At 36.8% G+C, this 215,175-nt stretch overlaps 8 protein-coding genes and 2 long non-coding RNA genes across 18 annotated transcripts in view; 4 read left to right on the top strand and 6 right to left on the bottom strand.

Annotated features, from left to right (window-relative positions):
* Window positions 1-11,696, top strand: part of cdk16 (cyclin-dependent kinase 16) — a 29,833-nt gene extending 18,137 nt beyond the window's left edge. For both annotated transcript variants that reach the window (XM_052563657.1, XM_052563658.1), the window contains 8 exons: window positions 51-174; window positions 465-585; window positions 1,709-1,806; window positions 1,921-2,026; window positions 2,128-2,170; window positions 3,309-3,399; window positions 3,720-3,797; window positions 7,135-11,696. In XM_052563657.1, the coding sequence (XP_052419617.1) occupies window positions 51-174; window positions 465-585; window positions 1,709-1,806; window positions 1,921-2,026; window positions 2,128-2,170; window positions 3,309-3,399; window positions 3,720-3,797; window positions 7,135-7,172 (699 nt within the window). In that variant the 3' untranslated portion in view covers window positions 7,173-11,696. The remainder of the gene's footprint in view (window positions 1-50; window positions 175-464; window positions 586-1,708; window positions 1,807-1,920; window positions 2,027-2,127; window positions 2,171-3,308; window positions 3,400-3,719; window positions 3,798-7,134) is intronic.
* A 453-nt stretch (window positions 11,697-12,149) lies between these two features.
* On the top strand, window positions 12,150-15,858 carry LOC127963848 (pre-rRNA-processing protein TSR2 homolog). Its single transcript, XM_052563928.1, has 5 exons — window positions 12,150-12,295; window positions 12,570-12,660; window positions 12,745-12,836; window positions 13,194-13,370; window positions 14,874-15,858. Exons 1-5 carry the CDS (start codon window positions 12,215-12,217, stop codon window positions 15,006-15,008), a joined length of 576 nt encoding a protein of 191 aa, XP_052419888.1. The 5' UTR covers window positions 12,150-12,214; the 3' UTR covers window positions 15,009-15,858.
* On the bottom strand, window positions 15,564-34,280 carry LOC127963846 (SRSF protein kinase 3-like). The gene is made up of 16 exons (XM_052563927.1): window positions 34,189-34,280; window positions 33,675-33,792; window positions 32,329-32,720; window positions 31,279-31,387; window positions 31,009-31,096; window positions 30,842-30,929; window positions 29,951-30,057; window positions 27,991-28,156; window positions 25,424-25,449; window positions 22,277-22,475; window positions 20,362-20,574; window positions 18,911-19,008; window positions 18,694-18,801; window positions 18,509-18,578; window positions 17,491-17,583; window positions 15,564-16,195 (listed from the first exon to the last, which is right to left on the bottom strand). The coding sequence occupies exons 1-16, from the start codon at window positions 34,202-34,204 to the stop codon at window positions 16,011-16,013; spliced, it is 2,076 nt and encodes a 691-aa protein (XP_052419887.1). The 5' UTR covers window positions 34,205-34,280; the 3' UTR covers window positions 15,564-16,010.
* Window positions 34,281-35,344: 1,064 nt separating this feature from the next.
* On the top strand, window positions 35,345-39,233 carry LOC127964206 (uncharacterized). Its single transcript, XR_008154999.1, has 4 exons — window positions 35,345-35,640; window positions 37,505-37,626; window positions 38,768-38,860; window positions 38,973-39,233. It is a non-coding gene; the product is annotated as an uncharacterized LOC127964206 (long non-coding RNA).
* A 2,097-nt stretch (window positions 39,234-41,330) lies between these two features.
* Window positions 41,331-108,827, bottom strand: LOC127963421 (plexin-B3). Of its 5 annotated transcripts, none has more exons than XM_052563328.1 (35): window positions 108,568-108,827; window positions 70,563-71,682; window positions 67,378-67,557; window positions 65,372-65,500; window positions 64,954-65,054; window positions 64,153-64,285; window positions 62,980-63,139; window positions 62,311-62,419; window positions 61,810-61,918; window positions 61,086-61,211; window positions 60,741-60,857; window positions 60,424-60,514; window positions 59,788-59,954; window positions 58,115-58,266; window positions 57,750-58,016; window positions 56,814-56,987; window positions 56,369-56,513; window positions 55,887-56,123; window positions 54,929-55,087; window positions 53,790-53,938; window positions 53,534-53,634; window positions 50,515-50,732; window positions 49,827-50,005; window positions 49,224-49,290; window positions 48,827-48,973; window positions 48,573-48,732; window positions 48,377-48,480; window positions 47,408-47,489; window positions 47,114-47,280; window positions 46,841-47,001; window positions 45,782-45,929; window positions 45,544-45,608; window positions 45,347-45,422; window positions 44,246-44,320; window positions 41,331-44,162 (listed from the first exon to the last, which is right to left on the bottom strand). In XM_052563328.1, the coding sequence occupies exons 2-35, from the start codon at window positions 71,664-71,666 to the stop codon at window positions 44,058-44,060; spliced, it is 5,664 nt and encodes a 1,887-aa protein (XP_052419288.1). In that variant the 5' UTR covers window positions 71,667-71,682; window positions 108,568-108,827; the 3' UTR covers window positions 41,331-44,057. The 5 variants fall into 5 exon arrangements, with proteins under 5 accessions (XP_052419288.1, XP_052419290.1, XP_052419289.1 ...); XM_052563330.1 differs by having other exon boundaries at window positions 70,563-71,679; XM_052563329.1 differs by lacking the exon at window positions 108,568-108,827 and adding an exon at window positions 81,618-81,778.
* Window positions 108,828-110,088: 1,261 nt separating this feature from the next.
* abcd1 (ATP-binding cassette, sub-family D (ALD), member 1) lies at window positions 110,089-129,995 on the bottom strand. Its single transcript, XM_052564342.1, has 10 exons — window positions 128,081-129,995; window positions 123,529-123,709; window positions 122,555-122,697; window positions 122,029-122,200; window positions 121,285-121,379; window positions 118,620-118,765; window positions 117,441-117,586; window positions 116,562-116,646; window positions 115,863-115,988; window positions 110,089-114,637 (listed from the first exon to the last, which is right to left on the bottom strand). Exons 1-10 carry the CDS (start codon window positions 129,002-129,004, stop codon window positions 114,328-114,330), a joined length of 2,328 nt encoding a protein of 775 aa, XP_052420302.1. The 5' UTR covers window positions 129,005-129,995; the 3' UTR covers window positions 110,089-114,327.
* Window positions 129,996-132,474: 2,479 nt separating this feature from the next.
* ccdc120a (coiled-coil domain containing 120a) lies at window positions 132,475-180,277 on the bottom strand. 2 transcript variants are annotated; one of them, XM_052564344.1, is made up of 11 exons: window positions 180,070-180,277; window positions 146,302-146,433; window positions 146,109-146,190; window positions 145,138-145,268; window positions 144,311-144,427; window positions 144,091-144,214; window positions 141,457-141,513; window positions 140,081-140,222; window positions 139,107-139,208; window positions 136,844-137,899; window positions 132,475-135,175 (listed from the first exon to the last, which is right to left on the bottom strand). In XM_052564344.1, exons 3-11 carry the CDS (start codon window positions 146,158-146,160, stop codon window positions 135,070-135,072), a joined length of 1,887 nt encoding a protein of 628 aa, XP_052420304.1. In that variant the 5' UTR covers window positions 146,161-146,190; window positions 146,302-146,433; window positions 180,070-180,277; the 3' UTR covers window positions 132,475-135,069. The 2 variants fall into 2 exon arrangements, with proteins under 2 accessions (XP_052420304.1, XP_052420303.1); XM_052564343.1 differs by lacking the exon at window positions 180,070-180,277 and adding an exon at window positions 159,872-160,212.
* Window positions 144,323-147,863, top strand: LOC127964205 (uncharacterized). The gene is made up of 2 exons (XR_008154998.1): window positions 144,323-144,460; window positions 147,026-147,863. It is a non-coding gene; the product is annotated as an uncharacterized LOC127964205 (long non-coding RNA).
* Window positions 180,278-185,454: 5,177 nt separating the features above from the next.
* On the bottom strand, window positions 185,455-202,397 carry LOC127964200 (uncharacterized). Of its 3 annotated transcripts, none has more exons than XM_052564339.1 (14): window positions 202,298-202,397; window positions 198,977-199,467; window positions 198,029-198,137; window positions 197,370-197,842; window positions 194,841-194,920; window positions 194,693-194,733; window positions 192,663-192,719; window positions 192,490-192,525; window positions 192,263-192,301; window positions 190,686-190,868; window positions 190,287-190,571; window positions 189,681-189,761; window positions 188,275-188,523; window positions 185,455-187,371 (listed from the first exon to the last, which is right to left on the bottom strand). In XM_052564339.1, the coding sequence occupies exons 2-14, from the start codon at window positions 199,213-199,215 to the stop codon at window positions 186,904-186,906; spliced, it is 2,340 nt and encodes a 779-aa protein (XP_052420299.1). In that variant the 5' UTR covers window positions 199,216-199,467; window positions 202,298-202,397; the 3' UTR covers window positions 185,455-186,903. The 3 variants fall into 3 exon arrangements, with proteins under 3 accessions (XP_052420299.1, XP_052420300.1, XP_052420301.1); XM_052564341.1 differs by having other exon boundaries at window positions 187,169-187,448; XM_052564340.1 differs by lacking the exon at window positions 192,663-192,719.
* Window positions 202,398-203,339: 942 nt separating this feature from the next.
* On the bottom strand, window positions 203,340-210,199 carry cxxc1a (CXXC finger protein 1a). Its single transcript, XM_052564346.1, has 15 exons — window positions 209,985-210,199; window positions 209,471-209,583; window positions 209,244-209,344; window positions 208,307-208,440; window positions 208,028-208,183; window positions 207,320-207,463; window positions 206,862-206,972; window positions 206,432-206,619; window positions 206,139-206,346; window positions 205,789-205,896; window positions 205,630-205,679; window positions 204,248-204,344; window positions 204,009-204,161; window positions 203,679-203,826; window positions 203,340-203,581 (listed from the first exon to the last, which is right to left on the bottom strand). The coding sequence occupies exons 1-14, from the start codon at window positions 209,985-209,987 to the stop codon at window positions 203,680-203,682; spliced, it is 1,713 nt and encodes a 570-aa protein (XP_052420306.1). The 5' UTR covers window positions 209,988-210,199; the 3' UTR covers window positions 203,340-203,581; window position 203,679.
* Window positions 210,200-215,175: the final 4,976 nt, after the last annotated feature.

Raw genomic sequence — 215,175 nt, 5'->3', positions numbered from 1 at the left:
ATCATAGACGGTGCTCTTCTTATTCACCTGTGTGTTTTTTTCCATCTCAGCTGTTCCTGTTTCAGCTGTTGCGAGGTCTGAACTACTGTCACAGACGTAAAGTCCTTCACCGAGATCTCAAACCTCAAAATCTCCTGATCAACGACCGCGGGGAGCTAAAGCTGGCTGACTTTGGTCTGTTACAAACAAAGCTGCTGTAACTAACTCATCCGTGCTCTTACTGTGTTCCCATGGTGTAGGTGGTGTAACACTAGTGGTAAATGAAAACCAGCTGCCCACTTACCTACTTATGAAACTGAACCTCGGGTTGCTCCACTTGCATTGTCTCTGTAATCATTGTAGTGCTGCTTTAGCTGAAAGCACCTAGTGTACTAAACGTCTGGTAGGGCTTAAGTGGATATGTAATATCTTGAAAAGTTCGGTCAAATGCCTCTTAAATAATTAGATATTTGTTTGGTCTTCAGGTCTTGCACGAGCAAAATCGATTCCCACCAAGACCTACTCCAATGAGGTGGTGACGCTTTGGTACCGCCCCCCTGACATCCTATTGGGCAGCACCGACTATTCCACTCAGATTGACATGTGGTGAGCATCCACCTGATGATTTATCTTACTTGGTTTATTTGTGGTATCAGTGTTATTTTAGTATTTTTATATACCACAATAGTATTTATAAATAATTTGTTTTGTAATTTTAAGTGCTTTTATTATTATTATTATTATTTGTTGTATTTCTATTTAGCTTTAATTGTATTTTTACTTTATTTGTATTTAACTTTATTTCAATTAGTTGCCAAGGAAACATTTTTTGTTTCCATTTAAGTATTTAGAAATTTTCATCAAATATTTATAGTGTTTTTTTTATTGAAACTTTATTTCAGTTATCGAAAAATATTTTTTAGCATTTGTTATTTTAGTTAAAAACACTGCTGATTATCACTTTGGAAAAAAATTTATTGACTTTTATTTTTATTTTTATTTTATGATTTATTTATTTTTTATTGAACATTCAGGTTTTTTTTTATATATATATATATATATATTGTTCTTGCTGCTATGTACACCATGTTACAGCATGCGTTCTTGCTTTCAAAAACAACTAGATGTAGTGCAGCGGATGTCAAAGACACAGTTTTGAACTTCTTTTAACTTGACACAGCCTCTGAAGAACGCAACACATGACATGATGCAATGGCCAAAGGCATCCATCCAACACATGACATACAAAGCGGCTATCGCAAAATTAATTTTCCATAAAAACAATGAACTAACTGCCAAGTAACTGAAATAAGTTTTAGCTGAAGTTCTAAAATTACTGAAATAAATATTAATTAAGGCTTAATAAAATTGTAAAAAGAATAAAATGACAAGCGTATAACAAAATAATCAAAACTACATTGTAATAAAAATTCTAAGTATTAATAAGTAGTAATAGTAAGAATAGTATACAAACAATACTAAAGTTAAATGTTGTGATTTAAAAAGTTGTTGTTTTTTTTCTCTGTACCAATCAATCCTACCTTATTAATTCAGTTCAGACGGTAAGCTCACATCTCTGTAAAATTATTTCTTGTCCTCTGGTGATCAATTCAAATAGTGAGCTAAGAATTGGACTTGTTTGTACTGAGGTAAATCAGAGCACACTCTTCTTGTGTCATAGCTTCTGTGGGGGTGAACTTGAATGGAGTTTTAATGACTCTCATTGCAGGGGTGTTGGCTGTATCTTCTACGAGATGTCTACAGGTCGACCCCTGTTCCCGGGCTCCACGGTGGAGGAGGAGCTGCACTTTATCTTCAAACTGCTCGGTACCATTCTCTCACCCACTCTCTCTCCTCCTGATTTTTCTGGCTCTAGATCTGACCGTTTGTCTCCGTGTGTGTCACTGTGATATTTATAAACCCTCCTGTGTCTTTTCATAGGTACGCCCACAGAGGAGACCTGGCCTGGAATAACCTCCAACGAGGAGTTCATCTCCTATAACTACCCCAGATACCGTGCAGACTGTCTCCACAACCACACTCCAAGGTAATGACAGCTGTCCTCTGGGCCCGATGCCTGAAACAATCATCAAAAACACACGCTGTTGGAGGTCGTTTACTGAAGTTGCATTATTTTTTTGCTTGCAGATTGGACAATGATGGAGTTGAACTTCTGTCGAAACTGCTGCAGGTGATTTGTGTACTATTTAGTCAACTAAAGTCACGTTTACTTGTAGCACTTAATACAGACTGCACATATAATACAGACAGTTCCAAAGCAGTTTCACAGGTAAAAATAACAGAAGCAATGTTTTAAACTTCAAACAAGAGAAATTCTACTCTAAAGCAGCTGTAAAAAAAGACAATAGTGCCATTATTCAGCTCAAGTTAGTTCATTTAAGCAGCTCTATAGAAAGCAACGGTGTCATTATTCAGCTTAAGTCAGTTTGGTTTAAATAGAAATGTTGGGTTGGGAACTTGGGATGCTTGTGTTTGAGCCAAAGGGTTTGCATTTTCAGGAAATCGCGCCTGTGAATGCCTTGCTTACAGTATGATATCTTCATTAGGCAGGGATGGGGGGAAGAATTTAAATCATGACATTGAAAAAAATGACACTTTTAATATAATGTTGTTCTCTTTCCAGAGTTCAGTCGTCTGAATATTTATTTGTCTGTATACATTCTTTGTAGTAGTTATTTGAAACAACATATCATATTCAGTTTTTTGTCATCTCATGTTGAATTCTAAAAATATGTGAGTGTTTTGCTAACGTGCCTTATATTCCATACAGTTCAAAGGTTTTGGGTTTAAAAGCGCTCAGTTTTTTTTTTAAAGAGAAATCTGTTAATTTGATCAAAATACAGTAAAAACACTACTATTACAAAAACAAATTTTTTACTATTTAAAATAGCTGTTTTCCTGTTGTATATATGTTAAAATGTCATTTATTACTGTGGTTCAAATCTGAATTTTCAGCATCAATTCCTCCAGTCTTCAGTGTCACATGACCTTTCAGAAATCATCCTAATATGCTGATTTGAAACATTTCTATTAATTATCACTGTTGTGCTGCTTAATATCTTTGTGGAAAGTATTTTTTAAAGAATCTTTGATGAATGTAAAGTTCAAAAGAACGGATGTAGTTGAAATGAGAATCGTTTGTGACAATGTCTTATAAACATCTTCGTCTTTGACTTTTGATGCATTAATCATGTCCATGCCGAAAAACCCTAAACCTTTGAACAATAGTGTATAATAATGTGTATATTAGTCAGTTATTTAGTGAGTGTTTTGCGTATGTGCTTGACTAACACTGAACTTTGTCTTAGTTTGAGGGGAAGAAACGGATTGCAGCAGAGGAAGCCATGAGACACTCATACTTCCACTGTCTGGGAGAGAGAATTCTCACACTGCCAGACAGTGAGTTCACACACACACACACATCTCTTTCCACTCGGGAGATTTATGATGGTGCCAGATAACATATTCATGTGCACACACACACCTTACACTGACAGATAGAATTATTAAAGTGCCAGACAGAAGTCTCACACATACACACTTTACTTTGAAAGACATTTAATTCCACCGAGCCGCTATGAGCTATTCTGTATTTGCACTGAATCAGGTCGGTGTTTGCTGAAATAAGCTTGCACAGATTTTCTGAACCCTTAACGTTATATATCAGCCCTAGTTTTAGTTCAGCGTGTTAACATAACTGTTCCATTTCTCCCCGCCAGCTGCATCAATATTTGCACTTCAGGAAGTTCAGCTGGAGAAGGAGCCCGGAATGAGGACGAATTCCCTGTCTGAATCAGGTAAAACCATAAAACACAAATGTCGGATGATAAATCATGATGATAGTTTTGAGCTTCATCCATCAGTGTACCGTGTGTTTCTGACCTCTCTGTATATGGCAGCACGTCAGCTGGCGTTACTCTCAAACAGTCAGAGTTTTGATAAACTGGCCGATATTTATCTCAGTCTGGCCAACACCCCTCCACAGAAGGACTATAAATATATATATATATATATTTTTTTTGTGAGACATTTGAGTGGAGGATAAATCCGAATTAGACAAAAAAATATTTGCTAAAGAATATTTACATTTTGTTTAAAACAAAACGGCATAGCACTGATTTTAGCTGCTGTATATTTGTTTTCTGGCAGACTGATACTACTAATTAAATGTTTTTTTTACTGTCAATATTTTACAATATTGTGGAACAATAACTTAATTACAAAAGAAATAACACCAACTGAAGAATAGCGTCATATATATATATATATATATATATATATATATATATATATATATATATATATATATATATATATATATATATATATATATATATATATATATATATATATATATATATATATATATATATATATATATATATGTAAGGGGTGTAACAGTACGTGTATTCGTACCGGACCGTTTCGGTACAGTGCACGTGTGTACCGAATAACAGAATGCAATATTTTGTTTGCGGAACCTTTGCTGTTAATTCTGATCGGTCCAACGCATTAACGAAATTATATAGAATTTATATATTATGGTAAAAAGGAGCATTCAGTCTAGTCTGTCTAAATCTCATACAGTATAAACCTGTGTACCCAGACTCCCAGAAATTGCATAAAGCCAGCCAGTCAGATAGAGACAGATGCTTTTATCCAGTTTCTTCTATATTTTTGTATGCAGTATACATTAGATGATTCGACTGAGGCAGAGTCTATCATTTATATAACTTTGCTGAGCACACTGATCCCATAACATCATCTCAGTCATATTCTTCCTGAATATTATTCATGTTCATCAGATGATATATGAACTCTATTGCTCATCATGACACAGCTCATTTTCTGTGCTCTCTCATCTTCTCTCTTAATAGTGTTCTTCCCACTGTGCTGTAGTCAGAGATGCTGGTTTACCCATCTTTCTCTCTCTATCTTCATATCCCTCTTTTTTTCTTTTTTTGCTTAATATATCCTTCATCTCTGACTGCCTCACATTGGTTTGGTTTACACCTGGTATTAAGATCCCCAAAATGTATGTCAGTGACATATTTAAACAGGATCTCTTTCTCCTTCTTCTTAACATGCATCCTTTTTCTCTTTATTCTCTATCTGCAATGCTAGGTTTGTTTCTCATCTAGGCTTGTTAAGGCACAGTTGCGTTAGAAATTCTCATGAGGAAGTTCTTGTTAAGCTCCATGTATTATGCAGCTCATTCACTGCTAACTTTGTTTTCTGCTCTTGTCTTTCCCACGGTCTCTGTTTTTTTCCCTCCCTGCTTATTATTGTAATAATTTTTTTTTTTTTGTATTTACACCACTGCTTCACTGTGCTTCAGAGCTTTTGCAAAGATGTCTAAGGTTCCGGCATACCTTAGGTACATATTTGTCGCCCTCCGCTCAATGCAGGAGGTCACAAACAACAAAACCATCTTTCTTCCCTTGAGTTTCCTGTTCATCCTTACTGTCCAGTTGTACCCTACAGGAAGTGATCACATATGAATCACTCCTCAGATTTTCAAAAATGCATTTTCTCTCTTAATTCAGTGCCTAGGACTTTAAGGTGTAATGGACCCATGCATTTATTGAAATTAGAAATACATTAGCTTCCATCACTTAAGTAAATAACAGACAATACAGTGACACTTTCATCTGTCCCATTTTTCCTTTTCTGAGTATGGTATAAAAATGTGCACAGACTTTCTCTGTCCGTTTTGGCAATCCGCATGATGTGCATGTCAATCCAGGGTTGCCATGTTGGTTTTTAGCAAACTATTAAAACATTTGCAAAATGAGGGATATTCCTGCTTATTATTGCTTGTATAATGTTTTGGTGATCTGAAACTATTGGTAATACATGGGCTGAGGTTACATAATTCATCTGAGAAACGTTTAATGAGACATTCATCCTCATCAAGCATCTATATTCAGACAGGTTCTCCTGTGAAAAACTCATCATCTTCCATTCAGACCTCATCTGTATTCAGTTCACGAATTGATGAAGCTGTCAGGCCAGAGCTTCTAATTATTCAGCATTTGTACAGAGCACTAAAGTCAGTGCTAAATATGAATATTAATCCATGCTGTCAAAGTCTCAGTGTTGAAATCACTGATGAAATGCCAAAGGCTGGTGCCGTCTTATTGTTCCACCTGTATGTAAAAACACATTAGAGTTAAAAAGATTATTTTTGTTGTAAGGAAATTAAAATTTTAATTGAGCAAAGATGCATTAAATTGATTAAAAGTCACAGTAAAGACATTTATAATGTTACGAATGATTTCTATTTCCATTGCACTTGCACTTTCTATTCATCCAAAAATCTCAAACAAAATGTATCTCTGTTTCCACAAAACTATTAAGCTATTTTCAACATTGAGAATAATAAGAAATGTTACTTAAGCACCAAATCAGTTCAGAATGATTCTGACGGATCACGTGACACTGAAGACTGGAGTGACGGTGCTGGAAATTCAGCTTTGCAACACAAGAATAAATGACATTTTAAAATACATTTAAATAGAGAACATTTCTTTTAAATGGTAATAATATTATACAATATACTGTTAAATGAATAAGAGACTGATTTCATTAGACAGACTGAAAACAGACTATTTACTAGCAGTAAAAGTGTAGAGAGACGTAAATCAGAGCCAAAGAGGGATATAAAGTAATATAGGTCATTTCTCTGCAATGTTTTTAGCACTGAATTTTTTCTGTTATTTTCTCGAGCTTGGCATTGAACAAGTCTGACTGTATATCAGTCTTGCAGAGAAGCTGTAATATGCAGAAACAGAGGAGAAGAGCTTGCTGTGCGAATACCCCTCTTCCCTCGCTAAATAAGAAAACAGCCCAGGCTTCTCTAGAGCTATGAACTGAGCATGTGTGGGTGGCTGTGTGTTTGGGTGCACGTTGACGTGTGTTTGGGTTTGGTAATCTCTCCAACCCTCATGCCCAGTTCTCTAAATGAAGCGAGCGCTGATTTTCTCTCTCTCTTTTCCTCTTGTAATCCTTCATACCCTCTGACGGTCCTTACGAGTGATTGTGCATTTAGCTTTATCGTGCACAATGTTGCATGCACCATTTGAACACTGTCTGTGTATGTAGCCTAAACTTCCTCTTTTTCTTTTTCTCCAGTCAACAGCATATCTCAACGGCAGAGTTTGCTCTTTTGAGGGCAAGTGGGGCGACTCGGGACGGGGGAAGATGGACGGGACACGTCGAGACGTTTCCTGTCATGAAGATGAAGGGATATCTGTTTTTCATTTCTCCGTCCGAGTCATTGGCTAGTCCTGTGGCATTATGTCTTTAGAAGGGGTCACTGTAGTTGTTTACATGGAGAGGCTGAGGATCTTGATTTGTTTTGAATAATGCACTTCCCCTTCCCTGTTCACATTACAAACATGTTCTTCCTGTTTTGCTGTACCTTCTCAATCCAGCCGCTGTACTCAACCAATCAGACGCAGAATGTTATTGGATGGCCTGACTCTCCATCCTCTGACTGAAACAAATCAGCCTGGTTTCTTTGCAATACTTCTCAATTGTAATGTAAAAGGAAGGCCAGTTTATGAAGGAACATGTCTTGAATGCTGTTAATATCCAGAAGCCAAGTCACTCTAGTCTTCCAGAAAATGCTCCCCTTCATTAGAGTCATCAGCCCTCCCATCCAAAGACGAACATTTAGTACTATGCCAACACAATGGTTCATCGTAATCAACCATAATCTGTTATTTGTATTCATCAGAACATTGATGACTTCAACTTTTGTTTTTGTTTGCAAAAGCATTTCACATTTAAGTTGTTGTTTACATGTTTTTTTGGCCATGCAATACAGTTTGATAGTCTAGAAAACGGTTTCACCAAAGACCCCCCCCATGCCATCTCTCTATCCCTTTAGGTTTGATTTATGAGCTTCCATTTCCATCATCATGTTCAAGTGAACCCTCGATCAGCTACACTGTGTCAAGGACTAATTATTTGTGCAAAGCAACTTAGAAAGTTTGAGTTGCGTTTTGAAAGCCTCTGATAATCTTGACGCAGCCTTGTTCATAATTCTTCCATTACTGCTGCATGCAGCTCTTACGGCTGTCACTCTGGTTGAAAACAGAGCTGATTTCTATGTCAGTTCAGTCAGGGCGATGAGAACTAATAATGGGATGCCCAGGCGTATGCGGAGAACTGGTCGGATTGTGTATAGGGCTCAGGTTTCTGTCACTCTGCAGAACAGCTGAGTGCGGTGGATAATGTTCTGCATCTCGGCTCGGTTGTTCATACTCCTTAGATTTTGGAGCGCGTTGGTGTCGCGTAACACAGCGCAGATACAAAACACTATCATCCCCTGGCGTGTGCTATTCAGGGCCTCTCTGCACAATGTCTGCGATTAATACAGTCTCACAAATGTGATTATTGGGTGAATCTTTGGAAGAAGAAAAAAAAAAGAGTCAAGGTGATATTTCACCCTGAAATTACGAGAACAATAATACATTTGGTTTATTATAAAGTAGGCAATTTTTTTTTAGGGCCATTAATCTTTTTTTTTTTTTTTTTTTTTTTTTTGCATTGTGACAATTAATCTCAAAATTCTTATTCCCTTAATAATGAAAAAACATAAATTGTATAAAAAGTTTGTAAATTACAAAAATACAATGTATTTAATATATTGTATTTTTAAAGCATGTATGCATGGTAATATTTGTTATACTCTCTTTGCCGGTGCAAATAATTTGATAGTAACTTTTTACTGTAATGCAGCATAATTTTTCTGTATTATGAGAAATAGTGAAAAGTAAAACTTCCAAGTGCATTACAGTAGTAAGGAGGGAAGTTTGCTTAGAATGTAAATAATGTTAAAAAATTGTCACAATGCAAAAAAAAAAAACTTTTATTTAAATTTTTATTTTAAAGTATTTAAAAATCTATTATTTCTAGGTGAAATGTGACTAGATATTTTTTGCAAGATTCACCCCATTAGAGCTGAAATGAAGAGGCGATTAAAACTTGTTCTCCGTGTCCGTCGGTGTTACTAGATGGATGATATTTTAGTAAATATCAAATTTTTTTAATTAATTCAAACAATCCCAAAATGTTTGGTCTGGTGATAGATTGTGACTTCCCTTCCTCCTTGTTAGAGATGACCTGTGAATACCTGTGCTGCATATTCGACGAGGAGAATGCAGACTTGCATGGCAGTGTTGTATAGCTGAAGACTGGTACTTTGTAAATAGCGTTAGAATGTGTTTTGCAGATCAGAAGCGTGGAGAGTGCAATGAGAAGATCCTCCTAACAATGTATCATTTTTAAAGCAAAGAGGAATATCATTTTTGTTATACATATCATTGATGACATTGTTCATTGTTCTATCTTTTGTTTTTTGTTTTTTGTTTTTTAATATGATGTAGTAACCAGACGTTACTACCATAGGAGACCCATGGGGTGTAGATATTTGGTTTTGATGTTTGTTAGGATGAAAACGGCTCATCTGATTTAAAGCTTTCATCTGGAATGCGGACGGACTGCAGTGAAAGGGCTTCGATGGATAAGCCTGGCCAACTGTTCATTACTGCGCAATAATTGATCATTTTTTACGCAATAACTTTGATTTGAACTCTTGATTTGAAATGAATTTGGTTCTGATTTTGGCATGCATTGCATGTCATTAAATATAAAAGAAGCAAATAATCCCGGAAATTGTCATGCAAAAACTTGAGGCTGTTTTATTGCCCATTTAATAAGTGAGGTTTTGATATAATTGCAGGTGAAATGCTTTTATACACGGATACACTTTGAGCAATTCATACGGTTTTGAGTATGTTTCTTTTGTACAACTCAATCTTTTAAAATGTTTATTTTATGCAAAACAAAATTTAATCATTGATCAGTGCAGTATTATTTTCTTTAGCTTTTTAATTTTGCAGTTGTATACACTTAAATAGCCCAAAGTTTCAGGATTCTCAGCCATTTTACTGCTCTTCTCCAGTTGGCGGTTGTCCAAACGTGAATGCAAGAAGCAAGCAATGCGGTCTGCTGTTCTATAAATGTTAAGAGCGGTTTAAACACATTAAGCAATACTCACTGTTAATGTACATTTCACATCTCATGGATATCTAATGCAGGAAATCCTCTCAGATGGCCATAGTATATTTTCAGTAAATAATTATGCATAAATGAGTGGTCAGTTGTTCTGTTCGAGTCTAGGGACGTTAACCATAAATAACAGTTGTAAAATTTTTGATGCAATGTTAAAAATCCCCTTTGTTTATAATCTTTGAGTTCTTGCAATTGCAATAGTCAATATATACAACCAAGAATATGTGGATCAGAAGTGTATTGACATGGAAAATCTTATGTCTGACTGTTACTTCCTGTTGCTTGTATGAATGCTGAACTCCTTTCCAATCAACTTGATCCATCTCTGTTTATCATGAAGCAGGGAGTGGACTCATTTGAATACTGGCACAAAAAAGCTGTAAAACATTCAGAACAAATGTGAATCATTTTTGCTGGCAATATAATCAATGTCCCAAACTTGAATTTTGTTCTATTTTTTGTTTACATGTGTCTTTTCAAGTTTAAGAACATTTGGGTGACTCGTATTTAAAGCTAATAATATATTTATATTGCATGTTCGTTACATATTAAAAATAGTTCCCAATATATACTTAAACCCAAATCCACATATATTCGGATCAGTTACCATAACAACCTGAACATTTTTTTCATCATTTTGACCATAGTACATTAATGACACTCGTTATAACAAGTGCTTTCAGCTTGTGGTTTTATTTTAGAAATCTAGAAAACTTATGTCACCCATAGTTAGACTCATTCAGATTCCATTAATATTGCTTAGGTTTATGCATGAGTTTTATTGAGTCAGTAAACTCTACAAGATTAAAATGCGAATCCAAGAGGTTTAAACAAACATCGTTTTGGAGCAACATCTAAATGTGCCTTTTAGAATCAATAAAAAAATAAATTATATTAGTTTTGGTATCACAAATTTGTTTGTGCTGTCAACACATTTGGCACAAATGATACCCAACTGACTCTTATCTGAAATCTGAAACATTTAAATATAAAACACAAATTTGAGGAAGGTTTATGTTTTTAATAGTGAAGGAAATCGTATCTCTGATGACACACACACGGCTCACAGTGACCACAGCTGGACACCAGAAATGAAGCAGAAGTGATAAGAACGGCTTTTATTTGACATTATTATTTCAAATCCATAATGCCCATCCATCACGCATTGACTATTTTTGTGACATTTTTAGCAGCTATATATATTTAAAATGAGGATTTCAAACTTGATGTGTTTTCCTTGATATGAATCAATTCAGTTCTCTTTCATTTCAAGATTCCTGAGCAGTAAATATGCGCCTCAACATGTATAATACAGCAGCTTGGTTTGGCGACTGCTTTTCCGCTTTTGCTATTGGTCAATGCCAAAATTATCCGAAGTCTTGCATGGGTTGGTGTTTCATTTTTCCAAGGAATGTTATGATGCTGACACCCTGCTTCGTGTTTCTTACTGAGCCAGTTTTACTGCAGCAGAGAATTACTGTTATGATAAAAAAACCACATACTTATAACCCCAGTGTTCCCACACACATCTTTACAAATGTGATATAATTCTGTTCATTTATTGTATCAAAGATATACAATTCAATAAAGGTATGTACATTTCTGAATAACAAGTTGAATCTGTCTTCTATGAGTCCATGCAAGCTTATTTAACAAATTAAAATGTATTTATAAATTAAATTCTAGTCACTTTATATTGTGTTTACAATGTAGTCACTTTCGATCAATTTAATGCATCATTGCTGAATATATATATATATATATATATATATATATATATATATATATATATATATATATATATACTTAATATGCATATGTATAGCTTATGTATATATACTTCATACTATATACGTTTTAAATCAAATATATAAATTATTAATATTATTATCAAAAAGTGAACATTTCCTAACAATAATTTGTACCAGGTCCTCATTCTTGGGTGAGCAATCTCATCCAAAAGATTAAATAACATCCATAACATTTAATATATATTTGCATGGAAATGCAACTTTCTCTAATAATCAAGTAAATAAGCGAGTAAAGTTAGTTAGCAATTTCTGTGATTGATTATTTTTTCCTGGCGCTTGTGCAATCTGTGATCGACTCTTCAGGTCTGTTGGTTTTCAAGATGGCGCCGCTCGCATCTTCCACATGTGAATTGTTCAGTGAGGCAGTTCGGGCTGTTTTGGAAACGTGGCCGGTGCTACAAGTTAGTAAATTTACAACATTATATTTTGTAAATTATATATATCGTAGAATAGTGTCATATTTATTGTGTAAGCTTATGTTTATTCCGTATTTTACAAATTCAGAAACCAGACTGCTAACGTTAAGTGGTTAGCAAGTTAGAGCTGCCAAGTGTAAACACGACGCTGATATACAATAAACATACTGTCTTATCACGATATGTGTCTAGCTGCACGGGATTTGATCTTGAGCAGGTGCTGATCTTGTGATTTGTAGCTTTGAGTGTTTTCTCGCAGATCGCGGTGGATAATGGTTTCGGGGGCGCGCACAGTCAGCAGAAAGCGGAGTGGATGGTGCACGCGCTGCAGCAGTACTTCATCGATAACGGTCAGAACCGGTCAATCAATAAATCAATCACTAACATAACCCTGTGTAGATCTGATGTCACAGCAAACCTGTGCCTCCTCACAGATGAGCTGCAGCAGGACGAGGTGGAGGAGTTCATCTCTGACCTGATGAACAACGAGTTCGACACGCTCGTGGACGACGGCAGCTTGCCGCAGGTTTGATTTGTTGTTGAAGAGATATTAGTCTGTCTGTGTGTGTGTGTGTGTGTGTACTTGTTTATGCTACATTTGTGAGGACCAAACATCCCCACAAGGATAGTAAAACCTCACATTTTTGACTGTGGGAGAAGGGAAAAAAATATTAAAAAATAATAAATGATGTTTATCTGAAGGTGTAACAATGCAAATTGTAAGCGGTAGGTTTAGGGTTGGGTCAAGGGATAGAAAACATTGTTTGGTTAGTATAAAAGTAATAAGTCTATGGAAAGTCAACACAATTCACAGAAACAAATGTGTGTGTGTGTGTGTGTGTGTGTGTGTGTTTGTGTGTGTGTGTGTGAAACGGTCGCTCAGGTGGCGCAGAAGGTGTGTGAGATGTTCCGGCAGTGTCAGCAGGACAGACTGACCGAGGTCAGAGAGCAGATCAAGCAGCTGATTCAGAAGAAGAGCGCTGGGAGAGCAAAGGCCACACCTGCTAAAACACCTGCTGCTGCTGCTGATGATGATGATGATGAGAGTGAAGAAGATGAGGTATAGTATATTAGTGTGTGTATGTATGTGTGTGTATGTTTATATATATATATATATATATATATATATATATATATATATATATATATATATATATATATATATATATTAGGGGTGTAACGGTTCACAAAATTCACGGTTCGGTTCGATACGATACACTGATGTCACGGTTCGGTTCGGTTCGATACGTTTTAGATACAGCAAAATGTAAAAACATCTCAACTTTTCAGAATGCCGCAAGCGCACCGCGGGTCATGTGACAAGAACCAACCAATCAGCTTCATCCTTTCCCGTAACAAGGTTGAGAGCTCAGCCAAGATGAAGGAACAGCTGATCATAGTTGTATATGGATTGCAATTTTGAAATAAATTTAGTAGCAGAGCTACTGCAAGCGATTTTTAGAGCAGGAAATCTATTTATCCTTCGCTGAAATTTCCGCGTCTCATGGAGAGAGCACGTCATTGTTGCTTAGCAAAGACAGACGCCTCATGAGCGAGCCCGAGCGCTTCTGCCCGAGCGCTCTCTTGCCATCACCATTATAGCTTAAAGGGAATCCAAAGTGCACCCAAACACCAGACCTGTTGGTTATTGGAGGATCTTCTAATTTCTAGTCTGTTAAACGCATTGGCTATTTTGCAACGAGCCTTCAGCGCGTACTGAGTGAGCGAGCGCCTGCTGAGTAGCCTAACATAAACATATAAGATGGTGTTTTTTTCTTCTTCGGGAGTGTCAGGGGCGTTGCCTGTTACGTTGTTTGGGTTATTGGGCTACCTTGTTGAACGCATATCATTATATTTCTATCTCTCTCTTTTTTTTTTTTTTTTTCCAAATATAATTAATTACTCCAACGAACCGTTCGGTATACATAATGCGTACCGCGTACCGAACCGAAAGCGTCGTACCGAACGGTTCAATACGAATACGCGTATCGTTACACCCCTAATATATATATATATATATATATATATATACACACACACACATACACACATACAGGTGCTGGTCATATAATTAGAATATCATAAAAAAGTTGATTTCACCTAATTCCATTCAAAAAGTGAAACTTGTATATTATATTCATTCATTACACACAGACTGATATATTTAAATGTTTATTTCTTTTAATTTTGATGATTATAACTGACAACTAAGGAAAATCCCAAATTCAGTAGCTCAGAAAATTAGAATATAACTTAAGACCAATACAAAGAAAAAAGCTTTTTTGAAATCTTGGCCAAATAAAAAGTATAAAAATGAAAAGTATGAGCATGTACAGCACTCCATACCTAGCTGGGGCTCCTTTTGCCTGAATTACTGCAGCAATGCGGCGTGGCATGGAGTCTAACAGTAGAGTTAGGGTCAAATTCTCTAACCACTAGGTCATTAATTACCCTATTAATTAATGGTACAACATTTTTGGAACGGGTTGATGTTATTTTTTTAACATGCAGTATTAGAAGCAGATGTCCTCTTCATGAGTTCTCTCTGGTTGTTTTTCCTCAGGCTATGGAGTGTGATGGAGGTGCAGATGGAGCTCCAATCAACGGTGCAGCAGCGAAGGAGCAACATCCTCCTCCTCGGGCCGCGAGTCATGAGGAAGAGGATGATGGCTGGACAGTTGTGCGCAGGAAGAAGTGACTGCACTTTATGTATTAGGACTGATACATTTCTTTATTTAAGACATTTTTAGGGCTTCTCTGTTTCTCCAGCCCTGAATACTTCTGTATTCACAACTATGATAAACTCCTGAAACCCACAGAATGGTGCATCTGACTAATGTTCAAACAGATGGATTTCCTCACTGGACCTCTTCCATGGGTTTCCTTTAGAAATGCTTCGTTTGGAGCACACAGTCTAATCAAATCAATTTGTGTATGCTTTGTAACTGGTCTGGTCTGGACATTTTCATGGTCCAGTTGTGGCCAAGTCAGGACTTGGTGAATGCCTGCACTGCTCCTTTATCGCCCTCTAGTGTCATTATAGTGTCACTCACAGCAACAGTAAAATGCAGTGCTGGATTTTACAATGGAGAGTATTTGAGTTTTCAAACATAGTGTACAGGTTTTTGCTGAGCTTCATTGCTTCATAGTTTTTCTCACTATTATTGACGATGTTAAAACATGCTCCAATGTTACATTAAGGGGAACCACATGAAGATTATTTTACAAAAAAATACTCCCATTATGACATCTGTGTTTTGTAAGTGATCCTTTATTCTTCGGAGCTCAAGTCTTTATTGAATTCAGTCAAGTATTCATACAGTCTTGTGTATGTTCACAAACAAGCATTCCTCACATATTTGCAGACAAATATAAAAAGGTGAGGGTGTTTTTTTTTGTTTTTTTTTTTGCAGATGGCATGTCAAGGCACTATTTTAACATAAATATGTGACCCTTCAACACAAATGATCGTACAATGAAAACTCAGACTATTCTCTCCATCATGTTCAGAGATCAAAGCTTCTTTAAATAAATATATAAAAAAACAACACAGGTTTGAGGTTCTAGCTAGGTGTGTGCTCAGATACTGTATCTCCTGTAGGTTTACCTTAGCAGTGAGTTTATGCTCTGAAAGGTGGATGTGTGCACCAAGTGATCAGACGAACCTAAATGACACAGTGAACACAAGGAAAACAGCGCGTTAGGAGTTGATCCAGGGGTGCTGCAGACACTCGGCGGCTGTAGCGCGGTTCTCTGGGATGAACTCAAACATGGTGAGCAGGAAGTCACTGAACTGTGCTGCTTGATCCAGCGGCCACTCGTACTTCTCTAGTAACACCTCGAACAGCCCCCACGGCTTCAGGTTGGAGATGTGCCTCAGTTCACCTACACAAACACAAACTCAGTCAAAACATTCTCATGCAAACTTAAGAACAAAACGGCATGCAAATGTCAAGGTGGCCTTAAACACTTAAAGATTCTCTGTAGATTTACAATCCAAATTTTCACATTTTAGATTTTATTAAAAGATCATTTGTAACCTATATATATATATTTAAAATTGATAAAGTAATTCTAAAATATATTAATAGTCATAAAATACATTGGAAATTTTGTAATGTATTTTTTTAAATAAAAATATCTAAAATGTGGTTAAAAATATATAATACATAGTTATAAAATGGATAATATATAGTTATTTTATAAGAATGAACACACATACATGTTAGCATGGATGGATAGATAGATCCTACTGAGGGAAGTTGTGGCCTAATGGTTAGAGGGTTGGACTCCCAATCGAAGGGTTGTGAGTTCTAGTCTCGGGCCGGACGGAATTGTGGGTGGGGGTAGTGCATGAACAGCTCTCTCTCCACCTTCAATACCACGACTTAGGTGCCCTTGAGCAAGGCATCGAACCCCCAACTGCTCCCCGGGCGCCGCAGCATAAATGGCTGCCCACTGCTCTGTGTGTGCGTGCGTGCGTGTGTGTGTGTGTGCGCATTTCGGATGGGTTAAATGCAGAGCACAAATTCTGAGTATGGGTCACCATACTTGGCTGAATGTCACTTCACTTTTTTTTTTCACTTACTAAAGTGGCATTTCAAGTGGCATTTCAAACATCTTGTTTCTGGAGTCAGGTCCACAGGCATTTCAAGGGATTTTTATCTTCGGTCTAATGACAGATTTCACTGGTTCTTGTGACTAGTGACAATAAAGGACTACTACTAGATGGAGGTATTTGTCGTTCTATAGCAGTGGACACAAGGAATGTATTCATTCAATTATACATTCAGCACAATAGGAGCAGTCATGCTCTGTTACTGGAGTTAGGAAACATGAGAAGCTCTTTCTCAGGGGCAAGGATGTTCTGAGCTAATAATATCCTGACTATTCATCACACGTCTGCGAAAAACCTTTTGAGAAGAAGCACTAAACAACTGAAGCTGCACACTACAATGTTCTGCCGTTTGTGTATGACCTAATGATGACTGAATCTCATCTTAATGGACCATCAACTCAAGCTCTTCATGCTAACCCTTTTTTTCTCAGGCATGTTCTTCATCAGATTCACCCCCGACATTCAGGCAAATCTAGATGTTTGAATCGCAGGAGAATTCAAACTTCCAGATTAGCATTTTGTAGAGGGAAATGTTTAAGAATAGTGTTTGCTGATCTCTCACCTCTTCTGTTGAAGTATTCTCTGGAGTATCTGCCTGACAGGGCGAAGTGTGGAGGAATAGGACCCAGCAGCTCAATGATGTGAGCTATGTGATCTAGAAAATAATACAAAATAATTTTTTTATGTTTTTTTTTTTTTTTACACTGCATTTATGTGATAAAACATACAGTAAAAACAAAAATATTGTGAAATACTATTAGAATTGAAAATAACTAGCACTTTCAAATGATTAATCGCAGCCAAATGAAAAGTCTTTGTTTACATAATATATGTGTGTGTACTGTGTATATTTATTATGCATATAAATACACACATACAGCATATATTTAGAAAATATTTACATGTATATATTCATATAAATTATATCAAAATTAAATATATTTAATATATAAAAGTCACATATTTTCATATATACATGCATGTGTATGTATTGACATATGCATAATAAATATATACAGTACACACATATATAAACAAAAACTTTTCATTTTGGGTTGCGATTAATCGTCATTATTCGTTTGACAGACCTAAAAATAACTGATTTCTATTTCAATATTTGAAATATAATTTATTCCTGTGATGCAAAGCTGAATATTCATCATCATTACTCGCATCTTCAGCATCACATGATCCTTCAGAAATCATTTGGATTTGCAGCTCAAGAAAAATTTCTTATTATAATCGATGTTAAAAAACAGTTGTGCTGCTTCATATTTTTGTAGAAACATTGTTACATATTTTTCATGGAGTCGTCAATAACTAAAAAGCTCAGAACAACTATTTATTTGAAATGGAAATCTTTGTTAACATTATAAATGCTTTAACTGGGACTTTTGATCAATTTAATGCATCCTAGCTGAATAAAATATAAATTTATAAAAAAAATAATAATAATAATACTGATCCCAAACCTTTTGATTCATGAACCAAGCCTAAAGTTCTGGGACTGATGCAAAGCAAAGCAGCGACCTATAGTCAGTGAACAGAAGTAACCCTGGAGGACGTCTGAGAGCACTGACCTTCATCTCGAGTGTAGTCCTCTCCTGAGTGAGGCTCAAACAGATAGTCTCCGGTCGCCAACTCAAACGCCTGTGAAGACACGTCACATTACTGCTCTCTCACAAGCTCAAATCTACATCCTGACCATTCTCTAAGTGTCTTTATGGACAAGCAGATGTTAGATCCACACTGAATGAGTTCGTACCATACACGCAGTGCTCCATATATCAGCGGGGGGTCCGTACTCGGCTCCGATCAGCACCTCCAGAGCTCGGTACTGACGCGTCTGGATGTCCTCGGTAAAGTGCTTGTGCTGATGTGGAGGAGAGGACATCAGTAAACATCACACATCACCAGCTCTTTGTGTTCGAACACCTGATGTGATCCATAATTCACTTTCTGAAGGCCTGGACTTTACTCACCACCCAGCATGCATTGCCTAGATCTGCAATCTTGATGCGTATTTTATCTGCGTTCTGAGGTTCTAGAGGATTCACTAAGAAATCAGCAGCAGAGTATGCTGTGGGGAAAAAACAGACCATTTTAAGATTGATGTGAAATTTTCAGCAACATAATTACAGCCAACAGAAGATATTGGACACTTCATTTAAGATATCAAGCCCATAGAGAGCAGCAGTTGGGTTCCAGAAGCAAGAATCCACTTTATTTTCTCCTCAGGGGAATTGATTTTGAACGATAACTTACAAACCTTTAAAAACAGATCTACTATGAGCTTGTTAATCAATGCTATATGCTTTGGTTAAAGCCATCAGTCACATTATTTCAACTTTACTTTTAAAACTGTTTTCAATCCAAGTGAAAAAAATATACTAGCCGTAATTTTGCAACATCTCTACTAATTATAGAATGCAATATATATATATATATATATATATATATATGCACACACATTTATGATGCCTAAACAGTTTCTTGAGAAACTTTGTAAATTTAGATCGCAAATGCATTTCAAACTTTGCAAATTTTAGATACTAAATTAGTCAAACCAGACCAAAAAAACCTCTTTAGCGCCCCCCACCCAATCCTATGAAGCACTGCAATGACATAATCAAGACAAACTCTCTCTGCTCTCAAACTACTTAAATATTTTTATGCATAATATACGTTTTGCAATAAAAGTAAAATATATATATTATTTCATCACACATTTGTACCTAGATTTGCTTTATATTTATCAATTGTTTTAAATTTGACTGAGCCATTTCACAGACTCTGATGACATGTCTGCAGTTACTAACATCCTAAAGTCTTAATATTTCCATTTTTTTTAAAAACATTAATGCTCATTTTTTAACACTACATTTTCTAATACATTAAATGACAGAAGATTAGTCACAGCTGCAGTGTGTTTCTAATATAACAGCTGATGGATTGACAGCTAATTTGACATCTTTCTCTCTTCTGATCACCATCATCAGCCTCTCAGTATTTTCTTCTCTCTTAGAAACCCGTTTTCTTGTTACTGTGGCAAATGGGAATGGAAAAATGATGTGTTGTGGTTTCCGTTCACCATTACAGAAGTTTACCGAACTGAGAGGAATTCTCAGAACCTCACAAATGTGGAAAAGGACCTTTATGTTGTTTAAAATGCTTTATTTCTTTCTCTTATTAAACCTGTTGAGTACAGTCTTACACCTGTGTCTTTTTGTCAGATTTCCAAACATTACTAATGCTGATTAACCTGTAGCTGGTTGGTTTGGTTCATGGTTTGTTATTTAAAGACTGTAATACAAAGACTCTTTATTATGGGAATAACAAATTGGGGAAAATACTTCCAGGACAAAGGCTGCTGATAAAGTGGCCAGACACACGCTGTTGGTTGATTTCCATCAGCTCAAAGCACAGTACGTACTGTTGGGAGAGAGCAGTGAGCGCTCTGTGGAGTATCCGGACAGAGCCGACTCCGAGGTAGCTGACAGGATGGAGCCAGACATGCCGGACAGACCCGATCCAGGGCTGGAGAAGCGCAGGGGTCCGAAGCCGTTACAGCCCTCCTCCAACCACGACAAGCCTGATTCTGGACTGTGTTTATTCAGAGCTCCTATAAAGTGTCCGTTACCGTTCACTGTGACACACACAAAGAGAAAAACATGCTGAATACTTCAGAGAAAGTCAAGTTTGATTTATCTATACAGCGTTTCCATAAAATATGATTTCAATGCAACTTTACAGAAAGTTAGTGTCATGTCTAAAATGACTTGATGCTTTAACAGAACAATTCTTGTGCTGGGTGACATGAATATAAATCATATAAATTATCCTCTGGATTTACATGGTTTGATTTGTTAATCTGTGTCCAAACGTGATTTTCTTTCTTAGGATTCAGATGAATATTAAAGAAACTTGGAGGGGCTAAAACCATCACAGTTCATCAAAATCTGCTTCAGAGGTTTTGGAGTCTAGATGAAAACATGATTGGTTGTCATAAGTGAATATCTCATTTGTTGAAAAAAGTCTGATATGAGTTTAGAATTTTTCACATTTAATCATCAGCAGTTAAGCAATGATGTTGAATTCAATTACCAACATCTTGTTAAAAGATGGGTTTCCATCCTAAAGTGAAGAGAGTCTTTAAAAAGTTTGCAAAAGCCATGTAGCACACAGACCAATGCACAAGTAAAAACTGTAGATCATTCACCTCTTAGGTCCACAAAATGTCTCTAAGGATGATTATATTTTACCTCACCTCAAATCACACTTTCTGACCAATGAAATTCCAAGACTTTTCTAGTCATTGGTGATTAATTACTAGATAAGACTTTGTTGAGATCTAGAGATCACACTACCAAAAAAATAAAATAAAATTATATAAAAAAAAATAATAAAAAGATCAAATAAACAAATAAATGAAAATAATTAAAAATTATGAAAGTGATCAAAAATCCACAAAATTTTCAGAAAGCCTATTTTTCACTAATATAGCTAAAGATAACTAAAATTAGGGCTGCACAATTAATCTAATTTCTGATCATGATTACAAATATGGATGCCACAATAATCGTTCAAAGTTCAAATTGTCGTTCAAATCGTTAAAAAATGTTATTCTGCGTGCTTAAGAAGCATTTTTTTCTTTCTACATGTTATCTCAAGGGTTTTTCCCATTATCTTAATTTTAGTTTTAGTATAGCATTGTAATACCATCCATATTTTTACTTTTTTATCATTTTAAGAAGAAACCATTACAATTTCAAGGAAATAATCTACAATTATGATTTTTTCATAATTGTGCAGCCCTAACTAAAAACAAAAGACTGATGCATCTTCTACTTTTTTGCATAAATCACTCAAATGTACAAAGTTTCATTCTTTTTAAAATTCATCTTAATGTTCTACATGTCATTTTGCATGTGCAAATGGTTCATAACATCAGTTCATTAATTAGATTTCCATTTGATGGCCATTAATGCTGGATAATACTGTTTACAGAAATGAAAACACTTTGGCACTTGAGTAAAAGATTTGTTTGCTCTGGGACATTGGAGTGATGTTTTCTTTACTCAGGAGCAAGAGGAGGCGTGCATAATGGATGTCTCATTATTCTCTGGCTTGAAATATAGATGAAAATAAATGGAACTGATTTGACACATTAATCATGTTTATGTTTTTTCCTCAATGTTGTACATAATCTTTCAAATGCTCACAGAATTCCCCACAAGGTATTTTACTTCATTTTTGAAGTAATAATGTTTTAAAAACAACTATTTCAGTAACTCTCAGTAATTCTCCTCTTGTGCATGCTGAAAACAGTTTATATAAATGTATCTCACTTTGTGCGTGTTTGTCGTCACCCTCTCCATCCTCGCTGAGCCTCCTGAGAGCTCGTGCGTTTCCGGAAGCATCCAGCGGCAAAACTCCATCCAACTCCTCCATCCTCTGCAGATCCAACAGCCTCTCGTCCAACAGACGCTGCTGCCGTTTGGCTTTCCTCTTCAACTTCTTCTTCTTATTCTTAGATAATTTACCCATCTAGACGCAAACACACATGGGCAAAAAGTTTAACATTTTTTTTAAGGTTATTTTTATTACAAACCCAATCTAATTTCAAAAACACCTTCTAAAACAAACATTAGGTCTAATGTTAGCTGATCAACCTGTGCAATAACGATTATGTTTGCAAGAGCAAACTAATCTCACACACTTATAATGGTTAATATGTTTCTCGTACAAACAGAATGCATCAAATCAGTTAATGGAGAAGTTCACCACAAAATGAAAACTGGCTGAACGTTTACTCACTCTCAGTCCATTTAATATGTAGATGAGTTTGTTTCTTCATTAAAATTTTTGCTTTAGATGACTTTGGACGCTCTGCAGTAAATGGGTGCCATCAGAATGACAGTCTAAAAAGCTGATAACAACATCACAATAATCTGTTATTAAGATGTTTTTAACTTCAAAACGTTGCTTCTGTCTATAATCCATAACATTGATTGTTTTTCAGTGAAATCTGAATCATGAGAGAAATATGCACAGATCAAACATCATTTACAAGTGAAAACAGTAAAAACGGTTCAAAACAAATGTGTCAGATATATGGTATTTTGGCCAGAAGTGATTAAATGAAGGGTTTGTTTCTTACAAACATCCAGCTTTTCGCTTCACATGAGATAAATTGATGGATTGGAGTTGTGTGGATTACTTGTGGATCATTTTAATGTTTTTAATAAGCTGTTGGACTCTCATTCTGACAGCACCCATTCAATGCAGAGGATCCATTGGCCAGAAAGTGATGTAATGCTAATCCTTTTCCGATGCAGAAACAAACTCATCTACATCTTCGATGGCCAGAGTTTGAGATTAATTTTGGCAAATTTTCACTTTTGGGTAAACTATTCTTTTAACAAGGTTGCTGGTTAAAACAAAAAAATAAAAAAATTATCCACTGTGTCCTTGATCTAAACACTTCACCTTTACCAAGTTACTCCAAGAGATCTGTCATTGGTTCGTCAACCTTAGGCACAGTTGTCAGCAGTGGCATGCAAAGACATTATTTTATTTAGTTACAGAAGACAAACGGTGTGCATTAATTGTGATTTTCGTGACATGTTGTCCAGGCATCCTATCGAAACGATTCACTCATTTTTGATGCTCTAAGCTTACACTGACGCAGCATAAAGTGAATTCTGCCACGGGGGATATCTGACACCCCTGCACCATTTCCAGCTCAGGGACTATTTTGGGCCGTCAGCTCTGTTGCCGTGTCTGTTGTTTGGTCGAGCCGTGACACGTCTGCTCTTCTGAGCCCAGTCTTACAGGACTGACCTGATGAACCTCTGCGTCTGGAGCTGTCTGTAAAACTACTGCAGCTACTTATAAATGAGACTTCCTGCTGTAAGTGCAGATATACATTTATTAGAAGTACTCAAGTGTATTCCAGGACTTATGCTCTGGTTACTGCATATCAAATAAACTGGGTCACTGTATTCTAAAGGGGTCAGAAAGGTGCATGCAATACCGTCTGTTATGGACACTGCTCACAGTCTGAAGAAAAGAGGAGTAAAGCTTTCTAGAATACAAATGCACTCAGAAGATACGAACCTCGTTCAGTAAAAATACTGGAGATAATTTGGATAATTACTCTTTTTAAAGAGTCATTTCTTTAGGGAGTTGCCATTTATTCAAGAAATCAAGATGAACAAGATGAAAAGGCACACTAATATTTTCTTTTTATTTTGTTTATCATAATCCTTATCAATAGATTTTGTTGTAATAATTAATTAATGATAAGGAGAATAATATTGAGATGAGACATGCAGAAAAAATATTATGGATAATTACTTTTTCTGAATGTAAAAGCCATTCATCAAGAATGAAACCAGTAGCCTAATATTTAAAATAGAGCAAAACAAATATAAAAATGCACTAGTTATTTTATTTATTATTTTTGTATTATTTTATCACAGCATTGAATATTACAGTATTATTATTACAATATTTATACGTATGATACAACAAGAAAGAAAACAATTAAAAGCCAGTTTGGCATATTGGTTATCGGGCAGTTTAAATGTAAAATTCAATATCTGTTTTGTCTTAAAAATGCAATACCTTCCAATAATGTAACACCGTCCCAAGCTAATACTTTTGAGATATCTTATCTTTCAACATCTCTTTTCTCATCTCAGTGCCGGAGACAGCCTTGCTTTTCGACATTCATCTCATTTATATTCAGAAGAGAGGAAAATGTGACAGTAATTCGTGAAATCACTCTCAACCATGCAGAGGTGGTGACTGAAATAAGAAAAGCAGAATAGAGGCAGCGGGAACGCAGCGGATCTCTGTCTGGCTGTCATGACGTGAGAAAAGATAATGCTCCTGTCTGAGAACAGCTTACTGCACTGCTCTTTTCTCACTTCTAAAATAGTTACTTTGAACTTTTCTTCTAAAAAATAAAAGAGGAAAATGAATCGAAATGCAGAATGATCAGATGAAGAACGATAGCTAGCTGGTTTAATGCTCCAGCATGCAAACACCTCTGAAAGGTCTAATATTGTTAGTGAACAGTTAACGGTATAAAATTAACACATCTGTGAGACAGCAAAGAGCATCAAGAACAAATCCACTGACTGGAGCAAACCAAGAGAAATGGTTTCTCCATGCACAGAGCATTTAAACATATACTCCGTGTGTTTACACTTATATAAAACTGGCATATGATAAGTTATCAGCCAAAACGGTGCATTCTTACGAAAATCAGAGCATATTTTGAGCATAAGTCGAATTGTCTTTTCCCAGATCAGTGGATCTGACCCTGGCCATGGAGATTCGCCCGTTTCCCAGAGGTTCATGCCGTATATCTACATAGGCAAGGGTGGGTTAGGGTACAGCAGGCAGATTAAAACAGTCATGTGTCATTTTCACCACCAAAAAACTACATCCTCTTTGTATTTCAGCAGGCACAACTCTGAACGTACCTGTTTTTCCCTTGGGGCCGTGCTAACTGCCATCAGAACGGGAGAGGAAAGAGGGAAGGGACAGAAAACCACAATGATAATAATTATAATAATTTAAAATAAAAACAAAACAGAGAAAGAAAAGATAGGACACCAGTTAGAAAGCAAACAGATGACAGAGAAGAAATGAGAAATGATTGGCATATTCTTTACAGAAGCAGAGGTGAAATGACGACCAGCATGCAGATCAATTAAATGGCACATCTGTAGTCGATTCAAAGTTAAAAGCACACGCAAAATACTTCCTTATTGGCCTTCTTACCTTTGAAACCTAAAAAAAATCACTTGAAAGGTAACCCCTAATTCTATGTCCTGGACTCAATTACTGAGGAGAAACAACTGTGCTTCTGCTCAAATCCACACGAAGGCAAATCTGTTTGAAAAAATACTGACCATCACTGCTACTGTAAATCTGCATGTAGGGCTGCAACTACTAACCATTATAATTAATAATGAAATTCAGTTATGGTTTGTTTTGAACCTGAAAAAGCAAAGCACAGCTGATCATTAGATGTCAACTAATTGTTAGGTCAAAATCACTGCCAGACAGCAGATTGTGTTGTTATCATTTATCTCAAATCATATCACTCTTTTAGAAACTTCAGGGTGCACAGAAGTCTGTGAATAAATAACCAGCCAATCCTTGATATTCATTTGGTCCAAGTATTGACAAAAGTATAGACCAAACCAGCCTCAATTATTTAATCAAAACTGTCATTAAAGGGTTAGTTCACCCAAAAATGAAATTACCCCATGATTTACTCACCCTCAAATCACCCTAGTTGTATATGACTTTCTTCTTTCAGACAAATAAAATCACAGTTAAATTAAAAAACGTCCCAGCTCTTCCTAGATTTATAATGGAAGTGAATGGGGTCCAAGTTTTCGAAGCACTCCACACGACTCCAGGGGGTTAAAAAGTCCTTCTGAAGTGAACTGATGCATTTGTGTAAGAAAACATCCATATTTAAAATGGTGAGAATATGCTAGCCTTTCGAGAATCAACAGCATGTCTCCTCTTGGATTATAATCCTTCAACATTTTTCTTTATAAATCCTCTTTTTGTTATTAATATTAGTTTGTTTTAATATATATGAATCGCTTTACAGCACCAATATATATATATATATATATATATATATATATATATATATATATATATATTAGGGATACACCGATGTATCGGCACCAATATTTATCGGACGATTTTTGATTATTTTAAAAGCGATGAGCATATCTGAATATTTGTTCTGCTTTCTTTGTATGTATGGATTACATGGATTGTTACCGATGTCTGGTGAAAATTTCATGTCAGCAGTACCTTTAAAAATAAATTTACTGAGAAAAATGGCTTCAATAATTACTTTACCCGATGTATATACACATGTATACCTAAAATGGCTTAAGGGTAAATCATGGGATCATTTCCATTTTTGGGTGAACTATCCCTTTTTTTTAGGTTGTCATTAAAAGACATTTCTTAGCACAATGTAAAATATCAGTGAATAATTTTTTTTTACATCTTATTTATACATGAATTATCTAAATTATCTAAAAAAGAAAAAGAAACTGGAGCAGAGACTTGGTTTTATCCATCAGTTGTTGATTGGACACGGATTTTATACAGATCTGTAGGTATTGATTGTAATTGATTGTAAAAAAGGGTCTGGTTTTAAAAGGACTACATTATGGACAAGTTTGACATACATCGCTGGACAGAAGCCTGCGCAAAATTACAAGGACAAAGTATTTAAAAATGAAACATGCAAAAAATTCACAGCAAGACCAAAAACTTGAATTTAGATTAACTCTAAATTCTAAATGAACTCTCATTTAATGCCGACTTAAAATTAATAAAAGAACCTTCAAATATTTAATTCACATGTAGAAATCTTCATATCGAAGAAAACTAATTAATTATAGATCATGTGTAAAGTCAAGAACGATGCTTATATTAGATTCAGAGGTTTACAAATAAAATGAGACATGGGTATGGATACAAATTCAGTCCGGTTTCACATTAAAGAAAACAAAAACAAATAATTAAAACAAATTAATTGTAATCTAAATGTATGTTTCACACCATCTAAACTGCAAGCAACAAAATGAACTGCATTACAGTGATGAAGATTGGAAGTGAGCAGTAGTGAGATAAAAGTAGAAAGCTCCCATTCAAAGCACTCAGACAGCTTGATTATAGAGGGAGAGATGTAGTTTTGTCTTCACAGACATGCAACTGACTTTCTAAATAACTCTGGATTGCAGTGGTGGACTACTCGTAGTCTCACTAATGTGCAGTAGACCAGACTTTGAGTATCCTTGATTAATGTCATTGTATGCTGCTCATCACTTTATATTTTATATATTTTATAATGTATTTTGTCCATTTAATACTGAATGTATTTATTATGCAAGCATTAAATGAGTCATACATGAATCTGAAGGAAGTGTAAAGTCTCAGGTGACACTAAATTGAGTTTCAGGTGAGCCTGATGTGAGTCACACACTTTAAAGAATAAGAACTGTACCGGAGGAGCCAGAAGGGGGCGGAGCTCCGGTCTTCTGCCATAACGTGGCCTCTGCCGCCAGTCGTCTCACATACACCTCATTCACATCCAGCAGGATATTCTCTGGCTTTATGTCTGTGTGGATGATCTTGCATTTTGTGTGCAAGTAATCCAAGCCCTCCAGAACCTGGAGAAGAGAAATAAGACACGTATGAATCAGTCCAACGCTTTTGATGGAGTTGCAATGTATATACCGCATACTAGGGATGGGCAATATGGCCTTAAAATTTTATCACGATAATTTCTGATATTTACTGCAATAATGAAATCAATAATTCAAGGAAGCCTGTTTCTTAAAAGAAAAGTATTATCTTTCCTATTTTTACCCAAAATAGGGTGTTGTGAGCATTATGCTGTGTTCCCACCAAATGCGGATAGAGCGTCACATTCGTGTCTAACGCGTCTAGTTTGCCGCTTGAACATTTTGAATGTATTCGCTCGTCTAGAGCGAAATAGACGCGCATAGAAAGCAAAAGTTTGAAGTGAAATTGATGCACGTCCGAGGCGAAATCTGCTTCTTGTGGGAGGGCCAAGGCAGTTGTCTGTTTGCAAGATGGCTTACGTTGATCGAACATACGGGGCTTTTCCACTTTTTCCTGCACACGTCCTCTGAATAAACACATTATCTTGTTAGCGAAAAGTATCTGTAGGCTATATTAGGGGGCAAATAGTTATAAAAAACAGCGGGAAGGTCGATAAACTTCTACGTGACTCAAACATTAAATGTGTATTTACAACACACTCTTCCAAGCGAGGTCCTTTTTATTCCTGAAATATTACCTTGTGTGTGATACTTGTGTCATATAGCTCCGGTTGACTGCTGACTGACAACATCAGTCGTTCCTCCATGTTGAATGAGTGACTCCTGAGCAGGCTCCTAATTGGTTAATGCGGCGCGAATTGACGCCAAAGTTCAAATTTTTCAACTTGGGCGGCAGACGCGAATTTGCGTCAAACGCTAAATGCACAAAAAGCTCCATTCACAAGAATCGTGCCAGACGCTCAATTCGCGTTAATGAGGTCAATTCGCGTCTACCGCACCACGCTAAACACCTCATTTGCGCCGCAAGACCTCCAGACACGCTTAAACGTGTCTTTACATTGACTTAACATTGAAATCATTCACACCAGATGCTCTATTCGCGTTTGGTGTGAACACAACATTACACACATAATGTAATGACCGTTTAATTAATACTGGAAGCCAGAGGGCGCCGTTGTGCAGAAACTCCACATATTCATAGAAGTAACGGATAAAGGAGAAAGGTATCAAGTGATCGCTGTAGCTGAATAAAACACAGATAGTTAGATTTTAACTGAGGAAACCTGAAGACAATAAATATGCGACTGCACAAAATATATGGAATCTTCGTTGTTCAAGCAATCTTGAGTATTTTTATAAGGATAAAGAATATTTATAATGCATCATTGTATATAATGCTACAAAATAGTACGATTTCTGCCTTATTCTGTGATATGAGAACACATCTGGTCACAAAAATAAGTTATTTCAAACACTTGACTATGTTATGAAGTTTAAGCATGACAAAAAGCATGACAATAATTAATATCTTTGTTGGACAACAGTTTTGTAAACAGACTCATACACATGTAAAACTGTATCGCACACGTGCTACTGTAGTACAATTTTTTTCTCACTGTACAGCCCTATCCAAACCTGTTCCAGATTGTAGAAGGAGCTGCTCAATTTCACTACAGCCTTCCTTCACGTCAAGAACTAGACTTTATCGTTCATATCGCAGGAATAATAATTCTCATCGTGGGGAGAATTTTTACCGGTATATAGCAAACAATTAGATATTGCCCATCCCTATAGTATACTGGTAAAACAAGTCTGAGAAATAGATTTTACTTTTTGACTAGACATTTTTAAATGTCAATATGGATGTAAAAGACCCACCTGTCGTAGAATGCTCTTCACACAGACCATAGGCAAACCCATGTAGTTTGATTTGATGATCCATTTCAACAGCTGGTGACCGAGCACCTCTAGTACCATACACACATCTGAGAGGTCAAAGAGTCAAGGACAGAGTCTGTGATTGTTAAACCACACCGAGACAGCTATTGAAATAAATACAATGACATCATGTTCTACAAATGTCCCAAAGCAAGTAAGCGACGCAATTTCATTATAGACGCAATCGGTGGTAATACTCATGGTGTTTTCAAGTGGTGTTTTTCACCATCATTTGATTCAAATAACAAAATATTAACAGACATTCACAAAAAACAAAACAAAAACACCAAAATAAATATTGCTTAACCTGGAGTAATTATGACAGAATTATATTCATATTTATAATAAAAAATAATTAAAAAAATGCAATTTGTGCAGTACTTCATTTGACAATATATATATATATATATATATATATATATAAAAATTCTGTGTAAAGATGTTGATATATTCGCATTTTACTGAATTTTAAAAGATTGTTTAAATTGTTAAAGTTTTATTAATTACATCGATTAGACATGCTTATTTATGATTATAATTTTATGAACCCATTCAAATGGAATAAAAAATTAAGAAAAAAAGAAAAATTAATTTGTCAAAATATAAAATACAACTTTTGGGGAGGACAATGGGATTCATTCAAGTTTGAAAGTAGAGGTGAAGAGACTTGTTATATTCTGATGAAATATGTTTTTTTTTTTAGCTTTTTTTTAAATGACTAATTGTGCACAATAAGAACAAGAACATGTTTTAAAATGTAAATGAAGGTTAATATTGACTTATAACAGAAGTGCAAAAACTTGATCATGTGACGGCAGCAGTAAAGGATACGAACACCATTGACACCAGAGATTTTAAAGTCATCAATGAGCTGAACTATCCTCTCTCGTTTGGGGTCTGTGGGGTCGCTGTCTCGCACCTGAGGAAAAATTCTGTCAGGATATATATTTGTTTTAAAATAAATCCAAAATTCTTATGTATTCAGTCCTCAGACTTACACATCTCAGTAGTTTAATCTCATCCAGTGCAGTCTCAGTGTAGTGCTGGGCACTTTTAACCACTTTCAGTGCCACAAACCGTTTCCGCCTACAGACAAATGTCAAATAATGTTGAATTCATGCAGACCAATCCATTCATGTCTATCTGGCTGACTATTCATAATCTGACATCGGCTTACATCTACAACATTTAGAGACTGTACATCTAGTTCCAGCAGTTTAATCTCAGGGATTAGGATTCATGTACATCCCAGCATGTTAAGTACTCACTGTAGATCCCAGCACAGCCATACAGTGGAGAAATGACCCCATCCTAGTTTTCTGACCACATGATATCTGCCATTAAACAGGTCTCCAATCTTCACTGGATAATACCCTCCTGAACAAATAAAATATTGTTACATAACATACAAAATAAACGTCATTATCAGTCACTGCATTAATGAAGCTATTTTACAGCAGCTTTAAATGTAGGTTATCAGATCAGAACTCAAGAGACAGAACTATTTGTTCTATTTATTTGCAATATTAGTTTTTTTATTATTATTAATTTTTAATATACTGCTCTAAATACTTTGTTTCATAAAGCGAAGCTGTTTTGCATGGTTATTATCGTAAATTAGAACTGAAAGTTTTAAAAATATTTATTTTTAAATAATAATATTAGATAAAAAAATCTAAACTTAACAAATATATTTAAATACTGCCTTGCACTAAAATTACTACTTTGGAAATAATACTCTAAAAATTTAAATTGAAATAAAAATAAATTCAACCTAAATAGTAATACTTAAATATTATAAAATCACATAACAAAAATACTAAAAACTATACTGAAATTAATAAAATAACTGAAAATACAAAAATTAAAGCTAATTCAAAATATTAATAAAAACTATAATAGTTTATAAATAACACTAGAATAACATTGTTTTGCTGTTATACCAGATTCATTTTTTGTTATGAATAATCTAATTTTTTTGTGTCAATGTTCCAAATAAAAATAGAAAATTGTGAAATGAAATGAAGGACTTTTCATTTGAAAAGTATTTAATTCACTGGATTCTATATATATATATAAAACAGGCATTATAGAACGGTAGGGAAATATATATTTTTTATATTTTATTAATTCTTTAGCAAAATGAACTGTGATGAGGTACACATCAATTACTGTGACCTATATCACAGTGTATGTATTTGTCCACAGTAAGTATTGTTGATACCGCCTCTTTAAGTTGAACATTAAGGATAAATCAATATCATCTATAAAGCAAATATTAATCTAAAACCAATTTCTTATGATCATAATTATCCTACCTTTACAGTAATCTGACGGATTTTCTTGTTCTTCATCATCTGACCCGAGTAATTCTGCTGGGGGCGGGGAAAAGTCTGGAGGGGGAGGGCTCAGAGCTAGTGGTGGGGTCGTCTGATTGGCCGGGGCCTGTGGAGTGGGAGGAGTCGTGGAGAGAACGGCAGGTAGACCCAGTGAAGGTACTGTGGGAGTGGAATATGTGTCTGGAGATGAGAAGACGGTGGGTGAGGAAACAACTGTGATGGGAACGGAGTGAGGGATGGGGGCAGGAGGCTGCAGGTCTGGAGGGCTCTGGGAGAGATTTAACGGGGGCGTCGGGGGCGACTCTGGAGGCGTGCCAGATCTGTGGATGGTGAGGATGTGACACAGTTCATCTGAAGAGGGGATCTGGGGTCTGTAGAGCACAGAAAAAGAAAATCAAAGAAAAAGAGATGTTTAATAGATACAACATCTGCTGGTTGACATCCTGTGGGAAAGAAAATTCTTCTACAAAACGTAGATGCAGCCATGTTTAACGGAGCAGAATGTTACTATTTTTAATCAAGATTCGCTGATGACAACTCCATAAATAATAAATCAACAGCTACTACTTTTCATAAGCAATCTCCAGCTGTGACTTTCATATCTAGGGCTTATGTTTTCACTCAAAGAACATAGTCTTTAACCATCTGTGCGATTCAAAACATCAATGCAGCATTTTAATAAAAAGCCCCTCTGTGTCTCAGTCTACCGAGCTTTTATTAAACGGCCAATAAGTACATCTAAAAGGGGTTTGCAACAGATTTTTCTTGATGCTGATATCTAGAGAGCAGGGTTGCCAAAAGAATGGCTAAGATAAACATATAATATGTTATGGATTGCACACATTGTAATGCACAAGAACATTCAGACTGAATCTGTGAAGACAGAATACAGTTCATACCAATTGTGATTATATATATATATAATAATAATAATAATATTTTTCAATATTTACTGACTTGGCATGTAGCACATCTATTATTAGTCACATACAAAAATTGTAACAATTTTATTTTATTATCATATAAAAATATACAATCTACATCAAATATAAACATATAATATACAATACACCTGTGCACAATCTGTGGTTCCTATCCATAATGCACGTATGTGCAATATGTACCTAATGTGTATTGTTACGATTTTTCCAGGGATGTGTTAAAATAGGTCCCACATGCATGGACTGGGAGGGAGGGAGGGAGGGCCATGAGTCAATATACTTATCTGGAGAAGTGACTCCCATGGCCACCCTCCTATATATTTTTAGCAGCATCTCAGAGAGCAGAAACCCAGATCTGGATCCTGCCCAGTTATACACACTCACCCCAGCTCCAAACTAGAGATCTCCACTGCTGCTGCCTCTGCTTTACGGTGCTTCTTGTTTTTCTTTTTCTGTTTTTTGCAGTGGCTGTTCTGGGGAAGGCTGTTGTCGCTGCTGGATACTGCCATGCATCAGAGAAAATATCAAATAACATAATACATATTAGACATGCTGTTATAGGCACCCCCACCCCCAATTCACTACACATGAGCAACTAATGGAGGACAGTCCACCAACAATTTGAGGATATCTCATCGCCAACAGCTTATATGACTCTATTAATCCCATGCATTTAACAATAACCAACCGAATAATTCAATAAATCAGTGTGAATCCAAATATTAGATCATCTAAACGTGCTCGCGCTTAGCTTCACCGCTAACATTAGTCATCAAAACAAGCGTCATTTTAACCCTCCGACAAGCGACATTGTTGTATTTATCCTCAAGACACATAACACATCCCCAAACAATAACATATTTGGGCCTGTCTGGCTGTTTTTAATGAAAACACTCACCGTTCATCGATATCATCGGGACAGCTGTCACCTCACGCACATTCGCTTCAGACGGTTCTGCGCATGCGCACTCAGACAGCACTGTAGTTACAGCAGCTCGTGCGATTGAAATGGGACTGCACGAGGACATTATTTTTTCTGAATATTAGGCCTACTAAACATCAAGCAAAATATATTTTTCCAGCCAAGTCATTAAAGCGTTATCTTATTTCAAATTAGTGAAACAGAACATGGAAATGACGTATTTTTTTCTAATATGAAGCCAGAAATTTTCGTAAAAATTGTTCGGAATTAAAAAAATAAATAAATAAATACTCTTTTACCTTTTGTTCTTTAATATTTTGAACTGGTTTAGCTTTATATTTAGTTTTTAATTTAAATGTTAAGTTTTTTTATTTTGTTGTATGCATTTGTCATAATACATTATTTTTAATTTGTTAAATGTGTATAGTATTTATAGACTTTTAGCTTTTAGTTTTGGATCTGATAGTAGTTGTTTTAATACTTCAGTTGATTGCTTCTGTTGTGCACATTTGTAAGTCGCAATATATATATATATATATATATATATATATATATATATATATATATATATATATATATATATATATATATATATATATATATATATATATGCAGTAATTTCTGCTAAAATGTAATTTTTAATATTTTGGGGTGAACTGCGGACAGAAAAAAGATATATGTGGATGAGTTTGTTTCTTCAACAGAACATATTATCACTTACTCACCAATTAAGGCCATATAGTCTAATTTAGTAGGGACATAGGTACATGTGCCTTCCAATATCCAGCGACTACTAAATTATCTCTAGTAATAATTTTGATCAAATAATTAACTATTTGTGTATGTAACCACTGTTGTTGTAATTAAGGCCCAAAGAAAAAAAACTGTAGGTTACATTTATGGGTTGAGTAAGAACTACTAGACAGGGTTAGCTATGGCTAAGAAATAATAATAATAATAGTAGTAATAAACACTCATTACATTTTGAGAAAAAATATCTCCACTTTCGAGGAAAAAGTAGGATAAAAATTTAAATATTACGTTTTTTCTCATAATTTAATGAGCTTATTCTCAACCATTTACGTTTTTTCTCAAAATGTAACTTTAACATTAATTTAACTTTAATTTCTACACTGTAAAAAATTACTGATGCAAAAAGTTGTACAAATGAGGAAATACATGTTGGCTCAACATAATGGTTGTGTCAAATAAGAAAAATATGTTTGGTCAATGATTGCATGATTTCCATGATTGTACTACAAAATGTTCATCAAGAGAAAATAAATAATTATGTTGAGATAACTTTTAACGTTGCACAAAAAATATTATGTTGGCCGAGCAAGAGAGAACAGCGTCAATCGTCTGAGCATGCGCAAAGGAGTTCTACCAGGCAGCGCTGCAGCAGGCTGGAGTCACGACATTGCATTGGTGAGTACTTTGTGCTGCGAGTTAATGAGCAAATTTAGGTTAATAATATATCGATTGTCTATCAACAAAGTTTGAAATAGCTTTATTGTGAGTACCTACAGTGATTAGCAGTGCTGGAAAATAACGTTTAACTCATAAAGCTTAGCGTTCCTTTCCAACTGGCATGTGATTTAAAGTCGACCCTAATGCTGTGTTCACACCAAACGCGAATAGAGCGTCAAATTCGCGTCTACCGCGCCTAGTTTGCCGCTTGACCATTTTGAGATCATTCGCTTCATTCGCGCGAGTAATTCGCTTCATTCGCGCGTGGAATTAACTTCACAACAGACGCGAATTCGCGTCATGGGGGGGCTTCTGCCAGCTGAGTTCACGCAGCATTTTCAACCGCCATTTTTATTCGGATAATTTTCAAAATATTACTGTTACTGTGTCATGAAATGTAGTTTTAAAAGTATTTCAGGCGAGAATGTAGTTGTTTTAAACTCAGATATGTGGTTTATTTATAATGACAGCGTCTATTTAAAAAAAATGTGTTTCGCCGATCTCGGAGATGAGCTCCGTCATCATGTATCCGCCGAGAGCAGCCTCGGCTCGGCTAGACCTTCTGACATTTGCCGCTGGCTCTGATGTCTCTTTAGTGGTTCAAGATAAAATATAATTTGTTTGGGGTAAAATGAAACGTTTCTTATCTATTGGCCTTTATTCAATTTATTTATTAATATGTTTTTTATATACATATATGTCCTTTTTATTCCTGTCTCTATAGAAATATGTACTTTTGTCATATAGCTCCGGTTGACTGCTCACTGACAACATCTGTCGTTCCTCCTTGTTGAATGAGTGGAGAAGGGTATTCCTGCACAACCGGAGGCTGCAGGAACATACTGTTGAATGAGTGACTCCTAGCAGGCTCCTGATTGGTTAACGCGACGCGAATTGACGCCAAAGTTGAAATTTTTCAACTCGGGCGGCAGACGCGAATTCGCGTCAAACGCTAAATGCACAAAAAGCACCTTCGCGCTTAACGCGCGTTTCACGCGAAACGCCCTATTCGCGCGTCAATTCGCGTCATTCGCGCGAACTAGACGCGCGAATGAGGCGAATTCGCGTCTTCCGCGCCGCGCTTAACGCCCCATTCGCGCCGCGAGACCTCCAGACGCGCATAAACGCGCCTTTGCATTGACTTAACATTGAAATCATTCGCGCCAGACGCTCTATTCGCGTTTGGTGTGAACACAGCATAACGGTTATTAAGCATGACATGTTCCCGTTTAATATATTTAATGGTCAATATTTTCAAATTCCATTTACATTTTGGCTTATGATATATATGATAATTGACTGTAACAGACAGCTAGTCTTGACAACTTGTGCTATTGCTATCACGGAGTGACTGATAATTTAGGCTAACGTTAGTTCTAACTGTTAGTGGCATTCAAAGCACATGTGCCTTCGTGTTAGCAGCTAGTACTTTGCACAAAGCCTCAATTTGCAAGAGTGAAATAACATTTCAGTCTGATAAAATTAAATAAAGAGTTGTGCTAACACGAAAATTAATAGCTGCTAATGTTATCAGATTTGTAAGCTGTTTAACGTTATCAGTTTTCCCAACGGTTACATGTTTCCGTTTAATATTTTTAATGGTCAATATTTTCAAATTCCATTTGCATTTTGGCTTATGATATATATGATAATTGACTGTAACAGACAGCTAGTCTTGACAACTTGTGCTTTTGCTATCACAGAGTGACTGATAATTTAGGCTAAGAAATAATTTGCTTTGCTTTTAATTGTTTGCTTCTGAATCTTTCATTACCCACGGGTTTGTGCTGAATTCTTCCGCATCTACCCTATTGACCTGAAGTCAGCCATTCCTGACATCGCTGGACAATCACACCCAGGGGTTGCTAAAGATGTACAGAGCCAAAAGCAAGACTGGGAAGGTGGAACAACTTGGATGAAATTCTGGAACAACTGGATGCCCAGGTATATTAATCATTTCTTTGTATAAAATATAACAGTGTTAAACAGTGTAACATAATTTACTGATACCTGTTCAAGAGAACAAACTGCCAACAGCTCACTGCTCCACAAAAACTTAACTGCAAAACTCAACATTTTAATTTCAATGTCTCTGGCAGTTGAGTTGATAATTGTCTTGTGACATTTATCCATTGCTCATTATGTAAAAAATAGAATTATATTATATGATCAGAATTTGTCAAAAAGGTTCAATGTATACATCTACAATACATGTACAAATCCCACAAATACATAATATAATGTATGCCATAAATGGCGTTCAGAGATGATGGCTTATTTTTTTGCTTGTGGGATGTCACACGTATTGTTTACGTTATCTTATTTACATGGAGTGTACATGGAACCTTGGTTGAGATTTTGATTATGGTGCTATTTTATTGTTTCAATTGGTATGGATAACAAAATGGGCAAAGCAGTCAACTTCCCTGATTAAGACCTTGAGATCAACATGTATGCATTAGAGAGAAATATTTTGGTGTCGTATTAAGCTGTTTTTCTCCTATCATATAGCTCCGTTTGACCAGCACCTACATACTGGGCAGAATTGACTCATTTCACCATTGGTTAATCTTGATCAGCCTCATGAAAGTCACCTGACATGCTATTGGTCAATATGACTGAACAAAAAACAGCCATCGTGCGCACAGCATGTTTGAGATCTATTTTAGGACTGTTAGAAAACCACTCTCAGTATCTAACCTAAGTAGACTCTGGTAATGTTATTCAAACAGTCTTAAAGGGATACCCCACTGACATTCTTCTAAATATCTTCCTTTCTGTTCAGCAGAAGAAAGAAATTCATACAGGTTTGAAACAACATGAGGATGAGTATATGATGACAGAACTTACATTTTTCGGTGGAGTATCTCTTTAAGGGATCTGTAGACTTGCTGCACTTGTTAGCTGATTATCCCCCTCAGATTGTAATCTTGATTGTATTTCAGGAAACTATTTCATGAAGTTGGTTGAAATGACGCCCAATGGTGAAAAGAGTAGGTGATCCTAAACTGTTGGGAGAGTATATGTGTAACCCCTTTGTTAATTAAGCGACTTAATAATGTCTTATTGATGGTCTTTTTGGCAGACCACAGATCTAACTACTCATTGAAGGTCTGCTGTTCTTAGTGGTCTTCCCCTGTACTTGAGAGAGCCAGCTTCAATTTCAAAGACTATTAAGGTAATTAATTTGAATATCTTTATTATGGTATTACTGTTTGTGATGCGGTAGTGATTGCATAAGACATTATGCTTTCAGTCTGACACTAAAAGACATTTATTGTGTTTCACAGGATACTGAGGCACTGGGGCCACACACAAAGGCCATGCAAATGGGGATCCTGAAAGTGACTGACAGTTCTACCAACTCAGGACCATATCCCACAGTGGTCAATGTGGCTGTAGTACTGGAGGAGGAAGTTATCATGGACAATCTGGGAGACTTCACAAATTCCCTCATGATGGTTGTTTCGGCACTGGTTGAATACTTGTGTAATATTTTACTTGAGCCTAACAGGCAAATTCATATGTATTTAAATAAATAAATAAAATGTTTTTTTTATCAAAGCCTAGTGTGTAGTTTATTTGAAATAATGAAAAATAGACTATTTTGACCAAGATTAAATATTTAATACAACAATTTATTTCAATTTTAGTCTGCTTGTTGGCCCAACAAGCTATGTTTAGTCAACAGAAAATATTTAATTGACACAACATTCTATTTCAAGTTCAGTCTACATGCAGGGGTAGTCAGCACAACACAAAAAAGTTGGTTTCCGCAACTTAAATTGGGCCAACTAAAAATTTTAGGTGCAACGGGTCACTAGAAATTTTTATGTTGGAGAGGCATATTTTTTTTTACAGTGTATTTGGTATTTTTGCTCGGCCCTAATCCTCTTTCGTACTCTTCCAAAAAGAACATACATACTATAAATTTAATATTTACTTCAATGGTATGAGATTACAGGATGCTTTTAACATATTTCCTATTAAACTGTCACCAACTGAACAGCAGTGGTCAAACTATTTAAAATACTGTATAGTGAAATAAGCTAAGCCATTCATTTTCGAATTTCAACATCACTTGTAATGATTTTAAAAAGCATTTAATGTGCTTAATGGTTGAAACAGAGCTTTTCAAAACTCTTAATCATTGTTTCGAAAGCGCAGCTGAATCAATGTCAATGTCAATGTCATTGTTTCAAAAGCGCAGTTGAATCAGTTTGATTAAAATCAGAATCATTTGATTCAGATGTCCTTCGGGTATCGTGAATAATTTTATTTAGATCATAGTCTCAGCCTCAGTCGTCACACCCACGGACCACTGGCTAAACGTCTGATACATATGGGACACAAAGTGGAACACTTCAGGATTGTTAAAGTCGTCATCGGATTGGTTGAATTTTACAGGATTTCCGTGAGACGAGTCACGTTTTTTAACATTCCGCCTGGAAACAAAGATGCCGTGAAACCAAACCTCTCACAAAAGAAGATAGCTGTTGTGTTTACAACTGTGACAACGAGTGCTTATCAGGATCAACTAAACACTGGAGTTTCAAAAGTATGTGAAATATTTAAAGTTCACGGCATAGAATCTTAGAGTTTTACACACCGGTCTATTATTGTGGCAACATTTCCACGCTTCGTACGTGACGATGAAAGAAACTGTGATTGGTTGTTTGAAATGTCAGTCAAATGGCCTCATGGGTGGGCCTTGGCCAATCAAAGCTGCCATCAATTGCGAGACTATTAAGATTGTAATTTCAGAGCAGATTTTTGAACAAATTTCATTGCATGTTCCTGTTGCTCAAGTGGTAGAGCATTGTGTTAGCAGCGCAAGGTTGTGGGTTCAATTCCAAGGAAACACATATTAGATAAAAAATGTTAGCTTGAATGCACTGTAAGTCATTTAGGATAAAAGCGTCTGCTAAATGTAAATCATATTGTTAACGTTAGTGTTCCTGTAGCTCAAGTGGTAGAGCATTGCATTATCAAGCGCAAGGTTGGGGGTGCGATTCCCCGGGAACACATGATAGGTAAAAATTGATAACTGAATAAAAGCGTCTGCTAAATGCTTACATTTTATTTTAATCTAATTTAAATGTTAATTGACTGATTATGGAGTGCAGATCGAGAATCTTTTGATTCAGATCTGGTCTTCGGTGTGCATATCAAGAAATCTTTATTTCAGATTTCTTTTTTTATTAAACCGTACATCAAAAAAATATGTATAATATAAAGTAAAAAAATTACTGTGGTTTTACAATAGTAAAATTATAACCATTATTATTATTATTTTTATTTTTTTTACAATTTTATACAAAATACCATGGTTAAACTATGGTTGGTGTAGCCTTGGTTTAACTATAACCATGTTTTATTTATTTTTTTCAGCTTAAAGAGAACATAGGTTAAATATTAATTTTAAATCATACCTATGCCGTAGGTTCTGAAGCAAGAAACTGTGATTTAATTTCGTAAAATGGTTCAGAATTTAAAAATCATCCTTTTTTTGGTACTGATTCCAACACATTAGTTAAAGTAATTCAGCCCACAGGAGATGTAGCCATCTATCTATATTAATACTGTCCTGGACACCTTTGTTCTGCTGTCTATAAATAAACAAAATCTAAAACAGTACACACAACATCTTCATTGTTAAAATTATAGCTTTATTTTTTCCAGATACAAATTTTCCATTTCACTTATTTCAACATTTTGGCTCCCAATTTCTCCTGAATGGAGAGAGTAAGTCTGTTGAAAAACAAAATCAAAAAAACAAAAAGAACAAGTTCTCTTCACAATATGTACAGGCACATATACACAATTGTTAGCAAACTATACACAATACAAGTACAAAAGAGTCTTTAGACTGGATTTAAGCTCTCTTTTAACCCCAACTTCATTAGAAAATTACCATATATTATTTTTTTTTACCCTTGTATAAAAGTTGTGTAAAACTCGGTGCCGGGAAAGGGCTCCATAAACACCAACAATTCTCTAAACAATGGTTTATCTGCAAAGATACAAAGCCATATTCCACACAACTGGTAAAACAGAAAATCGCAAGACTGTACAAAAAGAAGGTTTCGCAGGATTCTCTTAGAGAAAACTGTACATAACGGGAGATTCTCCAAAAAACCTCACCGTCATGTACGAAGCGCTACAATTACTTACTTACAAATCTCATGCATACACACACGCTTTCTTCTGTGTTCTTATGAGAGTCATGCACTCATAACGCAGTCCATCGAGTGAACCTCTCATAAAGCACCCCAATCAGAAAATCCAATCAAATCTCAAGCATGCATCAGCCTATAATAATAAAAAAATACACCAAGAGGCCAAACACATTCAACAACAGGCTAATAAACATACACAGGATGAGCAAACTAATGTTTCCCATTTTTAAAACACAGCTCTGTGCATACATTAGTATGATGATGCGTAATAGCTCAAAATCACATAAATAAATGCAGGGACAGGAAAGCCTTCAAAAATACATTTGAGATGTCCAGATAGCATTGAATTCATTATTTTCAGCTCTGTTAAAGCATATGACGTCAGCTTCATGATCAAACTACAAAACAATTAGACAAGTGCTTCAGGCGAAAAACAAATCATGACCGTTTTAAGAAGCTAAAAAGAACAGATGCACAAAAAAAAAAAATACAATTTAATTTACACCAGCTTCACCTGTGACAACAAGATTGCTCTGGAAAATGAGCCGAAACTGCAAACTAGAAATGATCGAGCTACACATAGATTTATACTGAATCAACGGCTGTAATCACGAGTACAGAATCTAAAAGCCCCGTATGATCTTCACAACAGGCAACAATCGTGCCACAGTTCATCTTTTCCTCCATTTGGCAAGTAATGTCAAGCATGTTTTTTTAAATCGGTAGACGTTATAAAAAGTAACAAAGAAGGCACCATGGCGGTCATGTATAAATAAGCATTATTTACAATATAATAAGTTAGTTTCTATTCAGTGTCTGATGTAAACAACTTTCAGTCAGACTGCTGCTTTTCTAATCATTGGGACCAAGTGAATAAAGATGCTATTCTCCATTTGCCAAGTCGAAATCCAATGACCCAAATGTCCCAGTTTTGTGTCAATACCTCCCAAGGGACTGGAAAACCCAGCTGCATTGCGATTTCATTTGAGACTCAAAACGCTTGAGATTGAATCTTTAATTGTTTTCGCTTTTGCTATTAAATACAAAGCAGGCATTAAGAAATCAATGCCATTTACTGTAAGTGTGTGTGAATCTCACAAAACCTGCAGAAAGATCTGGGATTTATCTCACGCCTAAATCAAAAAAATTTATTTGAATTGAAAGTTGTTGTGCATTACAACATCTTTATAAGATTTAAGAATCAATGCAAAAACCTATTACAATGAAAAGTGAAAAACAATGATATATTAGTTGAAGTTTAAGAATAAGGTATATTGTGCAAAATATAATTTCTTAATTCTTTATCTCTTGTTTTTTGAGAAAAATGTGACCCATACATATATTTTATTAGGGTTCAATCAGAAATCTGCCTAATGAAGTAAAGTTAATCAGCTTATGATAATACAAACCAAATTAAGATGATCACATTTAACAACTTCCAGATATTTGAGATACTAACAACAGTGGAAAACCTTTTTTTCTTTTTTGTTGCATGCACACCTAAAGCTACACAATAACGTGCACACAAATATTGTGCTCTTATAACTTGTTATGGCACTTGTGTGCATAGACTTACTCTACAGTCCCTGTAAAAGCTTAATACTTGTTTTGATCTGCAATACTAATGTAGACATTTTAGTATAAAAGGTTAACACCACACGGCCAAAGTCAGTCTTTGAGTTTGGGCTTTGATTGTGGAGGAGTAGAACATTTTGTACGAAATACTCCATGTACAGTAGAAGTTAATGTGGGATTTGTCCGCTGTTTCGTTGAATCAGTTCATAAAACTCCATACAGTGGATGTGATCACTTGAATGGAAATAGAAATGGTATAAAAAGTGTCTCAGCATGTCACAATATGTGAGAGCTGCTTCAGTAGTGTCATTAAAATCTGAATTAGGTAAACTTCATATATACAGCAGAGCCTTTCAGACAAACACATCACAATTAACCATGCACACACACACTTCCTGTCAGCCAATACTCCTGTGAATTGCAATCCTTCTCCAATAAATTTCCCATTAGGGTTTCATCGGAAGAAAGTGATCATTACTTCATTTCCTGTTCCCTTTTGTTAAGAATATGCAGGTAGTTTATGTGAACGGTTGTGGAAGCACACATGTGTTTGGCGTAGTGGTTGCATTTCATCAGCTGATCACATGAGATAAGACGTGATTATAGGTAAAAGGTCAAAGCCTAAAGGTCAGTGACTTTATTCTCCACCAGGGCGGCGACCTGCTGAAGACGATACGCCAACTGCATCTTCTGACCCGCAGCGTCTTCTTCCAGAGACATGATAATCTGCATACAGCACAATATAAAGGAGTATTTTAATTTGCTCTAGCACAAACATCATAAGAAGCTTATATTAATCCCATACTGACCTGATCATAGTATTTGTTGATATACTTGTACAGCTCATGCAACGCCACCAAACTGTTCATCTCAGATGCAAAGCTCTAAAAACAGACAGTCATCAGAATCTTAAAATAGAAGGTTTAAGTGTCCATGACAAAGAAAAAGAAAAATCTTTGAAAAAGTATAAATAAAAACATATTTTTCCTCATAGCTAAAATCCATTTAAGTAGTACTATATATATATATATATATATATATATATATATATCTATATCTATATATCTATAGATATATATATATATATATATATATATATATATATATATAAATATATATATATATATATATATATATATATATATATATATATATATATATATATATATATATATATATATATATGCGCTTAATTTTTGACAATTATACTTTTTAATTGTCACATTACTTTGACATGGTGTTTTTTACACTAATATCATGAATTATTAATTGCAAAAATGTTTAATAATTTACATTTATTAATTCAATAAGTTATCATACCTGATGATTTTAAATAAATCATTTCAAAATAAACAAAAAATATATATTTTACAATTATTACCTTAAAAATGACCTGGAAACCACATGGCAATTACATTTTAACAAATATTCTTAATTAAAAATATATACTTTAAATGTTTTAAAATGCTAAAACAAAATTTAAACACGCCACATGACCTTTAAATATCATGTACTAGTTATTCAAAACAAAAAAATATATTTTACAATTAATAATGTACTTTTTTTTTTTTTTTTATTACAAAAATCATGTACTACTAATTAAATAATTTTAATAATTTACAATTTCGAATTCAAAAAGGTACACACCATATATTATAACCCGATCAATTAATATTTCAGAAGTTAAAAACACTCATCACAAAAAAGGACTAATGAAGTCGCTGCATGTGTGAATTGCAAATGTTTGTTGGAATAAATTAATAAGACAATGAATGAGTGTCAAGTCGTTGACCCTTAAACTAAACATTCCATTCCAGGATCTCAATGTGGTTTAATACTTTTAGACCCTGCTATGAGTTAAAACGTTACAGTTAGAATTTCATTTCTATTAGAATAAAATTCAGTCTCACCCCTGACAGCTCTGTGAGGGTTGAATTCATTTCCTGGTAACAGCCAGACACGGCGTTATGAATATCACTGTAGTACCTGCAGGAGAGGAAGAAGCTTTATAGCACTGCATATCATGAACCTCCTCTATCCAAATTTCAGTGCTAATAGATATGTTTGCAAAAGGCTACACTGCTATATAAGGTTCAGATTTTCTCACCTCTCCACCAGCTGCTTATATCGTGGGATTTCTCGGGCGTACAACAGCTTATTCACTGGAGAATCCTGAAGGACAAGACACATGACAATGAGCTCTTTCACTGCTACAGCGTCTTTCGGTTTTTACTTGTTTCCTTTTCTCCCTTTCCTGCCCTTGTTCATCTTCTCGCTCTACATGCACACTCTCACCATAATGAGGTCACAGCTAGAGAGGTCAAGAGGTTAATTACTGTACTGACCCGGCCCACTTTGTGCTCGGATGTAGTGCAGGAATCAATGAAGGTCTGTGCGATAACAGAAAGGACAGCATCCACGCTATCCGTCACCTGCACGTCAAAGACGAACTGAGGATTCTTCAAGATGTTGACCCAGAAACGCAAAGGTAAACTGCGGGTGGAGGGAAGACAAAAGTGCATTTAAATGAACATGCAATTTAATGAACAGAGAAACATCAGGGTTGCACACTTTCTGTCCGATGAATTTCCATGACCTTTTTAATCATTTGCAATTACTTAGTAAGGATTTCAAAAAATCCATTTAAATTCAGATTCACTAATTACATTTTCTGAACCTGTTTGACCAATTGATTGGGGGAATAAATAATTTAGTTTTTTTTACAAAAAAGCAAATTGAAATTGCTTCAATGTATTTATATAAAATTAAAATATGTATAAAAGTGTATATTCACTATAGACATTTGCACATTTCAAAAATTTCAGTATCTTATTATTGTTTCCAAATATTTAATCCAATGAAATTCAGATTAAGTAATTAATTGTTCAAACCAATTAGTGAGCAAGTTCAATCAGATGATTAGAGAAAAATAACTCTAGCTTGTGAATTTATACAATAAATAACTATAGAATTAAATATTTTCATGACTGTTTCATGATGTTTGCAAATATTTGTAATTACACGATATGGATGTTTAAAAATCATTCAAATGCAAATCAGTTTGAATGATTCAGACCAATTTTCAGACCACTGAAAAGAAATTGTTCAAAATAAATAACTCACTCACAAATCAGACATCAAAGTTTTTTGCAAGAATGGCTTATTCTACAAAAGCAATATTTAGCTAATTTAATATTTTAGAGAGGTGCAACAAATTTTGCACTGTATGAAATGTTTCAAAAATGTATTTAATTACCAATGAAGCAGGCACACACAATAAAATATACACACACAATAAAAAAAGCAATCAACTTCAAATGTTCTAATAACCTCGTAAAACCTTATGAAAATGCTTTATTAAAAAGTTTTACAGAACTAAGCTATATGAGGGAAATAGCACTGACCTGTTTGTTTTCCATATGTGAACGGTCTCTGGGTCGTCAATCCCGTGTTTCTCTGCCATGTCGTCCAGGAAGTCAAAGAAGAATCTGACAGCGATGGGTGGAGGCCGTGTCCTACTCAGTATGGCTACAAAGACATCATCTACAAACTTCTGCAGAGTGCCCTGAAGATACACATTTGTAAACACAGAGCAGTCAGCGGCAGAAGACGGATCTCAAACGAACAGGATTTGTTTGACGTGGCGTGTGCTGTATTAAAGATCAGATCTCCCGTACCTTCATAGAAAGCAGTCGTGTAAGGTAGATCTCAGGAATGGCTTTTGCCCGCTCCCGCTCTCTCATGCTGCTCTTCCTGTGTTTGGGGATCTCAGAGTCCTCGCTCGGCTTCACCAGATGCCACAGACGAAGACCTTCCTCCTCCTCTCCCTCCAGCATGGGAGTTTCTACAGCAACACCAGATATCGAGGAGACACGTATCATTTTTTGCTTTCTGGTGGTCAGTAATGAAGTGAATAGATTGAAAAAGAGATGGCCATTTACGTTCGATTGAGCAAAAAGTATTAAGCTTACTCTCTCCAGTCTGATAGAACTGATTTACTCCAAGTGAACTCTGGGAACGAGGGATGAGAGCCACAGTGGCCCCATCAGGCACCTGATCAGAGAAAAGAGAGAGACTTAGAGCTAAATCAATCAACCAAACAGTCAACGAATCAGCTAACCAACCAACTCACAAAATCAACCAAAATAAATTCAGAAAATGAAACAAACAATAAATTCAAAAAAATCAACCCAACCAAGAAAAACACAAAAAGCAACCAAAAAATACATTAATAAAATCAACCAAACAATTGATAAAGTGAACCAAACAATAAATGAATAAAATCAACCAACTCACAAAATCAACCAAAAATGTATTCAGAAAATGAAACAAACAATAAATTTAAAAAAATCAACCAAGAAACACACACAAAAAACTAAAACAATCAACTGGCTGACAAAACAAAAAACTAATAAAATCAACAAAACAATCAGCTCAAAATGAACAAAATAATAAAATCATAAAATAAACCAAACAAAAAATTCGTAAAAATCAACCAAACAATCAACTCAAAAAAGCAACAAAAAATAAATTCATAAAATCAACCAAACAATCATCTCAAAATCAACCAAACAATTGATAAAATGAACCAAACAATAAATGAATAAAATGAACCAACTCACAAAATCAACCAAACAATAAATTCATAAAAATCAACAAAATCAACTCACAAAGTCAACCAAAAAATAAATTCATAAAATCAACCAAACAATCAGCTCAAAATCAACCAAACAATTCATAAAATGAACAATCAACTCGCAAAAAAACTACAAAAAAATTAACCATCCAACTCACAAAATCAGCTAACCAACTAACCAGTCAATCAACCAACCAACCAACCCATCAACCAGTCAATCTTATAGTCAAGCAACCCTCAAATCAACCAACCAACCCATTTGTCTTGAATGCAAAAATTCTTGAAAGTAAATGTCCAGCTGTACCTTGTAGTGCTGTAAGGTGTTGATCCGTTTCCAGCGACCCTGAACGATGGCTGTGACATCATCATCTGAAAGAGTCAGGTGACCCGCCTGGCCCGATCGCCACTCTAACAGAAAACAATATGCAAAACAAAGCTTTAAGAAAAAAAACAGTTTTTCTTAGTCGTGACTAGTCTGGATATATCTCACAAAACCGTACCAAGGTCCAGTGAGTCTGCGGCTGGTCTTTGGGAGTATGGTGCTCCTTTATAAATCTGGTCCAGGATTTTATCTTTAACCTGAGTGATGGTGTCAGAGTCCAGAACTTTAACAGGACAGGGCTGGACCTCGACACCGCTCTTCACCAGCACAGTCAGAGTCTGAGAGGGAAACAAAAACTCGGTCTTGATAAGAGTTCTTCATGTAGGAGTTGTGTTTTAATAGCAATGAGATGGAAGCGTTACAGAGACGCACCACTGAGCAGTATTCAATGTCCTCTCGGAGCAGGTGGCTGTCGTTCAGAGTGCGCTTGGCTTTGCCCGTCACTACATCCACTGGTCCTTTATCCACCTGGTATTTAATAGCCCTGTACAACTTGTAGAGAGGCTCTCCAGCAACCTCCTGGTGAAAATACACCCAAGATAAATACATATTGAATCATTTTTATATTATTAACTAAACTATATATTAAAATATATCTCGTAAATGATACAATACATGATTGTTTTTCTACAAGTAATATAAATTCATTATATATTTATTTACATAAAATGTGTTTATTGTGAAAAAATATTATTATAATAATTTAAAACTCTAAATACAGATATTGATTTATTCTGCATAGAACTGAAGCAATCACATGCTCTGATACCTTAAGAAATGAGTAAAGACAGATGGACATCCAGTTGGTCAGCATCTTCTCCACAACGGTCTCTGTCCTATAGATGACGACATGTGTGGAATATCACTTCAGATTAGATTTACTATAATCAGATCAGGACAGCTTGTTGTTGTTTTTACACAAACACATGATGCACTCATTGGAAATGTATTTACTTCAGTTGAGCTATAACCTTGTTACATTATTTCTGTCTGGAGTCTCCGAGACCACAGGTAAAACATCAACAGAAGCAATTCATTTTCATAAGATAGAGGTCTCTTATTAGTCTGCTTCTTATGACTTAATGAATATTATTGAAAAAATGTGCTCTTGAAAACCCCACAATGTTACAAAACAGCAGAATTAAAACATATTTCTGAACTACCACCTGCTTTGTGGTGAACTAGAAAGTTAAAGCTTCAAAATTAGGTCTACTGGGTTTTTAAGAGAACAAACTCTCAATATTGTATATAATAAAATAGATATAATACGAAAAGCATAAATAAAAATATGTTTGCATGCACTGTAGGTTGTTTTAGGTCAAATAAGACAAATATATGTTTGCCAAATAAGTAGAAAGTGCATGTAAAATACCTGCGCAGCATGAGTTTGGGGTTTTTGGCCACGTATTGCTGCATTAGATCCCCCAGCAGGGTCTTCATCACATCTGTGAAGTATTCCAGCTTATCATGAAGGGCCATCGTGAGAAGAGATGCGACGTAACCTCTGTCCCTCTGTGAGAAACTCTGCTGTGCTTCCAGAGTATGAATGAACTAGAGAAACCAAGACGAGAGTTCGCCAGCTTTAGTGCCATCAGATGCTGCCTAAAATGCACTGCAAGAGCACACTAGTTTGACCAATTTCAATCAAACAGCTTGAGCTTTCAAAACACTGCAGGTGTAAAACATCTACAAAGCCTCAGCATGTGACGATGGATAAATATTTAAAATGCTGAAGTTGGACGCTGAAGTTTCTGCGCCGCTGCTTGACAGTTTGGCAGATTAAACGCAGACAAAGCATCAAGAAAGAAGATAGCGACTGAGATTCCCTCCCCAAAAAAAGAAAATAAAAAACCCTCTCACCACTAAACAGGCATCCAGCTGCATTCAGTGCAAAATGAATATTACATTTGCTTTCTTTTTCATCTTTTGTTTACTCTTTGAGGTGAAATAACAGCTCCAGAAACAGCAACTGACGTGCTGAATACGCCAGCAGCATAAACACTGTAATTACACTTTTCCTGGACAGGAAGCTAGTGCCGAAAACAAAGCACTTCACTGACCCGTATAAGGAAGAGTCTGTTGTTGAGCAGGTTGTTGAGCTGACCCAGGCCCTGCTCCACCGTCTGCCTGCGAGAATCAGGCAAATCCAGATTCTGACTCAGCGGCGCACCCTTCTGGCCGGGGAAGAAAACACGCTCTGCATATGTGCGGTAATCCAGAAAGGGGATGCCAGGACCACCAACATCACTGCTCAAATCCATCATCTCCGTCATCAGATCTGGAGGGCAGGAAGAAGTCAGTTTAATGGTGCATGTGATGGATATTGTTAATCGAAAAGTGTCTCTCAATTTGCATGAATAAGAAGTGCATGCCATTAGTGCATATCTGCCTATCTGCTGTGGTTTCATCCTCTCTTCCACCATTCTCTCAGTTTTCTGCTCTGGACACGAACAGTGCTACGGACACTCTTTGCTCCACTTTAACATCTTGCTTGGACAACTTTTGCCCACTGTTGTCTAGACCAGCACGCACTGCCCCATCTGCCCCCTGGCTGTCCGAGGTTCTCCGTGAACATCGCTCTAAACTCAGGGCTGCAGAGAGGAAATGGCAGAAATCAAAAAACTCTACGGATCTCAGTGTGTATCAATCACTCCTCTCTTCCTTCTCTGCAAAGGTCTTAACAGCTAAAACATCCTACTACCACAACAAAATTAACAGCTGCTGTGACGCTCGGACACTATTCAAGACTTTCTCTTCTCTTCTTAATCCGCCGCCTCCACCTCCTCCATCGACTCTTACAGCGGACGACTTTGCAACTTTCTTCACAAATAAGACGAGATCCATCAGTGAACAATTCTCCACACCACAGACTGTGGAAAACTTCACAATGACTGATGCACACTCTTTATCCTCCTTCTCCCCACTCTCAGAGATGGACGTCTCCAAAATTCTCCTGTCCAATCATCCTACTACTTGTCCACTTGATCCTATCCCCACTCACCTCCTTCAAGCGATCTCTTCTTCAGTCATACCTTCACTTACTCACATTATCAACTCCTCTCTTCAATCTGGAACATTTCCCTTAGCATTCAAGCAGGCTCGGGTAAGCCCACTGCTCAAGAAACCATCTCTAAATCCAGCGCTTCTTGAAAACTACAGACCGGTATCCCTTCTTCCATTCATTGCAAAGACACTTGAGCGGGCTGTGTTCAACCAGCTTTCTATGTTCCTTGGACAGAACAACCTCCTGGACAGCAACCAGTCTGGCTTCAAAAGTGGCCACTCAACTGAGACTGCTCTGCTCTCGGTTACTGAAGCCCTGCGACGAGCAAGAGCAGCTTCAAAATCCTCGGTACTCATCTTACTGGACCTGTCTGCTGCTTTTGACACTGTTAATCACCAGATTCTCCTGTCCACCCTCAGAAAGATGGGGATCTCTGGAACTGCTCTCCTGTGGGTTAAGTCCTACCTCTCTGACAGATCCTTCAGTGTGTCTTGGAGGGGTGAGGTTTCTAAGTCACACCACCTTGCTACTGGGGTTCCTCAGGGATCAGTACTTGGACCACTTCTCTTCTCCATCTACATGACATCTTTAGGATCTGTCATTCAGATGCATGGCTTTTCTTATCACTGCTATGCCGATGACACCCAACTCTACTTCTCATTCCAGCCTGATGACCCGACGGTAGCTGCTCGCATTTCAGCCTGTCTGAGTGACATTTCTAGCTGGATGAATGACCATCACCTTCAGCTTAACCTTACAAAGACTGAACTACTGGTGATTCCAGCTAACCCATTGATTCATCACAACTTCTCTATACAGCTGGGCTCGTCAACCATAACTCCTTCGAGGACAGCCAGAAACCTAGGAGTTGTGATGGATCATCAATTAAGCTTCACTGACCACATTGCTACAACGACCCGGTCCTGCAGGTTTATATATATATGATAAAATAAACATTATATATAATAATAAGCAATATATACTATTAGTTATACTTTTTTATAATTATCATATCATATCATATATCATATATATATATATTTAATACTATAAAATATTGTAATATAGAATTTTATTTATTTATTATTAGTTATACTTTTTATAATTATCATATATTTATATCTGTGTGTGCATACATATAACTAGTGAAGGGTACCGAGACCCGGTATTAAAATGGCCCCGGTGCTAAATTATGAAAGACCGTAGAAAGATCTGACGGTATCGGTTCTGCTTTCGGTACTGGAGGAGAAAAAAATGTATGTACTTTGTATCTTTGCTTAATAATGTTATCGTGCACATTTTATCTCACCAAATATTTCTGATGTGCGATCATATTAAGACGTTTGTCTGTGAGATCTGCGAGATCTCTCATGCCGCTGCAGAGGCTGTCTGTCAGTCAGTCACACACACACACAACAAGAACGAGCGTGGTACACGCATAACAGTACGAAAACTCACGCTTAATACAAAGTGTGACGATGGCGTTCCAAAGTGTGGTTATACTTCACTAGAGTTGATGCAGGCAACGCTCGTTGTCATAAATGCAACAAAATTTTAGCATGTAAGGGCGGAAACACAAGCAATCTGTCAAAGCATATTTCAAAAGTGCATTATGTGCAGACAGAGAAATGCAAAGTTTTTGACTGCCTAGCTAGATCATCTCTGGTTGTTGCCCAATCTACGTCAGGTACGTTATGTATGCTAAAATCATGTTGAACCATGTTGAATCATGTAAAATCTCCCTAGTTTGCTAACCTTACGTAGAAGTTCTGTTTATAAAAATATAGTTTATTTCATATGTTTTACATTCATTTGTTTTTTTTGTATAATAGCTATTTGTTCAAACATGGCTGTTTCTTGCGCTACAAATAATTGTTTTATTAATTTTACATAAAAAGAAATGTTAATTCTGTTCTCAACCTGATCTAAAAAAAAACAAAACAAAAAAACACACACAACACAAAGTACCGATAAGAATACCGTTAAGCAGTATCGGTAAGAGTAGTAAAACTCATGTTTATCATGGTATATTATAGTTAAGACAAACTATATGGATGAACAAAGTGTTGCCATACCAGTGAACTCTTTCCTGCACTGGTCTCCAACATTTATCTCCAGAGTCTCCAGCTGCACCAGAACCTTTTTATAGTCTCTCAGAGCCTGTTTGCTCTTCCGCCTTTACAAACAGAGAGCGAGAGCAAACACAGGGTTAGAGCGCTACCCTCCACAAATGGATACCATTAAAATTCTCTCTGAGTGCTGGATGTGAGGCTCATTGTCATGACGACAAGCCCAGAAGGGCGAGGAATCTGCCATCTGAATCGACTTTACCTGTACATGAGAATGATAACCAGCACGATGAGAACGACCACCGCGGCCCCCGCTGCCAGACCGATCTGAGCTGGCAGAGGCACCGAGGAGTGTGAATCACTGTCATACTCCACTGGACCCAAGTCAAACGCCAGGCTTCCCATTAACACCTGAGCGAGACACACACACACACACACACACACACACACACACACGCGGAGGTTAGGATGTGATCGCAAAATGAAGACACTCACAATTCTAAGCAGGTGTGATACAACACAGCACGAAGCAATAAATTACATCTTTTTAAAGAGACTGGTTCCAGGCTGCAGTCGGTAGTAAAAACATCATTTTCACCGCAGAGAAAATTATTTTAATAATAACCCATAAACCATTGAAGACAGACCTACTATGAGCTCTGAGGCTCTTTAGAGATGATATATGCTCTGAAGAAGACTCAAGCCAGTGCATTTCTTATTTATTTAAAAGTCATGATTTTCACGTTATTTGCATTGCTTCATGTAAAGGGATGCACAATATTAAAACTCTTTAATTATTTTACGTTACAGCCAATAAATGTTATACTAATTTATACTATTTTGGTGAAATAATATTTTTTAATGTATTTTTTACAAAACATTTTTATAATATTTGTAATTTGTATTTGTTCATATATATATATATATATATATATAAAAAAACCTAAACTAATTTTAAAAGTTAATCTCATTTAAATTCAAATGCATTTAAAATAAATTTCATTATAATGCAGAGTATTAAATGTAAATTTTACTGTGTGCTAAAAGTTACATTTAACCGTGTTATTAGTATTTTTCAAGATAAACTTTTAAGTTAGTAACTTAAAATGGTTTAATTCTGAAGAATTTCTTTGAAATCCTCGTGGAAAAACATTTTGAAAAACAAAGTCTGATAAGTCTGTGCTCTATTAAACATCAAAAACATTCTGATTGGCTGCGATTTTGTCACTTCATGGAGTATGCACTTGGAAAAACTGTGATGCTCAAAACATGTCAAGTTACACTCAGCCAGACTGTATTTGACAACTGAATCAGAATAAAAAGAACTTTTGGTTATATTTAAAACTTAAAGAAAAAAACATGCCATGTAACAACTAAAGATGAGACTGGATACAGACTGACCTTTAGTGTGGGTAAGTCACTGCCTTCCAGGGCGAGAGGCTGTTTCTCAGGTGGTTCGCAGTACAGGTGTGTGTTATCCAGAGTCTTGACAACACACTCTTTGTCCCCGAGCCGGGCCACAACTTCCTCTTTACTCATAGCCAGTGTCAGTCCATTACCCTTCAGACACACAACACACATCCTCAGCAACCAAACTACTGTTTACAAGTGGACTTAAAGTAGAACTAAAGTATTTACTTAAATGAAATACAGCTGAAATCAAATAAAATTGTATTTTTGAAATAAAATATAATCAAATAAAATATTAGATGAAAATCTACATTTACAAACGTTGCCTTGGCAGCTTAACTGAAATACGTTTATTGCCTAAATAAGCACTGAAATTAATAAATCAATATCTAAAAAAATATATTTAAAAAGAACAAAACCTAAGAAAAAAATTACAGAAACGTCATGCAAACACTAAAAAAATGTAAGCAGTTAGTTGCAATTATATGTATTTTGTTGAACTAAGGCATCTAACAAATACACACACAAACACTGTACATCTCTGACACTCAACTCTCATTTGTTCAACTATTAATATAGGAACTGTTCTTATTAAATAATGTTTGTGTATACAAGCTGTAATTTCCTTTTCTTTATTTTGGAGTGCTAAAAATGTACAATCATCCCAATAAACGGTCCCAATCATCAAAATAAACAATCATCCCAACTGTTGAGAGTATAAAAGATGTTCGTTCATAGCACTAGAGAATCGATAAGCTAGTGAATAAATATTTGTGGGAATTTCTATTTCTATACTAAAATATTGATACTTGCCACCCACGATCTGATACATTGTCATCAAGCAAAATTTTGTGATGCTTTGCTGTGGCATGTATATATGTCTTAAAATGATGCTAAAATTCCACTGGTGGACCATCAACAAAACAGAATCACACAGAAATGCAAGCACCTCTACTGCCAGGACTCCTCCAGGCTTGAATCGGATGGACGTTCCTGGTGACTCACTGTTGAGCTGTAATAATTCTGGGTTTGGGTGGTACGTGAATGGCTTGTTCTTGATGGTGGGAAAGTCGATGTGCACATTGTCCATCTCGAACCACACTCGCACGATCCTGGATTTTGGCTGCACCGCAGGGCTCTTGCAAATCATCCTCTCCGAGGTCACATTGGTGCACAACTCCTGAATCTGAAGACAAACAGAAACATATGCACTACTGCACCTCAGAGAACATTTCCTTTCATGCGCTTGGAGTGTGAACAAGTTGAAATTTGGTCAAGTAAATGGTTAAACTGTCTCTGAATAAATATTTGAATCTGTGAGAATGAATCAAATGTATAAGTCCTGTTTGTATTCATTCTGAAAACCAATTCTGTTTGATATGAAAAATTGGTTTAACAAAATCTGTGAAATGAGTTTTCTGACTGTTTTACCATAACCAAGGGATCCTTGACAGAAACATGTGTGCGTCGACGACTTCTGACTCCGGACCGCTCTCCAGGCTCAAAAGATACCGACATCTTCGGCTGCTGAGCGACATTCAGGTTTCGGCCGGTCACGTTTATACGACGCCCACCCCTAAATGTCAATGAAAATATTAGAGGAACACGATCTCATGATGTAGATGTAGAAGAGATAACTAGAACAATTAATGTCTGTATAGGTTTCTTCTGTTGAACACAAAAAATAAAATATTTTTAAGAATGTAGGTAACCAAACAGTTGATGGTAGCCATTGACTTGCATAGTATTTTTTTATATTATGTATTATAGAAGTCAATGGCTACTTCTATCGTGCTCAGTAAAAGAAACTCATACAGAGATAGAACAACATTAGGGTGAGTAAATGATGACAGAATTGTCATTTGAGCACACATACCCGTAGAAACTCTCCATAGGTGTTGCATCAGTAATCACTGGGTCTTCCGTGTAGCTGAAAAGAACACTTTCCAAAATCCTCTCGGCTTTTCCAAACACCACTTTGAGTGGCACTCTTCCAGTTTGGTTGGAGTGACTGGTGCGACAAATCAGCTGTGTGTCACTCACTACATTGCTTATAGAAAAAGAGAAAAAGAAAACTTAGACAAATGCGACTTGCAGCATCTTTTCAGTGAATTGCATTCACATTTTGTGTCAATAAACGGATGATATAAAGTGCTGCAGGAATGACATTTTCGTTGAGAAAAACGCATAAACGAGTTAACATTTTAGCACTTCCGGTTCCATCGTCCCAAAGTCAACGGATTTTGATAAAGGCTTTTAGTTAAATGCCTGAAAAAAGGTCTGTGGTGAACAAGCTCAAGATATTTTTATGTTTTATCCTACAACATAAAATACATCAATTATACCACACTTGTGATTTTTTTAAAGTCTTAACTTTCTTGAAAAAGGTAGTTGCTAACAAGAGGATAAATGTAATGGCAAAAGTTGTTGAGGACATTAAAAGGGAAACTCATCTACTCACCAGTCCAATTTTACTGCCTTCTTATGTTTATAATTGCGCTCTTGCAAAATACTCGAACTCAAATATTCAAGAAAAATGTTTGAAAAATAAAAGAAGCTTAATTGGTAGTGACACTGAAGTCAAGCAGCAATGGTGTGGTTTGTCCGTATCCTTTTTACTTCTGCTGATTGTATTTAGGCTTCACAATTCAAAAGTTGTGTTCATCACAGAGCTCAATTTCTACAATAATTCAAAAACCAATGGAAAAATGCTATTGGGTTTTTGTCAAGGGAACCATGGTTATTATAGCTTCTGTGTTAGCCTATTAAATTACATGCATACATTACACAGCAGTTCTCTATTGGTGCTTACATGCGACAGGGCTCTGAGCCCAAAAAGGCCTGCAGGCCAGTGATTTGGTCGCTCCTTTGTTCTACTCGCTGTCCCGTCAGGAGCTGTGACCCATGGACCGTTAGCATCGTGCCCCCAGCTAAAGGCCCTTTTTCCGGTACAATCCTGCTCAGCTGTGGATTCTGATATGAGAACGTCTGCTGGGACTCTCCTCTCTCTGAACCTCTGACGGTGATGACGACCGGTCCGGCTGTGACATTTGCGCTGGCCTGGAGCTCACACACAATGCTGACAACAAAACCAGAATTGTGCACACATGAAATCTGACGCTAACTTGTCATTTTATTTGGTGTACCAAAACAGTCAATTTAATAGAGAAGCTGTACCTGGTAGAAATGCGATAGGCTTCTGGCAGAGGTATGCAGGTCACCCCTGCCACCGTAACTCCTGCCTGGACGTCCTGGAAGCTCTGGCCCAGATTCGATCCTTGGATAGTCAGCAGGATGCCGCCCTCCAGTGGCCCAGTCAGCGGCTCGACCTACCCACAGACAAAAGTTTGAGAAAATGACTATTTAACATTTAATTGACTGTTTTCTAATACAATCTGGCACATTGAGCTTAACACAAATTGTAACATGTACAAAACACACAGAGTGTCTTTTATAAATATATGTTTGAAGACCAAAATTAGCACCCACCGAGCATTGTGTGTGACTAATGGATGGCTTGCAAAGTAACTGAAATGACCATTTTTCAGTAACAATAGTAGGTTTAAACGGCAATGCCATAACAATAGTTTAAGCCTGACAGCTTTTAATCTTTCAAAAGCTACGCGAGCGAATCGAATCAAAGAGACACTATGCCTAAATTTGTTTTGCAACGCCACGCCAGGAATATTAGACCCGGTCTCTCCAGAAAATATTTGTTTGGTCTGATACCCAAAAGCAGTTGACATTGCATTTTGTCCGATACCCAAAACTGTATTAAATTAAGTCTTACATCAGCCAAAAAGGTTGACAGAGCAAGGCAGGGAACAGTAGAAAGCAGGAAACAATATGATGATAAAATAAACTGGGTTTAATTAATGATTTCTTTTTTTGGTAGCACTTTATTTTACAGTCCTGTTCCTCATGTACATACTATGTACTTATTATAATAGTTACAATAACTATGTAATAACTAGGTACTAACCCTGAACCTACCCCTAAACCTAACCCTACCCCATGAAGATACCTTGTATTACCAGAACTTTCTTAGATAAATACACTGTAAGTACACTATAAGTACATGTTAGTACACGTACTGTAAAATAAAGTGCAACCCTTTTTTTTGAATGACTTGGCACAAATCCAACCAAGTTTCACAAAAATAAAAAATAAATTCTTCTGGTTATACAACAAGCACTGCAACTGAAAATTACATACGTAAAAAAAAATAAAAGTCCTATTAATGTTGTTATATACATATATGTGTATATAAAAAAATATCTTTAAAATATTAATAGATTATTATTTGAATAATTAAATGATTAAATATAAATTATTAAAGAAATGGTTAATTATGAATGTGAATTAAAGAACGCAAATAAAAAATAAAACCATACAAATGTATGTACACACACACACACACACACACAGCTACTGAACACCCAAACTAGCTCCTTCAGATCCTTCAACACAATCTGTACACTTATGAAAAGATCAGTGACTGTTCTGACAGCTTTTGCCTTCACACTGACATTTATACAATCGGGAGAAGCTTTTATCCAAAAGTATATTCTTTAACAATTCATGCATTTCCTTGGAATCAAACCCATGACTTTGATGTTTTGAGACAGCTGATACCCTGACAGATTTATGATTGTGCAAAAAGACTAAATAAGCCGTACGGTTTGCTACAAATACTCAAGAAAAAGAACTAAAGCTAAATTAATTCCATTGACTTGCCAAAAAAAAAAAAAAAATCTTTAAAGGAAAAAACACAAAATAAGTTTCATGATTGGTGATACATTTTCTCAATTCGCCCACACAGTTTAATTTTGGACAGTGGATATGTGTACCTCAGTAATTATAGGAGCAGGACAGGTGTCCGCAGGTCGGCTGGTACAGGATTGGTTATACACACAGCCGGGGGTTTCACCGACACACCACACACATCCGTAATTGGCAGCAACCGCTCGACACTGGCTGCAGTCGGACTGTCCCACTGAGCAGTCATACAGCTGCACTGTTACACAGACACACGGATCACAGTGAGCTCACAACCAACAGACACAAAACTGTTACTAGCTGCTTCAATGAGTCACTTGTTGCTGTGGGTGATTCAATGGATGTTACACATGGTGGAAGTTTATTTGTCTGTCTGTCTGTCAGGTTTTTATAAACGACTGGTATACATATATACACAACATGTATATTTAATAATACTTCATTAAATTTAAAATAATTTAATATCAGCTTTATGTTGAGACCCTGATCATCCTCTGGGCTTTATTCTGTGATGACAACAGGATGGATGTACAAGTATTTTTGTTAAATATATTTATTAACTTTTTTTTAATTATATATTTTACATGCATTTAACGCAAGCAAAATAGAAAGTGCATTGATAACAATTCGAGTTAATTTTATGATTTTTGAAGATGCTCACAGGACTGCCACTGAATGAAAGATGCAGAAATGGTCGCGGTACTCACAGCGGAGATGTGGTGCTGTGTCTATACGCTGCGTCCCCCATTGCAGATAAACAGGAGCTGAATATTCAAACTGCTTTTCTGAGTATTGGAACTAAACACACACACACAAAATCAATGTATAATCATCCAGGTGCATGCAGACAAATTATGTGTGGCACCATCAACAAATCCATGTTTGAATTGCATGTGTTTTTCTGACTGGTGTCATAAATTACAGCTATTATCAGTGCAGACGTCACATGCACAAGTCTATATTAACTGCAGCGGCTGTGGGTAATTTGATGCTGCAATAAATAAATTTACGCTATTAATATCACCTGATGAGTGGCACACTTGAACACATGCGTCCCCGTCTCTGTGCTGCGGTTCAAAGTGGCTGGCAAGAGCAGCTCCTGGCCTTCGATGACCAGCACGCAAGCATAATCTTCCTCATCCTGTTTAAAATATCACACGGCATGTCACACAATCAAACGCTAATCATGAGCCGTCTCAAACCCCCTTCCCCCATTCCACATGCATTATCATAAATGAGTTCACCCAGACCCTCCTGAACACCGGGGAGTAATGGCCTTTTAAAATGCACAGCCATGAAACGTCAAGGCCAACATATTGACTCAGGCACAATGGATAGGGTGGGATGATAAGTGGCAGATGAGCATCACCTCAAATATGTCCAGGTTTTTGCCCTGCAGTAAGAGCTGGGTGTCAAAGCCAACAGGAACTAGAGGGAAGCTCTGCAGGGCCCAGACACAGGGACAAGAGTCAGGCCCACGGGGCGATGACTGCTCCTGTTCACAAGCACACACAGTGAGGGCAAGGGTTGGTCAGATAAGAAGATAATTTTTAGTTTAATGCAAATTATCTGTGGAAGTTGCAAGGTGATTGAACGGACCAAATTTAGACATGAATGCATGTTTTAAGCCACAGTGTTTTAGACAAACACTATAATTTTTCCAAGAATCATGACAAAAAAATTATTGTATGTTAATATATACATAGTGTTCCTGTAGCTCATTTGGTAGAGCATTGCACTATCAAGTGCAAGGTTGGGGGTTCAATTCCCCGGGAACACATGATAGGTAAAAAGTTATAGCCTGAATGCACTGTAAGTCGCTTTGGATAAAAGTGTCTGCTAAATGCATAAATTAAATTTAAATGTATTTTTAAATTTAATTAAAAAATGTAATATACATACACACGCACACATATACTGTATATCCTCACACACACACACACACATATATAAGAGAGAGAGAGAGAGAAGATACATACTATAATGCTCTACATATTATGACAGGTCGTGACCTCGTTGACTGTCTGTAATGGTTGCATTTAACGGTCAGGAGAGGGTAAAGCCCTGGGGGAGATAAGAGGGCCAACACTTACCCTGCTGTTATAGATGACGTGCTGACTAGGGCAGCTCTTATCATGAGTGCAGAGCTCATCCTTCACACACCAATGACACGGCCACATACTGCTAACACACGCCATGCACCTGCAGCAGATCACATATGATACCATTAATGTGAAAATGTATTTTATTAGTGGACGGTCAATACATGGGGCCATATATAAATCTACTCAAATTATAATGTTAGTCACGGCTGCACCGAGCATAATCTGATTGCAGCTTTTGCCAAATTTTTCACCCTAATCGCTGAGACTGAATTATGATTTATGGAGTTATAAAGAGAGATATCCAAAATCCCTTTGATTTTAATAGATCAACAAAATGAAACAATAATTTTGAACCTGGCTTAATCCAATGTTCAGATTTCGGTTCTGGAAATAAATGCAAATTAGTGCTTACTCCTGTAAAGGTGAACTGTTGTATAGAAGCAAGGTTGCATAGTTCAACTACTTAAACTTGTGTGCATATATGCTTACGGTGAGGTTGCATTGAGCCGTCCGAGTGCTTTACAATCATAAAAGGTGATATTTGTATGCGAGATGGTCACGTCTCCAAACTTCAGAGCCATTCGTACAGATATGTGATCTACAGAAAAACAAATTGTCAGCAAATGACATCATAAACAATATTTCAAACTTCCTGTTTTGACCTAGATTTTCCACCTTGAAATGTGAGTACTCATATTTAATATTTAACATGGATTTAACCATCCCTGCACAGTAAATACTATACTGTATACGCTAGAGAGATACTCAACTCATTGTCAGGATCTGTATAAGCTTAAGTACATATTCCCGAGAGACTGACATTTTCTAGTTGCACAGGAGATAAACTAATACCCTATGTCTAAGTAATCCCTGTAACCCAGATTCAATGTCAGTAAAATCAACAGAAGTGTCTTTAAATATCTGCAAATCCATGGCATCGCACATTCACAATATGCATGCAAACATATTCTAAGAAACTAGTTATCGCTGCATGTGCTTGTGCAGTTAGATAAAACCACGATAGAAAAAAGTATTGTGAGTGTAACAGAAGCATGTTCTCTTGAAAAGAGATGGTTTGTGTTTCATTCCCTTCAGCTCAACAAGTTGTCTGCTGGGATAAAACTGTCTTGGCAATGTGATGGTGTCAGTGTGGCTCACCGTTGCCTGGTGGGCTCGGGGGGAGCTGCTCTGGAGCCGGTGATTGACATGTGATTCTGTTCTCCAGGACAACCGCAGGCTGAGCAGCCAAACTCCCAAAAGCGCAAGATAGAGACTCATCCTTTGACAAGACCGGCAACTGTAGAACTGTGAAAGAGACCTTGAAAGCAGAGCAGAAAAAAACTGATCAGACATTTAATGGCCATTTTAAGAATGTGCAAGGCCATGGTTAGTCTTGTGAATACTAATAAGAGATATTGTCCATACTTTTGTTTGGATGCTGGTGAGGATTTTGTGCTTTACTTGTTAAGAGCAAGGTTTTCACTGTATGTAACCGTCTGTTAGTATTGCATAAGCGCAGATCTGCTGCTAACTGCTCAGTGCTGTAGCAAATCTACAATTCCTGACACATTACAAGAATGTTACTGTGCAGTTGAAGACCTTGAGCGAAGTGTATTGATGCATTTACAAATGAAGCAAGAACTCGAGATGGGGCATATCAAAATTCTCTTAAAATTGTTTTAAACATAGCCAAGAGCCTATTAGTTTGCAGTGCAACCTTAAATATCCATATTATTATCTATTTACTATTCGTAGTCAGATGCAAATGCACTCTATAAAGTCTTTGATTCGAGAAACATTTGGATACGTTGGTGCAAGATGAGGCATCAATATTTTGGTCAATTCTCACAGAAACAAAACAATCTATATTTTCCCCCTCAAAATGATAAGCTCTTATCTTAATGGCTGGGTTTATGCATTTTCCAGGAGTCAGGATGCAACAAATATTCCTTAAGAAGTAGTTTGTCTTTCCACACCAAAAGCGAAAATGCTCTGAAGAGGCACAATATGAGCTGAGCTTATCCGATGTTTAAAATAGAGTTGAGGAGCAGGACTTGGTTTAATGAGATTTCACCATGAAACCCTAAAACGGACAAAATGTTGCTTATTGCAGACTTTTTAAGAATAAAACTCTGATAAAAATGGAAGAGATAGCTTTGACTGCTTTCTGCTTAGTCGCATCATTCCCGGTTAGGCACTGTGTTACATGTCGATCAAGGAGTCTCTTCCTGTCTAAGTGGGCGGCTCTTGGCTAAAATAGGCTGCAGTGAAGACCTCAGACTATAATTTGACAGCAGAGTGAGGGAGGTGATCTGGGATGTAGGTTTGTACCCGTGTCTGCTCTTCTCTGCTCAGGATGGAGGGTTGTAGACTCTCTGTGGACACACACTGGCGCTCACGGCTATAGCTCCAGATCCAGTGGTGAGGCTGAGCGTGCCTTGCACAGTCCATCTTCCGTGTGCATCTGATACACAAACAAACCATGAGATAAGGGTCTGCTGCTTAAAGTGCATGATTTCAGCATTAAAGACGTGATTATCAAAACCAAACAGATGTTTTATTAGCAGTTACGAGCTGTAAAGGCACAGCCCTATTCTGGAAAAGAGGGCGGGGAGCAGCTCATTTGCATTTAAAAAGACATGCTCTAATACAGCGCGTTTCTGCTTCCACTCAAAATAGGCATTTTCAATATGATAATAAATGATCTGTCTGTGGGGTATTTTGAGTTAAAACTTCACAGACACATTATTGGGACAATTACATATTGTAAAAAGGGGCATGAAAGGTGCCCTTTAATGCAACCTTGCTGAATAAAAGTATTAATTTCTTACAGTCCCCAAACCTTTGAATGGTAGTGTAGTATTAAATTATAGGCTCATAATAATCCATAGAACAATCTCAAAACAAAAGGCGTTAATAAAACCCCAAATAGTTGAACCAGTAACACAACTGCCTTTCTGTGGAAGCAGAAGTCGTTGAAGAAATTATAAATATATCTAAAATGATCTATGCAAATGATCTCCATAGGATTAAATGCAATGTTTATGTAAGGCGAAGGGTGCGGCCTGATGGGAAGGGAGTGTTGAAAGAGCAGGCAGTGATGTGTAACAGCAGTCAGGTGAGCTCAAGTACCTGCCCTCCAGCAAACACCAGCCGCAGTAGGGATCTCTATTAGACAGACAGGAGTGGCAGTCTAAATGCTTCTCACACTGAGCAACATGGAGCTTTGTAACCTGAAACACACACAAATCAGAGGCCCTGAGCACCGTTCTCGCATGGAAGACTGAGAAAATGCAAGAGGATGCAACTTTTGCATGAGCGAACAGTGTGAAAACAATCTCCGATTCTGATTGGCTGCCAAGACGAATCCACCGGCAATTACTTGACAATGCAAAAAACAAAACCAGACTTTCATCTCGAGAAAAAAATCTGTCATTCAAATGTTGTTTGTCAAAGTAAACATGTAATCTCTCCTTTGAGAGTGCGCATGTAACAGATGTCCTTTGTTTCAGTTGCTAGCAGTTGAAAGGAAGTTGTTTGTCTCTCATACCTTTCTTTCAGTTAACACGTAGACGTTCTGTTTAGTGGAGTCCAACAGCAGGTCAGCGTTAATGGGACTCTCTGCCTCCACCTCCACTGTGTCATATTTGGTACCGGTACCATTTGCATGCAAGAACACCTGCAATAAAAGTAAAGTGACATGAAGCACAACGTGCCGAAACAAAGCACATGATTTAAGGTATCACTCATGTCTGTAGAACAAATGCTGCAATGCACATTATGCTCTCAAGTTGAATACTTATAATTAGTAGTTTATTCAAAAGCATGAACAAAAGCAAGCATCGCTAATCAATGCTTTCACATACATATGCACATACAAAAGAAACACAAGCTGGCCACAAAGCTCCAGCGAGTTGCAATCTCAGCAGGCCGGTGGGTTTTCCAGCATCTTGCAGGCAGGGGAAGTGATACCGTGGGCTGTCTGTGATAAGTTCTGCCTGAGGAGAATTTTGGGCAGTAAACAAGCTGCTGTTTCAGAGTTTCGCCGTTAATATTTCACACAGCACCAGAGGGGATTGAAGGATGAAAAACTCCAAGTGCGGCTCCCACCACCCCTATCAGCCGACCCAGAGCGCACCGCATGTGACCGGCTCCCTCGGGATCGGTTCTCCCCAAGGCACTTTCAATAAGCATTCAGAACATGTCCTCTCATGCTAATGAGGCAGTCGCTCGCACACAAACACAGACACACACTCCTTCCTGCATGCACACACACAATCACACCACCTCCGGGCCAGACTGGGCCAGCCACGAGCTGTAAATACCCCACATTCCCAGATTGAAAGTAGGCAAAATTGGCAGATCAAAATATATTCCCCCCTAAAAATGGCAAAAATATACAGTGATAGAGCGAACTGAATGTGTTTACCAAGTCTGAATGAATGTTGCACAAGGATCTTTTGCCTGAAGGATCTTAAATGAATAGTCCATCCAAAAAATAAAAACACAAACATTTAGTTGTCCTTTTGTGGTTTATTCCAAGTCTTCTGAAGCCTATAGTTGTTATTTACTAAAAAGTTGAACTGTATAAATTGGCATCAATTACTATTTCTAAACCTGAACTTCAATGCCATTTCAGAGCTGTCAAAAGTAAAGATTTTCTGTAAAATACGACTTAAATGTAGCTTATTTTTCTCATATGGACCACTTTTATTGCACTTGACAGATTTGTAGTCATATAAAAAACATCTACGTCAAGGATATTCAATCTTTCATTCTTTTCCACAGAAGGAAGAAATTAATACAGGCTTTGGAATAATGGGTGGACTATTACTGTAACTGAAACCAAACCCTAGCTTGTCAAGTATAAGGGTTGCTTATTATGCATTTCTTTTCACCTTCCATGACTCATAAAGTGAATTCTACACTGTTCCACCTCTAAGATCACAGTAGCTAAAGACATACATGCACTCTCTTGTCTATCTGCCTTTAAATAGCAGCTTAAATGCAAGTTCAGGCTAACTGTGACATCTTATGTTTTTCTGCTTTGAAAGGTGAGCTTCAAATACACTGTCTCAATTCCAGTGGCCTTGAACTGTAGGCCTCAAACAAAGGATACAAAAGTCTCCAAACTGCAATCCAATTTTGGCAGCAAAAACTCACTATAATACCTCCCCAAAACTTTATCCTGATAAATAATATAACACACTATCTGAACTCTGACTTAACCAACCGATTTTAATAACATAATATTACCATGCTGCTGTAGGGTGGTTTGCTCATTACTGGAGTGTTAGTGCTTAATGACAGATTATGATTACTCCATGTGTTTGCTTTTCAATAAAGGAGTCTTTAATGATGGTAAACAGCCTTTAAAATTCAGTTGTTCATGCTGATTTTTTCCATTATGCTTCAGTGATGGATGGTGGGCCTTTAATGGTTAAGGATTTGTGCTGCTAACACAACAATTTCAGGTTTAGTGCCATTAATGCATGATGCAAGATGAAAAAAACAGCATGTTTTGCATGGCCAATAACAGGTAACAGTAAGCCATACCTTGTGCAGCCTTCCACTTTTGTCTCCTAGCAGTACTATGGTGTGGCCAACTTCAGTCGCTGTTGTGACAGCAGTGATGGAAGGAGTCCAGATGAAAGCTGGTGTGGCATCGAGAGCAATGGCGCTGGCAATGGGACTGGGTGTGTGTTCACCTCCACATGGATACTCTTTCAGCGAGTCCTGCACAACCCCAAAAACATCACATTACCTATATCCATCATCAAATATATTTATCATACACAGTTCATGATTATTACAAAGGGAAAATAATTAGGCATGGGAACGGTATGGAATTCTTCATATTAAATTCAAGCTGCAACCTCACAGCTTGGCTAAAGTGTGATATTTTGGCACTTTAGAATCAATAGTGGTGCAGCAATGGTGCATGAAAACACTGTCAGTACGGTTTAAGAACGGTGCTCTGTCTGCATTAGTGGAAGAATGCAGACTGTAAACGGAGCCAAATGTCATGAAAACCACTCAGTTCCAGAATATTTATACATACCGGTTCTGAATAAGAACCCATTCTCGATACCCAACACATAAACCGATTAAATGCCACGGCAGACAACTTTATTTACTGCACAGAGGACTCAATTTCTGCCTACTTTTACTGACAGTGACAGTAGTGAGGAAATTATTGGGAGAGAGTTGCACTACATTAACCCACACTACCAGTCAAAAGTCTGGACCCTTCAATCTGCAAAACCATCAGATTTAAACGCTTATGTTTGAATTCATGAAATAGCCTAGGTTTGAATATAAAACTGAACATTTATAAGACAAGTCTGACTGTAAAGTGAAAGAAAAGCTGCCAGTAAATGCCCAGCACACAATACTCCTTCAATAATTTTAAAAAGCATCCAAGGATGCGCCTCATTAAGTTGGCTGAAAGAATTTCTGGAGTCTGCAGAGCTGGAATATAGACAGCAAGATGCTCAAATACAAGAGCTGATTTTTTTCATATATATATATATAGTTTTAATGACTTGATATGGAATAAGATATGGAACCTTTATAATAAATAAAAAGGCGTGTCAGTACTTTTGACTGGTAGTTTACGTGCAATGGCATGCACATTTCTAATATAAGCTGTACTTGGAATTCAGTCAAACGATAGATATAAACAATTTAGGAATTAATTAATGTTAAATGTTTTGGAAATAATGAGGTTCAAGCTAATTACATAGACAGACAGCTTTGTGCCCACATGCTTACAATACCGAGACAAAAACCCTGAGAGACAACACATTATGAACAATTAATATCCAAAAATGCGAGTAGAATATTAAATCAGAGCTCTAAAAACTGGATGAGCACAAAGGTTTCCAAAGTCAACTATGAACATTTGGATAATGGCAGAAACATCCTGTCCTTGCTGTGTGCATAAAAAAAATCAATACTAAAAAATCTAAGCTGCTTTTATTATGGTGTCTGTCAAACCCAACCCATCATCTACACATGGCTGGGAATGATTTTTAGATGCACTCTCAGTGGAGCCAGCCGCCGGTCTGTGTTTTGACCTAATGCTATTCTGGAAATGCAGCTGCCAGTGGACGGACAGACACAATACCTCAGCTAACAGACCAAGGGGAGTGGCCACACAGGACAGAGAACAGTAGCACACTATTGAAGTCAAAGGAGGTCAAATACACAAACATCATGCACACCTACTGCTTTGGGAACAAGATAACAGCCATCCATTCTGCAGTACTTCCTATAAATTATTGAGATGGCTATAACTGTTAAATTTGCAACATGAACATCATGTCTGATAAGTCAAAATGAAGAACTTCCTTAATACCTCTTCCAGGATATTGTGCATATAAGCAGAAATTTAGCTTTTTTCCATGCAATTAAATTAACTGAGATTGAAGCATTTAAACTTAAAAATGAACATAAAAGTCTAATAAAAGTAATCAATATGAGTCTCGTGTTATAATACAAGTCTTCTAAATATGATAATGTTGTGTGAGGATCAAAATTTAAGTAATTCCTGTCTGTTGTCCCCATGAATTTCAATGCTTGGGGAAAAAATAACCAATACGAGCTTTATAAATGCTAAGACAAGACACATCTTTGGAACAGTATAAAGTAAATGTTTAAATTATTATAAACATGGTCTAAAACTGATTTGCATAATATCAGCAATATCTGTATTTTTATTTTTTTACTTTCATGACTAGCTCATTAACAGACAGAAGTCATATGAAACGCACACATTAAAAGATGACGTTATTGAGGTCAGAGGTTCAGTGGGCTTCTGTGTGTGTTGGTCACTGGGTTGGTGAGACCAGAGAGGATTTGGGTCAAAAGAACTCAAACCAGCTGCGGCGTTAAGCTGGATTTAACCACCTCCCAGAGGCTACACACACAGACACCACTCCTTTTCATTCCCACGCTCGTACTAATACACAATACCCACTTCCACACCGCAACAGACACATTAATAGAACATTATCCATTAGTCCCCGTACCTCCTTCCCTCCCATTCCTTCACTCTTAGACAAAAACTCTTTAGATTATGCTCTTAGAAATTCTCCAGTACTCATTTGACATACTTAAAACAAACCATAAATTACACAAACCACACTTTACACAAAATTACGGAATAAATGTGTTTGTTAATTTGCACTGCGTCGGTTATGCCATGCGGATTAGCACTGGCGCAGGCAGCTGGACACTAATCTGTGTCAGCACTGAGGCAGCTGCCACTAGGCCAGACTTACACCCCTGTCGCAAAATCTGTCACCAAGAAACCACACACCATGCTGTCTTACATGAAATGGCTAATGGGCTGGTATCTTGTTGCTTCCCTGAGCTATATTCCTACTTATTGCTCTTTAGCCAAGGATTTAACCCTCATTAAAAAGCTGCTACATTCATGGAGCCACTCCCTCCGTCTGCTAAAGGAAAGTCTTTTGAACCCATGTTGAGGTAGGTGGGTACGACTGCCTGAGACTGCCAATGTAAGCAGATACCAAAAAACCTTATTGCCTAATGTTGGAATTATGCTGTTATTTTGGGGGGAGGGGTCTAAAGTGGAACTGATTATGAATGGTGGAAGGGGTTTAGAGAACTACAGCCTGAAAAAAAAAATCAGTTGGATCAGTTGGCACATCAAAGGCCCTTTGAGAACAACATCCTCTTTGAGGAATGACTGCAAAAACAGGCCAACAACTTACCTGCGGGAGCTTCAGACACTTGGAGGACACTTCGTACTCTATATACGCCTTCTCCTGGTTGCTGGCATCTTTGCCCTCCTGTGAATAACACAGTAGCTGGGCACCATGCAGGGCTTTATCCAGCTCCTCCACCTTGTACACACAAAGAGCCGACCGGTCTGTGGGTGTGGGAGTCGATGCCTGCCCCATGGCCATAGCCACAAACAGTGTGGGTTGTTCCCGGTGATAGCCAAGTACAGCGGCCTGTGCCAGATTGTATCCTCCACCGCAGGAAAGCGGCACCTCCACATAAGAGTAGAAATTGGGGTCTCCTTCACAGAGTCTTGAAACGTATGTCCGATACTCTCGTTTGCCCCACACATCGCGCCGAGAGAACACAAAATAGACATAGTTGTTGTGAGGAAAAGCCTTCACAAAGTGGTTGTTGTATTCAGAATAGCTCCCGACAACCAGCTTTCCAAGTTCTTCATGGGAAAATGCTGGTGCAGAGTTTTGGGAAACTGGGGTTAAGCGTCGCATCGTGATTGGCGGGATCCCACCAGGTCCTTTACTGGTGTAGCCCCGCCCAACAAGCATAAGCAGAACATTTTTCTGCTCCACCACCACACCAACCGTGGACACTCGAGGGTCGTTTGCTGCCACGTACTGCGTGTCCACGGGGTTGTCGGTCTTGTACAGCACCTTAGAGACGTTCTCCAAGCTTCGCTTCTCGCAGATGCCCTGCAGGACCGTCCCACACACGATCAGGCTGAGTGGTTTACTTTCATTGACTTTTTCCAGCAACAGAAGCTTGTTGGTGTTATCTGTGGTTTCTGCCTGGGTGCATTCGGTGGAGACAATGGGGGGTAGGCAGTCCGGGCTGTCCAGTTTAGGCCCTGTTTTGCCCCAGGAGAGCAGCTGCAAGTCTGGGGAGAGGTGATAGAGCAAATTGACCGCCCCCACATAGATGTGGCCTGAATGGTTGTCGAGCAGGAGATGATTGAGGCGGGAGTCATTAAGGGTGATGAATGTAGGGGGGCTCTGAAGATGACCGGGGGCCAGAGGCAGTACCAGAGGCCACCACAAGATGGCGAGGAGCAGCAACAGGGGAGCAACAGCTGGCATGGCACCCCCTCACCTGCTGAAAGAGATAGAGATCAAGAAGAGAGTAAGAGAGAGAGGGCAGGTTGAGAAGAAGCATGCATGAAGAAAGAGAATTCAAAATGGAGGGGCAGGGTGAGAACGTAAACAACAGGGAAAGAAGTTAGTCAGCAAAGTCAAAAAAAGTGGAGGCAACGTGCATGAAGGAAGTTATGGGGAGGAAGCAAACATCCAGGAGAGGACAGTAAGGAAGAGAGAGAAGGGCATGGAAAGTTGAGTAACGCATGAAAAAGGAAGGAAGAGAGTCAGAAGGCAAAGCAAGATAGTCAGTGTTAGCGGAAACCAGTGAGTAGAGGTGATTCAGATGGGTGATAGAGAGAGAGAAAGAGAAAGATTTAGAAAAAGAAAGAGTAAGAGAGAGGGGAAAAGAGAGAGAGAAGACAAATGTTAAGTTAACAGAAAAACACCACAGAGAATACCTACTGCTGAACATCACCATGCAGCACAAAGACTATAGTCTTCAAACACATTCTTTTGTTCTTCAAAGTCCTGCCACCTTCACACAGTCAGGCAGTGAAGGATGCTTGAGTGAGACTGCCAGGCTTTGGTCAAGTGCAATAAAAGACACGCGTCTGAGACCAAGAAACATGCAATAACACTGGAGTTTACTTCAGAAAAGTCAGAACGCCAGCTGACGAGCAGTATATATGCAAGACTGATATGCGGCTGATAAAATGTACCAAAGTGCGCCAGACGCAGGTTCCTGTTATCATTAAAATCCTTTGCTGGTGTTTGTGTCAGCCTCGGGGTGTCTGACTCACTGTTTACTGGCCGATCCTGACTGTCATAAGATGACATGAGAACACATGGTGTGTTCCTCAGAATTATCGAGACTTGAGATAGAGAGACAGGAAAGAGAGGAAGAGGGTAAGTTGTGAAACAGAAAGAGAGAGAGAAAGTGTGTGGAAAAATTTGAGCGCACTGATAAAAAGTAATAGAGATGTGAAGAAGTTAGGTGCTAAATTATGCATGATGCCTGTAGCAGTTGCCTTTCTTGTTTTACTGATGAAACTGAGAAAACAGACACCGCTTTAATCAACCACTCGAAAGTCACAAGCGTCAGCTGTTAGATTCAGTTATCAACCTCTGAACAAAACTGAGAGAAAATAAAGAATCATCTGATGCAATAACACCTAGATTGCCATTGTCTTCAGAAAACGTGTGGTGCATCCCATGCAGAACACAATGCTATAATTCGTTGCTATTGCTACATATTCAGTTCAGTTTCTTTTTGTTTTGTTTTTTACTTGTTGGGATGTAGTTGCTAGGATATTCTGGGTGGTTGCCAGGGAGTTAATATGCAATTGCAAAGCTTTCACAGTTTTTAGCTTGATGTTATATGGCTGCTAGGTGGCCCAAGACAAAAACCTACATACTTTCTAAAGAAAACGAAAAAACCTTGAACAAGGAAATAATAGTTTTGTGGTTTGACCTGAGCTGGTCTTAGCTGGTTTATCTGGAGTTAAATGGCAAGTGTGCTTCCCAGTCTGACCAGCAAAAATAAATGCCCCAAAAAAACTCATCTAAAACTAGACAACAGCCTGACCAGAAAATTTACATTGGTCCAATTCTGCAACGACTTGCTCTATAACTTTCACTAGGGCTGCACGATATATAAAAATTATCGAAATATCGCAAATGTAAATATCGCAATATGGATATTGCAAAGGTGTGCGATATCTGAATAATTGTAATAATAGGCTAATTGAATCAAACCGTTGTAAAAGGTCAACGTTTTAGTTTGACGCATATAGCAGAGAATTGCTTGATGTTAAAAAGAGTTAAGTGCTATAAGTTGCAGAAAACTACACCTTGCCATCTCGCCTTGTGGTCTGTCTCACATCTGAAGCACACGCACGCACACACACACACACACGCACACATTTCAGATGGTGTGCGAACACAGAGTTGATTTATCTTTCGCATCTCCTCATGTTTGAACAGACCCATACCCACAGAACTACAGTTTCGACGATTATCCCCTCAAACACAGTGGGTTATGTTTTAAATGAATATAAACAGCTGTAAGAAATCAGATGCGTTTCATTATAATGGATCCGTGTAGTCGGATTTAAAGTGACAGCAGCCTATAAATACGTGCTGCTGAATATGTCACTAATGTTAATCAAACAACAAAACAGCTATAACGAAGACTAATCTAAATTTAATTCATACAGCGAACACTTAATTATAACATTTCTGTACCTGAATAATACTGTTTATCTATGGTTGTGTATAACTTTTTTTCTTTTTCTTTCTTTTTCCTGACTGTTCACTTGCCTTTAATCATGTTTGAACTTTCCAAGACTAGTTGTTGCTGTGGTATATGAAGAAGTGCTTAAAGTGTATGGAAAGCAAAGTTACAATGATATAAAATTAGTGTCATACATCTTTTTGTTTGTATGTTCACACTGATGTTAAAATTTCATTTTCTGATTTGTGACATTACTTTTTATGTAATGCTAAAGCACTGCTGGTCACTTTCAGAAACTATAGTGATTCTTTCTTTTCCAAGAAAGAATATGAAACAATTTGCTTATATATCATTTTAAAACTTTCAATATTTTCAAATATAATTGAAATTGATTTTACACACTATCACATATCGAATATCGCATTTTTAACAAGGTATCTCATATCGTATTTATCTTAAATATCGCACAGCCCTAATTTACACATATTAATTTGCTCTCTTTTCAGAACTAAATTGAACTCCACACAGCACAACTCTTCTCATTAAGACACACAATTTGAGCCATCATTCACATCCATAGCACAAGTAGTGCGAGATGAGTTACACACCAAGGTATAATATTTAAGGTTAGGAGTTCATTCAAATCCCTAAGCCCAAGTATGAGCAATAGTAATAGTTACACTTGCCTTCAAGTCAAGTCTAGATAGAGGCTTGACTAATTTCTGCCAGTACGCCAAACACGATTCCATTTTTGAAGGAGAAAAAGTATCAGAGGACACCGAGTCTCTGAGCAAGAAAGTTATAGAGGGAAAAGAAAGATTCATCTTTAATTCATATCACAGCAGCCAAGAAGTCTTGAGGGCCTAGTATATGAGAGATGAAGAGAAGGAGCAAAGGAGAGGAGGGGAAAAAAAATTCCAGAGAAGCTAGAGTCTATCAGTATGCATAACATTTTACCTCGTCTCCACCTTCAAAGGGTTGGTGGGTGAGAAAAGGACAGTTTGACATGCTGCTGAGATTAGCCACTTCTTTTCAATTAGGCTTTGGATTGGAGAGTTCATGCGCCACCTTGTTTATGAAAGCTGAAAGCTGAACATCGCTTTGTACGGTGTCTCTTGTCTACCTTGCTTAAGGACTCATGCTATCCACGTTTAATGAACATGATCAAAAGGAACGAGCTCAGAGAGCCTACAGACTGCCAGATGATTTGTTTTATCCTTTGTCATGACCAGTTTGGCCAAGTTCTTGCACAACAGGATCTGGAATATCTAAATGATGCTGACTTGCATTCAGAGTGGAAAAAACACTTTTGATAACAAGCTGACATGCTTAGATATTCCCCAGTCAGCACAAAAAAAAGCATTTTAGAGCACTTTTTCAAGTGGTCATATTATAAAAAAAAATTACATTTCCCTTGATCTTTTATTAAAAATTAAGTTCAATATAGGCTATGACACATTTTGATGTTAGGCAAACCAAAGTAGTTTCGAAATGTCATGTTAGTGTTTTTTACTCATTTTTTTATTATTTTTCTCATTAAATTTTCTAAAACTGCACACAACCACCAAATTTAAAACTCATTTTAGTTCAAAGGTTAATTGACAGTTTTTTATAGTTTTCCACATTTGTTTCTGACTACCTCTAAATGTAGTTTGGCATGTGCAGAATTCATCATGGCTACGATGTCAGTCTATATAAATATCAACACCTCTACAGTTTTGAATGACCATGTGAACAAAGCCAGTAAACAAAGTCAGCAAATCTCTATATTTACATTTACAGCTGATGCTTTCTTCCAAACTGATGTACATTGAATTCAAGTCATACTTTTTTTGGCTGATGCATTGCCTGGGAATCGAATTCCTGCTGTTGTCTTTGCTAACAATCATGCTCCATTGTTTGACCTACAGGAACACCTATGAATCACAACAGAGGTCATTTATATTTAGCAGTCTTAAGGGTACAGTAACAAAAGCAGTCTAATGAACTCTACAGTCAGAAAGAGATCGGGAAATGCTTATGACATTCCAAATTCTGACTATTTTTGCATACCTGGTTTAAAATTAAGATAAAAAGTAGGATATCACAGTGGTATCAAAAAGACAATGTATAAAGGCTACATGTATCAGTCTTACATGAATAAATCAGTGAGGCGTTTACAGCCCTAGAGCCTTTTAATAGTTAGAGGGTGTGTCACCACCACCGTATCCTCACTGAAAATCTAACCGAGAGTGGCAAACAGAAGCAAAACGGAGAGCTTGCGATTGAATCCCACCCAGGGTGCAACCATTCCTACACAGATCCACCTAACAGCAGCAGACAGGGTGAGAATGGCACAGAACAAAAGTGTGCTAAAATGGAGCATGCAGGAGGTCTCTTATACTGTCAAAACAGGCAATTTCACAGCTTGAATTAGGTTGAGCTTTTGCAGCATCAGCATTCATCTCCATTTTTCGACTTAAATGGTAATAACTGTTTCGGGGCATCATGGGAGCGAGTGAGAATACACTCCCTATTCACTAGGAAAGAGGAATAGCTACTGCCTTTGTGAAAAAGCTTGGGATATATATTGGAGACGAGCTCTGCCTTACACACGCACACACAAAGAACTGGGACTTGACAAAGGGAGGAAATAAATAGAAGTTGGTTTTGCAGCAAACTATTGCAAAACCATACAAATAGCTATTATACTTAATGCATATTGCTAATAACAGCTTTTGCAATATGTAAACGTTTTAAATAGGGGATAGCATAGTTTATCACCCTGAAAGGTGCAAACCAATTTATGGATAGCCATTTTGATTGCAGGCTGACCATTGTCCCTTGCTGGAACAGTTTGTGCCGCCCCTTTCTTTAGTTTGTGTATGTGTGTACATTCACAATCTATGTAAACTTCCACTGCTGCACAGCAGCATATTAAAACAAAGCACATACTTACTAGGTTGCTACGCTCACTCAACACTCATTACCTCTAGAAAGAGACACGCTAGTAATTATAGTGTGCATGTGTGTCTAATTTCTTTGCTGAATGCATAACACACAAAACACAATATCAGACACAAAGCTTATTAGTACACACAATTCTTCCAGACAGACACACTTTCCACACAGACAAACCCAACAAAAAATGAAGGACATCACACAAAGCATGCAACTGGCACATCCCAAAAAAAAGAGTGAGCCTCTGTGTGTGTGTTAAAAAAAAATGGGATGAGCTTCAGAGGCCAAGATTCCTCAATGGGGGTGAGCCAACAGACAGACATACGAACCCCACCCATGCTGTGTGCTTGCGCTATCAGAGGAAGAAATCGCTTCGGCAGGCTTGACATCTGACAAAACGTCTCCGTTAATTTAAAGCAGTCTGAACTGCTGTCTGAACTGACGGAGACAATATAGTCTGGCTGCAATACTTAGGTTTTGGTGGGCACAAATACCATTGACCTTAAAGATGCATCCCTAAAGTATTTAGAGATGTCGACTGATCAATATTGATTTTTAAATGACTTCACAATTCCCCCCCAAAACTGAACACTTGGTTACATCCTTCAATCTAATGGAGTGTTCATGCAAAGTTCTGCATGTACAAGCAGATGCATTCAAATTCATGATTGCTTATCACGCCCTTCTAGAAAAGCTCGATAAAAATAAGCAAGTCATGACATTTGTGACTAATTGGATCATTTCCTTGTGGTGTGAACTTCTCAGATGAGAAGTTGGCTTCACATTCGAGTCTGTATGTTCCACACAAAGAGGGCGTAGGTCGGGTGAGTGGTCACAGCAGGTGGGGGCAGCAAGATTTTGAGTGGAAATTAACCTGGAAATCTGATGTGACACAAAGCATCTTGCGACATGCACCACTGCATCAAAACATCAAACATCATTTAAATGAATTCATAAAGCATCTAAAAAGTGTCTGATTTCATAAGACAATGCAAGTAGCATGTAGTAAATTAATTGGATAGTCCAGCCAAAATATACATTCTTTCAGCACTTACTCACTTTTATGTCGCACTAAACATGCATGACTTATTTTACACTGCAGAACACAAAAGATGACAAGGTAACACTTTACAAAAAGGTCTCATTGGTTAATGCAAAACTAACATACATTTGGTACAGTATTTAACTACAGTTCGTGTCAGCTCAGGTCCATTAATTAATATTAACAGATACAACTTCTGATTTGAATAATGTATTGGTAAATGTTGAAATCAACAGTGACTAAGATAAATAAATGCTTTAGAAGTATTAATCATTGTTAGTTCATGTTAACTAATGTAGGAACGTTATAGTAAGTGTTACTAAAGATATTTTGAAAAACAATTAAATTGGAGTCTACTGACTTACATTGTACACTCTCAGGAAAAAAAAAAGGTACAAAAGCTGTCACTGGGGTGGTGCCCTTTCAAAAGTTACTAATATGTACCGTTTAGTTACAAATATGTAAACCTTAGTTACTGATATGTTCTACTAATATGCACCATTAAGGGGTAAATATGGTACAAAGGTAGACCTTTTGAAAGGTTACCGCTCCATTCACAGCTTTTGTACCTTTTGTCTGTGCATATATTAATCAAAAAAGACTTGATTTCAAAAGACTTCAAAATATCTTCTATGTTCTACAGATGAAGGAAAGTCATCAAAGTCATTAAATGCAGATATAATTATCATATATGCCTTTAATTACCACACCATTTAAAAGCTTGATTAAAAAAGCAAGCCATTTTTGACTTAAGTTCTCAAAAGGTAAGATCACATTTGCATCGCATCACACAAAGCAGATCGGGCACAGATTGGTGGGGTTGTCGCAGCAGGTGAGACTGTGGCATGCTTACGCAGGTGTCAGGGTGGAAATAAACCTGGAAATTCAGTGCGAGACAAAGACAAAGCATCTCACAACACGCATCATGTCTGGTGGAGATGGGCACATCGCAGAGCTGCCGCTGATTATTACAGTGTTGGCTCTTTGAATGCGTACCGAGAGTGAGAGTGACTGGGATTTACAAGTCTCTTTGATGCCAGGCATGAAAGTGTCAGCACACCAAGTGTGTGTGTGTGTGTGAGCGTGCAAGAGAGTTTGTGAGTGTGTGTGCCTGGGGTGTGCAGTGGTTAATCACCACCTCTGTGTGGAGGGAGGGTGGGCAAGTTCTCATTTCCATACTCTACTCCCAAGCAGGAGGGGATGATACTTTGGGAAATATGGAACTAGAGAGAGAGAAGGTGGGGAAAATTGAAAAAAAGAAGAGAACGGCAAAAAACCAACAGAGAACGCATCTGGCTGTTTGAAGAACACAGAGCGGGAGTGTGATAAAATATGCCGATTAGTAAAGTAACCTCGTGCATATTTCATCTCTGACAGTTGTATGCTACTCGGGCCCCTAATATTTTATAGAAAAGACTCGCCGCTTCGTATTTACTCAATCTATTCTCTCTCCCGCCGCGCTAACTCAACTATCTTTATATCTCTGTTGCAATCTGTCCTCTGTTTCCAGCAAAGCCTCCTCTCCTCATCGCTGCTTTATACTCTCCAACCGAGCTCATGAATATTTTGTGCATATTTCACGCATGCTGCTAGATATCTGATATCATCAGGGCGTTTTGGCGAGGAGAGCAAGAGGTTAGCAGTGCCGTTTAGGTCCTGCAGGAGTTTTTACTGGAGAAAACACGGCCGCGGTCGAACCGAGTGAGTCAGGCAACCAATCATCTAAGGCTCCCTGTAATTATCACCTCTCTGAACAAACAAATATGATGACATCTTATTTTGATGGTAATGAGCAGTAATGGCCACAATGGGAGATATGATGATGCTCAAGCAAGCTTCTATCAAAGGCGAACTCTGTGAAACTGCAGGAAAATGTGGCTCTTTTGAATGCAACCTACAGGTAATCACAGTAAACCTTTTTTTTTTAAAGTGCCATTTCAATTTGACGCTGATTGAATTCAACAGTTCTGGCAGGTTAGAAAGGTGCACATCTATATTCATAAGCTGGATGAGTGTGAGAAGTGCATCTACTCTCTGTGAATTTTAAAAACAGTTCTGGAACCATCAACCGTATGATGATGATTATTAGGTTTCACCCTCGGCTCTCATTTTCACACCGGCAGACTCTCTCACTTCGCAAGCGGCCCACACTGCTTTCATCACCAGCTTGACAAGCATCTGTGTGCATAAAAATGCAACACTAATTATTTGATGGGGGCAGATAAACACGCTCACTCCAGTGAAACTGACAGGAAGGAAGCTGCCACTAAATTCACGGGCTACTTTGTACATTACACACCCTATTTAATAGCTGTTTTAAAGGCTGAAAACAACAACAACAAAACAAAAAAAACACAGCTGTATGTTTTGTCTGCCCAGCTCAGGGAGCATAATAATGACTTTGAATGAAGGTTCCCTAAAGCGTTTACAAGCCAAACATTTTACAAGATAAGGACTGCCTTTGAAGAGGGAAAGAAAATGCAAATTCGCAGGAGTGCAATTTCAAATTAGAGACCAAAGGGAGGAAAAACTTGTTTGTGGATACCGGGAACACGAAACAATAAAAGAATGTCAACACGAGCAGCAAATTACACCCCCCATATGCTGAACGCAAGGTGAAACCCACCACTCCTCAGGGACTAAAAGGGAGGAGGCGTTTAGAAAGGAGACAATGGAGTCATAACAACGGGGGGAGTGCGTGAAAAAAGAAAGAAAGCGTGAAAAGAGATGCTCGGGTTTCATGAAACTTGGTATGGCTCGCTGAAAAGACACAATCCCGAGCGCGACTCCTAGAGTGGCACGCCACACCTCCCGGAGGAATAGTACAATAACCGCAAGCTGCTGATACAGAGGCTGGAAACCACTGAGTAAATATGTGATTAAACATCTAGTTATCTTCTAATTAAGCCTGAATACATTAGATCCACTCCACAACAGGTTAGCGTGGCATTTGAGGTCTTTGACTAGTCTCCATGAATTAATTGGAGATTAGGATGTCAATGCAGCTGTCTGATAATATTATTTCAGATGCAATGACATTGATGTGATATCATTTATCTACATTGACAGACTAAATCAGTCCCATTAAAGTTTTATAAACAGAGTTGAATGGAAACAATTAAAGAAAAATGAAAGGCATTAAATAACAAATGTAATTAAGACAGCAATTCCCATTTAGTTTAAAAATGTTTGCAAACTACACTTAGACACTTAAAAAAAGATTGTGCTTTTCATGTTTCTTTTTTTTCTATCAAAGTGAAGCTTGTTAGAGCTTGAAACAGAATGCAAGAGCAAAAATCAATGAATACTCTCAGAGGTCTGTCAACCTTCTGAAAGGTTATTAAATATAAACAGAACATACTGAACATCGAGCTGAACACAAAGATGCATTAAGTTCAGTGCTCTGATGGTAAGTTATGAAATACTAAATGAGATTCCTGTCAGGTAAATGAAAACAATACATTATTCCTTATCACATTAGCCTAGTTAATCTAATGAACTCAAGATCATAAGAACTTCTCCATTGACATCCACAATACCTTAATGTAACATTACCCTATACATTTCCCTCAGAAACAAAGTATTTTTTTTTACCTAAAATGTACTTATTTCAATCTTTAAACAGCAAAAGATGATCACCGCGTGTTTTTCAAAGCATCTACATATTAACAGATTCAGCGCTCAGTATCCAAAAACGCAAAAAAAAAAAAAAAGTTTCTCAGCGAACTGTGCTACTCACTTCATTCAGCGACACTGCGTTTCATCCCCTTTGAAGTCAAAGCGAAAGTCTTGTTAATTTTTAAAACAACAACAAACCAAACGTTTGAAAGTGAACCCGGTAAATCCCATTATGCGTCTGCTACATTGTTGTGAAGCGGCTCAGACTCCAGCGAGCAGCGCGAGCGGCTCTGGGGGAGTGGGCGGGACTTTCCGAACGTCATGAAGCAAAGCGCTTGTGGAGTGGGCGGGGCTTGTCCTTACGTGAGGGAGATACTACAGGTGAACACAGACAAAACATTTTGCTTTTATATCTGCATTTTAGGTTTCATACATTACTTTTTTTTGTTGTTGTTGATGAGGCAATACAAAGCATTTCATTTTATTATCTTATTTATGATTATTACATTTAAATATTATTTGTATCATCATCAGCATTACTGACTTTCCCCTCACAGTATTTATTGTGCTTATTGATACTCTGTGTTAATGCGTTTTCCTTTTCATTAAAGGTGCTCTAATCGTTTTTAAGGAGTATCAAACATAATGACACAGTATTATCTGACGGATATCACTAAAATGATTATACTATTGAGTGATATTTTGCCAATTAGAAAATGTAATCAATCAAAAACACTCTGTGCCTGTCAATCAATTCGAGGGCGAAGGGAGAGTGCTTTGGTCTGAAGTTAGAAAAATGGCTGAAATTAAATCATTAACAGCTCCTTTAATGAAAACTTTTTTTTTTTGCATTCTGACTTAATCTTAAAATATGCAAATTAAGAATAATAATAATACAAATCTGCATTTATCAAAAGTGATTTAGATCCCACAGAAACCATCACAACATTTTTCAAAAGATTTATTATACAACATATTTAGGGACACATTTGGATATGAACATGCATTTTTTCAAAAACCCATTTAAGAATTATGAGAATTATCCTTTAAGAAGCAATATTTAAAATTAGTGGTCTGTGCATGTGAAAATATATGGAACATCTGTATATTAACGGTTTCTTAAATATAGGCTGCTAACCAGTTCTAATGTAATACATTTTTGTAACATTTTAGCTCAAGTAACATGTCAGAGAATCAAAATTAAATCCAACCAAAATTTTTAATCCACCCAAAATCACCACTTAAGTCTGCAGTACCTCCCCTTAATATTTAATGCTGGCATTCGGGCATGAACTGAAGCACGCTGCATTTAAAGGCACATGTCGGGTGGATTTGGGGTGTTGCGGGGGGAGGCAGGGACACGCCTCTCCGCGCCGCAGCTGGAGAGAGCAGATGGGGTTTGACACCCGTTTGTTTCAGTTGCACCGAGTTTTGACACGGATACTGTCGGGTTCACACAATACCAATTGAAACGAATGCAGATTTCTCAAACGCACCGTCTTTAATAGATCCTTTGCCATCCGCTGGCCTTTATTTGTTAAATGTCACCCAACTGTGACATTTCCCACGGTGTCAACCTACAAGTGTTTTAAAAAAGGGATGCATTTTAAGATACTAAAGGGAAAATCATAAGTGCAACATACACACATACACCTTTTTTTTTCCATCAAGAAGAAATCAACTAGAATCAGATGTGAATCTAAACCGGGCCTTGTATAATTTCGTATTACTTAACTGTAGTGCAGTACTGTATGAATGTGTGTGTGTGTGTGTGTGTGTGTGTTTTATACAGTACTTACAAATTTTTTTGTCCATATTTACCATGGTCTTTTTAGTTTTTGTGACTGTCTACAACATGTCACTGTAATTTCCTGAAAGAACTGGGTTTTGTCTTTATCCATTGCTATGAAATCTGCTAAAAATACAATAAAGTTTACTTGGTGTTATTTTGTATGACTGATTTACACTCTTTAATATTTTTTATTTGATTTAATTCATAGTCGTTTTAGTAATTTTTATATTTTTGTTCATTTTTAAATGTCTACATATTTAATAAATTTAATCTAATACTGTATTTACTTTTAGTATGTCAAGTTAAACTAAATGAAAATGAGAATAAAAAAATATTTATGCATTTACTTTTTTTGCTTTCATTACAATTTGAATGTTTTTCTAATTTTATTGTGTGTCGTCATATATTATAATTTTTTTTTAAAACATATATCTGTTTTTTTTCTTCGTTTTAGTTATTTTAGTACATTTATTTAAACTAAACAACTGGCACCTTGGCAAAGCAGAAATTAATGTTTTTTTCTTCATTATGTATGTCTATATAGTTAGTTTTTATTAATTAGTTTGAGTTTTTTTGTTAAAATAAATGAATATAAGAAATGTTTCCATGGTAACTGGCTCAAATAAAACAAGTTATTTCTATTTTATTTAATTTTATACAGTTTATGGGTTTTGTTTTTGTTTTTTTTGTTTTTTATGGTTTTAGTTTTTGTTAACTATAACAACCCTGCCTCACACAAAAGCACAAAATCTCCTTGACACAGCAAAGAAATGATAACGGCTCATTGTATTTAGTCAGAGCTGGAGAAGAAAGCGATAGAAAAAGCAAGAGAGTCAGTGAAGGGGAGAGAGTTGAGAGAGAAGGGCTCCCCAGCGGGTTTACTGATGAGCAGGCATGCGGGGAGACTGGGGGGGCTCAGCTGGGGCTGTTTGCCCAGCAGTGAACACCCGTCATCAAGGAGCTCATAAAATATTAATCCAGCACACAAAGAGGGGAAGACGACGGACAGAGTGACCAGAGAAAGACTGAGTGAGAGGGAGAGAGACCGATGCAGGCTGAGCGTAATGAATGGACCGAGAGGGAGGGAAGGAGGGGGCCGTGGGGTGAAAGGGTGACATGCAGTAATTGGGGGGAAATCTGCGCGGCGGTGGGTGGAAACCATTATTGGCAGGTGGAACAAAAATGGACGCATCCCTGAAATAATAAAGCGAGGGGGAGGAGAGCGAAGAAGAGATGCGGTAAGCAATAAGATGAAAATTGGCATGCATTTAATTACAATTGCTTTAAAATAAAACCGAAGGGAATTCGAAATAGCAGCGTGCTTCCGACTGCGGAGGACCGAGTTTGGAGGAATGGGCTCGGAGCGTATGTTCACATAAGAAGTTTTGGCAGGAAGTGCAGCACCCAACAGTTGTCTGTTTACACTCCTGGAGCCAAGGACTGGGCCCACAACAGAACAATGCTGATTTGTTAGGAGGACTCGAAGCGGCTCTTCATGTCCAAATACACCCTGGCACACAAGGACAGACGCTGAATAGAGAGCACGCACACATCCAGACACGCACACATGCACATCCACACCGGATCAGACATCAATACATATCCAGAGTGTTAATATTCCGGAACAGAGGGAAAAGCTCTTAGGGATGCCTGAAAGCAATAATCCATTTTATTCAGATAGATGCCTGTGGGATGCGTGTCACACTAGGGACATTGTTTAAAGTTAAAAGAGAAGCCTATGGCTAGAGCAAATAAACAAGGTTTATCTAAAAACAGGTGATTTAATGTGCTGGCTATGCTCTGATTAAAGGATTAGGTTACCTAAAAATAAAACTTCTGTCATCGTTTACTCACCCCCATGTCGGCCCGATCCCGTATGTTGATATTTTTAACACAGCAGATGCGACTGTCAAAGTCATGCACTGGGTTTGTGTGAGGTACAGGCAAAAATTTCAGAATTATTTGTAAAAGAAAATAATGTAATACTACATAAATACTTAGAAAAGGTGAGTTAACCAGTTGCAATATTCTGAGGGGCGATGACGTTAGACAGCTGCAGTCCAGGGCAAATTTACGTACATTTATGCATTTGACAGATGCTTTTATCAGAAGTGTAAATTTTAAGTTCATGTTTATGAACTGAACCCATGACTTTGGTGTTACTAGCATCATGCTACACTATTTGAGATACAGTATTGCAATTATAAATACATAATTAAGGATTTCCCCCCTAAGTTATATGGACAACTTTTTTTTTTTTTTTCAGTAATGGAACGGTTTATGTGTGGAATGAAAAACTTTCAAAGAAAAAATATCAGAAAAATTGACTTTCATGTGGATGAATTACACCTTTAACTCCACCAGTGTTTCGGAAAAGTTAGAAAGAGGAAATCCTCAGCAGATTAATAGGACAGGATGAGAACATGGACTTAGTCTCTAAATAAAGACCTCATCAGCAAGTTTGTGAACCTTGTGGTTTGCCTGGTGATGCCAAATGACTCAAAAAAGCAGTTCAGATCACACCTCATGCACTTTGCAGAACCTGTGGCTGAATCAAAAACAAAACACTGACATTTACTTGCAAAGCAAAACCACACAGAACGAGCATCAGAGAGACACCGCGTAGGAGTACGCAAATGAGTGATTTAAAGACACTCTTAAATGTAAACATTTTACTTTAGTATCATTGATATACTATAGCTTTAGATTCATTAAAAAAAATTACACACACATATATACATTATATATATACACATATATTTATATTCTGATTCACTTTCATTTTAAAGTTTTACAACAGAGTTTTCACATAAAATTGTTTTTATTATTTTTTATTATATTTGCTACTACAAACATTTTTGTATTACAAGTTTTCTCAAATGCCATGTTTGAATATGCAAATGAGCCACTGTATCATTAAATATGCTCTAACATGCATTCATTGACACCACAAAAGCCAGAAAAAAATACATTGTCAACGCGTATTTAGGAATACAATGTTCTATACAGTTAGGAAAACAAAAATAAAAAAAACCTTCTGTAAAAACCTTTAGAATTAATAATATAGGAATAAGGAATAAATATAGGAATAAAACTGGTCTATGGCCTTTAAGGATATGCATTGTCATAGAAATCTACAGATGCAATAAATTAAATACCTAAAAGTCTATTTTGCACGTTTTCTACTTTTTTTTTTTACTGCTTTAGTTACTGATAATAACCCTGCTGAACAACTGAATAAATGAGTGAAAGCAAGAAAGCGTGCATGCATGTGCCCATCTCTATTGCTGGCAGAAAACAGTCTCTCACAATCAAGGGCACACAAACTTCAGTCCACATTCCTCCCTCATTCCCAAAAGTCACTCCTCAAAAAACGTCACAGAAAGCCGCTTTGCCCACTTAAGTGCGCAAATTGCATGCCTATTACAGTATCAAAGCAAGACTTGATAAAGATGACAGTATGTGTGTTAACGGAAGCGCCGTGACCTCCCTGCATGTTGGACGCCTCTCGTCAAGGCCTGAATGGCGCTTCTATGGCTGGACATGACCGCTGACCTCTTTCTGCTGCAGAGTTTCCTTTTTACATGACGAGCCAAATATCCAGCTCTCTCTGCGCTCTGAGTGGAATAATAAGTCATTGCTGGATTCCCGAGCACTTTTTGTTTGCGTTTCAGTGCCAGAAGCCCCCGAGGCTACAGAAGACAAGAAATAAGTTTTCCTGCACCTCACGCGCGATATTAAAGTGTCCTCTTCGGAACGCTTCGTCACAGCAGTTGGGATACATTAATTGACTATGAATTGAATATATGAATAATTGATGTGTTGTAGCAAATTTGAGCGGTAGGAGAAAAAGCAGAAAATGGGACTAAAAAAAGAATAAATTAAGCGACTTTGTGAAGTATGAAACACAAACGCTTTGAAAAAGCCAGATTAAAACAAGGGGAATACGTGCAACTACACTTTAACATCGTCTGATGAAAATGTGTGCTTTGCATGTGCAAAAGGTATTCTGGGTGGTTGCTAGGGTGGTTACTAGGCAAGTCCACCCTCAGGTTTCTATGATATTCTGCTCTCTAGATATGATTTGGGTGAACTTATGGGATTTTTTTTTTCCACAGTTTTATTGTTCACCAGGGAAAAAATCTAAGTTTTATTGCTTAGGAAAGTACTGGCACACCTTTCCTCAACAGAGTGCATGATTTGAGGTATCAATCACGTCTGCAGCACAAACTGTGGGATAAACTGCACCATTAAAGAACACTAATTTGTGATTTGGGTGTAATTTTTATGCATTTTAAAGTTAAAAAACACATTATGTTCTACATACTGTATGTTATTGTTTCTCCCCTATGCCTCGTCTTTCTGAAACGCGTAGATTTTTAGGTCTGAAAAGGCAGGTACGCTGATTGGGCAGCCATCCAGTCCATTGTGATTCTATGAACACCTCAAGCGTGTGACAGAAATCTTATGTCCCTTAATATACTGTGATGCAGTTTCCCGGAGTGCCGAGACAAAAACATTTAAACCCAAACAAGGTATTTGTTGCATCAAGTGGGGACATAATTATGGATTATAATGACTTAAATGGTCTTTTTTACGTTGCGTATCACGCGGCGTAAACATAAAAATGTCTGCATTTGTGATCGGAAAACGACAAACAAGCGCTACTCTACACTCACGTTCAAATCGTCAGTCGCAAATCCTTTACACATGTGAACGTACTTACAGACGGCATTGTAGGCTACTCTCCCAGGATCAGGAATATTTGGGTTGAACTGTTCTGGAACAGTGTTGTAAGTAGAAATTAACCACTGATTTCTAGTCGTGTCCTCTCTTGGAAGGCCAAACAAAGAAAGTATTTCCGCTTTTGCAAAAAAAACACACAGTGTCTTCACAACATGGTGGCGGCGGTGGCAGCAACAATAAAGTTATGCCTTCTTTCTTTGTGTGAACATTTAGGTGGCGTTATGCAAATATTCCCACACTGTGACATAGACCTGTGGGGGCGTGTTTAAACAAACCATTTTAGGAGGGCTTAGAGGAGTTTTAAGTTTTATAAAGATTATCTCTTTGTAGGTCTGGGCGATAAGGGCAAAACAAAACATTTCAGTATTTTTGGGCTGATTTGAGATATCTGATTGTTATTGTATTTGGATTTTAGAAATCTGTATTTAATATCTATTTATTTTACTTACCACCCAATGTTGTCCAACAAAACAATACATATTAAAGTCTATTTACAAAATTAATGTATCCATGTAAGCTATGTGCAACAAAGGGTTAAAATCACATTTCATTATAGGTTTGTAAAATTACAATCAAAAAAAAAAAAAGGCTTTTAAAGCAGAAGTTAAATTCACTTAACTAAAAATGAAAAACGAGAACAAAAGCACAGTTGTGTTAGGCTATTTTGATTATTCCATTGCAGTCTCTTTACAGTCAGTGCTATCATAAAAATAGACTTACATGAGTGATTATAATTATGGCGCTTCTATTTAATTGAGCTCAGTCTGTTTGGTGTGCATGCGTGCAGCTGAAGTCTAGCGGAGAATCCCAAAACGGAAGGCAAATGCACTTCTGACAGAAAAATTGAAATATTTTACATGGCTTTCTAACATTTACAGATGAAGGATAACCTGTGAAATGTAAGTTATGCATTCAAGACGACAGCACATCTCAAACACATTAAACATCGCGAGTAGCCTGTGTGTCAGTCAGAGGTACACGCAGCCTTTCTGTTTGAGTATATGACAGGCCCAGACGCTTAAACTACTGCGAAACAAAACTATAAACTTTTTAAAGGCCTTAATATGAAGCTTGCACACATGTTAAGAACAAATTGGATAAAGCATGTTTCCCACAGAAGCTCAGTCTGTGTCCTTGTATATTTTCAGATGTGCTCGTATTAAACTACTGTATATTGATAAACAGTACTGCCTCATATCAAATTGCTAATAAATAAAATATTGATATATTTTACAAACTCTATATACTGCCCAGCCCCATCTCTTTGGGTTTGAGTCTTTAGTCTTTGCAACATTGGGGATTGAAAGGAAAACTTGAAATTGCATCAAATGACCCCAAATGATGCCATTACATAGTATATCCAATAATAAAAACTTGGTTTAACCTGTTTCAACTGACTACAGTTTCACATTATATAAATGGGTTTTCTTCAAATAAAATTAGCACAGTATGTAGAGACCAAACTCCGATACCTTGTGCGTTGTGTGAATTGAGAACTGAACCAAATTGTTAAAGGAGGAATTCTGTGTTCATGTTTTACATTAGCATTCAATTTCTTTACATGCAACCCATTTAAATTTGTAAAATGGAGGTTGAATTAATCTGAAAATAACAGCTTTTTCATTAACTAAAGCTAGACAGTGGATTTCTGGAACTGAATTGTGAAAGAAAATGTGTTATTTCATGCATTTTTGAGTAGGAATACCTGTTAGTGTTTACTATTGAGATGTTAAGACGTTTAAGAGTTTCAGTTGACCTTCTGTGGTTGTCAGAGATCTGCAGAGAGCTTGAGGTTAGTTTGTGGGATGGATACAAAGATGCATGATACATTATGCTATCAACAACAGCTAGAAGCTTCTTACTTTTTTTTATCACATTTGCATGCAAAAAGTGCTCTGCTAACTATTAGTTTAAACTGGGTAAGATAAATTACTGCCAGGGACACCACTTCCAATACATAGAATGGTTTGCAAATTGTATATGGTCATCAGCTCGTCCTCTTTGTCAGACAATCAAAAAAAAAAACCTTGCATGCAACATCCTCCCCACAACCTGAGCACAAGCTCCACTCTTCACCACAATGAGAACTCTGGAAACTGTTTACAATATACTCTAACTTAACATTGAACACGGAAAAAGTTTTTACATTTACTCAAAAACACTTGCATATACTGGATTCTACTCAATATAATTGAACATCAACTAAGTTAAAAAATGTTAGGTTTGTCTGTTCCTGCGGCTCAGTGGTAAAGCATTGTGTTAGCAGCACAAAACGTTCGGGTTCGATTCCCAGGGAGCACATGTTAGTTAAAAAAAATGTATAGCCTGAATGCACTGTAAGTCACTTTGGATAAAGCGACTGCTAAATGTACATGTAATGGTTTTAACAAAAGTAATATGCTGATTTGGTGGCCAGAAAACATTTTTTTAGTATCAGTATTTTTGTGGAAACTGTGAACGATGAAGAGAAAGTAAATAAAAAAATAAAAATAAAAATAATGGTAGCATGTGTCTAAGGTGTAATATTAAAAAATAAAAATAAAAAGTATCACCATAACAGCAAAAAAAAAAAAAAAGATTTAGAAAGTCATCTAAAATACATCTCAAAATACTACATTAAAACAATTTTTCCTTTTCTCCATCCTTCTCAAAAACACATAAAACAACACTTACATTTACACTCCTAATCCAGTCCCTTGCAAAGCATGCTGGGACTGGAAATCCACTGCCCAGTTTCAGTGAATGCAACAAAAATTATTAATGAAGCAGAACATGAATGAATCTCAGTTCAATGAGATCTAGACAAAAAAAATTGTTTAGCTCATTTATTTCTGAACAAGCAGCAAAAAAAAAAATAAAAAAAATAATAATAATAATAATTTTGAGTGCACCACTAAAGAGTTCGCCTCTGTCTTTTTCCAATCCGGTTATCAGTGTCTCTCTCTTTACCCAAAACAATGACATTGCCATGCTAGTACTTACTTGAGCTCAACTTCTGCAGATGCAGCCCTGAAAGGCAGACCCTTCACAATCTAAAGCTGTTATCTTGCTGTAGTAGTTGTGGCCCGTCCCCAATCCCCTCTCAATCCAAAAAGGAATCTGAAACCCTTTAATGTTTCCTGCGACCCTCAGTACAGTATCCAAACGCCCGAGGCAACATACACAGTTAAAGAATGACGGGGGGGCGGGTGAGTTACGGCTCCGCGGCTGACAGCTCACCTCAGCCTCATCAATGTGGCAAAACAGGTTTGACAACGAAGGCAAACAACATGGCAGTGGAACAAGAGAACATATTTGATCCTTGAAAACTCTCAATTACTTGGAAACGGCTGTTATTGCAGCACAATCCCCATCTCTAAACAAAAAAAATATTTTATTACCACAACCTACAGTGCGCCACGAGACCCTGGCAGCATCATCATAAATCAAAAGAGATTCAATTATAGGGAAACACATTGGAACGCAATCGTATCAGAACTGCAAAATGGGAGCAGAAGACAATTTTTGGGTTTTATAGCGGGGAAGAATAAGCAATCACTCATCTCAACGTGAGGTGATCAAGACAGAAGAAAAGAGACATTCGTTTATGCACAACTACTTCCAGCAGATGTCTGGTCACATTTGCATTCGGCAGCGAGACGTTTTGATTTCAAAGGATGTGTGTGCACACAAGATGATGTTTTTGTAGAATATCCAGATTACCAACTTATCTATCATTCACTGTCTTTGAGCAATATTTGAGGATAAACAGTATTTAAACTCTACCAGCAGCATCTGTGGCTTCTTCTGTCAACTGCTGAAAATAATTTTGTCTTGTTTCTCAGTGTGTATAAAGCAGAACTGTGAAGATGTTCGGAAAACACATTAATTCTTTAGTTAACAAAACAAATGAATGATCTGCAAAATGTCCAAAGCTGTATAATTTTCTTTCTTCGTTGATACTGCTGTTTTCCGTACAATGACAGAATGCATGAGCTATCAATTCCCAAAAAGGCCAAAAAAGCAATACAAATGTTGTAAAAACAACTTATTTTAAGTTCTCTTAAGTCATATGATAGCTTTTATGAGGAACTGTCAAAAATATTAGTCAATAATTGCTGAAATTCCCCTTTGTGGCTTACAAATCCATGCACACATTTAAAAGTTAAAATGCATAGCAGCACATTTGACATCAACACAACCATTGGTTCTCATGTGTCTTGTGACATACCTGCCTGTGTTAATATGTGGAAGTGTGAAGAAGATTTGAGAGTCATTATTTAAAAAAAAAAAAAAAATTCACCCTTTTGACTGATTTAACAGCAGTTTAGCAGATGGTGGGTGGGGGTCAACATATTTTGGGTTGTAACCTAAAACAACGAAAATTGGCCTTTATCTTTTCAGCACAAGGTCTAATCCTTACACAACTTGGCACGCAAGGAAAACAGGACATTCCGAGTAAACATGCCAAATTTCATGAAATTTTGATGCTCGATGGACTAACTGATTTTTATAACACCAAAGATATCAGGCATTTATCTTGAATGACAGATGAAGGATTGTCCACATAAGAAATCTTTTTTTAATTAGTTTGAATGTGCACAAGTGATATGGTTCACAAGTCATACACACTTTATGATGGTCTTTCTTTGTTATATATGGAGCTTGGCAGCATCTTCCCCATTCAAGAAGCATCTGAGACAAGCTGCTAAAGAAAAAAAATTATGAATTTAGAATTATATATAACTCTAAATAGTTATAATTGCATATTTTAAATATTATCTGTGCTGCTTCATGCATGCCTGCTATGCATTAGAAGTGCATTACTGTAAATAAGTTTCTTTTTTTTCTTCTTTTTTTTTTTCAAAAGGAAGCTAAAATTGTTGACTGCGGTAGTTAATGGCATGCAACAGATGCTGTCCATCCATAAGACTTCAGTGACACACATAGCTGACATTCTTCCACTTAAGGAAAATCAATAACCAGAAGCACGCAATAGATGCTCTGGTGGGTTTACCCGCTTGACGAGACGCATGTATGTCCGTGATCAGTGAAACAGATGCTGCTGGGCTCAGACAGCTGTGGAGTAAAGGCACCAATTACAGTGGCAGCCCTGCCTCTGACACACACTATTACACACTCTATAATCTACCCTGCAAATCTCACTCCCACACAGTGTCAAAGGGGAACGAGAGAGAGCGCGAAGCGAAGAGAAAAACGGGCATACAGAGCGAGAGGGGGGGAAGCTTAGAGACATGTAGAGAGTAAATGAGAGAAACGATGAACGGAAGAGGGCTAAAGGACAGAAGAATGAGAGTGTGTGTGTGTGTGTGTGTGAGGATGGGGAGAGCTGAGCATGATGGTGTCATATCTGAACATATATTGATAGGGAACTCAGATTACTGGGCTGGGAAAACACTGGCCATAATTGCTGCACTAGGATCAACTTCCTCTTCTCAAACCCAGCCCATAGTTCCTTACTGGTCAGAAAGGAAAAGCTGACTCTAGAACAGAGGACTAAAAGTTTTTTTTTTTAATAAATCAAATGAACACATTTAATTGTGCAGGCTCAAAACTATATATAGATAGTTTATTTATTTGTATATCAATCATTTATACATTTGTTTTCTTTGATTTTTGTTTTTTACGTTTTAAGTAACTTTTAAGTTTAAGATTATGCTTTATTATTATTATTATTATTATTGTGTGTCTGTGTGAATTATATGATATGATATATATTATATAAAACACACACACACACACACATATATATGCACACACACACACACACACATTGATTTGAATTAGATTGTATAATTTCAAGATTTAAAGCAAAAACAGAATGTGACTTGTGAAATTATGCTACATAACACACCTGTACAAAACAAACACAGCAAACGGACTGAATGAAAAAGCAGATTTATTCTCTGACAGCAGGTGGCGCTTCTGGTACAGCAGGATACAACGTTTCCTCGAATGCGGCTGTAAACAAAGCATCTGAATAAACACTACTTTAATAAAATGCATTATCTGGCGGCAAAATGAAATTAAAATGCCATTGAAACATTTCTGAAGACGGTCAGCTCCTCTCAGAGGTACATTCACATAAACCCCCACATATTTTGAGCATCGTGAACAGTGAGCTTGATCTGCCTGATACAGTATTTTCTCCTCTTTGCAGACCTCATAAAAATTCCACACAAATTACATTTTGGGAAATGACTGCAATGCATTTTGTGCGCAATTCTGAAATAGAGATCAGCCAAAATAAATCGAAAAACCAGTTCTGCTTTATATGCAATCTGAAAACACCGTTCTTGTTTTGGGTTGGTGCGTAGATCATCTCTTCTTCTGCTTTTTCTTGTCACTAAGAATACTGGTACAAAGGATTAGGATTGATCTCCTGTGACTACCGTACCGTACATGTACTGTTACACTCATTATACTGTATATATAAAATTTACTTTTTTTTATTACACTTACAAATATATGTCATTTTATATATCATATACATAATTAGTTTTTTATGTGGGTAGACTATAAAGTAATAAAAATACACCTACACATAAGCCTAAATATACTTTTATACAATACAAACTATTCAATTAGTTTAATTTCTAAATAAATAAATTATATATATATATATATATATATATATATATATATATATATATATATATATATATATATATATATATATATATACAGTATATACACACACACACTTAACTGTCAGAGACTTCTGCTTTACCCTTCAGATTTCTCACCCTCTGTCGATGAAAGCACAAAAATAAATATATGACCTAAGACAAACAGGAAGTGGACAACAGAGAGCAGAACAGAATTAAAGGAAGTACAGGGGAAGAGTAGAAAGTAAGGATAACTGTGGAGAGAGAAAGGAAGAGGGTGTTCACAGAGATAGCAGCATGTGGAGAAGCAGATTTTGGCTTGAATGAGCGAGCCTGTTTTAGTGTCCCTCTCGGCAGAGATCACTGTCATTAAAGCGCTACATGAGAAGACGTCAGGATGTGTGCGCAGAGGCCCGGAGAGAGAGAGAGTGGGCTACATCCTCCCAAAACTGGCCAGGGAAGACCCTCTGCTGTAAACAGAACCCAACACAGATGCACACACACACAGCTCTAGTGAACACTCCCTCGCCAACCAGCCGCAGGAAGAGTAAAGAGCTCTGTCACGGCTGCTAATCTTACAATCTAAATGACTCTTGTCTACACACCATGGTAGTTCTGTTCCAAAACCTAGTGACCCAGCAAGTACAAAACGCTTTTACACTGCTTGCACTGCACTGCATTTTGGTTGCTGTTAGAATAATAACAAGAACTAGAAATTGAATATAATATATAAAATGATATAAAAATAAATGTATATATTTCAAGAGACTTTCAACAAGCATAACAAAAATGTTTTTGAACCAAATCAACTACACTGCCTTTAAAGTGTAATTCAATTGCGCTTCCCAAAAAAGGAAGTTGGCAACTCAGCCTTTCCGAGCCAAAGCAGTCACTTATGACATTCCATTCGTGTTAGGATGCTCCCACGTGGGCGGCAGACAGCAGGGCAGCTCACTAGGCTTTACAATAGAACGGTTGAGTGAGTTGTTAAAGGGGTTCACTTGAACTTAATAGACAGAATGCAAAAGGCAAATTGGTTTTGCAACCATGTGCCCTCTTGACCCTCGTTTTGAAGCTAACAAGCCAAATTGCATTTCGCACCTCAAAGACAAACAGCCCTAACCACATGCTCGAAAGCAGGATGGAGAGAGAGAGAATGAGTGAGTGAGTGAGACACAGACAGAACGAAGGGAAAACAAGAACAGACAATTGCAGGAAAACTAGTCAGAGACCCAGAGAGAAAGAGACCGGGATACAAACAAAAGACAGACATACAGAGAGAGAGGGAGAGAGAGAGAGAGACAGCAGGATGAAGGACAGAGTTCTGGATGGCGCACACACACACACACACACACACACACACACAGCCGCTGACCTTTCCCGTTTTACACAGTGGTTTCATTGTGACCGCTGTAACCCAAACAAATAAAAACTCTTCAAAACAGCTGCAAAATCTATCCGCCAGAGTCAGTGTCCATAAATGGCGGCTAAACCAGTGTGGGAGAGACAGAGATTATGGGCGTGTGGATTCAAGTGCATTTCTGTGTGATAAAAACAGATCTGGGATTAGACTGCCGTGCCGTCATGGAAGACGGAGCTTTGTTAAACATTCAGAGTGGGAAAATCCTGCCTTACCATCAGATAATAACATGGGGTGGGAAGAAAGAGAAACAGACAGAACACAGAATGCTGTGTGTTCATACAACTATGAAATCTCAAGTGTCCCGATCAGATTGGATCACCACCCAAAGGGCTTTTTAATTGCACCGAGACGACCTTTTGAAACTGAAGAGACTTCAGGTGACTTCTTAATTAAAGTCAATATGAAACAGAATTTCATAAAAGGGACATTTTTATGATTCTGTCCATCAGGAATTGATTGGATATTGAAAAGTGGGCATTATATAATAGAATGGAGCCAGATGGGTCACCTAAACGTGCTGTCCCATCCTGGAACACCTTGTGTACCTACTTTTGAGGAGACCGACAGTAGCTTAAACCATTTATAAACCTCTATATGGCTATTTATTAACATTAACCTGTAAGCCACTCAGCCTAGCTGATATCAGTGGAAAATGGGGTCTGTTGACTTCGAATATGAATTTGATCTCAGATGTTTCTCATTACATCACTTTGGGGAGTTAAATATAGTCATGTTGTATGACATATATAAGACTATAGAGCTATAAAAAGAATGTGAATGGCAGCTATTTGGTGTGAAATGTTTGCGTCTATATTGAGATCATTTTTTCATCTTGGAAAGTCTGCGCACAGGTTGAGATACTGCTGAAATCTCATCTGAAACCGAAAGAGGAGATGTGTGAGGTTTATGAAGACTGCTTATAGGATGACATTAAACCATGGTTGAATCATCTGGAGAAATTTAGTAAAACATCTCCTGCTCACCAATGGATCCTCTGCAGTGAATGGGTGCCGTCAGAATGAGAGTCCAAACAGTGGATTAAAAACATCACAATAATCCAAACACTCCATTCCATTTACTTTAAATAGCTGCTTATGGCCAAAATACCAGTCCATAATAATGCCGCCAATAAAAAAGCCCATCCCCTGTTGCGCTCTCACATCAACATCCACCAAAATATTTGCTTAGAACTGCTGCTGTTTGTAAATGATGATTGATGTTCTGACTCAAACAAGTTGTGTTCTTAAACGGAGAAAGCAATATTGTGGAAAGAGGACTCCGATTTTAGCCAGAAGCAACAGTCTGAAGTTAAAAATGTCTCAATGGATATGTTTCTCACAAACATGCAGCTTTTGGCAGCATTTTCACATCTTGTTTCTTGGGGAAGTTGTGGCCAAATGGCTAGAGTTTGACTCCAAACCCTAAGGTTGTGGGTTCAAGTCTCGGAGCTGCAATACCCCAACTGAATTTTTCAGCAAATTGACATTTTTAGGTAACCTAGTGCTTTAACTGATTGTTTATGTATGTATTCGCTTATTTACTGTTTGTTTCTGCTGTTGTTTTTATCCATGTAAATCTCTAATGGGAATATACTATTACAGGCTGTTGTTTTAACCAGTTTATGACATGTGCGACCAAACTACTTCTCCCATGATTCTTTGGGGCATCATAAAAAATATATAAAACCTAATTTTAACTCCTAAAACACCTGTGCTCTTCGATTTATGCCAAAAAAGCATCCTGCCTTTGGATGAAATATGAACTCCCCCAACACATTCATCTTGTTCCAACTAAAACCACTCGAACACCCATCATGTCATAATTACTCCCATGTAGAAACTCCTCAGGAGGACCTGAAGGGAGCAAAAGCCCCCCATCGCAAAACCAAGAAACTCAGTTAGCGCACTTCCCAAATGGAGAAAAATGTGTCTGTGTGCCTCTGGTGAGTCAATGAGAGTAAATAAAGAGCCGCAGTCGGTAACGTGATGTTACAGCAGGACTGAAGAGCTTTTAAAGCGGTTTAAGTTTGAAGAGCTCTTTTCATGTGAAGAGCGCTGCCATATTTCAAAAGCACACAGAGAGACGGAGAGAAAGAGAAGCAGCAGCCGAACGCCTCCACCGACTTCTACTGTAACCACATCGCAGCTATTTTGGCGACAGTCGGGAAACAGCGACGAACCAGAAGCCCATCAGGGGGGATAAGTACCTCGTTTTCGCTTAAATGCGTGCTAGATTATTTCTGACTAAATCCTCAAATGGTGTGGTATCTGCCATCCTCAGATGCATGAGGGATTTAGGACAAAGCAGCCATGGGTCAATGCCACTTTTTCTTATGCATTAAGCATAAAAACAAAAACACAAAGCTGTTTGTTATGAATAGAACCCTAATAAAACTAGTGCCCTACTCAAATAAAGACAAACTGGTATTCATCATATATGAATGTTGTCTAAAATATAGTTTTCGTATGATTAATGGTGATCAGCAAGTCATTTTCCTACAAAATGTAAAAAATTTGTTTACAAATGTTTTACTCCTTTTTGTTAAAAAATATGTTTTTTCCTTTCCTTTCACTGACATTGAATCCCTAATTAGAAATTAGAAATAAATCATAAATAATTTTTTAAAGAATGTATTAATTGATCATTCATTTATATTTATCTATGTATTTGTTTAATCATTACTGTACCTCCCTTTTGTTCAAAATTTTTATATAAATTTACAATGTATATATTTACTTATCTATTTTTATTTTTGTTATTTTTAAATTGTTCTTCAATTAAACAAATCATATAAATATAAATAAATCCTAAATTATAAGCTTAATTTCAGTATATAATTATTGATTATTTATTTATTGATTATTCATTGTCAATTAAAATTATTTTAATTATTTGATCATTATCTCCTGTTGTTCACAATTTATTTATTCATTTTATTATTTTTTTGTTTCCTCCATGCTGTAAACCTTATAAAAATTAAAAAATTATTCATAAAAAAATTATTAAAAAGAATCTGTATTCTTTTTACATAATAATAAAAAAAGAAGAATAGCATAGCTGCTGGGCTTCAAAGAAATCATGATTCCTGATTCTAGAACAAAAAAATTAATTACAGCTTATATGGAGATTTTACTATTGTTTGGAAAGGAAGAGGTGCCCTCCCGGAAACCCTGTTGGGAAAATGCACGGGATATCAAAAAAAGTCATGCATTTTTAATGGCACCATCAGCACATCCTCGACAGAAGTTCTGTGATTGTGCTGGGTGCGTGATGACAGGCCATTGGGAAAGTAACACAGCGGTTGGCATGATCAAGAGCCCTTCACGCAAACACACACACACACACACACACACACACACACACACAAGTACACACTCTGTCACCACACTTGATGCGACCCGTGTCTGAGCCGGGAGCTTCCTAATCTGTCTGCACCCAGCGAGGAGGCCTGGCCTCTGCCTTAATCTCTCAGGGAGAAAATCCGGGTGTCCCTTTGACACTCCCACCACACTGCCACACCTCAAACACACCGACACACACACAGCACAATTTGATCTGCACTAATACACGCCACAGTTGATCCGTGAAAACACCAAATGACCCATTATGACATCACAAAACAAGGAGCCACCACAATGACCCGACGCAGTGTTATCAGAGAGGGGTCTGTAAATATGTTTCAGAGGATCTTCATCTGAAATTCATGAGCCGTCGAGTACCGACTTGTTCAGAGGGGTATTGTTTGTTGTCGAATTCCCATCAGATGAATGTGTTTTGTAAAGAAACAGATTTAAGGGGATAGACAGGGTGTTATCGTCTGTTCACCCTCATGTAACCTGAAACGCAAAAAAATTACTTACACTACCATTTTGAAAGAAAGGAATAAATTTATTCAGCAAGGATGCATTAAATTGATCAAAAGTGACGGTCAAGAAAATATTACAAAAAGATTTCCATTTCAAATAAATGCTGTTCTTATGAATGTTATATTCATCAAAGAATCCTGAAAATAAAAGTTTTTAAGTTTCTACCAAAATACTGGCATAATGTATGTTTTTAACATTGATAATTATAATAAGAAATGTTTCTTGAGCAGCAAATCAGCATTATTAGAATGATTTTTGAAGGATCATGCGACTCTGAAGGTTGGAGTAATGGTGCTGAAAATTCAGCTTTGTTCACAGGAATAAGTAGCATTTTACTAAAAATTTAAATAGAAAACACTTCTTTTAAATGGTAATAACACTTAACAGTATTCAACCCAGACAGCAAGCGGTTTTCGGCCCACATCTGGCTCGTGTGAAATCCATGCGGGCCAGATGTGGGCCGAAACTGCTTGCTGTCTGGGAAGTTTTTGCTGTATTTATTTATTTTTTTATTTTTTTATCAAATAAATGCAGCCTTGATGTGCATAAAAGACTTCTTATTAAAAAAAAAAAACATGTCACTCTACATTGGAGAAAGCCCAGGCTGCTCCATATGTGACCCTGGAGCACAAAACCAGTCTCAAGTCACATGGTGATATTTGTAGCAATAGCCAACAATACATTTTCTTTTATGCCAAAAATCATTAGGATATAATGTAAAGGTCATGTTCCATGAAGATATTTAGTAAATTTCCTACTGTTAATATATAAAAACGTAATATGTGTTGCTAAGAACTTCATTTGGACAATTTCAAAGGCGATTTTCTCAACAAAAAAAAATGTTGCACCCTCAGATTCCAGATGCAATGATGAATGTTTTATTTAGATATGAGCCCACATGAAAAATGTGCAAATTGCATACCTTCCCCAACCCTTGTATATTTGTTTATTAAACATTTTGGCTAATCTGATAATGTATTCAGCTAGCAACAAAAGTGCAGTAATCTCTTCTCAATTTAACACACTTTACCATGCACCATTGCACATTTCCCACCAAAATTACTACTACTTTCTTTTGGGCCTAATTACCAGCAGCATTGGAAGTTAACCGCTACAAAAGCAGGGCGTAGTCTGTTTACCCTTGTGTAAACCATGACCAATTATCTACAAAACTCTCTGGACATCACAGAGAAGATTATTTTTGAGTTAAAGAGTTTTGACTGTGCAGCGTGGATCGGTGTGCACTTTCAGCGGGTCATGCTGTGCGGTTGCACTCATGCTCAATGCAATGATGCAGTTTGGGCCGCTCTTATGGTGCTTTTTGCTCTCAGAGCAATACTTTGAGAAAATGAGGGGATATTAGACAAACAATGATTTGAAAAGGGAATTGTGCATATAATAATTGTTTTAAGGGGTTTGATTTGGCATAGTGAAAAATGACAAAGGCGCTTTGTGTCGACCTCTGCCATAGACAGAATGAGGGGGGAAAAATGTATTTACTGGTTCTCACTCATATTTGTAAACTTGCAAAGTTTGAATATGATCATCAGTGACACTTCAGAGCTTTAAAAGCATCTATACCTACAATTCAAACATATCTACACATTTTTATATTTAATATATGTATAGTTTTATTATAAAATATATGATACATTTGTATATATTGTTATACATTTTAATATATATTTTTTATATAAGTTAAATATTTTTTATTATTCACCATATTTTAACTATTAAATATTAAACTATTAAAACTATATAATTTAATTATTCAATTAAATTTTAAAAGCCTGCCTCTCTCTCTCTTTCTCTCTCTCTCTCTATATATATATATAATATAAACGCACACAAATTTTCATAAAAAAACTAAATTTCATATTTATAAAGCATAAATATATATGTTTTCAATAAATATATAAAAGCACAGTACATGGGCCTATATTATGCAAAACTACTTTTTTGCTTCATGCGATGGAAAAGAAAATATCTTTTGAGCAACACGGGTGTGAGCAGACGATGCCAGAATTTGCATCTTTCAGCAAATCAATTCTCAAAGCTGCAGCAGATGATAACATCAAAAGCAGCTCCTTCAACGCTTAACCTGCTAGATTCAAAAAGGATTTTAGACTCCTGTCTTGCGGCTGCGAGAAGCGTTTTGTTTTTGCGAGGGTGTCCTGGAAAGTTTCAAACACGTGACATTGGTGCACACACACACACAGTTTCCAGTAGCACTAATCCCTAAACGGACAGAGACAAAACAAACAAAACGGCTCACACATTTAGACATATGCTAGCGTGTTTCTAGGGATAAGACACTCAATAGTGAGGGTGAGTTAATCTTGTTCTGGAGCAGGTGTAACAACACAAGCATGCCAAAATCTGCCCTCTCCTCCCTCCTCCTGGCCTTTGGCCGCTTGCTGAGTCTCGGCCGTGCGTTTTCTCTTGTGTTTGATGCATGCGACCCCATCCCCCTTCCCCGCCTGTCATTCCCGTCCTGTCTTAGCACACACACATACACATTTCCAACATAAACACTGACAAACACACACCATTCGACTGGTCAGACCTGTATTCCTGCTTTCTTTCCTAATTTACATCCTTAATCATTACGATGGGATTTTGCATACCTGTATGAATGCGTAGTCGAGTACTCGCCAAACAGACACAGTAACCTAATGATAAAAGCAACACAAAACCACAACAATGGCAGTTAAAGACTCATTTAGCTCATCGGAAATTCAAGTAATAGTCGATAAACACCCCTTATCATATGGGTCTTCCTTAATTTAATTTCACAAAGTCAATTTCTGCGCCTGTGATCCTCGGGATAACCCTGAGTTGGTAAATGACTGATTAACAATGCACTAACAGATGTCTTCTTTGTGTCGATACGATGTGTGTGTATGTATGCGTTCGAGCGGGGGGTTGGTAGGTACACTGGTGTGAGTGAGCGTGTGAATATGTTCGTCTCATCCTTCTGAAAGGAAATCCCATTATAATCCAAATTGAATGCTGAGGGCAGTCAATGTCAAACTTGTAACCTCTTCAGAATCTCCAGGTTCGGGCATTTTGAAGGAAAGCAAAGCCAAATCTGAAAGCAAAACCGAGGCTAAGGACACAATAGCGGCTTAATTGCATGTAGTTCAAATACATCACTCCAAATGGGTGTAATTCACTTAGCACTTCATAATCACCGATTTTGTATGTAAATCATTGCAGTGATTAGCGCAATTATATTCGCGTGCAGTGTTTTCTTACTCGAGTATCTTTCTGTGTAGATCAATAAATTTGGTTAGGGCCATACCAGAGCTAGTTTTGTGTTGAATAACAATGTTTTGGGAATTGTTTTGGAATCTTTCCCTGTAAATTCCTTGGATTGATTAAAGGGACGAACAATGGCAAGAGCTACCAGTCTAATCCATCAGCACAGACACATGGGGGTTTCTCCATGCAGGATGGGGCAAACAAAAGGATTTCAGTACTTACGTAACACCCATATGGGCCTGAACTATGATAGAATCTGCATGGAGCACAAAAGAAAATAGATTGTATCTTATCAAAAACTCCACAGAGTAACATTTCCCATGTGTTTATCAAACAGCTTATGGATAAAAATGATTTTTTGTTGTTGTTGTTTTTTTTTTTTTTAAACAGAGCACAGAGTTACTAAACCACACATGTCAGACTTGAAATGCTCTCAGGAAGCCTTTTAATAGCAGCAAAAGACTGATCAATAGAATACATGTGCTATAAAACCAGCTGATACTTAGTCAATAACTCAGTCCACATTTTTGTGTTCTTCCTAGAAGCAAGTGGGTTTTTGACTGATGTCTGAGATAATGTTTTAACAGAAGCTCAAGATATTTCCCATTTTATTCTATGGCTTAAAATGCATCAGTAATTCCTGCTAGTGATTTTATATGTCTTGAAAGATGCAGTTGTTTTCTGAGTTTCTTGGGGATATTAAATGTGGTCCCATCTTAGACTTTCTAATTACATTTTAGAATGATTTTAAAGGTCCCATTTTTCGCGTTTTTTTGAAGCTTTGATTGTGTTTACAGTGTGGAATATAACATGTTAATGTTTCGCGTGTAAAAAAACAGTATTTTTCACACAATTCACCTATCTGTATACCGCTGTTTTCACTGTCATAAAAACGGGCTGATGACTTCCTTGTTCTATGAAGTCCCTCCTTCAGAAATACGTAACGAGTTCTGATTGGGCCAGTGGTTCTACAGCAGACTGACCTCCTGGTAACGCGATTGGACTAGTTTTGAGAAGCAAGTGGCAAGGAGCATGTGCTGGAGGTGTACTTATAATCACAGGAGCATTTTTTACTAACGAGATGCGCATGAAACGTATTCATTTTTGCACAGCCCTAACATCTAGTTAACAAAGCTAAACAGCGTTGCCATTTGTGTAGTAAGTTACAGAAACTGTTAAACGCACCAACTTGAATAATAAAATACACTTACTTGTGGTCCATAAACAATGCCTTCTCCAGACAAAGAGGGAACTGCTCCATCTTTCAAGAATCCGGCATTAAACTGATTGAGATTGAGGAAGCTGTCCTCAGCAAAATGTGGATTATAATTTTCGGGAACAGAGTTAAACATAAATTGTAACTATTAATCTCAACTAAGTACAGCATCCCTGGGAAGCCCAAACAAAGATGATTGGACTCCGAGATGAAAATAACAGCGTTTGGACGTCATATCGTCAAAAACAAACCCAGGTCTTCCTTCTTCTCCGTTGGAGCACAACAAGACCACACCCCCCTGTTTGTGTATTGATAGGGGCGGAGGTTAGTCAAAAAACTGTTTTAGTGACGTCATTACTGCTGGAACTAGAGGGATGTAGTCCAAACGGGTCGTTTTTTGTAGGTGAATTCTGTTAAATAAAATATCTCGCTTGGCATTGAACTTTGAGCTTTGGAATTTAACAGATATTATTTATACTCTAACAACAACATTACACACTAACTAAAGTTTAAAACATGGGATCAAGAAGAAGGGGACCTTTAAGAGTTTTTGGAAGCTTAATGGTGGCGATGTTGAAGTCATGTGACCGTGGTGTCTTATAGCTTAACATTACATGTGTACTTAGGGCAACTGTATTTAGGCTTCCAAAATTCATAAAGGTTAAGATTTTCAGATTGAACAAAACATGTGCGAATCATAAACTTTCTTTGGTCATAGATCTTATTTTCAGCAATAATCCAAAAGCCAACTGAAAAAATCCACTGGGTTTTTGTCAAAGACACCGGGGTGATTTCTAATTAAATTAATTTTACACATTCATTTAGACAAATTAATAAAAAAATAATAAATGTAATCATGCCTCCTGACTGAAAGTTTTCAACAACAGCACAACAGAATGAAACACAATAGAGGGGTCAAAGTTTAAAAAGTTTTGTAAGCCGCTTTGGATAAAAGCATCTGCTAAATGCATTAATGTGAAATTAAAACCTTTAACTGAAATGAACATCTGAGATGGGCTGGATCTGAGAAAAGGGAAATGATTACATTATACAGTGGTTGTGTACACACACTGCCAACACACATTTCATTCAGCTTGTAAAAGTGCATGTCGCATCCCATGACTCCTTTAACAATTAAAAAATTACTACAGATACTATGTACACGGTGAATAATGGTTGGATGAATATGCATTGATTTCATTTGCCATTACTAAACTGTCTTATGTAGAGATCAGCATTATGGCCACGGCTGACCCTGCCCTGTAGATATCGGCTTCAGTGCCGGCCATTAAAAAACCTATATTGGTTGACCACTAGTATATAGTCCACATGAGACCCACCGGCCTCATTACTCAGTATTGCAGCAGTAAGCACATAAGAGAGGTGCAGAGGGGCGTAGATTAGAGATTATTAACACGAATCACAGACTAATCAGTTTAACAGAAAATCCCCTGAACCACAAGAAGAAGCACGGAAATGAGAAGATGAAAGAGAAACAACAGAAGGAGAGAGATTATCTGAAGTATAAGCAGAATGTTTGCAAAGAGAAAAGAAAGAAAGAAAGAAAGAAAGAAAGAAAGAAAGAAAGAAAGAAAGAAAGAAAAAGATAGGCAGCTATTAAGACAAAAAGAGAATCATTTCAGTGGAACAAAATAGCAATTATTCTGTTGTTATGCTGTTGACAGTTTTCATAGGCAGTCATGTGTGGATGCATAATGTGCTGAAGAAGGCAATGCAAAAGAGAGTGAGAGCGAGTGTTTCTGGCATTGATGAACTCTACTCGTGTTCATGCACGCTTGTGGAGTGTGAAGGACCGACCACGGTGTTGATTTTGGTGAAAATGAGCCAAAATGCTTCAAGACATCCCTGCTTGATACAGCAGCACATCTGCTCAGCCATCACGAAGCCTGCTGAAATCATCTTAGCCTGCTGAACCAAAACACTATCATTAATATCTTTTGTTTGAGATGAAGACTATTAAAACCTCACAGATTACAGGCTACTTCTAACTAACCAAGTCATTCGGCAGACGCTTTTATTTAAAGTGACAGTGCACTTATTACAGTTTCAATCCCACTCACAATGTATGCATTAACCTTTAGACCTGCTTCTTTTATATGAAGTACTCAAGCGGTAATGTTATAGCACTTTAATAAGTACCATACTGAATGATTACAATGGTATTTACATCAGTCAACTACTTCAAAGAAAACTATGGTAGCGTTAGAAAAAGTCAGTCCTTTTTTTAAGTCATTTAAATTGTTGCGTTGACACACATTTTGGTTATTTATGGCAGTGTCATTTGTGTCTAGCACCTTGCAGGTTTACATGTGGTTTTGGAATTTAACAGATCGCAGATGTGAGCTAAGTGTAATCTGTAATCAGTCATTGGTCAGTTTTGTGGTCTACGTGCGATTTAAATGGTCTGCTTCTTACTCCGGTATAAATAAAAGATGAAATCATGCCTCAATTGAACTTTTGTCATGTCAAATGTGACAAGACAAAAACAGAAAACGGGCTTGACTTCAGTTGCACGATCGTACAGAGAGTATTAAAGCCTCTTCTTTTTGTAAACTGCAGTGTGACAAGGACAGTTCGAGACATTTCTGAATAAACGTAGCAGTTAATCCCAAACACTGACAATCTGAATGAACTGTACAGTGAAGCACTGACATTTTGGAAATGGTTTTGGAAGGCTGAAATCATTGATGGAAATGGTAAACTGTTGATTTGTCAACAAAACGTATTTTTTAGTTTCTTTAACATGTTAGTTATTGTACTGGTACTTAATTAAAACCAGGGTACATCAGTTTTAGTACAACAATATGAATCTGGTGAAGAAACAAGAAATTGCTGGTAAACTTAGAAACTGCTAGTACATTTCACAAAGAATTACATTTTTTTTGTTGCAATATTGAAATATTTATTTATTTATTTATTTTGAAGTTTACCAACCTGGCAACCCTCCAGCATCATTAGCATCACTGGTACATTTTCCCATTAATATAGAAAACTGTGTTTTATTCCGTACGGTAGCTAACAGACCACATCAGTGTGACAAATGCACACATCTCCTACTCAGACAGATCCATTTTTGCATTCTCTCTCAACTAAATGACTCTTTCCTTATAAGGTACTCAACTTTTTTAACTACAGCAATGCACATCTGCTGCACACGCACCAACAGGTGGAGAGAGTCAAACGCTGACACGCCAAAGCTCACGTCTGGCTCAACTTGATTCAGAGGTTTGAAATAACAAGATCTCTTTGGCTTTGATGCTGCTTAATTACTTCCACGAGAAATGCCATTTTATCATGAACGAATGAGCCAGAGCTTGAAAAAACACTTGGAGCCACCGGCCATGAAAGAATGCGAACTATTCCTAATGCAGGAGCCTTACAGGGCAGCCGATCAAGCATGCAACATGTGCAATAATAGGGCCTTACATGTAACATAGACATGAACTAACATGCACATTAAATGCACGAATAGAAGTCCATATTGCAAATCACTTTTCATTGCATTTTAAACATGTAATGCGGTTCATAGCCAGTCCTGTGGTCATTTTAAACCATCTAATGTGGTTTCCAGTACAGCAGGCAGCAAATTTAACCATTCAGGGTGTGTTATAACATCTAAACCACCACATGTGATGACCTTTGACCCTCTATCATAATTCCATTTGACAGTCATCTTTGAGTTTTTTATACTCAAAAATGGATGAAAATGTTAAATCACTCTGTACTTGAGGAATATTTACTCTTAGGTGAGTATTTTAATAATCTATTTCACATAAGCAACTCAAAATACATTTGAATATCTATCTATCTATCTTTGTGTGTGTGTGTGTGTGTGGGTGTGTGTAAATCTCCTTAAACTACCTACATTAGTTTAAAGTAGTTTCTCGTTTCCAAGTTTTAATAGAAAAGTAACAAAAGTCACCTCTGCGCAAAGGTAGGTAAGATGTTTGATGAAATAACTGCTCTCATCCGAAATGACCTGCAGTGTTTTGTGCTGTGTTCTCTTTAGTATCGGTGTTAAACTGGTTCGTTGTGAGCGCTCAACTGTGCACAAACGCAACAAACATAAAACAACTAATGTCACATCAAACGCTGAATGTATCGCTGTGACGTCACAACCGTAAATACATCTTACCTTCTGCAGTTTACAGCGTTCAGTCACTCTACCTGCCTCAGAAACACTTCAGCACAATCTGCGGTTGGTTAGCGTGTGTCAAACATGGAGAAGTCCGGCCGCTCGCGGCTCCTGTCAGGGCTCTGGTTTGTGCTGTTATTCCCGGAGCACCGAAACTTCCCGGTGAATCAGCCGCCAGGACACGAGACGCGCAGCGCAACACGTGGATGACAGACAGACAGACACTGGAGCTGAAAGTCATTTCTCACGGGAATGAAACTGAGGCAGGGAGCGGTGCGGTAACACTTCACACAGAACCACAGCGACACCCTTCGGTCAGAGATGGACACATGTCTGCTAGTTCACTCATGGGATTAAACATATCAATCCATCATCTCTTTACTGAACATCTCTTAAATCATATGCCTATCTATCTATCTATCTATCTATCTATCTATCTATCTATCTATCTATCTATCTATCTATCTATCTATCTATCTATCTATCTATCTATCTAGTTGTCTGTCTATCCATCCGTCTATCTATCTATCTATCTATCTATCTATCTATCTATCTATCTATCTATCTATCTATCTATCTATCTAGTTGTCTATCTATCTATCTATCTATCTATCTATCTATCTATCTATCTATCTATCTATCTATCCATCTATCTAGTTGTCTGTCTATCCATCCGTCTATCTATCTATCTATCTATCTATCTATCTAGTTGTCTATCTATCTATCTATCTATCCATCTATCTAGTTGTCTGTCTATCCATCCGTCTATCTATCTATCTATCTATCTATCTATCTGTCTGCCCATCCATCTATCATCAATCTATTTGTCTATCTATCAATCTATTATCCATCCGTCCATCCATCCATCTATCTATCTATCTAGTTGTCTATCTATCCAGTTGTCTGTCTATCCGTCCATCTATCTATCTATCTATCTATCTATCTGTCGGCCCATCCATCTATCAATCTATTTGTCTATCTACCAATATATTATCCATCCGTCCATCTATCTATCTATCTATCTATCTGTCTGTGTCGGTATATCTATCCAGTTGTCTATTTATCCATCCATCCATCCATCTGTCTGTCCAGCCATCTATCATCAATCTATTTGTCTATCTATCAATCCATCTATCTATCTGTCGGTCTATTATCCATCCTTCCATCCATCTATCTGTCCATCTATCTATCTATCCAGTTGTCTATCTGTCCGTCCATCCATCCATTTATCTGTCCATCTAATTGGCTGTCTATCTATCTACACATGGATAGAAACCCATACAAGTCACCAATCTGTCGCACTATCTATCCATTTATCTGTCTCTGTGTATCTGTCTGAATAATAGAAAAAGAAGCTTCCTAAGCCCAAATATAAATATTATGCAATGAGGATTTGAGACTCACTCTAAAATGTATTAAGAGTGCAGTGAACAGTTTTTGTTCAGAGAAAGCACAAAAGTCATCTGAACCAACTTGGCAATTTCCTTCTGAATGCATATGTAATAAAAGAACGGAGAGATGTTTTCAAGAGGAAATGTTTTATTAGACTGTAAAGATACATTTTTAATAATTCAGGTAAATGTGCAAAGGGTCCAATATTGAATCAATTACATTGCAATCTCTTTTATCATAGTCATACCTAAAGAAAACAATACAAAATTGTTTGCGTTAGCAAAGGTAAAAGATTAGTTTGAAAAATTATTGCAATGAAAATATAACCAATTTGTGGTTCAAGATACAAAATCATCTGTGCATTAGGTGTGCAAAATCTCACATTATAAAATATTTCAGTAAAAAATACAGACATTATTAAATTCAATGTCATAGAAATATTGTGGACAGCTTTTTCTTCTAAATGGAAATTTCTTTGTGATTAAATCTTACAATCCTTTAACATCTTTCAAGTGACTGACCTTGTGAAATCAACACACAACGAGAACAAAAGCAGTTTGAAACGTTACATAAAAGACTGAAATTCTAAGGACACTTTAAAGAAATGTCTCAGCTGGAAGAGATCTGGTTAATGTTCAGATTAACTCTAGTGGTCATCACCCTACAACTAACACAACACCAATATCAGACGCCATCACCTCGGGCTGAATCAGAACTGATTTAATCATCATGTGTCTATGGGCGTTCCTTCAGGCTCTGCGCTCAGACCAACAGAATACAGCCCTTGGTTTGTTTTTTTTTTTCTAAAAAGTCATATGCAATCTAACCTCAGGCTTTTTTTTTTTTTTTTTTAACACAATTAGAGCAAGAAAGTTTCATTATTAGAAGAACATTATCTCCTCTAATGGACATGATTAGAGATGAAGGTTTAACTGATGTCTATCTAATGAAGAAAAAAAGAGACATTTCATTTGAATGGAAAACTTTCCTTCAAAGGTGCTTCTCATGGAAGCTTGTTTCCACCACAGAATAAAAAATAAAAAATAAAAAGTATGACTGTTGTATCACATATCAGGCATTTTTCTTAGAATTATGGATTTATCTCATAATTGTCTCATAATAATCTTGCAATTCTGAGTTTATATCCTGCATGTCTGACTTTTTTCTCAGAACTGCAAGAAAACAAATCGGAATTGTACAATTAAAAATGTGCAATAACAATTATTTATTTATTGTATTCTGTGGTGCGAACAAGCTTCCATAGCTTCTTGTTGATTGTTTAAAGAATAAAAAAAACATAAATTTTTTTGCCATTTCTTATTGACCACAATTACTTGCACATTATCACACAAAAGATGTTTATAACATCATATAAGGATATTCCCGCATACATGTACACAGCATTTATGTGCATGTGAATGTGGTCATTGTTCAAATATCTATTAGTATTAGAGAAAAACAAAGAACTTATCATCTACACTGTGGACAAGTTTCCCCTTTTTGATTTTGCATTAAAACATGGCAGGATTTGAGCTACAGCATTCATGTCAACTCCTTAGAAGTTTGAAAATATCACCCCTGAAATGATACAAAACAGCAGAGCCCAAACTCGACTGTCACCCTTTCCCTAAAGACAAACGCACAGACGCACGCGCCGCCTGGGTCCTGCAGATTTCCAGAGAATTCTTCAGAGAACAGCGATAACGAGCAAGAGGAACAGCTTTCATAGGTGCTTTCATCATCGACCGCACCTGGTGGAGTTGGCAGCTGTCTCCCACCCCCTCCAAAACACACCCACCTTGAGTACTACCCTCACACAAACACACACACATATATACATAAACAAACAAACACACACACACACTAACCGCAGTGTCTTTGTACAGCTAACAAAAGCTTTTGAGGTTCTCACTGTGCGTTTTCTGTCTAGAGACTACAGATGGGAATCTGATTCTGATTCTGTTATATCAATGGTCCTGTTAATGGTTCTTTTGAAGCGGGATGGATTATGATTGGAAAATAATTGTCCTAAATTCACTACCCTTGGAAGCCTGTTGTCAAATTATGAAATGAGATTTCAACAGTGAAGAATCAAAAATATTTATTTTTTTAGGCATTGGATAAAAAACAACGGGTTCTCCTGTTCTTATCTTGGTCTGAGCTTATGCACCTCAGTTTTTAAATGAATATTGCTCAAATGATCCACAAATAATGCTTTTAACTGAGCTCAGATCAGTGAGGCCTTTGATCAATCAGTTTCAAAAACATAAACAAAATCTCTGCTGATTGAAAGAAAATATCAAATCCTAGATTTGGTGAAAAATATAGCATAATGAGAATTGTATAAGCAATTTTTTAAAAGGCATAATTTTTAACCAGGAAATGCAAATTAGTTAAGGTGTTTTACAGCACAAGGGTTAACATCCTGAATTCAGTTTTGAATGACTCACAACCACCGGCGGCGCCAGGGGGGGTCTTGGGGGGTCTCAAGACCCTGCCAAAAAATGCCTTGACCCCCCATTTGACCCCCCAGCCTCTTCCTGATTAAAAAATATATATATTCGGGATAAAGATCCAAAAATGTTTCTCTTCAAACTACGCAGAACAATAATAAATAATAATTATTTCGACATTTATTCATACACTGAACCGAGAACCGTTTCTGTCGGACGCGTCCGATACGAGAACCGATGAGCTGATGATAACTGCGCATGCGTGATTCAGCGTGAAGCAGACTGACACAGAGCGCATCTGAACCGAACTGATTCTTTTGGTGTTTGATTCTGAACTGATTCTTTGCTAATGTTATAAGCGCGGGCAAACAAAAGGCTTGAATGAAGGGCAATCATCGCCAATGACGGCATTACATCGAGCGCAAAAGAACCGGTGAACCATTTTTTTTTCAGCTGGTTTATTTGATCGAATTGTCCGAAAGAACCGGTTCACTTGAGCACCTGCTCCTTTGCCCCTTAAGTGCCCTTTTGTCAAAGCAAAATTTCCTCAATTTTTTTTGTAATAACATAAACTTTTGTGAATGCCTGCCCACGCCCAATCATAATATTAGTACAATTTATTAATAATAATTTAGCCGTAAATAAAATGACCAACATGATGACCGTTCACCTGACTACGACCTCATCCAAACGGGAAGATTCCTCATGCTGCACGCGCATTTTTTAATTGCTAGAGCATATTTTCAACATCGTGGCAGCTGGTAAGCGGTGTTTCATTCTCAGCGAAGTGATTTTGGTGTTTATTTACTTATTATTATTTTACAAGAACGATGTGATGTGAGAACATGCAGATATGTGGTTTATATTGCTGTGTGTAGCCTGTAGTGTAGAAGTAACACTAGCGTGCTGTTTGAGGGAGAAAAGTTTCACAGGCATCGAGGGGTCTGGTCTTTTTTTATGTTATTTGAATAAACTTTTATTATATTACAGTACTTATTTATTTTTAACACGTAAAAATAATTATCACAACACTGGTAAGGCTTATTCAGAATTTCTCATTCTCTGAATTATCATTATAAAAATAAAAACAATTCAGAAATGAATTAAAATATAATTATATTTTAAATGTGATGCAAATATTTTTTCTACAAAAGCAACAGTGTTTACAACAGCAAGACCACTTTAGCCTGTAAACTCAATAATATCTATCTGGAAATAAATGTAAAAATATCAATGTCAATAAAAATGCATAATATACCTGACATGAAAGTGCAGTGTGAAGGATATGAATAACAAATGTAGCCTGTCATTTGTTTACATTGCAAAGGTGTTTTTGTTGTTTAGTAGCAGAAATATGCAGTTATTAGCCATGTGCACTGTATTTTTTGTTGGTTTTCATGAGACCCCCCTTGAAAAGACCAGGACCCCCCCATTGCCCCCCCAATCAAAATTGTCTGGAGCCGCCACTGCTCACAACCCTAAATGTAATCAAAGTCTGTGAAAAAGAAAAGGTTCCAGCAGTCTTTTGAAATCATGAAAATTTACAATTACACACTCAACTGTTGATTGCTGACAAAAATAATGCTAAAAAAATAAGATGCACATTGATCATCATAACAACGGCAAAGTTGTTTCAAGGTGTTTTGCATATTTTCTTGCAGTGTTTTTTCAGAATCCTTTGTGGAATACAAACGTTCTAGAACCATTAACGGAACCAAACATCCTTAAAACGATTTTCTTAAAAAAAAAAACTGGAACTGGTTTTGATTAAGTTTTTGCTTCCTAACCCTATTAGAAACAGATTTAATCAATGCATGCATCTAAAACATATGTGGGCTGATATATGCACACACACACACACACACACACACACGCTCACACCTGGCCTTGAATGCATCTATCATCTCTCTGCAAATCACTCCATAAGGTCTTTCCCTTTTCCACCAGATACCACATCTCTCTCCTTCTCCTCCCCCTCCTTCTGTTGCTCCCTCTCTCCCTCCATCCCATCATCCTCCTCCACTTCCCCTGGGTTCGGCAGACTGCTGTCCTCCCCCAGAATGCGGCACAGCTCTACCAGCCGCTGCTGCATCTTGGGAATTCCCGAGAGCTGGGTCTCAAGCCGGAGCTTCTCGTCCTGCAGGGAGATCCGTGTGGAGGCGTCCAGCTTTTCAAAGCGCCAGCCGCCCTCGCCATCAAACTGCAGCAGGTGGGAGTGGTACTTCCTGTCAACGGAGGAAATACAGGACAAGGTGTGTCATTTTGACTGATTTGAAAGTAACAAAGAGACACTACTAGAGAAACCTCTGGATAAAACCATGTTTAAAGCTGTGCTGTGTCCTCACATGGGCTTTCCCCCTAACATTTCTGGAACGTTTTGCACTTCTAAAGTCTATTGTTATTTATTTCTATTTGATTAAGTATACTTATAAGGATAATCCAGGTTTCTTGTAACCATAAATTATCGTAATTTAGTTTTTTTGCACCCTCCTTTATACCCTTGAAATTTAACATGCTGTTTATATGAATATGTTTCTAAGAAGTCCATCTTTATTTATCAGGGTAAAGCTAACTTGATATAGATATACATTACTGTTCAAAAGTTCAGTGTCATTGAGATTTTCCAAATGGTTTTGACTCTTCTGCTCACCAGGGCTGCATTTATTTGATCAAAAATACAGTAAAAACTGTAAAATTGTGAAATATTATTACAAATTAAAGTAACTGATTTGTATTTGAATATATTTTAAAGTGTCATTTATTCCTGTTATGCAAAGCTGAATTTTCGGTAGCAATTGCTCCAGTATTCAGTGTCACATGATCCTACAGAAAGTATTTTTCTGGAAACCGAGATACATTTCTTTCAGGGCTCTTTGTTGAACAGAAAGTTAAAAAGAAACGACATTTATTTCAAAACAGAAAGCTTTTGTAACATTATAAAAGTCTTGTATTGTAACCATATTGCTGAACAGAAGTATTATTTTCTTTAAATAAATATGTTAATCTGTTCATGGATGGCATGAAACGATTCACTTGCTAACTTCCACACACCCGTTCTCCATAACCCAAAGGCATAACATGATTCATCGTGGCTAGTTTTCTGACTGATGAAAAAAGCGTGGGCTGTTCCCTTGATTCTTTATTTTGCCTGTTGCGATCAGAAACACAGGTGTTTTCTCTCAGGGCACCCATTAGTGATTTCATGCTACAGTATTCAGCACCTTCAACAAGCCATTACTGCAGCTTTCTTGGATAACTTGTCTGGGTGGTCTGGGTGTTTTGAATATTACAGTATTTCTACAAAGTACATCAAACTTCTACATCAAAAAAGCATGAAAAATCCTGTTTTGCATCATATGAACCCTTTAATCTTACGAACATAAATACACTTTTTTTTCCTGACTAGCAATAAAGGAACTGCTCTTCATTTTCATACGACTGAAAACCCACCAGAGAGAAGGACGGTGTGTAATAGAGAGAAGCGCAATCCCAGCATCCTTTGCAGCTTCAAAGATTTTGCCCTCCACATCAATACTCACAGCACTCGTGCACTCATCCAGGAGGGCGTATTGAGGCCTGTTAGAGAGAAACCAGAGATTTATCAGCTTTAAACACACAAGTTGTTAGGGACTTATAAAGCAGACTTAAAAGCAATAGTTGGCAGTTGAATAGTTTAATTTTTTATATTCTGACTTGGGGGTTTTTTTTCTTCCCCATTAATAAATATCTCAGTGGTTCTACAATAATCTCCCCTAAAGCAGCTGCTGGCTTCAAATGTCCAAGTCCTCTGTATAGATTCAAAAAAAAACTCACTGAATCCTGTTAAATGCGTTCAGTAATTGAATATTTATCACTTTAGTGGCTTTAAGGAAACCATGAGCAGCTTTTTTTTGCATGTATCATAACTTAGCAAATTCAAAGTGTTATTTTCTTTATTTTAGACAGACGAAGTCATTCTACCAATTATCTCAAGCAACTGAAAGATATCCCAGTAACATCCCTGATTCTTAACTAACATTAAATTGGATTCAAACAGATGTTAGTACAGCATTAAGCATAGTGTAAAAATATGATATATGCCTCTGCCTCAAATTACCTGAAAGTGTATAATATTTAATAAAATGTCAGTCAAAAAGACAGCAGACGTACTTATGGTAAAACATCCTGGCCATGCCCATCCGCTGCTTCTCTCCTCCAGACAACACATCCTTCCAGTCGCTCACTGCATCCCAACCTGACAGGATTTAAAAATGTTTAAATACTAACAATAACGTATGTTTGCTACTAATGCAGTTTCGCTTCTTCCATATTACTGATTAATGTAAACATGCATTATTAATTATATGCTATTAATATTTTAACCAAAAAAATTGTTTACATCCAGTACAGCAAATGTGCTGTGCTGTGCTTGCTTTTATCCTGCAACACTGGTGAAAATAAACATTCATTTATCAGATTGTGTTCAAAAGTTCAAAAGTTTGAGGTCGATAAGAGTTTTGATGTTTTTGAAATAAGTCTCATAACGTTTTCAATTTGAATAGATTTTGAACTGTCATTTGTTTCTGTGATGCAAAGCTGAACTTTCAGCATCATTTCTCCAGTCTTCAGCATCACACGATCCTTCAGAAACATGTTTATTTGATGCACAATACATTTCACAATTCGAATATCAGACTGTGTTGCTTAATATGTTTGTAGAAACCATGATACATTTTTTTAGGATACTTAAAACATTTATTCTATTTATTTGAAATATAAATCTTTTGTAACATTATACATGTTTTTTTCTGTTGCTTCTGAGCAATTTAATGCAACGCTGTCAAATAAACATATTATAATTGTTTTCAATAAATAAATAAAAAAATCAAATCTTACTGATCATAAACTTCTGAATGGTAATCAGAGAATATTCCATCTTGAACATACATAGTTACAGTAGTTCCAATCTCACCAAAGAAAAAGTATTTATATATTACATATTCCCATCCGGTGAATATTATCTGAAGATGCTCCTGTGACGTCTCTTACCTCCTTCTCTCTCCAGGATGTAGCAGAGGTTCACAGTTTTGAGGATGTCCTCCAGCTGCTGGTCAGTGATGTCTTTCTCCTGCATCTCCTGAACAGAGTGAGGATAGATGACCTGATCTCTCAGCGTTCCCACCGACATATAAGGCCTGAAAAGAGAAGGAAAACAATCAGGAATCCCAAATCCTGGGATTTAATCGACTAGTTCTCTTTGTTCCAGATGAGTCCAAAGAAAACTTGAGTCCACATCTTTTTTAGTGGATTAAAATAGCAGGATTCTGTTGATGAAAAGATATTACTTCTGAATAACACTCATATTTTCACTGTGTATGTAATGATATTTTCACTGTATGTCTCGTCTGATCTATTTATCCATCTATCCTCTGTGTTTCACATCTAGCATTAATAATTCTCATAAAACTAAGGCAAAATGGGTGAAGTGTTTAAGAATGTAGTCTTCTCAAAATCACTGTGCGTTAGGCACATCTTCTAAAATCCGGTTAAAAGTCCTATTCGATCTTTTTTCTCTTTTAACAGTCCTGATATGCAGAGACATTCAGTGAACTGCATGCGAGCCAAATGACAAGCAGCTGCTGGTTCGAAATGATGTTGGACACGTCCCGTTGTGTGATCATGAGAACGAGGCGATGCTGTACTCCTGTTGGGTTTGTAATGAAGCCGGCATGTTACGCAGTCACAGGAGCACCATATGTGCTGACTGCTTTTGGATTGTGCTACTCATTTTAATCAGCACACTCATCAGCGCTAATTAACCTGGCACGGCGTGGGAAATGGAAATAAACACATGCACGCACACCCACGTCTCTGCCTTCTAATTGATCTTAATTCTTAAACAAAATCCAGCAGACTGCGTCTCAGTACTGGGTCCTGAACCTGCACAAAGAGAAATCCACAGCCTATACTGGGGTAAATCGTGGCCTAATGGTTAGAGATTCAGACTGAAAGTGAAAACAAAAGCCGAAATTGCAAAACTCAGCTTAATGGCAACTTGAAAATGCAATAAAATCATTTTGATATTAGTGAACATTGCTTAATTTTGCATTTCATTTGACATGATAAACCCCAGACAAAAAATCTAGCCCTCCTTACTACACACTCTCTTCACCAGAGAAGTGCTTACTTTTAGCGCTTACTTTTTAGGTCACAGAGTGGAGTCAGTACCTTTGAGGTATGTAAAACATGTGCTCGGGTGATGGCTTGTAAAGCACTCCGCTGTAGACGGGCCAGAGGCCGCTCAGGATTCGGAAGAGAGAGCTTTTTCCACAACCGTTGGGGCCAGTGATCAGCAGATGCATGCCTTCATCAACCTGGAAGAAAAAGACCCATCATCTTACCCTTACATGTTACTAAAGACACGAACGAACATACATGCAGCGGATCGCGTAGCAGAGAAAGAGAGAAAGCTGCACAGAGGGACAAACCACGGGAAACAGCTAAATGTGTTTACAAATTCAGTAAAGCCACAGGGTTAAAAGGAGCCACTGTGATGGGAAACGCTTGATGGTTTTCAAAGGCCTCTCTGCAGCACAACACACTGAGAAAAACAGATCGCTCCCTCTCTACACCCTGTCATTATGCTAAAGCCATCCATTCACCAGACACACATAAATAGAGCAGCACGGCTTCCTGCTAGAGCGTCAACTACTATTAAAAGACCTTCAACACAACACCAAACCAATGTGAATCAATTGGGCTCAAAACATCTGGAAGCGACGTTAATGATAATACTAAGTATAGAGACAAGCTGCTCGAGTGACTTTATTCTGATGGCTAACAAAGTGCAGATCTAACCAGAAAGAGCTGACAAATTAATCTTAAAGGAACAGTTCATCCAAAAATGTAACAACCTCAAAGCACCGCCACATTCCCTCCGGCTTCCATGGTAGGTTTTATCTATGACATCATAGTCTACCGTGCTTTCTTCCTTTTCTTTTGGCTGCAAAACCGATCTGAGAATGCATTGTGGGTAATGATCATTGTATCATGAGTGCACCGCATGACTGCGATATCAGGGCTAAGAGAGGGTATTAGCAGCATGCCGCCCCTGCAAATCGAGGCGCTGTTGTGGAAACCCTAAGAGCACACTAACGCGCGACCGGAATATAATCAGCACATTGTCCGGGGTAGACCACAGGGGGGTCACACTGGGGTACACATGACCCATTTCTCAGAATACAGCAGGAAACATGAATTAATCATAAGGGAGCAGATACTCAATCCAGACTCAAGAAATGTGTCTATTCATAACTAGCGCATTCAAGACAAGATACTCACTGAAATAGTACATTTAACAGACAAACAATGGGTGTCATATCATAATAATTGTGTGTAAGCTGTGTACTGATGTGGACAGTTCATTTTGAGCCAAATTTACCCTGGATTCACAACAGGTGCAGACATTTTAATACTGATCAATCCACATTAATATTAATTTATAAAGTTAAGGTCACTTAGTTATTTGATTTCTAATAAATTAATGTATTTAAGAAATTATATTCTACTCTATATTACAGAAATATTTAATTCAGTGTATTATATCAATTATATTTATATAAATGTATTATATAAATATATATCATTTTAGAATTCAAATTAAATAACATTATAGTATTTTAAATAATATTATATTTTATGTTTTTAGTTTGAATATTTTAGTTTTAAAAAAAGTATAATTTTGTTTGTGTGCTTTTGTCATTTTTAGTACTTTTTAATTTTATTTTATATAAGCCTATATTGTTTTGTTTATTATTTATTTGAGTTTTATTTTAGTATTTTTAATTATTTTAGTACAAACTTAAACTAACCTAAAATGAGAAATGCTGCCTTGGAAACTAGATGAAATAAAAAAAATTGTTTAATAATATAAATTAAAAAAATTATTATTATATTTCAAATAACAATTTTTTTTGTAATAGTTTTATTTAAATATAACTAACTATAAATTATAATATATGTTAATATATTTGTATTTTTTTAATCCACAAGACTACAAAACTACAAAGATGAAAGTTTATTAAAACCGTTCAAGAAAAGTGACCAGTTCATGTGTAATTTTCCTTAAATATTAACCCAATGCTAAATAAAGAAAGCTACACATGTCCACGTTGTCAGTCAACTATCAATGTATCAGCTCTGCAGGCGTTATCTAAAACATGTGCATAATAAACAGCCGTGGTGAGAATATATCAAAGGAAAATCTTCAGCATATTTTTCTGCACTTATCTTGCTAGCTTTAAAGTTTATGGCTTTAAGTCCTGCTAACATGTTTTGGATTGTAGAGTAACTGACTATATCTCTCACCAGTGCACAGGCAGAGAAAACTAATTCAAATATTCCATAAAGATAAGCTAATGTAAGATAACAGGTGATGCAAGCAAAAATTGCCACAGTAAGAGTGAATGAGCAAAATACATAAATATAAATTCTCCAAGTGGGTCTCGTAATATATCATCTCCTAAACCCACTTTAAACTGTCAAAAGGTCAGGCGCTGATTAGCATTGCTGTATTATCAGTGAAGTACTCACAGAACTAGGCTAGAGAAAAAAGAACAGATAACAGCCTCATTGACATATTCACACTTCACATGCACATAAATCATGCAGAGAACAGCATGTTGCATCAGACGCCTGACTCATTTACTCTGCACGAGCACAAGATATTGCAGCAGAGTGATAGAAATAATTGAATATACGGTCTCCTCAGCTTGAAGATGGAGAGAAGTTTTAGTTGGATGCAACAAGTATGCAATCCCTACTACACTAGCATGTCAATTTTGCACTGGTAAAATTAAAATGACTCAAGAAGGGGTTTAAGACAGGAATGTACCTGTATGTTCAGGCTGGAAACCACCACGTCCCCTGTAGGAGTTATTATGGGTAGGTTTTCACATTTGATGCCCTGTTCCACATCAATCACCTTACCTAAACAAACACGCACAAACATTACAAGACAGTTACTTCATGAAAATGTTCAGTATAGTACATAAACGTAATGATTATTACTATGTACTGTTTAATATACACTACTGTTCAGAAGTTTGGAACAGTAGTGTTTCTTATGTTTCTTCTGCTCACCAAGGCTGCATTAATTTGATTAAACAGGCAGTAAAAACTATAACAGTGTAATATTATATTTCTATTTGATTATATTTTAAAATGTAATGTATTCCTTTGATCAAAGCTGAATTTCCAGCATCATTACTCCAGTCTTCAGTGTCACATGATCCTTCAGAAAACATTCTGATATGCTGATTTACTGCCCAAGAAACACTTATTATAATCTTCAATGCTGAAAACAGTTGTGCTGCTTAATATGTTTGTGTAACCAGTGATTTATTTTTCCAGGATTAATTTTAGGTTGAATGTTAATTTAAAAGAGCAGTATTTATTAATTGGATGACTGTATAGGATATATTTCTTCAGATGTAGTAAGCCATCTGCATATAGAAAACTGCTATACAGTCCAAAGTATTCTTACTTCCTGAAGCTGTAGATAGTACACTATATCAAACATAGCAATGACGCTTACACAACACACAACTGAAACAGATCAAAATAAACTTGATCTGACCTCTGATCTGCAGCGGTCCCTCCACTCTCATGCCATGTTTTATCTTCCCAGCCGTCCCTGGCTTTTCTGGCTTCACCTCTGAGGCTGAACGACGGTACACTCCGACACGCACATCCTCAAACACCTCGAACATCTCATACACACGAGCCGTGTATCCAGCCAGTTCTGTGATCTGTGAGGAGATCGGCACTTTTTAGCCACATTTAGAAATGTAACCTTGTATAAGCAATGACTGAAATGACTAGTCAGGGAATGATTTACTGGGAGTTAAATGCACAGTGTTTAAGTTTGCTAAATTAACATGACATAAGGTTTATAGATGACTGGCTACCCCTAAACATCAAACACAAAAAGCAAACTGTGGTTGGTTCTTTAAAATTGTTTAGGTTTATTGATTTAAAATAGAAAAGCTCAGTGCATTTTCTCTGTAATTGTTTAGTATTTATTTGCCCATATATTTATTTTGCTGATGATATCTAGATTTGAAAGCACTCTTTGTAACGCTAGTAGGTGAAATGCGTCTCACCTCTTTGTAGGAGACCATGATCCTCTCCACTGCATCAGCTGCGGCGTTCAGAAGGTTCCGGGCCGTGGTGAAGGCCTGTGTGCGTTCACTCACCAAGTCCTCCTCCTTCATCCCCAGGGCTGCCTGTTTTACATCCTCTGAATCTGAAAGGATTTCACAAGAACAAGACTGTGAGGAAAGTATAAATAAATATAATAAAGGTGAAAGAGCAGCAAACACGTCGATCAGATTTTAGAGATCTTGTTTTGAAGTATTATGGAGAGCAGTATGGGGTCAGTAAAAAAAAAAAAGTATAATATTAATAAAAAATGAAAAATTTATACCAACACATTAAATTGAAAAGTGACTATCTAAAGACATATATAGTGTTACAAAATGTTTCTATGTCATGTTTCTTTTTAATTTTCTATTCAGTTAATAATCCTGTAAAAAATGTTGATGATGTTGAACAAATGATAAATGTTTCTTCAGCAGTAAATCAGCATATTAGAATGATTTCTCATGGATCATGTGACATTGAAGACTGGAGTAATGATTGCAGGAATATTACATTTCAATTAGGGGTGTACGCGTATTCGTATTGAACCGTTACACCCCTAATTTCAATATATACTTAAATACAAAAGACTCATTTTCAATTCTTCAAATATTTCACAATATTACAGTTTTTACTATATTTATAATTAAATAAATAAATGCAGCCTTGGAATTTCAGAAACATTATCTTACTGATCCCAAACTTTGAACGCTACTGTATAAACGAATATGTGGTACAAAAAATTTAATTGTATCAAACTGTCCCCTTTAAGAACACCATGTCAACACACGCTCAAGGACGTCCAAAGAAGTTTGGGACTGAAACAATCACACAGACAAAACGTCTGGAGCCACAGATGTAGAGAGAAGAACAGGAACTACAGATAATCATAATGTAAATAAACTAAAAATATATAATAATAAATCATAATCCATACCGTATTTCGAGTATCCAGTGGCAGTGATGATGGGCACGGCGACCATGACCAGGCCCGATGCACTCCAGAGATATTTCATCAGGAACTGTTCCAGCATGACATACCACAGCCTCTTGAACAGGATGAGGTTTATCTGCTTGGACAGCGCCGTGTAGCTCCGCTGCAGCTGCAGCATCTCGATCTGCGCAGGGCACAGACGCAGGCACGCAAACACACACGCAGACAAGCATACACGCAGATACACAGGCAACAAGATAACATCAAGTTGAGGAACCACAAGCTCACACACAGGTTGGTTTCCAATAATAAAGTGTCCAATCAGGCTTCTTGATTCAAGATAATGTCATTTCATAACCTTTTTGTATTAATAAGAAACATACATTTTAAGCATAACATCAGAGCATATTAAAATCATCATGTAGGTTAAGGAGAGTTAAGTGCAGTGTATGTAAGTGAAGGCCTTGGGTTAAAGAGGCGAACATAGACTTTTGCCCCAATTCCAGGGCCTTCTTTGTATTCAGACACATCACATGACTTCTCTCTATGAACTTCTCTCTGGCCACATGACTGAATTTCGGGAACATTTCCCATTGCAGGCATGGGGCACTGTTTGTTCAGCAGGGACATCTGTTTTTTCATTCTGACACATGAACAAAATGACCTCAAACACCTGTCTTACAGTCTTAAAGAGAAAATTCACCCATAAATCAAAATTCTGCCATCATTTACTTACCCTTAGGGCTGCACAATTAATCTAATTTCTAATTGGGAAAACAATTATGAATGCCACAATTACGTAATCGTTCAAAGCAGCAATTAATCATTCTAAGTCCACTTATGTTATTCTGCGTGCTTAGAAAGCATTTTATTTTTATTTCAACATGTTACCTTAAGGGTTTAAGTACAACATTACAATACCATTCATATTTTTACTTTTTTATTATTTAAAGAGGAAACCAGTCCGATAGTTGACATTTGAGACTTAATACTAAAGAGTGTTTACAGCTTGTTTATTTTCATATAATATTTATCACTACAAGACCTCATTAGTTAACCATAGTTAATGCATTAACATTCACAATGAGCAATAGCGTCATTTGCCACAGAATTTATTAATCTTTGTTAAAAGTACCTTATAAAATACCTGAGATTAATGAATGAATGTTCAGAAGAATTTTTCATTGGCAGTTTATGTTAACTTATTATTTAACTAATGTTAACTACTGAAGCCCTAATGTAAAGTGTGAATGAACAATAAATAATCAAAATACTTGTAGTCCTGATTAAACTGTAAAATATGTTTGAAAATAAATAGCCTATTAAGCCTAAATATTTAAGTATTTGGGCTGTGATGAACACCATAGCAAATCCACAAATCTGAATGGCTATTTAAATCTATTTAAATACATTTCAGAAAGTAGCAGCTGCTTTATTTATGGGGTTTCCAGGGTAGTGGCTGCATTTTCTGTAGTTTAGCGCCATCTGCTGTCAGAGAGTGAATGTGCTTTCATTCAGCGCATCTCTCAAGTGTTCCCCCATGTGCTTCTCATGCATGCTTGTTTACATCAGATTGCGCACTCTTTCAAGTACCATACAGCGGTCTTGTGCATTCTGTCCAGTTGATTGGAAAAGTATTCCTAAAATGCATTCCAAATTCGGAATAATTTGTAATATATATTTATTCAAGTGCCCACGATAACAATATCGTGCATATTCATTACCGTGATTCACATTTGATCTTCCAGGTCTCCACCCAGAACCACATCACTCCATGTGACTCTGTGATCGTTGGAGACTCAATCATCAAACACATCTATGCTACCCTAGCTAAATGTGAAGTGCACACTCACTGTTTCCCTGGTGCTCATGTTCTCGATGTTTCTGAGCAAAAAAATATTTTTATTACCTTTAATGCAGTGTGTAACAGCTTTAAGTGAATGAAAATATGCTGCCAAGTCTTAAATCTGAAAGTTAAATCTGAAAACCGAGTATTAGGGTTGGGTATCGATTGGGTTTTATTCGATACTGGTGCCATTTCAATACTTTTAAAACGGTACAGGTGCCTAAACGTTGCCTGAACCGATACTCCTATAAAAATAAATAAATAAAATTTAAAAAGCCTAAGAAGGACAACATTAAAGAACATTAAAACGGTTTAAAATAAATCCATAGCATTCACACGCTCCTTGGATACTCTCGTTTCCCAAGCATCCCTTACTTAATAAATGTATTTCATGATCTGGGTCATTATTTAATACAAAACCACACATAATGTTTCTACTGTATCTCAGTCAATCACTCTGATATTTAGTTAAAATGAGTGCTGTCTGTCACTTTCTTTAATCAGTTCTGTGAATAACTGTATGTTCATTCTTTATAAAGTAGCAACAATGTTGTTTGTAAAGTACTGTAGCCCACAGTCTAAGGCACATTAGTATTTTCACCCAAAAAAAGGGGTTTAGGCCAGTTATTTATATCTTTTGCTTTAGTATCTCAGAAGGAAATATCGGTTTACATTTCCAAACATTCATTTGTCCATTAATTTTAATAATAATCTATTCTAAAGACTAACTTTTGCACAGTAGTGTATGCATAAAGTACGTATAATTAAATGAAGTATTTTTAAATAAGTGTAATTAAAGTATACGTTCATATGTGTTAAGGGCTAGATTTTCACTGGAGGAAACAGCTGTGGTATGATGAGCTGTGAATGGAGTAAAAACTTTACAGTAGATGAGAAACCGATTGATTCCTCGTGACCTTTTGTAAACCATATTTACAGTATGATAAAAGAACTGCACAGATACAGATATTATAACAATCTATCGATAAACACACAGCTCGTGTCCTCTGTTTGTGTTTGAGTCGCTCGCGGACTGTGGATTGAAGAGCGCACTGAAAGACGGAGAGAAGACAGATCTTCCGCCATTTTCATATGACATTTAAAGGTGCTGTAGGGAACTTTTGTAAAAAAAATATTTTTTACATATTTATTAAACCTGTCATTATGTCCTGACAGTAGAATATGAGAAAAATCAAGCTCGTCTGCCTACTCCCAGTGGTCTTATTGCCATTTGCAGAAACTCCATCGCTCCCGGTAAAAAATAACCAATCAGAGCTGCGGTCCGTAACTTTGTTTGTGTTCAAAATGTAGAAAAATGTGTATAATAAGAGAGTACACCATGAATCCATTTTCCAAACCGTGTTTTTGGCTTGTCCTGAATCACTAGGGTGCACCTATAATAAGTGTTTATATTCGGACTATTTTAGATTGCTTCGGGGATACCGCGGTGGAGTAACCCAGTACCTTTGTGATTCTTCATAGACATAAACAGAGAGAAGTAGTTCCGGCTACGATGTTCTTCCGCAAGACGCAAGCAGTTCCGTTTATGAACCGCTAGAGCGTCAAGAGTTAACTACCGCAGCTTTAAGCGGACTGACTCTGAGGCGATTGCAAATTTATGTACAGTTTATGCAGCCCCACTAAAAAAGCCTAGCGACGCCCATGCTTCGTGTGCACATTTCAGAGAACCAAGACAAATATTTCAATCGATCGCTCAGGCATTTAAGAGGAACCAAAATGAGGCACTGAAATCTGCGTGCTGATTCAGTTCGGTGCATGAATAACTTAGGTTTTGGTACCCAACCCTACCAAGTATAAAGTTATTGTCTCTCAAAAGAAAGAGTCGACTCTGAATCATTGAAAAGAGTCGTTTTTTAAAAACGAATCCCAAGCCAATTCATGTTGACCTTAACATGAAACATAACCATATTGCCCACCCACTTGTTGGTCTTTAAGCACTGGTCTGAATGAAGGTGCAAATTCATTCTTTGCCACTAGGTGATGCTTTTGGAGCTGTAAAAATGGCGGTTTCCCCGGTAACGGTGTACACAGAGAAGCATATTATAAGACAATGAAATTGTTTCTTGACCTTGCACGCAGGTCATCCTGTTCTTGGGGACTCCCAAAACCAAAAATATAAACCTTTCATTACCCATAATAGGGACTTTAATCCAAAACATATAATAGTATCATTAAATGTTGTATAAGGATATAATATTAACATTTGTTACTAAAATAAATAAATAGTATTAACATTTGATTTTTATCTAAAGCCAACACAACATAAAATATAAAATCAAAATAATAAGATAAACAATAATATTAAACAATTATTCTTAAATATCATAAATAATAATCAAAAAATTTAAAGGGCCGACATCCTACGTCATCCACCCGAAGCTGCATCCGTGTACAACAATTGATTATTACCTTTAAATATGGTTATTTTTCTTACAAAAAAGCACGGATTCGCTACAGGAGGCCTCTGTTCACCCTCCGCAGCCGTGTAAGACACTTTATTTGAGGGTAAGTTATTCATGGGCTAATTTGGCTCATTTTCATTTTGGGGTGAATTAACTTTTTAATACTGTGTTCAGAGTATAAAAAAAGAGCAGCATGAACATGCTGCTAAACATCTCCGTTTGTGTTCCAAAGTCATGCACATTTGGAAAGACATGAAGTTGAGTTATTAGGAGACAGAAAATGTACCTTATGTCCTCCATAGAAGGCGATCTCCTCTGAATTGGCGATGATGCGTGAATGCATATATCTCAGGTCGCCTTTCCTCTTGGCTTCCTCGGCCACCAGTTTACCAAAGCGGGGAGAGAACGCTCTCAGAATCTTGGCAGTAAACGCCACCACAATGCCAGCTATGATGGAGGGCCATGTGGTGTTGGCACCTTTCGACTCGCCTGTTTTAATGAGTGTGTAACAGGTCACCACTACATCGAGGATAGGTTTGGTCAGGTTCGAGTACAAATGAGCCACAGAGCCAGCAAACATCACAACATCTTCGGTCAAAGACTGATCAGGGTTTGCCAGCCTTCCATCCATGTTGCTTACACGGTAATATGTCTGGTCACTGAAATACATCATGTAGGCATGGGTGACCAATCGAGTGCGAAATGCGAGGGTCAGCTGACCCTCCAGGTAACGGATGGCACTGTTCACAAAGGTGGCGGGAATGGCAATGAGCAGCCATTTGGTTAACTCAACCACAAACGCCCTGGGGTCTTTCTTCACAATGGTTTTCACTATTTGCCCATCCAAATTGGCTACATAGATGGAGAGAAATGTGCGTGAAATGAGAGCTAGAGAGTGGAAACCGAGCAGGCCGAGTTCTTTGCAGAAAAGCCGAGGAAAGAGGATTTTCAAGAGACGAATCAACCTCTCAAAGAATTCGCGGTTCACAGCCGGGGAGCTTTTCTTTTTCTTTGCAACTTCCACTTCTTGGGGTTCTCTATTGGTGGTAACCGGGTCGGTGCCCTTAACCTGTTTACTAGTCCTTCCCTTGAGCTTGCCATAAATGTAAGGGGAAAGTTTTTTTGCCCCATACAGAGCAACAAGAAGGACAATGGTGTTTCTCACAAGGGGTTTCTTCAGCTCAGAGGGTAGTTTTGAGTACACAGACATTTTTCTTTGTAGCTTATCAATCCTGAGGTCATTCAAAATTAAAGTTATGGATAAGCAGGTTGCTAATGTACACAGCTATATGGACGTCTAATCATGTAAACTAATATAAATGCGATTACAGCAAACTGACAGCATGTCTTATACGTTATATTGTAAATCTCAAAAGTTTCAGATACAGCAATGAGATTAAATGGAGACAAGTGGAGAGTTGTATGCAATTCTGTTATTAAGACCCTGCATTCTCACAAGTGTCTCCTCTAAATTTCAGACGAGAAATAAACTCAAATATTTATCCTTCTCACGAACAATCCGAGCCTATGCCATACGCATTAAGGCTTTCAACTATGTCAACAGTCTTTGTGTCTTTGCTTCTGCTAAGGAGTTTTAGAAAAAACATCTGAAATAGTTGACACTTATGACAGATACCTCTGAACGATTTCTGTTGGAAATTTTCGTTTATACGACAAAGCTAAAAAGTTAACGAACGTAAAATATACTTAAAGTGGTAAATAAACTGGCAAACATTTTCTGACTTCAGAGGTAACTTTAGTTCAAATGACTGCTAGCAAGTCAAGCTAATAATCTTGAGAGCACTAACGTTAACTTAGCAACAGCGGGGTGACACAAAAACTATATAAAACACTATTTAAACGTTTACATCTCCACTATATTGAATCAAACAACATGTAAATATCAAATACGTGTTGTTTGAGCCGCGCTGCTAGCGCTGCTTGCTAATATATTCACTTTACTTCACCTTCCTCCGACTAACTTTCCGTCTATTTTAATCCACGTAAAGGTCATTTTTCGCAGCTGAACGGAAATGCGACAGACCCTCATCGTGACGAGCACATGCAGTCCATGTCATTTAACTTCATAAACGGTCCGAATGCAGAATAATAGTGTCTTAGTGCAGGCGTAAATCCATCAGGCTCACCGGGACTCGGTAGAATCAGTAGGCTGCGCCGATAGGTGGAGTAAACACGGACATTACCCAAGCCACATATTACAAAAGTCACACACTGTCGTCATCATAAATAGCGTTTCCCTTATTATTGGCGATGTTAGTTTTATTGCGCCACGATGTATTGTTGTATGATAAATATCCATCTATAATTCAATTCACTTTACAGCTTTGGCACGACTGCAACACAATCGCCACAGATGGTAATACATGCAGAAAACATTTATTAATGTGATACTACTTAGGCCAAAAACAATTTTAATAAATGATGGTAGCCTAATACTTACTCAGCTGGTATGTTATTGAACAGTTTATTTCATGGGCTGAATAAATCAGGCATAGAAGTTAGTAGGGAGGCTAGGGACATATCCCTATACCAATATCCAGTGACTACCCAGATAGCAAATTGGTTGTGGGCCTTATCGGGTTGTTGTAGCCCACAGACCACCACGGCCCTCTCTCGTCGAATGGACCTTAAGCTGCTTGGCTAAAGAATACTAGAACTGTGCCTGAAGTCAACCAAAACTCACCCACAACTCATCCGCAGTGTCCCCAGAAATCAGTCATAACTGGCCCACAACAGTGCTGAAGCCCCAGATGTCAGCCGGACAAAAGCCAAACTGCCACCACCTTTACCCCACAACTCCAGAAGCTCCAGAAGACAGCCATAACTGGACCAATGTAATTCCAAAACTAAACCAGAAATTACCCTAAATAATATTTATATATTGAGTAAGGTATAATTAAAAGACAAAACAAAGAAAATGCAGTATAGTGTTTTATAGTGTCTCAACCAGGTACAAAATAAAAACAATAGGAAAAAGATAAACCAATAACACTAGAATAAGGCAAAACAAAAGCAACAAATAAACAGTCACAATACAAGAAAAATAAAAAAAATAAACTGTTACAAACACAACAAACAAAAGACAAATAAAATACAACTCATATTTACAGATGTGCAAAAAATAATAAAATATACTTAACATAAAAAACAATTTAAAAGATTCATTGTGTGCACATACAGGATTTCACCTTACAGCCTCTACAATAGGAGCATACTAATACAGAGTTAAAAATGCATTTAAGACAGCACCAGTCTAAGGACTATGACTTTCAACATTAATGACATGTGGGGGGAGGGGGGGGCGGGGTTCCAGAAAGACTTATGATAAAAATGCACTTATCAATCACAATGTTTTTATGCTTTAAACTTTGGTTTGGTGTTCTCCCATTTAAACCTCTCCAGTTCACCACTTTAGCCAAGTCATTTTTGATTGCCTGCCTCATAATTCAACAGACCATGTCCTCCACATCCACTCCACCCAGAAATCAAAGTTCAAGTACCTGAATATTTTTTAAGCATGCTGTCAATATTAAGCTAAAACACTATGATTGATCACACACACCATTTACTTATAACAGTAATTACAACCAGAACAGAGTGATAACAGCAGGAAACTATGCACAACTGAGACTCTTACCTATTACTTTTTATCTCGTTTCCGGACAGGATTGAAGATCACTTTCCAGGGAAGTTAATGACCTCAAGTCTTTAATTGGAAACCGCTGTTGAACTTAAATGGTTAGATTCTGTGATGTCATGAACATTGTTTGATGTATAATTAATTAAGATGTATAATCGAGTGAGTATAGGCTTCCTAATTGTCCAGGAATAATTTTGATCAAAAAATATAGTGTTCCTGTAGCTCAATTGGTAGAGCACTGTGCTATCAAGTGCAAGGTTGTGGGTTCGATTCCCCGGGAACACATGATAGGTAAAAATTGATAGCCTGAATGCACTGTAAGTCGCTTTGGATAAAAGCATCTGCTAAATGCATAAATTTAATTTTAATTTATATGTGTATGTGTATGTATCATTAATGTTGCAATTTCAGCAAGATATGACACCTGAAGTTAATGAATTTCACTTTCAAGGAGGTAAGCTACATTAGGCCTAATACAAAGGCGGAGAACATAAGGTAGCCGAAGTGTGTAAAACACATCCTATTTTGCTCTTTTTACATTGACTATCACTTTATATTGAGTAAAATCAGATACAACAACAATTTCTCAAATATATTTCACAATATACAGCCTACTGATACATATAAACTTAAGTGGCTTGACTTCAGAGCAGAGTGAATCGCTTTTTTAAATTAAACAGTCAAGAACATCAATCCAATAAGGCAGTACAATTATAAATACAAAACAAAGAGAATGACACAGATAGGCTACAATACAAATACAAATCCTTTAAGAAAAAATGATCAGTGGTTTCCAAAGCCTGACATCACTTGTTATGATTTCAAATGATGCTATAACACGTCACTACCAATATCCAGCGACTATTAAATTGTCAATAATTTTGATCAAACAATGAAATGTCTGTTGTCTGCCATTATGTCCCCACCAAAGCCAACATCAAACCTACGCCCTTGAAACTAGACATTTCAGTCATCCAGTCAGTACATGTAGGCAATGTTAAATAACACAGACCACTACATATGACCAAAAACACTTTATTAAAAACAAACTTTGTACAGTCTTGGTTTTTTATTAGATTTTTTTTTCCAATAGAGATATAAAATGTTGAAAACTAAAGAGAAAACAGCAAATTAGCCTTTACAGTTGGATGGGTTTCTTTCAAAAGTGATAAAACAGGGAAATCGCAAATAAACAGGTTTCAGATAAGGAATTTTAAAATTGAAATAAAATCCTCAATAGTGTCCAAAACATGTAGGGAACACCTTCAAAAAGTTTTAACATTTGGTACCATGATATGACAAACTTTATTGGTTTTATTTGCTTTCAGTTCGAAATCAACATCTATTAAGTCTTTAATCAAAAATAAAAGGCTGTTATCCTTCATATTCATCGTCCTTTAGATCATAATCCGATAGTTTTCTTTATCAACAGAAATGATTATGTTTCACGTGAGTGCAACAAGATCTTTCCAAATATTTGAAATATAATCTTAGATGTCCTCAGCAGGGTTTTAAAGCATCATACACATTTTACAACCTTCTCAACCGTCACACACATGTTAAACTCTGATTTTAACTTAGATTTTATCAAAAGAAAAGTTATTTCTATGAGAGACACTTCCATGCATTAGTGGTGTGGATTCAAACGGACAGACCACAATCAAAGCAGCTTTCAGTGTAGTCCTGAGACAAGCACGGCAGCATTTGGTGACAAAGTATCTGCGAAAGTTCGGATTGCTTCAGTAAATTCAACTCTCAGTGTTATATTCTACAGATATATTCATAGAGAAGGCATCTGACATGAAGAAGCTTTTCAAGACCGACATCAAGTTGCCTACATAATGATAACACTGTGAACCAAATAAAAAAAATCAGGGAACAATAGAGTAAAGAAGAACAGATACCCGCATGCACTGGTACATCAAGGTTTGTTTCTGAAGGGAAAAGTATTATAGGGAAATTATTTAATTCTTTATTTAATCTGGCTGTGAGAAATACACATAGTGATAAGTCATTGTTTCTACAAGTCTTCCCCACCACATTGGCTAGGCACAATGGTCAAAGATTCGCATTCTGGCATTAGTAGGCAACGCCACATTCTGAGCATCACAATTTGAATAAATTCTAGAAGAGGGTGCGGGAAAATTACTAGTCTTGGCAAAGTCCTGATTTGGTTAATTAATCCTTTTCATTTCATGCAATCTAATTACTGAAACATACAGTAAATATTGACATCTGCAGTCAATCCGATAGGAAAAACAATGAACAATTGCAATTAAGGCGCTATACACAAGAAGCTGGTGACTCTTGCGACAAGCACTGCACCTGGCAGGACGCTTTGCATGCATCTGTAGTGGATGCTGCAGATTTGAATAGATCCAGAACCCCCTCAAAACACACCATGGGGCTCCTCCTAGTGGTCAAGGATTTCACTTCCTGATAGGAGTCTCAGCAAACCATGTAACATGAGTCGTATCTCACCCCAAAAATCGAACAAAAAATATTTTTATATTTTTATAGTATGTTTTTTTTAAAATCCCTAAATAAAACAGTATTGCATGTATTTTTTCAGGTTATGATTTCCTATTTTAAAATAATACAATTCTTGATGTAGACCAAAATAATCACTTTAAAACATTCTGGAGTGAAATATGTTTTTGACAGGTTTTGTGAGATTCAACCTTTCATTCTGGTTTCATTTTCTTATAATATAAAATGTAATTTATTCTTTATTCTACCTGTACGTTTCTCTGTTTATTGTGTGACTGTGTATATTAATATGGGTATATAATTACAGCCTGAGGAAGAAAGCACGATAAATACGAGTGATACAGATAAAGATGTGACCTTTGTGCCATTCTTATCTCATCCTCCTGAATGAGCTCATTTATACTCCTCCACATTGTGATTAAGTAATAAAGATACTAATGGAATTCTACATTTCTTGAGTCCCTGACTCGATAACAGTCCATCAAAGAATAAGATTAAGCTTGGTTCTTTTCTCCTAAATATTTCAAAACCGCTACTCGGAATGACAAAAGCAAAACTCAAATTATTAATTTTGTCTAAACACAGTTGATTGTAATTTGCATAGAAATATTTCCATAAAAACACTGAGATCATCCCGATTGTTTTTCAAAGGGCCTTACATGTCCAGTAGTACTTGTGGAAGGTCTCACCAGCGACCAATACTGGATTCTCATGAACAGCAAGAGCTCTTTTTATATATTTTGTGACAAATCCATATCAAGGCTGGAAATAGTTTGATAGAATGAATTCATAGGAATGTGCTGACATATTGTCTCTTTTGCCAGAGATTGCTACTTCTTTTGCTAATTAAAAGGGAAACTATCATAATAAAGCTTCAGGAACCCAGAGATGATGTGAAAGTAGAAGACAGCTTGATCTCATGCTGAAAAGGGTCTTGAGTACAAGTATACTTAGCATACGTTAGTATATCAAGGATGCTAGACTGATTTCTGTCAGCTGCTGAAAGGAACCAAAAAGGTTTTTTTATTTTTAATAGTCCATTTTGGCATTTTCTGAGTCTGTGATTCTTTACACATGTAAGCTGGTGTTTGCTGTAGTCTCTTTGTGTTTGCATGAGTGTGAGATCAGACCAGTGTGCCTGGTGTGGGTCTGTCAGTACTGCTGTCTTTAAGTGTCATGTCCTGCATCTTAGATGAAAAGGTCTCTTGGTACAGAGAAAGCTCCATCGACCTGTAAGTGATGAGAAAGAAGAGGCCACAAAATCAGATAACATTGAAGAAAAGCAAATATATTTATATAGAACAACGAATTAGAGTATCCACAAACATAAGCAGCTCAGCTACTGTATAGTTAACACTGAAAATAATAGGAAATGTTTTTTAAACAGTAAAAAATCTGCATAATAGATTGATTTCTGAAGGGTCATGTGACACTAAAGACTGGAGTAATGATGTAAAACAGTTCTTGTAAATTGCAATAATATTTCACAATATTTTCAATATTGTACATTTAATGTGGGCTTATAAAATCTTAAAAAGCGTTTAAAAATCTTACCAACTCCAAACATTTAAATAGTAATGTATATAATAAATATAAAATATTTAAAATGTTAATTTAATGTTACTTTAAATATATACTGTTGTTTATTGGTAATTCTTGTTCAAGGATCACATGACACTGAGGACTGGAGCCATCATGGGAATACCTGTATTTATTTTATTTTATTTTTCCTGTGACAACTCCAGTGTATTAAAACAAAACAAAAAACTGTTATTTATTTTTTATTAGTTTATTAAAATAGAAAACAGGTTATGTTAAATGTCAATAATATTTCATAATAATATTTCAAATATTTAAATATAAAATAATCAAAAGGTTAATTTAATAACATACTATTGTTTATTCAATTACTGTTCATTCAAAGTATTGTGATGAAAATTGCATTACAAAATGTATTAGTATATGCAGAAAAGAAATATATAATAACATAATATCTATTGTACTAATTAATACAAATGTATTAAATGTACACTACCAGTCAAAAGTATTTGAACATTATTCATGTTTCTTTTAAAGTTGTCTCTTCTGCTCACCAAGCCTGCATTTATTTGATCCAAAGTAAAGAAAAAGAGTAATATTCTGAAATATTTTTACTATTTAAAATAACAGTTTTCTAATTTGTAATTTATTTATTTATTATTTGTAATGGATTCCTGTGATTTCAAAGCTGAATTTACAGCAAAAAAATATATATTATTCTTATTATGTTGAAAGGAGTATCATTTTTTCAGGTTTCTTTGATGAATAGAATGTTTAGAAGAACAGCATTTATCTGAAACAGAAATCTTTTGTCACATTATAAATGTCTTTATCATCACTTTTGATCAAATTAAAGCATGCTTGGTAAATAAAAGTATTAACTTGTATATACCGCCCCCCCTCCCCCAAAAAAAATAAAAATTATACTGACTCCAAACTTTTTATTTCAGATAAATACTGATCTCTGGATCTTTCTATTCATCAAAGAATCCTGATAATTGCTAATACTAATAAAAAATTATTGAGCCATGTTCAGCATTGTGCAAATCAGCATATTAGAATGTTTTCTAAAGGATCATGTGACACTGAAGACTGGAGGAATGATAATTAAAATTCAGCTTTGTTCACAGGAATATATTATATTTTAAAATTCATTAAAATAAAACATTTAAATAGTAAAAATATTTCACAATATTACAGCTTTTGCTTTACTTTGCATCAAATAAATGCAGGCTTGGTGAGTAGAAGAGATGTCTTTAGAAAAACTTTTGACACACACACACACACGCACACACATTTTAAAATTGATATGACTTTTTTTACTTTATGCATGTAGATTTTAAAACAGTCAGCAATTACCTGCCATGTAGAGGGTGTCCATGAAACGTGGCCGACTGGGGGATCTGTGGATAGGACGTGTCTGTTTGGAAGGACTGTGGCTGGTGTTTGAGCGGCGGATGATGCTGTGAATTGTGCAGAGAGGATGTGGTACGCCTGCGCTGAGTCTGATTCCCCTCTTTTCCCTTTCCTCCATTGGCCGTCTGTCCCAGCGCATTCCTCAGATACCAGTCTCTCAAACCCTCCAGAGCCAAAGCCTTGTGCAGGCTGCGCGTGGGGTCGTCGGGGGTCGTGGGTGCGGAGGAGTCGAGAGGGTAATGGGGCGGTCTGTGGAGGTGGTCCATCTGCTGGTTATGCGTTGCATTAATGGCAGTACCGTTGGAGGTGGAGGTTTCGTTGTAGGCAGAGAGCAGGATGGACTCTTGCTGGTGCTGCTGTAAGGGAACGAATGGGCCGCAGGATTTGGTGCGTGACACTTTGACCCTCCGTGGTTCGCCAGGTTTCCCTCTCAGCATCAGAGGGCTGTAGGCCGGAGGGCCGTTGCCCAGGATAAGCTGCTGTGATTGGGGAAAACCATTCCTGTAGGGAGGCGGAGCAGCATTGGGACCGTCGGGCCACGGCCGGGATTTTGCATTACTTTGCACCTGCAGTCTTTGTTGTTGCTGAGCTTGCATCTTCTGCTGCTTTCCCAAAACATAATCCATGAGGATCTCACTGTAACCGACACCTCCGCTCGTTCCTCGACCTCCTGCGACCGAGCGAACGCGGGCCAGCTCGGCGTGCCCGTTTACCTGCCGCTCGGGGCTGCTCCGCTGCGCCTGTTTTAAAGTTGTGTCCATGATGGCTTCCGAGCTCTTGTACGGGCCGTTCCGTACTGGCATGCCTGACCTTCGACCTCCGTCCTCCGCTGCGGTGCCGTGCCGGTCGAGTAATGTCTCGGAGCTATTGCTACGTCTGTGCCCTTGCTCGTAGGACCCTGAGGACGACCCCTCCTGAGACAGCAGAGGCACCTGATGGGACGCCTCGGGATTGTCTGACCACTGCTTCACAGCAGCAGTGCCGCTAGATGATTCTGACCTAAGAAATTTAAATTAATACAATTTATCACACTTCAAAATGTAACACATTTATTTATGCATTAAATTAATCAGAATTGACAAGAAACACCGTTATTAATTGTATGTATTTCTAACTGTAATATTGTTGTCCTTGCTTACTGGGTTTTTGTAGAGCACTTCTGTTGTATCAAACTGTATTTATTTAAATTGATCAAAAGTGACAGTAAAGACATGTTAGTAAAGACATAACGTTACCGGTTTTCATTTATAATGTCAATAATAAATTATAATATAATGTTAATTTTAATAATGTTTGAAAAAGATTTATATTTCAAATAAATGCTGTTCTTTTCGATTTTCTATTTATCAAATAATTCAGCTTTGCCATCACAGAATAAATGACATTTTAAAATATATTGGAAATAGAAAAGGATTCTTTTAAATTTCACAATATTACTGTTTTTATTGTATTAAGAGACTTTCGAAACTTTCGAAAAACAATATGAATGGTAGTGCACATTTATAAAGCAACAGAACAGCAAAAACAAACTAATTCTTACATGCTGCTAGAGTTTAATATTTTGAGTTAAGGGGTTGGTAAAATCAGTAGTAAATGAAGCAGCAAAACAATCACTTACACTCACCCTCATGTTGCTCCAAACCTGTAGGAATTTCTTTGTTCTGTGGAACATAAAAGAAAATATCTGAAAGAATGCTGGTTACCAAACAATTTCAGTTCTGAATGACTTCCACTGGACTAAAAATACAATGGAAGTCAATGGGAACCAACATTCTTCCAAATACTGTACCTTCTTTTGTGTTCTACAGAACAAAGAAATGAATACGACATGAGGGTGAGCAAATAATGACTGACATTTCTTTTTTCGATGCACTATGTGACGCACTGATCAAGTGCCAGCCACACAATGCATCAGTGTATATGCTGATAGCAGTGTCTCCCAGCACTCTCTGTACGTGTAATTAAATTGAGTAGGAAATAATGGGGCTTTACACTTAACCTCCTTAGACATCCATTATTTCATTACACATTATTGCAAATAAGTAATTTAATCAAAATGTTTGTGCCATTATCAATTCAGTGCTTTTAACTACACTATAAACCATTAGCCAAGAGTCTACTCGGCATTGCACACATCAGCTCGAATGCTGACTCAGATCAGTGGTGTAACATATGTTTGTGTATGTGTGTTTTGCGCATTTGTAACCTGATGTGCACTCCTGTTATTCCATTGCGGGACAGGAGCGGAGTTGCTGGGACACTTCTACCTTCCAGATTTGACACACTTCTTGGAAGAGAGTGACTCGGGCTGGGGGAAAAATACAAGTAAAGTTTTCTTGTTATGAATCTAGCACACCATTAACAAACCTGGAGTGTTGTTATATGGTGATGAAGACCATTTTATAAAACTGATGATGAAATAATGTTGTAGTCTTATTATTTAAAAATAAAAATCACATTATATTATGATCACAGTAGTCACAACTGAAGTGGTTACAGTTTCTAATAAAGTCTTTTAGCTTAAAACAACAAATTCGAAAAACGTACAAATCAAAACTTAAAATCTGCAGAAAATTTGCTCAAAATCATCGACATCTCAGATGGCCAGACAGTGTTTTTTTTTCTCATTATTTATCATTAAGCGTTACAATGTAGCATTACATCACTTGTTTGCTGGTCCACCAAATGATACAATGACCCAATGGGTGCCATCAGAATGAGAGTCCAAACAGAGGATTAAAAACATCACAATAATCCACACAACTGCAGTCCATCAATTATCGGTTTATGAAGTGAAATGTTTGTTATGTGGATTATTGTGATGTTTTTATCAGCTCTTTGGACTCTCGTTTTGATGGCACCCATTCACTGCAGAGCATTCATTGGTGAGCAAGTGATGGAATGCTACATTTCTCCAAATCTTGGATGGCCTGAGGGTGAGTACATGTTCAGCAAATTTTCTTTTTTGGGTGAATTACTCCTTTACTACTTAAATGTCATTGAGTGGTATATTGCCTTTATTCTAGAATCAGGTTTTAATTACACGCTACTTAAAAGGTTTTTCATCTAAATGAGGTGATTTCAGGCCAGCTAATCAATGCTGATTCACCATCAAGTGGAAAAACAGCTGTTTCTACTTTCTCAAGCTGAGCTTGAAAGCAAATTGTGCTGAGTGTGTACCTGGCGGAGCTGGCCACAGAGTTACGGCGTGTTTTCATCTCGTAATAGATATCCACAGGGGAGAGTTTTCGAGAAATCCTGTTGTCTGGGCTCCCCGAGACCAGCCGGGGCTGTGCGAGCGACAGGCCGTCAGAGGCGTCTTCTGATGGAGAGAGAAAGAGACTTTTGAGACTGAGATTTAGAGAGAAGCATGCTTTCTACTTCACAGAAAAAAATACACTTCAGACTTCAAAGTTGTGGGTCAGTAAGATTTTTGAAAGCAGTTTTTATGCCTGCATTTGTTTGATCAAAAATACAGAATATTGTCAAGTATTCTTACAATTTAAAAGATTTAGGTTTTCTATTTGAATATATTACAAAATGTAATTTATTTCTGTGATGCAAAGATACATTTTCTTCAGTGTCACATATCATTCTCATATGCTGAGTTTTTGCTCAAGAAACATTTATTATTATTATTATCAATACTGAAAATGGTTGAAACACTGTGTGTGTATTATATATATATATATATATATTAGAAATCTGAAAGTTCAAAGGAGCAGCAGTTACTTGAAATAGAAATCCTTACTGATCAATTTAGTGTCCTTTCTGAATAAAATTATTACATTTCGAACAGTATATAATAAAGAAGATGTTGTCATTTCATTGCATTAAATAACAAAACAAACCCAGTGTGATCTGTGCTCAAACGCTGCACAAACCATATTTGTGCTATATTTCTTTATGAATAAAAGAAACTTTGTTTGATATTTTCATGTGTCTAAGTAAATATATTTTGGGGCCACTGAAAATACACAAGTGCTTTTAAAAGAGAGTGCTTATGTATCAATTACAGCTAAATTCATAGTTATAATGCTACAACAAGGACAAAGAGTGACTTGATCACTATATTAACAATTTTGTTTTCTCTCTATTACAGGTTTATATTTCAAATAAGTGCTGATCTTTTGAACTTTCTATACATCAAAGAAATTATCTTTGCATCATTAATGACAATTTAAAATATATTTATATTTTTATATATATATGTTTTTTATTATAATAATATTTCACAATATTACTGTATTTTACCCTATTTCGTTGTTATTTGTAGTGATGCAATAAAACACAACACTTCTTGATCAAAAACTGAGAGAGAAAGAGAGAGCGAGAGCGCGAGAGAATGTTTGAGAATCAGAAATGCCATAGGGAGCGGATTAGTTCAGTGAGTGTTAATAACAGGCTTTTGACTCATTGATGTGAAGACTCTAATGACCCCCGCGGGGTCTCTCCGTCCACTCAACTCATCCTGCTATTGTAATAGTGCTTCTTATCTCAGTCTCTCGAATTCATGATCCTGCTAATGTAACACGCTGATCCATCCCATAACTCACCAGTGTCCTGATTGGTGGAATCAGACGTGGAGCTGCTCTCAGACTTCACCGTGTTATCTGAGGACATAAACATTTACACATTGTGTAACTCAAATGATACACACATTACATGTGGATACATAAACACACTGTGTTGGCTCCATGCTGCTGAGAACGGATGAGGTAATGTTGTTGTTATATTGTAACATTGTTTATGTCATAATATGTGGTTTACCTCAAATCTAAAAGCAATGTTTTTGTAAATAATTTCTATAATTATATTTCTAAAACTGTGGAAATATTTATGCATGATTTCATTCATGATTTACTTATAAACAATTTCTATATACAATTGTGGAAACACTTACTTAGCCTTTTTTTATGCGGTTACAGTTAGTAGTTATTAAAGACTATAGTTTGTCTAATGTTATTTTGTTTATATTTGTTATTAATATTTGAAATTGCTTTTATTTTTATATTTTCTGTTTTACTAATTTTGTTGTGTGTGTTTGTCATTTCTATAGGTTTTTTTTTAAATAAATCTATATAATTTAAATGTCTATATAGTTTTTAATCAATTAATTATTTTAAGTTAGTTTTACTTATTTTAGTTCATCAAGAAATCCTTGCCTTGACAACAAGCTAAAATCAGTTAGATTTTTTGTGTTGTATTTTACTTCAGTTAAAGTTTATTTTATTTCACATAAGAGGTTTTTTGTGTCCTCTTAAGGTGCAAAAAACATGGTAACTATAGTTAAACCATGGTAACCACAAATTAACCATGATTTTACCACAATATACCATGGTATTTTGCTCCGAAGTTGCAATCTGAATCAAAAGATTCACAAACCCGCTCTGCAGTTTTTTCATTCTAAATTAAGTTATTCGCGCTCCGGACTCAAAAAATTCCGTTATGAATCAAAAGATTTGTGAACCTGCTCCAAAGTTCCATTCTAAAACAAATGATTAGTGATCCATGCTTCGTAGTCAAGATCTTAATAATGATTCGCAAACCACAATCGCGAATAATTTAATGTATGATTTGCAAACCCGCTCCAGAGCTTTGATCTAAATCAAATGATTTGTGAAAGAAACTTTGAAGTCCCGATCTGAAACTTTTGTAAAGTTATAGTTTAATTGATTCAGTGTTTCAAAAAGCTCTGTTTTGCTTATGACTGACTATACTTGTTCGTTTTTTTTTTTTAATTACAAGCAATGTTGCAATTCTAAAATCAATGAACTTAATGAATGGAAAATTAAGTGATAGTCAATGTAAAAAGAGCAAATGGGGAAAGCAGAAGAAAACAAAACAGCATAATAACAGAGTTAGAGGGTAAACTGAACTGTGCAGTTATTTTAACCACTTCGGCCCATGTATTAAATGTGCATCCTTGAAAGTGTGCAGTTTTCTAGCGTATTTCTTTAACTCCTAAGGTAATGTCAATGATATGACCTATTAAAGATGTGTCCAAAATTACAACAATGGTTACATTCACATATATTTCATTGTTTAATCAAGGGTATTACTTGGGACAATTTAGTAGCTGGATATTGGTAGGGACATGTCCCTAGCATCCCTAGTAAAATCTGTCTTATTCTTATCCAGAAAGCTACATAAAACTTATTTGTGTTTATTTTTCACTGAACCTGCATCATAATTATTGTAATAATGGCCGGAAACAGGCTGGTTCCTCAACACTTCCTCTTACACAACCAACACATCTCGCGTGTCTCATTTAAGGTTGACTGTTTAACATGTTTGCACACATGAGAAAACACTCTTCTAAATTTATACCAACATGCAAACACATTCAAGTGTTCCCACAGTCCAGAGCCAGACCACCAGCTTGACACTAAATTGGCCTGATCCACTGTAAACCACTATTTACCAAAGTCTAATCACATGAGTTTAGAATATAAAGAATATTTGTGAGCTTTAATAAATGTTCTCTTTAATCTGATCTTGAGCTGTAGACCTCAGTATCACAGTATGATGTCAGTTTATCTTAACCTTTTTACAGCTGGGTTGCTCAGTTTGTCCATGGACTAAAACACTGCTTTGGGCTGAGACAAACATTGATTTGTCAAATAATTGAGGAGCTAGTATGAATGAAACATTTAAAAGTGTTTAACACTTTTAACACTTTTTAACACAAAAAAACAATCCACAATAAGCTTTAAACTTTTTTTTGTAGTATTATTATACTGTAAACTCAAATATCACTGCACAAAAGCTTGGGATCTATTTTTTTTAAAGAAATTAATACTTTTATTTAGCAAGGAGGCATTAAATTGAGCAAAAGTGACAGTAAAGACATTTATTATGTTACACAAGATTTATAATAGAATAATATAGATTAGAGTAATGATGCTGAAAATTCAGCTTTGCATCACAGAAATAATTTACATTCTACAATATATTAAAATCTAAAATACTTATTTTATATTCTAATATTATTTCATAATATCACTGTTTTTACTGTATTTATTTTATAAATACAGTACATGCAGCCTTCTTTCAAAAGCCTCCAAAAATATTCCAGATCCCAAACCTTTGAACGGAAGTGTATAATATATACATAAATAAAATAATCCAAAATGTACATTTTTGCCATGAAATGGTGTTCAGCTCATCTCTATAATCTTGAAACGCACCTGTGTGGCATCCTCTATGAACCGTTCGTTTGCTGTGAGGAGGATGCGGCTCTGAATCGACGTGCCTGCGGAGGGCGCCGCTGAACAGAGTTTTCTTTGTCTTGCGCTGAGAGACGTCCTCTTCCTGAGCCAGCACAAACATTGAGCAACTTGTGATATTTATCTATCACGTATCTGATATCAAATAAGTGGCCACCCGTATCATCTCAAATGCACACACCTCATTTTTGGTGTTGTGTTTGGACCCGCTGCGGGACAGACCAGCCCTGCGCCGCACATGAGGGAGCTTCTCTCCGGTTTCCAGAGCATATTCATGAGGAGCTTCACCTGTCAACTCCTGACAAAAGAAATGAAAAACAAACATGAACAAGTTAGTAGAAGTTATTTTTTCATTAAAACTATTTAATTTTTATGTATAATATTTAAAAGCAGACATATCCACTTTTGTAGAATATTATATAATCAGTCAGGTTTTCACACCAAAAAATGTCAATAATTACATTTTCATGCTTCTTTTTTTCTCCCTTAGAATGAATTGCTGCTATATCGTATGAACAAGCTCTGTTATGATTGGCTAACATTTTTCCATATGAAACGAATTATGATATTTCTTGTAAGTTGCTGAATACTAAACATAATAGTGCACAAACTGTTGTGCATACATTATTGGCTCGTTGTTGTAATGCTGTTAGCAGCTGTTCTTCAGCTTAATATTCATAAATGGTCTTGAGAGGGAGTTGTGACTGTGTCACATGTACATTATAATAATAATTATTATAAAAGATAATTTTAATAACGATATTAAAATAAAAAACACACATGCTGTGTTAAACCAGCATTTGAAAAGCCAAGCTTGTTGAAACACAAGTATGAGCAAAGATTAGCTGGGCATGTGGCGGCATCACATGACCTGGCAGCTCACCGATGTGTGGTTCGCCAGTGACACCATAGAGAAATACAAAGTGTATCATGTCAAGTTTCTTGTTCTTGTTCTTTATAATAATAGCAAGTTCTGAGAAACTACTTAATTTCTTTTTCGACACTGACCGCCTCCTGCAGACACACGCGTTTGAGTTCTGCTATTCGAGTGTTGAGCAGCGACTGCAGACTCCTCCGGCGCTCCTGCAGCTCCACCATCCGCTCCGCACGCTGCTTACTGTCCATAGCGGCCTGCAGCTCTGGAAAAACACACACGTTATGTGATATCTCACTGAAGGGACCTCAAATCCACTTGTTTTAAAGTTTTTTAAAAGGGCCTCTTCTGCTCACCAAGGCTGCATTTATTTGATCAAATCATATTTGGTATATGTACAAACAATTTATGGTATATAGTAAAAACAATACAAATTTAAAATACAAGAAAATAACAGTTTTTCATTTGAATGTATTTTAAAATGCAATTTATTGCTGTGATGCAAAGCTGAATTTTCAGCATCATTACGCTTCAATATTCTTCAGTTTAACATGATCCTTACTGACCTCAAACTTTTGAACTGTGGTGTACAGGATCTAATTTTGAATAGCAATTAAAGATAAATAAGTAAATGAATAAAATATTTTCCTATATTTTCCGACTGTCAGGATTGTCTTAAAAAAACAAACTAAAACTAAGTATTTTAAGTAGTTCTTAAAATATTTAATTATTTCAATTCTTGCCAGGAAATCATGCATAACTGAGAAAAACATGAAAAACATTTTGGATAAGTCTTGGCCTTTTCCATGTAAAATATTTAAAGGTACATTTCTGCAACACTTGCTTCACCAAATGGCCAATGCGAACTGCAGTTTTCAACTTAATAATGTTTAGTTCCTTCACAAAAATGTCCTTTTCTTACAAACCTCCCAAATGTCCCCACAGTAAGGTTTTGTAAGGTCTATGTGAGAACACTAGGTCGCCACAATACACAAAAACAAAACACACAAAATGTCAGACTAACAATTTACAAAGAACAGGTATTATGTAGAAAGACAGGTTCTTATCAACAAACAAACACACACAGACACGTGGAGGTGCTCACCAGGGCCTGTTATCAGGTGACCTTTGACCTCCATGTCATACGTCTTTTGCATCACCTCACTGCCTCCTGATGGTTAGTTTACCTACAGAGCAACAAAGAAAACAACATGACAATGATAAATCTTTCTGGCAGCAGACTCAGCTGAAGTCTATTAAAACCAGACAAGCGTGTAAATAGTTTAACCGTTTCTCACCTTTTGGTAACAGTCATATGTACTGCAGGGGTCTGGACTTGTGGCCATGAGGCAGATTTGCGGCTGGGTGATGCTGCAGTACTGCAGGGGGAGCCACTGAGCTGCTGCGCAACGCTTCACAAACTCAATGCCCTGAAACATAAAACAAACCACATGACACACTGGAGAACATCCACACATAAGAGCTCTGATTTAGACACAGGCTTTAAAGACAAAATCTCAGACCGACTACAAAGTTGCACTTAAAGTGCCCCTATTATGGTTAATGAAAGGTTCATATTTTGGTTTTGGGAGTCCCCAACAACAGGTTGACATGCATGCAAGGTCAAAAAACACATTTATTGCCTTATAATATGAATTTATTTATCCCTTGCTTGCTGAACGACTACCAAACGATTCGCTCAATGATTAATTTCCAAACCCCTTTGCATGACACTAATCTGCGTTGATTGATCCGATTGGTCTCAGATTTATTTAATCATGCTTAATGCCTGATAAAGCAGTGTTTGTGAACGCAGTGATGCTTTGTGTACAGAGTTACCGGGAAACCGCTATTTTTATAGAAAACCGCTATTTTAGAAACATATGTACAGTAAGAGATTTGAGATTTTATTTTTAGTTTATTTTCTCTTTTAAGATCTCCCGTTGACCCAAGACACATTCTCATATGATATAGTGTGTTTTCCCCTTACATATTCACATGGAACTGCTGTGGGAACTCCAGACAGGAAGTGGACCGCAGCATGCAGGAAGTGGCTCATAAAGCGGGAAGCGAGTGCGGGAAACAGAAATGGGAGGCTCAGACTGACCTATAACAACAATGCCGGCAGAAACCCTCATGCACAAAAACACCCTCTCAGGGCCAGAGTCATTTCCTAAAGATCAGCTGTAAACAAGGAGGCACAGACAATGAGGAGAGAGGTCAAAAAACTCATAGACTGTAACTCACACGCTTTCCTGTCTGCAACCTAAATAAGCGCCAAAAACCCAATGTTTCGGTCTCAATGCCCAGTGGTGATCTGTTCTTCTCACTGAATCAGAAAGTAGTTATTATCTCAGCTGCATGAGATGGGCGGCTCTCTGGACGGCCCTATGATTGAGAAGCCGTGAATGATGGGTGTCTCTTAAAAATTCAGATGGTTATAATTATAAAGAAAGATCAATAGTCCCATATGCGAACTAACATGGAGAAAAGAGCAGCAGATGAGTGAAATGCACGTCCAAATTAAAGAAAGCAACAGAACAATGTGGCTATTGTTTGTTGTCATGACCTAATTGTGCCCATCACACACACTCAAGGGTCAGAGGAGGACAAATAAAAGTAAGCGGGCTTATAACGTAACACAAATATGTGCATATAGCTAGAGCAAACATGGTGTCTATGCCTGTCTTGGTTTGCCTAGTGTTGGGTTTCAGCTAATGTAGTCACGCTGTTGTCGGTTTGAGCTTGATAAGATCCCTGATCTTCAACTGATGCATTTCCCAATTTCTAAGCATTTATTGTAGTGTTTACCTAAATCTTCAAATGTTTTGATTAAACCCTTTTCGCACTATTTATCCTTCTAAGTTGTCTGTGAAGTTATTTCAGCAGCATGATATGTTGATCTCATATTCATGTTGAATAGTTGTCCTCATTCTGAGAGTCTTTTTGTTTCTTTAGTAGTGTTTGCAAAGGAAATAATCTCTATTACTATTGCTCATACTGAGTGTTAAAGGGTTAGTTAACCCAAAAATGAAAATTAGTCCATAAATGAATCTTGGGTGTACTAACCCTTCAAGGCTCTTCCACAATTTTTAACTGGGGAAACTCATTTCATAGATTTATGCTGAATGAGGCAATGTCGAGAACAGAAATAATAATAATAATATTATATATATATATATATATATATATATATATATATATATATATATATTTTACACTTAGGCCACCTAGCAACCACTCAGTTCCCAAGCAACCTGCCAAAATCCAAATAGCCACAATGCTCTGACAGTAACTCACTATACCTTAGCATCATGGCGGGAAGTTCTGCACACATTGTCCGGAAAATATAAAATCTAGGATTTTAAATTTTGATTTTGCAAGCCAGCATTAATTTGGGACTATAAATGTGCACCAGACAAGCTGTGCATGTGTGTGTGTGTGTGTGTGTGTTTCACCAAATGTCATGACAAATGTTCTGCGGTCCTCACAAGGTTTGCCAGCATTCCACTCTCTCATGTCGGAGCCTGTATTATCACTCCCGTTCAGATGTTCGTGGAAGCACGATCTGTCCATTTTTCTTCCTGCATGTGTTCCTCTAATCGTCTCTATTATGTTCTCTGTAAACCTCCTGCCTAATCCGTATCATGTAAAGAGGACGCATTGTACACGTTTGTGGCATTTTATAGGATTTTTTTTCTCTTGAAATTTGGCTGCATTCAATTTACTCTGGAATGAATATATATATATATATATATATATATATATATATATATATATATATATATATATATATATATATATATATGAAATAAAATTATTTTTTAAATAAATCAAATAAAAAATATACATTGTAATTTTAATTTATTATGTCTGTGTAATATATAGGTATAACAATCATTTTAGATATATATATATATATGTACAGTACAGACCAAAAGTTTGGAAACATTACTATTTTTTATGTTTTTAAAAGAAGTTTCTTCTGCTCATCAAGCCTGCATTTATTTGAGCAAAAATACAGAAAAAAAGGTAATATTGTGATATATTATTACAATTTAAAATAATTGTTTTTACATTTATTATACTTAAAATTATCATTTATTTCTGTGATGCAAAGCTGAATTTTTAGGATCATTATCACATGATCCTTTAGAAATCATTCTAATGTGATGATTCATTATCAAAGTTGGAAACAGTTCTGCTGCTTAATATTTTTTCAGAACATGTGATACTTTTTTAGGATACTTTGATGAATAAAAAAAAAAAAAAGAAGCTATGTTTTTAAAATATAAATATTTTTTAATAACAATATACACTACTGGTCAGTAATTTGGGGTCAGTATTTTTTTTCTTTCTTTTTTTAAATAAAATCAATACTTTTATTCAGCAAGGATGTGTTAAATTGATAAAAAGTGATAGTAAAGAAAATATATTATTAGAATATATATTATTAGAAATGTTTTTTTTTTTGAATAAATGCAGTTCTTTTTAACCTTTTATTCATCAAATATATTAGACTGCAGAACTGTTTCCAACACTCATAATAAATCAATAGAATATAAGAATGATTTCTAAATTATCATGTGATAGACTGATGTTACATGTGACACTGAAGGCTGGAGTAATGATGCTGAAAATTCAGCTTTGCATCACAGGAATAAATTATTTTTTTAAAGTATATTCAAATAGAAAACTATTATTTGAAGTTGTAATAATATTTCACAATATTACTGGGTTTTTTTCTGTATTTTTGATCAAATAAATGCAGGCTTGATGAGCAGAAGACACTTCTTTCAAAAACATTAAAAATAGTAATGTTTCCAAACTTTTGGTCTGTATATATTATATGAGCATTACATATAATGCTTTTACGCATGGATGGATAGATTGATAGAGGGATAGATGGATGGATAGATAGACAAGCCAAGATGTACACACACAACAGACAGCACATCCATCTTTTGGTTTTCTTTCCTCTTTATTTCCTCCCTCAGAAAGATTCTCTTGACTGATCGCTGCAATCACGACCTTGATATTTCACATAACATCAACAATTTCAAATTGAAACAGAATGGCGATTTATTTTCCTCAGGACTGCAGAATGGTCTCCTCTGGGGAGCACGGTTTGTACTGAATCTTTCCATCTCGCAGAAAGCGCTGAAGAGCGGGGGGGTCAGCTGATTTTTTTGCTCTCTGGACTCTCTGCGTCCTCTCTGATCCCGGCTGGATCTGACCGACGTGTTCTCTACGCTAATTAATCCAACAGTTGCCGTATGTGAAAGTTAGTGTGGACACATACGTTTCCACATCACTGGACCGCACCGAAATCATCACACTTTCTTCACTGCAAAATGACATGCGGTCACACACTGTATAGGTCACACTTATGACAACGTTTTTTCTAAACCAGAATATCATACAGACTTGGGGTGCACTTCTTTGAATCCTTTGGGCCTGTAAGAGGCAACTCCCCAGCAACCGCACGGACTACAACACTTTGGCTACAGCCTACAACTGAAGGTGAGTTTTGCACATTTTCTGCATAAAAAATTTAATTGTTTATAATTACCTGCATCTTGAAATGATACGCAAATCATTTTCTGCATTAATAAAAATGTGAGTGCACAGAAATCCGACTGTCCAGACCATCCTGATCCAGATAATAGTCCTAAAAAGATGCATGTGTGGTGTTGCTCATTTAGGACCAAATGGCATCAATTAAGGTTTCTGAACGGCCTGGCACACCCAAGTTATAGGTAAAGGTCTTAAAGGGATATTTCACCCAAAAATGAAAATTGATCTCCTTAAAATAAAAGCGGATGTCATGCGAACAACATGCAAATTAAAGGTGAAGTGTGTGTGTTCTGTGATTTGGCAACAAACGGTACTGCAAAAATAAAGACGGTTTCTAAGAACACTTAATTGAGGCATTCTCAAACCCAGAACGATAACTAGCCTATGACTACAATAACCATCTTGGCATTCTCCATTGGAAAATAATGTTTCAAGTCAAGAGTTATCTTATGGTTTATATCCTCAAGCGTTTTAATGCATTAGTGGATTCTGATTGGTTGTCAATGTTTTTATTGTTCCTCAGCAGGAAAAAAAAAAACACTTTAAACAGTACAGAACCAATTAAAATCCACGCATTTCTCTATTGATTTGACCCGGTGAACAAATTACCACGGCTGAAACTCAGAATCATGTTTTTCTTGGGTTTTATTTTCAAGGACATGTGGTATGTATGAATGCAGTAAACTCAAACCACTTTGGCCTGACCGCCACAATGTTTAACCGCCATCAAAAGTCTCTCTGAAACCAATTCACAGTACTAGCAGCTAAATTTCCTCTTTCACAATGAATATCAAAACGCAGTGAAAAGAAAGCGAACCAACTTCCAAACCCCATGAGGCGTGTAGTCATTTGTCTCTTCTTTACTCATGCATGAATCAGATCCTGGCCTTTACGCACAGGTCAGGTGATGCCAATGTACCTTTCGTTCATGCTGAACCTTTGGAACAACTTATAAAGGAAACACGAGCTATTTACTGCAACGGTTGCATTACGCACCATGCCACTACAGCTGAGATTCCGGTTCATGAAATCAGTCCAATGGGTATCCCATTGATCCCCAAAGGAAACACTAGTTAGTTCACACCTTGATGTTCTTTGCTTCCCACCATACCAGCAACTTAATGATGTCCTATATCCTTCTCTTTCACACTACTCTCAAAATCTGCTCCGTCTCCTCTCGGCAGGCTGGGCGGAGGAGGGCACATTTCCTCTGACTGGCAGCAACAACAGCTCCGGCTGAGAGGAGTCAGGATGGCTGCAGACAGCAGATGGCCCCAACATATGAACCAGCTCCCCCTATTTCTCAATCTGAACCTAAAGCAAGGATCACACATGAAAAGCCAGGAACAATGCAAAGATACTGGAGAGTTACAGAAGGTGATGGCATTTTCAGTTAATTGAGACGATATTTTTTGCGGATCCAGAACCATCTGCAGCCGGACACTGCAATACTTCTCTTTGGGTGCTGATTGCATAATGCAGCTTATGTACACTACTGTTCAGAGGTTTCAATTTCTTTTTAACTGTTGCAAATTCTTAAAAAAATATATTTTTAAATTAGCAAGGATGCATTTAATTGACAGTAAAGATGTTTATGATACAAACAATATCTATTTCAAAAAATGCTCTTTCTATTCATAAAATAATCCTGGAAAAAAATAAGCAGTACAACTGTTATTAACATTGCTAATAAAAAGAAATGAGCTGCAAATTGGTATATTAGAATGATTGGTATATTATTACTGAAAATTGGAGGAATGATGATGAAAATTCAACTTTGCATCACAGGAATAAATTGCATTTAAAAAAAAAAAATACACAAATGGAAATCAGTTCGTTTCTATTTAAATAATATTTTACAATAATGGCATTTTACTGTATTTTTGATCAAATAAATGCAGCTTTGGGAAGCCTAAGAAACTTCTTTTGAAAACATAAAAAATTCCGGGAATCTGAAAAAATTCAAGATGTAACTGTAAATTAGCTGTAATTAAAGAGTTTTTGCATGTGCATCAAGTTAATTTTTTGGATTTGTTATGCCACACTAAATCTGTGTGCTTTTGTCACATTTAGGATTTATGGTGTATGTGTATGCTCTTTTTTAAAGATGTTTATGAGATGTGCACACAAATACGTAGTTAAAACAGAAGAGAATGCTTTCCAGATGATGCACTCAGTCCCTTTGCATGTTTATTGACATAAACAGAAACCAAAACCGATGCTTGTTGGACACACAGAACAGGTGTGAGGGTAAACATGGTGTCCGAATTTAGTGTGAAGAGAGCCAAAGCTCTCATTGTGCTGGCACAATCACGACCAGATGCATTCATGCTCAAAGGTCACGTTCGGTCAGGATGCTGGTTTCATCATACTGCCGTTCAGCCCAGTTTAAACATGCAACAGCGTATTTTTTTCCATTTGCAAAGTCAGCAAATGTCCCCGCAGCATCAATGGAAACGAAGCAACAAAAATGGGTTTTGGATCAGTAAGATTTAAAAAACAAAATTGGAATTATACTTTTATTCAGCAATGGATTCAAGGCATATTCATCCAAAAACATTACATTTGCTGAAATTTTACTCATCAGACCATCCAAGATATAGATGAGTTTGTTTCTTCATCAGAACAGATTTGGAGAAATTTTGCATTACATCACTTGCTCATTCATCAATGGATCCTCTGCAGTGAATGGGTGCCGTCAGAACGAGAGTCCAAACAGCTGATAAAAGCATCACAATTAATCCACAAGTAATCCACACCACTCCAGTCCATCAATGAACATCGCATGTTTGTAAGAAACAAATGCATCTTTAAGGCATTTTAACTTTAAACCATTGCTTTGGCCAAAGCCCATAATCCATATAATTAAAACTTCCTCCAGTAAACTAAAACATCCCCTGTTGTCCTCTCAAAATCAATCGACGAATATGTTTTGAACTGCTTTCACTTGTCAACGGTGCTTGATCCATGCATATTCCTCTCCTGTTTCAGACAACATTACTTTTTCACTGGAGAAAGCAATATTAGGGTTAGAGAAAAACAGAGAAACAACAGTTTGAAGTTAAAAATGTCTTGATGGATTTGTTTCTTACTTGAGTTATATGGATTATTGTGATGTTTTTATCAGCTGTTTGGACCCCATTCTGACGGCACCCATTCACTGCAGCGGATCCATTAGTGAGCAAGTGACGTAATGCTAAATTTCTCTAAATCTGTTTTGATTAAAAAAAAATTATAATAATAAAACATCTACATCTTAAATGGTCTGAGGGAGAGTATATTTTCAGTAAATATCAATTTTAAATAAACAGCAGCAAGACTGTTAAGTTTTAATGGTCAACGACTCTTGATTAACAAAAAACAACATACACTAGCATCCTGGCTTCACTTTCCTGGATTTAGCTCCGAACACGTTTTTATAAAAGACAACAAACAACAAGTGCGCCATGACAATTACGTCTCCCACATGAAAACCTAATCATAGTCCTTTTGTTAGGCCACAGACGATAAGTGATGCTTTTATCTCACATCCAAAGACCTCCATGCACATAAAACTCTTTCAAGTCAGATGATGGGTAGGAAATACTGTCCCATGGGGGACTCACCGCAACAACTACCTGTACATCTGGAAGACACATGTTGCACAAACATTCATCTGAGGGCGTCTTCAACAGCCATCAAGAGGCTTTGACGACAAAAGCCCTGCCTCTGAAATCTGTTCTATATTGATCCACAGCCAAAGCATCATATTAAATAGGTATTTTAGTCAAACAGCACAAAGGAGACGGCCTTCAGAGACTCGATTCTGGCAAGGATGGTAAGCACTGCACTGCTGCAGCGCATAAAGACCACACAGGGATTGAGAAATCTATCCCAACCATTAATAGTCTAAGTCAGGCTTTCATAACAGTGATTTTGAATGCAGAAGCTGCTCGAAATCAGAACATTGTGTGTGCGGCACACAATTTATAGGCTCTCGATGCCTGAGGAAAATTTACAGCTTTCTTTGAAGTCTTTGAACTCAGTGGTGAAAATCTGAGCAATGAATCAATGCAGGTTGAGCAGAGCATGTTAAAAAGGATGACAACTACTCCAGCAACAAGTAGGACAAAGACACCACAGAAATAAAGTTTACAAAAATTATTAATTACTAATTCAAATCAAACTAATATTAAATTTAAATAGTATTTCAAAAAATAACAAAATATTAATTAAATAATTACTTTAAAGTAATTTACATTTAAAGAAATATATAAAAAATACAAATAATTTAATAAATGACTATTGTCATTTTAAAATAACAAATAATAAATTACGTAAAAAATCCAAAATGTAATAAAGTTCCAAAAAATTCATAATAATAAAATAAAAGTAATAAAAACGACACTATTGAAGAAATAATAATAAAACGACACTGATTTTTAAAGGTTTCAAATGTGTTGCTATGCAGTTGCTAATTTCTGCTAATTAATGCTAATGTTTTCTTGGTTTCAGACGAGTCGACCACCAAGTCTCTACATTACCTCAGGTCACAATGTCAATATATGGGATTTTTCCAGATTTCTGAGAAAGAAAAATAAAAATAAACTCGTATACAATTTTTAGCCATCATTCATGTTTGTAACAAAAACAGAAGAATAACTTGCCACACTTGGGTTTAGTGTATTAATAAAATTGCATATTAAATCAAATCATTAAAAATGTAAAGCACTGGTATTAGTGGCAAACATTATTTGCAAAGGTTCATTAAAATATTAAATAAAACATTTATTTACAATATTCAGTGGTGCTTTAAAGAAAATTACAGAGACAAAGTGAGGAGTGCTGATATATCCAGAAGGGGAGAAATGAAAGAGCATTGAAAACATGAGATAATTATGAGCGGATTAGACCTCACAGAGAAACACATGGGCTTTAAAGAGACTGGGCGCATTCAAGCAGCTGGAATCATATGAATGCAAATTGGAACCTCATTTGAATATTCAAAGCCAATGGGAAGGATTTTGTACGTTTGTGTGTGTGTGTGTGTGTTTGAAGGTGATCTAATCCCTTTCAGATCAATGTTCCACTTCTGACAACTTATGAAAAGTTCAGCTTCTGCTCTACCGTAAAAGTATCTGAGGCTCTTTATTTGACCGTGGAAAGATTCAGACTGTGATGGTGGCGAGTCAAAGAGCCGGTTGGTTAATAGCGCACTCTGAGATCATTCTGGGTTGGGTTGGACTGCGTCAGCACTTTTGTGTGCTGTACATATACACCCCATTGCTAAAAGTCACTCCACCCGTCCAAACACAAAACTACAGAGACTAATCATGATTTAACTGAGGTGTTGAATGTGTGAAAAGGTGGAAACCGCCCTGTCCGGAAGTGATATATGACTAAAGGTGATGTTTTCAATGTTAAAATACCTCATATTCCAGTTCAATCTGCAGAGACAACTATCAGTAACCTATGTGTAGTTAAGGGCGGGACTTTTTTTTGGATGAGTATAGTGATCAGGAAACCTGTCTGAAAACAGTCACTAATTGTAAAAAATAAAAAAAATAAACAAAAATGCACACTTCATCTTTAAAGTACTCACGAGACGAAGTAATCGCATGACCTATTGATGATCAAGCAAATACATATGTGCTTTTATCTTTAACCTATGATCATAGATGTTTACTACTTAATCATAAGTTCAGCATTTTTTGGAGTGAAATCAACCGTTCTGTCACGAACTGGCATTCCATGTTGCACACTAATAGATGTACATACTAAGTGATACAGTATACTAAAGTAGGCGTCTCTGGGAATGCCCCACAAGGCATCACAATGAGATCACATTCAACAGTTTGCTTCCTGGTGTCTGCATACATTTCATTTGCTTTCCTTCCTTTAAGTTCTTTGCATTACAACGAACTCGAAATTAGATGTAGCTAAATATTAGGAAAATTAAGGGTGTTAAAGTTCCAGACTCAATCTCGGGAAGGTAAAAATATATGAAATATTATGATATGACATACTACACTTCTCAACAAACAAACACCCTCAGTGAAAACAGCACAAGAATTCAACAACTAGAAAATCAGCCTGTGATTGACAGTTCGGGCGGAATCAAGCACAACAGTATGTCATTAGATCCGTCAGTTGTCTCACATGTGGTCATGTTTGCTGGCGATCCAGAAAACAGCTGAATATGGGAGGTATGGAGCAAGAGTCCAGCATTGTTGTCTTGGCATCCAGAAAGTGACCCATAAACCTGACAGAGGTGAGGATCTCACAGCTGCTTCTGACACATGTGCTGTTGGCAAACTACGCCGAACATGAGTGTGTGATTGAGGCACAACTGAGCATTAACAGCAACAACTACATACACGAACATGCATGAGTAGTATCAATATTAGGCTGTTGTAGGCAAATATATGGATGCGTGTTTGTGTGTGTGTATACACATTGATGAACACAGTTAAATGTTAACTATAAGTGGCATTCAAGACAATTACATATCCATATAAGATTCCTAAGAATTATTTTTACAATATTATGCACAGATGTTTTATATTTTGTTCAAGCATGGGGTTTATTCAAATCACTAACTCGAAGTCTAAAGTCATAATGCTTGCCTTAGCAAACATTGCTAATAAAAAATTTATAAAAGTAATCCAGTGTTGGATTGGTCAATATGGGTTTGTGGGTTATGGGGTCATTGTCGGATTAATCACAGAAATGTCTTTGATTTCTTTTTGGACACAAAATACTTTATAACTAGGCTACATCACAGATTCAAGAGAACAACATTTTCTTAAAGTGAAGAAGTGAAAAGGAAGTTAAATATAACCTTGCTCCTACATAGCGGAGAAAAGTTAATTATTCCATTATTCTATTAATCTATTCATTAACCTGGTTGGTTATTAAGATATGCATTAAATCAAGGGTTTTTTAGGTCATGTTTTTAAAGCGGGGGTGAAATGCTATTTCATGCATACTGAGTTTTTTACACTGTTAAAGAGTTGGATTCCCATGCTAAACATGGACAAAGTTTCAAAAATTAAGTTGTACGTTTGAAGGAGTATTTTTGTTCCCAAAATACTCCTTCCGGTTTGTCACAAGTTTCGGAAAGTTTTTTTCGAGTATGGCTCTGTGTGACGTTAGATGGAGCGGAATTTCCTTATATGGGTCATGAGGCACTTGTGCCGGAAGAGCGAGCGCTCCCGTATAGCACAGCACTGAGAGCACAACAGACTTCACTGATCAGAGCGAGAGCGTCGCGAAATGTCACAAAAGAAGTGTGTTTTTTGTTGCCAAGGGAAGACAACCCTGCACAGATTACCAAAAAAAAAAAAAAACAGCATTAAGGGACCAGTGGATGGAGTTTATTTTTACAGAGCATCAACGGAGTTGTGCAAGTGTTTGTGTTTGTTCCCTGCATTTCGAAGATGCTTGTTTTACAAACAAGGCCCAGTTTGACGCCGGATTTGCACATCGTTTATTTCTTAAGGATGATGCAATCCCAACGAAAAAGGGTCACGATCGTGTGTTGGAACCGCAGGCGGTGAGTAAAACTGCTTAAAATATCTCTGCCTCCTTGTTAGTGCGTCCCCTCCCATACCTGAGACCCGGGTTCGAGCCCCGCTCGGAGCGAGTCGTTGCTGCTGCTGCTCTCGTTCAGTTTCAGCCTCGGGATCTGATTCTGGATCATAAATAAACGGCTGAATCTGACTGTTAGCCATGGTTTGTTTTGGATGATGTTTTTTTCCTCACGGTAATGTCACAGCTTCCAAACGCTGTCAACGCAAAAGCCTACTGGCGGTCGTGATTCTTAAGCTCCGCCCACACGTCACGCCTCCAGCCGGTCGTGTTTTTCCGAGAAAAATCGGTACACACTATCTTTCTCTTATAAATATAATAAGACTAAAGACTTTTTGGAGTTATGAAGGATGCAGTACTACTCTATAGGTACTAAAGATTAACAGGATATTGAGTGAAAACAAGCATTACCCCCCCCCCCCCCCCCCCTTTAATGAAATTATTATTCCTGGGGAGTGGGGAATGTTTCATAAAACAAGTTTAACAAACAAGCTTTATTTCACTTAGTCTGGCTTATTGTCAGTAGATTTGGATCAAAATAAGTCAGAATAACTGCAATAAGCCTGACTTGTTTTATGAAACAAACCCCTGGTCTCAGGAGGTTATCAGTGTGTGTGTGTGTGTGTGTGTGTGTGTGTGTGTGTGTGTGTGTGTGTGTGTTGAGCATGGGGATGTGACACAAGACAGAAGCTGGTTTCTAGGTAGCTCTACAAACACTTCTAATCTCCTTCAGCACAAACAATAAACTTCTTCAAGTGACACTGCAGGCAAGTCAACTCGAACTTCACTGGCAGGTTTTTTGCCTGGAGTGACGGCATATAAACAGACAGTTTCAGAGAGCTTAGATCACCTAAACCTACAGCTAAAACACAAAAGATTAAACAATATATGACTGCAATGACAGCTGCTCAGTGCAGAAATCAATATTCTTGCATAGAAAAGAAGACAGCTACAGATAAGACTATTGATAAGGTAACGCCAGCTGATCAATATTCACAAAAGATGACAGTCTAAAGTTTAACAGATCTATTCCTTTCCTTCTAAAGATAACTGTTCAAGTAGGTTCACTGCAGACCGAGCCACACAAAGGCTTTCTGTGTGAAAATCACCACCTTTAAAATGGTGTGCAAATGCTCGCGTGCTGCCGCTCAAAATGGTCAGTGTGAAGTCCAACTAGTCCAACAAATACAACGAATCGGGCACGAGTGCCTAATATATTAAATACTTATCCTATCATCACATCCTCTTCCCTGAAGGGCTGGATTTCCAGAAGCTTGGCATCTCAATGGTTTTCTACAGTTGTATCCCGAGCTCATGCTCATGCAAACAGAGGACTGTCATCAAACTTTGCAACATACTGATCATATAAAATGTGATTATTTAAGTGAGAAGCGGCTGCAGTAATCGCTGGAAATGCTGCCAGTATAACACTCCTCTAATAAAATGTGTTTAACTACACCACAAAATTATACATTACTGAAAACAAAGATCACAACAAGCTGTTATTATGACAGCAGTCATAATGTCATGATAAAACCTCATGAAATCCAAATGATGTATTGCTTCCAAGTCCACATTAAAAAAAAGGTAAATAATATTAATAATGATGATGATGATAAATGAATGTGGTAACACCATGGTGCTTTAAACCACGGTACATGTTCTCAAGAAAAAAAAATCCAGGCTTGTTTTAGAGATGTTATAGGCTACTAGAAATCTTACCTGTAGCATTAAATGTTTCGTCCTGATCTGCGCATCTGTATGAGTTTAAAGGGAAGTCAGTCTGGTTACAGTCTATCATGTATCAGCTGTAAGTTATCCTCATCGGAGCAGGTAAAACACCGGCAACCGCATCGCTCAATTTCGACGTGCAAAAAACAGCTGTCAGCAAAACAATAATTCCGCTGACGAAGTTAAAACGGAAAAGTTGTCGAGTTTGAATGATAAACCAGTAGTCCAATGCTGAGCCATTCTGATCCGGGGACTTTTCTGTGTAGTTTAGTTTGTCGCTCTGAACTCAGCGCACTCCAGCGGACCGATCCAAACACGCGCAGGGCTCGGCTTATGAATATTAATTACGTAACATGACGTCAGCCGGATATGTTGAACTGATTGGCTTAAATCTGTTCCTCTGAAGATGGACTCTAGCGGGGCGAATGGATTTACGAATATTTAATAAGGTTACGTAACAGGACGCTCTAGGAGAGTGACCACGCAACAACCGAATAAAAAAATAGATATTTACCAAGTATGTTTTCGCTATAGTTAATTTACCTGCAGATATTTAAACTTAAAGTTTCTTTTTATTTCTTTAAATTCATCTCCAGTTCTCGTCTCTGACCGACTGCACCGAAGTAAAGGTGTATTGAATAACACTGAACTAAAATAATTATCTTCATTTTATTTTAACTCATCAAACTGCCATTATTAAAATGTATTATAATAAAAAAAGAGATTTATTAAACATCAGTTAAGCTATTTAGGATTTGTTTTTATTAAATATTTAAGTTCTGAAAAACAGTTCTAATTCAGCTGTTGATATTGCTGTTATTTAATCATTTATAGTTAATAAATATTGTATATATATATATATAAGTAAATATTAAAAATTGCTGTAATTATAGATATTTGTTAGTACTTTTTTCCACACCCAGTCTGGTATTAAACTTCCCTAACACAGCTGTTGTGCTTTCCATTGAATATGTGTTTGAATTCCTCATGACTCTTGAGGTTTCAGAGATGTCTGAAAGAAAGTAGAGCAGCAGCAGCCTCATGGTAATCTGGGTGCTGAAAACTGAGACTGTGTTTCGGCTACCTTCAGTTTCCCTGAGGGACAGAGCTGTGCCTTCATTTGCAAACCAATTGGCTTCAAAACAGGATTTCTATTCACATGTAAAGTATGTCATCTAAATGAAACAACAGTTTGATCCTTCAAGCTGCACAAAGTTTATATTACACTGAAAAATGGCAATAATAAGGTAAGGAATACACAATCATGTTATATATTAAAGAAAAAGAAATAAGCTTTTGTGTGTTTATTTCCAGAAGTTGTGATTTCTTGTCAGTATTAGTTAATACTAATTTTAAATTTTTGAAAACTTCTTGTGTGTGTTTGTGTGTATACATGCATGCTTACATACATACATATATATATTAGTTTCTTTCTTTATTTTTATTTTTGTTAGAAGTCTATTGACTATAAGCACCATTTGTTAAAAAGGCCCTTGTTACATAATTGAGAAAACACGTCTGCTGTTAATGTTCCTGAACTGTGATTTTCATGATTAAGTGACAAATGCAGAGCATCACCACATAAAAAAAAAAAAGAAATGAGTACAAGTAAACACTTTTAATGCAATATAGTTTGAATTTAGGCATTTGGGAAAACCCTGCTAGCAGTGATCATTCATTAAAATTTCATAAAAGGCTTTGTGAGCAAGTTTTCTGCCTTTAATCCGTTAATTAGATGGTTTGATCTTGCCCAGCTACTTTATTATACTTGACTCCCACCATATAATTAGACATGAAGTGAGGCAGGATTACAGATGACTCGGGTTCTGATGGTCAGTGTGGTTAGCGAGAGAGCTTTACTGTACAGGAGAGCCCGTCGTCTGGGATTTACATCAGCGCTGCAGTTTAATTTGAGAGCCAGGATTTCAATGAAGGGAAGTTCAGCTGGAGATCAGAACAAAGTGCATCTCCTGCCCTTCCTGGAATTCTCTACAAGAACATTCTCACAACGAATCCCACTGAAGGAGAGAGAGACTCAAGAGAAACCCTGCTGGGACCAGACCCCTCTCCCTCTTCATCAATCACTCCACAGGACGGGACAATAGTCTCCTCCTAATGAGACTGACAATACTGCAGTGGTGTCTGCGCTGTCATGGTTCCTGCTTTGTACTTATCCAATTAACCATTACCAGAGGCTCCAATTTACAGCATGAAATTCTGAAACTAATGTGACAATACACACTCTGGTAACACTTTTTACAGTGATCCTGTTACACATGTAACATGTACTTACTGTTATAATAATAAATTACGCGTAATTACATGCAAGTAACCCAGTTAAGCCAAACCTTAACTCCATAAAGTACATGTGGTTTATAAATATTACTCAGTACTCAAATGTAAAAAAAATATAGATGAGTCATCTGTTGTTATTTTAATACCATTGATGTACTATTTTAAATACCAGTCTTTATTTTGAATAAATGTTTTCTTCTTCATATTTTCCATTTTAATTGTAGTTAAAATGTTGGTATTTTAGTGGTATTAAGGTTTAATTGGTTTTTGTTTATTAATGTCTAGTTTCTATTAACTTTAATTTCGTTTTAATTTTTATATATATATTCTATAAAAATATATTTAGTATTTTTATTTTATTGTATAATATGTATAGTATGATAAATATTTTTAAGAACAAAATAAATTATTTTAAAATGAATAAAATAAAATTCTTTTATTTTAAGTTTTGATTTAAAAAAAGCATTTTATCAAAAAAAAATTGCAGATTTCTCAAAAAAAAAAAAAAAAAAAAAAAAAAATATATATATATATATATATATATATATATATATATATATATATATATATATATATATATATATATATATATAATATATATCTTCTGAAATAGTTGTTTTAACCGGTCCTGAAAAAATAAGAATACAAATTATAAGAATATAAAAAATTACCTGGATACAGTAAACTATAGTGTTATCTAGCAAATCTCAACTGCTTGATTGTTATATCGTCACAAAATGTAAACTATATTATCACCTAGTGATTTATAATGCACATTGTCTCAAAGCAGCTTTATTAAAGGGCAAATGTTAGTGTTTACCCGCTATAGTTTATTTAGTAGAGTCATTTGATAAAACACTTTACATTTTATGACAATACAAAAATGTATTTTTTTTCCAAGATGGTAGCTACAGCCTAAGCATTTACATCGCAATATCTGTGTTAGCACTTTAAAACGGGGTTAAATGTATTTCAACACTGAAATTCTTCAAATCAAGTCCTGTGTTTAAGAATAGATTAGCTGTTAAGTAGATCAATGCAGTCTTATCTGCTGTGCTGTGACTACACTGATAAACCCAGCGCTCTCCACACTGTGAGCCTGAAGCTGTGGATTAGTGTAGAGTTTGGATCTGAGGGGTTTTTCCCCCGGATTACTCCTGGAGAGGTTTTAGAAAAGAAAGAAGAAGAGAGGTGCGAGCCAACTGGCGTGAAACTAAAAAAAAAAACAGCATTAAATATGTCAGAATCAGCTGTTACCCCGTGATCTCCCTCCTACGATGCCTGGTCGCTGTGGAGCTATTGTCTTAGACTCCGTAAATCACTTTCGTTCCTATGAAAACTCAGACATCAAAGAGATATGAGTGTGTTTGTTCAAATCTGATAAAAATGCAGCACAATAACACTATTTTATATATAGTCTATGCTTGGTGTACCAGAATATGATTAATTAAAGTCTTTTACACATTACGGTTGTTATAATAAGCAGTTCGGCTCACAGGCCTTGAAACATGGTTTGTTTTCATCCCATGCCAACGCTTAAGGAGCACCACTGAAAATCCCTTTCAGTCCATTTCTTTGGGTGAATGGATGGACACCAAGTCGTCAATCTGTGGTAGATTCGACATCCCTCTTTGAGCACTGCTCTGTTTTATGTTGGGGTTCTTGAATGGGCAGCTGCTGGGTTTAAGATCACTCCCCTTGGGCAGCATTTGTGGTCTTGGCTAATGACAAACACCTGTGAGAATCAGGAGTGGGGTGGAGAGCGTTTATGTCACGATTTGTTAAACAGATGGCAAACATCTCCCTTCGGCTGCTCAGTCACCAAAGCTCATGCCAGATTCTCTGCCCCTCCTTAAACGAACCACATTTCTTCTTATGACGTACAAAATCTTTGATGTTCTCAATCTCAATTTTCAAGTCAAGTCAAATGTACTTGTATAGCGCTTTTAACACTCTCAGAAAAAAGGTACTAATGCTGTCACTAGGGTGGGATCCTTTCAAACGGTACCAAGTTGCACTATTAAAGTACAATGTCCTAAATATGGAACTTTAAGATACTAATATGCACCAGCTAGGGATAAACATGCACAAATGTGTACACTTTGAAAAGGTACCATACCAATAACAGATTTTGTACCTTTTTTTCTGAGAGTGCACAATATAGATATAAATGTTTCAGAGAGTGGTGTAGCAGATGTACATGACATCAACAGGACGCCACTCCACACAGGATGACAGATAACTGTACGGTCATGTGACCATCCCTGGGCACAACTTCCTCTATTTCCTCTTACAGTCATGAATCACTTGATGAACCGTATGTAATGTGACAAATCATAAACATACATTTAACCAAGCCCATGAATGACTGGTATGAGGGTCCACATCCTTTAGACCAGCGATTTAAATGATCCAAAAGTCATAGGTCTTTTCTGATACATTGCAGACAGCAAGGAAAAATACATCATATAAATTTATGGTCACACTTTATTTTAGGGGTCCAATTCTCACTATTAACTAACCATTAACTATGACTTTTGCCTCAATTAACTCCTTATTTGCTGCTTATTAAAAGTTTATAAGGTAGTTGTTAAGTTTAGGGTATTGGGTAGGATTATGGATGTCATGCATTATATGTACTTTATAAGCACTAATAAACAGCCAATATGTTAATAATATACATGCAAATAAGCAACTAGTTATTAGTGTGAATTGGACCCTATACTAAAGTGTTACCAAATGTATAAATGCATATAAAATGCAAATTATTATATAAATACAAATAATAATTATAAAAATATTTAAGAACATAAATGGCTAATAATAGTAATAATTATGTATAATTCATTATAAAAAAATAACAATATGTGACCCTGGACCACAAAAGCATTCTTAAGTGTCATTTTTTTAAAAAAATTTAGATTTATACACAATGTGAAAATTTTATAAATACGTTTTATAAGAAGAAAAATTAAGTTTTGGCTTAAAACAAAAATCTATAATTTTGACCCATACATTTTTTTTTTTTTGGCTATTGCTAAAAATATACCCCATCGACTTAAGACTTTGAGGTCTAGGGTCACATATATGAATTGTATATATATAGAATAGAATTTGGTATATAAATGCAAATAATTCTAAAAATATACAAAATAAAAATATAAATCTAAACATATAATTATATTTTATAATTAATAAAAAATATATAAAAATATAAAATGTACATACAGTATAGTGTATAATTACCTACAAAAATTTCCAATTCAGTTTATGAATATTAATTTTTAATATTGATGGACCAATACAGTTGAAGATAATATTACACATTTTAATGGTACGGTAGGGGATTTTAAAAAAAGGCTAGTAATATAAAGTCAACTTAGAAAGCAATATCCCCACCTCCCTGCTTAATCACTCTGCAAAGCCACGCCCCCACCAAAACATGCAAACGCACACAGACTGTCCATGGAGTAACCTGTGACAAAACGAGAGACTGTTTTAATGGAGATTTGAATGCAACACTGTCAGATTACATCATGTCTCATACCAGTTACAAAACATTACAGCGCATAATATTACAATAATAGCTCCTTCATTCTCGCTGGAACACACTGATGAAGTATCATGTCTGATCAAACAGGGTGCAAAGAGGTATGCAAATGCATTTTTGACAGGAAGGCAGGACAGCCTATTATAATGTTCGAACCGAACAACATTTTGATTGAACATTTTATGGTTCTACACCTTCCACAAACGATATAAATTCATATTAATTAATTTAGACGTCTTAATTTAGAGATTGCCATCGGGATACGAAGACACTTTCAACCAGCATAACAAAAATTTGTATACCTTGCCTTTAATTATTATTCTAAAGACTTTTTTTTTTTGCTCATTATCAACACTCTTGGTACTGTGTTGTGTCGCAACTTCCTAAAATCTGGGTCATGAGCCAAACTAGTTCAGATCTACTGCTATAGACAATTTCTGCTCTAGCACAATAGAAACTTTAGTCTGTGTCCACAGTGAGACTGTTTGCATATATTCATTTCCTCTGATTAAAGCTTCTGTCAGCACCACAGCAGTCTCAGCCACAGACTATTTTTCATCTAAGCGTTTTGATTATTATTTCATGCAGTGCCCCACTGCCCTGAAAGAATTTCTCACTCTGCTTGTCGTCGGTTGAGCGTGCGATCCCGCCAGGAGCCAGCGTAGACTTGCGAGCAGAGCTTCAAACAGCATGCATTCCCCTCTTTGCTCCGCATTGATTCTGAACGGGAGGGGCGCGAGTTGCCAAGCAGAAAAATCCAAACAGCGTGTCCTCTGCTCACCCTCCTCCTCCACCACCCGCTGCTGCAGTACCAACTTATCAAGCTCACATCTCCAGACTACATAACACATCACCATCACACAGTATTAAGGCCAACTACAACGATAAGATACTGTTTCAAAAAGTCCACATCACAACTATAAAGGTGCGGTCATATGCAAAGACATTTTTTGCTATCCATCAGATTGTCCTACCAGGGAATACTGTGTATGCGCTCATCAATATTGTGTTTTTTCTCACGCAGAATAAAAATTACTGTATTTGCATTACTGTAAGGGTAGATTTGGGGTTGGGATCGGGATTGGGATATCTAATTGTAGCGTACTATCTACTGTTTTAATGGGAGTTTGCACAAATTGACAGAACACTGTCAAAATCCCACCATTCTAACAAGTATGCATTAAAATTTGAACTCACCGCACAGACAAATAGAAATCAGATTTGAAATGTATTTCTGTGTGAACTGTGCTTCATGTATCTCCATGCTATTGACAGTAAGCAAACAACTTTTCGCACACAAAATTTCACTAATGTGACCGCACCTTAACATCACAGAGGAATAATATCATTATCAAACAATAGAACTGATGCCTTGTTCTATTTATGACAAATTTATGAAGTACTGACACAAATTTTAAATGATTTTGCATCCAGTGTAGAGACTTTAGCTGTAGTGAAGAAAACGAGGATTTGTAAAGAAGAATGACGGAATATCTCGATATAAGCCAAGAGGAGAATGATTTTCCTTTGCTAAAGTAAGGAAACTTTGCTTCTTTTGATTGTTCACTGACGGTCACATGGACCATATTAACAATCTCCTTACTACATTTCTGTCCCTTCGTCATGGTTGTATCCTTGCTGTCTATAGAGGGTCAGAGAGCTCTAGAATTTCATCAAAAATACCTTAATTTGTGTTCTGAAGATGAACGAAGATCTTATGGGTTTGGAACAACATGAGGTAAGGTTATTAATTACAGAATTTGAATTTTTTGGGTGAACTATTCCGTGAAATATAGCTTGAGTATTTAAAGCGACAGGCAACATAACTGGAGTAAACACACTTACAACAAACACATGTGTTCCTTTGGCATGGAGGCTAATAGTTATCGTTACTGCTATCGTAATAGTTGCAGTACTTGTGTTTGGATACAACCAGCACGAGGCTTTACATAAATGGATATTGGGGTGTTTTCAACATCATCTGGCTTTCATGAGTCTCCGCTATAAGCAGACAGAGATATTAGTCCTGTTATATGTCTCTTATCCTTATGCTCATGCTTTGAGGAGATGAAATGGTCAAACGTACCTGCTTTAATCCTAGTCTGCTTGTGTTTGTGTGTTTCAGAGAGGCTTAACAGCTGTGTCTCATGAGAGAAGCTGAGATAACCTCTGAAAAATAACCCAAACACTTCACCGCTCTTTTAACTTGTCAAGACCTGTTGATCCCACAGTCTTCAGAAAAGCTCTCTGTGCATCAGCAGGGGGAATGCAGGTCATATGACTTCATATCTACAGCACTGATTATTATAAGAATAAAAATCAGTCAACAAAACCAATGGCGGCAAGGTAGAGTAACAACAAATCCAATTAAAGACTTGTTTTGCGGTATCATATAAGAGGTAATGCATTAATATGGTACCTGCTAGCATTAATAATAAAACCATGAGTTGTGATTTGACATCAAAGAGTCTAATAATGACAGAATTGTTAATGTAACTGAATGATCTGACTTCAAAAATCACAGTAAGCAATATTGGCAGGTCGTCTGTGATGCTTCCTCACTAAAGGGTGTCCAAAACACAAGCTAGTACAGATTTTGATAATGGAGTGTAAAGCTTTTCACACTGTGATGGATCCATGGAATATCACGCCTGCCAAGAATGGACAGATTACAGTATATAAGCACCCTCCTGAAATACAGACATGATAAACTACAGCCAAAGAGTGCTGCAGTGCAGTAAAAAGCAGGCTCAAGGTAGGTCACTCACAGCATAGAAAATGGAGGGGGAAAAGAAATTATATATAATATACATAAAAATGCATGTGTAATAATACATAAAAATATGTATATTATAAAATTACATAATTATATCCCGCATCACTATAGGGTTATTTATATTTTAATATTATTTCAGTATATAATTTATTATAATACTGAAATGTATAAACAAATATTTCTATATTTGACCAGTACCCAAACTCGCACTAAAAATTACATTTTTACTGTGGTCCAGACCTGATGAATGTAAAAAAAAAACGATTAAAAATAACTGCAACATATGATCATTCTGAATTCATTTTTTAAACAATATTAAGATACGACCCAAATATAATATAATATTACACCATCAGGTTACTGCTCATTTCCACCCCTAAAACTTATTTTGATTGACTAATACTATATGGTATAGTCTAAAATATGTATGCGACATCTGGAACTATGCCAGTAAATCCTGTTTATTGTTTTGATGCACCTGAGGTAAAAATGTTCAGTGCCCAATCCAGTCAAAAACGTTTGTTTGAAAATGGGGTTTTAAGTGCAAGCGCGCCCTCTGTGGCCAGGAGCAGCATTACAACAACCTGACTGCAGCACTTCATAGAGGTGTGAACAATCACCCTCAGAGGGACGTTTTAAAAATAGATCACCACCTGGCTTCACTCTAACACTATATTCACACAGCAACAACAAATCTCCACAGTCTACACAAAATGTGCCAAGAGAAATTAATTACATATAATTAATATTTTACAGCAACATGCTGCAGCAAGTGAAATAATTTAATTAGTCTTTTTTTTTTTTTTGCAGGAAAAAAAAAATCATAACAGAAATTCACAATGACAGAAAGAAGCATAATCTGTTTATATGAAAGAAAAACTTATCTACCCACAATAAGGAGCTCCACTAACAAAACAAACCATTTTTTTGGGAAAAACATGTAATGTGCATATATGAAAAATATATAGAGCAAACAGTCAGCTAGTTTAGGTAATAGTTGTGTATAAATAACACAAATAAATAAAATAAATAAAGAATTTGATTAATTAAAATGAAAAAATATAAAAATTTAACATATATATACACATATATACATAATATTTATAATTTTACATTTTTTAATCAGATTATCAATCTTTCTATTATAATTTCTGCTCTTGTTCTCCTCCATAAAAATCAGATTAATTAAACTATGACATATTAATTCAATTATTGTCTTTTCAATGCTTATGTTGCTGTAAAAGATAAATTTATATATATATATATATATATATATATATATATATATATATATATATATATATATATATATATATATATATATATATATATATATGTATATATGTGTGTGTGTGTGTATATGTATGTATGTATATTGTCCAACCTCTCTAACACAAACAGAGGATGCAAGGACAGGACTGTATAAGTCAGAGCACAAGATGAAGACATCGCTGCATCTCTTTGTATCTGGAGGCCCAGGGACACTTCCTGCACTGCACTTGCTTTTGTTTTACACTTTCCATTTTCGGAGTGCTTTATAACCGCGCTCATTCCTTCTCCAGCATGCAGCCTGTCCTTGACACCACTGCACTGCTTTTGTGAGGTTTTCTTGCCCCGCTACAGTCACACCCACCGTCCTGCTCCTGCTCGTTCACTGGTTCACTCCTCCACGAGGCAGCCAACAGCAAGTTAAGAAACATCTTTAAAATGTGCACGCTGGAGTAGGTTTCAATGCCTTGCAGCCAGTCTCTCTGTCTGCCTCTCTAGGTGTTTGCTTTATAACATGACCTACATTTTTCTGCTCGAATGAAGCTTAGAGATCCGTCACAGTTCGACATCACAGTGCGGCGATGCTAAACTGCACAATGAGCAGGAGCTACACATTGAGCTGAGAGCGATCGGGAGTCTAACCGCTGCATGGCAACAACGTGAAAAATCCCCTACTAAAAATAGTGGCATATCGCAGGCTGGCAGCTCTGACTGAGCAGCCAATAACCTTTCACCCCTGAGGTACTAGCACAGGGAGGGTGGATCTGGGCCATCAATGTCATGTTTGGGTGATTGACTCTCATCCAGATGTCTGTACTGAACCTGTGGGGTCAAATTCACGCAACGTGGCAGTCATAGCAAATCTACTCGGGGAGCATGTTCGAACAATAAAGCCATGTTTGAGGATGTCCGTCCACAAAGTTTCCCACTTTTAGAGTTCGGACAGGTCACTTTAAATTCCCCTGAGCTGTCGTAGGCATTGGCCACACTGCCTTCCAAACTGTCTCCGCAATTTGCCTCACTCGGGTGATTTCTTTGAACACTGCCCTTCTTTCAATCCCATGAGGCTTTCAGGAGAGCTGCAGGAATCAGTTTGTGTCCAACACACCCATCAGTCAAAGGATTACTCTGGAGGGACTCTTGTCGTCCTTTAAGTGCAAAATACATTAATTTAAAAAGGAACACAAAACATTTTGACCCACACATTACATGCATGTAGTGTGCATTACTCTTTACTTAATTAAACCTGAAATTTGCATGATTTTTCTATATGTTTAAATACTTTCTCCTATCCCTGTGTAGTATAATTTTTATATATAGCACTTAAAATCTAATATATATATATATATATATATATATATATATATATATATATATATATATATATATATAACACTGAAATGCTTTTTTTTCTTTTTTTTATAGGTGTGTGTGTGTGGAAGCACTGACATTGTCATTTATATTTGAATATGCATTTAATTATGCTATTAGTGCTGTCAAAATTAGCGCGTTAACGCATTCGATTAATTTGAAATATTTAACGCGTTAAAAAAAAATAACGCAATTAACGCGGTTGCAGTTTTTTTATTTCCAGTTGTGGCCTATGTGTGTTCAACGTGCAAAGAAATATGGATAAGACCAAGGAAGGACTTTTAGACGGAAAGTTTCAGTATAAAACTCTGCCGGATTACTCTTCAGTCTGCCACAAGAAACATTACTCTTCATTTAGTCTGCCACAAGAAACAGCAACATTAAAATCATGAACTCAAATGTCATTGTTTAAAAAAAACGTTAATAAGCTTAAACGAAAATAACAAAATAATTGTGTAGCGGAGTATTTTTTGTACAGAGTGCCGTGAACTGTCAATCACTCCTGTGCGCGTGCATCACTGTCCTCCTCAGCTGCAGCAACTTGCGCTCTCTCTCTTCATCAAGCTTTAAAACAAAAAGGGGACAAAAAGATCATATTGTCTTTGTGCATAGGCTATAGATTAATTAGATAAATGAATATCTAAATTTGTGCCTTGCCGTCTACGGTATTTTTTTAGAACTTAGAAAAAAGATGCTGCAGCCAATGAACAGCCGGCGGGGGCTGCAGGACGACTCAACCTCCGCAGACAGTTTTTAATGTTTATCAGACAATAAATACTCAAGATTTTGCTTTAGTATAACTCACAACGAGTTTCACACACCTTCTCCGGCCACGTTGAGTTGTTGACACTTACAGTGGGAAAAGCGACACATGCGCTATTCACTTGTATTATTTAAGGGTGAATGGGTAATGTAGTTTCTGCTCTGGGTGGGATGAATTAGGAATCTTGCATTGTGAAGGGCGCTCTGAAAATCGGCAGTGCAGGTAAAAGAATAAAACCTCTATTAATGTCGAAATGAGCGTACCGTTACGCTACAAGCACGTTCTGGGCGTACGGAGAGGTGGCGGTAAGCTCGAGAGCTATATTTGGAAGTGGCGGTACTGAGTACCGGTGCGTACCGGCCCACTTAAAGCACTGGCAATGACTATACTTTGAAATTTTTTTGCAGTCCACTTAGAATTCAACATGGAAATCATTTTTGTTTTTTATTGGCATTGATTGTTTTGAAATTCAAATGGTACTTACATGCCTGTGTTTTTATTTCTGTAATAAATATGGCTTTCAAGCCAACAGTTAATTTGGAGGATATTGATGGTTTATTGCAGGTATGTTGTTTACATGAGAAAATCTGTGTTACAAGTTAAACAAAAATTCCAATAAACAAACATATTTTGAATTTAAATAGTTTCTTTGTCTTGAGTTTACATTAATTATTTACATTTTACATTTACATATCCAAAAAGTTTCAGTCTTTTAATTGCGATTAATCGCGATTAATCGCGATTAATTTTAAAAAATTGTGCGATTAATTAGTTAATTTTTTTTAATCGATTGACAGCACTAATTGCTATATTAGCTATGCATTCAGGTGTGGCTCTCATCTGTAGAACTTCAATAAGCTTTAGCTAACAGTGGAGTGAAAACCAGCTTCAAACCTCTTGTAACCCAAACAGCTGAAGTTAAGTGGCAGGTTCTGAGGCACAGCTCTGTCCTTCCAGGAGTTAATGAGCTAGAGGACGTGGGAAAAGCCCTTGAAAGCCACTAATCTTCTAAACTAGGCTGATCCCCTAAAACAGTAGTTAGACAACAGAGCTGCATCAGTGTCTGGATTCTAGTATCTCACAACAGATTACTGACAGCTGGAAAAATACTTCTCACCATACTAAGAGCAAACCTGTAGCCAAATAGTCACTGAAACATTGTTCATTACTAAAGCTAAGAACAAATTAAGATTCTTCCCACCCTTGAACTCGTACTAGATCGAAGTACTCCCAGTTCCGAGTTCTGATGTCACACAGCACGCGAAACAATGATGGCAGCCCCTACAAATAATATTGCCTACGGATGCACTGTTTATTCAAGTGGTACACGCTGAAAAATTGATTTTAGTACAATGTAACGTTGCAATAAAATTAATAATCTAGCTACAATTCCTTTCGCTCAAAATTCATCTCACAGCACTGATATTCATGTATGTTACCACAGTCTAAGAGTATCTTATATGTCTGTGTAAATCCGTTTGACGTACAGTATTTAGTTGGTATCAAGCTCATCACACCGGTTTAAAAGATTAAGATGAGCAATCAATATCAGCAAAGAAGCTTTAAATCTGTTGATTGAGATTTAGTGTAAATATGAACTTTATCTCTTGATCTCCATAGTGTTGACATCATATTTAATTTGATGTGAATGAAAGCAAGGCTGTATTTTTGCTTCATTTTTAAAGTCCTATTTTCAACTTTTTGCTGGCTAAACAATCAACACCACACAAAAGTAAAAGCCACTTAACAGACTGTGTGTTTGTCTATCACACTCGTTTTCATAGATGTTAAAGTCATAGTTGAGCTAAAAAAATGTATTCTGTTAACATTAATGCACCCTCGTGTAATTCAAACCTACGTTAATTTATTAACTTTACTTTTTTTATTGAACCCTTTTGACTTTAACTGCATGGACAGCATAAAATTTATAAACAGAATGATTAGAATATAAAAAAATTATAATTCAAACTATCTTTATTCAACTAATTTTGTGTGTAAAAAAATACATTTTAAGTGAACTATCACTTGAACAAACACACAAATAAAAAAGGAAGAACGAATGCATGAACAAATGATAGAGTTAACAAACAAAATAAACAAGGTAGAAAATATATTTAAATAAACAAATACATAAATAAAAAAGTTAAAGAACAAACTAATTATGTAAGCATTAAAAATAAATAAATAAAAAGGTAAACGTCATTCATAAATAAGTAAATAGTAAAGGGAACAAACAAATCAATCAATAAATAAGATAGAAAGCATGAGTGAATAAACAAATGATACGAACATGCCCTCCATCCTGACTAAAGACAATATCTTGAACCTTATCACATTTAAATGCTTTAATTTCTAAGTTATCTTAAGATAAAAACAGCATCTTCCACCACCATCACTTAAAACAACCGGAATTAGGAAAGCAGATCTCATCCAATTCTAACTGATAATCTACTTTCTGTATGAGGTTTCTTGGATCAGCACGACCTGTTTTCATACTGTTCGATTCCCTAGAGCTGTTTCACATTACCATACCTCTCTCTTTCTCTCAAGCTCACAGGAGAACAAAGGTGTATTTATTGTTCTTTGGAAGGTATGACAAATATTTGTATAATTCGGTTCAAAACCTTTGTGGGGTTTAGGTGTTCTTTTCTTTTCAGATCACTCATAAGCCTTCATATTTCAATAACAGCACAGCGTGAGTCTCGGTAGAATGAATTCCAGCGCTCCGACACCGTCCAAGCCTCCAGGGCACAAGCATCCTTCTGACATGAGAGTGATTACAAACTCATTAAACTGAGCCCAGAGCGAGAGACGCAGACTGAGTGTTGACCCAGCTCTGTCACTGACACCCTGGCGCTGATGCTGTCAACGCCACTGAACGTCCTTATCTACCCCAGACCTCTTGAGCGGGCAAACATTACACATCTCTAGAGGCTCCACTCGGGCTATTGGGTTTGTTAAAGGCATAGTTCTCCCAAAAATGAAATTTTTAAATTTTAAGAAAATTTACTCACCCTCAGGCTATCCAAAATGTAACTGAGTTTGTTTCTTCATTGGAACAGATTTGGAGAAATGCATTACATCACTTGCTCACCAGTGGATCATCTGCAGTGAATGGGTGCCGTCAGAATGAGTGTTTAAACAGCTGTTCAAATAACATCACAATAATGCACAAGTAATCCACATGATTTAGTCCAGGCCATCAATTATGTCTCGTGAAGCAAAAAGCTGCATGTTTGTAAGAATTTTTTTTTTTATAATGAATATGTTTTTAACTTCAAACTATTACCTCAGGGTAAAATACAAGTGATGAGCTACTACTAAATATTGTAGAAACTTAATTTTCTATAAGTTGCTTTGCAACGATTTGTACTGTAAAAAGCGCTATACAACTAAAATTTGATTAAAAAATTGTCTTTTCTGAACCAGGAGAGAAAAATGCACAGATCAAGCAATGATTCCAAGAAAACAGTTCAACACATATGTTGGTGGATTTTGATATGAAAGGACAACAGAGATGGACTTTTATACTTTAGGAAGTGTTAGTGTGGATTATGGAGTTGTATCTTGACCAGACACAATGGTTTAAAATTAAAAACACTTTAATGATGCACTTGTTTCTTTTAAAGATGCAGCTTTTGGCTTCACTAGACATCAGTTGATGGATTGGAGTTGTGTGGATTACATGTGGATTATTGTGATGTTTTTATCAGCTGTTTGGACTCTGATTCTGATGGCACCCATTCACTGCAGTGGATCGATTGGTGGGCTCGTGATGTATTGCTACATTTCTCCAAATCTGTTTTGATGAAGAAACACATTTATATCTTGGATGGCCTGGGGATATGTAAAGTTTCAGGAAAGTTTCACTTTTGGGTGAACTATTCTTTTAAAAGTCCTTGTAGTTTGGCATCTAGGGATTTTGAAACCACTTTTTCTAAGTGCTAAGCTACTACACACCTTCACTTTAAGAAACTCTTTATTATGCACAAAGCAACCCACACTCTATCATATAGCACATCCTGGCCCGTGTGTTGGTTAGGAAAGAGACAGGGATAGAGGCAACCTTGATTTAGACTCTGTTGAAAATATTCCCTGAGACTCAAGTAACACAAGCTGCTCTGCTCTGAATGTCTAATTAGACAATGAGAGGTTGAGACTGCTGCAATTATACTCCACATACAAACTCTTTCTCTCCTCACCTCTGATCTCTACTTTTAACTTTTATTAGTCTGTCTATAGCTTTCTTTTATCTGTTTCTCTTAAACCCAAAGTGTTAAGGCAAGCATCACTTTTCCTGTTGGTCTAAGTGTTAGGGATTAAAACAAACCAATAACCCCAAGTCTTAAGTCAGAAACAGTTTATGTAAATGCAAATGCTGAAACAGTATGAATTTCTTCTGTGGAAGAAAAAATATATTTTGAAGAGTGTAAATCAATGAAGAAAGTCATAGATGTTTGGAATGACAATAGCGCGAGTAAATGATGCCAGTATTACAATTTTTGGGCAAACTATCACATTAACATGCTTAAACTTGTGGTGGAAATAGGGTTTTCTTCAAATGTCTGTGCCATTAATTCATTTTTAACTAACTGGTTCAGCAAAAGAAAAAATGACCGGGTAAGATTTTAGTAACATCTTAACACTTTATAATAAGGTTCAACACTCCTAGGGACAAAATAGCAACACTGACAATCACTCTGAGCACTCTTGCACTGGCATGGCAACACCCTGGCAACACACCGAGATCACTCTAGCACTGGCATAGCAACACCCTGGCAACACACCGAGATCACTCTAGCACTGGCATAGCAACACCCTGGCAACACACCAAGAACACTGTAGCACTGGCATAGCAACACCCTGGCAACACACCAAGAACACTCTAGCACAGGCATAGCAACACCCTGGCAACACACCCAGAACACTCTAGCACTGGCATAGCAACACCCTGGCAACACACCAAGAACACTCTAGCACTGGCATAGCAACACCCTGGCAACACACCAAGAACACTCTAGCACTGGCATAGCAACACCCTGGCAACACACCAAGAACACTCTAGCACAGGCATAGCAACACCCTGGCAACACACCCAGAACACTCTAGCACAGGCATAGCAACACCCTGGCAACACACCCAGAACACTCTAGCACTGGCATAGCAACACCCTGGCAACACACCCAGAACACTCTAGCACTGGCATAGCAACACCCTGGCAACACACCAAGAACACTCTAGCACAGGCATAGCAACACCCTGGCAACACACCCAGAACACTCTAGCACAGGCATAGCAACACCCTGGCAACACACCAAGAACACTCTACCACAGGCATAGCAACACCCTGGCAACACACCCAGAACACTCTAGCACTGGCATAGCAACACCCTGGCAACACACCAAGAACACTCTAACAATGGCATAGCAACACCCTGGCAACACACCCAGAAGACTCTAGCAATGGCATAGCAACACCCTGGCAACAAACCCAGAACACTCTTGCACTGGCATAGCAACACCCTGGCAACACACCAAGAACACTCTACCACAGGCATAGCAACACCCTGGCAACACACCCAGAACACTCTAGCACTGGCATAGCAACACCCTGGCAACACACCAAGAACACTCTAACAATGGCATAGCAACACCCTGGCAACACACCCAGAAGACTCTAGCAATGGTATAGCAACACCCTGGCAACAAACCCAGAACACTCTTGCACTGGCATAGCAACACCCTGGCAACACACTGAGATCACTCTAGCAATGGCATAGCAACACCCTGGCAACACACTGAGATCACTCTAGCAATGGCATAGCAACACCCTGGCAACACACCGAGATCTCTCTAGCAATGGCATAGCAACACCCTGGCAACACACCCAGAACACTCTTGCACTGGCATAGTAACACCCTGGCAACACACCGAGAACACTCTAGCACTGGCATAGCAACACCCTGGCAACACACTGAGATCACTCTAGCAATGGCATAGCAACACCCTGGCAACACACCGAGAACACTCTAGCACTGGCATAGCAACACAATGGCAACACACCGAGAAACCTCTAGCAATGGCATAGCAACACCCTGGCAACACACCGAGAGCACTCTAGCAATGGCATAGCAACAACCTAGAAACAACCCTGAACAGCAACACCCAAGAGACAACCCTGAACACTTATTATGCAATGGCATAGCAACACCCTGGTAGCCACTCAGAACACTCCTAGTAACAGCATAGCAAAACCCTAGAAACCACACAGAACACTCCCCGCAACAGGATAGCAACACCCTGGTAACCACTCAGAACACTCCTAACAACAGCTAGAACCAGAACACGTCAGCACTGTTCCTGAGAGATTTGCACATTCAAGCATCAACCTGTTCTCCAGAGAATGGAGATCTAGTCTATTCTTGTCTGTTCTCCTTGTATCCTCACATGGCCTCTTAAAAATGCCCCATTTTTGCAAATCCACCTGTCCTTGAAAGCCTCCAGCATCCTCTGCGCTAGATTAGCCAAATATACACCAAATAACCCATCTCAACACAAAACAGGAGCTAAACCCAGACCTCTGCCAGTCCTCAACCCCTCATTTGGCCCAGTAATCAGTTTATCAGCTCCACGGGTCAACACACACCCTCTCATAAGGCCAGGAAGAGACAGATTAGTGTGAGTGCTCCTCCTTTTTAATATAGGTTAGCAGAATTATACTCGGTAAGACCTTTTCACCCCTACAGCGACGTAACCCAGTTTGCACATTCAGAGCTGCTCTCTTTCTTTGCAGTTCAGCATAATCCTCTGATTACACTTATGATCTGAAAAGAGGATAATGGGCTAAGATTTTGACTCCTTGGCTCCTCCAACTAAAGAGCGAGTCATAATTAAACGTTTAGTGATAATATTACTTTCACATGGCAGTGTTTTAGAGATCTGAGATGGAGACAGACTTAAAATATTTATGTTTTAATGAGTGTTTGCATCATAAAAGTGTGGCAAAATATCTTGGAGAAACATCAGGTCCAATTGAGTGTTTCATAAATACAGCTGATTTTTTTCTGATTTAATTTACAAAATCCTTTAACTGGGTTATCACTGATATGAGAGTAATCCAGCAAAACAGCTTCCAGATATTTTCACAAATATGTGCAAATGCTTGCAATTTTGTACAAAGAACATTCACATTAAGTTCCAATGAGTAACTTTAAACTCACAGCTGGGAATTATGTTTAAATTGATATCTACAGGAGCAAATAGCAGTACTTGCAAGGCAGCCAAAGAGTAGTGGTAAAGTTTAGGTTTAGACCCACTCATTTATTACTGTTCCGAAATGTAATAATTTCATAATACAAATACTTTATGATAGAAAGGGTCACTAAATCAATCAGTGAACAAATCATTTTAGTGAAAGTCACTTGGGTGAGATAAAAATCACCATTAGCCTTTGAATAAAATGGTTAAACAGATTTCACAAACAGTACATAAGCCTGTCTCTAAACCTCTCTTTTGATCTAGAAAAGAAAAGTAAGAGCGGAAGAAAATTGAACACGCCCGAGTCTGCGCGCAGAAGACGCTTCCCACGCTTGTTCATGTCCAAAACCGACATACATCAAGTTGTACTTTTACTCTAGCACTTTAACATAATGAGTAAACAACTACTATTAATAAGCACAACAATTAACGAGCTGAGGTGCATGCGTGTCAGTGTGTGACCCCATTAATGCACCTGATCCTGCGCGTAAACCTGGGCGAGGACACCCACAGCTCAAAACACTGCCACCACACTGAGATCAGTGGGCAGACTTTATACAGCAGCACGAGAATGCCTTTAATTAAAAAAAAGTAAGATTTGTATTTATATATGAAACAGTGAAAACAGTGCCACAATATAAATGACAGTTACATTCACAAATTCAGACTTTGCTGCCGAAATAACGCAAGCAAAACAATGCACCTTTACATTTCTGCACACAGCGCGTGTGTAAATGACAACACACTGTCGCGGAATTCATTCTCAGATGTGTTTGTTTTGCACTGCAGACCATGTGCTGCATGCAAACAGAGCTGCTCCTCAATGTAACGTCCGATCAACGCAGCTGTTCAGTCGAAGAGCCTCGCGATCACAACATCTGCATCTTTATCTGACCGTTTCTAAATACCTGAGAGGATGCTGGAGTCTCTGGCATCCACGTGCGTCCCTCTGCATCATCTCACGAGCATCTCCAGATCGTCTTTAGTCCTTCATCGAGATGCATGACTGTCTTCTGCTCATCGATCCCAGATCATCATGATCATCGTCTGTTCTTCAACACACACCCGTGTTTACACAGCATGCTGTAATGCCAGCCCCTCTACACCCTCCATCTGCAGGGGCTGGAGATTTGATCCTGACTTGATCTACACACAGGGACCAAACCAATCACATTTTATCCACATTAGTGGCTTGTGTCTCGTTTAACCCGTTCAGTGCCAAAGTACTGGAAATACTTGAAAACAAATAGTGAATATCTATATGTCATAATATAATGATAATTGCCTTTCATGCAGTGTAACACAGCTCATGAGAATATCCTGCAAAGTGCGCTGTGTATAAGTTTTTGTCTCTCAAAAATCATTGTAATAAATTCTTTTTAAAACAAATCCGTCTAATGTTGACGTCAACGTGAAAAAATTTGCATATTGTCCGCCCACTTATTGGTCTTTTCGCATTGGTATGACTTAAGTTTCCATTAATTCATTCTTTGCCACTAGGTGTCGCTTTTGAAGCGGTAAAAATAGCGGTTTCCCCGGTAACGCTGTACATAAAGCAGAACTGCACTCACAAACACTGCTTTATCAGGCATTACAAGCATGATGAAATGAATCTGAGACCATTAGGACCAGTCACCGCAGAATAGTGTCACGCAAGGTACGGGGTTCGAAAAAATTAATTGTTGAGCGGATCATCTGGGAGTCATTGAGGCAAGTAAAATAAAACAATGAAAATGTTCTTTGACCATGCATGCATGCCAACCTGTTGTTGGGGACTCCCAAAACCAAAATATGAACCTTTTACCCATAATAGGCCACTTAATAATAATAATTCTATATAATAATGCTCCTACATAAACAGATGTCAAAAAAGCACATTCAAACATTGATAAATTGTTATGCATCCACATCAGATGTGTTATTAATTCTGAGCTTGATGCCTGATTTCTGACCCTTCTCTGGCATCTCAAGGGTTAAACCGCAGAAATAATCCGTAAAGCCTTGTTGGAGATTATGAATCGGTAGATAAATCAGCTTCCCATTTAATGTCCCTGCTTGAGTTTGATTTATTATTGGTTTCTGTCCTCAAGGCCTGAAATGCACACAAATTCAAAAACTGTACCTAACTTAGATGTAATAATACAAAATAATTTGAAAGAATACGAAAACGTAACAATGAAATTATTAAATTGAGCCTCTTTTATGCAAAGTGTTCTCTAATTGACAGATTTCGCTCAATCTGTAACTAGCAGATCCATTGAAAGCACACAGTCTAAAATAGGAGGATATGAATATCAGACTGTGACTGAATGCAAAAGCCAGAAATCAGACGGAAGGCTATGGAAGCATATGGGTAGCATTATTCAATTTGGGGTGTAATATGCAAAATGACAATGCAATATGTAAAATGGCAATGCATTTCTGTATTTACATTTACATTTTCCAATACATTTGTGCAACGTTTGGTGCAAAATGAAAATGAAAATTAAATTACATAATTTTCATTTGCCATTTACTACACCAGTGTTAATATATAAAATGAATATTAATTTTAACGCTTTATAAGTTGCAAAATTAAAATGAAAATGTATTACAGAAATGATTAGATATGTCTAACATGTTAAAGCAAAAACTGTGGCAAAATGATCATTTAAATGCTATTTTTCTTAATTGCATTAACACTCACAGTCAAGACACTTACGATTGCATTTTCATTCAATGTCCCGCAATGAATGTAGCAAAATTCAATGAGCACATTGAAAATGCATTCCGAGCCGATCACGTGTCCCCTCCCTCGCGCCACGTCAATCATTGTGTGAACAAGGCGGGGCTTACAGAAGGTCAGAGACTCGAATCTCAAGAAGAGGATTCAATCAAGTGAGACAACATGGACAAGACAGTTGGTCCGTGTATGTTTTGATCATATCGGTTTATGGCTTCAATATTTCATTCGCACTTGTGGGCGGAGCTGAAACGCTGCTTTCATCTGATTGGTCGAATCGGATCGGTTTTCATCTGACAGCCTTCAGCTCGGTCTTGTCATTCTTTCAGGCAGAATAAGAGTCAGTGCGAGTGAAGCACTGAAATGTCTGAAACTACGCTCACTGTTAATTAGCATAATATTTGAATCAGATGTAGCTGGGCACATAATTCGTGCTGCTGAGACCTGCAAATTATTTCTAGGTTGTAGTATTGTATAAATATTGTCCCACTGATAAAAACAGTGCAAATAGTTCTGTCCCTTTGGATAACAGTGAAGTGGAAATTAAAATCAATAATAGACTGAACAGTTCCATGTCTGTAACATTTACCACTCTCATCTTTTAAGTCATAAGGCACTAGGTATGTGTGTGTGTGTGTGTGTGTGTGTGTGTGTGTGTGTGTGTGTGTGTGTGTGTGTGACATTAATAAATAATTGTAAAAATTAATATAGTTACATTTCTAAATAAAAATAGTAAAATTAGTCCTTGCTGCTCAGTGCTCATGTAGCCTACCCCAGAGCGCCCTCTCGCGGCTGGAGACGGTAATGTTTTCTCTTGGTCTTGAATAAATGTGACATACAGTCCAGTGCGACCAAGGGGCAAGGAACTCGACCGGAAGTTGAAGTCGGGTGGGGGCTGCCATCTTTTAGCAGAACTTCACTTGCGTTAGCATTCCCATTGACTCCCATTCATTTTGGCGTCACTTTGACAGCGAATAACTTTACATCTGAGGCGTTTAAAGACTCTGTTTGTCCATTATTTATTTCTAAAGATACACGACAATGTATAAAGGGCTCCATTACCTTCTATGTTACATTATGGCCCCGTATAAACAGTTTTTGTAAAAAATAGGCTAACGATTGCGTCATAACCACTCGGCTCTCTGTCGCATTACCGTACAGACAGGAGGAGAAGCTCGCAGGCAATTAACTTAATATGGCATACTGGCGTTACATTTTAAAATACTATACAAAATAATCAATCAGAATACTTACTCCTGCTCACTCACGCCAAAGAACTCCCCGCTCAAGCTCGCCGTCTCTGCAAGATTAATGATGGCAGTTTGCACGCACAGCTACTAGAAGATTTACATCTGTCAGACAGGTTGCTGACGTCGTCAAGCTCCGTTTGAGTCTGCGCGTCAGAAACGGAAGTGCTAAAAAACGCTAAAACTGGGCTTCATTTGTCTCAATTGAGTTCCAATGGGGTCGCTGTGTCCATTTCTTTTACTGTCTATGAGTGCGACTTATATATGTTTTTTTCCTCGTCATGACGTATTTTTGGACTGATGCAACTTATACCGAAAAATACAGTTAACATTATTATTATTATTTATTATGAGAGTAATTGACACAGACTAGAACTTTAATGTTTCACCCAATTCAGCTTATATCTTTAGACTCGTCCGACTCGTGTTGCTTGTATAACTGGCCAGACTTACCTTCCCCAAAAATCCTATTTAATTTTATTTCATACATTTGACTATATTTATTTCCACTTCACTGTTATCCAAAGGGACAGAACTATTTGCACTGTTTTTATCAGTGGGACAATATTCATACAATACTACAACCTAGAAATAATTTGCAGGTCTCAGCAGCACGAATTATGTGCCCAGCTACATCTGATTCAAATATTATGCTAATTAACAGTGAGCGTAGTTTCAGACATTTCAGTGCTTCACTCGCACTGACTCTTATTCTGCCTGAAAGAATGACAAGACCGAGCTGAAGGCTGTCAGATGAAAACCGATCCGATTCGACCAATCAGATGAAAGCAGCGTTTCAGCTCCGCCCACAAGTGCGAATGAAATATTGAAGCAATAAACCGATATGATCAAAACATACACGGACCAACTGTCTTGTCCATGTTGTCTCACTTGATTGAATCCTCTTCTTGAGATTCGAGTCTCTGACCTTCTGTAAGCCCCGCCTTGTTCACACAATGATTGACGTGGCGCGAGGGCGGGGACACGTGATCGGCTCGGAATGCATTTTCAATGTGAACATTGAATTTTGCTACATTCATTGCGGGACATTGAATGAAAATGCAATCGTAAGTGTCTTGACTGTGAGTGTTAATGCAATTAAGAAAAATAGCATTTAAATGATCATTTTGCCACAGTTTTTGCTTTAACATGTTAGACATATCTAATCATTTCTGTAATACATTTTCATTTTAATTTTGCAACTTATAAAGCGTTAAAATTAATATTCATTTTACATATTAAAACTGGTGTAGTAAATGGCAAATGAAAATTATGTAATTTAATTTTCATTTTCATTTTGCACCAAACGTTGCACAAATGTATTGGAAAATGTAAATGTAAATACAGAAATGCATTGCCATTTTACATATTGCATTGTCATTTTGCATATTACACCCCAAATTGAATAATGCTACCCATATGCTTCCATAGAAGGCCACTTGGGTCACTGTCCTCTCACTTCCGTCTAGAAACAAAGCAGCTCATTCTGATCGATGCACAACAAAGGGTCTCTCTCTCTCTCTCTCTCTCTGCTTCATTCATAGGAACTGACTGCAGGTGTTTCCAGGAGTCACAGCAAATATAGAAATATACATTTTGATTTCCACAGTAGAAACTGTAAAGTCTTTGAAGAAAGAAGACAAGAGTCGACTCAAAACGATCTGTTCATAAGTATCTGCTGTTAGCTAAATGAAGAGAATGACGCCCTCTGGTGGAATACTCTTGAAATGACAAAGACCGATACTTGCATCGGGTTTCGAATGTTCATCCTCTTGCTAGGAAACTTTTCCCAAAATATAAAGCCTCCTGTATATTTTCATGCATTAAGATCAATTTATACTGAAAGACAAATTATAAAAAAGCATTATATTATACATGTAGTTTTTGAATGAATAATTGCCCTTTATTTCGCAACTGTACTAAAGCCAAAACAAATTATTAAAAATTGTTCTGGAAATGTAAGTTGAGAGCATATATAATACATGTGTGTAAACTCTGTGTTAGGAAACTGCTGGATGCATACACAGTTTCAGTTCAATCTGAATTTATATTTATATACTGCTTTGTACAGAATGTCCTTGAAATTCGTTTTTTTTTTTTTTACTTAATAAAAATATATTATGTCTTACATACATACAAATGCTGTCAACTGAATTATCATAAATTTGGACAAGTCAAAATCAGTACATGCATCAACATTAAATCATACTTCACTAATTGCAAGTTACCACATCAAAAGTTTCATTAAATAAAATCTGGCAAAATCTTTTTTTTTTTTCCTAACTCTTCATGGACAAAGTTAAGATTCAAAAGAAATATTCTGATTCTGAAAAAAAAAGAAAGAAACCTTTATTTTACGCACCCTTCATAAAAACCTTACTTTACAGTGTTTCAAAAACTCATGGTTAAACAGACCAAAAGATTTACAATAAGTGCCCTCAGAAACACCTCTAGCTTACATCCTCTATTTATAAATAATTTCAGACTATTAGGTATATCTTACAGCTTATTTTGTACAGATCTCCAGGGGTAGAAATAAAAACTAGTCAGATGTCAACTGCACTGATTTATCTCCTAGGCAGAATTACATTATAGGTAAACCGTATGAAAGCCAATCAGTGAAATGTCCTCCAGTCGGATGTCTTCTGTAGGCTATGAATAATACACACAACAGTAAAAACACACACAGATGCGCTGTGGACTGCTTTATCATGCGTAACACAATTCAGTCACATTAAAGCAGGTGTGATTAACAATAGGACATAACAAAAAGACCGAAGTGCATCTTCTGTTGCATAAAAACACTCACGTGATGAGAATCCTGAAACACATTATGACAGATCGTGTGCTTGTTTTGGGGTAAAAATTAAATAGAGTGCAAGGAATAAAAAAACTATTTTTAAAGGTTGAATGTTTTCTGTTTAAAACTGATTTCAAACAACTAAGTTTGAATGTACAACCCCAAATTTAGCACAACAAAGGCAGATCAGAACACAGAAACAGGAAGCCCATTCTTGTTACAGAACAAATAATAAAAATAATAATAAGGTAACTGTGACTTTATCTCATAATTCAGTCTTTTTCCCTCTCAGATTTGAGAGATACTAACTCAGAATTCTGAAGTTCGTCCAATTTTACATCTTGTAATTCATTTTCAACTCACAATTCTGTTTTATTGATTCTGCCACAAAATAATAAAAAAAGTAAATTCTATTTTCTTACAATAGCGAGTTTATGTTCCACAATTCAGACAATTCTCAGAATCATGAGTTTATATCTTGCAATTACAAAAAAAAAAAATTAATAATAATAATCTGTACTATTATATATGAACTTATAATTGCAAGAAAAAAAAGTTCTGAATTGGTGATAAAACATTTTTTTTTCTTTTTTTTTTATCCAATGGTGGAAACAAGCTTCTATGCATTTCATGGTATTACAGTAAGATTACAATAAACTACAATAAGGGCACCTGGTTGGTTTAAGGTTTAAATTGGTCCATAAAGTGACTGAGAGGTAGTTTAAATGAGATCTGAATGTATTTATCTCCGAATCCCAACTGGAGAGCAACGGAAGGAAGGGATTTTGGAAAAACTCATTGTTTTTTGAAGGCTGTGCCACTAACTTCTAAAAAGAAATAAAAAAAGAAGCACCATTTCAGATGTTGATTCATCATGAGGTCAGAAACAGCTCTGACTGCACTATGAGAACTAGTCCAAGAGTTTTGTACTAGTTCTCGATGTTCAAAAACCTTCTCCGTGTAACTTCTCCGTTCAACTCTCCACAGGCTGTGTGCATTTCGGACACTGTTCCTCGTCCTTGGGAATGAGCAGATCGCACAGAGCCGCTCTCACGCTCATTCTGGGCTCCCACGGCGGACCCATGTGGAAGTTCTGGTAGCCCTGACACACACCCAGCCCCTCCAGGTCCAGCAAGAGCGACACCACGTCATCGACCGACTCGAGGCAGGTGGGGTGGCGTGAGTAGACGGCATGCATGAGCAGGAGAGGCTGGTTCTGGACACTGACCTGGTAGAAGAAGCCCTTCTCGATCTGGACCACCGTGTCAGCCATGGTGGAGAGTTTGGAGCACTGCAGGAGCTGGAGGACGGGGCCTTTGGACATGACGCCCACCCAGTGAGCGGGCAGCACGGTCTGGCCTAGGGAAGTGAACAGCTCCATCAGGCCTTGGTCTCGGTCGCAGTCGTTCTCTCGTCCCGCCAGACTGAAGATCTGAGTGATCTACGAAAGCAGACGTGACATTTGCAAGGCCTGGCATTGTTGCTAGTTGTGGAAGTCTCTGACTGTGCTGAAGGCATCTTAAAAGCAACAATCATTTCATCTTGAATGATTTGAAATAACAGATTATTATTTATTTTTTTAAGTATACAACTGATGATTTAGACACTTTGGGCACTTAGAAAAATATATACGATATCAAAAAAATATCAGGAAACAAATTACAAACTAGTGATTTTTTTGTGGATGTATGAGGCGAGTTCTCAAGTTTTACAAATGCACATCAGCTATGAAGATGATCCACTAATGCTTTACAAATACAGTGACACAAATGCATAGTCCTTTTATTCAATGAACAGATGATAAATAAAACCTAACTTTTGTGAAATGGTTTACTTGAAAGTGTGCTTGTGCTTTAAAATAAATAAATGTCACTTCGATATTTTTTTATATAATGAAGTTCAAGTCAGTCTAAAAATAAAAGGCTGTAAATGCAAAGAAAGAAAAAATAATAATAATAATTAATTGATAAAAAAATAATACTGGAAAAAACCTGAGTCAGTAATATTTAAATAATTATTTATAGAAATTAAAGTGATACAATTTAATTAAAAAAAATCTAATTTAAGGTATAAAAATAATAAATTATTTAATGAATAAAATTAATACATTCGTTTAGCAAACATGCATGTAACGGAAAAAAATTGACAGGAAAGACTTTTATAATGCTACAAAGTTTCTAGTATTTCAAATAAATGCTGTCTGTTCATCAAAGAATCCTGAAAAATGTATAAATGATTAATACAAAACAATAAAGCATCACAACTGGATGTTATCAAATGAATGCAGCATTGGGAGCAGAAGAGACTTTAAAAGCTTTGAACAGTACTGTGCATCCAGACTCACCACCGGCGTGGACTCCAGCTGAGATTCGGACACGTGCCGCTCTGTGCTCTGAGCTTCTTCTGTGTAATGTGACGGTGGGGATCCCACTCTCACCATCTCAATCTGAAGAAACCCGTTCTGAGTCACATCGTCCCCCATGGGCAGAGAGCTGATCCCTTCACCCATCGGCAGTGGATTGTTGTTACACAGAGGTACTGATCCAAGCATATGAGGGGCTGCCGGCACCCCTGACACGTTGTAGTACAATCCCTGTGAAACAAACACAAACATCCGCTTACAATGGATACCAACACAAACCATACAAATTTGAAGTTCCTCTGGAAAAACTGCTTAATGCTCAAATGTGGGAAGGCAACATGCACTAACAGTCTTCCCATACTTACACTGGGAACCCCTTCTCAATAAAAAAGAAGCTTTAAGTGTAACACTTCACCGGTTTCATTGGTTAACCTGACACTAACAATAAAAATATTTGTAAAACATTTATCTCTGTGCAAAATAATGGCAACCTTTACATTATTAAAATGAAAGAATGTCGTGTCAAATTGCGGTTTATATTTCTGCACTGGCAGTTATAGGGTTAATGCACGAGATGTTGCTCCTGTGATACAGCTGTTCTGCGTTCTGATTAAAAGCTAAGATGTCTTTTGTTCTTCAAACATTACAGTACACATATTTTGGTTTACAAACTGTATTGTTTCATCACTCGGCTAACGTTCCCACCATTCGCTTGAATACGTGTTTTTGTATTTTATAATCTATATTATTGTATTATGCAAAGGTGCTTTGTCACCTAGTGCTCTCTAATTGGTTCAAGGACTCCTCTCTGTGCCAATCACAACAGGCTTGGCCAGCTGACCAATCAGAGCAGAGTAGGCTTAAGCAAGGGAGGGGTTTGCTCCAAACTTGCTTGGGACCAATCATTTCGAAATCACTGGCCAATTATTGTAATATTAAACGTATATTCTGAGAAAATTACAATGTTTTCTGACCCAAAATGCATTTCAATCTGTTGTAGTGGACTCCAACACAATATTAGGACACTTTAAAATACTAAATGACCTGCTCTTTAACATTAATGCATTAACTGACATTAACTAATGAAGCTTATGAAAGTGAAAGTGATATTTATATATTTTTTTTATATTTTTAGAAAATTCACATTTCTTTCTTCCCAAATCATTCAGTCCTAATACTCTGAAAGCAATGTATGGTGCTTTGGATAACAGAAAAAAACCTGCCAAATGCATAAAATGTAAATATACGTACTCATTCTTTTTCTTATTTTTAGAGAAAATTGTTTCTAGCTTGTTTATTTTAAGGCTTGGGACTCTATAATCTAGATTAATTTCTAAATTAAAACTAATTTCAGAACCAAGGCTAGAAAATGATGTAGAAAATCTTACCTGAGCACTGAGTCCAGAGGTGTTTGAGTACATCTCATTAGACACCATCACGGACCTCTCACTGCCTAAAATATCAGGACCCTGGGAAAACAGTTAACAAAACATAATATAACATTAAATACAATCAGGAAAACAATCATATTTCTGGATTGAATTATATGGTTGATCGTGTCTTTGGTGTAATGCTGCAGTCCCCTCATATCAAAATAACAATAATTACTGACAACCCATAAAATCTATTAACTTTATCATTAATCCCATATCCACAAGCTGGAAACAAGTTGTGAATTGGAAGGCAGCTCTGACGTCTCTCACTTGACTGTTGTGATGCCATGTCACCCAAAATGGTGGCAGTTACAACACACATTTCTATAACGGCATTTATTATAGCCACAGTTCTATGCACAAGCCGTTTATTTGTGAATGAATGTACTAGTGAGAAAATTTACCTTCATCAACAACAAATCAGCACATGGATGCTAAAATAATTTAGTTTAACAGCTCAAGAGCTGCGAGCTTGTAATTCTGGTGATTCTGTCTTGAGGTGAAAGCAGAATAAAACTACTGCTTAAGTGACTGCTTATGAAACATATAAAAATCAGAAACCTCCTCTGTGATGGACGGTTCGTCGTCATCAATCACGGTCTCAACGAACACATCTTCTTCATCTTCCTTAAAAGTGTAATTCCATTTCCTCCTTCCTCCCTTCCTGCCATTCATCTTATAATGCCTCAAGTCGTCGTCGTCTTCATCATCCTCATCTTTATCAGACAATTCGTCATCATCCTCCCAGGGGTCTCTTTTGAATTTCCTTTTTCTCGGTCTCCCGCGTCTCTTGAGCTTGGGCTTTACATTTTTCTTTCTTTGTGGAAGGGATGGATTTAGCATTCCCTGCATGATACGAGAAAACAAGAAACATCTTGCATATGTGTGTTTGGCATGTGGCAAGGTGATAACCTTACTCTTGAGTGATTCCATTAGATATTAAATCACATAAATACGTACATTTGCTCTATGACCATGAAGCTTTGACTGAAACTTGCACTGACGCAAGCGACATTTCTGCCTTTTCGTGTTACTGCCACCAAACTTAGGCTTGTCCATGCAGAAGTCACATTTGCCGCAGTCGTCTTCCCGAAGACACGCAACACACTGCTGGCACATTCTGCGATTGCGTTTCTTTGCAGCCTGAAATCAACAGTAGACAGAGAAATTGTGTTCTTTTCATTAATAAGCAATATTTCAGCAATAACCAGGAAAGGAATATTCCATGTCCAATTCATAATATGTTTTAACCATGGAGATTCTGACATTAAATCAGCTGATAAAAGTCAGAAATTGCTTCTTTTTTTTTTTATGTAACCGTTTATTGTAGCCCGACTACGTCAGACTTTGTACTTCCGCTCAATTTCAGTTCGCTTTTGTACTCAGTCTGAGATAGCGAACTATCTCCCAGTTTTCCTCCGGCTCCAAAACAGCCAGCCAATCAACAAACAGAGGGCGGGAAGAGAGCCGTGACGTAGATGCTAAGCGCCGAATTTAGGATTGTAGTTTAGGTTAGGGAAATTGAAATCATGTTCCTCAGAGTAAGTAGCCATTATTTTACTAGTCACAGAACGGGAAATATTATATTAACCTGTTAACAGCGGTTTTCTGTCATTCTATGATAAGGTTCAGTAGGTAACATTAGTTAATTACATTAGTTAACATATATAAATAACATAAATAATTTAATTTAACATATATAAATTACATAAATAATTTCAGCATTTACTTATGAATTATTAAAATAACAAGTGTTTATAAACATTAATGCACTGTGAACTAACATTAACAATTAATAATTTTTATAAACAAAAAAAGATTAATAAATTGTTTTAATAATTGATTGTTCATTCATGTTAGTTAATACATTCATGTTAACAAATGACATCTTATTGTAAAGTGTTACCATTAATATTTATTCATCATACTGTTGAACTTGACAGTATTTTCTCTCTTGTTATTTCATAGGAGCTTCAAAGAAGACGGAGAAAGCCAGAGTCTTGTGTCCTGTGTTTATCAGTATACTTACCTGTATGTTCGTTGGGTGAAAAAAAATAATAATTCAGTAAACAAAGTAAAAAAATCATTTGATTGATATATTTTTCCCCCACAAGGTTTCTAAAGATATCACGATATATCGATATCATGAATTCTTATGGCCACAATAACGGTGATATGAAAAATCTAATATCGTGACAGCCCTAAATACAATGAAGACTGAACGACAAATAAACTTTCCTCAAAAGCTCGATGATCATATTTCATACTCATACAGGTATTTTAACATGATCAAGTAAACCCAAGTCACTTCAATCCAGTATGTGATCATGTTAAAATAATATTAATGACCTTCCATTTAGTTTATCACATTCTACAAAGATTTTAAGCAAATATCATAAAAGATAAAAAAAACTTGAAAATTGACATTTTTATAATTATACTGAAAGACTTGCTATGAACTATCAATCAGATGACAGAAGAACACGTGTGGAAGATTATCTACAAGAGGTTAGAGATTGTGATGCTGAACCACTCACCCAGTCATCCTCATCCTCGTCACCATCAGGGACAAAATCCTAAAAAACACATACAACAAAAACCTGGATCAGTATTTTAAGCACAGCACTTTTTCCTGAATATGTTGCAACAAGTTAAGCAGCACAACATGAATCCGACAGTCTCATAAATTGATAGTCATACACTAAACTGACTTACACTGTAAAGGCTTGAAGTTGATTTAGCTCGAAAAAACATGTTCACTCACCGTTTTTACAATTTTCTTGAATTTGGGATGTTGTTTCTGCAGGGGACAGAGTGACATTATGTTAAAGGTGTGAAGTAGTTCAGCTACCAACTGATTTTTTGATGATCTTTGGCAATGCTTTTGTGAATTCTGCAGTTTCATGTGTCCATATTATGATAAATGATTATTATTACCAGCATTTGTTTTCTTGGATGTTTTGTTTTCCCAACCTCCCACTGATCCTGCCCCACCTTGAGAATAATAATAATCAAAATAACATACAAAAGCATAATAAATGATGCAAAGGAAATATGATAAACAAACGTGTTACATTCAACAGAAATGAAGGGAAATAATGTTACTAGAAAATAATAATCAAGAAAATAAAAGAATGAGTAAAGAACGCTACTCAAGGATAATCTGGATTTTGTAACTAGCTATTTATGGTGAGCAAACAACTGTTATGGCTCAGAGCAGAACAAAAGGGAAACTAGTTTGTTTTAGCTCATATATTATAACGCAAAAGTATCGCCAAAGCCTTACACAAAGCAATACTTCTTCACTTCCACTTCACAATGCCAGCAACAACACAGAACAGTTGAGTAACCACACGAATGACTTTCTGTCAAGCACAATAAAAAATAAAATAAAAAAAATCAACCTTCTATGTCCATTGATAAAAAAATTATAAAGAATTGAGACATGGGGAAAAAGCATCCTCTTGTATAGAAAATGCATAAAAATTGTACCAATTTAATATATATTTTTTTATTAAAATATAAAATATAAAACATTTAAATATATAAATTATGAAAATATAAGACATGTTTAGTATATGCATATATAAAACATATGTATATGCAAAACTTAAACTAAATTGGGATACTTATAGAAACATTCCTACTATATCAAAAACTGAAAATTTGTACTGCATTTAATACAAGTGTGACACAAAACAATTTTGTCAACAGTGTCAGATACTGCATTTCTCCCAAAAATGGACCTAAAAATATGTTTAAAAGTGCCATATACTTTAAATTGATTCATCTATTAAAGTCGAGAGTCAGTATATATATATATATACATACAGTACAGACCAAAAGTTTGGACACACCCTCTCATTTAAAGAGTTTTCTTTATTTTAAAGTGAAGTGACATTCAGCCAAGTATGGTGACCCATACTCAGAATTTGTGCTCTGCATTTAACCCATCCGAAATGCACACACACAGAGCAGTGAACACACACACACACACACACACTGTGAGCACACACCCGGAGCAGTGGGCAGCCATTTATGCTGCGGCGCCCGGGGAGCAGTTGGGGGTTCGATGCCTTGCTCAAGGGCACCTAAGTCGTGGTATTGAAGGTGGAGAGAGAGCTGTTCATGCACTCCCCCCACCCACAATTCCGTCCGGCCCGAGACTAGAACTCACAACCCTTCGATTGGGAGTCCAACCCTCTAACCATTAGGCCACGACTTCCCCTTTCATGACTATGAAAATTTTAGAGTCACACTGAAGGCATCAAGGGCTATTTGAGCAAGAAGGAGAGTGATGGGGTGCTGCGCCAGATGACCTGGCCTCCACAGTCACCGGACCTGAACCCAATCCAGATGGTTTAGGGGTGAGCTGGACCGCAGACAGAAGGCAAAAGGCCCAACAAGTGCTACGCATCTCTCGGGGAACTCCTTCAAGACTGTTGGAAGACCATTTCAGGTGACTACCTCTTGAAGCTCATCAAGAGAATGCCAAGAGTGTGCAAAGCAGTAATCAAAGTAAAAGGTGGCTACTTCGAAGAACCTAGAATATGACATATTTTCAGTTGTTTCACACTTTTTTGTTATGTATATAATTCCACATGTGTTAATTCATAGTTTTGATGCCTTCAGTGTGAATCTTCAATTTTCATAGTCATGAAAATAAAGAAAACTCTTTGAATGAGAAGGTATGTCTAAACTTTTGATCTGTACTGTATATATATATATATGATAGATTTTAGACATGAAAGAAGACATTACTTTTATCTGTTGGTGAGGTTAAAGAAGGAAAAAACAGAGGAAGCGGAATCAAAACAGATCAATGCCGCTGATCTTGTTTAACAGAGGAATCCAAATTTATGTTTGGCACATGAACTTCCTGTTTTATCCCAGTCTTAAGAATCAGTGACAGAAAGTAATGAACAGCAGCCTGACATCTCTTGCGCTGATTATTTAATGGTACACACCTTCCTAAACACGATATTTGGAGGAGAGTGCTTCTTCTCTGCTGCAGAAACGAGAAATAGAGAAATCAGACAAACACAAATCACACAAACATCAAACTTATCCTATGCTGTTTGTTGAAATGAAGAGTGTCATTACAGACTCCCATACGTTTAGTCCCGTAGCATCTGTAACACAATGTGTCTCCGATCTTGTGAGCAGAAAATGGGCTGCCACAGCTTTCACATTTACTAAAGAAAGACAAACAACTTAGATTTTATGAAGGTCAATTTAAGACATTTTTTAGACCAATTAAATAAAATAGAAATATACATTGAAGGAAGTATGTCAATAAGTTCTCTAAAAGTAAATACCAAGGGTGCACAAAATGAGTTGTATTCACAATTCACATAAATTTTAAATGTACAAGAAAATATTTAGAGTTAATTTTTAGTAAGAAGTAATTACTTTTAAAAGTAACTTTCCCCAATACTGTTCATTATTTAATTCATTTTACAAAAACAACTGCTTATTATTAACACTTGCAGAATATCTCTCTTCCCTACCTAGAACCTACCTAAAATACTTTTAAAAATACTTGTAATCAGACTACAGTTACTTTTGTATGGATTAAATGATTACATTTTATTTACACAATGGTAATAAGTTGTTCACCATACATTGATTCTCCTAAATTTCCTTTTTTCTTCTTCCTTTTTTAGTCTTTTCAACAATTTTTGTTTGCAATGTAGCTATTTTTTTTTTCATTGATACATTCATATGCACTTCTAGTGTTTTATTAGATTAAATATTTAACCTGGCAGTGATACTGCTGTGAATTTCATGTTTTTCAATATAGTTTTTTGTTGTGTAGCTGTTTTCCAAATGTACTTAATTAAAAGTAATTAATTCTAAGTTTTTTTCAGTGGTACTAGCAAACACTAACAGCAAGGCACATTAATGTTAGTATTTTTTAAGTATTAACTGTCCACACATTGCACTTGAAAAAGAAGCAATTGTGGCTCTTGTTGGTGAATTAAATTTATTTTGTGGAATATATTTTTTTTCTTTGTATATGTAAAAATTGTCCAAGATTAGGCTAATTCAATATATGTGCTATCAAATAAGGGTTAGCACAAATGTAATCTAAATGTAATCCAAAAGTAATCAGATTACGTTACCAAAAAAGTGTAATCTAAGAGATTATATTACAGACTACAAATTTTGTCATGTAATCTGTAATCAGTAACTGATTACAACTGATTACAATTCATAAGTAATCTACCCAGCTCTGTGTGTGTATATATATATATATATATATATATATATATATATATATATATATATATATATATATATATAAAAATTTCTACTTCAATATTTTTGTCTTATTTTCCAGTGTAAATGTCTGATCAAAATTGAGTTTAAGATTAAAACAAGAACAACCTGCCAATGGGCTCAGAAAAAATCAACTTAACTCAAGGGGAAAACAAGACATAATTTCATTGATTTGCATCCCAAGTAAAAATGTCCATCAAATGTTTAGATATTTATATTGGAAAACAAGACAAAAATAAGGAGAAAGATATTAGGGTCATTCCGTGTCAACTAAAATTTTTGATTTTGCTAATATTTACCCTGAGTAAGATAAACGTATAGTGACCAACATATGGCTTTCAACCACTTAAAACGGGTTCTATACAACAGCCTGAATATGGGGACTCATTTAGGTAGCCATATCTCTGGGACTGAATGATTCAGAACCTTGAAAATAAAGATTCCAAATTTTTTTATTAAGAATATGGTTAAGAATCCTTCAGTTACAGGGCCACAACATTTGGAAACAGAATACTTATGGTACACAGACAGGTATGTGCCATGCAGTTGTTATGACAGAACAAAAACAAGATACATTTCTAGTTTCAACATTATTTGTTCTTCAGAATTTCCTCTTTAAAATTGAATAATTATCATATTTTTGCAAAGTGACCCACATTTGGTTTTTGACCACTGAAAAGAAGTAAAACAATTTTATTTACTCCTGGAGCAATATTGAAATTCCATTATCTCTGGAACTGAGCAATATAGGGCCTAAGTTTGTTCAGACCCAATATCTAAAAGGGCATTAAGATTTCTTTAATACTTTTTGAGTTACAGGCCTGCACACTTTGGAGAACAATCTTGAAAAGTGTTCTTTCCCCATTTTTGAATGGTCACCACTGGCACATAATGCAACAAAGATTGCTAAAGAGCTACCTATTTTACTAAAAGACCTACTGATCTCTGTGTAAAAATAACATTATGATGCTGCCATCTTTACCCCCTGTAATTTGGCTCTGAATCTCAGGTGAGAATTCCCATTTTGACCGCCCTTTACAAAATTGTGGATTACATAGTAAATATACATCCATTTCATTTAATAATTTGGCTTCCATCACTGTACATGTTTATCTCTCTTCAGAATAAATATTAGCAAAGTCAAAAATATTAGCCGGGGAGCTCTGGTTGAGTTGACACGGACTGACCCATTAATTGTTTGCAATGCACCCTTTGCAGACTTTTAAAAAAAACCTTTTTAAGGCATTCATTTGTGGAAGGCAACTTTTTAAGACCTGCAGAAAACCTGAACTGGATGCATGAAGGATGAATGAATAAAACAGACTTTCTAGGTTGTGTAAAATGAGCCAAAGATTGGTTCACCTGAGAAAAGGAAGACTTTCCTTAAGGGTCACTGTTCCATTATGCCTAGTCTCCGGAAACTCTGGTAAACGTACAGTCTGTTCTGAAAATGTATCCTGAGATTTTGTAGGACTAATGGGCTCCAGAGAGGGACAAAGCCAGAGTCGAAGGGGTGGCTCAGTGCCATCTTTCCCAGGTCCAATAGAGGAAACAATCTGTTGGGTAACATTACCCACTTTTACAGCCGGAGAGTGAATGAAATTCCGTGTAGCAGATTTGTCGATACTGAGTGGCGAGATCCTCGTGAGGTGTGAAGGGCTGTGAAACTCAGCGCCGGGGATCTTGGAGAGGCTGCTGTCCCCTATAGGTGAGATGGGGATGATAATCTGGGGTGTTTGGGGTGAAACCTCAGGTGTGCGGATTGGATCTGGGATGGGAATGGCAGTAGCTGATGTGAGACTTGAACCTGTTCTTTCCAGTAGATTACGAACAGTCTGCATATGCCAAACAACCACATAGAAAAGAAGACAATGTTTTAAAAACATTGTAATAGTATCATATATGGTTAAATTAAATGTAAAATAATTACATATATCATCACAATATTACGGTTTTTATCCGTTAATATTCTCTCCAACAATGCAAACAAAACCCAAATCAAGACACATAGCTAGACAAACCTTTTTAGGGCGATCTGCATGCAATCCTTTCTTGAAATCTAAACGAGTAAGTCCATGTCTAGCATTTCTGGCAATCGGAGGCCGACCTCTACGTCGTTTTACTTTAGGACTGTGAGGATATGAAACGTACGAATGTCAGTTTATCAACTGAACATAATAAACAGGTCTAAGGCTGATGTTACAAGGGGCAACTTTGGGCAATGTTGCTGTCAACAGGCAACCAGGTGAGACACTAACAATCTAATGCATCCAGCTAGAAATTAGTAATCCATTGTCTATGGGGAAAGTGCTCAGGCAACAAAGAAAAGTTGCAAGGGAAAACTGTTCAAAAAGTTGCCCTGTGTGTCATCAGCCTAAGGACAGTTATTATCAAATTAATTTAAATGTCCATATAAAAAAAAAAGATTTGGGTCCAAAAGTGTGAGACCACTTGTAAATACGCTTCTATTAAGCACTTTTTTAGTTTAATAAAACATTTAATTGCAAATATTCAACGTTACACTGAGTGAAAAATTCAACAAAAAATGGAATGTATCTCTGAATCTCTCCATATTTGGATTAACGAAAGCACTCCTGAAAGTTACACGAATAAAACTTGATATTTATATTCTATAGCATGATTTGAGAAGCTTCAAATGGAAGCGAGAAAATCTTGTCTGTACAAATCTTTACAAAAGTTTTTACAAAATTTTATTTTTAATACATTAAATCACTTTTTAAAAATAGTATTTTACCAAATAATGTGTTTTATTTTTAATTGATTAAAAATCATTCTTAAACAGAAGCTCAAATGTGTGATCTGCTGGGTTTACAGTATTTAGTGTGAAATGAATCACATTGTGTGAACTTTACACGCAACTGTATTGTGAAATAATATTGTTGTACTGCTTACACACACTATAATGTATCCCACTAAATGCAAAACAAAAATCAGGTATAAGCACATACACATTATTATTGGTCTTTCTGGTGATCCATTCACTGCTCTTGACACCTTCACCACCATATTCCTCCTCCTCCATTGGCATCAGCCATTCGGGTAGCAACTCAACCGTCACCTTTGCAGGCTCACTGTTCTCCACTGCATTATACTCAATGACAGTAACAACGTCTGCTCCAACCGGCACAGTCTCTTCCGGTTGCATGGTCTCCGGTTCAGCTGACGCCCTGTTCAGCTCATCCGTCATGTCTGATCCCGTTCTCTGGATTCTCCCCTATTACTAATAGATTTGTGAGACTCAAATAGTTTTGAGTCATGCCAGGAAGAGTCTGGACGTTGAACCAATGGCTCACATTTTTAAATAAGAAAAATTATTTTGTTTTCCGTAGAAGTCGGAAGTAGAAGTTTCATTGTTACGAAGAGCTTGGGTTACATAAAATGTCAAAACTCCAGTCTTTCAACCATGTCTTCAGTGGTTATGAATTATTATATAACATACCTGTAAAGAGAATGTAGATATTAGATCAAATTATACATGCAATATAGCTAGTTATTATTCCAGCAGAGTCTGTAGTCATTTTTCTGGTTAATATATTTCTAAACAAGCAAAGATGGCACATCACAGCTCCATAAGTAGAAAGATAAACATGTTCTCATTTCAGACCTACAAGCTCTTCATCAATGGCTCAAAACGTCACTTGTGGTGAGAACATAGCTAAATATTTTGTATATGTGCCAATTTTGCTTTTTCTGTTTGACACTGTTTGTAGTTGAGCACACACATTGAGCACACCAAATTTCTCGACACACTTTGAATTTTAGATGAATTGCAAACCAATCAAACACACATGTATCGTCACTAATGATATAAGATTTTGCCAAAGACAAATATTATTTTTCACATGTTCACGTACTTGCATACCACTATTTCATTAAAACATTTAAGCAACAGCTTCTAAGAAAGTCTTTGCCAATGCAACGTCACCGATGTAAATAAAGCCCCTCTATTAAATTAGGCTACTGCAAGGACTCGAGCTAGCAGAAACACGTTAAGACTAGCGTGAAGGAGAATATTTATAGAACGGGGCTGAAACGAGCAGTTGCCATGGTGACAGATTTGCAGCGAGCCCAGCAGCGACAGCAGGGAGGTCGAAACAAATGGGCTGAGAACATTCGATATCTGCAATGCAGCGCTATTACTATGAAAAAACATGGCAACTATGGTAAATAAATCAGCAAGCAGTCAGCGCTTGTTTAAGTTTGTTTAATGGAAAATACTTCATTTCCTGAAACCCTACTGACATCAAAATAAAAGAAAGCAGACCAACAGTTTAAGACAACTTCAGTTTAAGAAAACTGCAGAAAGGTTGACCAAGGTATTAAGCACTTTGACAATTAGAAAACAATACAAACCAGATATCAGCAATAATAAAATCCCGCTGTGGGTTTTAGCTCCATTCTGGGTCATAGGGTGATTTGTATATTTTAAAAATGATGATTTCAGTGAGATGATTCTTGACTAGGTAAGCAAGTCAGGAAGGAACTCACTGAATCGGTTCAGTAACATTAAAATCTCAAATGCTGAACTAGCGATTTTCAGTCATCTCTCATTCAGCCAAAAAAGTAACAAATACAGCAGCTCATTATCAACCTGATTTAAGTTTAGTCATCATTTTAACTATTAAAAAGGAAATATACTGAACTAGCAATTGTCAGTGATCTCTAATATAATCAAAATTAACAAATGCTGCGGCTCATTGTCAAGACAACTTTAGTTTCTTCAGCTTTTTTAACGACTAAGAAGAAAATACACTAGACTAGTAATTTACTGTCATCTCTCATAGCAAAAAGGTAACAAATACAGTCGCTCATTATCAACACAACTTTAAATTCCTCATCTTTTCTAGCATAAGTATAAAATGACAATTTTCTGAAGAAAATATGCAACTGTGGTGGAACAGTTTCCAAATATGTTTCATTAGTAAAGATCAAACTGTAAACTCTTATGGATTAGCACAAATTAATATCTGTAAACACCTGCAAACAGCACATACTTCTACAGATAATTTAGCAAAATATAGGTTTGACTTTGCTGCTATATAAACAGAAATGTGTACCACAATAAACCTAGAAAGCAAGCACATTTATTTAATCAATCTATTGCAAAAATCTGTAGAAACTTGTTTTAATTAAAATCAAGAGGACATCCTTAACACTTAAATGTAAGAAAGAAAAAAAATTATATATATTCATTCCTAAAAACCGTTTTCCTTTTGATGTGATGCAACAGAAGCAAACACTTTCTCGTTTGCATTTTGAATATGCGATTATCAGAAAAGTGTTTATGATCTTTTTGGGAGTATTGTCTTCTGTTGTGTTTTTGAAAACTGCACTGTAAGATAAAATAGTCGTTGTTAAAGTTTTAACCACCTTTTACAATTAACATTTTAGTATGCCCCAAGAACAATTGCGATTCATACACATAAGTAAAAATATTGTGCATTAATATTTAGAGGTGGGATGTGTTAAAAGTTAACGATGCTGTGTTATTTGTTATCATTATGCATTTATGTCTGCAATATAATTGACGTCGGTGAAGCTTTGATTTATGTTACTTTTTATTATTATTATTATTACGCGACACACTAATAATTGCAAGGTGATTTGTTTGGATTCGTCTTAGACCTATTTTCTGAAAAGGAACTAAAATAGCGCTATGCACTCTTTTAGAGCAAATAACCATAAAACTTAATGTTATTTAATATTTAGTGCAATTCCTAACATTTCTGTCGTGCAATGACGTGACAAAAATAAACGGTGAGCAAAACAAACAGATCGTAATAAATCGACACGAGTTTCGCCAGCCTCCATTACAGACCGCTGGAGAGAGGAAGACTGTCCCGACACGCGATCAAAAACACGTCCGACAGAACGTGACATTTATAGACAGTACTGTCAACGCTCGAGCGTTTCGCAAGTGTATTCCACTGGCAACGTCCCTAATTAATTGTGACAGATTTTAAACACACGATAAGTTTATTTTGCACGAATCTACAACGTCCATTTCGCTGTGCTGAATGAGCTCGAGCAGCCCCCCCTCCTTCACTGTTGACCCTCCCCTTCCACACTCACCATTGCTTTCAGCGATGCAGCCTCGCAAATGACTTTCCGAGCGCTTTCTGCTGCACGGAACCACGCCGATCTTTCGATTCTTTTACTACAGCGAAATCTCGAAATTATGACGCTATCTGCGTTCTACACGCACGCTTTTTTGTCATGCACAAAACCAAATAGTGCGCCGAAGACCTGCAGTATTTAGACATTCTTACCTCATCGGGTCTCGCGCAGTCGATCGAGCCGTTCATCTGCGCCTCGTTCTCTCCGATCAGCGATACTTTCGGAGATCTACTGCGCACGCGCCGCTACAAGCATCGTAGGAAGTCGATCCCGACTGGTTTCGAACATTTAAAAATTTAGCGTTAGAACAGTCCTTGCAGTAATAGTCCTTTAATGTAAAACAAGAACGCTAGAATAACATAACTGCATGTCTTCGGAGTTCATTTGGTCTTTTTGATAAGCGTGTATGAATATAAATAATGTATAAATAATATAATATAAATAATGTAACGCTTCGCGTTTTCTCGATATGAGGTACCATCGCTCTTTATCAAAGATTCATAACATCAGATTTTGTCCTGAGCATATCTGAGTTAATAGTTATCGGAAATAATTTAATATTTTGCTCTTAAAAATAATGTGCTGTACAAAATGCTTTGTTTGCGCGTACTTAGAAAATTAAATCGAGAAAGTTATTTGTTTAAAATAATTACGTGTGATTTAACGTTTACTTCTGACATTTAAATGCCAGAAATGATCAGGGTCAAATAAACAAATATCTTTCCCACATTAAAACTAAAGGGCCTTTGCTTTTCCCCCCACTAATAGGCTGTGTTAAGTGAGATATGTCTTCTATTATTAAACATTTAATTAGGTTCATAATTGAACCTAAATATTACCGTGAAATGTCTTACCTCAGAATCGCGTTGACGCTCATCAGTGATCAAAGCATAAGCAGAGAATTTTGACATTTCACGTGGACGAGTTATAATTAATTAAAACAACAATTTAAAAGAAATCTAATATTTAATACATATTTTAGAATGAGACCGTTTTTAATCATGTCACCTTCAGAAAAGTAAATTTATTGTTAAATGTATCAATCTAAAATTTGGTCAGACTTTAGAAAATGTTAAAATAATTTGCCTAAATATGAATGATAGAAAACCCTAACAAAGCCTTAATGGAGATACCTTTGTGTAGAGACACAAGAAATGCCATCTAAAGACAAAAAACACATTTCACCAGCATAAATAATTTTTCAGTTTACCTTTTTAATGCTCAATACATGGTTATGAGATTATTAAAAAATCTAAAAAAATGTAAGCACAACAATTCAGTGTTGTTACAGCACCATTCAGAGAGTGAAGCCAAGTTACATTAATACAAGTACAATACAGAAACATAATGAGTGTCATATACTTTCAACAAAGAACTACTAATACACTGACTCTTCACAAACGTGAGGCGACTTCAGCAGCGATGGTTCCTTTTCTCTGCAAGATCAAAGACAAAACCTCAGACTGCCGGGAGAGTTGCATCATGGTTGAACATCATGTGGGAACCGATTGGATAAAAAGGAATGACAGTGACCTTATCTGTCTTTGTTAGTTCTCAGGTCTGTAGTAATTGGGTCATGTTGGATTGTCTGGTGCAGCATGAGAGCCATGAGACCTGCACGATTTGTCATGGCTGTTCTTAAGTTGCGCTCCTGCTCAAACAATTCATCCAACTTGTACCACTAAGAGGAAGAGAAAAGAGATCATGGGAATGAGTGAATAAATTAAAGATTAACTGTAAGACTGATGAAGGATGATGCAATCTTGTCTTGGAATGGCTTTGAGTTTATTATTACACAACTATTTTTGTGTAATAAATAATTTCTTTCCTTCAAATAAATGATTCCTTAGCACATGCACTGACCACTCGGACTCGTTCCAGGTCCACTTCAGCCCTGCGGAGTTTCTCCCAGCAGTAGTGTTTGTTGCACTTGCGTTTGGACACCCTGCAGTATTCTCCGGTGGGTTCAAATACATCACGAACCAATGGACAGCCACAGACCTCATCCGCAGGGATCTGTATGCATGCATCACAATCAGAATAATGTCCTTAATATCTATGCAGATTGGGTGTTTATGTATCAAATGCATGTGGTAAAGTACCTTTGGGTCTCTGGAGTGTTCTGGACAGAGCACCTGCAGTCTCTTACAGTAAGTTTTGCTTTGTGGATTGTACACATCACAGAAGAGCCGTGTAGCACTACATACCAGGAGAAATATTATTAAGACTTAAAGCTGCAGTAGGTAACTTTTGTAAAAATGTATTTTTTACATATTTGTTAAACCTGTCATTATGTCCTGACAGTATGAGATAGATAATCTGTGAAAAAAAAAAAATCAAGCTCCTCTAACTCCTATGGTCCTATTGCCATTTGCAGGAATACATCGCTCCCGTTAAGAAACAACCAATCAGAGCTGCGGTCTGTAACTTTTTTATGTGTTCAAAATTTACAAAATGTATATAATAAGCGAGTACCATGAATCCATTTTCCAAACCATGTTTTTAGCTTGTCCTGAATCACTAGGGTGCACCTATAATAAGTGTTTATATTCGGACTATTTTAGATTGCTTCGGGGGTACCGCGGCAGAGTAACCCAGTACCTTTGTGATTCTTCATAGACATAAACAGAGAGAAGTAGTTCCGGCTACGATGTTCTTCCGCAAGACGCAAGCAGTTCTGTTTATTAACCACTAGTGCGTCAAAAGTTACCTACCGCAGCTTTAAACATTTGACATATAAAGAAATGAATAGGGTAACCATACGGGCCATTTTTACGGGACGCACCCTTGCCAGGATTTCTATATTGCCTAAAATATCCAGGTTTTGGCTTTTTGCACTGTGCAGATCAATCGTTGTATGACATTATTTCACTAGACTTTGGTGACATACAACGATCGGTACGCAGCTTCAAGTCGAACGAACGAAAAAACACATGCATTTATTTGGATCGCTTTAATCGTTCTCACCTTCTCATGTGAGGCGCGCCATGATTGGTCGATTATGAACAATACCTGCATGTAATTGGTCAAAATACTTTTGATGTTTTAGGCAATTAACAAATCCTGATCAAGACGTGTCCCCTATAAATGGCACATATGGCCACCCTATTAATAGGACTCTTGAGAAATTAACAAGTATGCAAACATTAGATGAGAACTCCAGGCATATAGTTAATAAGTATTCTGAATCAATCGTTTTATACATCAAACTGATCAAAAATGACGGTACAGATATTTATATTGTCAAAAGATTTCTAATTCAAATTATTGCGATCCTTTCGAACTTTCTACTCATCAAAGAGTTCGGAAAATTGTGTAGTCATTTTTAAAATTGATGATAATAAGAAATGTCTCAGCAAACCAGCTCTTTACAATGATTTCTGAAGGATCATGCGACACTAAAGACTGGAGAAATGTTTTAAAATATATTACAATAGAAAGCAGCTATTTTAAGTTTATGATTTATTTATTTATATATACTTACCCCTCTATGCGAGTGGGGTACATGGAGCCAAATGATGTCTGACTCTCATACTGGTTAAAAGGAAATGATGAAAGATGAACATCACATAATTTTAAAAGCACAACACTAAAACGTCAACAATAATTAAAGGTCTATGCATCACGATTAGTAAAAACACACCTTTGCATAGCACCTTTCCATGTGACGCAGCGCCACCTTGGGGTTAACTGGGTGACTGCAGGACACACAGAAGATTTGCAAATCTGTGTCGTCATCGCCTTCATTGACCTTCAGGGAAAAAGAAATGCAATGTTCAGGCACTGTTATGTGATCTGAAGGATCATGTGACACTAAATACTGGAGTAAGGATGCTGAAAATTCAGCTTTGCTTTACAGGGGTAAAATACTTTTTATTTAATTACATTGCATTCATTTAAAATATAAGAATAGTCAATTCTATTGTAATATATTTGCATTGTTTTCAGTTTCATTGCTTGAAACCAGCGCACTATGTTTCTAAGGGCCCTTACCTCTTCATCATGCTGCACGACCTGCTGTTTGGCTTTAGCAATGATACCTTCCAGCTCATGAAACCGTTTCTCCATTTCGGTGAGTCGCATGCGAGCTGACTGTTGCTCACGGCGGATTCGCTCCAGAAGCTTCTTGCCCTGTTCTTCAGCGATGCATGGGCTCTGCTGCCACTGCTGGATACGCTGTGGCAGGATCTCATAGATTCGACTGGCAACACAAGACAGAGATTTTCAGAGTCTGTCTATTCTTCTACATACAACTCTCTACAACTGTAAAGCATTTCCAGGTTTACTTGGCAGCGAGCTTCATGCCGCAGTCATCAGAGCAGTATTTGGAGTTGGCACGTGCAGCTTCAACACATCCCGGTCCGAGGCACTGTCTGGCTCCTCCGCTGTCCCGAACCTCTGCCCGCTCGCTGTGTCTCACCCGGTCACGGTGCTTCTGTTTGGGTTTGTGCTTCCGAGGCTTATTCTCCTCTTTCTTATGAATGAAAACAAAGTTCTAATTTAGTTTCCATTATAAGCACTTCAAGCCGAAACACATGCTTTCTGTTCAAAAGTCCCTTTTCAGGTTAAGAATTACATTTATATATTTAGAAATATTAAACACTTTCTGGACTGAAATAACTTGATCATCCCTACATGTTTTTTCTTTTTTTTTTTTTATATGTGAGTATTAAATAGGAACCATCCGTACGTTTGTACGTATTTTTAAGTATTTACCTTTTTTTCAGATCGCTTTTCTCTTCTTTTCACGTGCTTGACTTTAACAGCTCTCTTTCTCATAGATGAATCGGCGTATGAACCATCATCATCATCATCACTGTTCCAACCCTGATTAAAAAATAAAAACAAACAAAAAGTCTAGGCACAACCATTTCTGCCAGAATAACTATCTTTAATCAATGGAATAATTTACTTACTGCACATGCATCAACCTAAAAAAGCATTTTGCATGACCTGATCCAAGGAAGCTACATTTAGAAGTTTTATTGGTGATTTGATCATTTGTGTAAACAGTAGATTTTTATTGTTTGCCATTCAAGAACATAGGAGCTGTTCTTGCATTGCTGTAAGCATGTTTCCAGAAGTTCTACCAAGATATCCAAGTGGGCTAACTAGGTAAAAGGGTATTTTCAGTTGCTCTGAAGTGTGCTGTAAGAGTGAGGAGAAGCAGGTACCGTGCTGTGTTCTCCATACTTTCCAGCGCAGTACTGCTGATACAGCTCCAGCTCATTCTCACTGTAGTCTTCAGACAGCGGACCGTCTTGATAATCTCTGCCCTTAGACATGGAGCACTCCTCACCCTTCACTCGCAACATTTTCTGAAAAAGAAAGAAAAGGATTCATAGAGATTAAAGTAGTACTGGAAACATAAAGTTTGTATGTTCCATAATGGTTTAGTTTTAGTCAGTTTATTTTGTGTCTTTGTCATTTTTTAAATATACATCTAAAAAGTTATTTATTCACTTCTATTTCAATTTGAGTACATCAAGTTTAACTAAATGAAAATAAGAAATGTTTAACTTGGCAACTAGCTGGAATAAAACAAGTTTAAATATTTAATTTCAAGTAGCAAAGATGCTTTTATGGTTATGGTTTTAGTAACCTAGACTCACTCCAGACAAATATTCTCTGTAATAAGTGTACAGAAGTTGCTATGGATAAAAATGTCTGCTTAATGAAAATTTACTACCAACAATTACTAACAACAATCAACAAAAACACATTAAAACGTACAGAACCATTTGGCAATAATTGTTGAGATGCATCATATCTGTCAATAAACCTGGTCATACCTTAAAACACACCATAAAAGCATATGATAAAAAAGACAAAGCCACTGGTAATATCACTGGGATTGTCTCTTTTACAAAAGGGAAACTCACCCTAGCGCGCACTTCACACTGTCTCAGCCGACACTTCTGCCTGATCCTATTCGGTCCGCCGAACTTCTTCATGTCTTTACAGAAGTCACACAGTCCACAGTCCTCTGTGCGCATGCAGGGTTCACATTCTCCACACATGCGAGCTGAGCGCTTAATCTGAGGACAAATCCCAAATATTCCCCACAGCCAGTCCAAATGTTAACAAACAGAACTTTTTTCAGTCCCTTTCTTCACAAAGGTCATTGTACGAGAGCAGCTTTATCAATCAGAATTTCTCACCCGTGACCCACGGCGTCCATCGGACTTCCATCCGAAATCCGGTGTGTCTTGCTGGTTATCGGTCCCATCTGCCTCTGCTTCTTTCTCTCTGCTTTTCTTGGGGCGGAATTTAATCTCTAAGGATTCGTTTTTACCTAGATTGCAGGATGTATATACTCAGGGCTCTTTTTATGGACAGATATATATACAGTGGCATGCGGAAGTTTAGGAAACCCTTGCAGAATCTGTGAAAATGTGAATAATTTTCAAAAGAAATAAGAGAGATCATACTAAATGCATGTTATTTTTTTTATTTAGTACTGTCCTGAGTAAGATATTTTACATAATAGATGTTTGCATATAGTCCACAAGACAAAAAAAATGCTGAAATTATTAAAATAACCCCACTCAAAAGTTTGGGAACCCTTGGTTCTTAATTCTGTGTTCTGTTACCTGATGATCCTCGACTGTCTTTCTGTTTTGTGATGCTTGTGCATGAGTCCCTTGTTTGTTCTGAACAGTTAAACTTCACCGTGTTGCATCTTGTTTCCTTCTGGAGCATCAGTGAATGTGTTGACCTTTTGTAATAGTTGTGTTTGAGCGCCTTGATTGTCCTCAGTGTGAAAAGATGTATCTCAAAATCATACACTGCTGGAAAGGGTTCAAATATGCGAAAGAAGCTGGACAACTGAAGAATCTGCAGGACCTGAAGGTTTTTTCTAAAGAACAGTTCTCAGTTTAACTGTTCAGAACAAACAAGGGACTTTTGAATGGGGTTATTTTAATAATTTCAGCAATTTTTTTGTATTGTGGACTAAATGTAAACATCTTTTATTTAAAATATGTTACTAAGGACGGTACTAAATAAAAAATATCATATATATATAGTATTTTTAAAACAAATCAAATAAAACGATTATATAAAATAAAATAAAATGAATTCATCAAATTTCCTTACTCCGACACTTTTCACAGTACCAAACACGGATGGTTTTGGCCATCTTCTCTGATATTTTAATGCAGTCTCCATGAAACCACTCGCTGCAGTTGTCACAACCACTGTGTACATGAAAATAATTGGAAACATGCGACTGAAAATATTTAGTTTTACAATGGAAAAAGCATCCTTGATAAAAAAAATAAAAATAAACTGCATGCAGACATTTGAAGAGAAACACATCTTACATCATAAAGCAGTTGGTGTCTGGCTTGCGACAAACACAATAAACCCGTGCGTTGCTAGGATTCAGATTCATCTCCGGTCCAGGAGGCTGCTCCAAATCTGACACTTCACTGTCCTGTAACATAAGAGAAGAAACTGAATGTGTATTTTATTTTTTATTATCTGTATTTTGCAGAATATCAATGTATATATTGTATAAACAGTTTATTATGCTGCTATATGCTACATTTTATGTATTCTCTGATACTTTGTGATGCCAAACCTCCACGAGGTTGAACGATGGCACATTTTTACAACAGCTATTCTGAGCTGTCATGGCCATTTGTATTGTATTATATTCTCCCTCTCTCTCTCTCTCTCTCTATATATAAATATATAAATATATTCTTATTACAAAAGAGTACCAAAAATGTTCACACACATTCAATCATAACAGTGATATACCTGTACTGTCACCCCTGTATAATATTATTATGACAAAGCGACCAGAATTACAAAATAATTAACGTAACATACCATGACAGATTTCTCCGGTTAATGTCCAAAAGAAAGGACTGCTACTAAAGTCATTTAGAACATCTGAAGCACAAAATCTAATAAGGCTGCCATAACCACGGTGAACTAAACCGGTGTGCAGCGAACTGATTCAATATTTCACTCCTTTTGTTTACAAAGCGGACCACATAGACAGTAGGCGGACCACTGCACAACAACATCTATTTCCGCTTCCACTGCTGGATTCTTCTTCTACGGTTTAATGAGAAATGATCCGCTGCCTCCTGCTGGACTTGTGTGTAAGTGACGCGCGCCGACAGACGGGAGGACAACTGAAGTTAACTACATCTAAACCCATAAAATACATTTTCGCTACTTGAAATCAAATAAATGATAACGATATAACATTTATGTTAAAAATGTAATCTTTATTTATTTCGGCTAGTTCCCAAGTCATTTTACATAGATATAGAACTGTAAAAATGGCAAAAACACACAGCTAAATTCAGCACCGGTGTCCTGACATTTTATCCTACCCTGTCAGATTTTCCTACCGAGGTTTACTGCGCACGCGCAAATCAATATCGCGTCCTTTGTCTCATGCTAAACAACGATATTTAATGTATCTGCATTACTGTAAGGGTAGGTTTAGGGTTGGGGTAGGTGTAGACTTTAATAAAAACGCAATTTAATTGGTAGAAACTAATATTTATTGTTGGTTTCCTGTAACTGTATCCCTTCTAGCTACAACCGCGAAAATAACACATAATTACTGTATTTGTAGTACTGTAAGGGTATGATTAGGGTTGTGGTAGGTGTAGACATTAATAAATCATAACTTTACAGTAGCATTTTTCGTTGTACCCACTGTTTTAGTGGGAGGTAGGAAAATCTGACAGCGTAGGACAAATCGACAGAACACCGGCGCTATGGTGGGGCATTCGAGGGCCGTGCCCCCTCCCCCCCCCCCTAGCGGTTATTGATGCCCCTCCTACAGGCCATGGCGTGGCCAAAAAATAAATCCCTTTTAGTTATTATTTTAATATTAAATGTTCAAACTGTAACTTAAATTAAATTAAAAGAATGGGAAAATGCATAATTTTGGTTGTTCATGGCACGTTACTAAGCTTCGTCATGGTGAATGCTTATTGGTCGCTGTCTCTCCGAATAAACTTGTTACATTTGATTTGCAGCGCGCGCGCAAAATCCATTTCAAGTTGAAGAACAGTTTTTCCGTCTATATCATAGACAGTTGTTAGCAGCTAATTTTGAAAAAAAATCTAAAAAAAAAAATATAGAGATTTACGAAAATGGATTAGATCTCCGCAGCCTCGTCAATCAGCAGACTTGGATACTCCGGCCACGACCACCAGTACCACGGTCTGAGAGCCGAGCTGGCCCTTCTTTTGCGAATGCTAGCAAATAAACAAACGAATGGAAGGACACAGTACTTAGACGGTTCAGTAGCAACACTCGTCGCCTGCAACTCTTCTGAGGGTAACTCATTTGTTCAATTCACTTATTGAAGCCAGCCCTGACTTTCATAAGGCCTACTAAGCAGGTGAATTGTTGATGAATGTTTGTGGGTTCTAACTGCATTTTTGTTAAAGATATATGGGCTTATGTCATTTCTGCTTGGTGCGTTCATAAACTGCTGGGAGGTGTGTAACCCAGGTTAAAAGCAAGTATTGGCATAAATTGCAGAATATACATTTATTTTTGTCCTTTATTTATTTTGTTTAGAAAACGAGTCCTTTAGAGTATTTACAGTCCTTGAAACCCTAAGAAAAAACGGTGTTTAAATAAATTATTTTATTTGTTGAAGCACACTTTTCTGTAGCTATTTTATTTTTACCATTTCCTGTATTTTATTTTATCTTTATCTATTTCTCAAGTTCTACAATATTTGCATTCTACGCAAATCAAAAACTAAAAAAATCAGTTCAAAAATGTTGTGACATCCTTATTCTCTGCAGGCGAATTTTAGTCTTCTGATTTAAATGGTCCGTACGCAGACATTTGTGTGATGATGTCCAACTCGTTTTATGAAGAAAAAAGCCTTAAGTTTTCACAAAAATCTATACGAAAAAACTTTGTCTGATGGGGAAATTTTTTGCCGTTTTTTCAAAGCTTCAAACTGATTCAGTGTTTTATTTTTGTCGTCGTAATTTTTTAATTATTTAGGTATAAACAATATATAGCTATTTATTGTAGGCCTATTTTATGTTATTTTTTTATTTTTTTAAGCCTATATTATATTTATATTATTATTATAGCTCTTAAAAGCGCTCTCTACGTGCAAGTTATGAACGTTAGCCGCAATTCCTCGCGCGTTTCCCAAAAATATAAATTTTCACAAAAAAAGTAGGCTACTGAACTCGTAGAACGCTACTATGTGCTGCTTGAGTCACTGTCCATTCGCAAAGTGCTGAACTAGGCTATACTAACCTTATATGGAACCGTATTCTGACCGTTTAGCCTAACAATCGTCATCTGTTGTGTATTATAAAAAATATATAATGACATTCTATATAGATAGATCATTGGAGCTAACTGAGTCTTGCCGTATCCGGTCGGCAAAACAGCAAATTTCAGCGCTGCTGTTCCTCTTTTAGATAAAAACCCAAGTCCAAATCGTTCATTGTCATGCTATATAGATCTTCCAGATTTAGGTCTGGATTTCCATGCCACTATGATGTTACCAATGCGTCAAATTTTTTTTATCAAACGACAGTGCCCCCCCCGCCGATGATCCAATTCCCCTCCAGTAGATCTGCTCTGACGCCGACTCTGGCTAAATTACTAAAATTATAACTAAACCTAAAATAAAAAAGGAAAAAAAATAATACAAAATATTAAATCTATAATAGTATCTGAATTAAATAAAATAAACATTTCATGTTATGCAGTTAAACAAACAAACAAATGAATAGTTTAACACTAATAAAATACGTGTATTTTGTATTGAGTTAATGTTTTAAGTGATTTGATTGCTGAAAAGTTTATTCAGATTAGCACTATTATCAGGGGCGGATCTACCGGGGTGGCATAGAAGAAAAAGAAAAGAAAGCCTTGCCACCCCTGCTGCCACCTCAGTTGGCAGCAACGAATTAAAGGTTATGAAAATTTACAAGCGCGAATCTTTCGTGATTCGTGATCCCACTCCGAACTCCCGAACTGATTCAAATGATTTGCGATCCCCAAACTGACTCAAATGATTCGCGAATCCGCTTTGAACTCCCGAACTGACTCAAATGATTCGCGAACCCCATAACTGACTCAAATGATTCGCGATCCCGCTACGAACTCCCGAACTGATTCAAATGATTTGCGATCCCGCTCCGAACTCCCAAACTGACTCAAATGATTCGCGATCCCCATAACTGACTCAAATGATTCGCGATCCCGCTACGAACTCCCGAACTGATTCAAATGATTCGCGATCCCGCTCCGAACTCCCAAACTGACTCAAATGATTCGCGATCCCCATAACTGACTCAAATGATTCGCGATCCCGCTACGAACTCCCGAACTGATACAAATGATTCGCGATCCCGCTCCGAACTCCCAAACTGACTCAAATGATTCGCGATCCCCATAACTGACTCAAATGATTCGCGATCCCGCTACGAACTCCCGAACTGATTCAAATGATTCGCGATCCCCAAACTGACTCAAATGATTCGCGAACCCGCTTTGAACTCCTGAACTGACTCAAAAGATTCGCGAACCCGCTACGAACTCCAGAACTGATTTAAATGATTCGCGATCCCGCTCCGAACTCCCGAACTGACTCAAATGATTCGAGAACCCGCTCCGAAATCCCAAACTGACTCAAATGATTTGCGATCCCCATAACTGACTCAAATGATTCGCGATCCTGCTAAGAACTCCCGAACTGATTCAAATGATTCGCGCTCCCCAAACTGACTCAAATGATTCGCGAACCCGTTTTGAACTCCAGAATTGACTCAAATGATTCGCGATCCCGCTCCGAACTCCCAAACTGACTCAAATGATTAGTGATCCCAATAACTGACTCAAATGATTCGCGATCCCGCTACGAACTCCCGAACTGATTCAAATGATTCGCAATCCCCAAACTGACTTAAATGATTCGCGAATCCGCTTTGAACTCCCGAACTCAAATGTTCGCGAACCCGCTCCGAACTCCCGAACTGATTCAAATGATTTGCGATCCCCAAACTCTAATCATTTACAAAGTAGGCTATTAATATACTGTAATATTTTTGTTGTTGTTGTTGTTGTTGCTATAAAAACAGACCTAAGCCATCAATAGCCTTTAAAATGGCTTAAAATGCATTATATAAAAAAATAATGAGGCAATAATGATTTATGTACATGTTATTACAAATGCCATGTGATTGCTGCTGTTACCCTTACAGGATGATTAAATCCTTGTTTAGGCTACTGACCAAACATTTCATTCAATCAAATATTCACTTAATCTTAAATTTTTGGCCACCTTTTTGCTATAGATGACACCGGCTTTATAATTTCTTCAACAAAAAACGTGCATATCACAACCCTTACAAAAATAAACCATGGTTTTATCATAGTAAAATTGCTTAGTTTCCTTTTGCATGATTTCTGAATGCTTGAGTCTATAAAATAAATAAGAGATAAATGCTATACTTCCTATTAGCTAATAATAATAGTTAATTAAAAAACACAAAAACTCTGGTTACAACCCACCAAAATAAAAAAATAAATTATGTAAGAAATTGCTTAGTAAAATATACTTTAAAAAAGATATACTAAAACAAGGAAAATATCACACAAGTTTTCATAGAAGTTTTAATTTAAGCTTGCCACAACAATAACACCATATTTTTCAAAAACAATTTCTAAAAGTACATTTGTATTTGTGCATATAATGTTTATTTATTTATTATTATTGTCAGCTAATAAAACCTATGCTTCAGGGACCATGTTCGTATAACATCTAAGGCTAAATGTAGCTCTTGACTGGTTGAGTTAGATGATGATTAACACTGAACAGTACAAAATCAGTTGAGTCTCCCCAGCTGGAAATGTCATTGGCTGTTAAAATCTTGTGTTTCTTATGATAAATTGACATATTGATAACACTGAACCTTTTATAATGCTCTTGATTACATGTCGATGCATACTGTATGCATTAGTGAGTATATACATAAATTCAGTATATAAACGTCTGCCATATGTTGCC

This window comes from Carassius gibelio, chromosome B8, assembly GCF_023724105.1.
Source record: "Carassius gibelio isolate Cgi1373 ecotype wild population from Czech Republic chromosome B8, carGib1.2-hapl.c, whole genome shotgun sequence".
In the NCBI taxonomy this organism is placed as follows: domain Eukaryota; kingdom Metazoa; phylum Chordata; class Actinopteri; order Cypriniformes; family Cyprinidae; genus Carassius; species Carassius gibelio.
The sequence above is the reverse complement of the archived record's forward strand: the minus strand, read 5'-3'. Positions and strand labels throughout refer to the sequence as shown.

Excerpts from the sequence above, each read along its gene's own strand:
- LOC127963848 (XM_052563928.1), top strand. The coding sequence starts at position 12,215 with ATGGCGCCGCTCGCATCTTCCACATGTGAATTGTTCAGTGAGGCAGTT. Across the intron at positions 12,661-12,744 it reads GCAGTACTTCATCGATAACG|ATGAGCTGCAGCAGGACGAG; the intron begins GTCAGAACCGGT and ends GCCTCCTCACAG. Across the intron at positions 12,837-13,193 it reads ACGACGGCAGCTTGCCGCAG|GTGGCGCAGAAGGTGTGTGA; the intron begins GTTTGATTTGTT and ends ACGGTCGCTCAG.
- LOC127963846 (XM_052563927.1), bottom strand. Across the intron at positions 31,388-32,328 it reads TCCGTCAGATTACTGTAAAG|GAGGGTATTATCCAGTGAAG; the intron begins GTAGGATAATTA and ends TTATTTGTTCAG. Across the intron at positions 17,584-18,508 it reads GGACTACACTCGAGATGAAG|ATCACATAGCTCACATCATT; the intron begins GTCAGTGCTCTC and ends ATTATTTTCTAG.
- LOC127963421 (XM_052563328.1), bottom strand. The coding sequence starts at position 71,666 with ATGCCAGCTGTTGCTCCCCTGTTGCTGCTCCTCGCCATCTTGTGGTGG. Across the intron at positions 64,286-64,953 it reads TGGTGTTTGCTGGAGGGCAG|ATGCACACGGAAGATGGACT; the intron begins GTACTTGAGCTC and ends TTTGTGTATCAG. Across the intron at positions 58,267-59,787 it reads CTGCTCCTATAATTACTGAG|GTCGAGCCGCTGACTGGGCC; the intron begins GTACACATATCC and ends GTCTGTGGGTAG.
- abcd1 (XM_052564342.1), bottom strand. The coding sequence starts at position 129,004 with ATGTCTGTGTACTCAAAACTACCCTCTGAGCTGAAGAAACCCCTTGTG. Across the intron at positions 122,698-123,528 it reads CACTGGATACTCGAAATACG|ATTCAGAGGATGTAAAACAG; the intron begins GTATGGATTATG and ends AAATCCTTTCAG. Across the intron at positions 116,647-117,440 it reads CATCCTGGAGAGAGAAGGAG|GTTGGGATGCAGTGAGCGAC; the intron begins GTAAGAGACGTC and ends AAATCCTGTCAG.
- ccdc120a (XM_052564344.1), bottom strand. The coding sequence starts at position 146,160 with ATGCAAAAGACGTATGACATGGAGGTCAAAGGTCACCTGATAACAGGC. Across the intron at positions 140,223-141,456 it reads TTCCACCAATCAGGACACTG|AAGACGCCTCTGACGGCCTG; the intron begins GTGAGTTATGGG and ends TCTCTCCATCAG. Across the intron at positions 137,900-139,106 it reads ATAACAGGAGTGCACATCAG|GTCAGAATCATCTAGCGGCA; the intron begins GTTACAAATGCG and ends TAAATTTCTTAG.
- LOC127964200 (XM_052564339.1), bottom strand. The coding sequence starts at position 199,215 with ATGACGGATGAGCTGAACAGGGCGTCAGCTGAACCGGAGACCATGCAA. Across the intron at positions 198,138-198,976 it reads AGAAAGACCAATAATAATGT|TCCTAAAGTAAAACGACGTA; the intron begins GTATGTGCTTAT and ends ATATCCTCACAG. Across the intron at positions 194,734-194,840 it reads CAGATGCTACGGGACTAAAC|CAGAGAAGAAGCACTCTCCT; the intron begins GTATGGGAGTCT and ends TCGTTTCTGCAG.
- cxxc1a (XM_052564346.1), bottom strand. Across the intron at positions 208,184-208,306 it reads ATGGACGCCGTGGGTCACGG|ATTAAGCGCTCAGCTCGCAT; the intron begins GTGAGAAATTCT and ends ATTTGTCCTCAG. Across the intron at positions 206,973-207,319 it reads AGTATGGAGAACACAGCACG|GGTTGGAACAGTGATGATGA; the intron begins GTACCTGCTTCT and ends TTTTTTAATCAG.